At 41.6% G+C, this 221,539-nt stretch overlaps 1 protein-coding gene across 8 annotated transcripts; it reads right to left on the reverse strand.

Annotated features, from left to right (window-relative positions):
* Positions 1-362: 362 nt before the first annotated feature.
* On the reverse strand, positions 363-138,239 carry UNC13B (unc-13 homolog B). Of its 8 annotated transcripts, none has more exons than XM_049795323.1 (35): positions 137,917-138,239; positions 135,942-136,032; positions 92,606-92,652; positions 86,763-86,841; positions 84,967-85,041; positions 84,244-84,463; positions 75,503-75,730; positions 75,054-75,195; positions 65,750-65,919; positions 64,732-64,847; positions 62,739-62,902; positions 60,378-60,528; positions 59,328-59,396; positions 54,860-54,949; positions 53,320-53,454; positions 52,375-52,508; positions 51,329-51,414; positions 48,795-48,830; positions 46,436-46,477; positions 43,639-43,765; positions 37,472-37,568; positions 36,528-36,671; positions 36,312-36,389; positions 35,235-35,312; positions 34,631-34,666; positions 28,081-28,169; positions 24,746-24,898; positions 22,697-22,820; positions 15,392-15,448; positions 10,763-10,843; positions 10,216-10,363; positions 7,426-7,482; positions 4,803-4,895; positions 3,535-3,694; positions 363-2,348 (listed from the first exon to the last, which is right to left on the reverse strand). In XM_049795323.1, exons 4-35 carry the CDS (start codon positions 86,808-86,810, stop codon positions 2,063-2,065), a joined length of 3,714 nt encoding a protein of 1,237 aa, XP_049651280.1. In that variant the 5' UTR covers positions 86,811-86,841; positions 92,606-92,652; positions 135,942-136,032; positions 137,917-138,239; the 3' UTR covers positions 363-2,062. The 8 variants fall into 8 exon arrangements, with proteins under 8 accessions (XP_049651280.1, XP_049651273.1, XP_049651274.1 ...); XM_049795316.1 differs by lacking the exons at positions 135,942-136,032; positions 137,917-138,239 and adding exons at positions 99,159-99,181; positions 104,173-104,250; XM_049795317.1 differs by lacking the exons at positions 34,631-34,666; positions 135,942-136,032; positions 137,917-138,239 and adding exons at positions 99,159-99,181; positions 104,173-104,250.
* Between the last annotated feature and the right edge of the window lie 83,300 nt (positions 138,240-221,539).

Raw genomic sequence — 221,539 nt, forward strand, 5'->3', positions numbered from 1 at the left:
CTGCCTGCCTGAGACTTTCATTCAGCACCTTCAGGAGGCTACCTGAGTACAAAGGAAACTTGACTTCAAGGCCAGACTGGAGAAGAAAAGGAAGTAAGTTAATCTCTATGCTCTTCTGTGATGTCTCAGTGTGTTATCAGAAGCCAAGAACTTCAGGGAAAGATGTCAAAGACAGAGGCATGACAGAGAAAGGGGGATTTGTCTGAGTCATACCCCTTGCTGGGCATCTACAGCACCAAAGAAATATCTACGTACTAAATGAGAATAATTTGCAAGGATGCAGTAGTGATTCTGCCCTGTGTGATTTAGCAAACCCAATTACAGTTACACTTCAACAGATGACTCCAAATGCTGCTAAAAGAGTTTATTAAAGACTGTACTAACAGCTTTCATAACAATGGCACATACAATGATTCAAATTCATGACAAATAGCATGGAGTTTTGAAGAGCATTATAGTAATACACCACGAACAAGAACAAAACCGATGTGCTATCTCAGAACTCTACAAGCAGGCCCATGAAATACAGGAGTTGTATCATAAAGCTGTACAAGTGTCAGAGAAAATAGAAAAAAAAAAATGTAATTCAATACGCAGTCCTTGAATTTATTGACAGTATTACAGTACTTTATGGGCAAGGACTGGCTTGTTCCAGCTGCACTTTCCAGAGCACAAGGGCAACTGGAAATAGCAAAAAAATCCCCAAAACACTAAAAAGCCCTCCAACAACCATACCTCAGGTGCAATCACTACTCCAGACCTTCCTGCTTAAGAATTTTCAGTCAGAAATTCTGACCTCCCTGCAATCAATTTGCTCAGGACAGTGTTTTGTTTTGCAAGAAAACAAAACCTGGATGCTTCTTTAAGACAGTGCAAAAATATTTTCAATGGTATCGTTAAATCACAGATTAATGACAATCAGCATGGATCAACTGCAGCATGGCCAACAGTGACTTCAAGATCAGAACTGAATGGACCTGCTGCCCCTTGACCAGCACTCCAGACTGAGTGCTTGCAGAGGAGAGACATGTTGCTCTCTCCCAAGCGAGCCATCATTTCTGGGTTCATAGTGAGGATGGTCTTAGCTACTCCAGGGTAACAAAATGCTACAGAAAGCCTGCAAGTATTAAATTATCCAATCCTATGTCAAAAAACTAACAAAAGAATATTGAAGTGGAAAAAATACATAGCAGCCATGTTATCTGTCATGGCTCTAATGTTGTTCCCTTCCTTACCGTGTCGGTCACGGTAGCCAAAGTGTGAATGTGGAGTTTAGCAGCTTACTGCACCCCCATGGTGATAAAGGATACCCAGCAGCACATGGGGATTTATATTCTCTGAGACACACCATCTAATTACAACGGCAGAGCAGCTGCAGTCTGCTCCTGGTGTGTTGCCTTTGCAGCTTTTGGCTATGAGCTCTTAGGCCCCTCTGCACTTGTCCCATTGGTCTCGCCCATGCTCACAGCAGCACATCCATGGTCATACATTCATTTGGTGTGCATCTTCAGAGCAATTTGCAACTTATTTTTTTAAGCAGACATTGAGGTGTCTGCATATCACATTGGGACATTGGTATAATCTGTGCCAGAACATCCCCAAGCGGCTCCACAGTACACGAATTCAATGAGAGATAACTGTGCTTTGACAAAACCCCAAATCATTATTATTCTCCCAATTTCCACACAGTTGTGTGTTTGTATCATAGTGTGATTATGTAGAACCTTTTTAAAGTCTGCCAGCTTCAGAGGATAAAATCACAGTGCTGCATATCAACATAACCCAGCATACCCAGCCTCCAATATAAAATAATTTATATACACAAAGCAGAATTTGCATTTTAAATAAGAAGAGACTGTCTCATTCTCTATGGTGTCTTACCCAGCTACTAAAAAATAAATAATTCACATCAGATTGACGGATTTGTTTCCTGCACAGCACAAGTGCGCTATTGGAGCTGACAAAGACAACATGAAAAAACTTCTGTAATTAATAAAAGAGAATTGTTGAACACTTGCACATACTGGCACAAGGCAGAAGAGAAAAGGGAACATTACACAGCTCAGGTGCCTTCCTCTGTGGAGCGGGACTCAGATTTCAACTTTACAAATTCTCTGGCAACTTCATCATTGGTTCTTTGGGAGAGAATCCTCAGGACCGTAAGTCCAGTCTCATCCATGTGAATCCTGCGCCCAAGGGGGCACCAGCAAGCACAGCTTCCTTTGTCTGCTATGTCTCTGAGCTGCATCACTGCTATCCCCAGTACTCGGTCCTCCCGAGCAAAGCAGTAATCCTTCACACAGACTTGGAGCTCGTAGGCATCAGGGCCATCTTCATTTCCCAGTATGCTGAAAAACACAAACATGTTTACTTACAGTTTCTCAGAATGTATAAATTCCTCTGCGAAATAAAGGCATCAGGAGCTGACTGGAGTGCTTTGATGAGCCACAGAAAACTCCTTTCTACAGAAAAACCTGGTCAGAGGGGGAGGAGTAAAACCTATGGTGTATGGGCATTTTTGCCGATTTACAGCTGATAAAGTCAACCTGGCTACTTAAAAAGAAAAAACCAGCAACACTTATCAAGTTGCCTTTGCATGTGTGTGTATTAAAGTGTGAAATGAGAGGCGTGGAGAACATTAAAGCCATGCTAATAGGTTTTCAACTCAGATGAATTTAAACATTTCTGCTTCTGTTAAGGGTTGCTCCATTTCAGTAATTAATATTTTAATTAGATGAAGTCTTTGTTAAAGATTCAGAACCTTCCATTAAAGCAAAGGCTAATAAAAATACATTCCAACCTTTCTGATGCTTCTAAAATTAAAAGAATAATAATAAAAAAGGGACAAAATCTCTTCACTTAGAGGAAGCATGCCATTCCTCACATCAAAGGAAAATTGTATAGACAGTCCCTCTCCCCCAGGATGTTCACAGTCTTTTGCTGGTCATCTCTTCTCCTCTCATTCTTACTGTACAGCTGGGTGAGCACTAGTTTGTAGTTCTCTGTGTTGAGCCTTCCAAGAAGGAAGATGCCTTTGTAATAATGAAAGCCAAATAAGAAGAGATAAATGCTTGGTGTTGATAAAGACTGCAATTTTAGCAGTGCAACTTACTACCAGTTCCAAGGGCTGTATCCCTGGAAACAAGTTAAGAAAGTATGTCCCACAGGCCAAGTTGGGATACAAACACACATTAAAAGAACTAAAAATATGTAATGAACTTTTAGCCTCAACTCTACCAATAAAAGTTCATTAAAATGGTGGAGCACAGTAAAGTATGTTCACAGGACATACAATGCATTTCAGAGGGTAGCCAAAGGATACTGACGGTATAGAACAGACCTCAGCATCCCACCCACCACAGAAACTACCATAATGTAGCTTTTTCTGCCAAGACACCAAAGACTGGGCCAAGCTACTCGTTCATGTACTTTTTTTGGGCCCTGAGCAGGCTGTTTGTGGACACTGGAAAACCCTCTCTGTCCTCTGCATCTGCACTTGCCACATCAGATCCCCAGGCTATTTTTCACACGTACAAGTGAAAGGTTTCATTGTATTTGGGAGCCCAGTTGTTGCTCTTTGACTTCGTTGTGAACTTCCTCTTCTTGTCACTCTGATGGGGCCCGATCATGGTGATTTCAACAAATGGACGGAACATGCCAGACGTTTGCCACTTCAGGTCGTTGGCTGCCACAACTGGAAAAGAGAGTCACAACCTGTTTTACAGTAAACACTAATTTGTTTCCATTGCTCTGGACACCTTTCCACTCTGCTCTGCTTTCTATTTCTTGTTTCAGAGGACAAAGTCCAACTCAAAACACGCCAATGCCCTGACACACATGGGCAGGACTTTTTTGTAATACAAAGAAACACTTTTTTGCTCTAGTTTAATTTCTGTAAAGGGAATTTAATACTTGGGACAGCACTTAGCTTTTTTATACGCATAGTCAAGAAATTAGTCCAAAACAATAGGCATTCCTGCAGCTCTGGGCAGGCTGCCCTACCAGTTCAGTGCTTACGTCTACATTACGTGTGGGATGAGGAAAAAAATAGGTATTTGGGGGGCTGATATTAAGGTCTCTGTTGAAAAGGAAAATGAGACTGCAGGTAAGACAAACAAAGCCCATGAGCTGTAGGTGGTTCCAGAACCCAGAATTATTAGCTCTTCAATTCTCATTCTCTCTTAGGTCACTGCGGGGAACAGACTGAAGCACAGGAAATAGCTTCGAAAATCAGTTTTTGCATTGCAGTGTAGATTTAGCCAGAAGAGAGGCCTGAAGAGCTGTTTATATAAATCTTCAGAGGAAATTAAAGTAGTTAAATATGCTGTATTCAAGCAAACGAGATGAAGGAGGAAGAGGAAGCCTGGGATGAATCACTGCTTTGGTTATTTTCAGAGCAGCTCTTCAGGGACCAACATGGTCTTCAGGACAAGGGCAGAGGAGCCTCTGAGCTCTTACTGGCTCTGCGATCTCTTGGTTTACACTGAGCCATTTCGCAACATCACCCTGTCATGCTGCCTTGTTCTCTGCAGCCCAGGCTAAACTGTGGCGCCTGGTGAGAGCCATCATCCAATTTTTGTTTACATCATATATCGTTGCCAATAAACAACAAGACTGCACATTGCCATGTCATTGGCTGGACAAGCTCATTTGCTGTTTCTCTACATGTTCCTAATGTGAAACAGAGAAAACAATTCTGGATTCACATCCCGTGAGATAACACAGAAATATAATGACTGCCAGCTGGAGGTTTGCCTCGACACAGTCACAAAGTCTGAGCAGTAAAACATGCTTCACCATACCTTTCACCGTGACCTTGTGTTCACCAGTTCCTGGGTGGGTATACAGGTCGATCTGTATGGACACTTCACCCACAGGATCATCCACACCGGAGCCTGTTGGAAGAAAATTGATATCCAGCGTGCACACAAGCATTATTGTTTATTGGCACCTGTCTTTGGTTTATGGCCTCAGCAAGACAATATAGCATTTTCACAGTACACCTTCCATAGCCAGCTTTTCAGTTGACACTGATAATGTAACGTTGATGCAAGGTAACATCAGGCTTGCATGCCCAACACACAAACACTAACATTTTTTGTACTCCACCATGAAGATCATGTCCTGTTGAGAATACTAGTAAGAATTTTAAAAAAATTTAAAAGACCTAAAGCTTAACAATGGACCCTCACAGAGAGCAAGGATTTTTCAAGAGTTTGTGCCAAGCTATCGTGTGTACATGCAGGCATTCCAGTGGTGGGTACCGGCATGCCGTCTGCTCAGGGAAGAAGAAAGGACCAAAAAGCCCAACAAAACAAAAATTACACCAGAGAGGAAGTTTAGGGAAAAAAATACAAAGATGTTAGTGATTTGCACAGACCCACAGTGCAGTCTCACCCTCCAAGAACCTTTTTCCATGTTGTACATCAGATAAAAGTTGTCATCCTGACTGCCTATCTGCTTCCCTTCAGGGGATAACGAGAACCCCTTCACTGTTGTGCACCAAAAATGATGAGAGAGAAGCACTCACGACTTGCATACTTAATTCCCTTCAGCAGTTAGCCAGGGAGAAAACAACATATAGCTCCAAAGAGGAAAATATAACGTGTTGTAACAGAGGGAGAAGATCTCATGAATCTTCATGTATTATGATGTTTTCAACTTTTTAACTTCTAATGATAATTATCATGCAATATGTGGAAATGACATTTTTTGGGTAGGAAAGTCAAGATGTCATGTAAATTACAGAAGACGACTGCTTTGCAAAATGAAAATGAAGTCTTTGATAAGAGATTGATTTTATTTTCTCTTTTATAACTGTCTGACCTTTGGCTGACAATTAGCAATGCTGTTGTCATTGGGATACCTACAGGGTAACTGAGTGCCTAGGAACAGCAGTGTTGTTTTGTCAGTTTTGAGGCTAAGACACATTACTAAGTGAAAGAATTGGTGTGTTTGAAATTCAAGATAAGGAGCTTGAAGGATATAATTAAACAAACGTTTTGATTAGATAGATCTAACAAGTCAACTTTCACAAGAACAGTCTGCAGGCAGCAAAAACACTCATTTAAAAACCAAGAGGTTGAGAGCTCATCTGTGCAACTCTCTGAAGAGAATTACATGGCACAGAACTGTAGGCTGTGAAAGTCACATTAATATACAAGTAAAAGTATCTGAGCAAGCAAAACAGAACTTAAAATTTTTATCTTAGGGTAGATTCTCACTCTTGACCTGAGTACAATAAACAGCCTCTAGGCTGTAACATTTGTACATGATCTTGAATGTAGTTTTCTCCCAGCTTAGAAGGGCAGTGTTCCTTCTTTTTTGTATATAAGCACAGAGCTTTAAAATTAGTAGGCTTGATTATTGACCTGACCCATCTTATGGTGCAGCTCTGTCACTTATACTGTCGGCATTTTCCATGGAAACAGACAAGTTTACTAACAGTATATAACAACTTTACCAGGCCACATCTGCAGAAATATCAGCTGCCAAACACTCAGGTCTTTATTTTACTGATCTTTAGTGTAATTAATAGGTTATAAAGGTGACACTGATGCTTCAGAGGAATGACAGTGGAATTATCCCATTACATTTGAGAAGGACAAAATTTAATTTTTTTTTTCTTCTTCTTTTACCTTCATTCTTGTCTTTTCATACAAAAATCTTTTTCTATTAACTGAAATGTTCAGAGACAAAAAAACACTTTGTAGATGGCCAGTGAAAAAATATTCTGAGCACATACAACTCTGTGCATACACATATTTGCACATTTAGTGACAAGCAGATATAAAACTTGACATGCAAGTCTCATTGGTATTGTGATACTGGAAGGTGAAACTGCAGAACTGAGCTTGTGCAATGGGTTACAGATGTATTTCACCTAAGATAACAAAAAGACTTTGGACAGCAAAAAATAAATTGAGAGATGAAACACAACAAGGCTTGATTTTTAGGGCTCTCCTGAGCACGCAGACTTTTAGCTACCCCCTTTCAAGCCAGATGGTTCAAGCTCGGCCATAATCTTGAGTGCGTATCAGATGTTACCATGTATTACAGTAGCCTGTCTCAGCAGACCATACGCATGCAAGTCTAGGACTTGAAACAGCAATACACAGCCCACGGTAAACGGTAGGGGAACAAGTCTGTAGCATCTCTCAAATCCCAGTCCATTTTCAAGACAGCTTTCATATCCCGTGAAAAAATCTCAAGCTTGGGGACAGGCTCTCAGGCAAGGTACAAGCTTCTAAACCGAGCAACCTGTGGCTCTGTCTGTGGGATGCAAGCGTTTGGTGAAAGTTCACTTCTACAAAGAGCTACGGGGAACGGGTCTCTGGAAAAGGTTTCTGAGCATGGGCAAGATGACTTCAAAAGCAAGGCAGTTGACTAATGTTGTTATGGTAACAACATTAGACTTGAACATACCCTTATCAGGAAGAACGTCCTCATTAGCGGTAAACCTAATACCTTTCCCATCGTGCACTGAGACATGAATTCAAAAGGCAAGAAGCAAGCAGGATAAAGAGAGAAGAGTATGAATTACAATCCAGTTAGTGGTGTCACTCAAACAAATACAAAACAACAGTTCTAGCTCTCAATAGACAAAATATCCTTTTAGATCTTCCGCACCAACACAGGCTTTGGAGAGCAAGGCTGTCTGCAAGTAAGGGATTTTCTGGGTTAAAACAAGAACAGAATTTGTGCTGGCATAACTAAACTGCAAGCTCCGATCCAACTTTGCAGAGCAAACATTTAACAGCATAGTGCTATAGAAGCCTGCTCAGTAAGGAAATGAGTACAATAGATACCTCACGAACTGGAAGATGCAACCATTGAGCAGTGAAGTAAGAGACCGAAACAGCCAGCATTTAAATAGTTCTGCATGCAGCCATTTCCTCCCATAGGCTTGTGGGAAGCTTGACTTACACAAAGGGAAACATCGGAGAGCTCTGGTAAGCAGATGCCAGTTGTAAATACTAGTGCTGTCCCTTCTGTCCCTCCAACGTATGTGCAGATCTCCAAACCAATCTACCAAATGGGGTTACTGAGAAGTGTATGCAAGCAATATCCTTTTCTAGCCCCAATCCCAGGAGCAAGTCATGCCTTTCTCAGAGATATTCCATCACTGATCCTACAGATATTAGGTGGCGTAGCTCAAGTCTTTTGTTCCCCAAACAGGATCCTAAACTCTCAAGCCTACTAATGTAGAAGATGCTGCTTTGGACCAGCTCAGTGTCCTACCATGCCCAGGATCTGTCTCCCAAAGTGGCTCAGATAAGCCACAAAGGAATGTAATCAATCAGCTATGAGATATAATCAATGACGTTGTAATGCATGCATCTTATGTCGTAAAGCTAGAGCTTCATTCTTTCTAAGCTTCTTAAAAAAAAAAAAAAAAAAAAAAAAAAAATCCCTCCTGCCCCGTTCTGTGGCAACCCTGTATATTCCTGCTGCTCTTAGATTATGTTCAATTATCTTTGTGTATCTGCTGAATACTCGCCCTCAGTGGAATTTTATAGTCAAATCAGACATTGCATGAAGCTGCTTCCTCATATCGGCTTGAATTTGCCAATTTGAGACTTCAATGGAGCACCTTCTTCCTCTAATTTTAAGCACTCCTCACCGTAGCATGGAGTGTAGAACAGCAGTGCTGCATACATCCTTGTATCTTGGCTCATCATGACAACATAACAGGATCCACATAAAAAACTACCTTCATGGTCTGGATATATAATGGGAAACATTTTTCATAGAACAGCAAAGATGGAAAACACACTGCACACAAGTTCCCCATTAAAATTGTTTTGTGTAACTCTAATGGCAACAGCCAAGTTCCTGGAGTCCCTTGTGAATGTAGCAGTCTTTGACCTGTCTGGCCACTGGATGTCATCGTTGCTCTGCTGGGACACAGCTATAGGACCATTCTCTCAAATGCTCACTCTTTAGTTAACTTCAGTGTTTTAATGCAGTATGTTTCAACCTAAGCAAGAATATATCGTGCTGCTAAAGACAGGGATGATTCCATCCCCAAAACTAGACTCAACTTTTCTCTTTAAAAACATACCTTGTTTTGCTCAAGAATTCTCAGTACTTTCTCCACCAGTTGGGGAATGCCAGTGTCAAGCAGTCTCATTTGCACGAGAGAAAAATGTGTTGGCTAGGGAGGGATTTCCCCTTGATGTCCAGGGTCGCTGTGACAGTATGCTGACAGAGCTAGTACAGTCTGTGGGGTCACCAGGTCTCATAGGCTTGGCAGGATTAAAGGAAAAAGGACCCCAAGCAAAAAGATGGCAGAAAGACACCCTATGGAGTTGTATGATATTTCCTGCTGAGATGTAGTAGCCCAATGCCAAGGCTTGTATTTAAACAGCTTATAAACTTAGAACAGTTTCTGTCTTGACCTAACTTCTAATAGCATCTGTCCCCTCTTCCTGAGATTAGTGAGGTTCATAGCCAATGAAGGTCCCTGGCTAGGGACCAAATTATTCTGTACAACAATCTGGAGATGTTTACATGAAAGCAATGAAAGATACAGACAATTAACTGCTTATCCCTTCCAAATCAATGAAATAGCACTGCTATCGCGCCTTCCAGAGAGCTACCAAAGAACTCCAGTGACCCATTCCAGCAGCTTACTAATATGTTGTGGTGATTTGTAATCATCTAGCTCACACATATCCTGTACTGGCTGCAGACAAAACAGTGCTTTCATTGCTCTCCTAAGAGACTTTTCCCTTTACAGGCAGCATGTAGCTCTATGACTCATCACGCTGCTGTCAATCAGCCTTAGTCAGGACTACAGGGGCTGCTGGCAGCTGGCCTGCGACACAGGCACAGTCTAGTTTCTGCGGTGGTATCTTGTTGAAATGGTCTCTCACACCACCATGTAAATCTCAGTACAGTAACTTCAAATTTCACTTAAGTCACCCACCCACATTAATTCATGAAACGTGACTGTTAAGTGAGGATTGCAGAAAAAAAGACCACAAACACCCCAGGCCTTATGTTTCGCATATTTCTGCTCTGTCAAAATGTAGTTGCTGAGTGGGAAATAACCCCCTTCCCCTCCTTCCCAGTTTCAAAAGCTCTGAACTGTCATGTTTCCAGAAACATTACTGCCAAAAGCACTCTACAAACTGGCAGTACAAGACACAGCAGTTATTAACAGAGCAGATAGCTCCATTCAACTTTGCCAATACCACAGAAGAGCCTTACCCTGAGCTGTCTGAGTCTGGACAAAGGTTTTGATGAGAGTGTCTGTGGTCTGAGTGTAGAGAGAGAGAGCATATCGAAGTGACTGCAGGTCTGGACTCTTATCCAAGAAGGTTTTCTTCAGACCGTTCCCACCAGCATGGAAATATTGCTAAGAGTAAGAAGAAACAGGAAAAATACTGACAAAGAGTTGCAACCAGCAACCAACATTTATGTGGTATTGTGGGTGCAGATGGCAAAGAGCCAGAAAAATTCACAAAACAGCTTCTGTACTGGAAATCCAGCTCTTGGACCAACTGATACCAACTACTCATGGCTTTCCTCTTCCAAAGCACTTAAATATAAATATGTTGCCTACCAGCACATGCCAGTCACTTGAGCCTATTCAGGTTTACACTAACATGGCAGTATCACTCACTCAGTGCCTTTATTGCTGTAACAGCAGCGACAGACTCCTGCCATCTCCTGAACTGGGACAGGCACTAATCCTCCCAAATAGTATTTGGGGATGGAGCAACAGAATGACAGAGACAGAAATGGAATCACTTACTTTGATCGTATCCAGTGCCAGATCCAAAACGGCACACTGCTTTGGAGTGAGACTCCTAGTTTCTTCTCTCACCATATGATCCTGCAAACAACCATTATATTTTATGTGAGTATGTTGTCAGAGACCAAAGGAAAAGGAGTCCCCAGTATCTTCACTTTCTCTGGATTTATGCTGTGGCTACGTGGCCACAGCATTAATTCAGCTATTTAAGGAACACTTAATGGAGTCTCTCAAAGTCATTTATTACAACTCAACTTGAAAATAAACTCACTTTCTCTGTTTCTTGCAGGCACAAAGGAGAGAAATAAGGAAAGGAACTGGACAGAGGTAAGTGACAATTTAAAATCAGTTTGTCTCTCAGAAAACCCAATGGGAGTCTGCTTGCCACCCCTGTCATTCTAGAGCAGCCACAACAAAACTCTAAAAAGACTACCTAAATCAAGGAATTCTACGAACCGGATATTGGGCAAAGCTGCTATATGTCATTTGTGGATTTTTTTAATTCTTCCATCTACGAAGGTCACTAGTTCATCGTACAGTTGGTGCAGAGGAAGAAAATCAAACAAACAAGCAACATGTTCTAGAAAATACCTTTACTAAAAGAAATTGTTCCCATTAAGACCCACCATCTCTAATAGCAAAGAACCAGGAATCCACTGGGAAGGGATTCCCTTTCCTGCAGTGGAAGCACGTCTCTGTTAAGACTTCTGCCTGACTACAAGGATGTGCCATCCTTTGGTATTTCACTAAGCTCTTTCTTTCTGATGCTTAGTCTAGGTCTCAGGGGAAACCGGCACATTTTAGGAAGTCAAAGCGTTGCACAAACCCAAATTCTAACTGTTTGAGCTGCAGGAGGGTCAGGCCAGCTGACTGCAGACTGGGTACTGAAGCATTCATGAAGAAGATGCAGGCAAATCAGGCAAAGGCTACTTATCCCTACTTTAAAAACGTCATAGCCTCTGATAACAGATACCTTCCAGGAGACACATCTACTAAATTGTCTTTGAGTAAAGCATACCCATGCTTTACATGGCATCATGTGTGCGTTTCATGCTGATAAACTTGCTGGCTATCTTGCAGCCTGGTGATTCTTCACATTGCCTGGTGCTGTTCCCATTCATTATCCACTATGATCCATCTCCTGCCTGGTGAAGAAGGGGCTCACTGCAGTCTAGGCACAGTGCTAGGCATTTGCCATGCTTCTTACAGACATCTAGCTAGCACCTTTGCACAGTGCTGCATTAAACTGTACAGAAGATGCCTCTCAAGTCAGCAGTACCTCAGACAAGTTTGCACTGTGCTTTCTTGAGGACTAGAGACATACCTCAACTTGCCCTCCACCCCACACAGGATGCTTCTGGTCTGGGGACCTAAGTACAGTGAGTGGCACAGAAACTCTGTAAGCTGCAACATATCTTCTGTTGCAACAACCTGTCCTTAGGGGAGCAATAGCTCTCCTCCCTCTTGTTCATGAGCCGCGAGTAATTCAACTGAAGATGATGTGGCTTCACACTTCAGTACACAGAGGGTAAAACATTCTTTTCTCTGTCTGACAGTCAGATTAAGTGCACAATCAGCCAGAGCTCACATTTATGGGAGAGGCCAATTTAGTCAATGTAGCTGTGTCCCCAGTGCAGAGGGACTTTCATGTCTGTTGAAATGACTTTCTAGGTCTGCCTGTCAGATTCCACATACTGTAACAGAAACCAGGTGGTCAGCACTTTTTCTTAAGCACCTAAAGCACTCATTCAGCCCCACCCTGAGTGGTCACCCTGCCAGTGTCCATGCTGTCAATGGACAAAAACACATCACTGCTTTCTAAAACAGCTTCCCAGTGCCTTTTACTTCAACACATGTAAAAACGTCCCAGTGACTGGACTGCTAAACGCTCTCACCTACACACAGAGGAGCCCAGGACTGTCACTGCCCTGTGTACCTGCCCTCTGCAAGTCCACACTGTTCCTATAAAGGACTGCACAGAATGCTACCCTGCACTTCCCAGGTTGCCAGCCAGCAGCAAGCCACAAATATTTACATCAAATAATTATGCAACTTCAAGCAGAAGAAGTAAAAAACAAACAAACAAAATAATAAAAATCTTTTCCTAGTCTCTCAGACTAATTCTTGTATTCTCCACAGGTACTCCCAGAAGAACTTCTGTGGTCAGAGCTTGGCTGGTTATCCTGGGGCAGTGCAAGGGAAATGAGGCTGCTGCTCCCTGCTCTGGCTGCTGGCTATTAAGCAAACCAAGCAGAAAGAGTTTGATAATAAATGGGGGGCAGATATGTGGCACTAAGGTGCCAGGTTTATGGTTGCTTTTCTGAGCATTTTAAAATACACTGTGAAATTGATTTGTCATCAGGATGAGGGCCTGTGCTTGTCAGGTTTGTCAGTCTCAGTTTTCAGCTGAGTTATCTGATTCACTAGGGCTCTGTTCTCCCTGTTCTATTTAAGACAAATAAAACTTAAAATCCATCCTATAAGTTTCCCAGGCTTTTAGTGGAACTGCAAAATGCCCAGGAGAGGGGGTCTGAAAAGCCATTTACTCATGCCTTCCCTGTTAGCTTGTATGTGCCTGCAAAAACGAAAGGAAAAAAAAAATACCCACAATGCTTATACAGACCCAAACAATTTACATTCTTTTAATACCTTTACTCTTCTGGAAATTTTTGGACATAATGTCAGTTCACACCATCTGTCTGAACTAAAGGTCTCTAGAACTCAGATGGTAAAGTGCTTTCACATTTGTGTACAGCTCTTTTGCCACATATAAAATCCTGTGTACCTGTGCTGCTGTAGTTCTATATGTGGCTATGCAAATAAAGGCTTGAACACACACCAGGGCTTGCCTGATTTGCATGCTTACGTGCATTTCTAAAAATGCAGTCCAGAGTTACCAAAGTTAAGCTTTACAGACACTGAAGCAAAGACAGGCTACTGCTGAGGGATGGCCTTCACCTGACCAGCGCAAATGGAAAGTGGCAAAGCTTCCAACTCATTCCTGGCAAAAGGCACCTTGTATATATTAAGAAATTCCAGTAATGAGAAAATATGGAAGAAGTAAACGTCACAGTGAATGTCACTGGCTATGCCTGAGAATGCAAGCAAGCCACAGGAACTCACAGTCATCTGTGCACAAACTTGTCCTTGCAACCTGGGAGGAGAAATGGAGCAAATTCAAAGCTCTCCCCCTTTGACACCAGGAGTGCATGTAGAAGGCAGGGATGGCTTCTCTTCCTCCAAATGCTGAGCTCTTGCTGATGTTTTTGGAAGGAGAAGGGGATACTCACAGGAGGCTGTGGTCCAGCTCCGATTCTCCCAGGCAGGCTACAAAGCTCCTCTCTCCCCATTTCTCCTCTCCCATGGAAGCAACACAAAGCATTGCAAGCACAGGAAGCGGTGGAGGCAGTGCAATCCTCGGGAGCCATATCACCAGTGAGGACAGCCTGGCTGTGGGACTGCACAGGGCCATGCCCCAGCACAAGTGACAGCTATTCCCCTGGGGAACCACACCTGAAGGTTTATGTTATGTCACTGTTAACTGATATGTAACAGCCTCAAAATGTAGCTGGAGAAAAGCATGTGCATCTAATAACACACCTGCATGTCCAGATCACTTACTAGGATTGCTAATAAGCACTACCTTAAATGAACTGTGTACTGTCCTGGCTCATCAACATGTGTATGTAAAATATGTCTGCTGGGCAAGGGAAATAGATAGTCATATAAAGACAGCTGAAAGAAGTGCGCAAGACAAAAAAAAATATTATGGGAAAAGACAAATGCATTTTGAAATTGCACTAATCACTTAGGAGAATGCCCTTTGCTGTCGGAAGATTTCCCTGATCATGCTTCAAGACAGAGTTCACGTTCAGCTCCATCTTCCTTGCAGCACAGTTTGTGCACTGTGACGCTTCAGATTTATACCTCCTCTTGCACAATACCTGTTTTGTAGCACAAGTCAAACCACAACATAGTGCAATCTGAATGTTGTAAGGCGTCACTGTATTCATACCATTCTTGTCGTGACCAGTGAATTAATGCTTGATTGGCTTATGGTGAGGTGGTGTGCACTTAGTAAATCTCATGTCATGCACTGTCACGTCATGCACTGTCAAAACACATCAACATAGCCTTCATGCTAAATGCCAGCTTGCCTGTAAAGAGAGCCCACGCAGAGGAATTTACAGAGACAGGCTCTCTTCCACAAGCAACAGTTATTTTTGTAACAGTTCGTATAATTCATCAATAGCTAGCACAATCATCTTTCTGACCAATACCTCATTATCACGACCACATAAGGGACTCACTTCTATACATGAGGATACAGAGGAGCTGGCCAGATATTGAGAACTCTATTTTTTTCATTTTAAATTGATATACCAAACTGATCACTGTATCTACACAAGACAGAAGCTACTTTGATGATTAAACCCACAATAAAATTTAACAGTTAAACACAATACTAATATTAGCAGAATGCATTTAAAAGCACATTTAATGCATTTAAAAGCATTTCTCTACAATTGCATTCAGCAACAAACCACTGGAAGCACCAGACATATTATGCGCTACTACACTTCCATGGTTATGCACACGGACATTAACACAAGCCATGCAGAACAATACCTTCAACTTTGACAAGTGTCCCAGTTCCTTAGCAGCACTGAAAATCAACTGTGTGCCCTATGATTGCAAGAAGTTAGAAAAGAAAGGAGGGGAAAAAAAGATTATAAACAAGCTTTGCATGTTTTTCCTTTGAGCAAGTCAAGTCAGTTCACAGCTAGAACTTTACATAACCACCCCAAGGCCAGTCACAGCAACTTGACTCTTTGCCAGTTTATTACCTAGTATAAAATCTGGCATTTCCGTGGATACCACATCAAGAACTATTTCGGAACACAATATTCTGCTAACTGGTTCACTCTTGCTTACAGCAGTCACCCACTTAATAAGTATGTGCGTTCAAATGGATTGCACAAGCTGGAGGTGAAGGCAGTACACTGGCTTAATCTCAAAGTGCTCCTTTAGATTTCAAGTCTAAATACACATGAAGACAGCATATGACTGGCCAAAGCAAAAGATCACACAACTGATGACAATCTCTCTATAGAAGTAGAGCCCAATCAGCAGGCTGGGGGTAAGCATATATCAGATCAGAAATAAAACGGGGTCTGAGCAGTTTTCAGGTGAGAGATCGGCAAACAAAGTCCAGTGAATACTGCTGCAATTGTCTTTACACGTCAAAAGCTTGGCCAATGGCTCTTCTTCCCCCACTGTGTCTTACTGATGCTGTATGACCAATGAAGAAAGAAAAAGGGAAGATAAATCCCAATGATGGGAAATTTTGCTTCAAGTCGCTTACACTCTAGTATAATGGATTTTTACATACTTTCTCTGCAGTGGTTACAACAAAGGTATTTTTCCTTTTCCCCACGACAGCATTTCTCTGCTATGTAATAGTCCTTTTGCCTAGGGAATTAAGTCCAAAATTCAATGGGAAAGCCAAAAGCAATCAAGACAATTCTGCAGCCTCTTCTCCCAGAGGTGCTTTATGGGGTGTGCTGGAATTTATTTTCTTCCACTTTGCTCCTTTTCATTCATCTAATCTTGCCTTTTTCTTTGAAAAAGTCACAACTGCCTATTACTCCACTCGGAATAAAACCCCAGCCTACTGTAGTTCTGGCTATGAATTGCACATCTATCATATAATGAAATTTGCCCTCCACTTCAGCCCTCTCAAGCTAGTCAGATTTGGGCTTTAGGACCAAAACAAAGCTAGAGGTGACACCTCTTCCCTAATTTAACCTCCCCTCCATTATCTCTCTTAGGAAAGCCTTCAGTATGTCAGGAGCACTGCCCTACCAAAGATGATCTTTGGCTCTCCTTGCTTGTAATTGGTCATTAGGGGCTATTGTTAAAAGTATGTGTAAATGCCACCACAGGTATCAGTTGAGAAGTGCCTGAGGGATGTCCCAGCTGAATACCTGAAATAACCTTCCAGGGACAGACACTGGTGGGTGGCACCACCAGTGTCTGTCCCTGGAAGCTTAATTCAGTCTCCAAATAAGATGAGCTTCATCTTCTTCAGTAGGGTCTTTTTGCTCAGGAAAACACTTGGAAGAAGATGAAGCTCATCTTATTTGGAGACTGCTGGCTCCATGAGGACCACACTTCCCCAAAGGTCTCCAGTAAATCCAGTTCTCCTGTCCACAGCCCTCCTTTCCTCTCCTTTACTACCCTTTCTCATCTCAACAGTCTTTCACCCTCCCACTTAATTACAACTGCCATGACCAGTCCCCACCCCAAAATCCCTCAAACTGTAATGAAGCAAGATGTAAACCCAGAATTATTATATTGCCCTTTACCCCTGCCTATGCCACTCAGTTTGTTTTCTTTGCTGCCTTCTTCAGTACTTGTTTGTTGCCTTTTAAGCCAGTGCTCTGTGGAGCAGAAACTACCCCATACATGCATTTGCAGAGAAAACTCTGGGAACTGGGTTCTACTGCAAAGATCATTGCTGAAATAATTTTTTGTCTTCTAGGATTAAAGTTAACATCAGCCCCACTAATGGGTTCCCCTCAGCAAAAAAAGTGTCTTTATAGCTGTTGCTAGAGGTAGCAGGTCACCCTTTTACAGAAGGAAAGCAGGCAAATCATTTACAGCTGTAACACTGGAAAGACTGAGACCCAGTCTAGGGATACTGGACACCCTCTGCCCATTACAACAGCAGTCCAGAAGTGATTTTTCAGATGAGATGCTTTTTCTTTAGTTTTGCCAGCTTTGGAGATTTTTTCAGGCTGAAAGACTCTTGTGATCTGAAATCACAGACAACCTCTTGATTTGCTTTATCCATAACCATCACCTAAATGCTCACTGTTGCTCAGCCTTTTATGTTTGTTGAATACAAATCAATACAGAATGAACATTATTGACTTTGTAGGTAAACAGAAGCTCTTGATAATTGATTAAATTCACAACCCTTGGGCTGGGCGGGGTTGGGGAGAAGTGCAGGCAAGGACAATACATCCATAAAGGAAAGTTTCTGAAATTAGATTGGGAGCTTCGTTTGCTGCCAGTATCCAATGGGTAACGTTAACTCTCTAAACTGATAGAGTACAAAATACTCTGTATTTCCAGCGAGCGAGGTTGAATGTGATTGCACACCAGAAGCAACACAAAGATTTCACTGTGGGCCACACCAAGTAATCCACCAGGGGACATGGCTTCAGCCAGTGCTCTGGCACCCAACAGATATGCCTGCTGTTCCGTATGATTGGTCATGAAGTTTGTTTGACTTACAGGTCTTAAAACTTAAGGTTTTCATGCCTGTTGACCAAGAAGAAAAAAAAACAAAAACATTTTTATAACCTGAATTTTGAAAAAGTTAAGTGAGTAATCTCAAAACACACTAATATTAACATTCCTTGATCCAGTATTTTCAGCCTTCTTTGGACACTTTTTTTTAAAAAAATACATTTGAACAACAACATTAACTAGCCTAGGCACATAGTTTCCCTGCTGCAGGCTTCTAAGGAGGGCAGGTTGGTAACACTAAGCAATACCCAGTGACTTGATACGCTTCAAGGAACAAAGCTGCTCAGATAACTACTCCTCAGTTCTCGCCTGCTAAGAAAATCCTAATCAGTCAGTGCCAATCTCTGTTAATGTGTCTGCATGGAGAAGTTATTTTACTGTTACATTGAGTTTGTCATCAATGCTGGTAACACCTAATGGACAGCTCCTTCCTTGGCCAAATGGCATTCTTGTAAAAAAGATGCTATGCCTCCTCAAAAAAGTCATTTATTCATGGAAAACATATCACAAAGCTCTACAGAGAGCACTTATTCCAGGTGTGCCTCTAGGGAATGAAAACAACTACACTTAAATATCAGGTAGCTTTGAGAAAAGCTGCCCACAATGAAATTGATTAAAATGTCAAGGACAGAATATGAGGAAAAATTAAGTCCTTATTAAGAATTGTTTCTGCTTAGCTCTGTGTCAAACATAGCTAGGAAGGGGACAGACCTTAGTGCTGGTTTTCCTGGTTCTTCCCATGAAATTAGTTTTACCTTCCTAAACTTTCTGGAAACGTGAAAGACATCCGTAGTCCACAACACAAAGAATTTTAATTCCTTGTTAATGGTCCTTGCTAATGGACTGGTTTTTTTCCCCTCAAGTGAAAGCATTTAGAGAAGGATCATCAGCTGACTCAAGTCTAATTGCTAGAAGGCAACAGAACTGAACCAATTTATATTCCAAGAGGCTCAAACTCTCACAGTTTAACTGTCCTACTGCTCAGCTGACAAAGTTAGGAAACAAAACCCTACTGCAAGTCTTTTGAATTCCAGTCCATTTTTGGAAAACATATTATTACTCAGGCTTATTTTCCTGAGACATACCAGTGCAAGGAAGTTTCATCTGGTACTGTACATTCCTTTCCCAGATTTTTTTAATTCCGACATTCAACAACGAGATCTGATCCTTTATTAGCAGCCTTTAAGTTAATTTAGAAACTTCATCATCAGGCAATGTTTGCTACCATCCATTAAAAATTGAGACTATTTTTTAGCTGTTGTGACACTGAGAAAAGAGGCTTAAAAGTGGGGATGAAACAGGGAGAATAATTTCCTGTCAGTACAGAGATCTGGGCACATGTGAAGTTCACAGACCAACATTTCATTCAAGGCTAAGAAAACTTTTTCTCCTTGTAAACAGAGGCAGCTTCGGGCTTTTCTGCTCCTAGCTAGCACAAGGGAGAGGATTCATTTAAACTAACACGAGTTCAGAAATGTTTCAGAAAACTTTTTAAGGCCACACTCCTCCACAGACTAGCTCTGGAGTGGGGCTGCTTGCAGACAAGCCTGAAGAACAGCCAGTTTGGAAGTTGCATTTAATTAAAATCAGTCCGCAGCTTAAAGAAAATTTTGTTCTTATCCTGGACCATGCTCTCCTTTAGTGAAAAGAAGTCTGACAAGTAGAAAAAAGCACAGCAGGAGCAAGCACAAACGGAGCCTCATGTGAATAGCTGTAGCGTACTGTGTGAAATAAATAAAGGAGAGGCTCCAGAGGAATCATCTGTGTGTAAATTAAGCAACTCTTCACCAACCTGACTAGTCACTGATGGCATGCTATAGTTTTGTCCTAAGCACTGAGAGAGAAAGAAATGTATAACTAATCTGCTAATATCCCCAAGCGTTGTGCACTGAACCCCAAAATAAGGATTCCCAGAGAGCTGTTTTTGCATATCCACTCATCCAAGACAGAGAGTGTTTAATTAAATGCTGATCTTTACTTAAAACTAGTGAGGTGTGAATTGCTTGGTGAGTTACTGGAGATGATGTTGCTACTAATCTCGCAACCCATGGGCAGTCAATACTCAGAGAGGTAGAAGCCACTCATCTGAAAGTCATTAAGGCACCCGCAGCTTAGGTCCTCAGAGTGCAAGGCTGTAAAACTGCCCGTCCCCATTGCATTCTTCACAGGCAGTAGCTGGCTGCTATCTCACCTGAGCCTCACTCCACACAAAATCTTCCAGAAGCAGCAAAGAATGGAAAAGCAGAGCTTAGATTTTCTTCCCTATGTAATACAGGCTGAGCTAATTTAAGTGGAATAGATCAGTCCAGAGACTAACAGGCATTAAAGCACTGTGCAGTGACAGGGTCATGCAAGAGACAAGTGAGACACACTGCAGCATGTCAGGAACCTTCTATCCAAGTATGCTTTCCATGACCACCATAAAAAAAATCACTTTTGCACCTCTAGCAATTTTACAGAAAGGAGAGAAAATATTCCATAAAAGGGAAGCTTTTCTCCCATGAATATTCCCTACTTCTTAAGGGTTGCAGAGGAGTTTTAGGAGGGAAATCCCCATCCAGTGGTCCTTCAAACACGGAGAGGGAGCACTAGGGCTTTCTTTGCTGAGGGCTGGAAGGCAAGTGAGTTACAGTGCCTGGGGCTATTTCTGAGTTTGATGTGCTTTCAAAAGAAGAAAAAAAAAGAAAGCAAAGTTAGATAAGACACATAGCAAAGAAGTAGAATAGCAAAGTACTGCTTCTGCCCACACTGCCAACCCTGAGTTTTCCATTACCTTGCCCTGCCAGCCTTCACTACTATGGGTCATGAAAATCTGGTTGTGACAGAATAAATCACTATATGTCCCAGGTGATAGCGGAAGCAGCTCTTTGCCCTTCTAGCCCATCTAGCCTCGCTACAGGTTCCCTGCTCAAAGACTGAAGACAAGGCCATTTTAATCATTGCATTGTTCACAGCTGCCTTTCTGAAACAGCAACTCTTTTCCAGTTTGGACTAGTTCAGCCTCCTCACTACGATACAATTGATTAGACAGCTAAAAATTCAGCTATAAGCATTTTGCTTTATCTCAGACAACTGGGGATGTGCTTCATTACACAGAAAGAGCTTCTCAATTTGAAACTGAAGTGATGGCAACAAGAAATTCTTTGTAAAAAAACCTCAAAATGGCTTATAGCAACATCCTGCAGGTTGGAAGCATTGCCTGATCACAGTTATTGCCTTCTTTATGATACAAGCACTGAATCACTCTCCTACTCTGCCTTTAAAATTCAAAACTAGCAAGTATAAAGCTCAAGCAATTCCTCGCTGGTTCTCTCTGAGGCCCATGATCTCACTGCTTGCATTCTGAAGGGGTCATGTTAATGCTGCTCTTACATGATGATTTTAGCACCTATCCCCAAAGACTCCTTTTTACAGCAATTCAACTGAGAGACAGAAATTTAATCTTAAATTTAGATTTTTTTTCTCCTTTATAAATTAAAAAAGGCAAGCAGAAATGATTACTCCAAATCTGAGCTCAGAGCAAGCAGTCTTTAGGAAGTTATGCCTCATGCTAATATTGTGCTTAGTAAGTATGACAGCACACTGCATCTCAGCAGTTTTGTTTAAAGTTGTCATCATCAAGGCCAAAGACAAAAGCCTTCCCTCTCAGAGCAAGAAACACCTAGGGCAAGATGCAGGTTTGCATCACTTCCCTAGGCACTGAACCCAAGAAATCCACTCAAAATACAGTAGGCAACTGCTGAATGGTGAAAACCACTATTGTTCGACTCACTACTGGGGAAAAAAATACATCAGCATGAATTAGCCACAGACCGCAAGTTTGCTCCAACACAGAGATGAAAAGTAGTTCTGGATCATCTCCAAATAATGAGGTTATAGCCCAAACTTCACACTGCCTCCAACTGAGTATCGTCCCCCAGAGCAGCTGGGCACACGTGACTGACATTTAATCAGTTTCTGTGGTTTCTCAAAATTTGGGAAGAGTTAATCCACCATTGTTAAAAACATCACTACATTCATGGCACACATTCATCCAGCATGTCCACACAGCTGACCAATTATATAAAAGACTACCTTTGAAGGCAAACTATCTGGACGTGGCCCCAACTCCCCAACATCACAGACACAGAAATCATGCCAGCCCATACTGATGCTAAAGCCTTCTGGGGGGTAAAACGGGGGATGGTGTCATTAAAAAGCAAGCCCAAATTAACTATGTCTATACAGAGAGACACCTGACTAACAGATGACAACAATTAGACAAAAGCGTTTAAGGTGTTGACATAATGCCATGAAGACAACACTAACTGCACAATAATCCCACATACACAGCTCTCTTTAAGGGACTGCAAATCCCTAACCAATGCAATTTGATACACTTGATGGCAACTCCTTTTGGATCATGGATTTTTGAAGAGTGTGCTCTGTATCTTGCAACCGTACTATAAATAGAGCTGCTCTCTTATTTTACTAGGTTACAGACATATTTTTCCATCCTCAAGCAGGCTACATGCAGGCAAATTTACCTGGACAGATGACTCATTAGGTCAAAGAGATGAGTTACACAGGCAATGGCAACACTTTCTGCTATGAGTCAGGAAGGAGAAAATGTTTTACCGTATGGTCTGTAAGAGGAGGCAGCACAATCAGCTTCTCCATGGTATTCATTACCACCCTCCAGAGCTCTTTCAGCACCCGTTTCAACACTGTCTTTTCACACACAGTCGCAAACAGTGTTAGGCTGCAGGAAGAGAACAAGGACTGAGTAAGTTCGAAGAATGCAGTTTGCAAGGAAAAAAGGGGGGTGTATGGAAGAATCAGTGCCCCATCCAAAGCAGTTTGTCCTAACAATTGCTTTAAGGGTAAAAATCTTTTCTTTTCATAAAGTACAGCCTGTCTTCACTCTTAGAGTTCTAGCACTAAAGATGTTTGGCCAAAACGGATTATTGACATGTATGACCTCAATCATTTCTATTTATTGACCTGGGGATTATAGAAGGTATCACTAAATTATGGTGGTTGAGAATAGTCCAAATAAGAGCAGGTACCATTGAACTGTTCCCTTTAAGAAGATACTTCCTGACGTATCAGGTTTCCAGAGTATATAGGAAAAATTTACAAACAAATACAGAATAATAGGTTTTAAACTTCAAGGGGTTATTATAATGCTTTTTGTTGAATAGCTAAATTAATAATTCCCAGACTGTTATGCAGAAGTTCCTGCACACCTTCTGATTGCTGCTGAAGTCTCTAATTCTTCCACCTCTATAACCACCTCAAAGCATTTCTCGGACTCCTGCTCTGTATTTTGTTGCGATTGCATTCACCACCAATCACCTGCCATATATTTATCTGCTTTTTCATAAAGAAGTTCTGCTTTATCTCCCTAGTTTGTCCTCCTTTATTATTGTACAGGCTACCAAAAAGGCCAAGAAATGTTAGATTCTTCTTCAAAATGATTGTTGGACTTCAGCATTTACTGTTCATACTGGGAGAGCTACAAAACAGGAACACTGCAGCCAGTAGCAGTGCACAGGCAATAGCTGACTCTTCTACATTGTGTAACATCTCCCAGATTTCCCTTCTTCCCACAGCTGGTTAGACAGTATATGAACAAAACTGAACAGGGACAAGACTGATGTGGGTAGGATGAAGGAAGCATTGAAAAAGACTCTACTTCTGTAAAGGAGGAAAGAAAATAATCCAGGCTCAGATTATCATAATAAAAATGACTTGCTCCACAGCTGGACGAAAAGCCCATAGCATACCAAGCTCACAGTGACACAAAGGAAGGTGGCTTTTCAGCATTCATGAAGGCAAGCATGGAGAATGCTCAAATGAGAAGACTTCTAGAGGTAATGATTGCTGCAGAGAGTCACTTACTACATGGTGACCCAAAAGAAGGATGGGATGATCAATACAAAGAGCAACAAAAGAAGCTATATTTTAAACTTATAAAGCTTCACATTCCTCACAGCATTTATTATGAAAATTGCTGGCCACCTCTTTCAAAATAAAGAACTGTTGTGCATCAGCAAGAAGTTTAACTTCTACCATGATTAAAAACTATTTCTCTTTATAGTTCAAGGCTTAGCTGATGAGAATTACATGCAGTTAGCCAGAAAAAGTCCCTGTACAGCTGAATCATGCTGCACGGTGTTAATGGCAACAGTTAATTAAAGCAATGGATCATCACATAGTTCAGAAACTTATTTTCTAGTCAGAACAGCACCAGGTGTGTCTAGAACACACACGCTTAACATGACTGGGATACTGAGTAGTATATGTAACAAGTATGTAAATGTGGTTTGGAATACGTTTTCTAATTAGCCACAATACAATTTGTATAGGAAAAAAAATGTAGCTAGTAAATTTAGAATTTCAGTCTTTCCCACTACCTGATCAGCAGTGTATTTTGCTGACTGCTATAATTGCCAGAGGGAGAAAGGAGAATTAAGAGTGTGCTCTGGCACTGAATGAAGGCTGGAAAGGTGACTCATGGCTCGAGATGCAGACCGATATGGGAAAAAAAGACCTTAATTCTTCCTGAAAATTTGGAGGCTGGACATCTCAAGAACAATCCAAGAGCATGGAGCTATTTTGCCTTCCCCCTCATGTTCCCAATCTGATGTACTGTGTATGTAACATATTTGAACACTCCCTTACTTTCCGTCCAGGAAATCCATCAATGGCCTCAGGACATTATCTGCATCTTGTGCAACTGTGTTTCTGGCATTAGCAGCAACATTTCCTGTCCCTTTCACTTGACAGAGGATATCAGACATTTGCTTGACACACTCATCAATACGAGTCTGAAAGCTGAGCAGATAGGAGAGAGGCAAAAACAAGATTATCAGTGGCAGAAATCTCAGGTCTAGTACATAAGGTAAAATACTGCAAGTCCATAAACAATGCACTCAATTACATGCTTGGTCCTTCCCAAGATTTGCTGCTCATTTCCTTACTGTATTTGCTGCCAAGGGGTATGCTATCCAGTTCCTTATGCCCATCATCCACAGAGAGCCTACCACCTCTGAACATGAGACACAATCACATTTGAGAGGAGTTTTTTCATTCAGCTTGGAAAAATAAATGATCCTTTCCTGATTTCAAGAAATGCTGTTATTCTTAGCTCAAAGCATGCTGCTGTATCTTTGCTTTCTACACAGGGTGTTACACCACAGAGATTGGGTTATTGTATGGAGCAGTGCCACAATGCATGCACAACTCTGAGCACCCAGGAGTCCATCGGCAGTAATCTGGTTATGACCCATCATGAGCTAAGTCTTTAAAGTAATAGAGAGAGCCTGAAGGCAGACACCAACTGAAACCAGTCCACTGCCATACAGTCCATGCTATATCGAAGTGTCAAAATGGGATGTGGGGCTCAGCTGTGCAACAGTGTCACTGCAATGACGTGACATGCAAGGCATTAAAGCACAGTTATTTTTCTATCTCTTATTGCTAAGAGGAGGTTCAAAATGAAATAATACAATGGTTAAAAATGATTAATAGATCAGAAGAGCTGTCAACATATCAATTCAATGAATAAAGGAAAATGCTTTGACATTTAAAAGAACAGTTACTAACAACAGGCATTACAAGTGACATTTAGCTATCCACTAACAGCACAGAGCTTTGAAACCAGGAAAAGAAGTCAGTGCTAGGAGCTAGGGTAGAGATTTAAGAGCAGGTACACAGGTTTGGAAGTTAGCTTTATGTCTGCACAAGTAGAACTTTGGCTGTGTGAGCCACCTAGGACATCTGCGGGTTGGGTGCCAGCATGCAACTCTTCTGCCCTGTGGCTCTCACCTTCCTTCTCCACCTCATCATCTCTTTCCTCTCCTGCATTGCCACCTCCAGCCTCATGGTCCCTCTTCCTCACTTCTAGCCTGACTCTCACTAGGGCAGTTCCAAAGAGCAATTCCAGAGCTGTCTTTCCATGCAGCCTCCACTTCCACATTCCCTGTCCCTAGCAGAGACTGGCTTGCAGCAGTCAGTTGAGGCTACAATGACAGGTTAACCAGAGACATAAGTCACATCAAACAAAACAGTACAAAGAATTTCCTGTACTGCTGACAATCCTTGTACTGTTACAGGCTAATCTCACCTCGCAATCCTCCCATCAACTGCAGGACCCTGCTTCAAGATGCTGTAAACCCCCAGACAGGGTATGAAAAATAACAGATTCCATTAAAAGATAAAAATTAATACAGGCAGAATTGCCACCAATTATGAAAAATGATATATTAGTTACTGTGGGAACAGGTTCACCTGAAAGTGAAGTTTGTGCAGATGTACAGCTTAACAGTAGCCCTTGGCAGCAGCAAGTTAAAAGACAGCCTCCCCTATGTTGTCAGACAGGGCCTTCTGCTCCCTAATTCCTGCAGGAATTCCTTCCTTCACTCCTAGAGCCTCCAAGAACAAAACAGCAGCTAGCCTTGCGTGAAGTATAAACCCTTTCAAGACTCCTTTTCTCTATGATATCCTTTAAAGCAGAAAACACTTCTGTGTCCAAACATAATCCTCTCTCAGCACAAAGGTGCTGAGGCTCTCCAGATCTGTGCTGCTTGCCCAGCAGGCAGTTATCTCACATAGATGAAGAAAAGTTAAGATCTGCAGTGTCAGCTGTGCAGAGTGTTGTAGGAACAACTGTTTACAGACTCTGCACAGAATATTGTGGATGTCTGTCTTACCTCCCACATTTACATCCTTTAGAAGATCCTGCTTACAGTAAACTGCAGGTCTGCTTTTCATTCCCTATTACTGTCAAGGAATGAGCGAAGCATCTGAGCTGTCTGACTTGCTACATCTCTTCCTGGCACATCTCTCTAAAACACTCCCTGGTATGTATGCTGATACTGAATAATCTCTTTAAATCATATTTGCAAATGTCAAGATTGTACCCTAATTGTCTTATAGCACTGACACCATGGAGACAGGTTTCAGAGAACAAAATTCACCCCCTAATTATGATTTCTCACTCATCCTCCATCTAATTATGAACCTTATCGATACAATTCAGTTACAGTTTGAACCTCTCCATTTCTTGCTATATAGCATCCATTACTGGCAATGGGATCTCCTCGTTTATCTCCCCACTTAGCTCTGTGTGCTGAAATCCAAACAGTCGCTGACAAATTCCACCGTGATTTTTTGGTCATAAGTACTGCAAATCTGTAGATTGTAGGAGACCAAGTTGGTACAATTTGCTTTATTACCCTTTCTGATGTTTCAGCTATACTACAATTCATGCCTGCATTAATCTTGTTATAAAGCACAACATGAAATGAATGGGGTTTATCATAAGAAGTGGCTGTTTTCGAAGATCAGTTGGGAGCCCTGTATTTCTAGATTTTGCTTAATTGACATCTTTTATGGTTCACTACAAAATTATTATGAAATCGAGCACATTTTTATCCTCAGGTAAATGGTAACATGATTTACAATAAAACTTAATTGCCATGAATTACTCTGGCAATATTTTAAAGAGCTCCTCCCCTTGAAACATTAGAAAACACCACTCACTGCAGCATTAGAACAAGTCAATCTCAAATTCTAAACCTGTTTCCTTTTTATTCCAATATTAATTTAACAACTAGAAATCAGTCAGCTGTTTCATACATTTAGAACAGAATGTTTAAACATGAATGTTGCTTCATGAACGCTAAGCTGGAAACTGCTTTCTGAGCAATAAAGGAGCAGGCAATTCTGCTACCGACAAGCACTACTTACAGAAAAAAATCACTCCATGTAATTCAAATACATTTCACAGTTGAGAGATCTCCATGTTACATTTCCAAGCAGAGCAATATAGAAAAGAGAGACTTTAAAAACATTTCTCACTTCTTTAGATAGTCTCAGTATTTGAAAGACCATGAATTTATGACAAAAAGAAAAATATAATGCAGTTGACACAAGTTTCTTTTCTCTTAGCCTGACTGAAAGAGATTAGAGAAAAGAAAGGAATGCTGCAAGGACAGGGACCTCCTTATACTCACCTGTTACCAAACACAGCACTCAGCTCATCCAAAACATTGTTCAGCTTCACCTGGAGCTCTTTGAGATGGTCACTTGCTTCTGCATCCAACTGTGGATGAAAGAAGAGCACTTAGCTTGAACTCAGAGGGCAGTCTGCTGTCCTTCACAGTGCTCTTCCCCACTGTTGAAGCTACTCTTAATAAGCAGGTGAACTGTGACTGCTGGACTCTTGCCAGCTAGGATGCTCTCCTTCTCTGCCTGCTGCTGTTACAGAAGCTGTGAAATCATCAACAGTTATTTGCCTAAACAGCAGCAAGTGGTTTCCCCAGGCTCCAATACCCTTTGATAGCCTTCCTGGTATTTGTAAGGTTGAGCAAGAAAGTGAATGTGAACTCCCTGTGGCCAACAGAGTAAGCAGGCTGAGAAATCATCAAGCACTAGGCATTACCTTTGTCTCACGGGTCATTTCACCCCTCTAAGTCTAGAAGGAGACAGGGCTTTTCAGACTGGATGCTATTTACTTGTGCATTTCTCCATGCATGGTCTTGAAAGATGCTGCCTTCCACCCTGCTGTCAAGTATTCATACTTAAGATTGACCCAGCTACTGCTCTCATAAGACCAGACCCCAGCTATTTTGAAAATCTGGCCACAATATCACGGCAGGAACTGTTGTGCACTGATCACTTTTGGAAAGCATAATCCCAGCTATGGGTATTGAGCACAAGTAGCTCTACACTCTCACATGGAGCCAGACAGCTTTTTGTATACAAATGTTCAGAGAAGACTTCACAAAACAAACAAAAAGAGTGGCCCAAGCACCACATGGATGCTGCTGACACCTTGGCATGTTCTGTAAAAAAGTGCTTGCTCCATTATTATCAGCCCAAAGCCACCTGTTTTTACACTGTGAATACAGTACCCTGTATTCCAACTGTAGTCATCCCTCCAGCCTGGAAAGAGCCACTTCTGAGCAACCTATCTATGTGTAAACATAACAACACATGTTGAATTCTTTGGGATTATTTGCTCTGAAAAAGTAACTTCTAAAACAGATTTGCCTTTACATGCAGGCAGGCAAGCTGCTTGCAAAACAAAAACCTTCCAGAAATGTTTGCATTTGGCATTCAGAGCTTCAGCCTTTACCTCTAAGGCAGAGCATCTGTTTACAAAAGTGATGAGCCAGAGGCCAGTAAAGTGGTTAAAAATCAGTTTAGATTTTTAAGGTATATCCACGCATGCAGCTATACAGGATTTGAGCATGACCGGAGTTCCCACTTCTATATTCAATGCTGAAGCCCTCTTCAGATTCCTCAGCATCTGTCAGACAAAGCCAAGCCTTAGGGGATTTGGAATCTGATCAGTTCACTTTCCTTTGTAAGATGGCACAGAAAGCTGACACCATTATGCATTTGAACCTGTGCTAATGAAACTCCTGGATCACAATTTTTAAAATAATTTTAAAAAAACCCAAGCAAATTATGCTTACTTAAGGCTTATAACTTCAGGTATTGCTAGCTCTGATTATTCTTCCTTTATTAAAGTTAATTTGTATTTCTATTACCTTTATAACTCCCTTACTCTACAAAGGCAGAAGGAAGCTAATGTCATGCCCAATCAGCAGTCATTCTAGCCAAGCTTGTAGGTAACAAAACAAAACCAGCATCTATTGGTGGTGGTTTGTTTTGCCCTTACATCATCCTTCCCTTCTACTGTAAAGGGGCAACAAGTCACAAGCTGTCTGGTTTGCTATCTACAATTAATGGCACCGAACAGTTCTCTGATTTTGGCCACTTCTGTTAGATTTGAGGCAGGACCAGTTCATGATTCAACAAAACATTTCAAGTAACTGCTTTTCCATGTTAAAAAAAAAGAAAAAAAAGCCAGAAGAATTTGGCACAAGATGCTTATTCCTCACTATTTACTTCTACTTCTTTATAAGCTACCAGATGCATGTGTTACAAGTCCAGAGGATGTCTGAGGTCAGCATCAACAACTTATTGCCCTGGTTCACGAACCATGCAATTAATGACTTGTGTTACTGTGAGGTGAAGAGCTCACCAACCACCTCTAAGCTTCTCCTTGCTATTGTACATTTTGATTGCAAACTGACCTTCTTGAGAGCAGAAGAAAGGCTGATTGCCAGCCCTGTACTGCAAGAAGGGACCAATAAGCTGGAGCAATGCTTTGCCAAGAGGATGAGCTCCATTATCTGTGGCAAGGAACTCTCCTCCAGAAAGAACATCAGCTCACAACTCTCTGGGTGCAACTGGCAAGACAGCTGCCCAGATTTAACTTCATCCAGCCACACCCTCAGGAAGCCAAACCCTGGTGGTAAGCATTCTGGTTCAGTATCCATCATCTCCTCTGTCATCCTAGAAAGGCTGCTGTCTTCTGAGCAACTGCTACTATGGAAGGAGGAGTCCACATAATACATTACTAATCATTAATGCTTAGGTATTGGCACGCTTTGGCTTGAAAGCAAATTTCAGGGAATTACCTGACTGGGATTTAAGTCCACTAGGAAGGTGCTGGTAGGTGTGTACTACTGTTTCACATATATAAATCACACATTAGTTACAGAGTCCCTGTAACTGCAAACTATTATTTGCCAATATGGTGAAGGAATGATAACAGCACTCACATGAAACAGTGTACGTTTTGCTGTTGCTGCTCAGCCAATGAATTCTAAACATATCATCTATCACTGACAGCAGGAAATGCTACTTGGACTGCATGGTAAATCTGGCTGGTAGAGTAAAGCAGAAAGCAGTATTAGGCAGTTGGGTCACTGCCTTATGTCACGTCCAGACCATTTCTATCAGAAGCTGGAGCCCAGCAGGCTTATGATCTCCATTCTGTGGGTGTACTGGAGATGATTCAGAGGATGAAAGCTAATGAAAAGTTCTCTATGCAAAACATGGGACAGTACCCACAGTGAGGTGGCTTCTGATCTCTGAGCAAGTGCTGCAATTCCAGTGGAAGTAATGGCTGGTACGAACACAGTTCCTTGGTTAAGACTAAATGTGCAATACAGAAAACTGAGGTGCATGCAAAGTGGGAAGTGGTAACCCCATATTTAAATTTCAGGGAAGAAAGCAGGGCCCTGTTAATTTCCTGCAAAGATTTGGGTCTTGGCACTTAAGAGAATCTGGGCCTCGAAGTCTCATCCAAGCACATTCAGGGCTGGAACCTCAAGTTCTCTGCTAATCTGAATGATGGCATTTACAGCATAGCGTTATGAACTTCACTTTAGATTGACCTTCTCCTGCTTCTCTCATGGATGAAATAGAAACCATGAGTTTAAGAATTTGCTGTGAACTTTGCAAGTTTTCCAAGAGATGTCATTAGTTCTTCTTTGGTTTCTACACACAATGGTGAAGCATGAGCAACCAGAACTGGAAGGCTCCTCTGTAGCTGAAGAAACATAGCTCTTGCCTTCTAGAAGGCTGAAGATGTTAATTCACATCTTAAAGCCAGAGAACCTGTGGAATCATCAGGTCTGATATGACATATCAGCAGCTAGAGAATTTTGCCCTTATATCCTATTTTAGCTTTATGCAAGTTATAGAGTTCATCTGGCTCTAGCTTGAAGTTGCTGATTTTTGTTCTGCCTCCTTCCAATAGCCCCTGGGAGCTCCTCTCTTCAGAGTCAGACCCAATTTCCTTTTAGGGACTCACACTGAATTTTCATGCATCTTCCCACTTTCCTATAGGATTCAAAAGTAATGAACCTGGAGTACTGAATCCAAACAACATCTGCCAGCTTCTCAAATACTAGGGTGGCACTAGCTATGGCACATAGGATGCTAAAGAGGAGCTATCAGTAGATACTGCAAATGCTTTGAGAACATTCCTATCAAATCTTGGCTGTTTCTAAGCTGTCCTGCAATTTGTTATTCAGGTGGCTAGTTTAGGATTTAAAATGTGGGCTAACTTGGCTGGAGGAGAGTTTCCTGAAGCATTAATTATACAGAATAGCTTGAAACTGAAGGCATGAAAATTGTATGATGATGATCTGCTGCTACTCAGCAGCTAATTCTTTGGGTTCCCTAAGCAGTGCTTCTCTCTGACACTCACCTCACATGCTTGACTTTGGATTAAAAAAAAATGTGCAGAAATGTTTTAAACTAGGCTTCCACAGCACTTCTAGACTCCAGCAGTGGGCAATGCAGTACAGCACCTTTGTGCCATGAGTTCATAACTCATGAAAAGCTAAGCAAAATAATGGACTGCAGAAAGCCATCTCTCTTGAGCGAAATGAGAAAGGCTTGTTCTGGTGTCAGGGACAGCACACAGAGCAGGCTGAAGTTTGCAGGAAAACTGCAGAGATGGGTAAAAAATGCAGGTTACATTAGTTTTTAGAAGATAATGGATGAATAATTAAATAAATGGGGCCAAGTTCAGGCAAACACTAGCAATGAATCAATAGAGCCAGCTTTAGCACTGAGCTAAATTACAATCTCCTTTCTGTGGGTGTATTGGAGATGATTCAGAGGAATCAAAGGTTTCAAAAGGTTTCATGTACCCAATTTCCATCCACGACTCACCACCTGATTCCACTGTTCATTATGCTTTTAATGCTACCTGCCACTCCATAAATGCTGCCTTTCCAAAACATGCTTCAGGAATGTCTGAGAATGCTAGTGAGCCACAGTGAAGCTGTTTTGATCCTGTGATTTCAACACAGCTCAGAAGAGAAATAGAAGTATTAATTACAAATCCTAAAAATCATTTAAGATACTTCTTTCTCTGTGTGCCTGTGTGTATATGTATGTGTGCAAATATATATATATGCCTTGAGATCTCAAGCACAGACCCAAGAGAATCCCTCCACACAGAGCTCTCTCAAAGCTCTGCTGCTGTCCTTATTGTTTCTGACTAGTAATGTTCACAGACCAAATGATGTCAACACATTAAACCCAGAGACGCTGGGCAATTTTTGCCATTTTGTGCCTTCTGAGTACTACAATTGGAGAAAGAATAAGGGGGGGGGGGGGGGGGGGGGCAGCAAAGGTACAATTCCTCATTTGGGGGAAAAAAATAGTAAAAGAAGGCACTATATCAAGGAGCCCAATCTCAAGAAATAGTAGTGGGCAAGCACTTCTGTTCCATGTTATGCCATTACACTGCAGGGTGACTATGGATGAGCCCTGTCCCTTCGTTTCCCTTGCTGCAAAAGGGAGTAAGTGATATGGATTTCTATACGAGTGTGTTTTGGACCCACTGGCAAAGAGCACTAGGTAGCAGCAGTATTTCAAAGCTTTTCAGAGTTGTGCAGTGCTATACAGCTACAGCTGGAGATGGAGATGGATCTATGAATCAGAAGCAGATGAAGCCAAAGCACCCATTAACTGAAACCAATCCCCAAGGTCTGGCTTCACACATGGTATGTCTAACATACCTCCCACAGGAACAATGGAATATTTGGTACCTAGTCCTCAACACCAGCTTTGAGAACACAAAAAAGGTGAACAACAGTTCAAGACAACCAGGACATACCACTATGCTACTTTCTTACTCCCCCAAAGAAGCAGTTCCTTTTTGGGTAGAGCAGTGAGGATAATGCTTACTTTTGTGCAAGCTACTGTGTGATGTATAGAGGAATATATTCAAATCTGTCACAGAAAGTAAGAACTGCCCTTCCTGAAGGAGATAAAACCCATAATACATTTCCAGCAGCATGTTTGTCTACACATTATATTTTCAAAGCTGTTGTCTCACTCAGTGATTGTTACTCACTGGTCAGGTTCAACCTGTATCAGAAAAAGGACTACTCAGACTAGGACAAGACCTTGTTTACTCTAGCAAAACAGAGGACCTGGCAGGTTTCAAGTCAAGAAGCAAAGTACGACATAGTTACCAAGAGGGAAACCCCTGGGGATAGCAAATAATGCAGGCACCTAACACAATTTATTTCTGGTGATCAGCGGCAGCCTAATGAAGTGAACAAGCAGCATTTGAAAAGAAAAGAAAAAAATCACTTCCAAAACCCAGCTTCCTAGCATGTTTGCCACATTTCTTCCTGTATGTTTTATTGCTCACAGTCTGGGTTTCTCCCCCCTGTTCTTCTTTTGATTCCACAGTACAGGGGAAATAATGGATTCATTACCTCTGTTCTGCCTTACTTACACCTCCTGAGGAAGGTTTTAAATGGATTAAATCTATTTAAATGCATTTAAATGGTGCATATGGATTAAAACATTATAAACCAATTCACAAACATTTCATCACAAGTTTATTTTTTCCTGAAAAATCAGCATTTAGCTACCACTGCTATTACAGCTAGTTCTTGATGTAGAGCTCAGAAATTAGGATTGTTGAGATCATATGCGAAATAACGACAGCAGTTTTCCTTGCCTCATGGTGTAAATCTATTTGTTGAGATTTTTGTCACTTCATAGAACTCTGCCACTGTGCACAAGAAAGATTTGAAACAGCAATACAGGCAAGAACTGAGCTGCCCATCAGCAAAGCTGACTTTCCTCTTGGCATACAGGTCATAGCACAGGCTCTACGACAACACAACCGAAGAAAATGCACTTAGGCTTTGAAAATAATTTTTTCCTAACATCAGCATCAGCAGCCTTTTCTTCATCTTCCCGAATCTTGAAAAGCAATGAAAAAAGAAGAGAAAAAAAAGATACATGGATTATATCAGAACAGAAATGGTGATATGGGGGAGGAAAACCTTATTTCTGTAAAAATGGCCATCACAGAACAAATAGACACGTCTGAGTATGCAACAAAGCATGAGTACAGAACTCTTATTTGCATGTCTGCAATATATTAGATATTGGACATTTAGTTCCAAAGGTACTGTCCCACATTTATATGCCACATAAAATGATTCAATGTCAACCGTTCTCAGACCTATCTGTCTTTCTTCAGAGTTGTGAAACCACCAGCCATGCCCACATCCAGCCCACGTGAGCACAGTATGTAACCTTTTATTTCCTTCTCCATGCTATTCTGTGCTTCAAAACATTCACTCCTGCATCTTATGATAAATTTAGTTGAAAAGGCTTCAGGCATGGCTGTCCCCTCACACTTATTACAGTGCCAGGTGCCATGGGGCTCTCCTTATGACTGCAGTCTTCAAGAACCAGTATGATGCAAATAACCTAGTAACAGTGCAGTAGAATTGAGTAATACTCAGTCCCTTAGTGTTCTTACCTCTTTACCACCCATGGCTTCAAACATCTTCTCCAGCTGCACCCTCAGTTGTTGGATGTTATTCATCAGGATGCAGGGCTGAAGGGACAAAAGCAGGTGCCTGTTACTGCTCAGGATGCCAACACATTTTCACCAGTGGTAGAGTCTGTGCCTCAACACCCTTCCCCAAGTACCAGCAGATCTGAGGGTCAAACAGGAGGTAGGGCATGCACAGATTTCAGCACTCAAATGTAAAAGAGAAAAGTAATTTTTAGTCCAGCTTGAAATGGAATGGCCAGCTATAGAATCCCCAGATAAGGATATCTCTGCTGTTGTATTTTTCTCCTCAGCTTTATCACAAACAGAGAACAAGCTGACAAGAAATCAGTCTCAGGACAAGGCCCAACTCTCTGCAGCTCCTGCTGTGCCCTGCAAGAGTCCAAGCTGTGTCACCTTCAGTCTCTTAATGCTGCAATGTACTACTGTGAATGGTGTACATCCCAGATGAGAAGGGGAACTGCTAGCTAAAGCTGATTCAGAGACACAGCCGGGTCCCGCCAGGCCAAGCCTGAGAGCAACAGTCAAGGGCAGCCTGAGCAATAGACTCTTTCCTCTGGAGTTGCATCCCCAATACAGGTGTGGGTGATAGCAAAATCAGCATGGGACAGACCCAGCGTTCAAAAATATAAGGCCCTGTTTTATTTAATACATAGAATTTTACTGAATTCAGGATTAAACAGCAAGATAATTAGATGGAGACAACTGTAAACCAAGAGCGCTGCTAAGCACCAGATCTACAGACCAATCTGTGCCCATTTTAAATTGTTTTTTAATCACCTCTGTGAAACACAGACAGGCAGAGTGGAAGTTAATTTCAAGGAGACCTGACAGCCTCCAAATCACACAGATCAACTTCAGGACCTAGTTTTGTTCTACAGCCAAGCCAGAATTCAATCTGCAAAAGCACACAAATGATGATAAAAACAATACTGAAGATATTTACACCATCAACATGGTCAGGAGCAATATGAGAAACTTGGTTTCATCAGGACAATTATGTGATTCCTCAGCACAGAAGAGAAGCTCAGCATGACTCACCAGTTTCTCCTTGGAACAGTAGGACTCGAAGCTCTTGGAGAGGATGTCAGCATACTGCATCAGCACTTTCCCAATAGTCTGCAAAAACAACATATAAGCACTGTTACTTGTCCTCTATCACTGCAGGAGAACTCCAGGAAATAAAACAAAAGAAACATCATACTGTTTTGCATCCCACTAAGGAAAAGATAAACAGCTGGATGTTGAGGACATTACCTTAGCAAACCTCCTATTATAATGAGCAACAATGACAGGGTCTGGGCACTCGAGCTTCTTAATGATCTCAAAGCTCTGATTGAGCTGGGTGAAGACATCCACCACTGAGCAAGAGAACAGAGCATGCTCGGATGTTTGCTGGAACTAGAACAGAAGTACAAAGAGTCACTCTCAAATGGAAAGATCTGAAACACACCCATTTCATGTCTCCATCATCTGCCACACTGGAGGCAGGACAACTTTACGAAAAACCTACATCTTCCCCAGCATTAGGCAAAAGGTCTCCAAAACGCCCAGAGGAGCTAAATAGCCAATTCTGTTGGGTTATAAGTTTACTGTCCTTCACCAACTATACCACGACAAGCACCAAGGAAATGTAGCATGATGCTAGGACTCTTAATAAAATGCACAGCTTGCATATCAGTTAATGAGGAAAGGAGAGAGCAAAGAGCTTTTTTTTAGATTTTCTTAAAATTTAGTTATTAAAGAGAACGCTTACACTAGCATCACAGACTACAGCACCAACAGTCACTGGACAAATGGGAAGGCTCTTGCTCTCCACCGGGAATACTCAGCAAATTAAGAATAAGATTACTCTGTCAGTGGATTAAGGTCACATTCTCACTGCATGACTAACTACATGCAAAGTGCCTTATATTTCAATTACCTCTCACAAACACAGAGAGATGAAAGAGTACCAAGCCACTGGCTGACAGATTAACAGCAGCAGAACAGAACAGACATAAATGAATGATATGCACCTTGCTATTAAACAGCCCTCTGTGACCTGTAGAGAAAAGTCCTAAACTAACTGAGTATCCCAGTTGTTTAGCAAGCAAAAAGGGCTGCATCCTCCATTTGCATGACAGCTGAATTTAGTGTTGTTTGGTTCTGGGTACCGAAGGATATAGCGCCAAGTCCTCCACTCACAGTGACCTACATACCCCATCTTTTTTATCTCTCTCCAGAGCACCATGCAGGAATTCTAAGGAAACATCTTCATTTTCATCCAGCCACTGCATCACGAACTGCTCAAACCACCTGCAGGAGGGACGGGAAAGACAGCAAGTTACAGCAAGAAACAGCACCCCAACCAGACTCAAGACAGTGCTGCTGTTTCAGCAAGCCTTGTGAAAGCTCACCACTGTTAGACATCTGAATGCTGTTATCTGTGTGTGCAGCCAAAGTTCCCCAAAATACTCCTACCTGTACGCAAGCCACTGGTGAGCAGGGCATGTATCATCACTTGGGCTCAACCAGCAGAACACAGCCTAGTCCAGACTCTGCACACTGTTGGTCCTGACCTGGATTTGTCTTCCTCCCATCTTTCCTTTTCCTTGGTACCTTCCCTTGAGCATCCTGGTTTTCCCCCTTGAGCATCACCTTTAACTTTGCATCATCTCAGAGCACTTTGTCTTTTCTTCCCCTTTCACCCATGTGCTGGACAGGACAAAGGAGACCTCCAAACACACTCTCTCTGCATGTCAAGAGAGACAGCACACTATCCTGCTGCCCATTTGGGTGTACCATCTTTCACATGAGAGATGCAAAAGAGTATAAAGGGAGGAAAAGAAGCTCCTGTTTTGCAGGGGCCTTCAGCCACTTTATCTGCAGATATAGACATATTTCTGGAGTCCTAGGAGGGAGAATCAAGGCTAGTTTTCTCCACTTTAATCCTGCTCTCCCTTTCCCCAAGCCTTCTCTAGAACACTCTCCCATTTCTACAGGCTGCTGATCTCGCTGTGAAGATGCTTGGGTAAGATTAACTTCTGGTGATAGCACAGCATGTCTGCTAGGTCTTGCAGGAAACTGGCCAGCCCTGTAAGCAGTTCTTTACTGTTTTCTTTTAAAGGAGCACAAACTTAGTTCATGTTAAGTGCTGGACCATAGCTTTGGAGCATGGTGTCCTAGTGTCAGCTGGGACAGAGTTAATTTTCATCCTAGTAGCTGGTACAGTGCTGTTTTGGATTTACTGTGAGAATAATATTGATAACTGATGTTAACTGATGTTATTGATAACTGATAAACTGATGTTTTAGTTGTTGCTAAGTAGTGCTTATACTAAGTCAAAGATTTTTCAGTTTCCCATGTTCTGCCAGTAAGGAGGGGCACAAGAAGCTGGGAGGGACCATAGCCAGGACAGCTGACCTGAACTAGCCAAAGGGATATTCCATACCATATGACATCATGCTCAGTATATAAACTGGAGGCAGTTGGCTGGGAGGGGCAGATCGCTGCTTGCAGACTGGCTGGGCATTGGTCAGCAGGTGGTGAGCAACTGCATTGTGCATCACTTGGTTTTTCTTGGGTTTCATTTCTCTTTCTTTGATATTTTCCTTTTCATTACTATTATTATTATTATTTTTTATTTTCGGTAAACTGTTCTTATGTCAACCCACAAGTTTTACTTTTTTCCGATTCTCCTCCCCGTCCCACCAGAGGTGGGGGAAAGGGGTGAGCGAGCAGCCGCATGGTGCTTAGTTGCCAGCTGGAGTTAAACCACAACATATAGTCAAGTCTCCAAAACAGGCAGGTAGTAGAGGCAGGACAGCAAAGTTTGTCTCTGTTCCTTCTCCTCACTTAGGAGGATAAGCTAAATGGTAGAGCAGAATTTAAGATTCTGCTCAAACAGTGGTTGAAACAGCCACTGCTGTATCTCAAGAAGTTGCCTTACATGAGGTGGTGTCTGGAGCTACCTCCTACACTGAACAGAAGGCTTCTGCACAATCCCACCTTGGCCAAATAGGCAAGGTAAGAAGCGGCTTCAGTGATGGGATCTTACAGCTGGTCATCCTTCTGTTCTCTGCTCTGTGGGACATATTCACAGAGTACAAAAGAGGCGGGGAGGGTGTGTCTGTTTAAGCAACAACATAGCACTTACATCTTTATTTAAATATGTCTAGGATTTGTTGTGTGTAAGTGCCAACAAACCACAGCTGAAGTAAGTCTTAATTTCAAATATTACTAAACAGCATTCAGAAATAAAGGAAAAAAGTGCCCATGTGTGATTTCAGTTCATACAAGAGATTATTACATGAGCTTCACAGAGTACAGCCTCCTCTAAACAGGCAGCTGTGTTCATAGAGATTGCACTAATTATGGGCTAAGTTTGCAAAGAACATGAAAGCATGTGCCAGACATGAGAGGGAGATCAAGAGCAAATTCACAGACAGAGAACACTAGATAGCCTTAAATACTCTCTACACTTTGAAATATAAAGCACATCAGTGCTAATATTGGAAATTATAACTGACACAGTGTTAAATGCCAACAGCAACTTGTCTGTGCAGCCCTATTTAATATAGGCAGCAACAGTGGAACACTGTCACAGACATATGGACTTCCTGTATTCTGGAAAAATTCTTTTTGAATGGCACTTCAGGCTCCTGCAAGTCAGCATATTTTGGAGTCTGCTGCAAGTTTCTTGAGCTTTCAACATTTTGTTTTAAACTACAGTAGCATATTTTATAGCAACAGCTCAATCCTTAGAAAAGAACTCAGGCAGTTTACAAGGAAGCAACTACACATCTTCCATCTGTTTCACAGTTCCCAGGCTGCAAGTTGCTGACTGCTTCACATGTCATAGGTCCATGTACAAGGAGGATTACTTGTTTGTGCCAGAAGCCACAATTTTCACTCTGAGTAGAGCAATTTCCTGATTATCGTTCATCCTTAGTTATCGCACCACATTCATAAGAAAGGGCCATTCACTGTTGAGAACAATCATTGCCCATTTTTATGGCTACCATATGTTGATACACAAAATCAAGTGGGTAGGTATTTCACTGTCTCACCAAATTGTCCAAACAAAGGTGGCAAGGCAAAAATGTAATGCTGAGTAGTTGTTGGTGGTGGTGGTGTGTTTGCTCCCCCTCCCAATAAAAAAAGCATCACCTCCCAAAAGAGGTTTAATACAAATGTTTAAGTGCAAAGTGAACCACTTAAGTCAGGAAATTCTGTAACTACATTTGCGAAGCCAGCCTCAACTTTGTCCTTTATTGGCTGGCAGGAAAACACAAGAGATACAAATCATCTATAAATACTTCCAGTCCTGGAGCACAATCAGGACCAAAATGTGCTTTGAGCTGTAACACAAACCTAGAGTCACCTTAGGCCAAATACCCCTTACAGTGTTTTACCCTCAGGTCTTGGGCTGCTGAGCAAGTGATGGGGGACTCAAGGCACTATGAACGCAACCTATCCAAAACGATATTCAAAATTATCTAGCACAGAAACTAATAAAAATAATCTGATTTCATGCAGAAATAGCTTAAAAATGTGGTTATATGGCAAATATCTTCTTCCTTGTCTGCTTCAATTACTGATCTAGAAGCAAACACCGTAATGTCTCATGCACCAGCACACAAGGCAGAGGCTCATGGTGCTGCTTCAGAGACATTCTATGCTTGCAGGGGTCAGCACAGCCTGACTCGAGATGGCACAGACAACCTCTCCAAACGAGGTTTGCACAGAATATGCCTCAATCCTGCCTGCCAGGAAAGGGAGTGGTGCTTTGTGACTAAATGAAAGTTTACCTCTCTTGGTTGCACAACAGTAATGTAACACAAAAGACTGCAATTTCAGCTTGGCCATGATCCTCGCTCCTGTGGTCTCAGACTTTACAGGTGAATTAATCTTGTTCATTTGCTGTGTTGATGCATGTGGGTACCCAATGAACATCCTGTGGGCCTTGGCAAGGGCAGAGGCAAGAAGGCAGGCAGGGTTTCAAAGACTAAAAGAATAAATACTATGTTTGATGCAGTGAGCCAGAAGAATAAGACAGGATTTCAAAGGAAGGAATGCCTTCCCCTACCAGAGAGGAGGTAGTCTCCAGTAAAGCTACAATACTAGCTGCATGCTAACATCAGTATTAAAACAAAACATAGAACACTTATTTATACATTGAAAAAGCTAGGGTTTTTTGGAAACTGACACTTCACAGCTTTTAGCTGGCAGCTAAAAGTGAAGAAAGGAAGTTTTGAAGATCCACTTCCAGCTATGTTGCTACTTCAGTTTCAGACACTGCTGCTGAATTTCAGAAAATAAGGGGAGTATAAAAAGTTCAGCTCTAATACTTTGGAGCCTTCACTTTATTCAATCATATCTCAAGGCTATCAGAAACATGGTTCCTCATTGTTTCAAAATGAAAAGCAAGTTTGTGGATAGCCTCTTGTCTGTCGAGTAGACAGACAACTCAGCTGTTCTCTAGACAGCAGCAATTTAGTTTCATCTAAAGTGTTTACTGATGTGCAAACGTGATGCGTGGACTCCTTTGGTTAAGGAAGATTCAAGACTAAAAATACTTGTGATGAAGCAAATCAAAGGACAAGAGCACATTGCTGTAATTGATACCAAGGGGATGTTTCATGACAGGTGAAGGTTATGGTTGAAATAAACATCACCTGTGTCTGACAATGTGGCTATTGTACTAAATACAAGTGAAGTAACAAAGCCAGCGGCTGCAAATGTACATGAGCGCTGAAGCTCTACCACAAAGGCCAGCAGAGCAGAACAGCCTGCAGAAGACTGCAGAATGAAACTGAGCATCATTATCCTGATTACACAGGAGAAAAAGAGAGATTAAGAATATCTGATGGCTTGCCCGAGACTGCACTGACTCAGAGGCACAGCCTCAGGGGCACAGCAAAGAGAATGGGACTTCTGAGACTGTTGCTCCAGCACCCTATTGACTGAGTTAATGCCTCTCACTGACCTGATTTCTTAAGCAAGACCCATAGCCCAAGCTAAGCAATTACACCAACTGCCTCAAGTTTTATTAGTATGCAGCTAGCACCAAGCTTGATGGACTATGTGTACCACAGGATGGGAAGAGAATTCAAAATGCCAAACTGGAAACACAGTCCAAGCCAAGATGTTTTTTTCAGGTGGGGCAAGTGCAAAGTGCTGCATTTAGACAGTAGTGAACAGTCATATACCGGATGGGAAGAACAGCTAGGTGGGACGCTCTGTTGAGGGTGCCTGGGAGCTGGTCTGTGGCCCACTGGAAGCATCACTAGTCAACAATACCACTGAAGAAAAAAAAAACCAAAAGGCTGCTATCAACCCAGCAGGTGAGAGCAGCAGAACTGCCTGAAAGGCAATGCCAGGCATGGTCTAGATGAAACATCAGGCTTTAAAACTGGGTGTTGTATGCTCAGACACAGACCAGCTCGAGAGAGATGAGTAAATCTCACTTCCAAGGAAAGCTGGAAACAAATGGGAACCAGACTGGGAAGGGGCATGAGAAAAGCATTTTACTCTTGTAAAACAGGAACAATTTGTTCTCCATGCCCAGGCTGGTAGGACAGGATAGAACAAGCTCAAAGAGAAGCAAGAAATATTTGGAGGGGGAAAAAAGGGAGCGCGTTAAACCCCCAGATCTCAAATGGAGGGGTAACAGTGAAGCACAGGGAAAAAAGCTGCTTGAAGGAGATGTGGAGCAACCATCACTGAAAGGTTCTGAAAACCAGTTAAACACTGGTCAGAAACAACACACCTGCTCTTGCCTTAGACCGAGTGTGGGACTTCAGCTACAGTATTCTCTCCAGGTTGCTCAGACAACTTTGGGGGCTCATAAATCCACTGCTGCTCTTTTAAAGTTAAATAAAAGTTGTGAACAATTGCTTAGAGCTTAAGAGCAACAGCTTATCTGATGTTTCTAACTAAGCAACCTGGTCTTACTAAAAAAAAAGAAAACATTATCTTTCCTTACAAATCATGTTGTGTGTGTATACATATTACATTCATATACATACATACAAACAGATAAAGCTGTATCTCTTAACACAAGAATGTAAGCATACATCCAGAAGTCTCCTGTTCAAGAATTGACCGAAGCCCACACTGCACGCATGAAGTAGCTTAAAGACTGTCTATGCCATTGTGAAAGCTTTTGAGATCTCGGGAGATACTGCACAATAAAGGATTGAATTGTGTCAGGGACAGTGGCACAGAACACCAGGAGGGACAAACATGCACATAAACACAGAAAATCAGGAATGAAGAAATAGTGTATCATGAAGGCAGCCACAGGAGAACCAAATGACTACCCTCAAGGTAACACAAGGGGACAGATAGTGGGGATTTACTATAGGAGACATAACACACTCACGCTGGATATTCAGGCACTTTTCCCTTGAAGGCAGGCAGATCACGAACATATTCATTGTACAGCCACTTCACTTTGAAGTGTAAATTCATATAGTCTGCGCTTTTACACAGTCTGTGTTTCTCATGCTCTGTAAGGAAGGAAAAAAAGCAGTTAGGTCTGAATTTACCACTGTCACTGCATCAGGCACAGGAGGGTCTTATAAAGCATGTCTGCAGTATGCAATGGTTTTGAGGATGAAACACCTATAGTGCCACAAAATCTTCATGACACAGGATTTTGGCAGCAGGCAGGGGTTCTTGGTGGTTGACTGTTGGGGCTCTGCAATTTATTTCTGTAGCTCCAATTAATACTTCCATTTGTTAAAGACTTTTTTGGTTGTCAAAGAAATAAAAATAGAGCAATCTCTTGCAGCCTTTCCATTTAACATATGACAGTCCAGATTTTGTCTTTGCAGGAAACAAATCAAGAAGAGCAAATCTGTTCATTCCTAGATATAAACAAAGGCAATACCAACATGTTACACTACATCCCCTAAGAGAAAAGAGTGGAAAGCATCAAGTTCTTAGAGTCTGACAGTGTGTCACAAGCAAGTTCAAATGAGTTACACAGGAGCTAGAGCCTTCCCTGATCCCCAGTTTGGAGAAATTCATGACACTTCTCTTTCAGAAGGCAACTGTTTTCTTATTTGTATTGCCTTCCTGAGCACAGTCCACTGAAGCAACCCATACATATCTACCTGCTGCTGAGCCTCTTCCTCCTGCCACATCTTGTTATGTTTTTGTACCCAGCCTATGTTGGGACAATGCAGTTCCTCCCTGTATAACGCACATGCCTCCACAACACAACCCTTCCCACACATCTATGCTGCTAAAGCACTTGCCATACTCAGACCTATGTTTCTGTAGAGATCATCTCCCTAGACCACTGCTACCCTTTCTCTCTCACGAGAGATGTATGTTCCATGTCTTTGCTCCCAATGCCTTTCACAGCCTATGTCTATGCTACCGTCTTGCAGCAGTTGAGTCCCACCTCTGACCAGCCCATAATCTCTGTTCTTAAACTACTTGTTAAGTTCTCCCAAAAGCATCTCAGCACCTTCTCCCAAGCCACCCCGCACGAGCTTACACAGGCAGCTCCTTCTGCTGTACTGCTTTACTTCAAAATCCTCCTTGAAAAGAATAAAATTAATTCCTTTTTTGTGATGCTAAGAGGACTCAGCAGCTGGCTTTTGCCTGTGCTGCAATCCTGAATTATCAGCTGACCAATTCTGCACTGCTGCTCCCTAGTGCCACCTGTCCATATCCATCTCTTTCTTCTGCCAAGCTTCAACAGCATGAATACACTTTGTGCCGGCCGCCTTTGTTCACTCTAGCATCACAGCAAGCTGCTAGTCCATGACTACAGTATGAGATATGAGACTGAAACACGATTTTGGCTTAGAGTCAGGGTTTTTTTCCCCAAATTTTACTTTAGACTTGTCTTCCTACTTGTTATGTGGTTACCTCATTATTGATGTAAGTTTCCAAGGGCATCACTCCTGACATGTAGACAGGATCCAACTATGTTAAAAAGTGGAAGTCTTTCTCTTAGCTTTGAATGGCTTTAATCTAAGACTTTAGCACACGTATCCAGTAACTTGGTAGATATATGCACACATGAGCAATACATGCTACTGATACTCATCAGCAGAAGATATGTCTTAATGATGTAAAATGGCCCCAGCTTTCTGGTCCAGTGACCTGATAGACAAGATTATCTTACAATATCATCATCTATTTGCATGTAAATGTGAATTCTTGCAGCTATTTCAAAACATTAAGAAACTTCCACATCTCTCTTGAAGCTTCAACAACATGCACAAGAAGAAAGGCCAAATAAATTATGAATTATCCAACTGAAAACACAAAACCCAAAGAACTTTTCATGCATAATTATTCCATAAGCCTTGTGAACTCCTAAGCAGTAGAAATCTTCAGTGAGTTGTTTGCAAAACTCTGTAACAGTGTAATACAGATTTCCTTCTAATTTACATGTAGCAGATCCACACAGATATAATCTAAAAAAACCCCACCCAACCTTTGTTTTAAAGAAATTAAAATGCCCAATATCTGAGAGACATAGTCCCCAGGGGTGATGGTTCGATGGACAAATTACTTTACATGCGCTACTATTTCACATGTACTATGATCTGCTACGCTCCACAGTGAATTTGCTTGTACTGGTGCCAAGGAAAGTCCATTCCTCTTTTACATTAATAAATCTACTATCTTTCTTGAGCACTACGAAGTATGAGTGTACTCAGTGTCTGAACTGCTGGCCTCCCTCAAGAACAGTTGTAAAAAAAAAAAATAAAAAATGCAAAGCTCTGTCCACAGATCTAAAACCAGAAACAAACACAGCAATAACTGTGCCCGCTTAGCTCCCTGTGTGAGTGAGGAAATCAATGGACAATTATAACTTCATTAACTTTGATATGTGCTGCCACTCAGGTGCTATTCCTGCATGGGGAAAGCACTGTTCCTGCAGAGGGAAGGTCTGACTTGGAGGTAAAAAGGACTCAAATCAGATTTATTTCCTCAAAACTAAGCAGTGCACTATAAGCAAGTAATTTAAGCCTTTTCCTGTTTTTTAGAACATTTAAAACACTACTAAGTTGCAGAAGAGGAAGACACAAAGCAGCCACAGAAGTGTAAGCCCAAGGACTGCTACTAGGACTACCTAGCCATCTAAACAGTAAAGAAGAGGCTTCACACCTAGGGGATAAAACTACAGGAAAGTAAAAGAAAGAAGGTCTTACCACCATAAAAGAGAACTTTACGTATTCGAAAGAAAGGTGGGGCTTTTGACAAAGAAAAGACAAAAGTGAACTATAACAGCTCAAACATGCTGGAGGACAAAGAAAGCCAACAAAGCCCCCAAACCCCTTCATCCCCAACAGTTCATACCATCTGCCTTCCCCCTTTCAATGGACCCTGCACAGTTTTGATCAGCTGCTTTCTCTGTAAAGGGAAATGTTTAAGACCACTTGAAGGTGACATGGAAACACATCAGCCAGAGGTATACTTTGAAAACCCATTTTAGAAGAAGTAAAGTGAAGAGCATGGGAGACATCAGTCTCAGCACATTTCTGTTCTGCTTTATAACCTGCTGGTTTTTAAAGAGCTTAGCGGCAGCAACAGCAGAAGAGTGCACAGGTATTTTGCAGCAACTGCTGTGTTTTATCCTGAAAAGACCACAGAGTTTTCTGTAAGTCTCTCACATTTCCTCAGCAGATTTCATCTGCAAGCAGTCTCCTCTGGAGAAGAGCTTTTAGGGTCACTGAGGCCATATTATTAAGGCATTAATAGGGAACTGCTTTCTAGCAGCACACTTTCTAATGACATGTCCAGTTCTATTTTTCAGGCAGAGAAAAGGACTTCCACCAAATCCTTAATCTGTGCACTTTTTTTCTTGATTGTCAGCCTACTTTCCATGGGTTAATTTCTAGCAAATAATGCCGAATTTCTGTAAAAAAACTCTAATAGGTACTGAGGCTGGTTAAGTGTTAACACTTTAGACAGCTGGTATCTGTGTATGCATCTGATCCCCCTCCCCTTATTAGAAATGAGAATGCAGCAGAATGATTTATTTCAATCCTGCCCTCCAAGTCTACTCAGTCTCTCTTCCTATCACAGATGCTTCCAATTTGCAACTCTCCTAATGCTAATGTGTCCAAGATAAGATGAAATGTTGTTGTCAAGGTTGACACTGATTTTCTATTACTGTCTTTTAATGTCTTCCCAGTAAGGAAGAGCAGAAGCCCTCTTTGCTCAGGGTGTTTGTGCTTTCTGGGTCAGAGAGGTGAAGCTAACTGTACGACTTGAAAAATCATCCTCTACACTACAGTGACTCCAGGGTAGCACAATCTTGCCAGCCAATCCTGGGCCACACAACATGTCTATCTGATCTGTTTTATTCTTGGGTTTATGGGGAACAAGGGACACTTCTCAATGCCTTGTCCTGTACTGCCTTCACCAGCAAGGAGGGAAGGGCCAGGTGTGCTGTTCATGGTGCCCTGAGCTGTCACTGCTTTGGGGGAGAGAGAAAACAAAACAAGCACAGTAAATCCTGGAGCTTCTGCTGTGTCTCAGAAGCTGAGTCTCCTTAGGGGAGTTGAAGGCATAAGACAGGTCTGCAATGCACTTCCCTTCCAGCAGTCAAACACACTGGTGTCATGACTATTGCTACCAGTGGCTGAACATATTTTAAATAGAAAATAGGTGTTTCATTTTTACAACTTGAACTTTTTACACATTAGCAATCTTTTTACACATTAGCAATCTAACTCTTCAGAAGGTCCCCAAAGGACACATGCTGCAACATCCACAGGCTAGCAAGACTTCTGGTTCTGAAGCCCCTAAGCACTGTATTCGAGGTACAAATTAGGATTTATATATTGCCCTGCACAGGCTGCATAGTGCAGATGGGGGTAAGCTCCAGCTGGGAGACGCACGGTTAGCTGCCACTTGTAGGGAAAAAGGAGAACGACTCACACAGCCAGGCACTGCTCTCCAGCTCAGAGAAGCCATCTCCCACTGGAGCCTCCCAACTCTCTTCCACACTGCTTACTGGAGAGCAACGTGGAAGCATCAGGCTGGAAGGAGGGAGGGGGCAGTTTCACGCAGCCAGGCCTGCACTCTTTCTAAACCAAAGCCATTGCATGGCCTTTAAGCTAGAAGAAAATTGACTGCCACTGCAGAGTGAAAGAGCCAGAGATCCTCAAGCATCACCCCAGCCAGGAGGGAAGGTATAGAGTCACACATGAACTGGAGCTCTGACCTCAGCAGTTTTTCTTCATCAGACATCATCTACATCTTAATGCCTGGGACCCAGCAAAGGGTCTCTTGCCCAGAACCGCTCAGTGTATCGGGTACCATAAAAAAACAACTGGAGTGACTAGTCAGAACAGCAGTCTCCTTACAGCACATACCCTCCACGTCTGCAGCAGCAGTATGGTCTTCAAAGTTTTGTTTGCAGATCTCCTCATCACTGGCATAAAACTACAGGACACTAAAGCTAATATTAGCAACTACATCCAAAGTGCTATAACTACGGTTAACAGATGAAAGTCTTTGCCTACTCACAACTATAAACTCTACCAAGGAGCATGAACTTACCACTTGGTGAGGTGAATGAGCTCATGTTATCCAGAACTTAGGAATAGAACATAAGGGGAAACACCATGAAAAAAGTTAGAAGCAAGAGTTATACTCTGGGCTCATGTGCACATATCTCCACAAAACAGGTTAGCTTTTGTTGCAGGGAGCTCCTAATGCATACAGATCTTGGAGCACAACAGAAATGTACCCAGGGATTACAGAGCCAAGAGCTGAGGACAGCAAATCTAATCATCATCCTTCACATCACTTAATCTGTTTCCTTTAATCCTTTTTTTCCCTCATTTTTAAAAAAAATGCAGTGAGCTAATCCAATCATCTGTATTTAAAACACATGTGCTAAGGCCTGTAATGGAATTAATGTAGAGCTTGTTCTAAAGGTTATCTTCAAAAGTTTCTGCAGAGCAAAGCAGTTAGGAATCACACTTGCTGCAAACAGACTTCTGCATCCTGAGGATTTCTTAAATATGTATTTGGAAGAGACACACCAACACAGACTCTATCATTGTTCAATCCTCTCGAAGGACTTACACAGCTGGAGTACAAATATACATACCATGCAGTTTTTCAGCTTTCGTTCAAAATGCAAACCCTTCGCTGTCCATCAGCTGCCTTTGCGTCAACTTTTCTCACCAAGAAATACTTTAAAGAGGGTTGCTCTTTCTGCAAGTATTTGCTATGCACTGATGAACTCACAGGTGGAAACTTCATGCCAACCCTTGTCTTAAGAAGCTCACAAGGACCAGAAGGATGTCAGGAAAAGCTAAAATAAGCCCAGATTCACCAGGGGAGACAGACTCAAAAGGGACATGGTACAAGATGTGAACAGAGAAAACCTGGGAGGCAGAGTTAACCTGGTCACTGGCAATCAAATAGAACCTTTAAAAGAGGAAAAAAAATCAAAGTCATGTCCCCTTTGACAGTCAAATTCACACACACAATCAGTAACCTTTTTGCAGGTGCATTTTGGATGAACTGGGAAAGGGAATCTTAGGAAAGATATCAACTAGGTCTGGAGAGATCCAGTTCTCATGGCTGCTGATAAAGGAGGAAGATATGGCACTTTCGACATGTAGAAGAGCAAACTGCATTATAAATTCCTGAGGGTGAGTGCACAGGGGTAAATAAGGACAAAATGGAAAGGGAAGCCAAAATGAGTTGCAGGAACAGTTTCTAGGGAAAGTGAACATGGAGTTATCACAGTTGCCTTATATCTAACACATGAGCAAGTAGTAACAGTCACTATAAAAGAGACTCTTAAGCATAGCTAGCTTAGTCTTTCTTCCCTTAGTCTTAGTCCTTCTTCTCTTCTTCCCTGTTCTTACATCAACATGACCTCACAAGACAAAAGCACTGTGGGTTACGAGTGTATATAAAAACTTCCTAACACAGAAGTGAGAAGATTCATCCAGACCTGCAGCCTACTGTATTCAAGCCTAGAGCTTAGCAAAGGGTGTCCCCTCACAGCACAGCCTCTACCCCTGTTGCACTGACAGAGACTAAGACATAAACAGAGTCAATCTACTTACAGAGCAACCCCACAGACTGTTCCCAAAGAACAAAATGCAGGAAACTCTCTTACTAGGAGCAGTTTTTTGTAGCAGTCTAAAGTAAGAGTCTAATAGGCTGTCACCCCTGTAAGTGAGCTTAGATCAATTTGTGGACAATTGGATCAAGCATAATTTTGTGAGTGACCAAAAGCAGTAACTTGACTTGGTTTTGGAATACGAATACAGCTAGCATGCTGTAGGCAGCACTGGCACTTCTGTTTTATCACAGTATCACCTTATAGATGATCATAAAGCCTGACCCTGCAAAATACTGGGAAAACAACTGCTACTGCAGCTGCAGAGCTGGTGGGAGCTGGATGCTCTCTGAACCTTGTAAGAAGACGATTACATTGTGCAAATGAATTTATAGAACTAAAACCAAGTTCAGAAACTGTAATCAACCATCAGAAGAGTACTGCAAGTAGCAGAATTCCTTTTCAGGAGTCTGCTGGGCTCCTGTATCCCTAACTCATTTTCAGAAACAGTAAAATTTCTCCTTTACCAGGAGTCTGGTGGAAATATGCAAAGTTTAATTCAAAATGAAGATGCCTGCCACAGGATTTGTTCTAAGAGCATATTTATGCCAATTGGCTTAGACTGTCTACACTGTGTCATCCAGGGAACTACAGCCATGGCACAATCCAGAGTCTACCTACTTCTCCAGCTCTTTCTACTATTGTACATTGCAGAAAGAGGCTGCTGCTGATCTAAGCCATCGTATCCTCAGGCCAAAGTGAACTCTGATTTCAAACCAGCTGGGATGACAATAAACAGCTTGCAACACGGCCTGACACACAGGTCTAGAGCTCATGCAGATCTCAGCCTCAATTCTCACCCATAAAGCAGCTGTCCACAAACAAACCACTAGAAATCCCTGCTCCAAATAGTGGTGCTACTAATGTGCTTAAGCCTCATTTACATCAAATGAATGGAGGACAAGAGATCAGCAACAAGTCAGCTGGCAGAAGTAAGTAATTCTCTTACCTTCCATGGCATATTTCATATCCTGGGCAAAAAGACTCCACATCACCTCTGCACTGATCTTCCCAACAGCAAGCTCCTGAGGAAACCTGAGAGGACATTTAGGAAAGGCTTTGACATGTATCAGAGCAAAGGGCTCTTCTTTATTCAGCTCTGAGCTAAACTACAAGCTGAAAAGCTCAACATTACAGACGCTTCCTTCACCCTGGATAAATGAGCAGGTGGAAACTGGAGATCATGGACTGGACTCTGTGGCATAGATCAAAAAAACCTAAAAACAATACTGCTGTTGAAACTGGTTTTAAGTCAGAAAGCCAGGATCTGGATGTGTCTCCTGGAAGAGAAGCATACAATAATTCTGGGAATGTGATCTCAATGCCCTTGCACCATTTTCCCCTTTCTTGACCATATTCCTTTCTTTTTTTCTTTTGCTCTTTTTTCTAGGGTTACTAGGCTGGTAAGTAAACACTAATCAGGTGTCCCTGCTGTGTTAAATCAATGATCACTAGGGTATAATCCAGCTCTTTGTGTATAAAACCTTGTCAGATATCTCCCACTCTCCTGTCCTGTGGGACTGTTGGAGGAGTATACACCAGCTAAACAGACCAGTTTCAGGTTCATTTCCAATGCTGTGCCAAACCCACCCAATGCAATCTCCCAGAGCTGCACCGAACACCACATTCCTAAAACACAGCATAATGTGTTGTCACCATGGCACCACTGTGTGCATTAATGTGCATCCCAGAACTGCTCAACATCAGAAAAAACCAAAAGAACTCTCACCCCATTTTCAGGTGCCTCCCTGAGTTCAGGATTGTAATAATCAGGGTGTTTGTGCTCGAACGCCATCGTAACTGAACCTTTTGAAACTCTTCCATCCCAATCAAAAAGAGTTATTTATATAGACAGAGACAGATAAGACAGAAAGACAGACAGACAAGATAAGTACTTCTATAAATACACAAGTCACAGAAGAGATAGAAAGCAGTTTAACAAATAAAGCAGAGCACACAAAGACTAGCATTAGCCATGACATGGAAGATTCTTACTGATTCAAGACTGGGGTGTAAGAATTCTTGTCCTCTTCTATGATGGAAACTATCAAAGTAATGAGCTTGGGCCAGAAATCCAGGTTCCTGATGCTGGGGCCCTGTTCCTCGGGAGGAAGGTCCTGATTTTTGTTCTGAAAAGGAAGCCATTGGAAAACCAGTGTAAATTAAATGGGGAAAGAAAAAGCTGGCAAACGTAGATCACCACACAAACTCTAAACGCTAATTACCTGTGGACCCTTTCTTCTGAAGAGCTCACAATTATTTATGTCTGCTGGTAACTTGTGTGATCTAATGTGAAACACAGTAACATGCCAAACCATATTGCTTACTGGTGGCCTCAAACTCAAATAATCCCTGTTTTGTCATTAACTGTGCCAAGAGCAGGTCAGGCTCCTTGCGACCTGCTGAGACATCATTTGCTCTAAGTTTGTTCCAAATACTTGCTTTTTAGGCACCTCAGTTGATTAATACATCCGTGTTGATATGTGTGTGCACTCCTGCAGAGGGGCAAGTAGGACGACCTCAGATTTGAAAACAGTTTGTGTCTAGAGGTACCTCCTAAGTCCAGTGCAGGACACTGGGTGCTAGAAAACAGGATAAAATTTCACTGTTTGAGGTTTATCTATGCTGAAGACAGTTTTCTTGATCAGTCTACATTTGCTGTAATTGGCTTTTGCTCACTCAGAGCTGCATCAAACATTCCCTTCACAAATAACTCCTCATGAAATGAAGTAGCTGAGGCTGGCAAAATGAATTGTAATTAGTGTAAAAAAATTATCATCCTCCACTTACTAATTAGTGCTCATTAATTGATAACAACTTTTGTGCATTCAGAATATAAGTGACAATTTTGCTTGTGTTGGCTTTTTATATCAACTAGTATTCTCGTTATTATCTTAAGAAAATCAGAAACTGATTTCTGCCTGCTTAACAGCTACTTACAGGATCTGTCTGATACTCGCGACTGTACAGCTCATGACAATTGTTGAAAATGTACTCATAAGTAGAGTTGAGGCAAGCTTTTACACAGTCCTTCACTACCTGGCTGGCTCGAGGTGGACTCTGCAGTTCTTGGACCTGGCAAAGGAGACAGCAAAGAGAGTCAAATAAAGCACTGTTCATGAATCAAATGGGGAAAGAACAAGTCACCGGTTTGGTAACTACCCAGGACTTGGTGGTATCAGTGACCTGAAACCATGAATGGGTCACTCTCCCCAGGGATAAAACAGCAGTGATAACACTTACATCCCCACAGGATCACTTGGACCATAAAAAAGATTTTGAAGAGCCAAGGAAGATTCTTCAGAATAAATAAATCATGTGGCTTGATATGTGTGCCAAACACACACAATTTCTGGTAAATTTATAGGATTTTGCTATGAAGACAGTGATAAATCTTTTCCAACATTGGAAGAATATGCAAGAGACTAGCAGAGCACATTACATCTTATCTAGAAAGTCTTGCTGAAGGCCAAACACTCACATGCCTTTAAATACAAAAACTTTAAGGTCATATTTAATCACAAGCTTTATTGAATTTTAGAGCACACCAGAATCCTTAGGGACATGCCAACCCATATGCCTTCTTCTTTTGCAACAACAGCTCTTTCCATTATTTCATTGTTACATTGCTTTAGAAAAACAGGGGTTTTTAAACTAAACAGATACGCAGGCATCACCCTGCAAATAAAACTACAACCTGAGAAAAATTTTGATATTGTCACTACCTTCAAACTTTTCAGAGTATTTCTGTAAAGCAAACTTTCAATACCGACACATTGTCTGAATGAACACTTTCAAAATAAAGTTCTAAAACATCATTTACCCTAGGGCTTAAGAATAATATTTTAAGCACTTCCTGAAATAGCTCAAATTAAAGACTTGATTTGTATTTGATGAGATAAAAATTACTAAGTGGCATGTGCTAACATACAACAGTATTTTTTAAAAAGTTTAAAAACAAAAATCAGGAATAAAAAATAATCTCATTACATGTTGCTACAGAACCAGCACATTAGCATTTACAACAAGTTTTTGGGATCTCTACTGAGAGATACTATCCTGTTTCAGTGTCTTACCCCCCAAGAAATACATTAAAAATATTTACTAGATAAAAGATAGTGAAGAGATGGTAGTGACTGATAAATGTTGTAGACAGTTTCATAGGAAAAACTTCCTCATGCTCATAAGAAAAGTAAATTAACTTCCTAAAACCAGACAATTTTCATCTTTTTTTTTAAATTATTTTGTGTCATATTTATGACTGAAAAACCCCAGGGAAAAAACAACTTTTATCTTCATGATGCAAAACACAGTGAAATAGAGATAAAATGTGGATGTTTATTACACAGTCAGCAGATGATCTCCATTTTCCCCGAAGTGTCTAAAGCACAATGACATGGAACAATGGTTTGAAAATGGGAAACCAACTCCTGTGGTGAAAATCGCAGAGGCCCCATCCCGTCCCCACCCGTAACGCTACCTTCATTCTGAAAAAAGTGATGCTGGTCAGCAAATCCACTGTAGACTTCAGGTCCTGCAGCCGTTCGCGGCTGCTGGCTGGGAAGTTATTCTGTCAACAAAAAAGGGAAATCCTGTTGGAAAGCACAGTCAGATCCATGCAAGGCTTCAAGCGTGTGCTAAATAAGGAAAGTGTCTTGGAAACATTTCCTGCTCGAGAAGCTTGTACCAGTCAAAACAATGCTCCATAAATAAGGCCTTTTTGCTGCAAGAGCTTATCTGTTTTCTTAGTTAAATAGCTTCTCATATGAATGTGAAGTTTGTGGATGCCAGGAGACTGACAACCCTTGGTGGCAGGAGATCTCTCCTTGGCTGTAGAAGGAGCAGGTAGGGAGCAACAGCCTTGCCACCAGCAGCCGTGGCCTCTTGGTTGAGGTTGCTTGTGCAGGTCTTTTCCTTTCTGTACTCACTGCTTCGTGTTTGGCTTCTCTTCTGAGACACCAAGAGGTGCAGTACATTAGCAATTTCTCCAGAGAAATAAACTGGACTGAGAAGGGAAAATGAGCACTTTTCCCTGTAAGAAGTCATTGTAACCACTCAGCCCCCTGTGAGATCCAATCTCCCGAGATAAGCATGTATCCTTCAGTGCCTCCTTCACTCTATAAGGCATTTTTTTTACATACTCTGCCCACCACCCCGCTGTCCATAGCTATAGCTTCCTCTTCCACTCTCTGGGTTCCACTGAAATTAGAAGTCTCATTGTCGCTTCCAGATATAGAATCATAGAATCATTTAGGTTGGAAAAGACCTTTAAGATCATCAAGTCCAACTGTTAACCTAGCACTGCCAAGTCCACCACTAAACCAAGTACCTGAGTGCCACATCTACACATCTTTTAAATACCTCCAGGGACGGTAACTTCACCACTTCCCTTGGCAGCCTGTTCCAATGCCTGACAACCCTTTCAGTAAAGACATTTTTCCTAATATCTAACCTAAATCTCCCTTGCCTCAACTTGAGGCCATTTCTTCTCATCCTATCTCCAGCCACCTGACAGAAGAGACCAGCACCCACCTCACTACAACCCCCTTCAGGCAGTTGTAGAGAGCGATCAGGCCTCCCCTCAGCCTCCTCTTCTCCAGGCTAAACAGCCCCAGCTCCCTCAGCCACTCCTCACAAGACTTGTGCTCCACGCCCCTCACCAGCTTGGTTGCCCTTCTCTGGACACGCTCCAGCACCTCCATGTCTTTCCCGTAGTGAGGGGCCCAAAACTGAACACAGGACTCGAGGTGTGGCCTCACCAGGGCCCAGTGCAGGGGAACGACCACCTCCCTGCTCCTGCTGGCCACACTGTTTCTGATACAGGCCAGGATGCCGTTGGCCTTCTTGGCCACCTGGGCACACTGCTGGCTCATATTCACCCAGCTGTTGACCAGCACCCCCAGGTCTTTCTCTACCGGGCAGCTTTCCAGCCGCTCTTCCCCAAGCCTGTAGCGCTGCATGGGGTTGTTGTGACCCAAGTGCAGGACCCGGCACTTGGCCTTGTTGAACCTCATACAACTGGCCTCAGCCCATCGATCCAGCCTGTCCAGATCCCTCTGTAGAGCCTTCCTACCCTCAAGCAGATCGACCCTCCTGCTCAACCTGGTGTTGTCCGCAAACTTACTGAGGGTGCACTCGATCCCCTCATCCAGATCATTGATAAAGATATTAAAGAGAACTGGCCCCAGAACTGAGCCCTGGGGAACACCACTGGTGACTGGCCACTAATTGGATTTAACTCCATTCATCATCACTCTTTGGGCTTGGCTGTCCATACAGTTTTTTTACCCAGTGGAAAGTGCCCCCATCCAAGCCATGAGCTGCCAGTATCTCCAGGAGAATGCTGTGGGAAACAGTGTCAAAGGCTTTACTAAAGTCTATGTAGACAACATCCACAGCCTTTCCCTCATCCACTAAGTGGGTCACCTTGTCATAGAAGGAGATCAGGTTGGTCAAGCAGGACCTGCCTTTCATGAACCCATGCTGACTGGGCCTGATCGCCTGGCTATCCTGTACATGCTGCGTGATGGCACTCAAGATGATCTACCCCATAACCTTCCCCAGCACTGAGGTCAGAGTGACAGGCCTTGTAGTTCCCTGGATCCTTCTCCTGGCCTTTCTTGTAGATGGGCACCACATTTGCTAACTTCCAGTCAACTGGGACCTCCCTGGTCGGCCAGGACTGCTGACAAATGATGGAAAGTGGCTTGGTCAACACTTCTGCCAGCTCCCTCAGTACCCTTGGGTGGATCCCATCTGGCCCCATATGATACATATGTGTGTGTGTGTCTATGTATGTACTTATATGCATGTAAATGAATATGCTGATGCAGCAAGCTTTGCTCTTGCAAGGGGCTGTTACCTTTCTGACCTCAGGCACTATGCTCTTTCCTACATTCCCACTCTTTCCTTCCTGTGTCCTTTAACAGCGTTCATGTTCCTCAGTGTATCCTTACATTCAAGCTGATGTGACTCGCTTCGCTGCAAGTAAAATAGCAAAGGCAACCTCCACTCCGATAGTCTCTTCATATTTGCACGTTCAAAAATTATTAGAGACAAACGCAAAAAGGGCAGAGGGGAACAAGTTTTCATTTATTACTGAGGACTTGCAGAAAAATATGCTGTCTCTTGACAGCAGTTGAGTATTGCTGCCGTTCGCTAATCACTGCAAGCAATTTAATGCTCTTTACAGTCATTGGTAGAAGCTAATTCCTAGAAAACTCTTCTTTTAAAGGTAAGTTGTCCACACACGGACTCTCTGGCACTCAGGGTATTTACCAAAATCAAAGACTTCCGTGGGTCAAGATTTAAACACAAACCATTGGATGAATGTTGGGGAATAAATGCGTGTTCTTGATTAGGAATACTAATCAGGAAAAGATAACATTAGCTATATTGAAATTCAACCTCCTCTATGCTTATGTCAGCTAGTGACCAACCAACAAAAAGAACAACAGACATGCATACAGAATAACTGCACTTGCTCACAAAACACTTTTTGAAATAATTATTCAGAGGGTGACTTGGAGCTACTCTTGAGAGGGCTCCACCTCTCCCCTCCTCACCTGCCACCCTGCCCTGGAAGGAACTCACACTGGTTCGACACTTCCTCTTTCATAAATTCATATTGCTGGTTATTCACTATTTTAAGTGCTTACAAATAGCTTGATTAAATTAGGGAAAGGGGGAGGCTTAATCTGGGTAATTTAAGTTGTAAATTGCCATCTCCTGTCTTGAAATCTGGAAACTAACACGTTTTTCTTCCAGAACTTAACCTGCCCTTCAGGGGTCTTAAAATAGTAAAAGCTCCCAAATTGCTTCAGCCATTTCTCTAAATAAACTGCCAATTAGATAACATCTACAGTATTTAAATTACACAAATCTTTCCTGGTCCTTTACATAAGATCTTACTTGTTTGTCTAAGGTTTAATTGCAATAGCCACCAGAAAGCAGCTTTTACTGAAGACCAAGCAAACAAAAAAGGTATCACCACTACAGATTCCTATTGCCATGTGTTGATAATTTTCCCTCTGCTCATCAGTGGCTCAGTGCTCTCTTTAGACCTTCTGTTACCAGTAATGTAGTTTTAGAATAGCTCTTTATGCAACATTCCTTTTATCTTCTTTTGCACCTTGCCCCTTGGTTTTTTTGTTTGTCTTCCTAATGCACTTCTCTTAAAGCCTTGTGTTTCCCTCCTCTATATGTTTTACTGTGTTTCATATGAATGGACTAACCAGAAGAGGATCTACTTTTAAATAAATAAATAAAACCGAAGCTCACATTTTGCCACCATTTTTAGATTTTTTCAATGAATTAGTCACTAACTAAAATAATATAGCAAGGAATAAAAAAAAAAAAAAGCCAAGTCACATGGTAAGACTAGGTTGACTCTGGAACAGCAAAGAAAGAAACTAGAAGGTTTAAGAAGCCTGATGGACAGATGCTGACATTGGAAACTCATCTATTCCCTATTGCTGAAGTGGAGGGGATCTCAACCTGACAGCACATCTTGTAGATCCAGAGTCAGGGACAGTGATTCAAGTTTGCCAAACCTAAAATACGTGACAACACGGCTGCAGGTGCTCTAAAAGACTTCTGTCTTACTAGGGGAGAACAAGTCTGTTTTCCCTTGTAGATGACATCTGAAGGAGTAAATTCAAAATAATTAATCCAATCCAACTTGCATTTCTCGGAGAGTATCAGAGATCAGCATAGTTCACAATCCTTAAATTACTACAGAAGTCTTGAGGAAGTTATAATGGAAATAAAAAACACGGTTTAAGTTCTATCTACGAGGAAAACAAACCGATATTCAGGTAACGAGCTTGTCATGACAATTCCGTAAAACAAAAACTACCCAAATGGTTAGAAATGTAAGAGAAATCCAATGGTCTGTTTCCCCTCTGCCCACCAGAAAGCCTGAAAGGATTCTGTTTATTCCCACTCACTCTGTACATTGAGAGATCAATCCGAAGTGAATTATGAAGCTGGTCCAGAAGCTTCACAAATCGTTCTTTCTGTTGAGCAGAAAACACCAATAAACATCACATATCATCACTGTCGAATCGATGTTCAGATTAAGCAGCAGGATATCAGGGAGTTAGTGTCAGATCTCAGGAGAGCAGAAGGAAGCAATATGGATGCATGGTATTGTGCAAACAGTATTTTCTTTTGATTCTTGGATTTACTTTTATACTGTAAGTATTTCTGGAGTCTGTGTAATATTAGAATCGTCAGAAAACTACATTATCACTCTGAAGTAGAGGCAGAACAAAACCTCCTCTGATTTCTAGTCTGCAATTTGCACCAAACTTAGATTTAATAGAAAATATTTATTCAGAGATGAATAAAGGAACAGGCAGAAAAAGGTCAGATTCAGAGCAGTGACACAGCTCCAAAATCTTATCTATTAGTTCAGTGACAAGTATTACAGGCTTCTCATGACTATCTTCTCAACGTCAGGTCTCTCCACTGGATTCTGATTTGGCATCGTGAACACCTCCTCATTCAATCTATAAATTCTTAGTTTGATGAGAAGCACGAGCTTTTCCAAATACCCTTCCAGCATGCTCAGTTCCACAACATGTTATACAAAAAACATTTTAACCAATAGGGGGATAGATTTTTTGGTTTTTTTTTTCTTAAAGCAGTTGCTCTTTTTAAAAACAAGGTTCTGAAATGATCAGATCACAGAGTAGATTTTATCAACAGCATCACCACGCAGTTCAATATTATTTGCTCATTCCATACCATCTGTACTCCACTGTAATTTGAACATGAAGAATAAACGTCACAATGCATTACACTGATTAATATCTGAAATGCGTGAAGATTGCAATAAAACTGTGCTCTTTGTCTAGTCTAGAAGAGCTCCGCAGCTTCTAACTCCTCACAGATTTAATGTTCCTTAAATAGAACAAGTTATTTATTGAAAGGCAGAAGCACCACAGGCAAACTACAGAAGTCCAATTGTAACATCACCAAACACACAAACATACCCCAAAATTGGAGGCTGCAAAGCGGTCCGAAGCAGACACATTTGTGGAGGCAGTGGTGTGCGCATAATAGGCATTGATATTGGCAAGTAACGTGCTCATCACAGCTGGCACGCCTGGGCACATGTATTTAGAGGAGAGACACGCAAAATGCCTGCAAAAGGACAGTTCTGTAAGTCATTCTGGTCTCTTTTGTGTAGCAAAATTTGACTCTATCCCTTTAATAGCCCCCTTACTCTGGCTGGCACCATGAATGGACAAAAGTTATGTTTTCTCCCTTTCTGTAAATTTCCAGCATCTCAGAGCTTTTTCAGAAATATGCCATCTCGACAACAGATATGCTCGAAACAAGAGAAATCCCTTCACTACAGTCCTTTCCAGATCATAAAATAGCTTCTCAACTATTTGTTGCCAGCAGCTTTTGACTTAGGTGATACCCTGGGTCCTGATGCCAGTTCCTAGCACCAAGCCTGACACAAGGAAATCTATATAATTTACTGCCACTTGAGGTAGCCACAGGTTCTGAGGTGACATGAGGCAGCAGGAATTGGAAAGCATTCAAGAACAGTGAGATCACACACTTGTATTTATGTGCTGCATTGATATGTAATTCCTTAGGGCTAACCCTTCCAGCCTGCAGGAAGCATGCATGCTCATTTGCATTTTCCCATTTAACTGCTCTCATTAAAGTGCAAGGAACCCTCCTGCAGGAAGTCTCAGAATTATGCCATAAGCATCTGGGCTTGTGAAATGATTAAACAATCAAAGAAAAATCTGTTAGACATAAGGGGAAAAAAAATCAGAGATTAAGAGGTCTGATATTATGGGACATGTCAAGTAAAGTTCATTCCAACAGACAGGAGAGTTGAGCCATTTTCAAGCAGTCCTTTTAAAGCAGAAATCCTCACAGAGCTCCAAAACTATATTTGGGAACTATTTTCTAAATGTAGCTTTCTCCCTAAGGGACTTATCACAGACATTAGCTTCTGTGCTAGTTAATCTACAAATGATTATAACCAAAAAAGCTCCAGCGAGAGAATTTCAAAGAAATTCACAAGTCAGTATTTCAGACAAACACAATACTGATGCCTGAATGTTAACTTGCTTGCTGCACGATACCTATGTACCAACGGGTCATTTAGGCCCTTGGGAAATACAGACATATAAAATGGCTTTGTTTAGCTTGAAGAAGAGAAGGGGTGAGGAGTGGGGATCTAATCCATGTCTTGACTACTTAGCAGAGAGGGGAGGGGTGGTGAGAAGATTGAGCCAGGCCAAAAACCTTTTAGAGGGAAGACTATAAAAGATAAACATCAATATGCAGCAGTTATAGTATAGGATGTTCAAAGTAGGATTTTCCAATTTGGATTTCAGCCAGGAATTTCTTCCCCAGTGTAATACAGCCTAAGGACAGGAACCCAGAGAGGTGGTAAATCTCCATTCTTGGAAATTTTCAACAAACTGAAAGAGGCCCTGAGCAGTCTGGTCCAACTTCCAAGTTAGCCCTGCTAAAAGCAGGGACTAGACCTCTGGAGGTACCTTCCAATTCTTTTTCACTTTGGCTTAAAACAATAGGCAGAAAAGGTGCTTGCAAGGTGACATAAGTGACATAAGGTGACCTTAACTCATCCAAGGACCCAGACCCCAAAACTTTCAGCTTCCAACATGGAAAAGGTTACTTTTATCTGCTATATTTAATATTACATTTGAAATAAGAAATGAGCTAAGCATAGCACTTCTTTGAGGGGAAGAATGGCTAATCCCAAACCCAAGTAAAAGTATAGTGACAAGGAAAACGCTCTTTGAAGATCAAGAACTGCATTATCCCAGCTCCAAAGAGGACAAATCAGCTCCATTACTCAAACTTCCTATAAATGCCTTCAGCAGCACCTGGGAAATTAGTGACTTCAAAGGACTGTAGCAATTGCCACAACAGACGTGTAAGACAAACACTTTCACAAAATCTCATCCCTTCTCACATCATCAGAAATCTTCAGTAGGATCCTTGGGCAATACCTTTTTAACAGAAGAGTGCTCAAATGGAGATTTTAGAGTCTTAAAACAGGAATGGCTCGGCTGTCAATAATAAAATATGATAATTTACACTACCGAAGTTAGTATAATTCCTTAGAATTAGTTTTAAAGGTGCTCACACAAACTGCTCAGATAGATGCTTAATTCAAGCACTTTGTCAGACATTAACTTCTAGACTTTGAGGAATCAGTGATTCAGAGACAGGCAGTTTCTTCCTGCTCACAGTAAGCCCCATAAGGAGCAGCTGTCACTGCCAAGCCTTCCATTATCAGTCACATCAATTAGTTACACCGATTATCTACATTAAAGACCACATAAAATGCATCTTACGTCATGGCCTGGTATATTGATTCAATGCCGTAACGCATTGCAAATTCATCCACAATCTCTTGAGCTGTCTCATCAAAATACACCTTCCAGGCATCATCTCCTTTGGCATCAGGGATCTTCACCACCCCGTTCCCCTGCACATCTGTGAGATGGTGAAAGAGGTTCTGAAATATAAAACAGGAATGAAATTATATGTGAGGTGGCTGAAGCCTCCAAGTGAGTTTCATGAAGAGCCTGGAACTGCTGAGATGGCACTAACACAAATTTCTTTGCTCTCCTCCCTCTTTCTTCCCCCTACCAACTATGTATTCTTCTGCTTTTACCTTCTTTTCTTCTTGAGTGCTCCTAGCTGAATTTTTTGCATGCATACCTACAACTTTACCCAGCAGACATTGTGAATGATGCAGAGGAGGTTTCAAAGCAGTGAAACCACAGACTAATTAGTTTCCTGAAACCTACACATTTCTGTCCTCAGAATGAAATGCCTTAACATGGACAAGCTATTTAAACTAGCTGACATAACAGCTCTGTATCAGCTTTGTAATTATTATTATACAGAAGAACAGTCTAAACAGATATTTTTTTTCTGAAAAGGACATCCTTAAAAGCACCCCTAACAACTAGATGTTTGCATTATTATTCAACATAACCTTTCACTTTATCTAACACTGCAAAGGCTTTCAGCTATCATTGCTGTGCAGAGATTGCACATTCAGTTCAGTGGGTGTCTCAGTAATCCTCAAATTCACGTCACTTACAGATTCATCAGCCTTTCAGACAGATGGCTCCCTGTAGTAAGGGATGCAAAAGTCCAATGATCTCATTAGGAGCTAGAGGACTCTGCTTTACACTTCTCTTTTTCCTGATTAAGTTATTCTAGCTGTAAATCATCTTCATTTTACAATACACAAATGAAAGAAGGTGATACTTAAGAGATATATTTGCAAAAAAGAAGGGCAGCAAGTGATCATGCATGTTCAGAAGGGAAAAAAATGAAACAGCTTAACAAATAGAAACCATCTGTCAATTAAAAAACAATAAAAATGTATTGAAGGACACAACACATCCTACTAAAAGCCTACTGTTCCCTGGTGAGGCCAGAAGTCTGGGCTCATCTAGCCCAGCATCTGGATAAATATGTTGTTTCCGTAGCTAAACATTCCTCTCTGTGATACAACTCTCCTTCTTTTCTGATGTGAATTTGCTTAAACCTCCCCAGACTTCATGATATTCTACTATGTCAGGTGAAAGGGGCTCTGAATACTCTTCCTTATTCAAGCACTTAGGAGACTGACCCTGCCACGTGCCTTCTCTTTGATAGATACACTGGGCACCATGCATCTCTCCAAGACAGGGTTTTCCCTTTAGTCCTTATCACAAGTCATCTTGGGATTTCTCCCAGCTTCTGCAGCACTGCCTTCCTGCCCAGGTCAGTCCACCCTGAATCAGGTCAGTACCCAGTAACTGCAGCTTATCTCCTGTTCCCCAGCAGTTGTTCATAGCTACACACCAGTGCGGCAGCACAGAAAAATTTATACCACCAATATCTGCATCACTTAACAGCCAGAGCTGAAGCCCTCCCCAGATCAGAATTTACTCATAAAGTATTTTAGTATGCCTTCTCTAAAGAAAGACATAGGTACAGTACATGCTGAAAACATCAGTCAAGGAAATTCAGAGGTTTCTCCACATTAAACTCATGGGGGGCTCAGAGTTGGATCAATGCCTGATCTCTGTCTGACAGCAGTACAGCTGTGACAGTGGGACAGACTGAGCCAGCCAGTCCCCAGCGCGGGGGAGACAGCCTAAAGCCTTCTTTTCCTCCCTGACAAATGTGGGTCTGATGGTTCAGCATGTTTCCAAGCCTGCATAGTAGGGCATAGAAAGCTCATCTACAGCAGGGATGAACACTTCAAGGAAATAAAGGTCAGAAAATTGCTTCTTCAATAGACAGAAGGAAGATGGTGATGACTGAGCTGAACCTGCTTCTTACCTCATGAAGGCAAGTGTACTGAATATGATATGGAGCCACCTTCTCCTCGCCTTTGATCTCCACGCTGATTTGTAAGCGAATAGCCCCAGACACTGCAGACTTATCTGTTCGCTTCTCTAGAAGGAAAAATCATCAGCAATTATATGCATTGTTCATGTTCAGAGCAGAGCCATCTTGGAGTAACAAGACTGGAAAAGAAACTGCTGGGAGCTCAAGCTGGGCTTGTGATCAAAGTCACCATGGAGAAAACTTTCTGATTTTTTCTTTCAAAACATTGAATACTAAGCAGACATCAGCAAAACAACTGCCACGATACACCCTCAATATGACACATCTAGCTAGAACTATGTACATTTATAGACGTAAGACAGCCTTTCTAACAGCAAATGTGCTATAGGGTCTTGGATTCAGTCAGCTGAACTAGAATCACCAAGGACAGATCTCTTTTCTGAGAACAGCGCTGACTGATGTGGAATTTGTTCCTGACTTCACCATAGTCCTGAGCTCTTGGGAATTGCTGGGTGTCCCTATTAAGAAGATTTTGAACCTCCTAGGATTATTACTATCCCTGCCAATTCAGCACCATCTGGTTATTTGCCAGTACTTTCTACAAACGTTCTATTTTGGTCACTGTGAAAGGTCTCAACAACTTCCCAACCCAGTGCAGTGCACTTGCAGGTCTTATAGACTGGTAAAATGCTTATGTTGGCACAAAAAAGGGCACAGGACAGGAAACTTGTCTCCAGTCCAGGTGGAATCCAATCCTGCTCCAAGCATTTTATCCAATGTATTTTTCAATGCCTGACAGGGAAAACCCATCACCCTTCTGATATGTTATACCCCTCTTCATTTTAACTGGGATCAAAGCCTTGCAGCTGCCTGCAGCACCATCATGTGTCCCTTGATGTCATGTGAGCTTTTTTCTTCCTTCCTTGCAAACTGTCCAGATGCACCCAAGTGCTCTCAAATATTCCCAAACTAACATATGATATGTTTTCAATCCCAAAGCCCTGCTCACCAAGGTTGTACCACACATCCATCTCTCCACTCAGAGTACGGACTTCAATGATTGTCTGCCCCAGGAAATCATCTGACTCGCGTTTCAGTCTCTGCTTCACACGAGACTTGATGTCATCATCTTCATCCCATACTCGCACCTTGATCCGGTCAGAAGAGTTATGGCACTCACTGCAAACAAGAAAAACATAATGTTGAAGAGCACATAATACAGCCAACATTTATATGCTACACACTTCACATTCCTCTTGACCCACTGTCCAACAGTAGAGGGATGCATAAACAAAATTTAAATAAATAGGCATTTGATTACAAGTGGAATGTCTGATAGGAACTACACAACAACTTTTTTGGTGCACTGTAAACGTTCCTATGACATGGTAGATACTGCACTTCAGATGCATGCTGAAGGAGTGCCCTGCCCTGACTGCAACCAGTGACTTCAGACTTGCTAAGTGGCTGTGACTCTCCTGCTTGTCCTCACTCTCAGCAGCAGCTCCCTGAACTTGGGAATTCTCTTCACTGTTGTTGCTTTTGCTGTGAAGCCCACAAAAGCCTGATGATAGCTAGGCTGTTAAACCCAGCATACACACCCCAAAAGTGCCAGTGAGTACCTCACTGGTTTCTGATAGCTCTCCCCATCAATGATCTTCTGTTCAGCTGTAGGGATTAAAGGCTACTCGTGTTTACACATGTGCAGTATCTAGGATAGCATGGTCAAGGCCTATGACAAACATCCTTCATTCTGTTTTCTACTAAAAAATAAATAGCTCAGGTAGAGGTAGCTCTCTTACTTTAAGATAGTCACAAAGCAGTAGTGCATTAATATACAATACATTACAATCAGATGATAAACACTGCCTGTGCCTGGGAGGAAAGGGTGGGATACAGTAGTTACAAAGTTGGTATTTAATTACTAGAATTGATTCTGCCTATTATTCACAGCTCAGACTGATACTCTGTGCTCCAGGCAGATCAGTAAAGACATTTCCATTAAAAAACAAACAGTTTACTGTTTGCTGAATCGGCACCCTTCAGCTTAATGCACAGGCAGAATTTGCAGCCTCCCCCTCTTTTTAGGTGTTCAGATACCTTTTGTAGATCCAAACAGGCTTCTGTGTGTCAGAAGTGGGTAGAAGAACCTTATTATAAGAGCTCTGCTCATTTACAGGGCATGCAATACAATAAAGCAATTTGAATGCTCATGTGAGACCATGACAAGGGTGGTTACGCACTATAACCACTACAAATGTCTGCCCTCAAGGAAATAAAACCTATGAAAACAGGCAACTTCTGCTGAAGGCCTGTTTTCCAGCCTTTTTAACATTAACATGCTGCATCTGTTGCTAAGCAACAGGGAGAAGGAAGAAATGGGTCAGAAGCGATCTGCTAAGCCTGGTCAATAAGATGTGGCAGTGACTGGTATTTGCATTTTCTCTACCAAGAAATCATTTGGGCTCCTATTGCCACCATTGTGATTCAGGACTGCTTAACAGACATCCATGCAGCTCCTACTGATTTTTCCAGTACAGAGGAATAGCTGGGAATTATACAGAGCAAGTTAGAGGCAATACCATGCAGTTCTGATCACGGGCAGAGAGCATTGCTGCTCCCTGCCTTTGCTGTGCAATCAAAGCTGTATTTAGAGTTCAGAAGAAAGAAGGTTCAATGTTTCTTTCCTGCCTTTATTCTCCCTTCCTCCCCTACTTCAAGGATGTCTTCCTTCAACAAAACCATGCAGGAAGCATTCACAAGCAGGGAAGGCTTGGACTGCTGCTCTTTGCAGCTCCCAAATTTATCTGAGTCCATTGCCATATCTACCAGCAACACAGCATAAGCATGTAAAAGAAATCCTCTGTTCCTGACACAGTCCACTAATGTACATCCTGGCAGTACCATAGAGGCTCAGTGTTTAGAACTTCATGGATGCCTAAAAACACAGATTGGACCACAGTGCCATTTACAGAGCACCACCAAGTTAGCTCCTCACTTCTTGAGACCTAACCTTCTGGCACACCACTTCTTTGTTAGGACCACTTTGATTTTGTTTCTTTGCTACCAATGGTCAGAAATCAGCATTAACCACACCTTTCACTGTTGTTTTTAAGAGACTGCTCAATTCATATTCTTTATGCTGCTCCCATGCCAGAGAGCAAGCCTTATCACTCGCTCACAGCAGCTGAAAGCCTTGGTCTGGTGGCTTACCTGTAAAACATCACCATCTAAGTCTGTGGGAACCACAGTCCTTGCTTTCAGTGAAGCAAGACAGTTGTGTCAACACCCACCTTCCAGAGAGCACCCCAAAACAGAACCATGACACTGGGGGACTTGGGCTTGTTGACTGATAACAGGCTTCCTAACTAATGAGAAATACCTTCCAATTTGTGACAGCAACACTATTCCGTAAGACCGTGGCTAACAAGCTCTGCTGCTAGAAACTTTCCCCTTCATTAATACAGGAGCTGGCACATTTCTAAAGATGCCTGCCCCACTTCCTGCTACATTTTTATGAAGCTTGATTTCACTGTGTGCACACATACGTCTGTTCAGTCTCCCACAGCTGAGCTCCCACAGCTTTCCCAAGAGGATACAGAGAAAAAAAACTCTGTGTGACCCCATTGCAAGGAATAAACTACCAAATGCTTTCACGCCCATTTCAGAGTGCAAGAGACTGGAAACCAAGTTCCCTCTGCACATGGCTCAGAAATTGTTCCTTTCTTTTGTATCCATATTGTCCTGATGTTTGCAGTGGTGCCATTTTTATAAAGAACTTACTTTTACACTTCAAGTGACTAAATAAAATAACATTTTCAAGAAACAGCACACCAAATCTTTAAGAAAAGTCAAATCAAATATATCGTGAATTTTTTCCATGAAGTTTTTCTGCCTGAAGCCAGTGGTTGCAGGAGAGTGGAAGCAGCTGATCCTGATTCTGCTGACTTGCTCTCTACCCTACTCTCTACCTCCAACTCTTCTGCTACATTCTCCTTTGGCCTTACCCAACCCCGAACCACCAGTTCCCCACACACATCCCCTGCACTGTAAATGCACTGGCCTCATCCCGTGCCCAGCTAGCAACTGGGCTGAGGGGAAGCGTGTGAGCACACGAAGCTGTAGCTAATTCTGGTCTGCACACAGAGTGACATGCCCACACACACGCTAATTGGTATATTGGTGGCTAAACAGAATAGGCAACTGCTGAATTTACACTGTAGTGCCTCCTACGATGAAGTTAGCAATTTGTATCCTTCTAATCTAACTCCAACTTCCTCAAAATAATTGTAGAAAGTGATTCTTAGTTCCAAGACCTCTGCCCATCTGTAAAGGTTGGCCCAAATTGGCTCAGATAATGTCAGGGGTCTGGGACAGAGTACTCCATGTGCCTTGTCTCCTCCAAAAACTGGACCTTGTCTCCTCTTTCGAAAAAGGAGAAGTGTCTAAAAATGACCAGAACACCACTTTTGAGCCAATGATTCATGCTTTGAAGAAAAAAAACACAATTACATTTGTGCGAATTTGTTAATCCTTTGCTGCTTGTGCTAACAGCATTTGCAGGACTGTTACTTAACCTCCACAGGAACGTTAAAGCCAAAGTCATAAGCCTTGTTAAGTTGTGGCAACACTGACAATTAGCAAAAATTCTGCCATAAGAGATACAAAGGTGTACCTATAAAACCATGTGTCCAGCAGTTCACAAAATGATCTTTACCCACACTAAAGATCATAAGTTTAAAACATGGAGAGTACCAAATTGAAAACTATAACTTTCTGACACCATTAGCTCATGTTCGTGAACATACACTGATGAAGACAAACAGATTCTGGTAAATAACCATAGGGGTGAAGGTCCATATATATCACACCCGCATGGACATTTCTTCCCAATTAATTTCTCATCTCAAGAAAGGTGTTACCAACACATTAACCCCGCAGGACTCACTAAGCCCTCAGTTTCGTTCCACTACTGCTGCAGTGAGACCTAGACTGTGCATCTCTAGAATGCATCCAGTGTGCAGACTTGAGAGGTGGGATGCCAACATGACCCTATCACTCCACATGTGCATTTTACCTAAAGATGTTTCCTTAAATTATGTTGTTTTCTTGTATTTTCTGCCTGAAGAACAAGAGAGTCCAGAGGCCTCAAATGCAGCCAGGACTCCACTGGGCTTTGCAGCTCTCAGAGCAGAAGACAGCCCCTGCCTTGTAAAGCTGACGGGGTAACAAAGACAAAAAGCAACAAGTAGATGTTGTTCCATGCAAACAATGGAAGTGAGGGAGCAGAGGAAGCAACAATATTTTGCAGATTTAAAAGTAGGTCAAGCCCAGAATTAAGTAGTTTTGTTGTGTTTTGATACTAAAAAAATATTTACTGTAGAGTCTAGTGAATATACAGCCACATTCTGTGAGCAGCTTCCCTTCTGCACCATGGCAGATGCAGCTCTCAAGAACGGCCTGTAAAGTTTCACAGTCCAGTGCAGGCGACATTTCATGCAATGGTAGAGAAAGCAAGAAAGTGCAGAGCTGCTTGCAGAAATAATGGATGAGAGTGCAGGAGGTGGGAAAATGCACAGGAGAGAACAGATCAGCAAGACTTTAGGACCTGTGATAATTTTAGAAGGAAAGTTTTGCTTCTGAGGTGCAAAGCTTCAACAAAAAGCAAAGTGATTTTCTGGAAAATAACAAAGGAAGGAGTAGTTGTAGCAACCACTATGAGAAAGCCCAGTAAAGAGAACAACACACACAGAGGGAGCGGGAAAAAAAGCTGTCTATGGGAAATGGTCTGGCTGGAAAAGCAGGAAGGTTTGGATGTGGTTCAAGTAAAGTCTCTTGACACAGCAGGGTCCAACTGGCAGCTCTGTTGTGGCCAACCTCAATGGGAATGGAAGGCACAAAACTTCTCAGGACAGGTTAATTTTTAAACAATGCCAAGTATTCTCTACTAGGGAGAAAAAAGGACAGTGGAGAAAACACTGAAGGCAAAATCAGAGTGGTAAGAGAACGAAGCTAAAATCCTTAGTAGCTTAGAAGTTAAGCATGACAGCACAATAGTATGCCCTGAGATGCAGCTGTTGCAGCCTAATAACAAAGAAATTACTCTTCTGTTCTTACTAGCACAAAACTCCTTTCTTAGGGGAACACGTACAATTGTTTTGCTGTTACCCAATGCTACAACACCGACTGACAAATTAATGGTGCAGCTCTCCTAACTACAAAGAGCAGATAAAGTGATTCTGAGCATTACATTCTTAGCTACATTAACTCAGCTTCCCAACAGGTGCTTGCCAAAAGGCATCAACTCTGCATTCAAATTTAAGTTTCACATTGGTAACTGAGCAGGGAAACAAGTTTAATTTTATCAGAGTGCCAGTTTCAGTATCTGCAGTACCTGGAGAATAAAGAAAACAAGAAGAGGAAGTCTAAAATACAGCTCTGGAACAGTCACATGTAACCACAGAGATAACTAAAAGATGCTGAGCTTGATAACAAGCTCAGCAGCTGAAAGGAAACTTGTGGAACCGAAGAGAAGCTTTTGGGTGACAACCCACTGGTTAGCTATGCAATAGCACCATTCCCAAAGTATTAACAGGAATGTGTATCATGTGGGGCTCTGCATGTCCTAGTAAAATATTGATTATCTGCTAGTGGGAGGCACTGCATTTATTTTAACTCAGTTACTCTTCTGCAGTGAGAGAGAATAAACATGCTTATTGCAAACTGTTCAGTGACAACATAATCTGTTCCAGGCAATGATTTCACACCCACCATTCAAAGCTTCAGACACAGCTGTACTCAGACCATACAATTTTCAAGGGGATATTACTGTAAAATGAACGAGTCATTCTGTGCCTAGGCCAAGAAAACCAGCAACGTCCTGTCTGAATCCAGTAACTTCTAGTGTTCACAGTTGTTAAAGACCGGAGCTCTTCCTGAATAAAGGTATGGACTAGCAGATTCCAAGTATGCTCAGAGCTCTCCCTTTAAAATGGAAATTCTGTCCTGCGGTCAAGTTCATTCTCCTAAACACTGTCTGCTATTGTAACCCATTGAAATGGATGCTCAGCTTCAGCTTTTATTAAAAAAGATTCTAGGAAGCCTGCCTGTATTTTCTACTGACAGTCTAAACCACATCTAAATGGGGAATTAATGTCTTGTTCTAATTGCATTCAATAGTGCAAAATTATCTTCCCTCTAATATTACTGGGCTGTTTCCTAAGGAAATGAGAATTATGCAGACTTGCTATGAAAGATTTATGTTCCAACAAATTTTGTGAAAAAGTTACAGCTAGATGGAAAAGAGAAACCCATACCAGCTACCATCCCTGGAAAGTCTGCAGCCACCTGGCTCTCATATACCAACCGATCCAGATAACTCAGAACCAACTGCAGGCAGGACATGTGCTGCCTTCTGTCCAGCCAGAGGTAAGGGCAAGGGAGGAGAGTTGAGGCACCGAGGAGAAATGTACATGGCAAATGAAGGAGGCTACCCATAAGCCTGCTCATCATAACCATAGGAAAGGGATTGGGGATTACTGTGGCAGGGGAATGGGACGTAAAGCCAAGGGAAACAGGGCTTCCTTAGAGCATGCTCACAGAACAACATTTCTGGATCACAGCAACAGCTGGAGCCCCCCTTCAAGCTTCATCCTGACAAGCACCACATATGCAGAGTTTCTGCATTGAGCCTGCAAAACTTTGAACTGAGGAGAAAGATCAACTCCTTATATTTTCAAACTCCAATGAAAGATAAAAAAATCGCTCTGTAACAATACATTTCCTAAAGATGTAAATATACAAAGAGATAATTTTCAGAAAGAAACAGGACCTGCAAATCACTTGCTCAGACAATGTGAATATGCTCCAAGAACTGGCCATTAATCTAAGATGATGCCTACAGTGACACAGGCTAGTAATGACCTAAATAGCAGTTATAATGGAAACCCAAAGTGTTTTCAACCTTGCCTTTTCCAAAATACAATTCTAAATCTGGACTTCCAAATTGGGTCAAGCCTACCAGAACATTTTTTTCTGAAAAGACACAGAAAAGGAACAAAGTCATATTTAAGGAGAGCTATTTAAGTTAACATACTTTCCCATCTATCACTGTAAGTAAGCACAGAAAAACTATTTGAGATACGCTACCGCAGCCTTAAAAATTTTAAAACTTGTTTAAGCTCCTTTTAATAAACTTTACTGAGTCTGTAGGAGGAATTATATCACTCAGCTGTACATAGTCTGCCTCAATTCATGCTACAGATTACAATAACAACGCTATAATTATAATGACTGATGCACACAGATTTCTGGCTTTATAGCCAACCTTTGAAAAGACACTGGCTACAAACAAGTCTGTTCACCAAGACAAACAGAAAAGGAACAGCAATTGCTGACACACACATTAGTTACTGACCTGACCTCTCTACTCACATATCTTGCGCCCATTGAAATGTTTAAGTATTTCGACACCACACTTTTCATATGTCTACTGCAAGGTAGGCTTTCAATAACTACCAGCCCACCTTTCTCTCACTATAACAATTAACTTCATTCTAAGAAACAAACACATCTGCCCCCCCGCAATCCTTTAAATTTGACAATCTCTTGATTGCCCTCACAATTTCTTCTAAAAAACCTGGCATGTAATGGGTATTTTTGGCCTGCATAAGTGGATTTAAATTTCCATTTGATTATGGGGTAGAAAATTTCAGAAATTTTAAGAGTTGTAAGTGGAAAAAAGATCCATAAATGCAAAAAAAGAAGATGGGCGTGTAAAAGACCAGTGCTGCATACACTTCTAAATAACTCTCTCCTTGTCCAGCATTAAGGTGAGCTTTGACATCTACTAATGAAATGACACATTGGTTCCAGTACTGAATGATCTCCTGCCATCGATCTGGACACTGCGCTCATTTCCTTCATCTCCTCCCACTATTCCGTGGCAATTAAAACAACCACCTAGACATAGGCAAGATAAAGTAGCATCAACTTTAATGCCCAACAGCATATTATCTGCTGAATCACAGACATGGCGATAAAATCTAAACAGTGGCAGTGTTAAAACTGTGACATTTATCACATTGTGCTATCTATCTTTAAACACAGTATTTGTTGAAGCTCCTAAAATTAGAGGGGAACACACTGCAAATACCATGGTAACTACTTGGCATGGTAAATCAAGGTCCTTAAGGCTCCCACACAGACTTACTGCTATTGTGACTAGAGTTATCCAAATGGCACCTAAGCATACTTACTACTTACCAAGCAGTAATGTTACCTTGGATTAAACTAAGAATAAAGCTTACTCGCTCAAAATAGTACCGAGATTTTTCTGATGTTAATGAGTAGCTCAAAACTACTTTAAAAATAATTTTGTTTGTACTGTACATTGTAAAGACAAAGCTGGGCTGATATTAGCCTGATTTTAAAACACAAACAAATTTCAGTTTGCGAAGAGAGCTCCCCCCAAGCAGTTTAGGATAAAACAGGAAAGAAAAAAAAAAAGGAAAGACAGACAAGGTACAAAGGCAGAGCTTACACATTAAAGGAAATAAAGATGCTTGAGGTAGAATGAGATCATCCAGAATATTCAGAAAACGCTTGCTGGTTTTAATGTCCCCATTTTGTTTTATAACATGGTCAGTGATAAATTGAGGGTGCTGTTTACTTATTCAATAAAAGCATTCTTCAGCCTTCTGAGAATAATTGATATCTAAAGAATTGTGCCTCCAGCCTTTGCTTTCAATTCAGACATGGATACATTGCTCATCTTGAAAGCAGATAATCCCTCAAGTTATGTTAACATTGATTTTTCAGAACTAAAAGGGGAGACTGGTAGCACCCCAGACAAGTGACAGACAACTAACTACCTTTAACCTTTGTTAGACAAACACCAGGAGCAGGTCACAGCAATAGATCATGGGAACTTTGCTTAGTCTTTTATACAAACTTGACTCTTTTATGTTACAAATAATTTTGGAAGTTATGTCTATTACTCAGGAAGAAAAGTAGCCCAGTTAAAGACTTTTCTTTCTCTTTAGCTTTCTCTAAAAACATCATTATGAAAGTGTTCACAGAGCAGACAATTTATATATGCACAAGCAGGACAGATGAGATGAACAGGTGTGCACTATATACACTGTTACAGACATCAATCCTTCAGAAGCACACATGCAATGTTGAGCGGAAATAAAACCATCATACATTACAGGTGATGTGGGAATGCATACTGACAGAGGAGACATAGCTGTCAAAGCACAGATCATACAAACAGGCAAAATGGGGCTGAGAGTCCTTGTAAGAGCACTTACAAATAAAACTTCTCTTCCCATACAGGGTTCAGATTCCCAAAAATCGTTTTTGTCCTCTTCTTTGTTTTACCCACTTGAACAGTTACATACGGATCACTGGACCCAGTCTTGTCTTTGGCCTGCAGACCCTGAGCACACACCACTGGAAGGAGAAAAGAAGGGTTACCACCACCACGCAATAAGACAATGTGTCCACACACCCCCTGAAGCAGCAGCTCAGAATGGCCAGAGAAACAGGAATATCACCCATGAGAGCTCTTCTGATGAGCCTCAGCTTGTGGTGCACTACAGTGCCTGGCGTAGGAGCATCTCCGCCTGCTACCTGGACACTGACCAAAAAGAGACACAGGTCAGAGAACTCCTTCCTCTCTGTTCTCTCAGCTTCACACCAGCTCTCTTACCTTAGGCTCCCAAGCGAGGCCAAGAGAACCCATGCCTCCCTCACTCACCCGTGATTGTGATCTTTGCTGACCATTTTGAGGTGCCATCAAGCACGCTCTGCTTCACTGTCTTCATCTGCTGAGCATGTGTCAATTTGCTCTCACAGAACACATCTCTGATCAAGTCAAAGATCTCTGGCTTGTTCCGCTCCCGGATTTTCATGCGATCCTTCATTGCCATGATGAAATTCTGGGTGCGGTCTTCAGCTCCATGCTTCGAGCTCTTCTCTGCTGCTCCTGTGCACCAGAAAGTACACAATGCTCATCAGAAACAGACAAACACAAAATCATGTTTCACTGAATCTGGACAGCAGGATCAAAGCCATGAGTTACCCTCCACATGATGGCTGTTGCTATTGACTTTTACAGTCGGAAGCCCCCCATTTCAACATACACGGAAGAAAATCTGGACCACTCAGAGCTGGGAGGGGATAATGGAAGGGGAGTGCCTGGATTCCTCTATAACCAGGGACCGGGTCTCCCTCCTGACAACAGGCCTGAGTATAATATCCCTGCAGCTGAGGAAGACCCAGAAACAATGTTCTTTCTTTAAAAATGGACATCAACGTGCCCCCTCCTCTCATCATCTTGCTTTGAATAAATAAATCCCTGCTTAGGCAAGTGCTAAGAAGAGTACATAGGACCTCCATCACAAACACTATTTATGAGCTTGTCTCAATGCTGCACCTTAGCACCATGGAAGAGCAGAAGTTCAGATGGGCCGACATGGTCAGCATTTCCTACTGATGTGTGCCACACGACTCCCCGTGCAGCACAGTCACTGCACAATCTATGTCCCATTCTGCCTGAAACCACCCTGCTTGGATCAGGCATCAAGCTGGAGGGCATCCAAAGTGTCTCTCTGGATCTCACTCTATTTTATCAGCTTGTAAGCAGACAACTCAAATAATCCATTCTTCAAATCACATAGGCATAATAACTATAACAAATACCTATAAGGTAGGAAATTCAATAGTTAAAAACTTAGGACACCATAAGCATGGGGTACTAGTACAGTATCCAGTAGCTGGATACACAAGAGCCAGGCACAGGGTCTGTACGACACAGGTATTCAAATGTATCTGGAAAAATAGAGGCCTCTGGTCACTTGCACACCTCTCACAAAACTTAGAAATTCATGTAATTATGAGATAAGAATTCTCCCACAACCAACTACTCCCTACTCAATTTTGACAGTTACGTTTGCTGTCAAAATTCAGCCGCTGACTATTGCATCAGATGTGAGTTGTATGTTAATGAAAGGACTGGCACAAGCTAACAGGGCAGACAAACCTGGGTGTGAAACAAAAAGCAGGAACCCAAGATTGCACACAGTCTCTCTACATGCACTCTGAAATAATTTCAAGTTATGATCTTAAATCAGATTAAGTTAAACCAGTACAAAAGTCCTGTGAAGACATTAAATCATAATATTTCTCTTTAGTTTAATATACTTTTGCTTGTTTTTGTTCTCTGGGATAGTTTAATTAAAGTAAGCTTTGTCCTAGAAAAAATTATCTTCATCCAGGTGTTCACCAAATATTAAATTACCTTAAAAACATGTATTAAAGCAGGTGCAAGTGTGTGCAAAGGGAGTCATCAATCACAAAGATACACAAAACTGTTTTCTTCTGAAAGAAGTGGGCAAATATGCTACCTGGAGCACCTATAATATAAGGCATTACAGTTTTGCATATGAAACAGTTTCAGCAGGTAGTGAACAAATATGAATAAAGTTCTATGAATACACACACATAAAGGACCCCCAGCAGTACAACATAACAGGCAACCTTGTTAGCAGGCTCAACAGGGTGCCCAGTGACTAATACTGCCTAAAGACATCCATTTCTAGGGCCTTCAGTCTAACATCTTTCACCGTTACTAAATTCACTTCAATAAAGAAACAAAACTCAATTATAACTTCCACCATCCAAACCAAAAAGAATAAAAACACGGTTTGGAACACACTGTGACCGCTAAAGTTTCAAAAGTTCATTAAGGACACTGCATACCAAGGCATGCTATTCAAGACCTGGGTATAAAACAAGCCATAACTTCACATTACCTGATTATTTTTTCATTTTACTTGCTAGAGGCTTGATGTTCAGTATTTCATTTAGTACAATAAAATGCCTCTGCCTCAGAGTTTCTTATTGTTGGCTTAAGATGAAATGAAATCAAAATACTGGAATTAATTATGCAGTCCCTGCTGTCTCTACTCACCAGTGATGAAGAACTAGCACCACCCAAATTGATGTCTTGTATCAGGCAATCATCCAGCTGTAGACCCAACATTTATTAAAGGAATATGAAACCGAAATGATACCAGGGGCTATACTTTGAACTTCAGATAAGAAATGCTATTCAGCTTTAACAGAACTAGGTCTTCTGGGGATGAAGGTGGACTCTACGCAGTATATGCAGAGCTACAGAAAATTATTGGGAAATTGGGAAAGGCCAAACCAAACAATTTCTTTCCTAGCTGGAATTCTGAAATCTGTTGTGATCCAGAGAAACCAACCCTACCCTGCCCTTTCTGACTTTAAGGAAATTAACAACCAGATTCAAACACTAAGAGTTTATGTTGTGCATGAGCGGAGTGCTCTATTTCAGAACCATTTTCTAAATAAATTATTAGCCAGGTAGCTTGCAAATATAAATCTTTCACTGTTCATCACTGAGATGGGACAAGAGTTATCACAGTTCTGGGGTGGCATGGTCTGTATCACTGCCTTAATGCAAGCACTCCAGGAGCATCAAATGATGCTTTAGAATGCAAACTTGGGCAAGTAGAAGAATTCTAGTTAAAAACATTTAAACTTGCCACCACCTTCAGAGACCTTGCATGGTGCATTTTTACCTCTGCAAGGCTAGCAGCAGTCCGGGTCATGTGGGTTGCAGGATGTGCGAGCAATGTCACATAGATCCCTAGAGAGCCCTCTCTTTAGTCACCTCTAAGGCTTGGCTCTGCCTCCTGACATGCAAAGGAAATCCCTCAACTCTGTCCATGCTGCTCCCCCACTCTGCCCAGATAATTTGCCCAGATAAGAAGGCTCCTTTATTCCTTCCTCGGAAAGATCTGTCTCTCCCTGCAGAGGTTGCACCTGAACTGCAGTGCAAAAGCCAGAACCAGACAGACATCTTATTTAACAATACGGACTAACAAAGAACAGACAAACCCTCTGTTTCAGCAACACACTCTTAATTTTAACACCTGCTTGTTGGTACAAAGACACCAGAGTTTTCAAAACAACCATTGGGGGACTAATTACCTATGATGTATGTAATATAAACCCAAAGACATCACTATACTTGATGGCAGAGGGTGCTTTTCCTGTTGTTGACTTGGATCGTATTTATTTAGCTGCAAAAAGAGGGTTTTGACCAATGGATAGCTTTTGAAGTAGTCCTGTAAATGGCAAAAAAAAGGCATGGGAATATACAAGTACTGTATACAGTATCATACAAATGGCACTGGGTTTTCCTTCTCTCTTCCTCTCTAGGACTGAATGATGAGTGAATTTATGACTGAAAACAGAAAGCAAGTATTTCTATATAGGGAATTGTATTGATACAGCTATTAGTAAACTGCCAGCGCTGTTATCCTATGCTTTAAGAGGAAAAAGTCAAGAAAGCAACACTGGCAAGATAGAAGACAGCTGTTCAGTAGGCGGATAATGCTTTGAAATTATATATTCCTGAAACTTAAAATAGATATTCAAGTTTCAGATAAAGGTATCCTTCCTCCTTCTGTGCAAATATTTTCCTACATAGCATTCTGGGATGAAACAAGTATTCATCGCCATGGTGTCTAATCATCATTCAACACAGAAGCCAAGATGATTATCACAGGAGTGACTTAATTGGTCTCACTAAAAGTCCACTCACCGAGCCAATCTCTGGACTGGCAGTCTCTGAATTCAGAGTGCAACACACACAAGTTTCACATCCAAAAAGCAACAAACATACCTGACTTCAAGTCCTGAATCAAAAAGCACTGTACAACTCCAGAGGTGAACCAAGATCCCAGGAGCCAAAACAGTACCAAAAGCAGGGCATTCAGTAACACAGCCCTGACAGCTCCTGTGAAGTCCTCTGAGGTTTGTTGCTCCAGCATACCATGAAGAAGCACTAATAAAGACATATGGCTAATCACACTCACAACACAGATTTCATGTTCAACAGTAGGTTGAAGCTTGAGATCTCATTTCCTCATTTTCAAGATCTCCAGAGGACCAGATTCTGATTTCCCAGGGCAATTTCTTTTCTCAGGCTTAACTGTAATCTACTGAGGACTAGATGAGAATCACTACAAAAAAAAAAACCCAAAATGAAGACACACTTGCAGAAGCGGCTTTTCAAATACTAGCCCGGAACTGTACAGGTCCCTTTTACCAGGATCTTGCTAGCATAACATCCTTCCCTTCCACCCCCTTTGTAATTCTGCTTACTTCTTGCATCCGATCCTTGGTATCCTACACATCCATTTACTCTTCCTTTGATACCAGCATTGCTCAACCCATTGTATTTTAGTTAGTACTACACCAGTGCTCAGGGCAAGAGAGAACAGCTCTCTTTTTCCAAAAGCTTTGCATGCTACAGGGGTTTTAAAGACCATCCCTCCATCCATCTTCAGCCAAATAAGAAAGAAAGTGTACCCATGCAGCAAAGATTTCAAGTACTTCCAAGAACAGCAGAAGGCTAAAAAGAGAGCATCTTCCCGTCAGCAAGAATTTATGAGCTTATTATAAAAAGGTAAGTGCCCCATCATCAGAGTAATATCTTCCAAGTAATATCTTACAATAGAGAAACATCCTTAGACAAACAACCTGGTGCTGCCAACAAAGCCATAAACGAGATAGCTGCAGTACACGTCACAACTGTTTTCCAGCTTACCGCACTTCAGACATTGCCAATTCAAGGAACAGCCCTGCTGAACCAGTCTGCAAATGGATTTTGATTCAAATTGCAAGAAAGCATTGCTGAATTTTGAGCATTTCATCACTGCAGTCCCACACTTTTGTTGATGGTATCAGATACCCTCTACATTTTTAAGAAACTGAGTAAGAAAAACACCCTAAAGAAGAAATAACCAAACTTAATGCTAATAGACATGAGGAAAGAGATCCTTTACTTCCCCCAGAAAGGCACTGACGGATAGAAGACAAACAAACAGCACATTCTGATTCTAAGGAATAAAACCCCAGGTGTTTACCCAAAATTTCAAGGCACAGACAATGGAACTCTATTTGTGACCAGCCTGAAAATTCATTTTACTTCAATGCAACATTTTCTGGAAGCATTGAATAGACCTCGGTGAAGAAATGTCCTGACAATGGTGGATTTTTTTACCGACAGCAACAATAAAGCTTCTGTTAGGAAAAAATCCCTCATGACTTCAGTATACAAGAAAGTTCAGTCTGGAATTTATTGGATCTCTAAACTGTTGCTTGCCCCACAGAAACCCTGTTTCTCATTCCTCAAGCACAGCCTATGTTCTTCAAACATATATAATAATGAATTTAATTTTTTCATTTTCTTCTGGCCTGGTGGGTTTCAGTGAGAAGGATTTCAGCATGAACATGCCAAAGCAAACAACACAGTTGCCTGAAAAAGCCTTTTGATAGATTTCTAGTATTGATAACATTTGTTTTCCCAACCCGGCAGCACATCCACACATCGGCCCCACCATCTTCTTAATCTCCCAGCACTGTCCTTCCTCTGACTTCTCTGTCTTTTAATTATACAATTGCCACCCTCAGTTTCCTTTACATCTCTACCCCAGATAATGATACCCACCACTGTCTGGGGGTACATCCACAGACACCCCAGCTCACAGTGTCTATATCTTCCCTGTTCTGATGCTGGGCAGCTTTCAAATAACTTTTTCAAATAAAGTAAGTAAAGCTTTTGTTTGATTAGGTTTTACATTTCTACATGCTTCACAAGTTTTGAGCCCAGTGTACCCTCAGTGGTTTTCTCTCTGTTTCTTTAACTCTGCATGCTGAAGTATCTCATGTTTACATTTTGAAGGGAAATGTGCAAAGCAAACATCTGCAATCCCATGAATAAAAGAACAAGTTCTTATCTAATGCTTTGCCATATATGAAAAGTATAGTCGTTTCCAGTTGTTAACTTCTGTTCCATAGAAAAGTGCAGACTATTGCCATCATCACATCCCACAGCCCATTGCATGAACTTTTAATTCCCAGCAGTGATCAGAAAACCTGCCACCATGGTTATCCTCCAGAGGCTGTTCCAGAGACTCCCTGTTCTCATCACTGAAGTTGTCTTCTGCTTCCACCTTTAATTTTCTTACAGCACATTTATTCCATTATTTCTTTTGTAAACAGCAAGCTTAAACAGACCATCTTCCTCCTTGCTGCTTATCTCCCTTTTCCCCAACACAGTTCAGGCATAAAGAGGTTCAAACAAGGATTAAACCAATTCACAGAGCCATCACTGCCAGCTGTTAAACATAGCATCTCCTGCTCTGAAAGGCTTTAAGCCATGGATAGCTGTAAACCGTAAGAGTAAGCCAGAGTCATAGGAGCTCTACATTCACATGTCTCACACCTCTGCCTTGGGCTCCACAACATCCCTTTAGAAACATTCTATTGGGGCAGACCTAGTATGGCTATTTTTATTTTTTTGAAAGAGCATCATTCCTGTACTCCAGTCCCACACTGCCAAGCCTGTCTTCTGAAAGATTAACAAACTCATACCATCCTCTCTCGGGACATTCTCATATTTTCCCCATTACCATTGAACTCTCTCCAGTACCCACCCCAGTCTGAAGTCTCCTTTCTTGCATGCAGATAGCCACAGATGTCCTCTGCAGGAATATATTTCCTTTTAGTCATTAGCTGTTTCTTAATTTTAGTTTTTCTTCGATTGTTTTTAACTTCATGACCTCTGCTCAGTACTTCGTGCCTGTTTCTTTGCTGCTACTCGTGTGAACCTAATTTTCCTCTGCTCTCCACAGCATTTTCCCCATACTGAGATATCATAACTCCATTGCAACATTATAATATCATGCACATATATCTGAATCAAGGCTGGATGTGCTTATCAGAAGCTTTTCATCTCAAATACTGAAAATCACCAGTTAGCAGAGGGTTCTAGTGAACTCCAGAAACAAAGTTATCCTCAGTCTAACTGACCCTCTACATCAGGTTGTGTCAGAAAACTGAATTATGACTTAACTACATTCTCTTGAACCAAATGCAACACAGCAGCTCTTTGCTTAGTCACAAGAAGGTCACAACAAAGCCAAGATGACAATGATATAAAACTGTAAAGATCACCTTGCAACCCTCAAAGACAAATGTAGAAATGCTAAGCAACTGAGGAACAGAGCTGTTTCACCAGTATCAGCTCTGTCTGACAAATAAGCCATTGCAAATAGCCACAGTCCTAACTATGACTGATTTAAAACTCTGCACACATCAAAAATACAAGCATAAGCAAGGTCCATTTGGGGTGTTAAGATAAGCCATAAGCAAAAACAAGTGACCTATGATTCACTGATATCCCTTGCTGGATCATCCAGCCTGGCTTTCCCAAACAACTAGAGCCTGAGGCAGATAAAAGCTCTGACTCTTTATATTCCTATAATCACTGACACAGATTTGCAATAAATCTGTTTATACTTCACAAACTTTTTTGATTCCTTAGACTTAGTCCATCAAGCTGCAATGCCAAGAAAATCAAGAGTGAACAGAAACAGCCCCACCTTCCTACTCAAGATTTAACACATATGGCAGAAATTTGTATTCCATTTAGACTAAGATATTTTGCTCTCAAGCAGGAACATAAATTTGAGACCAAATTAAGAAACTGTTTTACAAGCAAATAAAAATAACCAGATCCAGCCAGATGCTTAAATTAATACTTTTTCTCTCTTTTTTTTTCTTTAATCAAATTCCTTTTAAACTTCTCCATTGTTTGTGTAAGGTCTCATTTATTCTGTCAAGTCACAGCTCTTTGAAGAGCTATTCTTTGAAGAGAGGAATTAGTTTTTGAACACTGAAGAAAAGAACACAACAAAATAAACAGAAAGGCTGGTAGGAAGATGAAATACTGCCCATACACTCAAACACCACCTTCCTATCTGACCCAACACCTCTGCTGACTGAGCCCCAGATCTCTAAGTGATTCAGCCGTGTGACCCTACTGTTAAAAAGACAAAATGCCTTCCCAACTTGCACTTGGTACAGCGAATCCAAACTAAGTCCATGGACTCTATCCCCTAAGCAGGAATCCAGTGCTGCTCTGAAGAGCTTAAAACAGTGTAACAGGCTGATGGTTGAAACAAGCAACCTGACTGGGATACCAGCAGGAGGGACAGAACAAAAGTCAGAATATCCTGCCTAGCACCTTATTCACCCAGCCCACTGCCTCTCTTACATGCAGGATATGTTAGCAAACACACCACCTGAGCAGACATGGAGAGATTAAACATGTTACACGGGTTAAAACAAAAAGACAAATAGATGTGAAAGAGTCAAGAATTAAACATTCATTTAAAGCACATCAAGCACAATGATGCAAAGAAGTTCTTCTGTGTCAGCGGAGCTGTCTGTGTCCACAGGGCAGTGGGGGTAGGTTTAGCCCAGTGGTACTTTTTCAGAAAATACGCAGTCATTTTAATAAACGCAGCTTCACTGATCACTGATGTATCACCTCTACATTTAGAAAAGCTCTGGTAATGCTTTTGGGACGGCCGCACTCCACTGTCTACAACTTACTCTGTAAGCAGTCAGCGTTGAGCAAGTCTTGGCACTTTTCATGGCACTTGACTCCACATTCACCGCAGCGCATTCCCTGCCGTGCAATACCCCACAGCAGCCCCTCACATTCGTAGCAGTAGGTAGGAGTTGTAGCTGTCCACACTTCAAAGTTGTGCGGCGTTGTACAAGAAATGGGGTAAATTAAGGCTTGCAAGGTCTTCTTATAGACATGAGATTTCTGAAAGGCAAGAGCACTCATAAACCAACATCCAGGAAAGGTGACTGAACCTATTTTTGCTGGCAAACACATGCGTTTTAAGGGAAAAGGCATGAGCAGTGCAATAAATCCACACATTTGCGGTAGCCAAATTTATCAAACTTTTACAAGCAGCAGCAGAGGACACCCTTCCAAAAATGTTTCTCAGGCATTTAAAAAAGTGGAGGAGATGGAAGAAAAGAATTAAGGTTTGTGGATGAGGACTATCTTGCATAAAGCAAGTTTCACACACTGTCCCCCATGGTAGATAGCACAGAAGGAAATGGTAAGATTACATTTTTCAGGATCATATTGACACATTAAATGTTATTTTTTACATGTTTGGTTTCTTTAAACAAATTATACAAGAAGCTTTGCATTTATATTTTTAGACATCTGTGAAGCTGGCTCTGCATTCCAGAGAGCCAAATTCCCTTAATTTGCTTACTAAAAGTTAACAGGAGCCAAGCAACCCTCCCACTTACCAGCTCTTCATCTTTGAGAGATGTTCTAGTGGCCATTGCTGAGGTAATTCCGGCTTTCCGGGACTGAACCAGTGACTAAGAACGAAAAAAGTTTGTTATTCACTACCAATATTCAGAAATGCACTGGCACTACATGCCCAGAGATGTGACCAAAGGGACTCTGTCACGCCAGACAACAAATCAACTATTACATTCAAGTTGGTTTCTTAAATGATAGCTCACATCTCAGAAGAGTCAAATGCATACTCTGAAAGTCTCCAACTTGTTTCCATCTGCCCACAACCAGTATCACTCTGGTAGATTTCTATCTGTTTCTCTGGCAAGAACTGTCAGTGAAACCTGGGTTCACATCTCCACTTCTATGTTCTGGTAGAAATGGTAACTCTGCGATTGCATAAGGTCACTACATGAGACTCACTCTTCTATATCTAACTTCATTCATATCCAAAAGGACATTATTTCATCAGTTCTACAACACACACCATACTCACAAATGTGACAGAGAAAGGGTTGCAAATAAACAGGATAAAAAAAGAACAGAGTAGGTTGGGAGCACAGGTTTGAATGTGCTGGTGTACCACATTCATTGGCCATCACTAAACACAATGAACCACATTTTCCCCCCAAACTGCCTCTTTTGCATCATGACAACGCTAAACTCTGCAGCCTTGGGCAGCACAGGGCAGTGTCTTTGCAGCACCTCATACTGGCATACAAAGGATTTCTTCAGCAAGCCACTCTGGCTGGATGAAGGCAGAGAAGGAAATTAAAGATAGCAAATTTGCTTTGAAATCATCAAACCCTATCAGAAACCTCAATTTATGCTCTATGCTGTTTGAAGACAGACTGAAAAAGTTTATTCCATCAGTGATGCAGCAGGACAGAGTGCTGGATATGCATGCACTGCAATACTGCAGGTTCAAGATAAAAAGCAAAAAAGTGGAGGGAAAATAAGGTAAAATAATTTTTGTTTCTAGTGAAGACTTGGTGGATAGTCTTTAGCTGCACTTACCATGGCCTGTGGAGAGAGAGGATGAAAGCATACAAAGGAAGTAACACAAGTTAATGCCATTATTGGAAAGATTTAAGATACAAGCAGTTAGTAAGACACACATTAAGCTTCCCATGCATAAGCTGGCAGAGAGAATGGCATGCATCTTTCCACATGAATTACAGGATATGGAAACTTTGGTCTTTCAGCTGTTACAGCATTTCTCCCAAGTATGAAATTGCTACATGTACTGAACACAGCCAACAGAAAACCGTTTGTCCCGCAGAAGCCTCATTTCACCGTATCACACAAGCATATGAAACTTGTCCTCATTACTCGCTGGTTCTCGTGCTTCCTCAGTGCAGAAGCCTACTGGCAGTATTGCAAATTGCTTTAAAAATCCAAGCACATATGCTCGTTTATCTATTCTCTGAAATTCCAACTTTCTGGTAAGTTGCCAAACCTTACATGGACATTATAACTTTCCCTGAAGTATGTGATTTTTAGGAAAACATTTAAAAATAAGGCAGGCCTAAAAATAATCAAATATTCTGTGTAGAACAAAAAGGAAAAAGACCACGAAAAATATCTTAATTCTGCCAAATGAATGAAACCATCTACAAAAACGTAGTGCTCACTCACTGAAATTTTTCCAAGCACAACTCCTAACCCTTTAGTGTAAGAATTAACTTAACAAAACAGGAAACCTTCAGCTTCTTGAAGTGAGAGTGAACGTTACCATACGTCAAAAAGTAAAGCCACTTGGACTGATGGCCATGTGGCAGAAGAACAACAAATCTCTTACCAGATCACTGACAAGTGGAATTGGCTTTTTTTTGCGTAGATCGGGCATGCTATCGATGCCGTAGAGACCACCTGCAGGCCTGGAAATTGAGGGGAGGAAAAACAAAAAATTAAAAATCTCACCTGCAGTGAAAGACAGTAAAGACATGACCCAAAAACTTCCTTAAAACATCAGTCTCCTTGCTAATATCATATTCAATAAGAATCAGTTCACTGCAAATGAAAATACTAAACAAAAGTTAACACACTGAAAAAAGGTCATTCTCCCATTCTCGGTTCTGGGGTCTGAGCTAGCTCAGAGCAGGTTGGGCAGGTGCTTGCGGAGCACCCAGTGCTTCAGAGTCACTGCTGCCAGCATGGTGGGTGAAGGCAGCCTTATACCCACTGCTTCTGTGGGGCACAGAATTCACAAAAATACTTTCCCAATGGCAGAACCAGAGCTTCGTAGCAGTAATTCACTGTCCTGATTTCAGATGGGATAGAGTTAACTGTCTTCCTAGTAGCTGGTACAGTGCTATGTTTTGAGTTCAGTATGTGAAGAATGTTGATAACACACTGATGTTGTCAGTTGTTGCTCAGTAGTGTTTAGACTAAAGTTAAGGATTTTTCAGCTTCTCATGCCCAGCCAGCGAGAAAGCTGGAGGGGCACAAGAAGCTGGGACACGGGACAGCCAGGGCACCTGACCCAAACTGGCCAACGGTGTATTCCATACCATGGGTCGTCCCATCTAGTATAGGAACTGGGAAGTGGGGGCAGGGAATCGCCGCTGGGGGACTGGCTGGGTGTCGGTCGGCGGGTGGTGAGCAATTGCACTGCGCATCATTCGTACATTCCAATCCTTTTATTACTACTGTTGCCATTTTATTAGTGTTATCATTATCATTATTAGTTTCTTCTTTTCTGTTATATTAAACTGTTCTTAACCCAGGAGTTTTACTTCTTTTTTCCCGATTTTCTCCCCCATCCCACTGGATGGGGGGAAGTGAGTGAGCGGCTGTGTGGTGCTTAGTTGCTAGCTGGGGTTAAACCACGACATTCACACGCAGCTTGGTCTGTGGTAATTAAGCCACACGCCTCTACTTTCAGAAGCACCTTTTGTTCCTTAGGGAGAGCTCAGTTTATAGTTTGCTATTGGCACTGAGCACCATGGCAGGAAAGACTTTGGAAACTTGAAGACATCCTGTCTCCAGTCTTTCTCCATCCCCTTTCTTTCCATTTAATTAGTTTCGGGTTGGGGGTTGAACAGGGAGATGCTTTACTGGAGGAAGTAAAATAAGCCAGAAGATTATACGTAAGAAAGTGTAAAGTTAATGCTAAAAATGATTAAGTGTTTATCTTCTTCACACGCAACAATCCAGACATTCCTGCCTGGTGACTGTGGTTGGAAGGGAGCATGTCAAAGCAGATCAGACAAGGGGCAGGATGCTGCTACACATCATCTGATTATAGGCTAGAACATACTTAATCCTGGCCCTTGAGGCCCATATGATTATTGGGAAAAACCTCACATCTGAGGATAAGGGAGATTATTTTTATTTCTATAAAAGGGACCATTTGTGGTGCTCTGTGTTTCAAGCCATGCAGACCTCTACACACAAGAGCTGCCATCCGCTGGTGGAAGTGGCAATGGAGCAAAAGGACCATTACCCCCACAACACTAGGAGCCTGACAAAATAGAACACTATAACCTGCTTCCTTCCCAATGAGTCCAGCCTGGATAATTGTACCTGGATCCTGCTGTTCACTGGTAACACTACAGGGATGCAAGCCTGTGCTTGAAGAAGGTCTGTTAATTCAGCTTAAAGGCCCCCAGTAAATCAAGTGCATTCATCTGTAAGGTCTTAAGATAATGCTTTTTGCTAAAGCTGGAAACTGAGCACACATTTCTCTGCTGTTGTGCCTATCATATTCATCCTGAACTGCAGAACAGACCTGCAATGTGACTCCCTCCCTGCAACGAACACCCAGCCCACCAGGCAAAACTGACAGCCCTTCTCAGTGTCTCACTCAAGTTCCCCATCTCCACATTGCTCTCATGCCTTGCTAACACTATGATTCCAGAGACCTTTTTCTTGGCTACAGAGACTGTAAAGGAACGTTTTGCCTCTCTATCCTCAGCCATTTGTCTTCACCCCATACCATGCTGGCTTACACCTTTTTGCTGTTGCATAATAAACCCACTGACATTTTTAACCTGCGTATTTTGCTGACTTGGTACACTGCACCCAGCTGAAATGCTTTAGGACACCACAACTACAGGAAAGAGGAGTATGGGACAAACTGCTCTTACTGCAATAAAAGACACACGAGTCACCCTTTAAAGCAATCTAGGAAACCAAATTACTACTACAAATTTGCACATGCCATGAAAATTTGGAGGCTGGTAAATGACAAGAGGCAACCTGCACCCCTCAGCAGGCAGGACCTACTCGACCCCTCTTTGAATACAGCCAAAAGACAAAAAAACACCTGGGGTGACCAAACCTACGTTATAGCAGACCATGCTCTAGGATGGACAAGGATGTCATGGCCTTGTACTAACAAGGCTGCGTCAAAGAGGGTAACAGTCTACCATACACGAAAACATGCCATAGCACTCTAATGGTAAAATTGACTTTTTTGATAGGGTGTAGGAGGGTGACATGTCCGAGCCACGGCTGAGTTGACAGCTGCTGCTGGCTGAACAAGCCTGGTGGGAAGGTGAGCAGTCACGTATAACTGCGTGAACTGCGTCGGCTCTGTATGCAGCATGAGTCACATTTGCACCGCAGCACCGAGGACGGCTCTCTGTGCTCCTACACAATGAAAACAAACCACCCACAGTCAGCTGCAACAACTAGACCTCACAGCTGGGAATGGAAGACAAATTCGGACATGAGAAAGGTGGAGATTTACAGCAGTTAATTAAAACTCTTGGAATCTTTGGACAAGAATGAGAACAGTTTTCCAACACTGGAAATCCCTACAGTGAGGCTACATGGTGAAAGGCTAGCCTAATTTCCAATAGAGAATTCCAGAAAAACTTTTTGCCCAAGTTACAGTGCAATAATCCCTTCTGACTTATTATAGAAAAATCTGACCCACATCAAGAAATAAGAAATATCTGCATACAGTGTTTATATTGTCAGAACTAAGAACAGTCTTACTGGGATCAAACATGGAATTTTGTCTGCTGCCCTAACGTTACAAACCCTTTCTGATACTAGCAATGCTGTTTTGGGGTAAAACAGGTGTCATAAAAGACTACCCTGATGATGCCAAGAGTTTCAGCATTATTTAAATCACAATACAGCTTATTGGTAAGTTTTGGGTCAAAGATTTGTGTCAAATCACTTGAATTATGAAAGCATATGCAAAATAGAAAGGAAGAGTCTGTAAGCTGAAAAGATGCAACAAAATGGTCACAAGTAAAAATCCAGAGTCAATGATCCTGCTAAAAGTCAACTGTACAGCTGGGAATTTACACTTCTTTTCTACATGTTTTCCAATAATACTTTTATTTTTTCTAATTCAATTGGAAGGAAATTGTGATACTCTGACATTTCCCTGGAAAGAAAAACATTGAAATTGCATGTTTTATAAATTCAGGATGAACCTAAACAAGTTATTGTGCTTGAGAAACATGTCTAGTTACAACCTGGTTTGTTGCAAAATATTTATGATAGACTGAGGTTTATGACAGAACCAGTTGTAAGCCAGACTGTCAGAGAACAATCATATTTGAAAGGTGCTTATATTTGCCACTGAAGAGAGGTATCCTGATACCTAGATAATTACACACTCAGATGAGCCGCTTTTAGCTTGTTAATATTAAAGAAATACATTGAAAAACATTCAGCAACAATTCTTAATTTTCAAAATTATTCAGCTTGTTCTTTGAGCTACCTCAGTCTCTTTATTCAAGCACAATCTCTACTTTGCTTAACAAAATGACAAAGTTTGCACAGACAGAAGTACTTACAGTGCCTCAAATATGCACACTGTAGCTTTGTAATAGGGTAACTCTCCTCTGCAATGCATGTAACATTTATAGCATTATTATGGAGCACTGCATTGACGAGTGAATAGCATTTCTGTATGAGAAGATGATTTGCACTAATAAATAAAATATATAGATATATTACACCCAGAGACTGATCCATAATACCAACTGTACTTTTTTTTGAAGCTATCTCTCCAAAGCCAGAGCTCCCCAGACCGGGAGCTACTGTTCCATTATGCTAAAAATGCAAATAGCTTGAAGCATGTATTCATCTTTTAATACAAGTTTTATCGCACAGATGCTTCCATTAAATCTTGAAAATTTAAGCAAGCAAAGATGGTTTCCAATGGCAGAAGATGATTACTTCCTTCAAAGGACACCAAAGGAAGAACTCCAAACATATAAACGGTTTAATACACTTTATGGCTAATAAGCCACAACATGGCTAATGGTGGAATTAAAGGTTCACCACCCACAACCACCTTTTCTGGAAATCCCTTGCATGTGGGGATACAGCGAATAAGCCAAACTTTTGTCAAAACTACATTAGCCAGACTGTTTTGTTGTATCTCACATAGAAAGGGAAGAAATTACAGACTAGAGCAAACATTGCCTTGAATTGACAAAACACATTTTAAAGTATTTTAGGACTGTAGGTGTATTCTTCTTCCAGGCTGGGAAATCATTTCATGTACGTGAACCAGTAAAATCAGTACGTTGTCTCCTTGTTAAAGCAGGAGAAGGTGCTGTTTATAGTTAGAATAAATCACTGTCTTTTGCTCCTGCTAATTGCCCGTTCTCCAGCAGCCTGCTCAGTGAAGTCCTGGGCTCCTTAGGAGAGCACAGGGTTGCTAGGCAGCTCCAGGTGTGGAGGATGCTTTGCAAGAATACCAACATCACAGTACAATGACGCCAAAAGCAGTAAGCCGAATAATGAAGCCTCCAATTTAACTTTGCATTTTATTAGGGAAGCTTCCTTCAGCAGTATGAGAATTAACTTACGCGTGTAGCAAGCCAACCTCTTGCTGAGATTTCAGGGCAAATCTGCTGCTACGTCAGCTCCTAATGAGTGCACCACCACCAAACCGTATTGCCCTAATGGTGTACAAGGCATGTAACCCAGCAGCTTGTAAAATGTGTCATTGCCTTTTTTTTTTTTTCCAGAGAGGATTCTAGGGAAGCTACCATGCTGGCACCTATTATGCAGGGTGTCATGCTGAAATTATACACAATCAGAATTTGGCTGCTTTATTTGCTGCGAGTAGTGTGTTGTGGAGAGAACGCACGGCCCCTTACTCTCACCTGTGTAAAAGAGGCATGCTGCACACTGCTTTAAACATGACAAACTGCAATGATTTCCAGAGTTACTGCAGTTTTGACTACTACAATGACCACAGAAATCATTGCAAAGACAGACGACTTCCCCAAAGCTACCTTTTTCTTCTAAGAGCAAGACACAGCAATCTTTCTGAGCTACTCTTTCTCTTCCCTGATACCATCAGTGACTGATTCAGGAAAAAGAATTTCATCCAGACCACTCTGTGGTGCTCAGTAAGGATTATTTAATACTGCTGCCATAAGCACTGGCCACCATCGTGTTACAGATTATACATTGGAACTATAACCTTGTTCTTAACCACAGATCTCTTGAAGAGCTGCTCAGCCCACCTCCAGCTGTTTAAGAGGAGACTCTGAAATATAGCAGCAGCCTGGCCCTAAGTGAAGCATGACCACTTGATTATTCCTGAAAAACAGCCATTAAAAACATCAGAAGTGTTGTTTTTACTTAGGTTGAACTGCAGACCTCGAAGTACACTGCAATTATAAACACAGGGAAACAAGGTCTCAAAATATCACTTACCCTCCTTTGAGCCACGGTGGTTTTGATGGATCAGCCTCATCCTGACCCTTAAATGGGGAAAAGAACAATATGAGATTCGTTTCAAAAAATACCAGAAAAAGTATGCAGATTATATTCTGAGGAAATGATAACAGACCACACTGCATGCAGGTAAATGCATACAGAAACTCATTCAAGCACCTCCAATGACCAACATGTCAGGACAAGTCATACAGACGCAGACAGGCTATGTGATTTCATTGAACACCTAGGACTGGAACCTGAAGAGCCTGTTCAGTGCACCTCCTCTTTCAAAAGGCAGTCTTGAAGACCAACTTGATTTTTTTTTTCCAAGCCAACAAAAACATGAGTTATTGGAGAGCTCCTGTTACTACAAGTCACCACTTAAAAGTGAACATGGTCATAATGAAGATGTCATAAACTAAAATCACCTGTATGAAATGCACAAATGACTGGTCAACAGGAAACTTTGTACAAACGCCTGTAAGCTTAGTTCATGCTCAAATGCAAAGACTCTTTAGCCCCCTTAGCAGAAAGGTCCCAGTGCACCTCCACGCATTCATATGCAAGTATTTAATTTCCAACCAGTGTCAAACAAGGGCCATCATCTGCAAGATGATTGCAGGTGAACTGGGATCTCACAGTATGATGGAAAACACCACAGACAGCAAATATGAAGATTCATATTAATGAATTCAAACCATGTCCTTATGTTCATATTAGGAGTGTATTTATAGAGCAATGTTTTGTTTCTTTGAAGATCTTCAGTGGACTGATTAGAGCCGAGAAGTGCTTAAACACTTGCAATGTAGCGGAAGATGGTTTACCTATAACTGGAAACCTCTTTGTTCCAGCTTCATACGTTCTCCTGCACTCCCTGAAAAAAAAGCTGGTTTCAAACAGGACTAAGTAAGACACACTGCCAACAGCTAACACTCCAAACTCAGATAATCATGTCTGCCAAGAGTATAAAGAGGCTGCAACTTGCACACAGTGGAAAACAAAGTATCTCCAGCCATGGGACTCACAACCTGAGAATCATAAGAAAGTAAAGGAGTATCTGTCAGGAAATAACTCCAGTTTTATGCAAGATAAAAGAGACCAGCCCCAAAGAAAGGTTCTTTTTTTTTTGTGCTGTGCTTTGGGTGAGCTGTGCAACATCAGATTGTTCATAGGTGACAGACAAGGTCTTCCAAGAAGAACAGAAATAACCAAGGAAAACAAGTTTCTATTTCAGGTCTCAACTTGTACAGCAGCAAAAGTCCAAACTTTTTATTTGTTAGCCCTACAACTCCAGGGCTAGGCAGATCTGAAGACTACATAATTTTTATTATTTTATTTTTAAACGGGCATGAACAACATGACATTATCCATAACTGAATGGACACTCCAGCTTTTCTACATGATTGCACAGGCCTGCAGAGCAGGCAGGAGCCCAGACCCACGGTCCAGCACAGGTGTATGTTTCCCCCACAGCTGGAGCAGCAGACCAGGCTCCAGGCTCTTGCAGGATGGATTGTACTCTATGCATCTCCACTCCAAGTTGTGCTTCCAAAATCCCTCAGCCTGAAACCTGCATTTCCTCTGGAGGGATCTGAATCAACTGCTGGTCAAGAGAGAAGATTTCATGAAGCAAATGCAACCAGATCCTTCAGAGCACACAAGGCAGGACATCTCTACCTTTGCCTGTGAAAACTTGGAAGAGCTGTGGCTAGAAAGCAATCCTAAAACGGAACAACGTTTTATGCTGGACTGAGCTTGACACCCATCAGTTCAGCTGTACTGAATGACAGACAATGACAAACACAAACATGGCAACATTTACAGGCAAAAGAAATTAGTGTAACAGGGTTTTCAACCAGGTTATCTGAGAAACTCTGAATATAAACGACAAATATTTGAGACATTAACAGACCACGAATAGCATGGGCAATATTGCAGCTTGAAGACCACGGGAGCATCAAGAACTCTGTTTAGGGGAAGACAATCCAGGGAAAACTGTTACCTAACTGGCCAACAGCCACTTCCTACAGGCAATCACGACTCAAGACAGAACAGCCAGGAGTGTGGATGCAGGGAGGGGCAGAAAGCATCATCAGGAAACAAATCTCCATCATATCCCAGATTTTAAGACATGCCAAGTAAAAACTGCTGAGAGTCCAGATAAACTGGACTTTTGCTCATTTATTATAAGTACTTTTGCCAAGCCTTTTAGACATGGAAATAAAAAGAAAAGAGAAGGGAAAGAGCTTCTGTAGGGTCAAGATTAAAAACCCTCTGGGTACAATAGCACAAAACAAAAGAAAAAGCTTTCAGTAAGTGACAATATTGATGCAGGGATAAGACAGGTGATGGCTGTGTGGAAACAGGAGTTATCACCTGCTGAAAGCAAAGCAAAGAGGTAATTTGCTCCAGACAGCAACCTCCCTGAGAAAATGCTGAGAGAACCAGCACCTGACATCCATCAAATGAGGGCTGAATCCTTGATACTGTAGAAAAGCCAATACAGTACCCACAGTTAAGGTGTGTGGGGGAAGGAGGGAAATGTGATCTAGACTACTGTAGGCTTATTATTGGCTTCAACAGCTTGAAAGTCTTCGGAGCAAACATGAAGGAGAGAATTAACATGGAGGCAATTGGAAAACAGGAAAAAAATACAACACACCATTTTTGAAAACATTTTTTTTTTGACAAAACAACCAATTTTCTTTAGACCATAAAATGAATTATCAACTGAATTTCATTTCAGCAAAGATGCAATGCAATTTTGATGCAATGCCATATGACATCAATGAGGCCGGATAAGCTGGGAAGGAGTAGGGAGCTTTAAGGTGGGTAAACAAGTAACTGTAACTGAGCCAGTCATGGACAACGCAATAAGGAAGCTAGTGGGAGTAAGTAGGATCTGCTGATAAAATCTGCTGATGACAAACACAGGAGAACTATTGATACAGAACTCAGATGCCCAATGGAAAGAACTGATGGCAGTGAAGATTGCAATAATGGAGGATTAAACATGGTACAAATGGCAAGGTCAGAGCCCCAAAACCTGCTATGAATTTGACTGCATACAAGGCACTCCTCAGTGGAAAAAAGCACGTGACAATGTACTTGAGTTCTAGTCATCACACCGGCCATGAGCCACTATGACACAGCCATGTAAGAAGAGAACATCATCCATAGAGTATCGCCAGTGAAACGTCTCCACAAAACTAAAAGCATAAATATGTCTGTACTGTGCTGGCAAGACTCCTTCAGAAAGGCAGATACAATCTTTTTATTCTATACCAAAGTAAAAAGAATTCACAAAAGAAAATGGCAAAAGTAGCATGAGGATGTAAACAGAATACTGTAGGTGCAGAATAGGACAGCTTGCTTACTCTAGCAAAGAGAACCTTTTTCTGTGCTTATTCAATAGACAGGATAACATACCTCATGGAAGAACAACTGTGGCTAAATATAAACAGGGGATGAAAATTCAAAGGTGTCTAACCATGACAGTTCTATAGTAGCCCTTCAAAAGGAGAAGCAGACACCAAACCTAACAAGTTTTAAAGAAGAAAATTGGGTAGTTTATACATGAGGTAATGCCACAATATCACACAGAGGCAGAAGGCTGGCAGTCACCAAGAAGTACTCTGCAGTCCCTTGTTGCACTGACATACATAGTCAAAGAACCAGAAGCTGCATTACCTACAAGTGTTAGCATGAGGATTAACAGTGTCCAGACACCTCCAGGAGTGCCAGTTAAACAACATAATCCATAGTTCACACCACTGTTGTGGGTAGGAGCAGTTCATATATTCCTCTTCATTTAAAGAAGGCAAATGGCAATGCTGTTTAGATAGATTTGCTGCAGCTGGGGAGTTTCCCCACCCTCTGAAGGCAGCACTCGCACCAGGGCACAGGAGGGCTCCAGTAGCTGCTCTGGGTCTTGTCACCAGCTATGGATCTGCTTGAGTTCAGCCCATGACAACAAGCCTGGCTCACTTAGAGGCAGGCAGATGAGAAGAACCCTGGAAAAACTGTAAGAGTTTTTAGCATTGTCCTTCCCAAAACAAATAGGAGGGCAAAGGGAAAGTAGACATGTTTAACACCTAGACGTCTGCATGCTGCATGTCACAAAGTGTTTTGCTGGCTTATGCTTCACTTCTCTGTACAGGTCTGTCACTTGACCTCTCCTTGAAAGCAGCCAGACCAGCCTGAATCTGAAATTTATTTTTTTAAAATCTCCAGTACGCACATAAAGCAACACTGCAAAGATGGAGAAGCAAACATGTAAGCAAAACAGTCCATCACATCTCTATTCAATTTTTTTTTTATTTCTGATGCTGATGGATAACAGTTTTACATCTGCTGTCCAGCAAATACCTTCAGCTGGGAAAGTGCTTGTCACCCCTAGTAATGCAGTATATTCGCTCATAGTAAAGCATGCTGCAATCAGTTGCTGAAAGGTTCTTCTCCAAGTAATTAAAGCTTCTTATCAACCAAGAACCAGTTAGCAAAACAATGCGAGTAACAGAGTAGCATAAATTTAATACCCCGGATTAAACAAGTCAACACACATGATTATTTAAGGCACAGTATTCAGTCACAGGGAAGGCAACGTTTGGTGAAGCCTAAAAAGGAAACTAATAGCAGTTTTGCTTACTCAGGAAAAGCAGCAGCTAGGCTTACAAGTAATTTGAGATGTTATTTAACCAAGCTGCAATTTGTAAATTTCGCAATTTATCCCATGCGCAAGATGTTTTAACAGACAGAACAAACAATTACATACTTCTGTAGAAGAGAAAGTCATAAAATGGACAGAGGCATAAAAAAAAAAATCACTAAGTCTCAAACAGCACAAGGAAAAGGAAGAACATCCCCAGATCTATTAGCCCTCTCCATATAAATCCATCTCTCCACATGAAAGGCTTTCTAACAATGTAACTTTCCATCACATTTAAGTACTGTGTCTAGCACATTATCCTCTTAGATAAAAAAACAGATGTAAAACATGGAAAGCTGCTTTATTTAAACAGATAAGAAAAAAATCAATAATGACTTTTTATTTGTTTTGAAAATCATCCTAACTTGTTTTCAAATACCATGCTTCATTATTAAACCTCAAAGACCTCAATTTAGCTACAGATTAATCTGAATCAAGCTAAAACAAGGAGCAACTGTTTCGCTGTCTAAATTAAACTTCTAGCATGCCTAATTAGACCATTTCTTCAGGGATATTAGCAGAATCAGACTGAACTAAATAATCCCAATTAAACTAGTCGGTCTTGTGGTTCAGTGTCTTCATTGACTCAAGGATGCTACATTTTACATGGAATCCAAAGCTGCAACAAGCCAAGGGATTGATTTAAATTCACTGTATTCTGCAACAGCATCAATTTAAATAATGACTGAAGAGCCCCAAAGGAAGCTCCTTCAATCTGATGTATCTTCCAGTACCGGTTTTCCAGCTGCCAGATGAGCAGCTTAAAGGAGGCTGCAGTGTTTTTGCACTGAAGCCAGAAGAGGACAGAATTTGATACCAAATATTTGACATCAGGTATCTCTGCATTCCTGAAAAAGCATTAATGGACAGACATTTACCAGTAAGAATGAAACAAAACTACTGATACATGAGCCGATAAAGCTTAGAAATTCAAATTCATCAAACTCAAAGAATGAGATAGTCATGGAGGCCCAAAAGCCATGCAACATTCAGCCTACTCCAGGAAGCTGATTTAGCCTGATTCATACATCCAAGGGAGAGGCAGAAGCACAGCAGACACTGAATCCACACAGCATAGATTCAAGAAGATAAAACAGTTGAGAATCCAAGAGCCAGAAATTTCTCTACATGAGGTACAGTTGCAAATACAAACTAAGATGTTACACAGCAGTCAACAAAAAAATTCTGCGGTTCCTCTTAGGAGGAAAGAGTTACCTGTTGCCCACAGGGTGATAAGCAGAGAGGCAACCGGTCCATGAGTGGAGAGGCAGTAGCTGTAAGTATTCAGGGAAAAGTCCTGCCCTTTCCAAGGGGCACACAGCCCTGCTTAAAGCTGAGTGCAGCCTGTAGCTAACTAAAAAGGCACAGGATCTGTAGCAGACACCTCCCAGCATCCATAGTCTTGCTTAATCTCAGTATTATAGCCCATAGAGGTACTTTTGACTTTAATTGCTGTAAGTGTATGAAGCAGATAGAGATGGAATGAAATAATACAACTGAGAAAAAATGAGGAAATTCTTGATTTAAACAAGATTAATAAAGAGGAAGACTGGAAAAGACAAACAATTTGTACTCTGCTAACATGGTGCCTGTGCACATTACACACCCCCCACAGAGCACATAAGGGAGATCACTCCAAGCATTCATGTTTTCTTCTTTGTACAAGGTAATACACACTGAACAGACTCTTAACTCATACACAGTGTTAACAATTCCTCTGACAACCATAACATGCTAAACTGAATCTCAGTGCCTCAGTGGGAGCAATTGGCTACATGAAGACAAGGCATGCACACACAGTTTCAGAAAGAGATGCTGGTTACAAGGGACAACATGTACAACCTGGAGCTCTCCTCTACCTCCTTCTGTGAAGAAAAAAAAGAGAAGGAGAGGAACAAAAGTTAATAGACCAGATTTCTGCCATGAGCTCTGTAAAATGATTTCAGAAAGTGGGGCAAACATTTGCCGCAAGTTGATAAAATATTTATGCAGTGGAGAGTTTTCCCATGTGCTTCCTGGGATGCACACCAGTTAATTAATCTCTACCAATTAATCTCGTGTTAAACCAATCAAATTTCATCCATAACTGCACATGCATCAGAACATATGCTTTTGAGAGCTGAGTTTTAGAGTTACAGTTCCTGTTTTATTAACTCAAGAATTTGAAGTAATCTTAATACAGAATTGGAGCTGCTATTTACCATACTGGAAAGTGAACCTGTATTTATTACAGAAAGGAACAGATTTGTTCTCCCTTTCCCCCAGACTGCATCCACTGCCTGCATCTGAAGCATCCCTCCTTCCCTCCTCGCTCCCTGTACATTTTGCCCGTTATGGGGAAACTGGTAGCTCCCACGGAACACATTTTGCTTTTGCAAATACCATAATGCAGAGATATTTTCTGGTTTTATAAATCTAGGCAATTCTCCTCCAAGAAAAAAATCCAGAAGCCTCCTACACTAAATCTCATGTTTATGGATAGGCAATTTCAAGGCTAGTAAAGTTATAGGACAGTCATACTCAAAACTTCCGGTACAGACATGGTATTTTTTTAAGTCTTCCAATCAAACAATTCTGTATCTGCAGAAGAAAATCATATTACTCATTTGCGTATGAAAGATGGAGGGGAAGGAATATCTTCATGGCAACAAGAGCCACTCAAATTGGTTTAAAAGCTAAAATAGTTTTCAGAGTTACTGTCTGTATGGGTGTAATTACACACATGCAATCACTAAGACAGGAAAATAGAGAAGCTATTTTAACTCAATCACTAAGGAGAAGTCAAATTACTTTAGCAAATGAAGTGCTGGATTGTAGCTAAAATAAAAACCCTACTTTACACCTTAAGACATGCCTGCATGGATCCTCATCAGGGAGGAAAGCCTCTGAACCACCCTGCAGGCCTCTCCGTGAGCAAATGGAGGAGAAAATGAAAGCGGCAGGACGCTGCTGTCCTCTGCATAACAGGAGCGCCATGTTTTGACAGTCAGCTCTGCACAGACCTGCTGACCTGGAAAAACTGAGGAAACTTGGGGTCCATCCCAGACTCTGATGGGAACATACTTTTTTAGGCACAGATACTTGTGACTGTTCCCCTCTAAAGTGATTTTCTATGTCATCCTCCTGCCTATCCTGGTCTATTAAGGCAAAACCTTCTCACCTAGACAGACTCAATTCCACTTCAAGTCCTCTGGTTTTGTCCTTCTTTTTCCACAGTCACCCCAAACCCTTCAAACCCAAGCCCAATCTCTCCTGGCTTGGTCACTGGGGTTGTTTCAGTGTGTCCCAGGCAGATCCAGACTTTCCTCATTCCTGTGTTTTTAACTCATTTGTATTTGAACCCAATTCCTTCCTGATGTCTCCTGTGAAGTCTCTGAGCGCAGAAGATGTGGAAGACATGGACTTGGGTCCACTCTCAGGTCTGACATGGCTCTCAGTCATGCCAAGCAGGGAAAGCCCTGCTTTAGCCCCCAGCTGGAAAACACTGAGGACAGATGGAGTCTCTGGCAGCACAACAGCTCAACTGTAGCAAGCTACCAGTGAGCATATGCAAACTACACATTTTTCAAAAGCTTATTCACTTCACTCTCTTGGGGTTGACTTTGCACAGAAAAATCCTTGACATAGACTAGCACTGCCAAATTTTAAGGCCTGAGGGCACTAGAGCTTCTCAAATTTAGGTCAAACTTATTTTTATACAAACACAAGGCAATAAATCTTGCATTAGACTCACTTTCAGGAAAAAGAAGGAAAAAAAAAAAGAAGGATTATTTTGGCTTAAATTTCATACATATCTTTGATTTCTGAGCCCCTTCAGTTTAAAGCTGTTAGGGACAGTTTCAGGCCAAATACAAAGTTTGGCAAAGCTCTGAGCAACTGCAGACAAAGATTTAAAATCTTCTGATTATGTCTTATTAGAGCAGGTGTGCTCAGAGCATCATCAACACTGACTAACTTGGTTAAAACCCAAACACAGAATTCTTTCACCATTCCACTTTTGAGCAGTCAACATACATCTACAAAACCCTCTACCATTTCAGAGCTTTTTTAAAAGATACACAAAGTCAAACTAACTTCACCTTCACTTATCCTTTTTTTTTTGCTTTTTCTCAAATTAAAATTTAAAAGCTTGCTCAGATTTTCAAGGGATATTTTATTTTTTCTCTTTTGACTTCAAATTAAACACAACAATTATTTACTTCATCTGCCAAGTTCTAAACTGTTCCAGTAATTTGCATCTGCGTACAACTATAAATAATTTAAACCTTTATGCCAGTGCATCATCTCTGATTCACCAAAACACACAGATTTACCAACACATTCAAATTTATCATCCATTCCTTTGCTGCAGACTACTGCCAAACACATTTAATAAAATACCTTGCACTGAACTTTCAAGCAGGCATGAGTAATATAGTGGTTCAGGCTCAGAACCAAAAAGCCAGCAGGCAGAACTGGGTTTTCAGTGGACCTGACCCAGTAACTTAAAAGCCCATTAAGAACAAATTATATTTTTAAAGTAAGACATAAACACTCATCTGCAGCTGGGAAAAAAAGCAAACCAACAACCTTTCATTGCATTCTGAGTATCATGATTTTTCAAAATAAGAGCTTGGCTCAAACTTACTTTGAGTACAGCAAAGAAGCACATGAAACTGTTGCTTCACTTTCTCAGAAAATGCATGTGAAGCAACAACCCTATTTCAAACTGAGTAAGTATATGATTAATTTTGCCCTGCTCTACAGTATTGCTCTGGCAATACTGTCATCCCCTTCTCTCGCTCTGGTTACTGCCAAGAGGTTATTCAGCCACTGCTTCCTTGCCCACTTGCTCCGTCCTGTGCCAGCACTGCTGCTTTGGTTTAAGTCCTTCAACCTCCACTCCAGACAGGCATCCTCTTCCCTTCCGAGCAACGCTGCCTTGCTCTGGTGGTCTGGGCTGCTTTGCTTCCTGACATTTCCTCCAGCATTTTTTCCAAGTTCTCTCCCTTTTCTCATCCTTTATCCACTACCCAAGATTCCTCAAGACTCCTCCTGTGTCTCAGAGCACATTTCCTATATCATGATTTCATCGCATACTTATAACTTCAGTTGTCCTGTCTACCATATAGATACACCTTTACATGAGTGTCCCACAAGCATGAACTCTGTCACATCACTAGATGATGTTCAGGAGAACTGAACCATGGAGGCTCAGGAATGCCAATCCACCTCAGAGCCAGGTCGAAGCTACCAAAGTCCAGCTGTGATCCCCCTCCTCCGTAACTGTTTTGGCTACTTCTCACCTTGTGAACATGTCTCTACTGCTCAAACTGTGCTGAGATGAGCAGCCTCCTCTCACATGCACTGTGGCAAATGCTAATTCAAACCACTGTCTGTTCCCTCGCGTACTAAAATTAGGACACATGTCCAGGACTTGAGCACTACACAAACACTAAAAAAAAAAAACAAAAAAAACAAAACAAAACAAAAAAAAAAACCAATGAACAGAAAATGAAAATAGCTTTCTGAATTTAAAAAAAAAAATCTTTTTCATCTGTACTATCTATATTTTAGTAATCTAAACATTCCCTTGAAACTCAAAAAATACGTATGTATCTGTGCCAAGCCTGCTAACAAATCCTAGTGTTTCCCTCATTAAAAACCTATTGTTTGAATCAGCTCTTTACTAAGGACCTAGTACAAAATAAGAAAGTGAAGAGTAGATTACAAACTTATGATCTGCGTAACTGAGAAGGTCACTGGTACAGAAGTCAAGTACAGATTTACAGATTGTTTCTTCATAGCAAAAGCACAGTCACTAGAAAAGACACTCAGAGTGAGACAACTCGTTCAATGGGAAAAAGAGCACTCTGATTATTCTGAGTAGCTTTCATAATTGCAAGGAGAAAAGTGAACAAAATATTTGATACCAGAAGGTTCACAATAAGGATGTTAAGATTTCAAGCTGCAGTTCCAGTATCTTCCACCTTTGAAAGAAAGCCTCTTCCTTTAACTTTGTAGTGATTTGGACAGAGATGACATCAAGAAAGTTTTCTCACTGCCTGGAGAGGGAAGGGGCAGATGGACCTACATTTCAAGGTTAGGTTTCGTTATACCATATCAAGGCCTATCAAAACATGGCCCATCAAAACACGTCAGTCATTTCTATCTCCCACATCCTCAGGAAAGGGTTCATCAGCATTGCTCCACCACTGTATCAGCTCACATCTGCTGTGGTCAAACACTTCATTATCTGTGCTGGCAATAAGGGATGTAGCTCCACAGAAGTGGAAAATTTCTCATCTTGTGGACAAGTTACAGAAACAATACTGAAACATAGGTCTCAACAGCTTTTTTTTAAAACTTTTTATTTTTATTTTTAAAGGTCTCTACTAGGATAACATCTAGCAGTGATTAAACATTGAGAACTCCCACTTCGTGATGGAGCCACTTGAAGTCTGGATCCACTCAACTCCCCAAACTGCAAATCTAGCTACTTATAGCTCAAATGCACACTTTGTTATCACATGTCTTAACTATTTAACAAGAAACCAAGTCACGAATTATGATGAAAAACCCTAACACCTGCTATTTTGAAGATGCACTGCAAATCTATCTCTCTCAAAAACTAAAAAAAAAAAAAAAAAAAGAAAAAGCAAAAAGAAAAAGGTGAAGCTTGCTAACTTGCATTTCAGTATTACACAATACATTCTAGGTCTTTTTGGTCAGTACTGTTCTACAGCATATTACTTGCCTTCATAACTATTTGCTCATAACTTCTAATAAACTATTCACCCACAGAGTGAGATGTTGGCTACTGACTACACAAATATAAAATTTTGACATCTCCTTAGAAGCATTTTTTTTTGTTTACCTGAATTTGTCTCCTCAGTGGAAATCCAGTTTCCTTCCTGCGCTAATTCTTTTAAGAGTCTCCTACGCATTTGTCTCTTTTCCCTCAGCACATTTTTGAAGTTGTTGATGCATTTGTTCAGGTAGATGGTCTCTGCGCACACCTTGTCAAGGCTCATGGGTCTGCACTCCTTTGCTGGCTCAGGTAGAGAGTTCGTATCTCCAGGCTCCTCGGGAGGTAAGCACTGCCCAGCAGGGATTTCACTGTCAGCTGATGGTATCAAGCTGGAAATAGGAGGCTCATGTGGAACAGAGGAAAGACTGGAAGGAACAAACTGCATCTGAGCACATGCTTCGCTGTTGACAGCTGTATTTGCCTGGCTCTCAGAGGACTGACTAGGAGGGGTTTCTGCAAAGTTGTCAGAGCTGCCACACATACCTGAACTGGTCAGCATAAGCGTATTGTCATCATCCATCTGTAAGCCACTATCATTTTCCAAAAGGATTTCAGAATCGCTCGTCTCCAGTTTGTGAAACACCACCTGTAGAGCAGACCTGAAGTGATTAATAGCTTTCCCAAGCTTATTAGTGTAAAACTTCATGTCTACAAGATCAATATTATCCCGGGAATGGTCAAGGAAGTACTGGGAGTTTTCCAGGACATCCCTAAAGACCTGATCAGTTGGATCTTGATCGTTCAGGTCCATTTGGATCATATCTTTCAAGCTGTCACTACTATCAGCCATTTCATCTGTTGTATGATCATAGCTAATGGTTGTCACCCCACTAGAGACATCTTCTCTTTGAACATCAACTTTCTCCGCACTGGTAAATTTGCATGGAGTATCAGAGTCTATTTCAATTTCTTCTGTGGTTATCCCCTCATCTTTATCTAGAAGCGAAGAACAATTCCCAGCGACGCTTTCAGTGTCAAGCTTGTGCTCACTATCATTGCTTGAAGCACACATTTGGCTTGCATGGCCCAAAGAGTCAGATGAGCAGCGGTAATTTCCATCACCCGATTTGGCCAAATTGGTCACCTGCAGATTTTGTAGAGGTTCATGAAGGGCCTGGTGAACATCACTGTCATCTGAAGGCTGCTCACTGCAGCTTATTTTTTGTGCTTCCTTCTCAGTTTCAGGTATTGAATTGTTTTTCTTAGTCAAGGTTGACTTCTGCACAGAATCAAGTCTCTCTCCTATGCACTGTGTTTTCCTGCTCGTGCTTTTATACTTAACCTGGCATGAGTTTGTTCGAAGGTGCCCAACTGCATCAGTTCTCTGAGCTGCATCAGGATTCACTGAGTTGCGATGATTTTTCTTGAAGCCAGACTGCGAAGAGACTGAATCTGTTTTACGGCCCCTCTGGCCATTCTGCTGTCTCTGGTCTTCACTGGTAGCAATCCGGACCCCTGAGCTTTGCAGAAGGATAGACTTCTGTAAAATAAAGTCTCTCTGTTCACAATTGACAAGTTTCACAACTGCTGGTCTTGGCATTAATGGCTTGCCTGTACCAATATCTGATCTATAAGCGTCTTTTATATACTTACTGCACTGGATACCATTGAAACAGTGATATTCAGACAAGAAGCTGTAGATAAGCTCTACTGTGTTTTCACCATCTTTTTCTGGGATGCCATAAAAATATAATACTGGTTCTTCCTTGTGTACCTCTCTGCTTGGCTCTCGAGCATGCGTACCGTGGGTTTTGCCAGTAGAACCACCTTGCAGGCCTTCTATCTCACTCAAGACCGTATCCACACAGCTGGAGACTTCATCCACAGAGCCTTTTATCAAGGTGAGGTGCTGCCGGAGCTCTGCAATCTCTGTCTGGATACGACTTATTCCCTGGAGCTCTTTGACAATGTAATCAACCACATCAGCTGAGCGATCTCTTGATTGCCGTCTATGACTCTTGTATGCAGTGGATTTTTCCTGAGGAAAGCAACCTTGCCTTTCAGCTACCTCCCTCCAGCTCATGGTAATGCTCAGGGAAGAAAGGTCCTGCCCCTCAGACACTCTGCCCTTTCTCTCAGAAGAGGTCTGCATCGTACCATCAGAAGAGTTTCCCTGCAAGTCCTTCTTGTTCTGTTGAACCGAGCATGGTATTTTTACATAGCCATCCCAGTTCAGTTCTACCTCACCAACACACACTTCGCTCACTCCCTTGGAATTACGTTCTTCATCCTGATGAAAGTCCCCTCCAGCAGTGGAAAATTCGGTGCTCGCGGAACTCCTCTTTATTCCACAAACAAACATGTCCGTTTCGATCTCCACCGGAGAGAGCTGGCAGTGATGAGCATGGTTTGGATTCTCATCTACCTGGCCTTGAAGAAGCCTCTTCATTTTGTCCCGCAGAAACAAATGGAGTTTTTGCTTCCGGAATTGCTTCCTGCCCCACAGTTTTACAACAGGTTTTCTGTGCAGAAGCGCAATTTCATTTTCTTGCTTTTTCAATCTACTTCTACCAAACATGATCAGCAGCTGCACCTGTGTTTCTCATAGTGCTACAAGCTGCACAAGCACACATCAATCACTTCCCAATGCACAACTCACATCCAGTTTTTATTCTGTCACGAAGCAGCTACCAAAAGAGGGGAAAAAACGTTACAGTTTGGTTCAGATAGAAATAGCCAAAGTAACTTAAGCAGCAGAATAAAAAAAAACAGCATCCACATACAAGCAGACAGAAAGAGGATGTGCTATTTAAAGTGTACAGACATCATCTTAGTTTTGGCCACCTCCCCAGATCAGGTCTGTCTTCGTCAAAATCAGTATTCCTCGCTCCCTCTTCTATCCAAGGAATTAAAAAAAACAAACCAAACCAAAACAAAAACCAAGAGCAGTTCTGTGGCCATTCCCTTTTTCTAGCAGGTTTGCAAATTACTCTAAGCTGAGCTCCTGGCACTGTGTGATTTAATTACCCCTCTGAATACAGAATTCAGACAATTATTAGGGATTCTATCCCTGCACATTTCCTTTCAAGTCCACAGTCTTCATCCTTTTCTTGCTTCAAACCAAAGCAGAATTCAAGTTTAATTTGGCACAGCACCAGCTATCCCACAAGAATTGCACAAAGTGATGTAAAGTGGCAGGAAGACTGGATGACAGATTTTAGGTGTAAAACCTTTTTGCTATTTTAATATTTTAATCTTAATATTTTGCTACCAAACACTAAAAAAAACCCCAAACCTCAAAACTTACAAGCTAACCTGCAGATAAATATGCTACACTCAGCATATGTACAAACAGGCTGAACTGACAGCCTGAAGATTCTGCACGTCACTTCTACTCCAACCCTCAAGATTTTGCAGTGGATCAGTCTCCCGATTTAAATCCCCTCTGTAAAGAGCAAAAAACCCCCCAACAAACCCCCCTCCCAAACCCAAAAAACCTATGTTAACTACTTAAAACTTTCATGTGTCTTCACTGCTGTACTTACTAAGCAACATAAAGTCAGCTTTTCCCTCCAGAGAGTAAGGCAGACAGAGACCCATCCAGAGGTCCTCCTGGAGCCAAGTGACTGGGGAATGCCAATGTCTTTGATGATTCAATTTGGACTTGCTGCTGAAGCACATATTCTTTTTCACATTCTTGTTTGATTTAAGACCCGTAGTAACTGACTTTCATTTTTATGACTACCTAGTTCTAAAAAAAAATTTTTTTAAGCTCCACAATGCACAAACATAATTATCACACACAACTTTCAGCTTAACTTACATGTTGTCAAGTGCATCCAGCTTTGCATAGGAAGTTTTCTGCCATGTTAAAAGGAATAGTAACAGGGCTTCTAACCTTGTTTTTGGTTTAGCTGTTTTAAGGCTAATGTGTTACAGTTCATACCAAGATGTTTTTTGCTGCTGCATTTGCACCTTCTTTGAGGTCTGGTAACCTTGGCTCTCCTAACATGGGCTTTGTAACCCTAAAGTCTTCTGCAGGGAGAGTCACATGTTGTCCCAGCAGCACCCAGTGGAGAATGCTGGCCTAGGTACTGAGCCCAAATATTTCATGCTCTCATGCTAAGCAGAGGACTGACCACCACCATAGGTCTGTCTGCATTCAATTGAGGACTTGATCTAGGGCCCAACAAACTCACTCAGAGCATTTTCACTGCCAAGGGCCAACTCCAGAGTTCACAGAAGCTTTCACCTGGTGCTTCTTTCAGACTTGATACAACAATTCCCTTTTTCAAAGCATTAACTCAAAGTTTCTACACCTGTACTGATCACAAGCTGCTGCAGTGCAGAACCCCTCCATAACACATCCTCCAGCTCCTCCTGACAGGCATTTACACTACCATCAGTATTTCTCTGTTAGTGAGCATTTTCATTCCAGTGACTATCTTGGTTTCATTTTTGTTGTTTCACTTTGGGGGCAAGGAAGGAAAGAGCAGGTTTTGATCTGGAGGAAGCAGCATTTGCAAATACCAATCTCTATAATCAGAGCTAATTAACACGCTATAACAGAAGCTGCATCTGTGCTTCAGGTTTAAGTCCCATCATCCAGCATGTCAGCTGAACTTCCATCCCAAAGGCAATACCTGCCATTGTGTAGGCTGAACAAATTCCCTGTTAGATTCATTGTCAGCTTGTTAAAGAAAAGAAGTTTTAATTTTATAGAATTTTAAGGCCATTGGTCCATAAAGATCAGTTTTCCTTTTTCAGGTTCTTTCCTTTCTTATCTAACTACTCCCTCATAGAACATGGTTGACCTAAGAAATATTTGCTCAGACTCTCTTCTTCCACTACTTACACAGTTTACTTTTCACTTGAGTGGCCAACTGATATTTAACACCAGAAAAACACTGCTGCATCAATATTAAGAAATGAACCCTCAGAGAGCAAGTACCTGAATTCAATGGCAGCCAAGAAGAAGAGGTCTACAGTTATGGCGCCCTACACATGCTGCTTGAGGGTAGCACACAGAGATGCTCATTTCAAATATTTTCCAGCATATCGAACCTCAAGCGCTAAGAGAAAAGCCTACACATACTTGTGCAAGAATTGCCTCAGAAAACTCAATGTTCATCATGCTGCCTTCCACACGCAGATTTCAAGGCACCAGAGCCGCTTAATGATCATTTTAGTTTAAAAAAAGAAATAAGTTCCAACTGGACTTCAATCTCATTTTCTTTGTATGCTGCAACACTCAACAGCAGCAGCTGTTGAGAACACTTTTTCCTGCTGAACACTTACTTGCAGGACAGCAGCCATTCCAAAGCAGGCAGCTCAGTGCAAACACTACAATGCTGTCATTTTTATTTATATATATAGTGTTTATGGTATATATATGTGTATGTATGTGTATGTATTTATATGTATATATAGATACACCGAAATACTAATTTCATCAGAGATTTTCAGAAAAACATCTATTTCAAATGCCAGCAATACCTTTCCAGCTTGCCCCAAGAAGGACAGAAACTGTTTCCTCCCAGGCTGGGAACAAAGCCAGAGCAGAACATGAGGATGGCAGCTCTGGCTCAGAGGGAAGCCTCTCTACCTCTCCCTACAGTAGGTGGAAGTAAACGGAAATCTCCCTTTCCACCAAAGAGCAAATCACTGCCCACTTACAAGAATGCCAAGGGGCAGGTGAGAAAATTGACCTCTTTGCACCTCTCCCACAGGCTTCCTCCCTCTATTCCCTGCTTTATGCCACCCCAGACCCACACTCAGACCTGGAGCTCTGGGTATTTGCCCACTTCATCCTGTGGGCTGGCCCCACTGTGCCTCTGCATCTCCTGCCAGGGTCTTTCACTCCTCCTCTCCACCCAGGGTTGTGTGTGTGCTCCTGTGCCCTTCCACTGCTCCAGACTAGGTGCTCTGCAGTCACTTGTCTCCTATAAAGATCTCTTATTCCTCTAATGTTGCTTGTCTTAGGGTCACGCTTCTTCGTAACATAAACAGGGAAGTGACAATGAAAGTTAATACAGGTTCAGCCAGGAAGGGGGGGGCGGGGTGGAATTAAAAAAAATCTGAACTGGATGCAAATCCTTGCTGGAGTCGTCTTCCCTTCCAGAATCACTCCTGGAGTCACATTAACACATAACAAGAAATCAAGTCTTCAGAGGAAGAGTATTTGCATCCTGGTATCCTGCCAGATACTGCAAGCCCTCATTGACTATACAAGCTTTGTTCTGACTGCTTTTTTAGCAGCATTTCTCTTCAGGAGAACTCCATGCTCAGTTCAGCACAGCTGTCTCTGAGTGTGGTGCAGCATGCCCAGGTACTACCATTTCTACATGCCCCAACTTCCCAAAAGGAAGCCAGGTTCAAGCTAAGCAGGAGGAAAACATCACTGGCTTTACTTGGGGATGTTTGGGTTGTTTTGCTACTCCCATGAAGACAAAACCGACATATTAAGATTTTAAACAGGGGAAAGAGATGAACTACCACAAACACTGCACAGCTTATTACCTTGTCACTGGGCACACTTTCGAAATATCTTTGTAATACATGAGTAACAGTTACTTTTCCTCCTGACATATGGAACTGTGATGACAACAGGAGCAAAAGCATGGCACGCCAGCATCAATGAGTGAGAAAAAAGAACGTGAGAAATCCCATGAAGGAATAAAATGTAATTATGAGTTCTCTGCTCATCAGCTGGTGATCAGTCGTACTTCACACTTAACAGTACTCTGGGGAAGGTCAGACTCTCACCAGAGAGAGGAGAGCTGGCTGCAACCCACCCTGAGCAGTATCTTCACTTCTGTGAGCCACTGGAAAAACGTGGTTCAAAACAAAGGCAGCGCTGCAGTGCCTTCAGCACTGCCCCACACAGCAGTGAACTGGCTGCAGTCAAGTGGAAGAATAGGGAGTGAGAGCACAATGCCTACGTCCATTAAACCTCTGCTAAAATGAGGTAGGTTCATCTGGCTATCTGGTTTTCTCACACTAGGGGAAATAGTGAGGCACCTTTATCTCATACCATCATGTCAGAACGTGCTGATACCCCAAGGTAGATGTAATGTTCAGTTACCAGCAGAGAGGTAAACATTGCACAGCAGCCTCTCTATCAACTCATGCCACCATGGCATTGAGTGAAGTCTTTTAGATTATATTTACAGTATCTTCCACAAAGTGGTATTGCATTACCTGTACTAGCAATTATATTAAGAAAAGCAATAAAATGACTGATAAATGGTCTTGCCACTTTATAAAGAACCATTTAGACATGAAGAATACCAATAACTAAAATGCAGGCCATTCTGGGAAAAAAAGGTTTTGGCATTAACAAGACAAAGAAATCATGGCTAATGCTGCCATAGCAACATCGCCCCAGCACTCTGCATGCTGAAACATTGAGTCTTCCTGGGTATATTATAGCACTTTTAAACACATTAATTTAATTGCTGAAAGAATCCTAACAAGGCTTGACAGGCTATGAAGGGTTACCACCAGCTTTGCTACTGTATGACGTCTGGAGGTAAGCATGCAATTTTCTAATTAACATGATTAGATTTAATGTTGGGTTGGATCATACCTAACCATGGCATTATTGCTTGCTTCTGAGAATGTGTCTCTTTTCAAGCCTTCTCCTGATAATTAACAAAACCTCTTAACTTTTGAGTCCTAGCATGAATGATCAGAACAAGAAGGTACTGAGCTGAGCGATCCTGGGTGAAGACCAGCAGGACTGGAGAACAATACTCTTGAAAAATGTGTTCACCTCAGGACATTTCAGCTGAAAGTAAGGTACTGAAGAGACACATGGCACTTCACAGTGGATTAAAGAGGAAATACGCCCATACCATTGAAAAGATGGTAGTTACAAAAGGATGAATGTTATTTTAAAACAAAACAACATGAGCAAAGAAACTATTACACGTCCCTTGGTAACCCTTTCACAGTCCCTTTGCAGCCAAGCCTCAACTTAAGTTTTTGTTCAGGAATTACTGCATGAGCTATGAAACCAGATCCCAGCCCCACTTACAGAACCTTCTGAAATTTTAAAGCACTTCCCATGATGTTTTCCAGGTTTCACCTGTACCTACAGGTTTGTTTCAATAACACTGTGCAAAAACTGTCAGAACACTTCAATGCAGACATCAATGGTAGCCAGCCTTCCCACCTGTCACATTTTAGAAAAAACACTTGACATCTATCCAAAGCAGTTTGATAGATGTGACAAAAGTTCAGGTTTGGCCAGCCAAGTCACCCTCATGGTGGAAAACTGATCCAGGCAACACCACATATTGGCCAAATGAATTACAAGGTTCTGCACCTCCCAAATGGCAGTTATTTCTTACCTTCTACATAAGGCCATTCAACTGAGGCAAAAAACACCTCTAAATAACGTTTTGCTCTACCAGCAAGTTACCAGTGTAGCTACAGAGTGAAGGAACAGTAAAAAATCTCTGAGAGTGAAACACCCACTGAAGTGTTGCGAGGGCATTCACCAGCGTAAAAAATTCTGTTGTGAAACAGCATGAAATTAAATTCATGTAATTAAAGAGCATCACTATGTAGTAGAGGAAGGAGATAGCACAACATGGTTTGGCTCCTTAGTACTCCTTAATACAAATGTAGGGGACACCACAAAAGTTGCTAAGTGTCTCTCAGCTTTCTGTAAAATGGGACTGATGTCGGTCATCCACCTGGCATCAACTACTGTGAGCACAGACCGAGAGATATTGAGATGTTCAGGCCTTTTTAGTCCAGCTGTCTTAGGAGCCCCCCAAGAGCACCTCGGCACCAGGCATCCCTGTCATTCTTCGAGACATGCTCATTCCCTCTGCAGCCACATCTCTTACCACAGCTTTTTCTGCAAACTAAAAGCAGCAGTGGTTGGCACAGCAATGCACCGGTTGCAGTAACAAATGAGGTCTGTGATTACCTGGCGGCCAAGAAAAAGCAGCATCCAGAGACAGAAATAGGGGTTGTCCCCGAGCGCACAGGGAAGCACAGGCTGGTAGCTGCTGACCACACAAGTGCAAGGCTCATGCCCAGCCAGCAGCAAGCTAAGTCTAAGGCACTTACATAGTTCTGAGACCATCCCATGCTGAGAAAAAGGCAAAAAGGATAACTGACTACTAAAAAAAGAAAGGAAATCACAACTGCTTCTGTTGTTCTTATGTAAAGTTACTTCACTCCTTAGGAGTAAATACAAAACCTGAACAGCAGCTATCAGCAGTTTAAGAGCAAACTGAGAAGCAATTAAGTTCAGCAGCCCCCTTATTTCCAGAGCACACAGGTTTTGTACACAGCTGTATCAATCAGTAAATGGTTTACCCATGACAACCTAAAGCACTTGTTGTTCCTTAAAACAGATTTTCCCCAAACCAGGGTCCTAAGGACCAAGTATTGTATTGAATAGATGAGCCAGGAGCAAGAACCAACTTTTTGGTTAAAGGAAACGGCACCAAGAACTGAAACACAAGTACTGGAGCATGCTGACAAATTGGCTGGCTTTGGGATCAGAACTGTAGAAATGTCTGCTAGGCTTTAGGGAAAGGTTTCTGATTATTCAGCTACCTCTAACCAGGGAGCAGACAGACAGGACTGCCAGTAAAAATCCAATACTTCTGGCTTAAGTAAGGTTTGTGTGCACCATGAAGAAAATGTGGAAGGATGCTAAGAGCTCTGCCTAGACTAACAGAAACAGAACATGCTGTACCTGTCCTCTACTGAAGCAACAGGGTGAACTCTCCAAGTGCTGCATTTCTGACAAGAACGACCAGGAAAACACTCATCCCTAAAAATTTTCTCAAAACTCTGATTACTTATTCAGGAGGTCTGGAGTGGGTTTTCCAGGTAACAGTACCTCAGCTCACAGGGACACTCAGGTAGGGGAGGGACAGGTAGCACTCACCAACCCAGGGTGACAAATTAGGAGATCCAGCTTCTGTTGTCAGGGCAGTGATAGCACAGCTGCAGTACAGACTGGTGCTACATTATCTTTCTGACTGTTTCTGCCCTGCCCTGCCCTCCTTTACAGCAGGCACTCAGAAGCATTCAGCCAGGCTGGGTGAAGGTAACGTAGGCAGCTGATGGAATAATTAGGGTTTTCCAGCTCATGCTGCTAAACTGCAGCACTCGGCAACTAAAATCCTCCTGGGCTAAAACTGCAGCTTTACTTCTATACGCTTTCTTTTTCATCTTGAGGACAGAAGACCTTAGCATTCTGCATTAAGTCTTGATGTTTATCCCCCAAAGGCTCGCTCCATTAGCAAAAGAAAGCTGCCCATATAAAAGGAATGAAAACTGAGAAGATATCTGAGAGAGTCACACCATCTGCTCTGATTCTCGAGCTTGTACAGCATCCTCATCGCTCCTGCATGCCAGTCATTTCATCTCATCTCATCAACTCACAAGCATCTCAGCACAGGAAATCAGGCTAGTGACAAATACTCTGGGTTAAAAGCAAGCCTGTTTTAAGTGACATTTAAGGAAGAATCAAACCAGTAATTGAATTACTCTCAAGCTATTTGCTTTTCAAGTGATCAAATTTAAATTATCCACAAATCCCTTTCCTTTTAACTCTTCTTCACATTGTGATTTTGATGTCAAATTCCAGCTGAGATACAAACCCTCTTAACAGAAAAGTATGATAAGTAAACAGACATAACCTCAATTATACCAGCAATAAGACATCTACAATTAGTGTCTAACGGGTGAACATAAAAACCAAGAAATAAAGCATACAAATGAACATACTAAGAGTAAATTGTTTTTACAAAGCAAGTGTTTAAATCCAGTCAGCTTCCAATGGAGCTATTGTATTGCTAAAGTAAACATACACACAGAGCCTACTCTAAAAATAAAAGAGCAATTCTCCTTGGTTGCTGCCTACTTGCATTTTATACCCAGCCACTTCTTTCGTTCCAATCATTCACTTACCTTGCTGCTTCAAAATAAAATAAAAGGTTAAAATGTAAAGAGAATGTATAGAATTAATAGAAAACTATAGAATACAATAGCTTGTTCTCATAGAAAAGACAAGTCCTGAAGGATTCCTAATCTTGTTAAAGGTTCACCAGATAATGAACTTTCACTGTGGAGATTATCAACATATTGCTGGTGTCCCATCTCAGGTATTGGGGAAAGCAACGTTTAAAGGCACCAAAAGTATCCTGTTCCACGGCAGCACTAGGATGAGAAATCACATAAAGTTGAAGGCATGTTTTGAAGGGGAAAAAAAAAAATTACCAACAGCTACTAAAAATCCAAAAAGCAAAAAACAGCAGAAGCCAATGAATGTAAAAAACAAAAATGCAGTATTCCTGTTGGCTTCCAGGAGTATCCCTCAACAGAGATTCTTTAGTTCACTGCCACAGTGCATCTTTTCCCTTTCTCAGGCAGTACCAAGTACAGTTAAAACTTCATCCTTCTCTTCAGTTGTGACTCAACAGAAAATACTGTACTTCAGAGGCAGAGAGAAAGCTGTGCAGCTATTGCTACTTTACTCCTCCTTGTCAGCTGCTCACTGCCTGGCTCCTCACACAAGCATCCTCCCCGCTTCACTTGCGCACCAACACTCCTCGCCTCAAAATGATTCTCCACTTTATTATCCATTCAGAAGGAAATACGAACTGATGGAGCCAATCTGACTAAAGACAAAGCGTATTCCTTTGGCATTATGAGAGCAGGCAGTACAGTGCAGTGAGCCGATCTGTGCTGGAAAAGCACTCTGCCTGACTCCTGGCACCCTGCAGGACTGCAGAGCAGGGGGGCTGGGGAAAAAAGCCCGGGACTCAAAATAATTAACCAGCTCCAACAAGATTCTTCACCTAACTCTGATACAGATGTTTATTTTTATAACTTCTGTTCACCCCCAGACTAACCTGCAAGATTCAGCAATGCCCTCACTGAAATGAACAGTATCCAGTTTCCAAGGAAAACTAGTATCAGTTCTTCTATGAGTGGGGGGGATTGAACACCCATTGATCTCGCCTTTCCCAAAAATAAAAGTCACATTGTTACATAAAAGAATGACTGCAGAAATGTTGTGCACAGAATCAGATCCACTCACATTGTACTGACACTTCTCTCTGGGGAGAGAGCAGCAGCAGGCACTCATGCTGCAAGAAGTGCCTGAATTAAAGGCACCATTTATTTGCCCCACAAGCTACTCCAAGGACATCCAATACACTGCTAAGGAAATCTTCCGGGCCAGTTGGTCCACATTCACATCCTCCTTTTCACAAATGCTCCTTTCATCCTGTGTCCCTTCTTCATGCACCTGACTCAAGCACCCACCTCCTTCCCAAATGCTGTTTCTCTGCCTTTAGCACCAAAGGCACTGTATGGGAGCTGTGCACATTTTCCAGTTTTGCTCAAGGACAACTCACTGCATCTTACAAAACAAAGTCTTTTCACAGTGTGGGGTGGGATTTTGAAGAGGCCTATATGACTTAGCTGTGGAAATGCCACTATCCTCCCATCTGCTCAAATACCTCCTACCTCCTTGTGAGCCAGCCTTGCTGTAAATGATACACTCCCTCCAATCTCTTATCTACACCAACACCAACTTTTACTCACCACTTCCTCCATGAGCGTATCACTGTGCTCCCAGCCCTGCCCTCACTGCATGGGATATTCTCCTGGCACCTTCTATCCTCTGGTCCCACAGCTCCATCCCAGCACCTTGCTGAAACGTCAGCTGGCAACAGCCAGGCTGGTGTCCCCCTGAGCTCATTTGTTTGATGGATATGAGCACAAGTTTTGCATACAGGTAGACTAATGCCATGGTTCAAAATTCTTTGTCTCAGCAGCACCACTGCTGAACAGTACCTCCCTGTTCTTTCCATGTGCAGCCATAGCACTGCTCCTTGCAGTCAGGCACAGAAATTAGGCCACTGACCTCCTTTCAGACCCCCTTGTAAGGCTGGCATTCATCTGTGGTCACTCAGACCCTCCATCCCCCAGAAAATGCTCCCTCTTTTTGCTCCTTCCCTTGCTTCAGGGCAGGGACCATAGGTCAGATTTTCAGAAGTGCTTTAGCTTTAAATGATTTTAAGAGTCTGACCCCAAGTTTCTCATTATATGTTTGCACCCCACCAGGAGAACAGGGCTACTACCCAACCGAGGGCACCGAGTTCCACTGCAATAGAAATGGTTGCTACTAAACATACCAATTATAGCACTTGAGCTCAGAGCCGAAGCTCCGTATCAAATTCATCCACATAAGGATGAGGACTGCCCAGCTGAGAAAATAAAAATGCAATCCAGGATTTGCATGGCACTTAGTATCTTCAAAGCTCTGCATATGAGTAAGACAAAAAAGATCTTGCCAGGGGTCTCTTTCACAGCAATAGTTTTAAAAAAAAAAGTATTCAGCATCCATCAGACAACACTTCCTTATTCGCCTCAACTCACTATAGTACCTGAAGCATCCATTAGACAGCCCCCCAGGCTTTTTACCTGCCTTACTTTTTCCAGAGATCCTACTACAAGTGGAGCTAATGTTATCTTGCCATCACTGCCTCTGTCCTTCACATCTCTTCCTTCCTTGGTCTTTGACTATCCCTGCAGCCATCAACACCAGACATTAGCACGTCCATTGCTCTGGGGCCAAAACCAATCCTCCAGCCACAACTCTTAAGACCCAATGAGCCTATGCAGATTTCCAAGTAGTGTCACATAAAATCCCAATATTCCCATGGCTGCCTTATAAGAACAGAAGCAGAAAAAAACATGGAAGAAGTGAGCAAGTCTCATTAGACAATGAGATGAGACATCAATAATGGAGGTCATGAGCAACAAAGTGCTGGAAAATGTCACAGCCCTCACCACAGCTCACAAGGAGCTGGAGAGGAAAATGTGGCTACGAAAAGACAAAACCACAGGTGCCTTCAGAAGCAAGGCAAACTGCACCTTTCAAACATTTTAAACGCCTTACTTAATGCACAGGAGATTGAGACAAGCTCTGTTTTTCAGGGATGTTTTGTTTACTGAAATAATGAAGATAATTCAGAACTGGGAAAAACAGTCAGAAACTTGCATCTAAAAAAAGCCTATGAGAAAGAGTGTGCTTTACCTTAAGGCTCAGAGCACTGAGTTATTTGCCTTCTACTAGAGAAATAAACTTCCACTTAAAAATTTAAATACTTCTTAGTGCGATTTTTTAATTCGCCAACAGATTTTAATTTTAGGTTGAGCCAGCAGGGAATTATTAAAACTGATAAAGCTGGGCTCAGCTATATAGGCCAAATGCTTTGATGTCTGCGAGGTATACATTACCCTTTCTTCTTTTTTTAATCCTCATTATCTATTTCATTCCAACTTCCTGTAAAGTACTGAATTACTGATAAAATTGTAAAAGTAAGGAATTTCTTCATGAGCACGAGTGGATTAACCTAAGGAAAATGAGCATGCTTCGAGCACAGGTCCGGCTCCTCCCACTCCCACATTCACATCCCTTCCCCCTGCAGGAAGATAAGCAAGAACACTTCTAATGTCCTGGCTCTTGGGGAAGTACAAAATGGGGTGGCTAAGTAAATTAGAGGATGGGAATGTTACAGAGAGATGAAACAAAGAGACAAGAGGGGGGAAAGTCAAGAGAGAAGAGGGAAAAGTCAATGGAGTGAGCTTGTCTAGAACAGCAGGGCCAAATCCTGTCCAACTCACACTCAGGTTTAATTCATCTCACAAATGGCCTCAGACATCTCAGACCCAAGAGCTCTCTAAAACAGATTTTTTTTTTATTTGTTTCACTGGAATAAAAATAAGAACCACCTGTTCCAAATGAAACTGCCTGCTGCATCTCCCTAAAGACAGAGTTCTCAGCAAGATAGTTTGAGTTCAGTACTGCATTAGACCTTAGAAGTTCAAATACACAGTGTAAAAGTTTATCAATTGATTCAGCAGTGAACATATACTATTTATTATCTTCTTCAAAGCCACAAGATGGACTCAATCAGCAGTCTAAAGATGAAGTGTTAATGAAAAAGCAGTGACCTCCTGCTGTTTGACAGCTGTCCTCAATGAATACCATGCTTTGAGGAGCTGTGCATTACCACAACCTAAGCAGTGCTGCTGAGGCAGAAGCCTGAGAGGAGACTGTATATTCCAAGGCATTTCAAACTACCCTGTCAATGCTGTTTCTGTCGTTACAATAGCTCCAGAACACACTTACAAAACTATGCTTAAGATGTTGTTTTTAGATGAAAGAACAAGTTTCTTTAAGGTGTCACTTTAGGAAAGAGTAAGGCAAGGTGCAAGGGCAACCTACAAGCTCAGAAGGGAAGAAGGGCACAGGTACCTCCTACAGCACTTTGGAAACTGGTGATGGCCAAACATTAGCCTTGAAACACTGGAAGAAAAGGACTAAGATAATCTTCCCCAAAGCCCCCAAAGTTCTCACTCCTTAAAAAGGTTTTTTTCCTCCAATAAAAGTTGAATTATTTGGTTTATAGAAAGACAACAAGAATAGCCCTGGCATGTTGGAAAAACTGTTAAAGATTGCAGGTACTGGGACTGTTTACCTTTCAAAGACAGACAACATGAGTCCATTTGTTATGAACAGGTGAGACCAAACCACTGGCTGACTCATCTTCATAGGAGAGATGTTTACACTCTACATGTTAACATTATTTGACTGTAAGGATGTCTGCTGAACCCTGAGGCATGAACATTCTGAACTAATAGAAGGAAAGACTTTCACATGCCTGAGAATAAAGGATATTTCCAAGGCTAAGAATGTAATAAGTTTCAAGGACTAGGATTCTTTTATAAGGTTAATGAAAAAATGAGTTAACATAGCACTAATGCTTTTGCAGAGCTACAAATCTTTACACTTCACAGTTTAGGACAATCTTTATCAGGCAGGGATTCATCAGAGACCTTAGAGTTGCCTGCAATGAGTGCTCCCATCTCCTTCCCTCTGAGGCTGCTGCTGCCACACCAGTCAAAAACTCCACCAGGGGCTAGAACAGATCTAGTCTGACATGGGAATTCTTAAGGTGCAAAATCCTTAAGGGAGTGTTGGTCATAAAGTTAGAAAAGCTCTGATTAAAATAATCCTCCATCTGATTTGTTTGTAGTCATCAGTGTCACTCACAATGACAAGAAGCCTTACCCTAAGAGATGTGAGGCAGCCCTTTAAATGCACAGGCTAAACCTGCTTGGCTTTTTCTTATCTCCATGTGGATGTTTGTGCTCTTGACTTTTGGGATACAAAACCAACTACTAAGAGCTCTGCAACCCAGCACTTCACAGAAAAGGCTTATTTATTCCTCATCCAGTAAGTTCCAGCCACGTCGGGGCACAAACAAGCCTTACCTCCCAGACACTATGTCCTTCCAGAAGCTGCTGCCGAGAGAGTGCCAACTCCACTTGTCACAGCCCACACCAGCCTTCAAAATCAGAGTGAGACTTTAGAAACAGAGCTGTCTCAGGTGACAGACTCTGGGGTAGCATGTTGTCTCCTTGTGCCCCAGCAATGACCGACACAAAACCTTCCTTAAATGTGCTCCTGAAAACAACTGAATGCCCCCAGAGCTCTCGTCCTGGGTTTTGACTGCCCATCTGAAAGCATGAAAGCCCTTACCTAGCTGAACTGTCATTCTCCATTTTTAATCAAGTAGTACAAGTAGAAGATGGACTCTTAGCATGTCTATGCTGCCCTCTGCAACTCAGCTGACTTGAAAATTTTACCAGCTGTGTGCCCCCATTCCAGAAACAATGATTACACTGGCTTTTAAACTAGAGTCAGCTTGAATACCTTAGGTCAACAGGCAGTGAAGAAGCATTCATTTATAGCAGAGTAAACTCTCCCTCTGCTGCTTCCTCCTTCAAATTACATCTCTCTCCCTCCTAATGGCATCCAAAACATAAGGACTTGATAATTCATGGAATTGGAAAATTACAATCAATGTCTTAATTGCACATCTAATTAAATAATCAGCATCGCTAAAATGCAAAGGCATCTGAGCACAAACATGTTCTGGGGGTGGAAAAACCCGAAATTATACTCTCAAAGCTGTAATTGCTTTTTTGATCAAGAAACTTAGGCAGGAAAAGTTGCAGATACTGTGAAATGTAGACCTCAGGTAGACATAACAACCTTCAAACATGAACTAGTTGAGTGAAACACAAGAGAAGTAAACTATTCAGCATTTCTATTGTAAATAGAGATAAAGAAATAACAGGCCCAACTTGTAGCAGTGGAAAGCTAGGTTAGACATCTGGAAAAGCTTTTAATCATAAGTGAGCATGGATTGTCTAGGTAAGCTACAAAATCTGTATCCCAGAAGGCTTTAACAAGAGGGAGTACATGAATTTTTCAGGGATGCTTTTGAGGAAGACAGATGGTCTAGTCAATTTTTTCACATATTGCCCAGGTCTCGGTTTTATTGCTCCTTACCTGTATCATTCCAGAACCTGTCTCAGTTAGGAAACTACATGGTTACACATATACCTGCTAATAGGCATGAAGGTGCATTAGTCCCTATGGATGGTCTGTATGACAACCCAGTCCAATGACTTAGTTCAAACACTGCAGAACATGTTTTCCTACCTGAGCTTGACAGTGAGAACAGGGAAATGGTCTCTGACAAAACTGTTCACGCATTCTGCAAAAGGTTGGTCCAACACATAAGGACTTGGCTACAGGAATTCAGAGCCTTGATCTTACAGGGTAGCAGCCAGTATGAACTTAAAGATGATTCCTTCTCCAGTTGGAGGTAAACCCCCTTTTCAGTGAGCAGAGAGGGCGTCCTACTGCTCACTGAACAAGAAACTATTTAATATTGTTTCCTTCATGTTATTCGAAGCTTGACCACATGCATTATTTATTGTATCACAGCCAGGCCCTACTATTACATGCAGTTACATTACCGTCACACGCAGTGAGTTAAGGAGTATTCTTTGCACTTATCACCTTATTAATCAAGTAATTCAAGCATTAATTGGTGTTTTCATAGCATACCTGTGAAGTGAAAATGTCCCTATTACAAGCGGAGAATGAGGGCAGACTCAGGTCAAGACCTTCTCCCCTGTTTGGACAGCCATTTCGGGATAACAAAAGCCTGACTTTTCAGAGTACTTAAGTCTGGAGCACATCAAACACCGTGAAGTCTGGCTTCCAGCTATTTCACTTACTGCTCTGATGGCTCATTTTCAGAATCTTGAATCAAATAACCAGAAATCAATTAATGCATCAGAGGGAGTGGCAATGGAAACCCTTTTCAAAAGCCACCAAGGCTTGCTTGGTGGAGGAATAACATCCAATAACCTTATGGAGCAATGCCCAACTACCTCCACCAACAGACTGTGTTCTCTACCAGCACTTTCTTCCTCATTTGCCACAGATGCACCAACTTTCAAAAAGCAGGGAAAGAATCTTTTTTACTACCCTACCTTTCTCTTTATGACTCGTGGCTTAAATAATATGCTTTCCTTTGTAGGTAGGAATAATTTTCATATATTTATATAACCTGCAGAAGGCAGCAGTTTATTAATGAAGCAAAATACCCCATAAATACTTGTTATGAACCACATATATGCCTCTGTCAATCTCTGTGGACGCTGTTAGTATAGACACTGAACAAGAATAAAGGAGCACTGCCACACTGTAGCTCTGACAAAGCCTAGTACAGCAAATACACCCATATTAATAAGCCCAGACGCAGCTTTCACACCTCCAGTAAAGGCACTTGACAAGCTCTACAAAATGGGCCTGGATTAACTGGGTCTAGAAACCCAGTCAGTCTGCTCCCCTGACTAGGAGGGACAGGGGAGGAAATTTAATGCAAAAAAAATGACAATGACTGGATTTAGAAAGCCTCTGCAAAAGGATGAAAACTGCACTACAAACCAGGCTTTGATTACATAGCTGACCTAAATCAGCTGACTGAGAGGTCAATTGGCCCTTTGGCAAGTCTGTGACAGGACAGACAAGCACAGTCTAACCAAAACACACCCAAATACTGAGCAGGAATGGTGGAACAGTCATTTCAGTAGCGGCTGCCTCTGCTCTGTGCTCTTAGGTTACAGAAGCCACTCCACCTTCACCAAAACTGGAGAGAAGTGGATGTAAAGACAGGATGAAAAAGGGATGATTCTAGCAGCTGTACACAGTTGTGTATTAACTAGCTATTACTACTGCAAGCTAAAAATAGAGTGACTTAATTAGGATGAGTAACATGTACCCATGTCACAAATTATGAAGGAGAGTTGTACTTGCTTTAAATTAAGTTCCTTAAATTAGGCATAACAAAATTCAGAGTGAATACACCAGCCAATCTATAGATATTTGTGTAGACAAAACTGAATCCTTCAAGCACCCGTTACATGAGATATCACAAAAACACTTCCATGCATTTCAATCTGCTGCACTAACATGATACACTGAATAAAAATAGAAAAATTTAAATAAATTGCAATAAAATTTAGCACTCTCAGTTTCTCAATAACAGTTACTCAGAAATGTGTGTGTTATCTTAAAATACAAGGTGAATATTGACTTATTAACAAAAATAAAAAAACAGATGGAAACATGGTTAAAATAAACCGATCCTTTACATAAAGCAATCTCTATTTGTATTTCATATATTCTTGTATGTAACAGCTTAAAAGTATTGACCAAAGTGAGGTTAAATAGATAAATCAGTCCAAGGCTAAATCTAAATTCCTTCTAGATGGATAGCCTTATTATCTCCTTTTTAGTACACATCACTGATTTTGTCTTGATATTTTCTGTTGCTTTTCAAGTTTTCCTAGAAAATAATTTTCCAGTGTTAGCTTTTAAAAACTTTTAATGAATATAGGTTCAATTGCAATTTACTGTCTAAATAGGCAACTGAAATCCCATGGGGAATTTTTAAAATCTCATTTAAGACCAAACCTATTTACAAACTACACCATATTTTCTGAAACTGTTACCACTTGAACATTTGTCAGAAAACAAAATTATGTCTATGACAGGTTCATTACCAGGCATGAGTCACTAATAACTACCATTCTCCAAGAAACCCCTCACACCGTCTAGCATCTTTAATATCTGCTGCGCAACTGCATGGAAAAGCCACCATCCAAGAGGGGCTGAAATATGATTTTCACAATTTTACTTCAGTGACAGCATCTAAATAGCAAATACCTCTCCTACGCACCTCTGGTTGTGCTCCGAAACCCACAGGGTCCTGCAACGTGGCACAGCTCAGCAGCAAAGGCAGGCAGGTGGGCAGTGCAAATGCAGGGAGGCCACACTATGAAAAATAGTTACGGAGGCTGTGGTTCCATGGACATTTCTCACAGCCTACTTAGAGGCTTCCTGGATGATGAAGTCCCATTCTTTGCTCCCACAGGCAACTGTCATATAATATCTTTCGTAAACAGATCCATTTTTAGATTAATTAGAAACAGAAAGGACAAAGAAACCCATTTGGAAGCTGTTCACTAACAATTAGAAAAATCACTTTCTGACTTCTAGCCAGGGTTTGTTCATAACCAGCTTATACACTGCTGTTCTTGCACTAACATTAACCTTTAGCTTAAATAGCTGTAAACTTGCCAATGTTTACTCCCATGCTCTACTAGTACATGACAGCAACATCCACTCTCAGCTTCCAGTCTGCTAGGCTAAGCCATACTTCCTTGGTCTCATCTCACACATTCTCAGGACCTCCCCTCCCAGGACTGCCCCAGTGTTCCTCTCCCACTCCAATAACCTATTCTTTGGTTTTTCCAATAATCCCCATCTTCTCCAAATCATTTGCTGATTTCCTACATGGCATATTAGAAATATTATGGAAATACAGGCAGGTAAGACCTAACTGTCTACCTGGTCTGTCACAGTGTAGCACACAATATAAAGCCCCATGCAACTAGTGTTTTTACTAATTTCCCATTTGCCAGGCAGTATCACTTTCTTCCCCAATTATTTCTATAGCTTCATACACTAGTGAGGACAGACTAAATGAGTTACCCAGAACAGTCTTTCCTTCTCTTTTCCTGATTCAATGCATAAGAGTGGCTTAAACAGGATCCTCCTGTTTTTAACAGGATTCTCCCACAGGCCAGAGTAGCACTGCTGCTCACCTGGCACCACATAATCCTGCAAGCCTAAAGGAACAAGCCACCCTGTATAGCAAGAGACTACGCTGCCCCGGTAAATTAACAGTCAGAGTTATCAAGCCCTTCCAGCATCTGGTACCTGCATGCTTGAGCAACAGATGAAAATCTCAAGCTACATTGGGGATTTCACCCCAGCTTTATGCCTAAATTATCTTTAGTTTTATAGCATACAAAGAACAAAACTGTCAATACAGTCAGAAAATTATTCCTGCAGAACACATATCCGATACCTTGATGTTCTCAAGCACCTTTCAGCAGAGGATGCATATTACAAACCCAGCTCACAGACAGCCAGGAAAGGCTGCAAGCACATCCTTACAGATTCAAAAGCCAAGAAGGACTGGTTCCACCTTTGCCACATACAGGTTTCAAATTAAACCAATGGGGAACCACCAAAAAGCCCTTTTGAAAGTGCCAGTAATTAACCATCACAGCAATGGAAATGAATCCACAGCTTGACCCAGATCAGGCTCATCTGATCAGTCCCCCACAATGTCACAAACTTGTTCAGGCTCTAAATATGAGCAGACAGTAGACAAATGGTTGGTGGCCATGCTACAGCTTAAAAATCCTGTTTGGATGCCAAGAAAGGAGTCTGGATGCAAAGAAAGTTTTTCTATCACCTGGCAAGAACTATGTCCTAATGGGCAGCATTCATTTGCTGTACCACAAGACCTTCAAGTGGCTTGAATTCAAGAAATCATTGATATTAAAATGTGCAAAAAATAAAAATGCTACTCTATTTTACATACCACATAACACCAGCCAGAACTGGAGTCCTGCTGTCTTCAGGAATTACATTAAGCATTATTCACAGCATTTTGACTTCCAAATGCCACTTTTACGGGGCGGGGGGGAGGGGGGGTCAGGGAGTCATCTTACTTAAATCCAGATGCACAGTACTAGAAGATTCCAGTTAGAACAACCCTTACAGCACTCCAAATATTAGCTCAGAAGCATGCAAGGCAACTCTGCCCTACATCTAAACAAGTTGTGTAACCATACAGCTTGGAAAACAAGAAACAAGTGAAAGAAAAACTACACTAAAAGACAAAATTGTCACGCACCAAACCCCTTTTTCTGCCTTACAGCCTCTTCCTATGAAGTTATGATGTTACTCAAAGCATTTGCTAACAGTGCATGAATAGTTAATGCTTCATTTATGATGCCCTCAGACAGTGCTGGTTAGCTCATCTTTTCCCCAAGTCTTGTGCTTTGTAAGCCAAAGCTCACTGCTATCTCTCCGGTGCAGCATTTCTTGTACAGATTGCTTCAGTAATACACAACACTGGGAAATATCCCCTCTTCCCACACAGAACCTTAAAAATAAGAGTGTGAAGTCTGGCTCTCCCAACAGCCAATGCTATTTTTAACTATTTTTGAGGGCTGCATATGTGGCAGGTAGGAGTCCCCCCACCCACGTCTCCCATTGCACCCCTATTCTGAACAGGAGGAACTGACTTACTCCAATGCTAGCTGAAGCTCTCTTGATTTCTACTGATTAGCACCATGTGCAAGTGCCATGTCCAGGTGGTCAGGACACTACAGGCTTCTGTGCCCCACTCCACATCAGATACAAGCCTCTATCAACAGTGCTGTAATTCTTTCTGCCATTACATCCCCAAAACAAGGTGCAAAGAAGGGCATTTTGCATAAGGTGGCAACCATTGCCTCAGCTCCAACATTTTTAGTATTCTTCTACAGCCTTTGGTATATACTATGTAGAGGACTTTGTCCACTGTCCAAACAGATCTGAGTTCCATTTTTCCTGAAAGCTTCAGACAACTGCTGCAGCAGGTCCTGCAAAAAGACAAGTACTTGCTTGACCAAGTATTTGGAAAAGTGTTGGTACAAATGCAAATGCAAGCTGGGCAGCACCAGACAGCAGAAAAGAGCTTACTGTAGTTCATCTTGGTTCAGAGGCACTCTGTGCACATGGATAGTTCCTTCAGCCTGCAACAGGCAAGTCACTTCTGAAGATAAACACAGAAATTGCTGTGACCAGATTGCCTAAGTGAAACAATGCCAGAGACAAAAAGGCAGCAATTCTGGGTATGTAGTCTAATTAGGAACCTAGGAGCTGTACAAGACATAGGTAATCCATCCACATCGCCAGCCCACTGCTGCCACCAACATCTTGCTCTCTGATCATGATCAACAGAGGCACAACTTCCACAGAAAGGAGTGAAGGTGACTAAGACACCTTTTCCTTCAGAAAACACCAACTTGTCAGAATCAAAAATCTGCTTTACAGGACCAAAATGAATTTGAACAGGAATATTTCTCTGGTCTAAGATGTCCAAACAGGGGAGAGAGCGCAGGGAAGAGTCATTCCCTAGAAGAGTGTTACAGCCTAGCAATCAATGCACTTTTCTAAACCATGGAAAACCTAGGTTAAGAGCTCAGTATTGCCCAGTTTAGATCAAGAACTAGGGTCCTATTGCCCCCTTATTCTACATGTATTCTATCTTAAACTGTTGGCTCTTCCACAGAGGGCTTTTCCATCTGGCATCTCAGTCAATCTCAGAAAGTCAGAACCAGAAAGTTTAACCACCCACCCATCCCCAAAAAACCCCATACTTTGCAAAAGCAGCAGCCACTTTCCAACCAGCTTCACTCCAGAAGTGAAATGTTCACACATGAAGTGTTTCACGTAAAAAAAAAAAAGAGATGTAACAGCAGTCTATTCACATGCGTTCCAGTACTGTCATATGACTTTACAAGTCAAAGAATAGAAGCATACAGTTCAGCCAAACTGGATTACTTGAACTTAATGTGCAGTGCTGACACAAAGTAAGAGAAGCACCCAATAGTGGAACATCCTGTGTTTATAAACTATAGCCCAGATGTTGCACAAACACCTTCCCTTTCTTTTTAAGGAAATCAATGGAATAAACCTTGGAAGAAAAGTAAATTACACTTGCAGTCCCATTCAAAGGCTTCATAAGAATCTTGACTTACAGATGTGTAGAATTTACAATAAAAAACTAGAGAAGCAGAGCTATAGTCCTGAATACTACTATAGATCAGGAAAAGAAATAACATGTCAGGATTTTTTGCCTTCTCATGGAGGCTACCCCTGGTCTTGCAAGCCCACAGGAGGCTTTCAGTGAAATAGTAAAACAGCATTATAGGAAAGTTAGCTCTCCACTCTGCAAACTCCTGTTATGACTAAGAAAACTCCCCAAGTTTGTCGGTTTTTTTCTAACCAGCAATAGAAAGGTATGGAGGAACTCCGTTGTCACTGAAGGGGACAGATGTCCTGTGTGCCAGGGAATACAGACCATCAACACCAGAACTGTTATTTTAGCAAAGGTGAATAGAAGTTGAGTATGAATACATTGATAGGTTCAGGGAAGCTTGCAAAAAATCCTCTTAGCAATTAATAGGCTCCTAGCTGCCGTGGTCAGTATGAAAAGCATTTCTGACCAGCATTTTGCTCCACAAAAGAGCATGTCTCTTAATTTTAGCATTAACTACTCTAAAAAGGGCAAGCCTGCTGATTTTTCCCACTGAAGATAAGGTTATCAAAAAGCTACTCAAAAACCACAACAGCAGCTAATGAAAGCACAACACTGTTTTCTTGTGTGTACAGACAATTACTTATCTCTTTGCTGTAACATAACTGTTAACTTTCATTGTAAAGCAGGTGAAAAAATTAATACTAGATCTCAGAGAATCTCAATAAGGATAAACAAACATGTATTTTATTCCAAACAGATGCGAATATGCAGGTATCTTATTTAAGACACTCGGAGATGAAAGAAGCTTTTCCTCCTCTGAGTATAGCATGTCAGCTGAACCTTCCCTCGCAAAAAGGCAACAGGAAGAGACAACAGACACAGGCTGTTCAAGCACCGAGGAATCACCCTGCACTACAAGCTACCTTGGGAAAGCCATGATGGGCTTTGGGGAGTCCCACAAGACTTGCCAGTCTGCAAACTCAGATGCAACACAGGGAAGTAAGATTACAGCATGGGGAGATAGCAGAACACCTCCACTACTTTTGTATTTAAATGCTTTCTAAATAATTACTGTTGTGCAATATCTAAGGGATCTGAAAGCCACATATGCATTTTATAGATAAGGTATGCAGAAAGCATTTGCATGCCATTGCGAGCACAGCCACTTGACAACAAGACAGTCTGCGCTACAGCCGGCAGTGACCCTCAGATCGTGCCTTACCTACACAGATCTGATCTCCTTTCTGGTGTAGAAACAGCAATTTCATGAGCACAAGGGTGTTGTGCAGCTCCCCACCAACCCTGATTCCTGGGACATTTGATCAGCAGTGCTGGTATTTTGGTGGAAGTTAAAGATAACCTTCATAAATACAACTGGTAGAAAAGAAGGAAGACATTTAACTGGAGATGTAGTTTTTCTGTATGAAGAGAAGTTTCTAGTAACTCTGTTAGAGTCACAGTGCTTCAGTTTGCTTCTTTGCCACTGTGTGGGAGGCTTTGAAAATGCAGAGCTTACTCATCTTCACGGGACTGATAAAAAGACACCTAGGCAACAAAGCTTAAAGGAAATAACGTACCAAAAGTAAACTATTGCATTGACTGCACAGTTCATGAGAGGTGGAAAGGGACAGTTTCTAATCTTTTGGTGACTGGCTCAAAGCAGGCATGTCCTCCACTAGCCATCTGGGCTGGTATACAATACATGGTTTTAATGATCAGTGGGCCTGGATTCACATGTAGGGACTGGGGGTAGGCAGATACCTTAAAATCAAACTAGCAACCAAAACTGGCACCAGTCAGTGCGTGGCTCGTCTCCTCACTAACAATGGAAGTCCAGAAAGGACTCTTCAGGGTACCCCACAGCTATATAAGAAAGGAATAGTGGTAGTTTGCACTAACAGCTTGCTTTCTCAAAGTAAAAATAGGGCTTCACACTCCAAAATCACCAATACCACACCCTCCCCAGACCAGGGCTTTTAAAAGCAAGGCCCTGATGGTTCTTAAATATTTGCAGGTGCTTCATCAAAAGTACTGACTGTGAAGCTATGCGGCATGGTAAAATAAGACTGAGGATATGACTGGGTACCTGTAAGACTAGAAGAGAATAGTCATTTAGTCCCCCCTGCTGCAGGTGCTTACCATATTCCAGAAAAACAATGTCATGAACTACATCTGCCATCTCAATATATGATCTAGTTACATAGTAGTCAAAAAAAAAAAGACTATTGACATTTAACAGGGAAAGACAAAGATTAAAATCAAAATAATTGGTATAAAATGGCATCTAGAAGAAGAAAAACCAAAGAGGAAACACTGCTCCCATGACTTTGGTTTTCAAACCAAAACCAATTAAATTTACTCAAAACACTCAAAGAGTTGCAGTCAAGAGCTTGATGTCCAAGTGGAGAGCAGTGACGAGTGGCATTTCTCAGGGATCGGTATTGGGACCAGGACTGTTTAACATCTTTGTCAGCGACATGGACAGTGGGATTGAGTGCACCCTCAGCAAGTTTGCCAATGACACCAAGCTGTGTGGTGCGGTCAACATGCTGGAGGGAATGGCTGCCATCCAGAGGGACCTTGACAGGCTTGAGAGGTGGGCCTGTGCAAACCTCAGGAAGTTCAACAAAGCCAAGTGCAAGGTCCTGCACATGGGTCAGGGCGACCCCAAGCACAAATACAGACTGGGCAGAGAATGGATTGAGAGCAGCCCTGAGGAGGAGGACTTGGGGGTGTTCGTTGACGAGAAGCTCAATACGACCTGGCAATATGCATGATCCTGTCCCTCTACTCTGCTCTGGTGGGACCCCATGGAGGTCCATCCAGCTCTGGAGTCCTCAGCACAGGAAAGACATGGATCTGTTGGGGTGGGTCCAGAGGAGGGCCACAAAAATCATCAGAGGGTTGGAACACCACTCCTATATGGAAAGGCTGAGACAGTTGGGGTTGTTCAGCCTGGAGAAGAGAAGGCTCCGGGGAGACCTTATTGCAGCCTTTCAGTACTTAAACGGGGCCTACAAGAAAGCCAGAGAGGGACTCTTTAGAAGGGCATGAAGTGATAGGACAAGGGGTTATGGCTTTAGACTCAAAGCGGGTAGATTTAGATTAGAAGAAATTCTTTACTGTCAGGGTGGTGAGGCACTGGAACAGGTTGCCCAGAGAAGCTGTGGATGAGCCATCCCTGGCAGTGTTCAAGGCCAGGTTGGATGGGGCTTTGAGCAACCTGGTCTAGCGGAAGGTGTCCCTGCCCATGGCAGTGGGCTTGGAACTAGATGATCTTTAAGGTTCCTTCCAACCCAAACCACTCTATGATGTATTTAATCTCCTGACACAAAAGAGGAAAATGATGCATAAGACTCTTTTCCCCTGTAAACAAATTCAGTATAAGCAGATGCAATCCCAGACCCCACGCCCTCTTCTAATACTTAAATATACTTGAAAGAACTGCTAAGAGAGGCAATTTGATGATTTGACTGAATTTTGCTCTTCTCCAGTCTGCCAATTCTTCTATGTTATACAAAACTCAGATTACAATTTGTGTAATTTTAAAAGTCACAGACCCATGTCCCTAGCTGAAGGCTATTTCACTTAAAGAGGACTGCAAGTTGAAGATGGAATAGCTATGCGCTTGTTCTTCTGGAAAAGAAGCTCCTACAGAGCGACTGCAGCAGACAAGCTATCAATTAATCCCTCTTTGTAGACAAAGTTCTAAGTGTGAAGGTGAGAATTATTGAGTCATTCCTCTCAGGGCTGAAAACCCTAGTTTGATTCTGGCATAATTAAGTTGCCTCTTCACAAACACAGAAAGAGAACAAGGAAAACAGCAGAAGTGAAGAAAAAAACGTGCATGCTACCACAAAGCTTTTTTAACATGCACAGTTATAAATTTCTGTGCCATTTTATAACTGTCAAGTCTTAATTAAAATACTACATTTTTCTGACTCATGGTACTGCAGGATGCATGTATATTATTCACATGAATATTAATCTCTTCCCAGGTAGGAGGCTGAATTTCTCAGGGGATTTATAATCGCATCACATATGGAAACTTCTTGGGTGTCTTCCCCCCCTTTTCTTTCTTTAAAATTTCAGCCAGATCATTAACAATTAAGAGTCATAAGAACCATTTCAGTAGTCTATGTGAGAGGAATCCAGCAGTTCAGATCTGTGAGCTGGAGCTCCATGTGTCTTAATGAAATGATATTGCACATTGAGGAAGGGGAACATGGAGAAGAGCTAGAGGCATTGCTTTGAACATTAAGGACATTAGCAGGTGCTCTGAGTGCCGGAACAAAAGAGAAGGGTAGTCCTCTTGAAAGCTTGTAGGTAATGACAGAAGATGGGAAGATGTTAATAGGGTGATCAGAAAAATGAGACATGACCTTTTCTAACTACCAAAACAATCACCTGGTTAGACTATCATCACAGGGACCTTTAAAATCCTGATACTTATCTGGATAGTCTGTATTCATAACACTGACTTTCAAACAAGATCGAGGAATGAGTTGATGATGCACAAGGTGCAGAAAACAACTAGCAGAGATGCCCTTCTAGATTTGAAAAAACGTACAGAGAGCAATGAGGATGCAAATGCATCTGTGAAAACTGTGACAGTCTTCCTGATATTTTAGAAGGAAAGGAGTTAGACAAGCTAGAAAAACACTATGTAATTCAAGAACACAAATAAAACCTCATGAAATCAGTAGCTAGAGCTGATGAGAAACAGGCTTAAAGGACCAAGGGGTTCAGGAAGCTGTTAACAGTTAATGAAACAGCGCTAATGACAAAAATCACAAGCTATCCCAGTGAAGAGGAAGGAAAGGACATACAATGAGAGACCTGCCTCCCTCTTCAGAGGACTTGAACCCTCTTCTTGAGATTCTTAGGACAAGCATCATTGCACAGGGAAGAAATCAAAAGGCCGAAGCACAACATTAAACACCTAGCAGCAAACACACAATATGAAAAAAAAACAAAACAAAACATGGCTGCTACTCATAGGAGGACAAAGCTATCAATCATCAGGTGGCATTAAGAAGGCTGGAACATTTGCTGCCTTAATTGCTTCAAGTCCTCACTAACAGAGACAACTGCAGTCAGGCAGCTGACAGAATTAATGTTGTTTTTTTCAAAAAGGAAAAAAACAGTTCAGCAAGTTGTAAAAACCAGGCTGTGGTAAAGGAAAACAAATTTAAAAGCAAACAGATAAGATGGTTATTTCTAAGTCAGCTGGCCCTTCATCCTGAGGTACTAGGTTGCAACGCTGACAATCACAAAGCACTAAGACCTTGAAAAACAGGCAGTGCACTTGAAGATTTGAAAAGGGCAAAGCAAGCATTTTTGCTTAAAGAATAGGAAGAGGAGGACTTGGATAATTGGGAAAGCTCTAACTTGACTTTCCCCCCTGCTCCTAGGAATTGAAGACTGGAACAAATATCAAATTATTTGCAAATCTTCTAGAACATAAAAAGGAGAGAAATAACAGCAAGCATGGTTTCATCAAGAGCAGAACTGTGTCAAATGCATTTAACTTCCTTCTATGACAAGGTAAATTAGTATTAGGGGTAGGAGAAGAACAGTAGAAGTTTCATATCCTGAGGTCTGGATGAAACTGCTAAAATAGATGCAAACACACTGGAAAAAATTATACTCAGGGTACCCAAACTCAAAGAATGTATCAAGCAGGGTCCCTCAGGCAGCTCTGGTAGCACACAGCCTGGCAGCTTGGGTACTGCACAACTTTTTCACATACAACTTGAAGGATTTGTAGGCATAACAGATTAGGAAGAGACAGACAGCAATGTGCTTAAGCAGTGAAAAAAAAATCTGTAAGAATAAATGCAAAGCCATATTCAGCTGTAATCCAACACAAATATAGGCTAGGTAACAACTGACAAAGCCCTTCTTCAGAAGGAACCTCAGCTCTGGAAAGGATAAGAGGCTAACTATGCATCAGTGTGAGTCTGCAATAAAATGGCACCATCACAGCAGAATATCTGATATCTTGGGACATCAGGATCACAGCCTGGAGAACAAACTTTTCATTGCTCTGTAGTGCACGAGTGGGGTTTCTACATTCAGCTTTGGACACTGCATTTCAGAAGAAACAAAGAAAGGAGAGGGAAAAAAAAGAAGAAAAAAAAAAGACAGGCTGATTAAAGAGTGCCTAAAAGAAAAGGGGTCATTTAGTGAACACGAGAAGAGTGAGTGGGGCTTCATCCTCTCTTTGCAGCACACCTTCACTATTCTAGAGAGGAAGGGAATCAGTTCTGCTCCCTTACTACTTGTCCTAATAATGAGAAATTGATTTATACAGCACAAGAGTGATCTAGAGCAGAGGTCAGGAAAAGCCTTTGGACAGTAAAACAGCTAAGCCCTGGAGCAGGCTGCTGGAAAGCTCCATCTCTTATGTTTTTTGTTTTAAGGGAATTTTGGATCAATAGTTGTTAGGAGTAGTCAAGGCAAAGCAAATCATGACATTTTGCTGTCATAACTAAACTAGTGTTTCTTTAACAGTCATCTCAAAGCATGTCTTCCTGCCAATTCAGCAGAAACACAAAGACTGATGCTGAACCACCTCATGGATCTTGTACTTTCTCAGAAAAAAAGAGAGAGCTATCCAAGGAGAGGCATCACTGAATGTCCTGTCCTTTCTAGCATGTTTGTTCACTTGTTTTCCATAAGGCACAGAACTAAGCTGTTTCATTTGCATGCTCTACAAAACCACAACAGAAGTTCCTTTTCTTCTTAGCTACTAACAGTGTTCTTAAACTTCACTTTCCATGTCACACTGACAGTTTTGACCCAAATCACTTCTGCTCAGAAGTGAAGTAACACAGTCATTGTTAGACAGGAAAGGATTTACAACCCGGATAAGCCAAGGGAAAAACTACTTCTGCTATGGCACGTCAGATGCCTCCCCAGATTAAAAAAAAAAAATAAAAATTGTTTTCCTAAAAATTTGCAACAAATCCAGAAAAGAAAGAAAAATCCTGCTACTGATAGATACTGTAAAATAATCTTTTATAAAAACAAACCAAGAGAGCTCTAGATGTAAATAGTATTTCTAAATGAAATATATTAACTCTGCACTTTGAGTAGTAGGCAATAGTTTATCATCTATAAAATATGAACACCATATGTTATCTTTCTGTGGGCATACAGATGGATGAAAGCATAATACTTTTTTTTTAAAACAACAACAACAACTTTTTGGGTCTTAATCGCTGTTTTCTAAAACAAGAGTGTTTATACTGTTGAAGAAAATGTCACAACCTTTTCCTTTTGACTTCCCAAATCACATTATTTATTTTTAAATCTTACTTTCATGAGATGGAAATACCAAGATTTATTATACACCCACTTTCATTTAGGATATATAAAAATATTTGATGTAAAGTTTCCCAAGGAACATTTTCACACGACAAATAATACAGATAACTCCTACTAAGCTAACAAGCTATCCTCAAGTTGCCTTGAGAAAAAGTCTTCATTTTGAACAGGTTAACACAAACCATTTAGTCTCAAACATTATTCTTACTAAGTTACAAATTCAGAGCTAATTTGTCTGCTTCTGCATCTTTTCTGATATTCATCTCAACACAATGATGTTCAAAATGTTTGGTAGAATTAGATAGCTCTAAGACCATCACAACATGCTGCAGTCCTATACAATACATTTGATTAATTTTTTTGTCTGCAGAACATTAAAATTGTAAGAGGTGTCTTGCAAGGAAGAAGAGATGAAACCTTCAGCCACAGATCTAAAACCCTGGTAGCATAGAGAAGCAGCGAAGCAATGCTCCATCCTACCTCTTGAAGCTGCAGTCGAACTTTGCTAATGGCTCTAATCCAACGGGCTCTTGCTGGAGGAAATGGTGGTGGCTCATTGTCACCATGGTAGCTTAAAGGCAAGAAACATAAAAACACTGTATGAAAAACACTCATCTGTAGCATTAAAGATTCAATGTTACACAGTGCAATCACAGCTTCAGCTCTGGAAGCTGAAGTAACCAACAGGCTCCAGTCAACACAGGCCTGCACATGCTCTGGGAAGTGAGAGACTAACGCAAAGGTTTCCTTATACACTGGAACCATCTTGGAAACTGATGAGCTGAAAGATATAAACTAGGATACAATCCAGCCCCAGGAGTAAGAGTTGGTCAGAACATCAGGAAAGCAGTCCAAGATACCTGATCAAGCCAGTTCAATACATTGGTATCCTAACTGCACACACAAAGAGGCAGATGGAAGATCTTCCATCCTCTTGCCTGTTGCAGGTCCCTTCTAACCACTGCCTCTTTCTACTCACCCCTATGGTTACAAATTTGCAGCCCCTCTTCAGTGGAAACACTGGCAACAGGGCTCAGCTGTGTTTTTCCCCATTCATTGCACCTTTCCCACTCCATCCTTTCCTACAGCTTTTCAAGAGGGCATGTGCATCTGGCAGCAATGCTCCATCTCAGTGCCCCACAGCACATTTTACACTCCCTAACCTCATGATACATTGGGCCTTTGGTTGCACTCCTTTTTTTGTATGTTGCTGAGGTGTAAATCACCGTAACAAACATCTTTCCCTGTCTGCAAAGCACCCCTCACTGCTAACAGTACAAAAAAAACATAGCTGAGAGCAACATGCATCCATGCTACATGTCTAGCTCAGGTGCAACTCTAAGGATCAACATTCAGAGCTCAGTTCCATGCATACTCCATGGAGATAGTAAAGCACTGCCAGAGTGTGGAGAGAAAGGGAGCCAGTGATGCAGGAGTATCTAAGTTAGATGCCTAAATTAGGCTGAAATAGACTGTGTGAATAACCTTCCCTGTGAATAAATATAGGCCAGCCATTCTGGGACAAGAATCCTGCTGCTCTGTAAGTAGAAGAGGAAAGTGAGTCAGAGTTTAAAAAACAGTTTAACACTTTTACTAGTCCTGTTTTCCTTTTTTCATCTTTAGTGTAAGGGTTGCCTACACATGAACTGCTGTGGTTAATTCCCTCATATAAGCACAGTGACACCAGCTGTACCCTTGAAAGGGTACAGACAGGCAGATATCCTTCCATGGATCTAATTGTACCAGATGAACACAAACCCTCATACTTAGGAAAGCATAACCATATCCACACTAGGGGGTGCAATGACTTGATTACCTCAAGAAAAAAGTGAGTCCCAAAATTAAGTAGTAAAATTTGAAATTCGTGTAAAACCTGTACAAAACCTAGCACATTACTCCCCCAAACTTAGCTGAAATACTTTTGAAGACTGTTTTCAATACTGGTGACAGCTTGGAAAGCCCAAGTGCAAGGACAAGAAAAGCTGCCACAGTGAGTCAGAGCAACATGTCTATTCATATTGTAATTCTACAACCTACAACTACATAAACACTAACTCTAATTGTGGTAGCCTACTACACAAGGAAGGAACTAGTGCAGCTCTACCCATGACTACATGTAGCTCTTCATTGCTTACACATAAGCTTGATCACACATGAGCAATGGAAGCAGCTATCTTTGGTCCAGACTACATTCATCCAACCAGAAACAGAAAATACAGCAAATGAGCTTCAAGGCACTAGCAGGCATTCCGCTTTACATACATAGCAAACATAATTTAAGCTTAGCCAATGTCTCATAAATAACTGGTCCTGCACATAAAGATATTTCACAGATCAGCAACATCATTAGTTGTTAGAGAAGGCTGCAAGAGCAATGTATTTAATTTGCCCCAGGAAATAGGAAAGAGAGGAATCCTCTTTGAATTAGTTGAAAAGAACTCAGAGTTTCACCTACCTCACTTGGGCTCGTGCATCAACATCCTTGGGCTTCTCAAGTTCCAGAGGTAACTTAGCTGCAGAATGGTCTGCACATTTCTCCTCTGTCTCGCAGACCTTCTCCTCCTCTCCTTCACCATGAGGCTCCTCTTGCTCCCTGAGCCATGCCTGACCATCCTTCTGGTAGCTGCCCGAACTGTGGTAGGAATGATTCGGCACTCCTTCCTGGTGATCATCTTCTTGCTCAGAGCCATGGGCACTTTCATGGGAATGGTCCAGCTCACTTAGGTGAGAGCTTCCCTGGCTGACATTACAAGAGGAGCCATATCTACTACTGTCAACAGGACTATGAGAGAATAAGAAAGTCCATCAGAAAAAACAGTGGCTTGGAGAAACACAAAGCAATTTGCACATCAGAGTGGGACACTAAGTATTACTGCAAAGACACGTTACGAAGTCATTTAACTATTATGCTCCCCAAACTAGATCTAGACTTCTGAACCTCAAAACTTTGGTAGGCAGTGAAAATACGTCATACACAGCCTACCAGTATATAGACCATATATGCCAATGGTCTTTCTTGCACCAATGACTACTACTTCACCTTACATCAGCTAGAAGCTGCCAGTGAAGATATTCTAATAACCAGACAGGAATAAGAATGGAAACATAGCAATTCAGAGTCTAAGTGGTTCTGTCTTCTGCAGTTTCACTGCAGCTAAGGTCTTTACCATGACCATTTAAGCTGACTATTGTTAAGAAGTACAGTTAAATTAAGGTTAACTTCATTTTTATATGTATTATGTTTACGATAAAATATATTGCAGTCAAGGTTAAGGTTGTGAAGACTATCAACTTAAAACCTTTTACAAAAGTAGAGCAATTGTTCAAAGGGAAGCCACATGTCTCATTCCAATAGAGCTTTTTCAAGAATTTTCTTTATAAAAACAGCACCACAGGGGCATAATTTCTGTGATGCAAGACACCACTTCCAGGACTGAATTCCTAGAATCCTCACACAAAATCCAGTGGATGGAAATTTCTCATGCAGTCAGGAAAACTACAGCTTAGCCACAGTTAACTTTTCAGTCTGAGAATTAAGCAGCACTAATGTTTCTCTCATTTGCAAACTTAGGAGAATTTGAAGCCAGATAGAAAGTTTTGGGGGTGCAGTGTTGCAACTGTATGATCAGAGGCACAAGTTTCACTTAATATCATGCTGAGATATAAGTTTAGCAAGTCTCTATTTTTATTTTTGAGGGCAATTGTAACTTAACATATGCACAGGACTGAATACAGACTCAGGAAATACTGATACCTTCCTTCAGTGGCTTTCCTAACTGCATAAAATAACCTTTGCACAGATTTCAGGAATAGCAAGCATTAGAATACCTTCACTGATATCTCAGAAAATGTTTTCAAATCTTCAATAATGTGAAATGAGCCTAATTAGTCCTATAATACAGCAACAGTAAGTTAAATTTATCTTTAAAATTAGAAGCTTCTACCTTGCATTTTGAGAACAAAATGCTCATTCCTTCCAATATGTTGTACCATTACTTTTTTCTTAGTAAATACCACATAATTACCACTAAACAAGAAAGTGAATTGTATGCAGCAGAATTAACAAACAAAAAATCTAACTTCTGAAAAACTAATGAAATTTGCAGTAAAAGCTTCTCATTCATGGGACACAGTATAAGAACATGGGAAATGCAATTACAGTTACAGGAAAAAGAGTGGGAAAAGGTGAGAAAATGGTCTAAGGGCCTGTAGATAACTAGTGACTGCAGTTTGCCTCTGTGACAGCTATCAGTAATACTACAAACACTTGACAACAAATAGGGGATGGGACTGAGCTACAAACATCAGACACCAAGGCCAATATCTACTGCTGCAATATTGCATTATAAATGGTCACAAACTTGAAACCATTTATTATGCCTCATTTGTAACTAGCCTTTTCTCATTCAGTTGTTCCACGCTATTCAGATCTGCAGCCTGTGTGCTAGGATGAAGCATTGCTCCATTAGGAGCAGAATCAAGCTTAGTTTCTTTCAGTTCAGGTTCATCTGGTGCATGCTCTTCTGCCTGATCTTCTTTCTGCAGTTCACCTGAAATCACATTCTGCTGATCTTCTGACTCTTTATCAAGCTTCTCTCCCAGCTCTTTGTTGGATGTATCATCAACAGTGCTTGCACCAGATGGTTCTTCAGAAAGTTCATTGTCTACAGTGTCAGGCTGCTTTGAAGACAAGTTTACTTCTATATTTGCATCAGTCAGTTGATCTGAGACTGCAGATTTTGAGTTTTCATCTGAACTGACTGTTCCTAACACCTTGTCATCTGGTTTTGACACAGCCTGTGGTGGTACATGTGGTTCCCTTTTGGCAGAGGTCTCCCTGTTGTCTTTTTGCCAGGGAAAGGAGAAATCTAGCTTTTTCCCAAATACTGCTCCTTGGGCACTCTCTGACTTACTCACCTTTTCTTCACTACCTCCTTCAAACAGAGTTGAAGAAAGCTTCTTAAAGCTGGACATGAGACCCTGATCTGCCCCTGCTTTATTAAGAGAAGGTGGCTGCTGAGAGAAGAATGACCCAAATGGTTTTCCACTATCAGCAGATGACATGAAGCTGAATTTTGGCAAACTGGGCATGTTTGGTATTTCAAAGACCGTTTTACTACTGTTTGCATCTGGAGGAATGTTATTAGGTTTACCCTGTTTCTTCAAGTCACATTTGGAAGCAATCCCTTCTGCAGGCACCTCATCAATTGCTAAATGTGTGTCTTGTTCAGCAGTTTGCTTTTCTACCTGACTTGTTTTCTCTTCATTCAGCTGGAGCAGATGAACACTGTGCTCATCAGCTGGAGCTGTGGGTTCTTTACCACTACTACTGATCATGTCCTCCTGATCAGTACCAGCACTGGCCTGATCCCCTGTAACAGCAGGCTCTGATTTAAGTGTATCAGTCTGGTCCAACTGGGAAAGGTTTGTGTCTGCCCCATTAGTCGGCGCTTCCATTTCCAGTTCAAGCCCATCAGAAGAGCCAGTCTGGAGGGTGTCAGTGGCTGCTTTGTCTGTAGGAGCAGCCTGTTCCTCTGTTAGATGTGAAGACCCCACATCTAGTTGGCATGCGTTTACATCAGCCTGGTCAGGGGCCTCAGCCTGCACTGTATCAACTGCATTAGTGAAATCAGACTGGTATGGCTTAGTATCTACCAGCTCAGAGGGTTGTGCATCATTATCCAACTGCAGAACCTCGAGGGCTTGATTTTCACTAGAGACTGCTGTTCCTGAAGTGATCCTCAAAGGTTCCTCTTTACAGGTTTCCAAGTTCCTATTTTCGTTGGTTTCTGTTTTCATAGGAGACTCTTTTGTGGAGCTCTCTTCTGCTGAAACAAGTAATATATCCTCCTTCAGAGAGCTCATGACATCTCTTTTAGACTCTCTGGCTGCAGGTGTATTTTCTGTCTCGCTAGAGTCTTTTGCTGGAACTGGATCAGTGACATCTTTCACCCTACTGCTTTGAGGTTTAGGGGTGGATTTTGGAGGCATCTCTTTTGGAGATTCTTTTGGACCTTTGAAGATGCCAAAGAGATCATTTGTGAAAGCTGGTGCTGGACCACTTGGGAGGGATGAGAAACCAAAGAAAGAGGAGCTTTTCTTTTGTGCAGTAGGAGGTGCAGTAGCTTGAGGTTGGGAAAAGAAACCAGATAATGTTTTAGGTGGTTTCATTTTTGTCATGAAACTTGAAAACATTTCAACTGAAGAATCCAGTACGGATTTATCACTCTCAGATTCCTTAGGTTTGTTTTGCAAATTAGATGCTTCTGGCATTTTAGAAGGAGAGTGTAGCTCTTGTACCTGTTGTAACCTGTCACCAAGAGTTTGTTCGGGTAATTTATGTTCTGGCAACTCAGGCTGTACACATACTTCTTCAGAGACTGCTTCATTTTTTACATCACTTAGAATATTTAAGTCATTTAGACTCTGGGAATCCATTTTATCACCTAAGGCTATGGTATAATCTTTCTTTTCAGAAGCTTCTTCTTTTGAAGAATAAGGCTCCTCTTTATCAACAGGAAATGCAACACTGTCCATTTTCCCCGTGCTATCCAAAGCATCTTCTTCTGCCCCTAAGGAAATAGTCTGTTGGTCCTGAGAACCCTCCTGCACGCTAGGAGTCTGAAGGCAAGGACCAGAAGCAGCTGAATTAGTTACTGAAGCGTCATCAGTCTGTGGAAGCTTCTCTAACTCACTCTCTGCAGCTACCTCAGCAACACTTTCTACGTTTTCCACTGCCAGCTTTTCTGATTTATTTTCTGGGATTGTGAGGTTATTAGACGTTTGCTTGCCAGTCAATGCTGCAATAATATCATCAACTTCTTTTTCATTATCTGCATCTTGTTGCCTGGCAGAACTGCTAATTTTGACACCAGAATCAGTGGAAATACTTTGCTTCACATATGGCTTAGAGTTCACTGGTTTAGCTGGTTTTGTGTTGCTCTCCTGTCCTGGAGCAGTTTGTGGCTTTTCATCCAAAAAGGACGTCAAATTGAAGAAGCCAAAGCTAGTACTTCTTTGAGGTATGCTCTTCTCAACAGCTGGACCGCTGGAGAAGAAGGAGGGCAGATGAAACAGCCCCTCTGTTTCTTGCTGCTTCCCACTAGGAGGAGAAGGAGCAGGTGCTGAAGGCTTTGGTTCATCTGATCCAGTGAAGAAGGAGAATATGCTCCTACTGGATGGCTGGGCTGGCTGTGATTTCGAAGCAGTGATACCAGAAAAGCTGAATGGCAAACTGAAACCCGACTCTTTAGCAGTCTGATCTGGCTTTGGTTTTGCCTGATTAACTGTGCCTCCTAAACGATTTCCTCCTTGTTGCTTTGGTGTAACTGTGGGTATGCTGCTTTGCTGCACAGCTGACTGACTCACTTGGCTTATTTTGGGACCTACACCCATTGGCTTCTGTGAAGTGTTTCCAGGAGGCTCTTTTTTACTCCCAGGAGACTCCTCCTCAGCTTTTCTGCTTTGTTGCTCCATTTGCACCCCAGGGCTACAAGAGACCTGCCTGTCCATGCTTTCTGTTCTCACCCCTTCCTTAGGGGTGGAGGACAGACATGGCATACTGGCACTCTGAAGACCTCCAGACTTCTCAGGTTTTTGTCTCAACTCAGCCACAGTTCTGCTATTGTTTTTTGGCAGAGTCGTAGTACTTGAGGTTGGTTGAGGAGAGACAGCCTCCACTTTGAAGAGATCTCCAAGGGATCCAAATAATGATGAGATGCCAGAGGTTTCCTTCTGTTCTGGCTGTGTCACCTTTTCTGGCTTATCACTTTGACTTTTTTCCAAATCTGGCGATGGCTGTGGTGCTTTGCTTACTTGCGTTTTAAAGAAATCAAAAAATCCAGAAGCTTGTGTTTTGTTGGCTGTTGAGCTTGCAGGAGAATTTTCTCCAAGACTGAACAATTTCAGAGCACTTTTAAATAATGTCTCCTCAGGCTCAGGTGCTGGGTGGCTCTGATTTGGCTGTGACTGACTAGGTTCATTAATACTTGCCTGCCCTTCAAGATGCGTGGAAGCTGGCGTTGCTTTAACAGGTCTCTCTTCTCGTATGGGCCTGCCATCTGGAGCAGGTTGGCTTAGTTGAGAGGCAGATTTTGTTAATCCTGTTTTTTTAACATGGATGTTTTCATTCTGATTTAATTCTGGCTTTTCATTTCTAGCAGCCTCCAAATTAAGTTCTGATGAAGTATTTCTTCTCAGTTCTGATACAACAGGCAACTTTTGTCCTGCTTGTGCCTCATCTAATTTTCTACTTGGTGCAAGTGATAAAACATCAGTTTTATTTTCAGATGATTTTGACTGCGTGTCTGTTCTCTTCAAGGCAGAATCTTCTGATGTCTCAGGTCCAGGACCTGAAGTCTTTCCAATTAGTCCACCCAAAGCAGAAAATAAAGAGCTAACCTTGTTCACTGGAGTTTTCTTATCTTCCTCAGTCTTTTTTGCTTCTGTTACTCTTTCAGTAGATGCCGCAGTTTCTTCAGCTTTAGGAGTAGATTGAAACAGATGGAAACCAAAGAATCCTGATGACCCACTCCCAGCAGTTGTCACTGGGACAGCCTTATCCACCTCCTTGGTGTGGACTTCCTTACTCAGCGATTTATTGAAAGTTGCTCTGGAATGTGTCCTGAGATCAAGGGTTAGTGGAGGCTCCTCTGAATAATTCTGGGTTTCCTTCTCAGGTCTAAAATCTACTTTGAGTTTTTGAAGTTTATAACCTGAGAAGTCTAACGGCTGCTCTCTCTGATAATAAATAGACTCCTCAAACATTTGTGAAAAAGTCTCCAAATTCATGTGCATTAGCTGATCGCTCCTCTGCAAAGCTACTGACAAATCCAGGGGTTTATTTGTTGTATAATCACCTAAAGACTCTTCTTCAGCAAACCAAAACAGCTCATCTTCACTGCCAAGAGGGACTTTAAAACCACAAACTGCAATTGTGTTGTCTTCTAGCACAGCTCTTGGAATGGAATCCATCTGAAAATTATAATCCCAGCAGTCTGGGTAGGAATATGTTTCAGGAGCACACACATAGACATACTGCCCAGTGGGATCAGTGAGCAGCGAATACACATACTGGCTATCACTGTACATGTAGTATCCACAATCACCATCTTCTGATGGCCACCATATACCCTGCTCAAGCATCATTAGCCACTCCTGATACTCCTGGCTATAGGATGAGTACATAAAGCTTTCATCCATACTTAAAGTCTCTTGGTCAATTAGAGTCCACATAGTTCCATCACAGCCAGAGGAGTAGCTTAAATCCATGGGTAACTCTCCTAATGAGTAACTGCCATCTCTTTCAAATGGTGGAAAGTTACTATAACTTTCATTTCGAGAATTAGCAGTCCATGCATCATTTTCTTCTGAGCAAACATCTTGAAACATTAACTGGTCAAATGACTCATATGACATCACACTTAAATCTAAACTCTGTTCATCAAAATTAGCATTAGTCTGCCAATCCATCACATTTGCATTTCCATCCTTTTTACAGAGATTCACCACCATATCATTTTCAGGCCAGTCCAAGAACTGAGGGGGCAGAACAGAGTTCTGGTTTAACACGTAGTAAACTGGTACTGCTATTTCATGAGTGTCAGCCAGTTCCCCCACTTCATATTCCCATTCAAAGCTAGAATGGCTTCTTGTTTCCTGATAAGCTGAGTACTGCTCTGTAAGGTTATAGCTTTTATTAGTCAAATTGAGAAATTCATTTGATTCTTTGTTTAAAAGATTTGGAAAAACTCTAGATTCTGCATCCTGATATGGGATATGCCTCCCATTTATAGGCTTTCCAGATAAGTCTTGTACTTTGTCTTGAGGATTTAGAGCATCAGGGGACACAGGATACCCACAGTGGGGAACATGGGGCTCAGGTGTTTTGTCTACTCTTGCACTGGACAGGTGGTCAGTAGTTTTGGAAGATTCCATCATTTTCATATTATCCAGTTTCTCCTTTGGTTTGGGCAGGAGATTTTTTAAGAAGCTAGAAGCTTCCTGCTTTTCTACAGTGCTGCTTTGAGAGTCAGAAGCCATTCCTGAGTTGCCAGGTTTTGTCTCTGAGCTAGAATCCTCACTTCTATCAAAAAGCTTCATGAAGCCTAGAGAGTTTGTTTTCACCTTCTCTTGCTTACATTCAGATAAGTTTTCACTTGAAGCAAATTTAAATAAACCAGAAAATAATCCAGGAGAAGTGCTTTTCTGGCCATCATTCTCACTTTTAACGGTCAAGTCTTGATTACTGGCTGTGTTTTCATTGGAAGAAATGCGAAGAAACCCAGAAAGAAAACCTGGTGTGTGCTTCTTCTGCATATCATCTGCACTTGCAGCTTCTGGCCCTCTGGCTGAAGAGGTGGATTCAACTGAGTTGTCATTTAAGTCTGGTGCGTTTAGTCCTTCTCTTGTCAATCCTCCTTTTACATTTCGACGTTCTTTCTGAGTACTCTCAGTTCTCTGCTGCTCTCCTGCAGCCTTAAAGGTAGCAGAGGCATTCTCCTGATGGTTTTTTCTATTTACTTGGGCATTGGATAGGTTTTCTTTAGTCACGTTTTTTGTTTGTTCATCTTTATGGTCTGATAAACTTGGAACAGAGCTAGATTTTAATGAAGTGGCATTTTCTGAATTACTGGTTTTGTCTTGAAGCAAAGAAATGCCACTAGAACTCTGATGACTTCTTTGGTCCTGTGAAGGTGCTAGATTTTCTGCAGAAGAAAATTTAAATAATGAAGGAATAAAGCCTCCTTTCTCATTCGTATGTTCCTGCTTCTCTGAAAAACCCAACCCACTTAAAAAAGAAAGTTTCCCAGTGAAAGGAAATGAACGTTCTTCATTTGATGAACTATTCTGTCTTATATCCTCCTCAGACTTATGGCCTTTAAAAAGCCCGGATGTACTTTCCTTCTGCCCTTGGTCGGCAGAAGGAAGCAACAATTGACTGAAAGACTTTTTGAGTGGACTGAAAAAGCTTTCAGATGCTGTACCCTGATCTCGAGGCTGTGAATTAAGTTCCACATTAGCTCTGTTTTGCTTGTTTCCCAGTCCATGACCTGTAGTTTGCTGATCCCCTAAGTGATTTGCAGGAGGCTGCTCCCTAGCAGTGGGTGCACCCTCTTTCACAGTGGCATCTGGCTGATCTGTAACATGATGCAAATCTGACTGCTTTTGTGGCACATCCTGCTGCTTGGGAGCCAAAAGACCATCAAAATTGGCTTTCAAACTGAAGGAGCTGACTGAGTTTGTGAGCCTGCCAAAGATTGAAGCCACAGAAGTGCTATTTGCGTTCACCTCTGCCTCGCTTTTAGTCTCATTTGGCCGAATCTCCAGAGTAACACTGCTGGTCCTGGCTGCCATCTGTCCAGATGGCGTCTCACTTCTGTTCGCCTCATCAACTTTCACAGCATGGCTGTCCTCCTTGGTGTGCTCCTCTTTTATGACTTCTTGTTTTGGCACTTCCTTCTCAGAGAAGATCTTTAAAGGATTAAACATGCCTAGAACAGAACTCATAACTGAATGTTGGTTCTGCTGGTTGCTGGTGGTAGTTCCTTGTGATTGCTGGAGATGATGCGGTGTGGAAGCCTTACTGTCCACCTCGGTGGTTTCTGGCTTGTTGGAATTTATGTTCTGGGCTCTTTTATCACTACTCACCTGGGACGGTAGCAAAGAGTGAATGGAGAACTTGGTGTCGGCTTTATTGTCTGCTGTCACTCCAGAAGATGGACTCTCACTTTTGGACTTAATAGAAAATACATTTGAGATTCCACTTTCTGATGAGCTTCTGGTTTCTGTCTTCTCTGGAGTGGAAGAAACAAGCTTTTCAACAGAGGCTGTGAGCTGCTTTGTGCTTGACCCCACCTTTTCAGTGAAAGAGCTGAACAGGGAATTCACTGTATTTTTCACACCTGACAGGTCTGGGAGAGATTCAGATTTGCCCTTGGTACCCTCCTCTGCAGCAGGATGTTTGGTCTGTTCAGACTTCCTGCCTTCTGCTGAATTATCAGCATTATCCTGCTTCGGTGACATGCTCTCAATACTTTTTCTGGTCTCTGGCAATGTACCAAATTTACTGATTTCTTCCTCCTTTTCAGCCAAGTATTCTGAAACTGATTCTACCAGACACTGAAGTTCATCCATTGTGTCTATATACTCCTCGCTGGGTTCTTCAACAGGAGACAGTGTTAAGTCTTGCATAGGATGACCATGCTTGCTCCCTTTAGTCTTGTGTTTTTTATCAGTGCTAGCCTTTAACTGGGAGCCCAAATTTGCAGGGTAATTAACAGTGAAGTCTCTCAAATGGCTGATGTCAGAATCACACCACGTTTGTGAAAGCATAGCCAGTTCCTCCATTTCATCATCTGAAACAGGAGAGTACTGGAATTCATCAGAAGCACTGCTGTCAAATTCCTCAAGGATATCCACAGGCAGAAAAGTGTTATCTGGCATCCCTATGAGTTTCATGTCTTTGCCGTTACTGAGATGAAGTGACCCCTCATGATTCACTCCCTGCTTGTTGGGCAACTTGCCGCTTTTAACCATTAAGCCATTTTTGTATGGACGCAGGATGGGATAAGCGGGCAACCGTTCCTTACTTTCAGAGATACCGATATATTTTCCAGTTCTGTCATATACTGGGAAATCATCATTAGGTTCAGAACTAGTTGCCAAACCATTGAAATAAACTGTTTTCTCTCCAGGAAACTGCAGACCTTCATTACTTTGCAGGCTTATTTGTTCACTCTCTTCCAAATTATATCGCAGCTTCTTTTTCCTTCTCCTATCTATTGTATCATATTCCTGAGGATACCTAGGGACATCTACAGACCCTGACTCCACACACACATTTTGGCAGCACCTTGACCTTTCACAGTGATTGAAATTTTCTCTTTTTGAGAGAGGTTGCATCTTTTTTATGTTGGTTTCCTGCCAACTTCTATTTTTATGACTCTTTTCTAAGAATTCCTCTATCAGCAGTTTTCCTAGCTCTTCATAGTTACTCTCCTGTTCTTCTTCTCCATCTTCAGAGTTAAATGGAATGATCCTGACTCTTTCATTTCTAGCTAGAGATCCTTGTCTAAGATGAGAAATAAAGGGAGTGGGAGGGAAAGGAAGAGAGGCAGCAAAAAAAACAGGAATGGGAAAATAACAGTTTTAAAAAAGGCTCTAGAAAGGACAGAAAAAATAGTAATGAAAAAACATGCATTAAATAAAGGAAAATTAAAATCAGAAACACCCAGAGATAACAAAACTGAAAACCTGCCAATCTACCACCATTACATTTCAATCAAACAGTCAAAAAAAGCAGCATGGGTTATGATACTCCACCAGTTACAGTTGCACATAATTTAGAAATGCCTGTTTGAAGGAGGACAGCTTTTTGTTATCAAGTGAGGGCACACAGCCTTGGCTGTACCAGTACTCTGCTGCTACATTTTTAGGCATGCTGAAAAAAGTCACTTATTACAGCAACAGGACTACTTTGAGATACAGTGCCCACGCACACCATTCCACTATGCTATGCATGCATTTCGGTCACTCTAGGCTGCAGACTTTGTTTTAGCAGTATTCATAAAGCACACAGGCACTTTGTTTTTCCCAAGGGTGGCTACAGAACAAAGACTACATGCAAAGACTCAGGAGTCATTGGACTTCAGGGAAGTAGGGACTAGGGACAAAATGCAAACTGGGCACACCAGCAACATGAGGAGTTCCAGCTACTCCACCACTCCTCTTTGCTGCGAGATCTCTCACTGCAGCTAATGCCCTCAGGGGGCTCCTACCAACATAAAATGAAGATCCTCAGAGCTGTTATTGGATCAGAAGGCAAACAAAACATTGGCAATGGATATTAGCCCACTGTAAGCCTCAGATGCTTTTCAGAATCTATATTTCCCATTTATAATGCCTCTGAACAGATCCGGCAATCTATACTTGCCCATTGTGGGAGAATGGATTAAAGCAGCTAGTGTTTTGCTTTCGAACAATCTACAGCTTCCTAGAAACCCACGTAAATGACCCTTAGGATTTTGGGATCAATTCCTAGCCCTTGATCAGAAGGATTATCTCAATTGGTCAACAACCCAAAGGCTGGTAGCAAGAAAGCTTCCTCTTTATCTAAATCTCACAGGAAGAGTTCCTGCCAGCCTACATAAAAAAAAAACAGGTAGAAAGTGGATGTAAAAAAATCAAAATGCTCATCTGAAAGATGCACTGCATCTTCGTCTCACATCATTCATTGTTGAGAACTAAGGAGCATGCATCCCCTGACCCATAAGAGCAGGGCAAGAGAAAACAAAGGGCAAAGGGCACAGGGGCATTGTATGGATACTGCTAATACAAGAGTCTTCACCTTGAGAGTTGCTTGGGGCACCCTGATATAGGATACTGATGGGATAGCCCTGGAAGAGAAATAGGTAATCGCATTTTCACTACTGCTGGTTTAGTGCTTCATTTCCACCAGTATTAGCTAACTTACAATAATTAGAAAGATACTAATTACTTTAAATGACCCCTGTTGTACACAGTTTAGAACACTTGCTACTCTTCTTGCTTACAATTTTAAGCCAGTAATTGAAATAATTTTCTTAAAAAAGCTAATGAAATTTAAAAGACTCCCAGGGCCACCATAGTTACTGGGTCAAGTCCTTTCAAATCTCAGCTGAAAGCAATGGGAGCTACATGAATGCATGAAGAGCCATTAGTTGTAAATGCTGAACAAACAATTGACTAATTTAGGCATAAAAGAAATTACTTTTCTTTCTAATTGAGCTCCCCCCCTGTAAGTGTCTCCCCTGTTATTCGACAACACATTCCTTCTACTAGAAATAGAGCAATGACAAGAAGTCGAACACCTGAGAGGAGAAAAAGATGACATCAGCCCAGCATTTAACTACCACAGATCTGAAACAGAGCCATGGCAAAGAGCGAGTATCAGCTGAAAAATGTACCACAAGACCACTTCACAGCAGCAACAGCAAGGAGACAGGCACACAGGCTGCAAAGAGGTTAACCCACCTATCAGACAGATCTAGAGAGCGCCTGCTCCCTAGTGAGCACTGGCGGCTTGTCATTTGACTAGACTCAGATGTGGTCTCTAGGTCAGTTCGGCCACTCACAGTGGAGTCTATGCTATCATATCGCCTTGGAAGTAAATACAGCAAGAGCAGAGAGACATGGAGGAGACATGGTTACACAAAACGAACACTGCAAAGAAAAGTTAGTGCTTAAAAAAAATCCGAGATGATGTCTGCTATTCTGAAACCAAACTGGCTGTTGGCAGCAAAACACACTCCAAGGACAAATAAGAATAATGCTTGTCATCCTTAGGAGAGGGAGGAATAAAATACATGTCCAAAGGAATACAATCACATGTAACAGCTGATAAAGAGGATCAGAACTTTTCCAGCCGAACTCAAATGTTGTAAGATAAAAACAGGTGTTATTACAGCCAGTTTCAATTGAAGTGTTTTGGCATAGACAACTTTTTGCCCAATTCAGGGCAGGTTCTAGGAGAACCTTGTCTGGTTCCTCTGGGTCTGTCCAGGACAGCCTCCTACAGGCTGTCATTTCCTCAGCAATCACCAACTGCAGTCTGCCAGGAACACTAATTTCATCAGGTGGCTGCCTGGTCCACAGCACTTAGAGCTGCCATGAGCAAAAGTCAAATACAATTTGGTTTTGCAATACTCAGCTACAACTGTGTTTTGAAAATATTTAAGATCTACCCACATGCTTCTTTTCAGCCAGCTCTTGTTAGAAATACCTTCCTTGTAAGAAAAATAATCCCACGTAGCTTCTTTGGAAAGCTTATTTGCATTTTCTAAGTTTTAAGATTAAATATGTAGCAAAAAATCTTCCTGGGCATCTGGAAAATGCACATGGGAACAGGAATGCTCAGAAGGAATCAATCCATCTAGGACTTGCCTTCCTAGAGTGAAAGTAATTTTAGACCAGAGCAGACTACAAAGGTCATAGTTTTTAAGTAAACTTTATCAGTCCAGATCCTTTCATATCAATACCTTCAGGAAATCAGAAAAAAAAGATGCATACTCCATCTCGGTATTCTTGTAACAATTCAAACCAGAAGTGCTTCTTTGGAAGGTCTTACAAACACACTTATCCATTAGATATAGTTAAAAGTTCACACACACCCTGCCTCCAAGCAAGGCAAGCCATGAAAGATTACTTGTACTGTCAACACCACCCCAAGAAGTCACATAACTTCAAGAACACCCAGCCAGCACCAGCTTCCCCAGACTGCGGGCCCAATACCACTGTTTGGCTTGGCTCTTCCATAAAGAAAAAGCTTCAGCTCACCTTCCAAGACCCTCTGTAAGATTTTCAGCAATTTTACCAGTGCAAACCAGCAGCACAGAATAGCATGGGAAAGGGAATAACTTGATTCTATAAGATATTTAATGGACCAGGAAAAGAGCACTAAGAATGACATATCACACTGCAGTAAATGCATTTTGTTGGCACATTTGCCTCCGCTGCTTGAAATCTCAGTAACAGTAGCAACATTAAATGTAACCATTAAACTTCAGCTTTTACCATTAAAGACCATAAGGCAAAAACCTCAGTCATACACCCATGAGGACAACTGAATTCAGGTTCAGGCTTCAGGAAATAAGAATGTTCTTAAAAAGGGGGATAAGATGAACAAATCAGTTATAATACATAAGAAACCCTGCACCTCTAACTGTGACAGTGTTTGAGCAACTGCCTCTTCCTTCCACACCAAAGGCAGAAGCAGCAGCGTAACCTGTTCTACACACCCACGCTTACCAAGCTGACCAGCACTATCCAAGTTCTTCTGCCTTCCCCTTACACTTAACCCATCCTTTATTTGGAACAGTGGTTTTGTAAAGTTTCTACAGTTGCCAGCACAACCAGCTCTAGTTCACAGCCATTGATCCTAGTAAGTTAATGATGTAAAGCTTCATACTTGAAGAAGACAAAAGCAGTTGTGAAACTACTGATTTATGATGAAAAAGTTAATTTAGAGCAAGTACACTATCTTTCATACAGCTCAAACGAAACCAAAAGAGAAAACATACTCTTGTGCTACATGATAACAGGAAAAAAAACCCCAAAAACTAATTGGTTACAGACCTTCTTGAATATGCTGTTTTGGCAGAGCTAACAGAAGAACAGGAGCTAATCCAAAAGGAAATAAATCTGCCCCAAGAAACAAACTCCTAATAGGATAATTCTGCTAGACTGAGTTTTGCTGGCTTGGGAGGCACACCCATGCAATGATACCAGAACAACCAATTACCCAGTGCTCTGGCCTTTAAAAGGTAAGGTGAAAGTGCAACCAAGAATAAATGAACTCAGAGTTGAGCACATCTTTAAAAGGTAATTCACTAAACTGCTGGACCTGGTGTAACACATAGCCTTATGGGTTCTTCCTGGTTCACAGCAGAGTCCCTTCGTTAACAAAACATGTAACACCTTCCCATCAGAAGCCTTTCAGAGCCCTTGAGCTGCCCTCCTCTGCTAGCATGGCACCTTCAGGATCTGTTACGGAAAATCAATGGGAAAAGAAGAGCTACCTAGAATATAGCACCCACCTGATGGCCACATGCTCCTGATAATCCAGATCATAATTTTGTACGGAGTCAGCACAGGATTCCCGCAAGACCCCTTGCTGCTGTAGGCGTGATGGTACAGTGAACTGGTGCACAGAGGCATTGGGCTGCGCAGTTGTGTGGTATGGAGGAGGAATGCTGTTACTTGTCTCACTGCGATAGTCACTATCTCGATCATCCACAGCACTGTCAGCATCTTCAAAGGCTAAGAAACAAAAGCAGTTAGGGGCACAGCTCTCTCAATTTGCCTTACTGGGACAGTGAAGCCCATTTAGTTTTTAAAGAATGACAAAAACTGCTGTTTCTGCTATGGATGTATCTCCATCTGGTAGCTGGTTATAACCTCCAATTCTCTCAAGTGTGTACCAAGGAATTCCAGTGATCACCTCCATACCTTCCTTTCCCACTTCCTATCATAGGAGTTTATTTCTCTTTAGTCATTCCTAATAAGCAGATTAAGACATTTTTATTAAAAAAAAAAAAAACAAACCCCAAAGAAAACCACCTCAACACTTAAAATTTCAGGTTATTTGCTGCTGCCAAAATGAACATTTACATATTGGAAAAGAAACCCCCAAAACATTCCTTTATGGAAAGGAGCTCTTTCCTGGAAACTTTTCAACCTTTAAGTTGTAATACTATAATACTATCTCTTCTTCTCAGCATCCTTAACCAGTACTCTAGGGTTCTGGATACTTTTTTTTCAGTCCTCCCCCCCCCCCCTCCTTTTTGTAGAAGTATTAGTTTAAGTTAAGAGAAACAAATGAAAAACACTCAGTAAGAAAATCAGAAGAACTGGAAGAGCAGCTCTCCTTATCAACAATTACATACTTCTTAGAGGAGAAAAATTGCTACATTTAGCCCACAAAGGCGCATTAGCTTGAGTTTGGCAGTCAACACTAATAATAACCTTCACAAAGGAAAAAGCTCCTTTCCGATGAGTCCCTCTCCCTGCAAGAAACACTTTGCTCACTAACCCTTCAGGAAAAGAGAATGCAGAATTATAGTGAGGAAAGGTATGAAAAATACAATATTGGTGTATGGCTGTGTTTGGCTGTGCAAGGTGCAAGGTTATCTCTGCAAGCTTAAAGTGAAAGACACACACCATAAGGCAGTGGAGTGCACCATTAACATGCTTGAAACAAAGGAAAATAAGGATCAGCCATTATTTACTCTCACTGCCACCAAAAGCCTGTCTAAAAAGGACAATCAAATTAAAGCCCCCTTTGGTAAGTTGTTCAATGGTATGTGTCCTACACAGGCATTCACCATGAGGCTGAACAATAAAGTGAAAGTGCTGTTTTCATGCCAGATCCTTAAAAAGACCCTGAATTTAATTGCTGAAATGCAGCATCAGGGAACACCTTTTTCTTCCACTGGCACCTCCCACACCTCCAATTCAATTTTCATTTTTTTTTAATTGAGGGTAGAATTTGTTCTTAGTTCCTTCCCAACTGAGTAAGATTATATCAGTGCCCTAAAGTGGATGGAAGAGTAGAAAACAACCCCAGTAGTAAATATATCTGCAAAATACAAACCACTTGAAAACTCCCGGCTCTACTCTCTTAAGTACAATCAATTCAATTTGATTGTCCACACCGAAAATGGAGTTAAGCCTCCTGTTTTTTAGTTGTTTAAATGCTGCACAGTTCTTGTCAGTCTCTAGTCAATTGAGCAGAAATGAATAGCAATCATGCACTGCTTTATTCGGCTTCATTAAAAGTACAATGTCCATCAATTTTATTACAGTTCAGTGCTTAGGAGAAACACTCAAGATGTGCTACACAAAAATGATTCGATATGCCAAAGTGCCAAACCCCTCTGAGGAGCGCCAAACTTCCACTCTGTGGAGCAAAGGCTGATCTATTTGTAGATCACAAGGCAGCCACCATCCTCAGAAGGATAATGAGCTGTTACTCAGCTGAGCAAGTCATTGCTGAACACTAGAGCCATTACCATCTCATGCACGATAATTACTTTTATTGGGGCAGAAACACTGTTTCAAAGAGCTTTCCAATGCCTCACTTTGCTGCTCAACTTATTTCTTCTTCCCATCAGATGTAACTCTCATTTAAGACAAAGCCTAAATAACTCTGGTATGATGTGAGGTTCTTCCAGCTGTGGCTGCATAATCATTATAAGCACTTGCAGGGACTTAAGGCAGCCCAGCAAAATTACAGGTTCATAATCTGTAAAAGACACCAGACCAACAGCTTCAAGGATAAATAATTTATCTCACCACAACAGTATAATAACAAATACAAATCATTAGTACAATTATCCAGGTAAAAAAAATAGTGAATCCAGTAACTCACTAATACTAGGCTAAACTTCATATCAAGGCGTGCAAAGATTTACACAATTATGGTTATCAGGAAGCAAGACACGGCTTCTCTGTGTCTGCGACTCTGCCCAGCTGATGGGCTCAGAGATTTCCAAATTCCCTGATGAGACTGTTGCAGAAGCACTACCTGGATTTGTTAACCAGTCATTGCATCTCACCTCTGCACCATCAGATGAAGATTTCCCATATGAACCACAGCATCTCTAAGCAACATCTAAAAATAGCTGATCAGCTTACACATTAATCAGACATTTACAGCATACATGTTTATAAAAGGTAGCACCAGAATTTCTCCCAGTTCTTACTGGTGTTTAACATGAGGAAGTCTCTTAGATGTCATGACACGTTCCTGATGACATGTTTAAAGGATGCAAAGCTCCAGCTACCACAAATGTCAATGAGGCAGGAACACATTGTTTCTCTGATGTATGCGCCATGCACCTACAGCATGCATAGATGTTAATACCAGGCAGAAATCCTCAACTGACTCATAAATAAAGGCCAACTCCAGAAACTCTTATTCATGCTGAATTGCACCTACCCTATGAGCAATCTCACTTTATTTAATGGAAGTGTTCACAATAAAGACCTTGCTCAGCCTGATTAAAAGCACCAAAACTTGGCCCATATGTGGCTTATAGCACACATTACCTTTGCAAGAAAACATACTGTGAAATGCCTGCACCTGGTGATGATCCCATTCATTAACATATGTGACACTTATATTTTGTGTATGCAAGAGACTGACAAGAACTTGCAGAAGCAGCTTTGGGGATGCAGCATCCCTTCAAAAGGAGGGGTCAGGCATTACAGCCCATGTTTCAGCAAAATATCCCTGACAACACACATGGTGTGATAAATTCAAACACTATCTTCTTCAAACAGATGATATACCAAGTCTCCCATAAGGAAAGCTGTAGCTTAGCCTCAGTCTCTGAAGATTGGTTAATTAATAACAAGATACGTAACAATAAACATGAAAAGTCAGTAATTGTTTTATCCCAGTTTGAGAAATTTCACATATACCAAAGAGCTCTCAAGGGATGAAAACTGTTTCTTTGTCACTGGACCCACTGTGTAGAGAGCAGGGGGTAAGGCTGAAGGAGCAGGGCAGAAGCATGCTGTTCTTGTTTAATAATTGAATATTCATGCATATAGGCAGCATAAGAAGAAAACCCATTGGATGGGCACATCACACAGTAGGATTTTACAAAGAGTGGGGAAAATTAAGAAAGGAGATAGCTTCTCTGAAACAAACTGCCTCCTGGAAACCCTGTTATTCGTCCCCACTCCTACCTCCAGAAGTTATTAGACCACTGCTGCAGGATAGAACACATAGAGCTTTAATATACTGACCTCAAAACCACTTTGCACAGTCCTGTCATGCCAGCTTTATTAGTCACATTTAACCTCTGGCAACTTTCTTTACATCAAGCTTCAGGACAGGAAGGAAAGCTAACAGCAAAATTATTACAGGTGGCTGAATGAATGAACTTTCAAAGTGTTTTTGTTGTTTTAAGGTCCCAATGCACAGCAGGAGCTCCTCTCAAAAGGCTGCATTCAGTTGAAATTGCCTCCTGCTTTTCTAGCAGTGATGTGCCATCAGTCACTGGGAGCTGGGGTCCAGTCCCTAAGCTTAGTTATCTTCCACAAACTTGAGTAAAAACTTGGACAAAGGCAGTAAGTGCAGCACACTCAGGCATTTGCGAAGAAGGAGGTTCATGTAAGCTTCTTTATTCCAAAAGCCCACTACTCCAAAATAAGCCATCAAGCTTTTCGCGGCTTTTATCTATTTTTATAACAGTAGAAGAGAAGAAAGTGTATTAACTGAAGGAATGACGTTCAGTCCAAGTCCGGAAGAGACCTCTGCCACCTCCACACGAAGTCCACCCTTCATCCATTTAAATGGCTTTTCACGATAGCTGCCAACATGTTCATACCCTAAGTCTCAGACACCAACACTCCATCGTCTACCAAACCTCTGGCCACTTCTGACAATCATGTACATTTTCTGAACTCTTACAAACAAAAGGCATACTAGTTTAAAGAGGACTACTGAAGTAACAAGGAAGGAAAAAAAATCTCAAAAGGACATGAGGGCATTTTTCTGAGGCTCTTCTATAGCTCTTCATGCCAAAAATTCATAGGTTTTGAGAAATTATTTAAGTGTAACTTTGCAGGTCATTAATCCATCCTATTGCCCTCATCACTTAAAAATATATTAGAAATTTGCATAAATTTAACACAAGTTAGCAATATTCAGTCTTCAGTTTAAGAGCTTTCATAACCTTGTCTTTCCCACCTGAAAATACTTTCTGCTGCTGAAACACTTAACAGTCAAGAACTGGACTGACAGTCTGAAGTGCAAAGACTGACTTGAACGTCTACCCTACTTCTTTAAGTCCTTACATTTCCTGAAATGAAAACAGGTCAGCAGCACAAGATGTCCATTTTCTAAAGTGCCCTCAACCCAACTAGCAAGGCTCTGGGCTACAGCACTCCTCTTGCAAGAAGCTCTCACCAGGGCAAAGTCTTCCAGCTACCAACATGCTGTTTCTGCTGCTTTCTTCTCAGTTGCTGTTTTAAGTTTACAATTAGAAGTATATTTTTCATTACATCATCAAGCTAATGGAGCTCACTTGAAAACATCATCAACACTGGCCCATGCCTGCCTATAAGAATGCTAACGTGATTTCAAAGAGGACAGCACAGGAAGGATGAAGTAGAGGGAGGGAGGGAAGGAGCAAGCTCTATACAAGTACCTTTTAGAACAAAACCACAACACACCAACACTCCAGATAAATGGGAGAAATACCCTCTGCACAACCCTCCTAATCTCTGACTGACCAATGCCTAACCACCCCATTTCCCTCCAAAACACACACAAAATTGGGGAATAAAAAGCAGCTATTTAGGACACTAATCTTTGTTTCAGTAGTATACAAAAGTTGAATTAATTATCGGTTATCCTATCACACCTCTGAGAATAACACCAAACAATTAAGATATCCAACACTGACAGCATGACGAAGTTGGTTGACACTGTTGATACCCAGAGAACTTATGGTTTGATCAAAGACAGGAGGACAAAACATGTTGTGGGAGGAGAAACTGGGTAGTCACTGGTTAAAAACTTCTAAAATGCAGAAACAAGGAGGACAAAACATGTTGTGGGAAGAGAAACTGGGAAGTCACTGGCGGAAGACTTCTAAAATGCAGAACAGGTCCATGTGTGAAATGCACTGTAAATTAGCTGGACATTAGAATTAAGTTACTTGGCTGCAGTAAGAGTATCCTCTCCAAATTCCATTATGTCAAAACCAAAAAAGCATCTCCTCCCTGCTGGCAGCGGCCAGTGATTTTTCTTTGCATGCTCAGCAACACCCTCACTCTTGGTTTTGACACAGGGAACTGACACCTTCATTTAAGACTGAGGGACCTATCTTTGCAGGTCCTATGGGCAGTAGAAGCCATGCACTGTACCTTGAGCAGAAGCCTTGCTTGTTGGAACTTGTAGGACTTCCAGAAAGTGAAGAAGCTTCATGCACATTTTCTGGAAAAATTAACAAAAACCTCGCACCCTCTGCAAAAGTTATCACACCAGTCTTCAGGTGCAAGCATTAGCTCTACAGATCACAGACAGCTGTGGTATATGAGTTTTATCTTTCAAAGGCTGGTAAGCACTAGTTAAAGCAAAGCCCTACTACTTTTGTCATGATACTGTCTCACTGAGCTTGAATATGCCACAATACCTACAATCCTTCTGTCACACTGGTGTGCACCAGCCATTTCTGCTCTCAGATTTGCTCCTATTTGTAGGATTTAGAATTTCTGTGATCATGTCCAGCATATCTTTGCATCTTAGTAAAACAATCACTACAGATACCCTTGTGCTTTTCAGTTACTCCAAACATTGATTTGGACTTACGTGGCTATGAAGACCAACACAAAAGATGTATACAAGCTGAAAACCAGAATCACCTTTACAGGAAAAGAATAATAGTCCAATTCTGCCATCTTATCCTCAAATTCCAGTAGAAGGCACAAGCAAGTCATTTAAAACATGGCCAAAACAAAGCTAAACAGTGAAAAAATTAACAGCCATCCATCCACACAAATATGAGGATTCAGTGAAAGTAAAAGAAAATACAATGGAACAGAATTTCTATATGCATGAATATTTCCACTTTCCTCGTACTGGAGCATGCTGCATCACTATAGGATCAGAAAACTTGCAAGAAATCAAACTGTTACGTACTCAGCTGCTCTCCCCATCCGAAATAACTCCAGTTGCCTGCATGTAACACAAATGGCAGCAAAGAATAGGAATGGGAAAAGAAAGCTTAGAAAAACAAACCACAAACATACTATTCATGTATTTAAAATGCCTTACAGATTGCGAGCTTGAAAATGTAAGAGAATTTTTTCTTTATAAATGCAACATTAAATTTCTTTTGGGGCTTAGTCTTCACTGCCCAGTTTGTTTATAAGACATTCTGAAGATTAAGATCACTATAAACTCTAGGAATTATTAAGCAATCATGCATTTATTAACACAAGTAGACAAAATAGTTATCAACACACCACTTAGCAAGAGCAGTTAAACACTGTTATTTCCTAATACACATGTTATCAGGATTACAGAATGACCCAGAAACCAGAGTCCAGTTAAGAGTAGTATCTAGGCTAAACTGTGTAAGGCAAGTGGCAAAAGTTGCTTCATGTTTCCACTTCTGCCCCTTTCCAGAACAAAGTTAACCCAGCGGTGATAGCACCACACCAGTAATAATAGCATGAAAAACTATCTGTGTGCATGTAAACTAGCATTAAGTGAGGAGTACTTTCTTAGCTAGATATACACCCTGGTAAAAAACTTAAGAGGTCTCACTGCATCCTAAGGATGCAAATAGTCAAATTAATTCCACAACAGTAAGCAAATCTCTCCATGTGAAAATTAAAGGTGACAACAAATTCATGCTAAAGCTAAGCTGCAAGTTGGTAAGACAGCCAAGTTATTATTTATCAATATCCATGTTGTCAACCCAAGTTTATACTCAGTTTGATGGAGGCAACAAACTACTACAATACAATCCTCAAAGCACCTTGGAAGCATGCACACAACTTGCAACTCCAAGAAGAGCTTCAGAACCAGCACTTCTATAAGATGCTGTGTCAAAAATGCTTTAAAAAGTGAAGTTTACAGGAGCGTTGATGCATAAGTGCAGCAGGCGATAAACAAATCCTTCACATGCAGGCAGAGAAGAAGTGAGAGCTTTCTGTCCTGGCTATCAGCTTCATCTCTAGCTACCAGACAGGCACACATTTCCAGGAGGGAGATAGCTCAGATGATTCAACAAAATTCCACTTCCTGCCCTCATTAACAAGATCCACAAAGTTAGAATGGGCTAGTTCTTGCTTTTAGCTAAAATTGCAAAAAACAGTTCTGAAAAAAAAAATATCTTTGTCCTAAAAATTCACCATCAGACCAGTACTTAAATAAGCAATAACTGGTCCTGGTGAGTAATTTGGCTTCCCAAGGGTTTAGTACTTACGCACATATACTACAGAGGGGCACTGTTGCCGTTTCAATTCTATGGGGGAAGAAAAGATGGGCAGGAAAAAAAATAGGCACAGATGTGGACTACCCCAAGAAAATCAGGGTTTAACCCTCTCTCCCTATCTGGGAAATAATAGCACATCAGAGCTACAACAAGGTTGCTCCTTTCTTCTCAAACATAAAGGGTTTACAAAACAATGCAGTTCCTCAGATACACCTCAGTACTTCAGGGTCCCTGGACTCTTCTAGGCTCTCGCACACAAGTGTAGTGCTTTGCACAGGCACAGCCATAGCTCACGTATAAGTGGCACTTCTGTTATCTAGTAGACCTTCAAAGGTAGGTCATTCCCTTCTGACTCCTAGAGGAGCAGTTAGAGAAAAAAAAAACCAACCAAACAAAAACCACATACATTTTTGCTTTGGTCAGCAAACAAAGCAGCTCTGACCAAGTATGTGCATGGAACAAATTCAATGATACTTTTTACCAGGTTGATTTAGAAAGAACCACATATTAAACTGGTATAGGGCTCAATACATGCAGTTTCCATGGAGTAATAAAGGGTTATTCCTCTCCTGTCTACAGGAATAACAAATAAAAACTTTTTTCTTGTTCACAAAACTTAACATGTGCGAAACCCTGAAGTCCATAGAGTCGAGCACCAGCGGACTACAGTCTGAGACATGACAAATGCTGCTTCTCTGGTCTACAGCAGCAAGTAGACTATCACCACTTGGACAATTCATCTGAGCCAGCCATACTGGCAAGATGAAGATGTACCCAGATGAATCAGAAGCCTGCCAGGATCCACCAGACAGTGTTTACGTGACCCTGACCATAGGGCTATCATCTCAGGCTTATTTTTTTATGACAACAAAAATCCACAGATCACCTAATGATCAGCTTTGACAGAGGCCTGAGTGTTTTTCAGGGGAAAAGGAGAGGAGAAAGAGGAACACGCAACCAAGCTGGCAAAGAAAACAGAAGTAAAACATATGTGGCAAAGAGAGATGAGAAGGGAAGACAAGAAGAAGAAAGAGTACAGAAAAGAGAGGCAGGGAGAGCAAGAGCATCAGAGAGGGACATAAGGAGAGGGCTGAGGAAAAAGAGCAAGAAGTTGACAGAACTCTGCACTGAGCTTTAATTTGCTGTAATAAATAGTTCATGTTGAAGAAAAGACAATTTCCTATTAATGTGTAAGTCAAACAATAGCTTTTGTGTATTTCATTCCTGAAAATCTCAAGCCACTAACAGATGGGATAGCAAACTCAGCACCTCCTTCCATCAAAAGGTTCCTATCTCAGATAAACAGTAAAAGGCAAAGGAAGCCAACATTCAGGTATCTGCAGCCTGGATTATTATCAAAGATCCATAAAATCTCTGTAGTGACACAACATTATTGCATTCAGACTACCTCCTAGTTAAACCTGTGTCATTCACAAATGAATGCACATGTAACATCCCAAAGCAACTGGGAAAGAAATATCAGAAGATACTACAAATTTCCAAAACCAGTATGCACATCAGAAAAACCACAGAAGAAATGTACCTTACCTGTCCTGCACCTTTTCACAAAAACTCCCAGACTGACAGCCTCTGCACAAACCTCAGCACAAACCACTGTAATCTGTACAAGGGGAATGTGTGGCTTTCTAAGGGGAAACAGAAAGCCTGACCCCCGAAACCACCTCAGACTGTTCCTAGCCCTTGTTTCCTTGACAGCAAATGGTCTGATGATTGGCACAACACTACTCACAGTTTCAAACCGCAACAAGGAGAAAACCCCAAGTGCTAAAAACAAGCCTCACAGATGCAAGGTCCATCCTTGGAGAACATTACCACCTCCCATAGACAAGAGCCTTCAAACTGACAGTGATACCACTGAGCCAGCTGCTTAACTGTCCACCTCACTGCTACCAAGTTCTTCATGAACAACATGAAAACCCCACAAACTTTCAAAAGCAGATTAGAGACTATTATTTCCATGCCTAAGACAAATAGCAGTCGATGTCAAGCAGGGCAAGGCGGAGAGAAGACATCTGCGCCTTTAGACACCAGTTTCTTAACCTGCAAGTTTTCTCACATTGAGAAGTTGGGTCTTGGCTAACCAGGGCACGCTACAACTAGAGACTAACTGGGAAAGCATTGCTGCAGGAGCAAACAGAAAGAGATGCAATAACAGAAAGTAAGGGATTTTCAACCCGAATCTCAAAACTCCACTGTTGTTTGTTTTTACTAACACCCACTTCACTTCAGCATCTAACATTTTGGATAAAAGATGAATTTATTAAAGATTCAACACATATGCTGCTTCATTTAAGATTCAGGAGCTAACAGTATATATCTCGGTCCTTCGGCATCATCACAGAAGACCTGGGCTGACAGTCTTGATATTTTGAAGGTTAATGAAAACAGAATTTCTTTTTAGCCTTTTCAAGTTGTTTTTCTGCTTCACGAAAATAATATGCATAACCTCAATTTGTAAGAAAAAAATCCCTTCCAGATGACTTTTGGGAACAAATTTAAGCCTGTACAAACTTGAACAGAAAACACCAAGAAGTCTACACAGATAGAAAACAGAGAGTTGTAATTCTACAAACATACAACAACAACATACATTAACACTGGAATAGATGATACAGACAAGTCACACTAGTTACTCTGTGTGCTCTTAAATACCAACAGTATGTGTCTTGGTTATCACATTATTGTGTATTTCTAAGTTTTAGTACTCAAAAAATGAGGTTTCACATAAACCTCCAATTAAGGACTAAGTGATGCCAGCAGCCTGGTGCCTTGGAAGCTACAACATTCTTGTCGTTAACACATTTAAGTTCCCACAGTTAGCTGAACATAACAGATGCTCGTTCTGTGTCTCAATTATGCAACTATTCAGGGAGGAACTCCTCCTCCCCACTTCACACTGTCAAGCCTGGATCAGCAGGGACACTGTAGAAAAGCAGATTATTCCAAGTTTTTAATGCAGTCTAATTTGATTGCCTGCGTGCCATTTTGTTTCATTTCTGCTTACAAGTCTCTGAGAGTGGCTGGGACGTACTATCTCCATCAGAATATTATCATTTACTGCTGGCCACTGCTTACAGTCATGCTGATCAATTATTTAATCCTCCTGTTATATCCCATGCTAAGAAGACAGAGAACATCTAAACAAGTTTATAAAAGTAAACTGAGCTCAGGAAATTACACTATATTTGGTGCTAATGAAGTACTGTTTATAGAATGCAGAGCTGGGAAGGTTCTGGTCAGTTCTTTCTTCTAGGTTTAATAAACTCCACTTTGCCCTGGCTAAGACCCTCAACACAGGGCACACAGATCTCAGATTCCATAAAAATGTACATTCTTCCAGTATTCAATGTACTTCCCAAAATCAAACATGCAGTATTTTAGTGGAATAAGCTTCTAAAATACAAAACAAACTCTGAACAGCTTTTTAGAATGAAATCAAGTTTTCAGTAAGCAGGATGATCAAGAAGGTTTTGTATCAAGTACCACCATCTCCAGTTCAGTTTTGGTACATCACAGATAAGGGCTAAGACCTCTGCACAAAAGGAGATGGGAAAGCACAGGAGGGAAACGAGCTAGAAGAAGCTGACAAAGACAGGCACCAGAGTACAACACTAGAGTACTCTCCTTGTTCACTACTCCCTCTTTTTCACCACATTTTACCCTAGTTAAGCATTCAGCTTATGCTGAAATTTTGGAGTATTTTCCTTCCCTAAATGAAATGGCCCTCCTGGCCACTTCTGCTATGGCTAAACAAAATCAGACTGAGAGCTGAGAATTAAAGCAGGGCTTGGATCACCATCAGATCACTGAGTATCCACTAAATTATTACAAGCTTGTGCAACTCATTAATAACTATAGTAAAAGGAATCGGGCAGAGTGCCACTTAATTTTATGTACAATGGAAAAACTGTAACATTTCTATCACTGCACTCATACCTAACACAGATGTCTTGTCTTACAAATTTCTGGGCTACCAAGTCACACTGACTATTTGGCTAAGAGATGTAAACACAAGAACCAACAAAAGTTTTTATATACTCCTTATGAGATACAATTTTGGACTATAGTGGAGCACCTAACATTACCTATATGCATTATAGCAAAGAGGAATATAATCTTCTACAGCAGCTAAGAGATCTGTGCCTTTTTTCCTCCTGATTTTCAGTCTTGGACTTTCGGTACAAGACTCACTGCTCAAGGAGACATATTTATAGCTAGTGTATAAAGTTGAACAATAATTTTTCTACCAGTTTAAAATCTTTGATCTAATTTTTAAAAAGGTTATATTCCACTGTGGTAACAAAATTCAAATTAATTTTCTATTATTGCTATGACATTAAAGGATGACAAATATGGTTTCAGAGGCCTTAAAAAAATCCCCAGCAGAGAAAAAAAGCAGCATTCATGAAGAACACAAATCATGAAACCTAGGGTGATTAACCAAGCATTTACTTTTTTTGATCACTGCTTATAGAGAAACATGTCAGTATTAGCAGTGTTCAGCATTTCAGGAAGAGCTTTAGGTTTGGGGCTTATTTAAAAGTCAAAGCTTTATTTGCTTGTCAACACCTTTCAGAATACAGCACGTACTCTAGGGAAACAACAACTAACAAAGTACATTTAGAGGATCAGCAGCAAAGCCACAGATCTGCTCTCCTCTATAGTTTAACATTAAGTCAAAATTTGTTACTGTATAATCTTCTAATATAGCCAGTATTTTTATTTTTAATTTCCATTTGCTGAGTACTTTTCCTTAGACATATCCAGTCCTGGGTAGCAGCTTTATCCTAAAAAGGCAGGCAGACATTTTAGAGCAAGACTTGAATCTGCATTCCTTCAAGCAGGTCTGTTGTGCCTTCAGCCAGCCCAGGCAGTGAGTACTGCAGAACCACAAGAAATCCCAGATGGGATTCATCTTAAACAAAGTGGAACAGGAGCTGCCAGTCACCCAGAAGCAGAGAGGCTAAAACTCGCTTTCCCAACCTGTCAGCAAACTACCACAGAACAGCTCATACAATGGTTTCACTTGTACAGACAAGAGTAGTTTTGCCTCTGCCTAACTTAATTAAAAAAAAAAAAAAAAAAAAAAAAAGAAGGTCATTCATGTGTACTGTTTTGAATTACACTTACACTGAACATTTTTTGAGGACTGCTGTAAGGCTTACTGTTTGTACTGTGCCCAGTAGTTCTACTCTTACTAGAGCACAGCTTTTCAATGACTGCAGCAAGACCTTTAGTGTCACGTATCCTTAAGAAGGGTAAAATAATCATTGACCTCTTCCTTCTCACTCTTCGCAAACTGGCCTGGTCTAGACATGCTGTGGGTAGCTGCTGACCTCTGTTGTTTCTAAGTGCAGAAGCAGGCTGGTAATGAGAAAAAAACCAGCAAGAACCTATAGACATGTAGCATAGTGGACATACAGCATTCCTGGAGTGTGTGGAAGATAACTTCCTGACACAGCTGGTGGCTGAGCCAACCAGGGGAGGAGCCTCACTAGACCTACTGTTTACAAACAGGGAAGGACTGGTGGGAGGTGTGGTGGTTAGAGGTCATCTCGGGCTTAGCGACCATGAAATGATAGAATTTTCAATTCTTGGTAAGGCAAGGAAGGTGGTCAGCAAAACCACCACTATGGACTTCCAGAGGGCAAACTTTGGCCTCTTCAAGGCACTGGTTGAGAGAGTCCCTTTGGAGACTGTCCTGAAGGGCGAAGGGGTCCAGGAAGGATGGACATTCTTTAAGAAGGACATCTTAATGGCTAAGGACCAGGCTATTCCCATGTGCCACAAGTCAAACCGCCGAGGAAAACGACCGGCCTGGCTGAATGGGGAGCTTTTGCTAGGAGTCAAGAAAAAAAGGAGAGTTTATCATCTCTGGAGGAAAGAGCGGGCAACTTGGGAGGAGTACAGGGATCTTGTTAGATCATACAGAGAGAAAATTAGAAAGGCAAAAGCTCAGCTAGAACTAAATCTGCCCGCTATTGTAAGGGACAACAAAACATGTTTTTACAAATATGTTAACAGTAGAAAGAATCCCAGTGACAATATCTGTCCTTTAATGGATACAGAATGGAACATAGCAACCAGAGAGGCTGAGGTACTTAATGCTTTCTTTGCCTCAGTCTTTAATAGGGACACCAGTTATCCTCAGGGTACTCCACCCCTTGAGCTGGTAGGTAAGGATGCAGAGCAGAACATACCTTCCTTAATCCAGGAGGAAACAGTGACCTACTATGCTATCTGGACACTCACAAACCTATGGGACCTGATGGGATTCACCCAAGAGTACTTAGGGAACTGGCAGAGGTCCTTCCCAAGCCACTCTCTATCATCTACCAGCGATTCTGGTCGACAGGGGAGGTCCCAGAGGACTGGAGCCTTGCCAATGTGACTCCCATTTACAAGAAGGGTCAGAGGGAGAATCCGGGGAACTACAGGCCTGTCAGCCTGACCTCGGTACCGGGGAAGATTATGGAATGGTTTGTCTTGAGAGCACTCACGTGGCAAGTCCAGGACAAGCAGGGGATGAGGCCCAGTCAGCATGGGTTTATGAAAGGCAGGTCCTGCTTGACCAACCTGATCTCCTTCTCTGACTGGGTGACCCGCCTAGTGGATGAGGGAAAGGCTGTGGATGTTATCTTCCTTGACTTCAGCAAGGCCTCTGACACTGTCTTTCATGGCATACTCCTTGAGAAGCCGCCAGCTCCTGGCTTAGACAAGTGTACTCTTCACTGGGTGAAAACCTGGCCGGATGGACGAGCCCAGAGGGCTGTGGTGAAGGGGGTTAAATCCAGTTGGCGGCAAGTCACAAGTGGTGTTGCTCAGGGCTCGGTTTTGGGGCCAGTTCTCTTTAATATCTTTATCAGTGATCTGGATGAGGGGATCGGGTGCACCCTCAGCAAGTCTGCAGATGACACCAAGTTGGGAGGCGGGGTTGATCTGCTCAAGGGTAGGAAGGGTCTACAGAGGGATCTGGACAGGCTGGATCGATGGGCTGAGGCCAGTTGTATGAGGTTCAACAAAGCCAAGTGCCAGGTCCTGCACTTGGGTCACAACAACCCCATGCAGCGCTACAGGCTTGGGGAAGAGCGGCTGGAAAGCTGCCCAGCGGAAAAAGACCTGGGGGTGCTGGTTGACAGCCGGCTGAATATGAGCCAGCAGTGTGCCCAGGTGGCCAAGAAGGCCAACGGCATCCTGGCCTGTATCAGAAACAGTGTGGCCAGCAGGAGCAGGGAGGTGGTCGTTCCCCTGTACTGGGCACTGGTGAGGCCACACCTCGAGTCCTGGGTTCAGTTTTGGGCCCCTCTCTACGGGAAAGACATGGAGGTGCTGGAGCGTGTCCAGAGAAGGGCAACCAAGCTGGTGAGGGGCCTGGAGCACAAGTCTTGTGAGGAGCGGCTGAGGGAACTGGGGCTGTTTAGCCTGGAGAAGAGGAGGCTGAAGGGAGACCTGATCGCTCTCTACAACTGCCTGAAGGGGGTTGCAGTGAGGTGGGTGCTGGTCTCTTCTGTCAGGTGGCTGGACATAGGACGAGAAGAAATGGCCTCAAGTTGAGGCAAGGGAGATTTAGGTTAGATATCAAGAAAAATTTTTTTACTGAGAGGGTTGTCAGACATTGGAATAGGCTGCCCAGGGAAGTGGTTGAGTCACCATCCCTGGAGGTATTCAAAAAGCGAGTAGACAGGGTACTTCATGGTTTAGTGGGCATGGATGATGATTGGACTCAATGATCTTGAAGGTCTTTTCCAACCTAAATGATTCTGTGATTCTATACATCTCTACAAGGGCAGTATCACCTCCCAGCAATCGTAGCTGCCTACACTGCCTACCACTGTACTATTACAGATCATAAATCTCTGAACAATTAAGATGGTCAAGTTGTGGCGTGCCTAAAAGCACTTTGATGATGCCTAGCCTTGACAGCCTCGTATAGTAGATCTTTTTTTTTACATATTGTTATCAAAGAGAAAAAAAAAAAATCTCTTAATAGGATGTAATTTCAGCACATTTGCTGCTATAGGGTCAGTTCACCCAATTGAGCACTGGTGGATGGCAGCCAGCATCTTCTTTGACTAGAATAAACCACAGGATTCAACAACAGCACAAGATGGCATCCGCAAATGAGTGCACATGCAACCTTTGATGGCTATAACTTCATTCCCTGAAAACAGGCTGCAGTGCATATCCTGCCAACCAAGCTCTTTAAGCAAGAGCTTTACCCAGCTGCTTTGGACCCACAGCCTGCCCAGATTTGTGCACTTGATGCCACCCCTTCTGCTGGAACCGTACCACCTCTGCTGTGGAAATCCTAGCAGCAGGGTTTGATAGCCCCAACACAATGGTTCATTAACAGCAGCATAAAGATGCTAGTATCCACAGTGCAGCACGCTAAACACAAAATCAGTGTGGATGTTATCAGGGCTTGCTGGGGAGTCGGGGGCAGGGAAGGCAGTCATATGGCTTTTTAGCAGACAAAGCTCTTCATCAGTGCCATGGAGAGGATCATAACCTCAGCATTAGAGTCAGTCTGTGCAGAGGAACATACAAGCCTTCCCGATTCATCAGTGGAATATGAGCTCCTAAAAAGTGAACTAATGGGCATCAGGAATGAAACTTCTCAAAGTCAGTCTTTGTTACTTCTGAAAGAGTAGTGAATGCGTAGATATTAACAGAATTTTGCCTTACACATTTTGCAGAAATAGATTTCTTCAAATATTAGTGGGAAGGAAAGGTCAATACAACAAATTGATCTGGCATCAAATGACACCTATTCCTATAACATGTATAAAACATTTTGCCAGCTTTTAAGTAGTTAAAAGGCTGCTTATGTATCTATAACAAAACTTTAGCATTTTTCTCATGCATGCATGTGCGCGCGCACACACACACACACACTCCAGATAGCATTTAGGGTTCCTTCTTATTCTCCTGGAGATGTCTTGTTCCTTTCTCTCTGATCTGCTGGCAAACCAAGCACAGGCTAGCTTTGATTCTTTTTGCTGGTATAACAGTGTATCAGAAAAGTTATTTCTTTCCTTGTTGCACCAACTCACACTCCAGAGCCAAGCAACAAATTTACCTTCTTCTGAAAAATGAGGAAATCCCACAAAACCCACAATGAAAAACAACCCTACAGCCCTGGTAGGTAGAGATTTTACAGAGCAAAAGACATGCAAGATAGAACTATCGTGCACTGTGGTCTATCAGGGTCTTACTGTGAAAAGCACACCACCACAGACTCAAGGAAGTGGAATAAAAAAAATATGCAGAGAAGGGACGATAAAGTACTCCCAGAAAGATTATCAGTCAAAGATAAGAGGAGAGACATAATTGGTAGATTCAGTGGCACTTAGGTTATCTTTTCTGAGACTCATACTGAACAAACCTGCTCTCTTCCAGATTTGTAAACTTCCTGACAAAAGGTATAGGGCAATATTTACAGTAGCTGATATTAACTAAGACTGCCAAATCTTTTCCACAAAGATATGGAATACTTTTCTCATCCCAGTTTGCATGTTGTCTGCTCTAAGTTAGAGCTGCATTTAAAATACTGACAGAGTGACTCACTGATTATAGTGGACTTTCATGTTGCCAGAAATGATCTCGAGCATACAAGGAAAATACATCTATACCTACCATAATAAATAACTTAGAGTTTATTGACTCAATGAATGACAAAGTAATCAAATAACATTTTATCAAGCTGCTTCATTTGAAAGTGAATTTCCAGATAAAAAAAGCTTGCTTTCTTTTTTAATTTACACTCAGTTTCAGGTTGCAGGTAAAAGTCAATATGAGGATGCTGTAGTTATCCAACAACGAGATATCAGGAAATTAGGAATTACAATTACATTTAATAGAAATGCAAGCAAAACTGGATCCATGGGCACTGTAGTGCTTTGCTTATTGCTTGGGATCACTGAAAGTTAAATCAATTGGAAGCATGTGATCTTTCTGGGAAAGGAGAAATATATAAGGAGGCAGAGAAGTCAGGAGATAAAAATGAAATGGCTAAGTATGATGCAGGAAGCAGCAGGAAGTGCCAAAATCAGCAGGGCTTAGAAGAGATTGCATGTACAAGAACAGACCCACCTGCTTTACTTAAGAATAAGTAGGAAGCCCGAAGCCCAAATAAGTAGGAAGCCCGAAGCCCGAATAAGTAGGAAGCCCAAATCCCGCATTACCTCTGAAATCATGGGTCAGACTCTTCTAAGAACCAAGCAGCATCTGAGGCTGTGAAAGTGGGCCTGAAAGCTCCACAATCTCCAGAAAAACTAGAGCACCTAGTCTGGACTGAGACTTCGCATGGCACCATCCCAAGGTAGCAGCCCATGCACAACCAAAGATGAAAACCCACCCTCACACATCAGATGTTGGCTTCCAGACATGGCCCACCTCTCCTCTCTCACATCCTGCTCCATCTTTCCCCCCCTCACCTCTATCTCTACTCAGGGGAGATAACAGAACAAGTTGCAACCATGCAAGAGTGGGCAACAACCACAAGAAAAGGTGGTTTGGGAAAGGGAACAGATGTATGTGGAAAATACAGAAGAAGAACAGGGCAGAAGTATAATCCAATTTTAACATGTAAAGACATGTATTTTGCTATTTAATGAACATGACCGTGCCTGCTGGAGTAGGATTTTCTCTCGCTGAACAAAAAAGCCAGAAGAATCTTCTGAGAGCTGCCAGAGAGCTAAGCAGGACACCAGTGGCATGTGCAGTTATACCGTTATTTCCTGAAATGCAAGCTATATGAAGTGTTTTGCTGCACTTTTGCTCCATAGTGCATCAGGTTTTAAGATAACTTCATATTGTTTAGGATTTGGGAAGATATTCTCATGGGGCAAAAACTACTCCCATTGAGGATGTTTCTTGCTCCTTCCAGATACTTAGTCTGTTGTGCAGCTAATTGTGTCCTGCTCCCAGTGTTGATCACACCTTCTCTAGCATATCATGATGGGAAATAGAATGAGTCTTACAAATATTCTTGAGGATATTTTTATTATACCTAAAAATATATCTATCAATTACTTATCCACATGGTAACTAAGAACACTCCGTACTCAACATGTTTTAGGTTAGGGAAGGATACCCACCCTGCTCCTATGTAAAAGGGAGCCGAGTTCCTGCGTCACATGCAAAAGTCAGGTCAGCTTTCAATGGAGACACAATCAATACATCTTCTGGGTTGAATTCTTGAGTTCCAAAGGACTATGCTGCATTCAGGCAAGCTTACAATTCTTATGCACAGACTGATGCAAGCAGAGTTCATTTTTCAAAACTACATCTACATTAAATGTCTATTTTGTATTTGTCCGTGTAAATAATCAGATATTCATAGACGTTGGAAACTTGCAGGCAATAGCTAAGCAAAAGTACATGCAGTGCCACAAGCTTTATTGAATTACTAGAAAATTCTTAAATACATTAACCACATACTGCTATGAAATATTTAACATCAATTCTAATGAGCGTTTTAATCCCATGAATGATTAAATTTTTTCTTATGCGATATTAATTGTTCAAACCACGGGCCTTCAACTAATTACTGCAAAAGGTCACTTTCTAGCAAGATGCAGGCTGTTAACAGGCAACACAAAAAGGGCAGCTGCAGTTCTACTCTTTACTAGATCTATTTGCAAGAGCTGAGTTGGTCCTCCAGGGAAGAATCCGGCTACAAGAGCTTGAGGATGTAAAAGCACCATGCTGTGGGAACAGCTACTTTCCCTACACAGAAGCATTCCTCCTAATTTACCCATACATCCCAATACTTAGAAGAGTCAGTCAAACTAGCCTCTCTTGAACAAAACCGAAGTCCAGGACACATAGCCAGTAAAGTCATTTCAGCAAATAACACATTCAGTTCTTGAACACTTCATATTAGACTGTTTTTCTTTGATCTTTTGACATTAGGTGTTCTGCATAGCGTACTAGTAAGATTTAGTTGAATATTAGTTTCTCCAACAATGTTTCTTATTTGTAGGCTTTACAAATCAATCATGGCCTTCTGACTATTTGAAAACAAACAAACAAACAAGCACTTTATTCTTTACATATACTCTTTCTTAAAAAAGGGAGAACACATTTGATGTTACCTAGTGTATCACTATAGCTTTGTACATGTTCCAGCTACACGACACATTCAGACTTCCTAGGCAATTGGTTAATGTCCATGTTTTGTTGAAGGTAGTTTTAAGATAACATAACAACAGTATACACATAAATTAATTCTACTCAAAAAAAGTAAACAGTAATTAACATTTCCTAATGTTAACAGTTTGGTAGAGATCCTGTAATCAGCCTAACGGATAAACAGCCTGTCAAGTGTAATCTGCACATCTTAAAGGATTTGGAGTATAAAAGATTTGTTTAAATTATGAGACTTGAATTTTATTAATGTTGTTGCCAAAAGTAGACAAGAGACATTCATAAGAGAAATTACTGGGCTTTCATCTATTGTATGTTAAAAGCAGTCTTTCAGAAATCTAATTCTGCAGACCATCAGATACAGTATGTTCTAGGTTATTTTTCCATCCATGTCTTCAGAAGCATAAAGAAATGCAAGATGAGATAAATAGAAATTAGTAAAAATATTTTTCATCCATCAACACAGCATTGAAAAGTAGTATCAAAGAAATTTGGCATCAAGTACACAAACCTCTGGTGCATTAAAAGGCTACCAGCAGTACTTGTCTCCAACTATTCTCCTCCTCTTAAAATTTCATTTAAAAGTCATAAAAATCATATTCAACACATGGTGTTTAAAGAGAATATAGCCTTAGTTATATGAAAAAACTCAGCATTTTCTTATTTGCATCAATATTATAAAGGTCTGATAAACTAGGTGACTTCGAACACAATTTGTGTTGCTATCGCATGTGAGGACACAAACAGGTTAAAGACATGCCTGGTTTCACTTTCTAGCATCAGAAGCTTTAGAACAACATTTTGAGGGGCACAGTTTTTCATAACTGACAAAAGTTATTGGCTTCACAGAGATTTAAGTACTTCTAACAAGAAAATACTGTTCCAATGTACCATCGTTTGATACCTAACCAGAGAAAGAAAGAAAGTACACTGAAAGAGCAAAAAATATTGAGAAGAAATAAAGTCTAACTTACAACACTGGGAGGCAGCACTGGGCAATGGTTTCTTCTGGACTTCCTCCTGAAAGGAATACTAAAGGAGAGGGGGAGAAAAGAAGGGGGGAAAAAAAAAAAAAAAAAAAAAAAAAGGAACACAGACCAAAAAGAAAGCAAATGGTAACTTTATGAAACAGCTTTCAGAGTACAGCATGCCACACAAGAGAAAACATCCCTGGTAGTATCAAAGCATTAAATATTCTCCTTAATATCCATATTCAAACACACTCCCAGAAGTCTCCTCTTTTTTTCATGCCAAAACTAGGTGTTAAGATGTGCACGTTTGCTTAAATTGAAGTCTGCTTTAATACAAGAACAGGCCCTATTCTCAACTGTGAGACCTCAAATCAGACATCTGAAAGATCTGATTCTCCACACCACAATGTCACTGTGACAGGGAGCTCAGAACTGGGTATAAGCCCATTTATGTTTAGACACTCAAACACAGCTTCAACAGTTCAAAACTCATGTGGGCTCACAGCAACACTGCAGTAGGAGATTGAAGCGGTTAGATAATTAGTGTGCCCAGCAGGGCAGTAATACAATGTTTGCCCAGCCAACACTTACAAACTCTGCTGTGATCCACTGTACATCCAAAGTGAAGAATTTTTCATCTCATTTAATACTTAATTAGAGAACACAGACATATTTCAATTAGCCAGCTTTGACTTTTTACAAAGCTGTTTGTTACAGCATCAAAGCGTTCCCTAGGGGAATGCCAGTGGTTTTATTTGGTTATTCTCCTCTGGTCTTGTATTACATAGAGATATGAGAAAATTAGAACAATTGAGCAAAATAACAAGAACAATTTTTGCTAGGAAAAAAAAAGTCTGATGACAAAGGAAGTGGCAACCTTAGCAACCTGGTGCTGCAATCTGTGCAAAACAGGGCCACCAGACAGCCAATCCTTGGATTTGGTAAGGATTAATGACTAGTTCATTACATGGAAGGTGACTACCTGCAGACTTCCCCTGCAGCTATCTTCCAATCTGTGCTATTTAAAATGCACAAGTGATCCTGAAAGGTGGTTAGTCTTATCATCTGCAAACTGCCAACTCACTGAGTTAATCAAGATTGTGAAAACAAGAACTGCTGGATCTCACATCACTGACTCGTTGACAAAGTCATGAAAGAAAGTCTGTTTATGAGCAATTTCAGCAGCACAAGACAGCAATGTGTTCTGAATTATTATACTCAGAGATCCAAAAATGGCAGTAGTTTGTTCTTTTTAAGGCATCAGCAGTCCCAAAAAGAAAACTGAGTATTAAGTGATCATGAGAAAAGAGACTGGAAAGCTGTATGAACTCCAAATGAACCTGCTTCTTGAATACTGCTGTGCAACTTTAGTCTGCTCATCCATTGTGTCAGAGATAGCTGAACTTAGCGCACAGAAAAGAAGATAAAGGCACAGAGTTGTTCTGTACTAAATACCACTATGCAGACTAGGACTCTGCAGCCCAGAAGCCATGCAAAAAGGTGAGGTCTGTAAAGCTGAGTGGCACAGAGTAGATGAATGAGGATCAGTCATTCAATTTCTCCAAATAAACCTGCCTCCAGCTGGTTTCACAACATAGGGTTTGTTTGCTCAGAGCAAATAAGATATTTCTTCAGGCAATGCACAGTTAAGGTGCTGAATTCCTTTGCTACAGCATAACTGATCTGGGTGCGTTCAAAAGGCAACTGACATCCACAGAATATTGAGTGTTGTTAAACACAAAGATACTACCTCTGGCTCTGGAAGTTCCTGAGCTACAAGTCGCTACAAATTAGGGAAATATGCAAGGAAGATATGATCCCCACTCTGGGTCACTGTCAGACAAGGGACAAGGTGAACCTTAGGTCAGGCCCTGCACAGGTGTTCTTACATTTTTTCATTTTCTCACTTGTGACAGGGAACATCCATAATAATTTGATATCATTAGGTCACAAATACAGAGGCATGATTTTTTTACTAGCATTTGATAAAAGCATGCACGTAGCATGCAGATGGATGGCGCTCCAGGGAAAGGGGAGTCTCACAAAGCTCAGGATACCTTTCAGCAAGTACCAGTTCAGTGAAGCACTAGAGGGCACCTATGCCGCACTGAAGTACCTAGCACAGACTGCTGCTACAGTCCACAGGAGCAGGGAACCACCACAGCAGTATCAACGACAGGTCAAATCACAGACTGAGCTTTTCATCAACTCCAAGAGGTTCTCAAACTTCTAGGAAGGCAGGAGAGATTACCCTCAAGCAGTTATGTTTTTATCCACCCAAATATTGGTCTGTCCTCAGTCAAAAAGAAAACCCACCTTACTTTTCTTCATCTGCACAGTAAACTGAATGACTCACATAAGGAGCAGAAAAGAATAGCTGGAGGATCCAAGAACAAAAACTTCCTAAAGTCACTGGCAGAAAATTCTGCACGTTATCTTGCTACAGAAAGAGATCTATGAAGAGTTTAAGAAAGCACCATGTTCCTACCCGAGGATGTTGGCATTGACATGTGAGTGTTTTGGGTTTTGTTAAATACTAAACTTCTGGTACAGGCATTAATATGTCAAATCTTATTTTACAAACAGTATGAACTGTAAAGAAATGTTTTAATCATGTAACAGTCTCTCTTAAAAAGAAATTGTAACTTTTACTTTATAGGTGTTTAGCCAAGTACACACTAGAAAAAACAGGAAACCAAAGCCATAGGTAGCAGGTATTATAATACAAAATCCGTATAAACTACCCATTAACAACTGGGTTAGGGTAGAGCTAACAGCTCCAACACTCCTCAGACCCAAAAAAGATTAAGTTATCTTCCTTTGCCTTCTGCCCAGAAATAGCCAACTGCAAAAATGTCCTTTTTAACTTGATTTCACAAATAAAGAGAACCTACCACAGCTTGTCAAAAACAGTTTCATTCTCTTCTGAGGTAAAAAATAGCATTATCTTTCCTTTGAGTGTATGTGCATCCACAAAACAGTTCTCTCTATTCAAGCATTTTCAGCACATGAAAGTGTACTAACAGTACACTTGAGAAAACAGTTTTGTAAACAGTTCACAGAAGACTTGGAAATGATGAATATTTGGGAGTTACCTTAATCATAAGGATCCAATACAAAGAATAAAAGCAAGTTATGAGGCATTCAGGGCTACATTCATTTTTAATTTAGATATTTACCTCATCATCTCCCAGTGAATTTATTTGTTCTAATTTTCTGGTCCAGTATCTGGCCTCTTCTTCAGGGATATCTATACCAAAAGAATAAGTCACACCATCTTATTAACCAGGCAAATTTGCATTTATCACCAGTAGTATTAAAACAGGGAGGGTATTCCAAGATCCCACCACAAAAAAACCACACGTAATTTTGAAGTAATAGGATTGTCTTACGTTAGCACTTGGAAAATAAACATTGTAAATAGTAACACAGTTTGAGGGCTTACATTGCGTTCTTGTTTAAAGCTGATTAACCAAATGCACACTTCACAAAGGTAGGAAAGAGTAAGACAGACTGGTTCAGATTTAATTCAAGTATTAGTTTTATGAAGAGCCATTTCACAATGATATTAATACACTTACTATATGCTTGATAACACATAGCAAGATGAAGAGCCTCTTCTGGAGGCTTTTATAACCTCAATAGAACATGGGATCCTTTTGAATAGCACATCTTTCCTATGTACCTGCTGTAACACAAATTAAGTACCAAAAAAGAAAGAGTCTCTTGTTTTCCATTGCAGGCAATAAGCCAAATCTTTTGAGGTAATGAACAGTATTATAGGCAGTTATATTCACATGAAAGCACATTCCTATTTTTACACCACACTGCAACTTCATTGTGAAATGAATCACAACAACCCTTTTACCTTCTAGAAGATTTACCAAGTTGATGACTCTCAGCAAGTAGCAAGCATTATCACCTTTATTTTGGTAACTATTTTCTATTTCACACTTTGAAGTAATATTGTGCCCTAATGGTTTGAAAGGAACAGACTTCTGCCACTCAAAATTTCATCTCTCAAAGTGCTCCCTTGGAGGTGTGGATGAACTTCTGTAGAAAGCTTAACGCAAGGCAAGTTAGGTACAAACTGTGTTTAAGCAATAGAGCAAGAGGTGCACAGCACCAAGGGCAATAACGCACTGAAACAAAAAGCATCAGTCAGGCTCTCAATCCAGGAGAATTAGGTATATTATTTAGGGATGGAGGAGTGTAAAATCATTGAAAAGAGGGGAAAAAAGGGGGGGGGGGGGGAAGATTTAGCCACTCAACATCCCCCTGACAGTAATGACTTGTGAAATTTGGCTATTCATGGCCCAAAACTGCACCAACGCAGAAACTTCAGAGCTCACACAGGAAGGAAGTGGAGGCACCACTCCAGCTAGACACCACCAACCCTGTAAGCTGACAAATGAAGATGAGTATAATGCCAGTTCAGTTTTCCCACCTCTTCTAACTCTTTACACTCTCAGGTGCCTCATCAGGAGCCAAGAAGTTTACATCTAACCAGTTTGTTTTCCTGCAGTGAACTGTACCTCCTGACCACAGTCACAATGATATTCTAAGCTATGTGTTTGCAGGAGTGGGATAAGTAGGCTGGGATGGTCTCCTGATGAAAAGGTAGTTTTAAAAGTTACATCCACTCTCACTCCTGAGAGAATCAAGAACAAGATTTATTCGCAGGTGAGCATTCCATTGGGACCTACGATGCTTTCAGAAAGGACCAAGTATTGCTTTCCTCTTACATGTAAAGGGGTTATCTTTCCTACATGTGTCCTCTCTCTCAGCCACACAAACCATCATCTTATGAAGCCAGTAACCCCAAAACATCTGGAGATAAGTGGCCAGTGTACTAGAACATGAACCACTTCCAACAAGAACAAGGAACATGCCAGATTTAGTGGAATTTGAAGTTTCAGAACTAGGTATTTCTGTGGACTATGAATTAATGTCTACACCTTTGTAAGAAACACCACTGTATTTTTATGCAACTAGTCTCACCCAGACAAGGGGGATAAAACAGGCCCTACTTGAGAAAGTTTTAGGCAACTGGAAAATTAGTACTTGGCTCTAGAAAAACCTCATTAAGTAGAAATAAGACAACCTATTTCTCCTTGCTTGAAGGGAGACTAAAGTAATTTATTTTAACCATAATACACAGAGTTAGTTGCTCTTTCTGATGTACAGCACATTGCTTTGTTGTAATATGCTATTAGAAAACAAGGTGAGAGAAACATAAGAGGGTTTTCCACAGCTACAAGAGTTGAAAAACATACACGCTTTTGATCATCAGGGCTGTGGATCACAGCTGCACAGATTTATTAGATAAGCTCTGCACAAACTGGGGATGGCATTCAAAGGAAATCTGGACAGAACTGACCTAGAAAGAAGACATCAATTAACCGAAGGGCTATCAGCATACAACCTGATGAGATTTAGGAAGACAAACTCCAACAAGGACCTGAAGCAATCCAAATGTTAAAGCCAAGCCTATGGAATTTTGTCTTTGAAAGCCACCACTTCTCTATGAGATGAAGAAAAACCTCATGAACTGAGTACTAAAGTTGGAGACAAAACAACTCAACTCTGGAGCCTGAAATCAAAACCAAAGAGATCTAGGAGAGATGAAGCAATGGACTACCATCAACACTGCAGAAACTGCAGTTATCTCAGGATAGGCTTCAATGCTTTCCCATAGACAATGGTTTAGTGGCATGCCCAGGCATCAAGGAGCACCATGTGTCTCTCAGATCTGTTGTTTCTACCTTGTATCCAAGGTGCCCATTTCATAAACAGATTTTTAGTGCAGGATTGCTGCTATTCTACTGAAACAGCTTCTTATGCAAGTCAGACATAAAAATCTGCTACTGTCTAGATACTGGCTGCTTTAAGGACATCTTCTTAGTCTTAAGAGAAACTCTTGTCATGAATACTAACAACAGTACAGTTATTGCACAGCAAACCTCAAACAAGGAGCAACTGACCTATGAACTTGAGTGAAGTTACCTGCTCAGAAGAAATGTCCAATGAGACAGAATTCTTTATTTTTTGAGGAAGCAGTTTATAACTACTCTTTAGTTTCATCATTCATTTGTCTCGCCTCAGTCAACTGTTTTGTTGAAGTTGGTTCTTTGGAATGCAGAGGATGGAAATCCCTAGTGCAGAGATCACAGAATGACTGCTTGCAAGGCGACGTCCACTGGCCAGCTCCTACATCACTGCTCAGCTTTGATTACAAGTGCAAGTTACTCCACTACATTAACTTTTGCTTACAAGATAAAAAGATGAACTAGTCCAAACAGAGGCCATCTAATGCCAGCTCAGGACTCCGCTGACATCATGCTTGGTAAACAAGAGGAGCAAGGCCATATGTCAGTGAAACAAAACTGCTAAACAAGGACAGAGAGGAGATGGGCAGATATGTTCGCTACCTTTTGGGGCTGCTTAATTTGATACCAACAGGGGAATGTTGCAAGCTTTACTGTCCTTCCTCCTACTGCCATCTTCAGCTGGAAGCTGAACCCCCTGTCTTCTCTGGGCTCCTGGTGTCAGGGAGAAGAGAAGTCTGGCTACTGCCTAAGGGAGGGGAGGCAAAGGAGATCACATGGCTGGCAGGGCAGCGGACTTGCCAGCCAGTGCCCCAAACAACAGCACCTGAGCAAGGTCAGCAGGGTAGGCCCAGAGATTATGGCCAAGTTCAATCAGGAGGCAAGTCCATGGTGACAATGCAGGTCTGAGGTCAAGCCAGGAAGTCAGGCCACATCTGGGCCCGGATCTATGGGGTGCATAAGCAGGCACAGACATGGCTATGGCTGAGGTGGGGGATCAGCAACTCCCACAGCATCACTCAGGAGTGAAGGCTCAGAGCTGAGCTGAAGTGGGACTTCTGGCCCATGAGCAGGGGATGTGGGTGGAGGTCCCAGGTGAGGCTGCTCAAAGCAATTAAGACTTATCAGTGCACCCAGGGCCCTAACACCCTAATACACTGCATCACCACAGAAATGGGGACATAGCAGTACAGTGATTTATCAGACTGAGGAAGGAATTAAGAGGAGAATTTGCTGCACCTGTACAGACCACTTCACTCACAGTTAGACCCCCTCAGGTACCTAAACATGACAGTATTCCCACTTAGAGATCTCTAGCTTGGCAATAACCAGGAGTTTCAGCCCTAAAGCTTTCTTGCTCTATTCCTTGGACATCACTTTGTGCCACCTGAGTTTTTCCCAGGTAGCAGGTCCTGGGCTGGGGCATGCCCCAGGTCAGCATGAGTGAGAACAAGTGCTGGAAGTAAAAGTGATGCCCTCTCTCTGCCCCCTTTCCTACAAGCCTTCACCTGGCTTCCTCTCTTCCCAGCCCCAATTTCTTCCCTTTCCAGAGGTATGGGAATCTTCAGAAGTTCTCACTGAAATAACTTTGCAGAGCTGAGCATTTCTCTTTCTGTGCAGTTCCCAAGACAATAAAACAACAAAGCACATATACTCCACCTGATGGCTGAATGCAGATCAGCATGCTCCCAGCCTGGGAGTGGAAAGAACACTAAAAGCATTTTCACTCTAATTATCTACTAGAAACAGCCTGGCACAGACCCAAACCATTATAGTTTGGGAGCCAAAAGTGTTTTTTGAGTACTCCATCCTGTGAGGGACTTGCACATAGCCATGGCACTTCTAAAAAAGGGGGACAGAGTAAAATTGCTTTTAAACAGCACAATTTTACACTTGAAAAGCAGCATCCTGTGAGGTCTGTGCCAGCACACATTCACTACATCAAGACAATAATAGCAAGACTGTCTTCTCCCTACCAGCAAATTTTCTAAACCAACCAAGAAGAAAAAGCTGTCTCCCTTCCTTGACATGTCTGTCTTGTTCCTGAGAAGAAACAGATGATCAGTGGAGAAAGCTGCACCAGCCTGTCTTCACTAAGAACCACTTCCTCCCATCAAGAAGGCCATCTTTAAAAGACTACCAAGCATAAAAATGCTTTGCACCCTAGGGGTTAATACCAGCTCTCACTAACACTTCATATTTCAAATCCTCACACTTTGCTGCACTTTCATGGAAAAGGATTTTCAGTCATTCTGCTTCTGCGAGATTGAACATTTAAGGACATAGGACTGGCAGAGAACATTAGATGACAGTCTGTCCCCAGCACTGCAGTCCGTCACACACATGCTCACCGCAGAAGGGCCCACAGATCTGCTCTCTAATGTCACCCTAATACCACTACTGAAACACAACGCAAGAGCTGCATCTGGAACGTGCAATGCGATACATGGAGGATATATCAAGGCCACCATAGATGTTCTTTGTCCCATTAGAAATCTGGGCATTAACAAAATTTAACTCCTGGATGACCTCAGGTTTTATATCACCAGGAGCAGAGACTACAACTTTCACCAGCCTTTGGTAGGAAACGATTGCTTCCCAACTCCAAGTGTGGTTAAACACTTAAAAGCAACTTCAGATGAAAAAACAAAACCAAAAAACCCAAGGTTGTCTGCATCAGGTACTACTACTAGCAGCATCAGCACGTTCTGTATTTATTTCAGCTTTAGCTGTTGCCAGTCTCCAGAGTACCAGGAAAAAACATACCAAAGAGGAAGAATCTTGAACATATCAGGTGGAAGCAGAAGCAGCAAACTAATCCGGGATAAATACAGTGCAAACAACAAAACCCATTTCTAAACCTCTTTGCATATACAATCATGTTTTACACTGAGGACTTCCGCTTTTCTGGCTTTCAAATTCATTTATTCTCTTTTACAATCCCTCAAAAACTTCTCAAGCTCCATCTAAGTACACTGAAACATTTTAAATACACAGACTGAATAACCTGGGGTACTGCATCCGTGCGGATCATCTAACCTAAATGAAACAGAGCAGCCAGAAGTGATAGAAAAAGCACAGAAGCACAGCCAAACAGAAGAACACACTATTTTTTTAAAGCTGCTATCCCAGACAGCTGTATTTTACCAGACTTGGAAAGTAGCACAAGCTGTACATGTGCACACATATCACTCTGGTTCTTGTGTATCTACAATAGCCAAGAGATCTTCACCTGGGGAAAAAAAATGTGATACACAGTGTTTGTAAGTGTCACTCCAAACATGCTGTTATTAAAACATTACCTCTACAGCAACAGAGCTGCTGACTTAAGAACTTCCACAGTATATCAGTGATGCATTTAGTTCTCTATGTAGGTTTAAAGCAGCAGTTCCCAGCTCATAAGACAACACAGTCTTAACATGTGGGGCACAAAGTCCATACTGCTACCCTCCACTTAAAGGGAAACTGACCTGCAAATCCATCAGGAGAGATACAGAGGCAGTGATGTGAGCTGAGCTACCTCCATGCATCCCTCCAAGTCTCAGTGCACTGCAAGGGCAGGGAGACAGAGCCTAATCCATCTTGCAGGGTCCTTCTCTATGCTGGAGTTGATGGCAGGAGACGTTCAGGGTTCAGGCATGGTGTGAAGGGAAGCACCACTGAAGAAGGTGTTATGGGTGGATGCTATCCCTAAAGGAATATCTCACACTCTTGGTGCCTACCACTTTTCAGCCTGCTTCTGACCTCACCATGGCAGGACAGACTGAAATGGAGAAGATCCAAGAAAAACTGCAGCACTCTTCAAGTGAAAAGCAGCAGGAGCCTTGAAAGAACTAACTAATGCACCCATTTCTTCCTGGACATTATGAAACACTGGACAGACAGACAACTTTTCACACTCTAAAATAAAAAACCCTTCAATACAGCAGTGTGGAGCCCCTGCTATTTCGGTATTGGCATAGTAAGCAAAGGAATAAGTAATAGATGTGATTTAAATGATCAATTGTGTTAAAAACAGAAGAGCCACAATAAACTTGTTATTTACTTAATTTTTTCAGTTTTCTGCATGAAATCCTACTTCTTAGAACTCTATGTACTATAGAACATCATACATTTTAAAATAGTAGTTAAAAAAAACCAAAACAAACAGAGTCTCCTGTGTTTTGAGTATAGCAGTAGGGAGAAAACACACCATTACATGAAATATTTTTTTATTTTTTAAATCCAGGTGCTCTAACACATAATGGATTACAGGGATTCTGTTTTCCTATACTTGAAAAAAAAAATTAAAAAAAAATCACAAACTGCAATGCAGTCCAAAACTTGAATTGCAGAAGAAAACAAATTCTCTTTTGGATACTCTCTGAATACATAGGGAGACATCAGAACTTCATTTTCTTTTAAAGCAGAGACAATTTACAAGCAACTGTGTCAGAATGAACTTAGATTAGAAGGTAGCAGCTACAAGCCTTCCCTTCAGCTACGTGTGCTATGTTCTCTCCCTCCTAGAAGCTTAAACACTTGCCCCAAAGTTTCCCCTCAGAAGGAAAGCAAGTTATTCCTCTTTCTATGTAACAAGCAATTTCAGTAATAAAATTCCCACTGACAGGGTGACAGCAGCAGTGAATCACCAGGACATTTTCATGAGGAAGAGGGATGGCTCCAGGCCAACATTAGACAGCTTAGTTGTCAAGACAGCTGAGAGGTCAGATACCTTTTCCCTTTTCCTTTTCTACACTGGACTGTAGTTAAAGAGCAGTGCCGATTACATCTATAAAACACTGCACTCAGCCCAAATTGCACCATCCACCGGACTGTGCACTCAAAATAGTAAGTACACTCAGAGCACAACATACTATTAGTAGTGACTGTAGTGCTGCAGGGCCAAAGCCTGAATCCTCCCTTGCACCCAGAAAGGGGGTATAAAACTAATAGATGACCTAACTTTTTTCCACAACAGATGGCCAGTCTTGACAGTTGCTGGCCAAATGCCAATGGTGTACAAATGCTCCACCAGTGCTTAGGGCATGATACAAATTGCTCAGACTGCCAGGGGCTCAGCAGCATAGAACAAGGAACAGAGGGGGACAAATAAGCCTTGCAATGACAGACAACTATGAAACACTTCAATGCCCAATGCAATAAAAAAAAAATAAAAATACTATGAGCCACAAAAACATCATCTCTGTTCTTGGTCCCAAGAGTAAGCTAAGATCTGGAAAGAGAAGCTACGTAAGCCTTGGATGCGTTCTGGCTAAGGTCTTACTTTTGGGGTTTCTTTATTTGTTTTGGGGTTGGGTTGTTTTTTTTTTGTTTAGTTGGTTTGGGTTTTTTCAGTAAAATAAAATATTAAAAAAAAATCACAATGTTATTTGACATGGGTTTGCTTAATTAGCTACTTTTCCACATTCTTTTCAGCCACAAGTAATTGCCAGAAAGGCAGTTCTTATAACGCCAAGTTATTTATATACTCTGCTAATGATAATGTTCAGGAGCACTGAGCACTAATGTTTCACTAAGTGAACCACACACTTCTAACAGGGTTTAAGTGTACCTACCACAGAACAGCTTTAACAACGCACTTGACATCTTGTAGAGCCATATTTGACTAGATACAAAGAAGTGAATGTTCCCTGCTCAGGAACAAAATGTCTGACTGCACAATCCTGAAATAGTATTAATAGTTTCTTAAACTGCTGCTAGTCTAAACATTCTAGCATTCAGAGATCTTCAAATCTTCTCCATTTATTCTGATCTTGTCAGAAAGAAGCCAAACAAGAACTGAACACCAGTAATTTGATCTGCACTGAACTATTTTGACTGAACTGAGAATGAGCACAACTTGATTATAAAACACAAGTTGCTCCCAAACTTTCTCTCCATTGTCAGCACCCTGTGTTAAGCTATTGAAATGCACTCACCAAAAGGTAATTCAAATCTTGTGTCCAGCAAAATTTTATGAGGAGTCGGGTTTTTGGTTCCACAGATTTCATCATGTTTCATTACAACTTCTGCCTCCAGCGTAGACCACTCCCCAGGACCTTCCTGTGAATCACAAGACACAGGTGAAATTTCAAGTCTGGCAGGTCCTTATGCAGCAACTCTCACACCTTTACTAAGATAAAAGACTCTGGGAAGAGCCTTACAGTATTATCAAGGCCTGGTACCCAATTTTAACATGAAATGACATCCATTCAGCACATGCTGGCAGGTTTTCTTCCAAATCTCAAAGGCCTTTAACACGACAAGCAGCAAACACCTCCCGGGAGAACCATTGCCTTCTCAGTGGAACTGCAAAGCTAAGTCCTCAAATGCAGGCACCAAGGACTGCCTGGACAGCCAGAGGAACTGAGCACCAGCTAGACCTTATCACCACGCTGCTGGGCATCGCCACCCTTTTCCTTTTATGGAAAATATATGCTCTCTCTCCCTGCTCAAATTCAATAATCTTTTAAATAAACGTCCTGAAATTTGAGGTAAAAAACCAGACATGTCCTGCTTAGCTGCAAGAACCACCCAATTAAGTAGTTAGGGCAGTAACAGACATTGGTGCAACCCATTTCCTGCTTCTTTCAATTCATATTAGCACCACTTGACACCCCCTAACACTGCAACCAGAAGCTTTAAGAAGATGATGTAGACATGCTCTGGCCCACCTCAAAGGCCAGCTTGTCTATTACCCAGGTATCCTCTGTCTTTAGCACGAACTCAAAGAAATTTGAGCACCAGACTAAGCAGTCAGTCCTTAAGACTTCAGACACTTGTCAATTATATGTGTTCCTTAACAGATTAAGTCCTGTTTTTTGAGTCCATGTGAGTGAAAAAGACCCCTAATTCAGTTCAGTTTTGGTCTCACTATTGGCAGCCTCCTTCAAAAAGAAAAACAACAATGTGATGCCAACAGCCCTCTCCCCTCACCCAGCCTTCCTGACTTTGCAAGTCTAAGTTTTGCTGAGGAGCACTGTCCTGGGCTGCACCAGGCCAGACTTGTAACTCGTTAACTATCAACATTGGAGCTGTCAAAATAAAGCTTTTGTGTCAGTTTAACCTCATCAGATTGGTGAATGGCCTTCAGAGCAATCCACACGGTCCCAACCAGGGTGTCCCAGATCAGTCCTTTGTTCCATACTTCAACAATTAGGCCCAGGTCCAGCCGACTGATCTCACTGCAAGAAAAGAAAAGTCAGTACAGGTGAGAAAAAAACAGAATACAATCTAATTCTGCTTTAGGTTCTGCATTACCATCATGATTATACCAGTGAACTTTTTCCACACAGCTGTGTCAAGCTACAGAGAGCTTCTGGAAGTGTGTGGTCAAGGTGGCTCATACTCACAGGGAACACTAGTTTCTAAAGACTGATTTATCACAGTATAACACTAACTACACAAAGATTGAAAACTAAAACCCTAAACTATGTCATGCATGGACTGCCAGTTAGAAACTTGTCCCTGCAGCTATGTACACAGGTGGAGGAACTGTATCTTGGGCCAAAACCTAGAGGTGAGCTGTTCTTTGTCATCAGGCACCCCATTTCTAACAAAGTAGGTGTCTCCTTGCCCTTGGCAGCACAGAAACACAAGCGTACTTTGGCAGGTCCAAACATGCCAATACTTACCTATGAATGGAGCTGCCGCATGCTAAAAGTAACAGTCTCAAAACCAGCATAGCTGCATCAGCAGCACTACCTATTGCTCAGGGCTGCGTTGCACCACTTCTGCTCCAGCACTAGCTTCTTCCTCTGCATGACACTGCAAGGCTTTGAGCCATGCGAATCTCTGGCAGCAAGAGGCAATACAGCCACATGAACAATGAGTGCCAAGTTCTTGGAAATACTTATCTGAAGGCTTTCATTAACATCTTTCCTCTCAGTAAGGCATAGATGAATCTCAAATTCCCTTCTTCCCAATGCTTCATAGCACTTATGCCTCCCTCTTCTGTGCTGCTTTATAACATGCCTACTTAGGAACAGCATAAGACACGCACAGCCTGAATGCTGGTAAAAACAATGAAGTAGAGAAGAATCCTGAGCTGACTGTTGATATGCAACTGTCTCACACTTATCATGAAGAAAAGCTATTGTTCCTACTTCTCTGAGCTTGGGACTTCCCTTTAGTGCAACTGCTAATCCCCAAAGGTAGGTATTTTGGACAAAGAGTACTGCTGCCTGCTGTCCTTCTGTCCAAATGCATCCACATTAAGTTTATCAAGGGAATTTAAAAGCACAGCAGTCACTAATTTCTATAGACTGCCATCATGGGCAAAAAAAAGAAGTACTGCAAATCCCAGCACCTATTTGAGCTTTGCCCGAGAGAATTCTTACAACTTTAAAAGATAATATCATACCTACAAGGTTCAAGACAAACCCTGCAACTACAGCAAAGCACATTAATACCTATTTTAAACCCAAGTGCTTCTGCTCTTGTTTAAGACACAGCAATTGAGGTCAGGAGTGTCCAGTACTTGGGTGACTCAGTATACATTGTTCAAAATCAAGCTATTACATAGGCTTATTATGAGTTTACCACTAGCATCTTGAAATCAAGTCTCCAGCTCCCTCTGTTTGGATATGCCTACTCAATATGGCCAAACTAACAACTAGCCACCTGCACCATCACTGTTCTGCCCTCCTATTGCTTGCCTCTTGGAAGATGGTATTTATCTGACTGCACAAACTTGCAATAAAAACAGAAACGACTGATTTTTTGCTGGTTGGACTAATGTGAGGCCAGAAAGGGAAGGGAAGGAAGAAATACTCTATTTCAGGCACACTGTAAAACCCCCTGCTTTGCTTCAACAGACACTGACAGAGCAAGACATTTATCATAAGACACCCAATGGGCTTCTGTACAGAACTCCACAGGGCAGGTCACCAGATAAGAATAAAAAATAAAAAGATTTTCAGTACAGTGGTTTTGATTGCCTTTGTGTCTCCCTCTCTCCACCTCCTGGTTAGAAGCAGAATATCTTCAAAGAACAAAAGCAGAAATTGGAATTTGGTGTCCCTCCCTTTCCACACACACATAGAATTTAAATGAAAGACATTTCTAACAACTTCAACACCGATTTAATCATCATGTTCTAAACAGCAGTTTGCACTTTCACTCAAGAGGTGCTTGCTGCAAATATGCAGTCCTTTTAAAGCTGCCTCAAAATTAGAAGATGTCCCCAAAGAATACATTAAAGTGTTTTACTCATCTGGTAAATAAGCAAATCTCAAACAACCTCAGAGCTCCAAATTCTGAAGTGTTATGTTTCACAAGGAGTTTGGAAGCAAAAACAACCAACACAGACAGAAAACCTTTTCTTGGTTGTAGTCTATTCTTCTACCATGCCTCATAAAAAAGATAAACACAAACACAGACAGTAAAAGCATCCTTCCCTCCGGGAAAAACTACGGTGTTCAAAAGACTTTTCCAACTCCAGAAAGAATAAGAGCAAACCAGTGAATAATAGTATTGGAATATCAGTGTTATTTCTCTTGGGACAACCTAATGTACACAGGATAGTGCAAAACAAGTTCCCTGCCACATGTAATATTTTTGTTACAAAAAAAAAGCATCAGAACAACTGTGCTGTTGCCTGGCTAAAGCACTGACGATAATGGTGAGGTAGTTCAGCTAATATTCTGTTTTCATATCCCCTAGCAACTAATTACAGAGCGACACAGTGACCTTACAGCATGCTAGCTAAGCTCACAGCTGATATCGGACAGCAGTTCCAGGAGCTGTTTGAGGGGAAGGAGGAGGAGCAACCATGAGAGCCATCGTCCAACACAAACAAGCGCCATTCTTAACTGACTGGTGAGCAGCCTCCTCTGTAGCTGGCCATGTTTAAAGCTAGTTCCTGTCCACAGGATCAGCACAAATCACAAGAAGAATGAGTTAGTAGTTTGCGTTTGGGCAGTTTGTGATTTGGCAGACAGGTACAATTCCCTGCCCCAACCTTAACCCAGTCCTGCATGGTTTACGTCAGTGATAACCACAGCCTCTGTCTGACCAGGAACTGCAGAGCTGGGAAGATGGTGGCATTCAGGAGCACACATATTTCACCACATGCCAAAGGATAGGCTCCAGACTGTCTGTGCAGAAGCACACACCTCATGTGCTGCTCCAAAAGCAGACTGCCACCAAATAAGGTAGATGGGAGCACAGCTATGATGGCAACACTGCACCGACTCAGGTGAACTCCTCAATCAGAGGCAAAAGCTTTCCACTTTTGGCAGAGGAAAACCACCTGCTGCTGGATTGGGAAACCTACTTACAAAATCCCATGTGGGTCTCTTGCTACAGATACTACGTAAACACCTCAGTCCCACTCAAAAACAGCAGCACTAGCTTTGACTCCACAAGATGAACACATCATTCCTCCCACAATAGTAGTGCCCATGCCATGTTCAGAGAAAAGCACCTGGAGTCCAGGATTTAGTAAATTTAGTTCACTTTGTCTTACAAAGCTGTAGAAACAGAAGCAGATGCAATATATCAGTGAGTCATTCAACCACCAGACAAAAAAAAACAAATGAAAAAAAACAATCAAATCATTCTAAAAGATACTGGGAAATCCCTGGCTATGTGTCAGGACCATGAGGACCAGAGCAAATCAGAAGTGCCAACTGCATCAGAAACCCTGGGAGAGCTGGAACTGGTTCTCCTGCTCATGGCAGGGCCTGGCAGCCCCTCAAGCTGCAGCAGGGGACCTGGAAAACACATTCATGGACACCAGGCGAATGGCAGAGAACATCAACACAGAAAAGCAGCTCCCACACTGAGGTAACCGGGATCACCATGTCAAGGCCCTGAGTGCACTAACAACAGCCCTTAAGTGCCCCCATCAGCCTCACCAGTGGCCTCTATCCACACCCTCTTCCTATGGCCCAGGAGCTCCATTTAAGCTCAGCTATGGGCCTTCAGTCCTTGCCTAAGCTATGTTGTAGGTGTGCTTATCTCCAGTTCAGGTGCAGCTGTGCCTGCGCCTAGCCATGGACCCCATCAGTCCAGACCCAAACCACAGACTGACTTTCCAGCTCAATCTCAGACTTGCCTCGTCACTATGGACCTGACTGGCAACTGCTGGGCTATGTCTGACCCTGATTACCATTACTAGACACAACCTGAGCCTGACTTGCTAACTCGCACTCCCAGCTTGACATCAGACCTGCCTCATTACTACAAACTTGTCTGATGACCTGACCTCTCGGCAGACACTGGCCTGATCCTTCAGCCTGCCCAGCTTGCGCTGCTCAGGTACTGTGGGATTGGGTCCTGTCTGGTGAGGATCTTGCCCTACTAGCCACCCTACCACACTGTGCTTCTGGCTCCCTGTCCCTGCAGGAGCAAGCCAGCCCTTGCTGCACCCTGACACACAGGTCTAAGAACAGGAATCCGGGAAACCTGGTACTGTTAAATGACACAGGCTACTCCAACCAGTGCACAGCACTGGCAGAGACAACCTCCCAAAGCACAGCTCATTCAGCACAGGTCAGTGTATACAACAAAAAAGCACGTGATTTAAGTTGTCACCAGACTTCTGCATTTTACCTAAGTACTCCAATTTATACAACATAATAGTAGCTCCATGTAACTGTCAGTGCTGTGGAAGGACTCGACCACAAGCACCTCATCACTGTGCAACACCATACTTACAACATGAAGTCCTGTTCCCAGCAGGGTTGGTCACCTCGCACAGCTACCGTCGTGCTCTTCACATTTTGCACTTTCAGGGTCACATATGTATTGAATTTATCTGGGGAATAAGAGGCAAGAAGTTATCCCCTTCAGTATACCCTTTCATCACATAAGCGCAGCATTTCAAGGTTTTCAGTCCATACATTGCATCCTGTATGCCCATATGGGAAGACAAAAAGCCCGTATGGGAAGACATCACTGGCTTAAGGAGCCAAACATTCAAGATGTTTTTTATCTACCATCAAACTTTCAGTCACAGGGTTTTTTAGAAATTCACGCACAAACAAACAAGAACAGGCAACTAAGCACTTGCAGTAAGTCAGGCAAGAAGAGTGTAAAATCCTGAAGAACACAGACACCTTGTGTGTAAGATGCTGTTGCTGAAATGCAGAGGACAGTAAGAAAAGACAGTCTGAAGGAATAGGGCCCATCAGGCAGACAATGCAGAGCAAAAAACAAACTTGCAAAACATACAAACAAGGAGCAGTTGGGCTGATCATACCATCTCTTCCCTTCTGACCCAACCACTCTCCTAGTTCCAGCCTGGTTTTCTACCTATGAATCCACAAAGAACTTTACAGACCAGTCAATGGCAGAAGGAAAAACACAGTGATTTATGCTAAATGTGCTAAAACTGATCTATATTGATTAAACCAGCTGACCTAGAAGAACCACATTACAATCACATTTTGACAAGTTTTGTTTAAATGTTTTGCTTTTTATTTTAAGTCTGAACAAAAAGCCTGGAACAAGTTTTTTCCTAGTTGCTGCTACCTCTTTGCTAATAACACCAAAAGCAGCCAAGCACAGATACATACAAAGTTTGAACATCAGCATCTGAAAATGAACAAACTCCCTTTTAAGGGGAGTTACCACGTCAAACCTATCTTATCAGTTTCATCAAGCCTGCAAGAAGACATATGCTAAGTGGCTAGAAAGCAGTGTGCATATTTCAATACCTCAATGTTCTGCTGCATTTATTCCCAGCATAAGTTAGAGCACAGGCCACTTTAATACTGCCAAAATTTGCAGGCATCATTGCTGCGGGCTACTATAGCATGTCCCAGCATCTAGCTTCAAATATTCTAACAGAAAGGGAGGAAAGGGAAACTACGTGATCCAGAAGCTCAGGAAGAAGTGGGAGTCACTGAAAGTCAGATTCCCTCATATCTACCTACATCACTTGCATCCTCCTGGGACACTGGGCTTGTCAGTGAAACCACACGCTTCGGTTGAGTTAAAGCTAGATAACAGGACAAATATTTGGCAGGCACAAGCAGGCTTCTTGATTGGAGAAAGGATAAAGTACACACTATCTCCCTTCTAGTCTGGGCACTCAGCTTTCCTTCCCTGGAAATTCAAGGTTGGTGCACACACAGATCTTGACCTGACATGGAGTATGGACAAGGAGACCTGGGAAACTTTCTGCTATAACCTGAGGATGGTTGTATCAAGAGAATAAAGCTGAACAAATAAGTCATAAATACAACTGTGCAATTGCTTCAGATCAAAACACTTGAATAGGTGTTATTCCAGAAGCAAACTGTGTATTCTTTTGTAAACTGTACCTCAAATTTCATTCAATAAACATATTTGCCTTCTAAGAGTTTCATTGCTAGCTACTGAACCACAGTGAAATAGTTGCCTAGACTGTAAATTCTGGGTGTCACCAGCTGTTTGTTTTTATTTTATTATGCAGACACAAAACCTAGCGGATTGGATTTCAGTCCCAAGCACAGCCGTTACAGACTTCCACAAAAGAGGATGAATCACTTCTGTGGTACCTTCCAGCAATCCCAACCAGGATCGAGGAGGCACTGAATACAGACAGGCACACACCAGCTCTGCTCAGTGGACATTTTCAGATCCTGTTTTTAACAGGGAAAGAGGAAGGGTGAGAGGAAAGGGCAGGTGGGAATTGGTGACAGTAAGGGAACATCTTTCCTCACCCATCACCTGTTCAGGTCTGGTGAGCAGGTAGAGGTTTCTTAGCACTGTGACACCAGGTCACAACACCAAGCTGTCTACTAACTCAGGCTGCCTGGATTCTCAGGGCAGCTTTTGTCACTCTTAAGGAGAACATGGAGGAGCCAAGAGAAGGTAAATGAAAACTGGAGGGAGCAGCATGAGGAGTGAGAGAGCAGGTGTCATCATTGCTGTGAACAAGCAGTAGAGTATTGCTTACCTGGTGGTCCTTGGAGTTTAGCTTTTTTTACTGTATAGAGAAAAAAAGGGGAAAAAAAGACACTGTTAATGTTTTTGTCTTGCTACAGTTTCATTTGAGTCAGAGTGTCACAGGGCATCACATTAATTGGACAACATCCCCAGTAGAGGCCTGATAGCTAGAAATCCGCATTCATTTTAATAGTTTATCAGATACAGAGACAAAACCTCTTCTGTACTCCATGTCACCTCTCTAAACCAGTGCATTTAAAAAATAATCATAGGATTAATGTTTGGAAAGCAATGCGATATAGCTAATGCAAAGCAATTCCAAAACCAGTCCTTTGTAACCAGAAGTTACTGCTGCTTAGCAAGACATCATTTCATACCACCTTGCTTACAAAGTTACAGACACTGTAGAAGAAATAAACATTTCTTTATAAACAAAGAATCTCTCCTAACAGTGCAGAGCAGACTTTCAGCCACAACTTGAAAATAATCAAGCCTGAATAGTTGCTCTACAGTATGACATCTGTAAAATCAAATTAACCCACTATGCCAAACAAGCAGTAGTCTAAACCCAAATGTCACTTTTCCAAGCTCTCCTCTGTTAATTTAATTCCAGGACAGTATTTATCAAAAACAATGGTTAAAACATAAAACAGCACTGGCTCTTATCTCACCAGATGGAGAAGGTCCATGTCTACCTAGGGGACATTTTGTTTCCATTTCTCTTTTGCAACCTCATATCCTCACTGGTATTGCTAAGTGTAAGCACTCAGAGAAGTCATCTCTAGGCTCCAGCTGGTTTTCCCAGTGGAAAACTAACACTAAGAAGAAATTATATTTAACAAGCTAGGAAGCAAGATACACCAGGGAGCAAAAAGATTTAAAAACTGGAGTAGTGAAGTTTCTACCAGAAAACAGAGCACCCGCCACTTACTAATGGCTCACAGAGTCTAACTTCCAAGATAAATGTTCTAGAAAGGAACATTCAAAAATAAAATAAAATAATGACCCTTACACAGTTACATGCACAGAGCTGCAATGAAGTGTGATTCTAGACAACACCTTTGCTAATTGAGAAACTCTCCTTTGCAAGCGTTTACAGTCCAGACAGATGCTTGCATGAAGGAAATGCTGTACCAGGCATAGTATGAAGCAGAAGCATCTCAAACAGAAGTTAGAAGAGCTGCAGCTTTTACCCAGACTGCCAGGCCTACAAGCCTTTGGGTCCAAAATAACCAGGTTCATTTTCTCCCAGGTTCAGGGCCTGAAGCATTCCTGATGCTAAATCTAATGGTGCAAGCAAAACATAAAACGGTGGGGGCCAGTGTTCCTGATGACTGAAGATGCAGATTCCTTTTTAATCTCCAAATCAGTCTGCTTAACCACTGAGAAACAGGCAGGGCAATCTACCCACTTCCCAGGTGCCTTTGGATACCACACAAAAGCAGGCATTTCATGAAATACTGCCTTGGAGTGGGCAGACACCAGCTTATCTCTGATCCTCCCCTTTCCCCGCCTTTGCAAGAGGAAGGAGACAAAGAAACAAGTGCATATGCTTCAGGGAAGGAAAAAAAGAGAAAGAGTGCAAAGGATTGCACAGTAAGCTCCAGCTGGTCTCTCTCCCTGTTCAAAACAAGCTCCACTGCTGTTAGCAGGGAAGTGGAGGCAACCCCAGAATGGAAATCTGGTATTCATCAAAAGCAGCCAGTGGCCCAATGGCTCCTAGACACAAAGACGAGACACTATCTCTGCAGCAAGCAATATGCAAACTAAGAGACAGGTGCTGTCTGTACATTATGGTCACAACCTCTAAATATTAACAAGTTCATTTGATGAAAGGCAGCAAACCCCGCACTGCCTTGGCATGCTGAAAAGGGTGCCTGTGTGGGGCCTCAGCAAGAGCTGTCCCAGGGCTCGCAGCAACAGGGATATCCTGGGGCAGCAACGAGGCTAAATGAAGATCCTGCTACAGACCCTTAAAAGGAGTCTTATATCTTTAGTAACTACGAGGAACGAACCCCATACGTCTAGACAACCTACATGTAATAAATTATACCCTTAGCTGCAGACGCGGGGCTTATAAATCAAGAGCTGGATCACAAACATGGGAATCTCATCTCAGCAGTAACTCTTTTGCTCTATCTCCAAGTTCACACAGCATGTCCAAAAAGTTCCCACGAAAAGCTACTTGGACATGTTTTTATTTTGTTAGCCCACTGGAAGGCACTTCCTATGGGTGTGTAAAAATCATTGCAAAGGTACAACTATCACAGCATCTCAGGATCAGGACTGGCCATGAGACCGCAGCGTTCCCCATACAACAGGGTGAGTGTCCAGGAGTTCAGAGCTGGAAAGAGCTGTTAGACACTACCAAGACCCAGCCTGTTCATCAGCCCGGGGAATTCATGGGTCGGATGCAATGCGCAGAACAGTATGCACCATGCCACTGCCGAAGGACCACAGCTTTGGAAAGGCAGTATAAGGTTAGCTTCCCTAGGGAAACCTCTGTACCCACACCTGCTCCTCCTGCCTGGTTAGAGCTCCTCTATGCCCAGTGCTCAAGAAAGGACACAAAGGAGTAACGAAGTTGTGAAGAAGCCTGACGCACTAGCAGTTAATTACTCACAGTGTTGCAACAAAGGCTGAAAACCCATTGGTACTCCAGGGGCAGGAGGACAGCAGGCTGGAATCAAGCCGTATGAAACAGTACATTTTATGACATAGCATGTGTATCACAAAACGAAACCATTCTCTAGAGTACTAAGCAAGACGAAGTTTTAGAGATACAGTTGCTTCTGTGTTGCCACAAAGTAAAAACCTGAAGACAAAGTAAGCCAAAGGTCTAGATCAGAGATTTCCTGACTCACTCCCACTTATCCCACAGGCACTTCTTGGCTCTGGGGTAGACACATTTTTAAACTATCTGGGAACATTGAATTCCATTCAGTTTCAAATGGCTTCTCTCAGCACACAGGCAGCACAAAGTCCAGCCATTCAGAGGCAAACATGGAACTATGCTGAACTCTAATTCTCCTACGCCACTGCAACCCTGTATGAGAAGGACATCACAGAGGGAATGAAAACAATAGAAAATTAGAAAGGAAAGAGACCTAGTGCTTTGCACTGCATGATACAGATGCACAGAGATGCACCTGCTCTCACTGTGCACACAAAGATTCATTTAATCACTAAAAAAAGACTTGGGCATATCAGACACAGCTATTGCACCTCAGTTCAAGGAGCTATTAGAAAGCAGATGGGTTGCCCTGAAATAACCAGATGTAAGTTAGAGAGACAGATACAAAAGCAATGAAAATTGATGTAAACATTCAATTCATCCAGAGATTTTTTTTTCTCTGCGAATCTCTCACCATTTTGATGTTGCTCTAAGTAAAGAGACAAGAAAAAAATTAAGTTGAAGTCTTGCCTGCAACTTAAAAAAAAAAAAGCCACAACAAGATTCCACAGCTGTCAGTTACAAAAGGCTGGAGAGCCAGTCTCCTAAAGACTAGGAAAGGAAAATACAAGCCAGAGATTGCAAAAAAGGTCCAGAAGCATTGTGGGAGAGTGGAAAAACAACAGCAGAACGTATATCAGAGTATTCTTAAACTCAGTTCTACAGAGAAATTCTTGCTATCCACTTATTTTTCAATCAGTCTGAAGGATAATTTTTTTCTTCCTCACTAGGTGCCCCATACACAAGGCAGAGAATTAAAATTGAGCATGCCAAATTACTGTGAGGTTCAGACAACACATTGCTCAAACCTCCTAAACAGGAACACACTTGTATTCAGTTACAGGGAACCTGGGTGTTCTGAACATCTGCAGATTTGAGATCACCTTTTACATTTGCTTGCAAATCAGAGGGATGCAGACACAGGGAGTGCCTGAGCAGATGGCCAAAAGATTACATCCTAACTAAATCCAGCACATGACTTACAAGCTGGTCACTCAACACACTACAACAAAATCTACATCCTTACACAGACGCCAATAAAGTGCCATGGAAGGGGCTGTGGGAGAAATTAGAAGAATGAAAGGATGCAGTTTAATTAGTGCTTTTAAAAAGAAATGCAATGCTGGAAGCGGAGCATTCAAAATGCATTTTCATGATCAGCAATTTGACGGATAGCTGCTTCTTCCCTGTGAAACACAAATGCAACGTTAATGTGTTTTCCAGACCACTCCAACTTCTACAGTAACTGTCCCCAGCTGAACAGCAGAATCGATAAATATTTCCATTTCACTCTGTGCTTTTCTCACCTTTCCCAGGTGCTCAGACTTCAGTGCACAGTGATACATAGCACTGGGTGCAAAGGTTGCTTAAGCAACAGAAATAAGAGACTACAGCAAACAGCTCATACTACCTAAGTCAACACACCAAAATCTTGCAGCACACGCACAGAAGGGAGGGAAGTGCTGGCTAGGCAGTCCTCTAGCCCTTCAGGTCTGTTACATTTTCTGTAACTGAGCCTTTGGTAATGATTTTGCTGTCTGAACTCTGCATCAACAGCTATAGCCCATGTACTCATTGCAGAGCCAGGAACTCAACACCCCCTACTCACTTCTTGGAAGCTTTTTATAAAATCCATGAGAGTCTGGCAAGTGGTGCAAGACTGGCACATCTAAAGAGGACTGTTCTGTCCCTGGGCATCGCACCCTGACACACAGGGACCTCTCCCTGCCCTGGATATCAAAACATTTTACATGCACAGCCCCTGCACAGCCTCACCTTCCACCTGAGGGCAAGGAACCCTTGTCTTTTCCACTACCCAAAAGGTGCTCCAGGCTGGAGTGACCTCACCCCTGATTTGTTTCACACAATTCCTATAAAAGGCCCAGCAGCATCAGAGCTATGCTATTAAATGCAATTGCACATGCCATAGCAGAACAGCAGTACTGACTGTGCCATGAAACTCTTCTCATCCCTTCATAACTCTGAGAAAGAAAGAGTGGGATAAAACAGCAATTTAATGGTTTTCCAAGTCTATTATGAAGATTCGACATGTCACTTGGTATTCTTAGCCTGAGACAGGTCTAAAAGGTCTCATCCATTCAGAGATATATTATGTTCAGAAGGAAAATATTTTCCTGAACTAGCTCAGAGGAAGGATGATTGCACAGGAGGCCCCAGGGACCTGCCGGCACTCAGTAGCACCTCGACAGCCTCTGCTGTAACTGCAGAGGGCCCAGAGCAGGGTCTGCTTGGGCTCCATCTTCTCACAGCACAGCCTGGCTGAGCTGGGGTGGTTACTGCAGCTCAGAGATTCCTTCAGCCTCAGGGACCATTGAGAGACAAGAGCCTTAAGTCACATTTATTACTTTATACTTTGTTTTTCTGCCAAGGGAAACAAACCACTGGTTTACATAGAAACACTGTTCCACTCAAGCAGGGAAGAGAACACTTTATGCCCCAGTGTATTCCCTTTGAAAAGGATGTGATGGAAGCACAGTGGGGACCTTCCTGTACCAACAGACGTAAAAGCTGAGACCGCATTCACAGTAAACGGAGGATAACATTTTGTTACTGCTTGATGTGAATGGAGGGCTGGGCTGACCAGAGAACTGCTCTGCTGCCAGAAGGAAGAAGAGTGACTGCAAAATGCCACTTTGCTTGGTAACTGGCAGAGAGTAGGAACATGGTGAAGATTTCCATCAGTACCTGAAGAACTAAGGTTGCATCTAAGGGCAGAATTTTTCTGACTTAGTATCTGAAACAGTCCTTCACCTGTTTGACAAAGACAACTGTGGAAGAATCCAGATAGCCTCAACAGCAAGCCATCAGTACCACTAAATTTACCTCAACTGAACCAAGCGATCAATCTGCTTTAATAAGTAGTCCAGAATAAATGGAATGGACACAATAAGAGTTTATTAATTTTTAATAGTTCATAAAAAAAACAAAACAACACACTTCTACATTACAGTTCCCGTTCACATAGCAAAGAGCTTTTTTCAATCTGACCACTCTAAATGCCCACAGGATAACTTGACTTACTTTTCTCAAGGCCTTGGGAACCTCATCAAACAAAGGGAAGGCAGGCTCTCTTCAGCAACCAACCATATTTAAAAAGCAACAACTATCACTCCTGGATTCTTCTCAGGAAGAAGGGGGAACAAAAAACACAAAACCAAACCAAAACAAAAAAAGATTCTACTCTCTTGCCTGTAGTAGCAAATTGATCTACCATTTTGCCAGATGACTTGAGAATGAATTAGAATCCCTCCTAATTCACATGAATTAGCATCCTCCTGCTCAGACAACCTGCAAATTCATTACCCTGTCCAGAGACACACAGAGCTATTAAGTTTATCTGATTTACTATACAATGTCCAACAATCAGCTTTTACCAGTCACTCCACCCTTTCTGCCCACTGGACAGTGACTGATAGCAGCTGGGACACATGTGACTGCTTGGAAGGGTTTTCCAGATTCCTCTGCAAAGGAGACACACCCAAAACTAACCCCATTTAACTTCAGTACCATTTCTTACAGGAAATCCAGGAAAGCACTGCATTACATGAAGTACACATCCCAATAATCTTCCACACTGCCAAACCTCACTAGATGCTCCTCTGTTCATCTGTAAATTCTCTGGTCAGTTAAGATCCAGGGCTTGCATGCACACAAGTGTCACAACCCGCAGGTAGACAGCACCCCTTTTGTTTCTCTCCACAGCCCAAACACTCCATACCTTGTGGCTGACAGATGTTTCCAGTCCTAATGGGACACTGCAGCTGCTGCCTGGTTCTACTTACTAAGCTTCACCCCAACATTTGTTTCTTGCCAGAATTTTCACAGCCCCAGGCTCAGCATCCCACCACCTGCATCGGCCAAACTTTGGTGAGCAAAGTACTGAAACCTACCAAGAAAAAGCCTAGCTTTTCTATATAAAAGCTATATATCATTGTCTTGTCTAAATATCTATTACTGCGATAGCCCATGGGCATCAGAGTGGTATAGCACAGTGGCAGGATATCTGGAATGTTCTCCACTGTTTCATTCACACGAACTTGGGAGAGCTAGCAGGACAACACGATGGCCAACTTACACAAAACTGAGCAAATCCACAGTTAATACACTGTGCTGAACTGGTTATCAAATGAAAGATGTATCTGACTATTTTGCTCAATCATCTAGTCTGATCACCTTAGTGAACTACGTAATTTCACACCTCCTGCAGATACTGTCACTTTTCAGCTCAGCTTTTGCATAAAACTTGGCAAGTATACACAGCACAGGTCAGCTTGTATCAGAGCTTCATAGTGTTCTGCTTCTTCCGTCCTTACCAAAGTTACTTGGTAACTTAAACAGAAAAAATTAAAAAACTTGGTAGGAAACCCTTTCTGGCAGTTGCAAACACTCCAATCAAAAGCACATTCTCACAGTATTCCTGGAGCAGAGGACCAATTTTGCAGACCCTGTGGCAAAGGTTGTTCAACTGTGGTTTTTTTAAAGAAAACTCAGTCGTCATCAGCACATCAAACCTTCTTTTTAAAAAAAATATTTCTCTAAAAGGCATTTCATGCAACAGAAGGGGTGACAATTCAATTTCTTTTCTATGATGGTTTAATGTAGTAGGCAGTTAATATAAGTAAGCTTCTAAACACTTCCAATGACAAAATAGATTCAGACAGCTAGAGAGACATCTGGGTCTCATTTACAGGTTAATCTGTTACTAGATTTGATTTGACACACTGACTTAACATCACACAGGTCTTCAGCTTCCTGAACTGAAGAGTTTCATGTGCGTTCCTGTTTGTTGCTTAGCTCAAGAACTCACCTACCTGAAATACTCCTTGAACTATTTCAGCAACAGAAATTCACAGGTGAAAAAAATGCTACAGCAATTTACAAAATTATTAGTAAGTGCTGCAGAAGATATGCCATGGGGATTGCAGTTGTGAACAGACTTCTGGACAGAAAAATTGTATCCGTATCTCAAAGAAACTTAAACTGAAAGCAAAGCATCTTACTAGGAGAATACAGGACAAGAAAAACTGAACTGAAACTATGTATGCAAATTGTAGGAAGCAACTGTGACAGGGAACAAAACACAAGAGGAAAACTAAAGAGGTCTGCAACTGGTTCCATCCCTGAAGTTACTAGAGTAGACATCAGATTGCTCTTCCAGGATCCTTACACCAGCACTTTTCTAGAAAATAGTATCAGGCAGCAAGGTCATGCTGTTATTTGCTGGTTTGAAAACAAAATTTGAAGTAGAGCAACTAGGACAGGATAGGTTCACAGAGAGGAAGGGAGGGAGGAGACACAAAACAGCAGGTCCTAAAACCCAGCACTCCCCTCATCTCTGAACTTTTAAGTGTATACAGTGATTTTACTAAAAAGCTAGCACAGAACAGGATCTACACTGGCAAAATACAATCAATATACCATGACCATTAGGTACAGCAAAAGGATTCCAGCATTTTAAAACATGCAGATCATTTTATCCAAAAAGCCTCAGGAGATCTGACCAATAAAATGCTTAAAACATTAACAAGTTATTTTGTAAAACACAGCTCAAATCATTATTACATTAAGCATTAGCACTTAGTAAACTTCTGCTCTGCAATAAGGAACCTGCAAGAAGTTTACTTACAGCTGATCCCAGAAAAAGCTTCCTGAAAGACAGTAGGAAGCATTCAATTGATTTCAGATAAGCAGCAGCTGAAATAAGCTTGACAATATTGTTTCTTCTGTCTGGTGAAAAAAAAAAAAAAAGCATATTCATGAACCATACAGCCAAAAAAAGCTGGAAACAGATGCTGGGAAGCAGTAAAGAAAGTAGGAACATGCAATCCTTGAACTTTACAACCTCCTGAAACAGATTAGCACTGCCAGTGAATCCAGAGTGCCAACAGCCAATAAAATATTTTCCAGTTTTTACATGAAATATACTTGGAAACAGAAGTGCAGAAGCTCCTACTTCCAGGCAGCTTGTGTGGCTAAACATTGCACGGGAGAGAGAAGTAGGCAGCAGTTTGAAGAGAAGAGTAGAACATGTTGTGCCGGAATTCCCAACAGTAGGACACTCTTCCAGGAACTCCCATCCCCACAGACACTCTTCCAGGCTACAGGACTATCTATCCCCGTTTCTCCTGCATGCATGGTCCCACAGTTCAGCTGGCAGGCAGCCAGTCTCAGGACACTTCCTCTGCCAACACAAAGCAGATCAACCCCTTTGAGCTCAAGTCACCTTTCAGGAAACTAGAACAAGCTGAGAATCATAAGCCAGCTTCTGCCCATTTTGGGACTTGCTGGAATGACAGCCTCCCAGTGCCCAGACAAAAAAAAAATCTTTCCTCCAGCAATGTATCTCATTATCACCCTTAAAGGCTGCACAGAAAGTGTTAGCTCCAACTCTCAAGAGCTCCACAGCCTGTGCTGGAATACAAGGTGCCTCAAAGATACATCAAGTCTGTGTGCTGCTCTCCAGAACACTCTTTACCTCATGTCGTGGTTTAAGCCCAGCCAGTAACAAAGCACCATGAAGCCACTCACTCACTCCCCTGCCCCCAGCCCTAGTGGGATGAGGAGAAAAGCTCATGGGTTGAGATAAGGACAGGCAGGGATCACTCACCACCTATGGTCACAGACAAAAGACAGGCTCAACTTGGGGAAGAAATAAGATCAATTTAATTTACTACCAATCAAATCAAAACAGGATAACAAGAAATAAACCCAAACCTTAGAACACCTTCACCTCACCCCTCCCTCCTTCCCGGCTCAGCCCCACTCCCAGTTCTCTCTCCCTCCTCCCCCCCAGCAGCGCAGGGGGACGGGGAATGGGGACTGGGGTCAGTTCCTCACCCCTTGTCTCTGCCGCTCCTTCCTCCTCAGGGGGAGGACTCCTCACTCGGCCCCTGCTCCACCGTGGGGTCCCTCCCATGGGAGACAGTCCTCCATGAACTTCTCCACGTGGGTCCTTCCCATGGGCTGCAGTTTCTCACATACTTCCCTGGCATGGGTCCTTTCTGCTCTGCAGGCCGATCTTCAGTCATGGCCTGCTCCAGCGTGGGCTTCCCCAGGGAGCAGTGGCCATCTTGTGGGGCATCCATCCCCCTGCTCCAGTGTGGGCTCCTCTCTCCCTGGGCTGCAGGTGGGCGTCTGCTCCCCCGCTCCCCTCCGTGGGCTGGGGGGGGACATCCTGCCATCTCGTCTAACCACGGGCTGCGGGGGCATCCCCTCCTCCTCCTCTCCTTCCTCACTGACCTCAGTATCTGCAGAGGGGTTCCTCTCACATTCCAATCCCCCTACTGACTGCACGTTCCCCTTCTCAAACCTGTTCTCCCAGAGGCGCTACTGCTGTCGCTGATGGGCTTGGCCTGGGCCAGTGGCGGGTCCGGCTTGGAGCCAGGGAAGCTTCTGGCAGCTTCTCACAGGAGCCGGCCCTGCAGCCCCTCCCTCACTACCAAAACCCTGCCACACAAACCCAAAACACCTCATTACTCACCTTTTCAACTTATCTGATAATAATTACAATCTCAATGCAAACTGACAAGTTAATTCTAGTGAGGCAAGAGCCAGTATACTCAGATGCTTATTTAGAATTGTGCTTTGCTTCTTCATAACCTTCCCACGGACACATTAACACCTACCTGAAATTTAACTTCACTCCTAGCTGTCACCTCAACATCCGTTTGCTACTCAAAACCAAAGGCTCAGGCTCTGAGACACAGTTAGTGGAGCACTCAAACTATCTTCAGACTGTTTTCTTCACTGAGGAAAGACTCTGAAGTGTCAGTTCCCCTGCCCTGTTTCTCCACTGAGAACTGCAACCAAGTCACACAAGAGTATCACAAACGATACTCCAGTGAGCTTTTTGCCATCTCACAGATGTTTACCTTGTGGTTACTGTCTCTGCCCTCACCAGCACCAAGACAAAGCCAGTCAGATTCATAATTTACTGTTCCCAAAACATCAGTTGTTTGAATGTCTGATAGTCCCACTGCTCAAACTGGATGTTGGAATTCCCTAAGAGCCACTTTGACATCAATGACATCTCACACTTGGGTCCCAAACCAGATGTCTTCTGCCCTCAAGACCAAGGGACTCTGTCCAACTTCAGAAGGAGTTTGCACTAAGAGAAGTCATATCACAATAGGAAGGGCTGCAGAACAAGTCCATTTAGCCTAGTATCTTATCCACACAAACACCTAGATGATTCCAAGGAAAGAGCATGACATGATGATACAGCAGTACCTACTCTATATACTAATATGCCCCTGTGTTCTATACTTATGACCCAGACGAGACATTTTGGGAAGCAGAGTTTCCTATGGTCTGTTCTACCACCAAATCTCCTCCACGCCCAATATAACCAAGCCTTAAGGGTGCCAACAGGCAATTTCAGGTGAATTCTGCTCTGGTATTTCTTCAATAGCAAGGGGCAATGCATGCTTCAGAGAACTCGCTTTGCAATTTAGCCTCTTTGCGATACATCCTTGCTGTCACTTCACAGCTGTATCAGATATTTTAAAGTAGACAGACAGCACAAGCAAATCCACACCACTCTCCACTGAGAAGAAAGGGACTACCACTCAAAGACAGGCAAGATGTTTTGTTACCTATTTGACACAGCAAATACAGTCTGGTTTTTTTTGCAAAAACGAAAACAGGCACCCTGCAACTACAATACACAAAAGAAAATCCTTCAGATTTTGTGGAGCTATAAGCAGAGCCAAGTCCCTTATTACTACCATCACCATTCCTCAAGGGTAGATAGACATGCATTAGTTGACTGAGTAATCCCTCCTAGCTTTGGCCTGACCTAGCACAAGCAGGTGAGCATCACCTCCAACTGATTGGTCTGGATCAGTTACATTTTTCTTGAGAAGTGGGAAAACAAACACACAATAAAGTTTTGTTATGCAGTGCTTACAAACCAAGAGATGATGGCTTTGTCCAAAGTTTGCTCTCCAAGGAGGGTGGGAAAGCAGAGTGTGGTGATGGAGAAATGGATTTGATACTGTTTGTGTAACAGAACACCTTTTAAACAAAAAGGAAACTGAGGATGTAGTCAACTTCCCTGATTCTATAGAACAGCTCCTCCTATATAGACCTACCATTCAAACACTAAAGCTAGTTGCTAAAAAACACAGCTAGGAGAAATTCTCTAACATCTATTTCTTCCTTTTTTGGCTCACCAACACAGACACGTTGCTGAAGATTCACTGAAATTTCTACTCAGCAGCTGCTTTGAACTGAGCAGTGAGGACAGGAACAAAATCTCTTATTCAAATCACAGAGATTATGAGAGGTTAATCCTCCTGACGCTGGCAACACAGACAACTCTGTCAGGCGACCTGGTTCCCCAACCAAGAGGTGAACTAAACAGTAATCCAGGCTGCCTCTTCTCTCCAACATCCTGTTGCAGCCTTTATTTTATTTTATTAGTAAAAAGGCAGTGTGGGTGCAACGTACTGGAGCGAGTTACTGTGTTTGTGACTCTCTCAGAAGATGTATTCTGTTAGATTGTGCTTCAGTCACTTTGCTTTAAGGAGTTCCCTGCTGGTTACAGACTTCTCCTGAACATTTAAGTGTTTTACGATTAGAAGAGACAGCATCCCTAGTCCTGAAGCTGTGCCTGATTAGGGAAAAAAAAAAATCCATTAAATCTTTCAGAATTTTTAGATACAGAAGATCAACACTACTAGGCAGAGAATAAAGGAGGCTTCCAATTTTTAGTGGCATAAATTATCCTTCTTTCAAGTTCTGTAAGGTTCAGAAATATATTATTTTAAGTTAGGGGAAATGCCTTAATTGAATAAAGGGAACAAAACCCACGCTACTTAATTTTACACAAAACAGACTTCAACTCATATATGTCCCCAGCTGTCAAAGACTAAGAAAATATGCATAATGAAAGCTATATCCTTGCACCAGAAGGCAGGAAAAGAGACAGACTGATAATGTATTAAGTCTGCTAGGAGCCAGTCTGAGTTGGTTAACTGACTTTGCTGACAAACCAATAGTTCAACTAGTTTATAAGAAAAGCTTCAGTGCAAAGAAAACTAAGCCGAAGAGCAAAAATAAAATAAACAAAACCAAACCCTGAAAACCTTAAAACTAATTCAGAAACCAGACAAGTGGACAAATTGATTTGTTTGGAGGCTTTTATTTTGAAAATAAGATACACCTCTTTAGAGAATAATTTCTTTCAAGACACAAAGCATATGCAGCTGCTGCTCTGACATTGTATGTACACGTAAAGGCCACTTAAATTACTAGAGTCTTGCCGAAGTTATTAGGTCAAATCACACCTCCTGGTCACAGCAAAGTAACAGCTGCTAGAAGACAAAAGTACTCTGGTACCAAAAAAAGAATAAAAAGCAGGAATTACAGATAGAATAAAACAACTTGTGTGCTTTTCCTTTGGCTGGCATGTGCTTCCCTCCTCATCCACAAAAGCACTGAAGTCATCTGTATAGTCTCCTGAATGACTCGGGTTTCTACACTCCCTATTCAGATTTAGTTTAAATGAGATGCACCTTGGAAGACAAGCTGCCAACTAACTAAACCAGAAGTGATCACTACCTAATCACAGCCTTAGTATATTTTCTGGCAGTTTCGATTTAAGTTACAGGATTGCAAGCAATCAACCAACTGGAACACAGCTACTTGTCAAGCAGGACTGAGCACAAGCTTGCCCTGAAAGGCATGGAGCTAAAAACTGATACTAACAAGTATCATTGTTCAAATTCAGAAGTCTAGCTTATTCACCAAAAGAGAAACTCAAAAATAAAGCAACAGCACATTTGTGATGGATTCAGTAACTTTTTTTTTAAAGCAAAAACATCCCACCATACTACAGTAAGTGATAAGCTTCCAGAAAAACCAGCACCTGTGTTTTCCTTCACCAAATAACAATGCAGGATTGGTCTAGTTTGAAAAACAGTTTTAATGAAAATATTAATATTGTGTTACTTAAATATTTACTTCCTTGAGTTCACAAACCAGAGAGAAGATTAATATCTAGGAGATACAAATAAGCTGACTTTGAGCATCAAGAAAGAGTAAAAGAACTGTTTCCTATATGAGTTAATGGTGTAACTGAATGAGATTCCCAGGCAGGAACAGGAGACCTAACAGAATACTGTTTGCAGACTAATTCTTTGGCAGCCTGACTTTACCCTTAGCATTCACAAACTGTTCAGACAACACCAGTCCCTGGAGGACACACACAAATTGTAGAAATAGGACAGTCAGATCGGCACCAAAATTTTGCATTTTTTTCCTTTGCTTAAGGTCTTGGGACATCAGTCACAATATTCCCCCAGAAGGAAGCTGAAAAGGATGGTTTGGGGGTGTTTGGGTTTTTTAAGTTAAGTTTGTAAAGCCAGAATGTGTTTTATAAAATTCAGCCTAGAGACTGATACCTGAGCAAGCACATGATTTTAACTCCCCCTGGGAGAAGCAGCCAAATGGCTGCTCCCCACGGCAGTTTTACAGTATCTGAAGGAGCTGCATCTCCCAAACACATTAGCATTCACGTGCCAATACTTTTGTTTTGACGCAGCGTGTACTCAAAGAACTGAACCACAACCAAGTCTTACTAGTGACAAGGATTATGCCCAAGACTGTTCTCCTGAAACCAATGCTGTCTGCTTGCATTTAGGCCTCTCTAAAAATTGAAGTGAAATTCCATCAGGCTAAATGCCATTAGAAGCAAAATCATTAACTAAAATAAACAGCCTCAGGTAACAATTGAGTATGTGCAAGTTCTCTCACGTGTAGTTTTTTAATTCAAATTTATAACTAAGCAAGATGCTACACCAAAATTTTACCTTAATATACAATTTGTCTATAGCAAGTAGTTGTCAGAGCAGTAATTCACATCATAATGAACTTAGTGCTGTGAGGATCATAAGACCAGAAGGGCCCTATGGGGTCACCAACTCTAATGTTCGTTCTCCCATCATCCGTACCACTTAAGCCATTCAAAATCATTCCTGACTTCCAGCCTACACTTTAATTAATGGCACGCTTATACCTTCTATATCTTATGTCAACACTATCCTCCATCTGAATGTTTTTTCTCACCCCATGTTTAATTTCCTGATGTTTTTAATGGACAGAAGTCCTAGATCCCATCAGTTTCTGTTTATCGGCATCATGGTGCTGAGTCACAAGGACTCCCTAACACCTCTCCCTTCACCAAGCTTTGCATTTTTCAGAAATTCTTGTCATTTGCCTTTAAGTGCACAACTCTTCTACATAATATGAACTCATTTTCATTACTGTTGTCCCTCTCAGGGTCATTGAATCCTTCAGGCATTGTATTTATCTACTTCCAAATTGATTATGCTATTAGGACTTGTCTTAGAAACAACTTTGACACACACATTCCTACTTTTCTTGCCACACCACAAGTGGAAGACATCTATCTGCTTCTCCCACCAGTCTCTGCAACGTTACTAGCTTCTGCTAGTCAGTTCCTTATACATTTCACATGTCTTGCCAACTCCAGTTTTCCTCAGAAAGAAATGTCTGCTATGGTGATTTGTGAGATATTACAGAAGTCCAAATAGATGTATGCTTTCATCTAGAAACAAGGTTACCCCAGTTTTTCCTCTTGCAAACCCATGCCACATTTTATATCCGATGACCTTTCACACTGATTCCACCCCTCTATAAGTTTTTATTATTCTCTCTTTAAAGTTTATTTTAAACCTTGCATATTATCACAGTCTTGTCTGCTTTTGAAGTTGAGACCCATACTTACCCACATTTATCACCCATCTCCTCCTTATCTTCCTGCCAACCCACAGAAACCACCTTTCTTGTTCTCCAGTTAGATGTTGCCACTGCTTGCTTACAGCAGTAGTTAAATTTCTGCTTAGAGTTCAGATTTCAAATGTTGCATGTTTTAGCACCCTGGCCTACAGATGACCAGACTTAAATTCAAGGCATTAAAAGTTTTGTTCCCACCCCATATATCTGTGCATCATTTTCAGTGTCATCCTATTAAGAAACAACTCCTTACAGTTCAGGGATCGTACGCAGATCATCTTTACTCAACTCCTTGTCCCTATGCTCAGCAGTCCAATTCCTTCCTTTGTGAGACTGGCTGTTTCTCACTTTCATGTGACCAAAGCACCTTCTGTTATCTGTTTTAATACTGTTTGCAAGACATCACCTTGTCTGCTGAGGTAGAAGCCCCTGCCTTAGCCCTGGACTTCCTGATCCTCAAGATTCACCTTCCTTTACAACCCGATTTTTTGTCCACACCTCTCAGAGGTTCTGTGTTTGCTCACCATATCCTGATGCAATGATCAGGTGAATCATAAGCTCTGGAGCAATTTCTTAGGTGGAGCCTTTTCTGTTATTTGAGATGCTAATATTTACCCCTGTAGCTTCACTGAATTTCATGCCCTCCTCTGTATTCAAGCTCCTTGCTTCACCAAAAAGCTTCTTCAGTTTCTCTAGAGGCTTGACTACATGTTTACCTGTTTAACTTAACCTAGTTTAAGTTGTGATCACTCAAACCAAGTTCACTTCTATGTCCAACTTCTCTGAAGCATGACCTGTACTTCTTAAAGCCACATCTACAGTTAACTCCATCGATTTTATGGCTTCAGTCACTGTCTGATGATGAAACTGCCAGATAACACTGCTCTCTGTACCCAACCATTAGCAACAGCATTCATTCATTCTCTGGTGTGGGGAGTTAGTCTCTTACAGTGACAATACCCAGAAATACCTCTCTCTAACCATATTATGAGAGTTCTACCCACATTTAAATCCTGGACTACGTGCAGTAGATCTCTTATGCTATCACAGCAAAATCTCTTATCAGCTCTTCCCAAAGCAATTTCAGCCCAGCTGGTTCTCTTTTATCCACACTAATGCTGCTTTACAATTTTGCATCACTAACACAGTGGAATTTTCCCAGTCACCTTTATTCCTCTCTTTTCAGAGCAGGGCATCCTTTCCAACATCTTTGTTCCCCTCATAACCCCCACTCCCCATGGCTCCTGCTAACCTTATGAGGGCTAGTTCTGAGCTCTACATCACCAGCTCTCTTCCCACCACTTTTGTCACAAGCTCTCCACTTTGCTTCATAACACTAATGTGTCTGCACCCTCTTGGAAACAAACTCAAAACTACTAATTAAAATGCTTCTCACTGTTTAGTTTATATAAATGTATCACTTGTCATTTCAGGATCATGTAATCCCTATTTCATCTCCAACACCAGCTCTTTCCTGATGCTTTGTGAGGAAAAAAAAATACAATGCAGGCCCACAGCAAGCATGCACAAGGTTAACTCATACAGATTCAGACTTCTGTCATGTGCTGCTCTGCTCCAATAAAGCCTGAAAATATTCCTGCATCTTTAACCAAAGTGTCAGATATATACAGAACAGTAACTTCAAACTCAAGTTTACAAAAGAAGTAAAAAGTTTGTCCATAGAGCTCTGTTAAACCACACTCTTCCCACCTAGCCAAAGTGCAACAAAATACTGATTTAACACTTAAATTCAATAGGTCATGGCATGTCTTGATCTCTTTTTAACCATGGAAAATTATGTAAACACTTCTCATTATAGTCAGATTAGTCATAATACAACCACCATGTACCTCTACTCGAGTAACAGACATTACCAAACTCCATTTTTCCTAATCCTAAGTACTGGAAGGGCGAGGAGTACAAATTTCATAATAGCTTCTCCAACCTAAGGAAAGGCACACCAGCTTCTGCTGTTGCAATGCTGAAGCTAGAAAACCAGGTCAGTCTAAAAAGCATAAATTTGTCACATATGATGACAAACAACAAATCTCCCAAGAACTGCAGAAAATCCTTCATCCATTTTAACTCAGAACCTGATCTTTTTCTAGAGGACTCCAAGTTGTTATACTAAAAAGTACTACGTCCTACAGAGGGTCATATTAGATGATTACAACAATCCACTCTGATCTTATAACTATAGAGTTTCTAAGCAGTTAATCTCAAAAAATCTCCAACTAAAATGGAGCATACACAGACTCCACTTACTTAATTTGATATGTCAAAATCTAATAAAATTTTGCACATGCAGCAAGTTAAACCAGGTAGGAAAGGCTGAAATAAAATTACTGTTTCACATGCATTGTTCCCTCCCCACCAATCTATATCCATGTTGCCTGCCAAATTCAAGTCATATATTAGAAGTTTAGGTTTAGATCAGGAATTCAAGGTTGGGGGATGTTTGAACCAGGAAATAACAAGAATTTATTTCATTAAAAACCAAGATTTGATAATGCCATTTCATAGATTAATGATTTTGATAGTGTTAGAACTCCCAAATCCAAAAACAAAGGCAATCTCAGCTTTCTAGTAATTTATGGCCCCTCAGACCCTCAAAGAGGAGCCACATGAAGCGTGCCTTCCACAGAAGCCAAATGACCTTCTGAAGAACACCACCTGCTTGCCTTTAAAAAAGTCTAATGATGAAGAATAACTCATAAAATTGGGAAGGTGAACAAAATAGGAATGACACATAGTTTTCTAAAATGTGTGTAGTAGTTTATTCAGCAGTCAAATTCCTTCCTCACCCAAAGCTGATAAGCCACCTTGGCATCACCTCAATTAGTGTCTGATAGTCCAGGCCTTATAGGAAAAAACAGTTATTAAAAGATTTCCAGAATAACAGTTTGTAGATCTGCAGTGTGTAATTGCAGCCATAACATTCCACAGGGCCTTCACTTGCAAAGGACTGTGGTTGGTGCAACAGAAGACTGTGTGACAACTAAATGTGAATTGCCACAGGTACTGAAAGTCTGAGGTCCCTGGACATTTCCTGAAAACACATTCTGAGGTTTATACAAGCCCTCAGGAAAGGAAAATGTCTCTAAAGGTTTCTCTCTTAGAAATTTAAATAGCTACATAAATAGCTACTTTCTCCCCCCCCCCCCCCCCCCTTGGAAACTGCTATGTTTGCTAAGCAGAAGTTTTCGGTTTACAACACAGCTTAAGTGAAATTTGACCCAGAGTGTCTTCATGCCTAGCCTTTCCAGCCTTATTCAAACATGCCTGCACCCCTGTCACATGGCCTACACCACTGTGCTGCCATAAAAGCTTAAAAAAAATGAAAGGTTTAATGGGGCACCATACTTAGCTCCAGACCCAAACTCCTTTCCTCATGAGAGGCCAATGAAGATCACAGCGGGTTGGTTATAAATTGCAGACTTCATCTGGACAGAGGGGTGACCCAGTAAGTCCTTTAGCATGTAATTTTGAAATGATGTTTCTTCAACTGAGTATTACTACATTGGCCTGAGCTGAGAAAATAAGCATTGAGTGTGCCAATACTTGAAAGCGTAATTCTGCAGTTACTTTATACCTAGTAATTATGTCTCCATGGTGGAAATGCTGGAGTCTGTTTAGCAGAGCATTTAGCTGTAAAGAATTAAGAGACTTAAGTCACAGGAGCTTTAAGTAATAAGGTTAAAACCAGTATTCCTTAAAGGGACACAGTCAAGACTGGAAGCCAAACTTCTTTTAAAACTTGCCAAGAGTTTTAGGCTACAGATTATCACAAACAAGACACCTCCTCTTATCCCTCATCAGATGTGCTATTCCAGTCCAATTCACTTCCCATTCATAGGGGATGTTCAACTGCAAGGAAGAGCACCAGGAGTCTGAGGTCAGCACAAAGTTCTTGAAAGATCATATCTTTTTAATGTTTCTAAATGTCCCAATTCCCCAAATAAAGGCAAGCAAAAAAGGAGCAAACTCTGTTTTTTAATCCCTTTAACACAGTGTCTAACCCATACACCCTGCCCAGCAATGTTCAGACCTTTACAAATGTAAGCCTGGCGAGCAAAAGTAAATCCTGAGAACAAAGCGGGTGAGGTTTATATATACCTGACAACACTTCAATTTAATTTTCTTTCAGCATAGGATTTCCATAAACTGAAGGTCCCTAAACATAATGCTTCCCTGTTGAATGCAGGTACCCAACTCCCTTACAGTTCTTTCCAAACCCCACCACAGCTCATCTGACAAAAGGATGAACATATCGACACTCAAGAGCAGTGTGCTAGAGGGAACATAAACTGAGTCACAATGATTAGCTGGCAGCATTTCCTTTCATTTTTAAGATGACCTCACCTGGCTGTCAGAGAGGCAGCGTACCTGCCAGTACCATGTTCCAATTCCTTGCCAGTTTCCACAACAGCAGGGCATGAATCCATGCCGTAACATGGTGCTTATGAAGTTCAACGAACATCCGTCAAAAGAACTCCTCAGCTAAGGATTTCTCATCCTCTAACTTGATCCCATAGCCACAGCTGGTCTCTTGCACTCCATGCTGCACAAGAAGGAAAAGGTCACTAATATCTGTAGGTACTGTGTTATTTGTTAGTTAGAAGTGTAATTATTCAATTATTCAAACTTAATAACGGGGAAAATAACTTCAAAGGACATTATGGAATCTATTTTGAAAGTCTGGTGAAGGAGGCAGACATCTCAGCTCTTTGTGATATGCTAAATAAACCTCACTTGCATCTTTTCATTAAACTATCAACCAGAGGTTTCTTGTCTGTGTGTTTTGTTGGGTTTTTTTAACTGGATTAAACTTGAAGCTTTCTTCCTAGCTGAACTAGAAATATAAGCACTCACAGTGTATTTCATAATGTGTTTAACTGAAATCTGTGGACTTATCACAGAAGACAGTATTAGTCATATAAAGACAGTTAAACAGAGAAATGCTGGAGAGTTCATATGCCCACTAGTACTTCTTCAGTTCTTTTAAAACTTGTAAATAGCATTCCAACTTAAAAACTGTTAAACAGGAGAACAACTATTTTGGATCCCCAGTACAATTTACTTAATTGTAAAATAAAAAAAAGTAAAATTAAAGTAAAACTGATTTATTTAATTGCAAAGTAAAATTCGATTGTTTTACAAAACAATTACTTAAAAATTACCTGCAGTAGTTGTGATCAAATCAAATACAACACAGATTGTCCAAAGACAATCCCTAGTAATACAGGAGGGACATTTCAGAGTGGGTTAATTTCATAAAGCTGAGGATAATTATTAGAAAATTGACTGAGAAGAATAAATTTGAACTGAAATTGTGATATCAGATGCAGGAATCATTTACTAAGACTTTTCTAGGGGGACAAAAAGCCACTCCTCCTCAGACAAGAAGGGCAGCTGAAATCCATTCCACCCCAAAGAGCTATAGCCATGGTAAATTGTACAAGAAATAAGCAGTATCAACACAGGCTGGGTGGCCCCAGGCGTATGAAGTTAGATGCAGGAGAAAGCAAGAGAGTTAAATATAACAAAAAAATCTTAATTATATTAAAGACAAAACACCAACAAGGATATTGCCATCCCATTAGTTGACTTAACTGCTAATGGTGAAGAAGGAATGGGCATCCAATAAACATTTGCCCCATGCTTCAGGGAAGGCAACTACCTGTAAGACCAGGTACTTTCCAGCCCATCAGTAAGTGAAGATGATGTTAAACTTTCAAGACACAAATAATAAAAATCAGAAGGTCTAGATAACCACCACTCAGATGTCAGTGAAGTCTGTAGCCCAGTGACATTTGCTTTAAATGCATCCTGAGAGGTTAGAAAACAGGGTCCAAGGAGAACAGAGTATGACACTTGAGGTGACACTCAGGGCACACTTGTAGGAGGGCAGGTACCTACAGATCACTGAGCCCACCAGACAAATCTCTGAAATGTTTAAAGAGTTAAAGTTCTGAAAAAATGACACCTACTGTTCAACACCAGTTTGGAAAGACTGATCTAAACTGTACAGATTTAACATGCAGAATGTTTTGAGACATACAACCTACTAGTGCAGGATAGTCTCATTAAAGTGTAAAATGACATAATATGGTGGAAAGCCAGTAAAACAGAGTAACAGTTAGCCACTTGAGAGACCAGTCATGAATTAGTGGGGTTTCCCATACCAAATGCCTGCCACGTTTTCAACATTTTTTGCTCCTAGATTGGGCATTTGCCATTTATACAAACCCAGGCAGGACACAGAAGCCAGTGAGGAGGCAGGTAATAAAAGCAGCATTATGTACAGCAGCCTGTTCAGGTATAAGGAAGGCCTAAGAGAAAAGAAAATCCCTCTGAAATGCTGCTAAATGCAGAGAGATCTAATTCAAACACCCAGGATATACCTGTAGAATAGGAATCCATATTACAGAAAGCATCTGCCAAATTTTACAGGTCACAGTAGACAAGCAGAGCATTATTTCAGCAAAGTCCTTGGCAAAGGTGGCTAATGCATGCACAGATAAGCATGAGCTGGCAACAGGAATAAAGCAGGTTTTAGTTCTCCATTTAATGCTGATGAGATCAACACAAGAATATTAAATGCAATTTTCATTTCTATAGAAACTTTAGAAGTATGGTCAGAAAATAAAGACTGCAAAGAAGAGCAAACTCAAATGCTGAAGAGAAACCTTTCAAACTACGCTGCTTTCACACACTTCCACACCAAGAAAATGCCAGATACTAGTAAGCTTTAACCTACTAAAGAAGCAGAGTAAGGGAAGACCCTACACACCCTCACAGCAACTCCTAATCTGTTTGCAAGACCACACAACAAATTATCTCAATGAAAAAGCAGGCAAGCAAGAGATATTAGGCACATCACTCCGGTTTAAGCTCTCCTGGAACAGCACCGAAACAGCTTTCACTGAGTGATTAAAGTATTTTTCAAAACATTGAGTAAAAATTGATCACAAGGCATAAAAAAAATATGCAGGAGGAAATTCCAAAGGAAATTTTTTAAGAGGATCATTTGCCATCAGATATATCCATTTCACATGCCTCCAAGTCAAATATTTGAAATAAGGTCCTGGATTTAAAAAAGCCGTTCCATTTGCTTGGACTTTATATGCCATTGTGTAAATTGCAACTAGCTCTCAGACTGTTACAGTTCAAAATTAGGGTCTTTCAGCATTTGGATTAGATCCAGTACTTTGTTGCATATTAAAACAGTACGTTAATAACAACTTTAATAAGCTTGACCTGGCAGATCCCAAACTGAAGGAGTCAACTGAGAGGACACGAAGTGAGCATGAAGAAAACAGACATTATTCAAATTCAGGAAGCACCTCTGCACATTTCTTCATCCCACTGAAAATTACAGGGGGGGGGTTCAAGTAGCTCATAGTCCCTAAATACTTAGCAGAAAGACTCCATGCTGTTTGTTGAAAATTTTGCAGTAAGTGTCCAAAGCTGAAGGAGCAAGGGTTTGAAAGAGGAGAATGAATGACCACCCATGCATCACAAGCCAAATATGGTTTGTAGGTTTTAAACATTCCTATTATTTAACAGAAGAAGCTTGAAAGCTTAAAAGTTTTCTCTCCAATTAAGCCACCAGTTACAGCTTTACAAACCCCAAACTTAAGCCTCAATGCAAAGAAGCTCCTTTAGTGGCAAAGACTCTTTCATCTTAGTGTTGTTATCCAAATTTCTAATGCATTTTATTTTGTTCCAACACTACATACACTGTTAGCTTCCTGATTAATTGCAGATAGAGAAAAGGAGTTCATCATACTTACATAGCAAATTCTTTGTGAAGCATTGTATTTTTATTAATACCCTATCTTTATAACCTGTACTTCTGCTACCACATTTAACGTCCAATTCTGTTCCTTCACGTTTTGATCTACGTAAAGACAGGCAGCATCTTTTTTTCAATTCTGCAACCATTCCAGAATACTGTCACAACACAGCGATACAATTACCCTATTGCTAGGAGTACTATTTACAAGTGTGCAATGGAGGGACCTCCAGCTAGAGACCTTCACCCCCAAGACAGAAAGAGCTAGAGGCACTGCATTCAACCTTACAAAGCACATAGCAGTAAGTTGAGGCTGTTGAGTCACAGGGCGGGGGGGATAGAAATCCTTTAAACATAAAGAAGAAGCCCTGACATTTGACTACGGGGCTTCTAGTTATGGATATTTCTAAGTACTCCACAAGATGAACATGTTTTCATTTCTGCTGTTGTTAACATCCTTTTCCATCTTCCCTGTTCACCTCCTTCGCTTGGATGTCAACGGAGTTCAATTTGGTGGACAGGTACCGTAGCTCAAATACAGGGATGCACAGTTAAGTTCACTGAGTAGTATTCCAACACTGCACCTATTCTGACAAAAATGTCACCAGATAGGCAAGCCTTTCTAACTCTTCAGAGCAGCAGCAAGACAAACAGTAGGCAAAAAATATAATGTCCCTAACCTCCAGACAGTGTCATTTCACACAGCACTCAACAACTTAAAATTTTGGAGTGCAAAACCAGAAGAGATCACCTAACTCAATCTCCTACATATCTCGGGCAGCCAAATCTCACACAGATACTGCAGCTCAGGCCCCAAGACAAAAGCATGTTAGACAAAGACACTATGCCCTCGTGGGACTAAGCCAGGTACCATGCACAGGGATGAAGCTCCCCACAGCCAATATCCTTCCAAGACCAAAGCATTTCAGACATTGATACAGTGAACAGGAGAGGCAAGGTATGAGACAAAGAGACACAGTTTTTACTATGATTATCAGATGGATAAGGTAGGTCAAGAAGTTAGGAATACTACGGCACTGAAGACACAGCATAAGCTGTTATAAAGCAGAGAAGAGGAAAACTAAAAGAGAACCATCACTATCCTGAAACAACAAGAGCTGAGGACAAATGAAAGTGAGCAAGTAAAAGCGTGTGATGTCTTAGGACAACGATGCAAACAGAGCAAAGGGACCGATAAGCGAGCACCCGTGACTGGGTGATCCAACATCGGCAGGGTCCTCCTTTATTATAAATTTTGCAAGCCATGCCGAGATAGCAGTTATTTCTATCTGTAAGTCAGAAGACCAGCAAGATCAGAAGAAGAAATTTAAGTTGAGAACTGAGGTAAAATCAAGACTTCTACAAGCAGGCCAAGAAAGTTAACGATGTAAGACTTACGTGAAAAACTAGACTGCTTCACTGGGATTAGTTTTAATATGTTCTATTTTCACAAATACAACACTAAATGCAAACTAATAAAGCAAACTATGCCAAGAGAAGATTATCAGACATAATCCAGACACAGCTGCTCTAAACAGGAGTATATGCAATCTCTTTTGCGCTTAAGCAGCAGAATCAAAATACAAGGAAGTCTCCTCTAAAAGCCTCAATCCTGTAATATTCAGGATTTGTTTTCTCCTTCACTTACACCCTCTGCATATTTTCCTGCTCCAAAAGAATCCCTTAATTTGCTCATACAACAGCCTGTTACCACTGGCTCACTTCACACATCCTCTGAACACCTGCAGGTGAGCGCAGACTCACAATTCCTTTGAGCTTAGACCTTCTGTCAGGTACTTCTACATCAGATGTAGCTCAACAATTCCGGGAAAAAAAAACCCAAACAACAACAACAACCAACCCCAACAAAAACACAACCTGCTTTGTTCTCCTAGAAGAAAATGTTAAAGAAATGCATCAGTAAACATGAGATCAAGAAGCCATGTGTGTTAGTTGCTCTTTCAGGAGTAAAGGCAGCACTCAGACATGTTTGGTGTGCAGTCTTAGATTAGCTGTTCATTAAAATACTATTAATGTGTGCAATTCAGGAGGGGAAAAAAAAAATAAATCAATGAATAACAACACTATCTTTCTGGCTGCCAGGCTTCCTGTTACACTGCCACTTAGGGGTTTTTCCACATTTCCCTTTATCTGTTAAACTGTAATTCAGAAGCTATTAACAGTGTCTCAATCGCCTACATTTATTTCACGGGTTTTTATATTGTCTTTCATTTTTAATCTCAGATCTGCAGCACCCAACCCCACGTTACTATGCAGTCTTACATGTGCACCATTTTTAATGGAAAAAAAAAAAATAAAGCTTTTCCAACTCCCTTATTAACAGCTGCACTGCTTTCTCATCAAGATTAGTTCATTTCAGTGGAAAGGGAAAATGCAAGAAAACTGCCACTTTTTTTTTTTTTTAAAGAAGTGATAGTTAATAGAGATTTCTTCTCCTTGCCCCAAAAGGTATTCTTTTATCTCAGCTCCTGGTATCTATTTTGTTTTTCAGACTGCTCTACCTCAGCATGCTTCCACTTTATGTTTAATGGTCATACTTGTGAGTTCTCACCAGCTCATTCTTTTAGTCATGGCTATTTCAGAAAACATTTTTCTCCACATTTAGTAAATTGACTACATTCTTCATTCTTATAATTAAGTTGCTCAGTATCATTCATCTAAATTACTGCTGGTATTTTCTACTGTCTTAGCACAGCAGATGGAAATGAAAGCTACAATTTTCACAATAATTCTCCACCACACACAGTCACCAGTCACCTCAAGTTTCTTCTTTAGCTTTTTACACATAACCAAAGAATAAGCCAAACACAAGAGCGCATCATTCCAGGCTGCTGAAATGCTTTTGTACCAAATGCTCTACAGACTAAGAATTAACACCCTGAAAAGGCAAGAGAGTTTCAGTAACTCAGTCATCCTGTTCACGTTCTTTCACTACTTGTAGTAGGTGGGGTATAAATACATTTTTAACACAGTCAGCTCCTGGGGGCATCAAACCCACATTAAAGATTCTTTAAAGGACAGCTTGAGAACGTTTTGAGGATGAACCACCAAAAAGAATGAAGAAACACCTGTAACACGTAAGCGTCCTTGAGCTAGTAAGAATCAGCTTCAGTAAAGACATTTTGACAAAGCCTTCAAAATGGACAACTCCACAGAGATGCTACCCGTGCTTCACAGTTTACAGTGAACTGCATCAAAAACATTTTTAAGATAAACTCCACACTTGTACACCTCTCCTAACTTCTTAAACACAATATATGTTTAATAAAAGGGCTGAAACTTAATTTAAAAATGCTCTCCTACATAAACAGTGCTGTCCCCAAAATAATGCACACTCAAGACACCCTGCTGGCATCTTTTTATTAACACCATCATCAGAATAGGGATTTGGATTCAAAAAGGTGATGAACAGCCAGTTGAAAAGCTGTTACCAAATCAACCGATGTGAGCAAAAAGAAGAGCCGAACTGTCAGCAGCAAACCAGTGCCAGTTTTTTTATCATACCTGGTAAAGGAGTTGAGAACATTAAAACTGTACTTTTAAGCCGCAGGGCACAGCTGGCATCGGGGGACACCCTGTGACCACAGTGTTTAGTGCAGAATGATGACAAGAGACACGTCCCAGAAGCGTGAGTCCTGGTTTTCTCCAGGGGTGGCGTTTTTTGTTTGGTTGGGGGGGTGGGGGGTGGGGGTTGTGGCTCAAGAGAGCAAGAAAATGAAAACTGGAGATAGAAAGCAAGCCGCTAGCGCTATGATCCAGTCCGCATGAGAAAGCATCGCCTTTCAGTAACCTGTTCAGCAAGGGAACAAGGCTTGATAGCAGGATGAGAAGGTAATTAGTAACGCATCTGAAACACCAGTGCGTGCTACAGGCGAGCATACGGAGAGCGACAACCGCAACGTTAAAGGCAGTGACAGCAACCTGCTTCCTGCGAGCAGAGCTTCACTCGGCGGCGGCGTTTCAACTCCTGTTCAAAAGAACTACGAAAGTCAAACACGGCTCCTCCTCGCTCCCGGGGTGTCCCGGGGTTTTGGCACCCGGTGGGACTGCTGCTCCTCCTCGACATCACACCCGCTCCTTCGCCCTTCCTCGCCCCGAAAGCCGCCCTCGTCGTCCCCCAACTTCCCCGGGGCGGACACCTCAAAGCCCCGGGCTGGGGCTGAAGGTGGACGCTCCCGCCCGGGCCGGCCGGGACGGGGT

The sequence above is a fragment of the Accipiter gentilis genome, chromosome Z, assembly GCF_929443795.1.
Source record: "Accipiter gentilis chromosome Z, bAccGen1.1, whole genome shotgun sequence".
In the NCBI taxonomy this organism is placed as follows: Eukaryota; Metazoa; Chordata; class Aves; order Accipitriformes; family Accipitridae; genus Astur; species Astur gentilis.

Excerpts from the sequence above, each read along its gene's own strand:
- UNC13B (XM_049795316.1), bottom strand. The coding sequence starts at position 104,242 with ATGCGTAGGAGACTCTTAAAAGAATTAGCGCAGGAAGGAAACTGGATT. Across the intron at positions 54,950-59,327 it reads TTGATCTCTCAATGTACAGA|AATAACTTCCCAGCCAGCAG; the intron begins GTGAGTGGGAAT and ends TTTTGTTGACAG. Across the intron at positions 3,695-4,802 it reads ACACAAGGTCACGGTGAAAG|TTGTGGCAGCCAACGACCTG; the intron begins GTATGGTGAAGC and ends TCTCTTTTCCAG.